The following is a 288,358-nucleotide window of genomic DNA, read 5'->3' as shown; positions in this document are numbered from 1 at the left end:
AATCACTTAGCTCCCTATTAGCATTTGATAAACTTCTGGCATTCCCCTCATTGCATAACTCCTCATGTGTGAATGTAGACGCAAAATACTCATTCAGTTTATCAGTTGTCTGAGCATGATCATCAATAGTCAACCCAGCTATGTTAAGTGATCCAATCTGATTCATACCTTTCCTTCTAGAGTTTATGTAAGTAAAGAACTCTTTATCATTTTTCTTTGCATCCTTTGCCAAAGATTTTTTGTCATCTGCCTTCATTTGTCTAACCTCCCTTGTGACTTGATTACAAACAAGCTTATATCTGCCATAGGCTTCTGTGTCACCTGGTAATTTATATGCACCCCATACATTTTTCTTCTCTGCCACAAGCCTCATTAATTCATCAGACATCCATTTAGGCCTTAACCTTGAACAGTATTTCTTAGTTGGAATGAAAAGCCTAGTAGCCTCCAAGATTAAGTCCCCCGAAGGCTTTCCATTTAGAATTCATTTTGGCTCGAAAAAAAAAGTCTGTATATCATTGCATGCACTGTATTCACCAGCCTTAGCCCCATATGGCTTATTTTTTGTTTCCAAAACTCAAAGGTTTCATGACATCACACCATTCAAAGAGCTGTGATGAAAACATTGAACAATATACCAGTCATACCTTCTGCCAGTCATTCCAGTCACTTTGTGATTGTTGCATGCAGTGTGAATATGGTAGGAAGCTACTTTGAATAAACCGAGGTTAGTTTACTCATACATGGGATCATTATTTTTTTCTAGCATCAGTCTCGTTTTCCAATTGCCACACTGTGTGTATACAAAACACCTATTGTTGCAAATCCCCAATCTAGCTGACTTTTTCAGTGGTTAACTGTCCAGATTGAAAGGAAAAACAATGATAAGGAGTTCTCTGTTTCTGTGATAATCAATACGCAGTACAGTAAAGTGACCAGACATCACGGATTATGCGTGACAGTCCTGGATTTAAGTTGTTTGAATTATTAAGAAAATTTCACTCATCGGAAAAATATATTTAATTTCTGTTGTTTTTATTGTTAAAAGAAGTATGTATTTTTATTATTATTATTTCACAGAAATACCTATACAATATAGGTTTTATTTGTTTTATTTCTATGAAATAAAACAAATATATGTGGGAAAAAAAAAATTTTAAATCACTGTCCCACATTGGAATACCATGAATCTGGTCACTTTACAGTATGGTGTTATCAATATATTAATAGGGCCTACTAGTATTAATGTTGTTAATTTTATAAAAAAATTTTATATATTTTTAAAATGTATGCAGTGTGCACAGTGATTATTGATAACCCAGCGAGAATGAATGAGATAAAATCCAAAGTTAAAAATCAAAAGCTATAGGCTGACTTACCATGTCCAAGCCAAAAAAAATCATGTGGGGATCTCACTAGAGAAATGGAAGAGGGGATCCTACATAATTGGCCTCTAGGCTCTGCATAATTTTTAATACACAATGAATTACTGAGATAGCCAGATCAAGAATATTGCTTTCTTTTGTTGCCACTCTAATATGTTGGTGGAGAAAAAGTCATCCAGCAAATTGAGAAATGTTCTGTTACTGAGTGAGCTACCAACCTACAAATTCCAATCAATATCTGGAAAGTCACTTTGTGATTGTTGCATGCAGTGTGAATATGGTAGGAAGCTACTTTGAATAAACCGAGGTTAGTTTACTCATACATGGGATCATTATTTTTTTCTAGCATCAGTCTCGTTTTCCAATTGCCACACTGTGTGTATACAAAACACCTATTGTTGCAAATCCCCAATCTAGCTGACTTTTTCAGTGGTTAACTGTCCAGATTGAAAGGAAAAACAATGATAAGGAAAAATCCCCACAATACAATCTGATTTGCTGGCCCACTCTTTTTTATATATATATAGATTTTCATTATAATCTCCACATCTTTGCTTTTTCAGTATTCATGTCAGTGTAATATTGATATCACACTGACCTGTGTCTAATGTTGCACTGTTTTAGAATGTATGCTTCTCAACCAAAAGTATAACTTCTCCTGTGAAAGTTTGGAAAGTGGTGAACCCTGTGTTGGCCATGGTTAAATATGTATCATTATGTGTGAATCTAGTCAAATATATGAATTAAGTTCAGGCATGATTAAAACTTGGCGATAGCAAAGTAATGCAAATGGCTAATGAAGTAAGAAAGAAAGAACCTGAACCTTATAAAGTCAGAGATATAGTAATTTGTTTCTATATCTAAATAGTAAATAGTTTCTTCTCCATCCTCGATAAATCTAATTATTTTGTAGAAATAAAATGAAGAGTACAGCATAGTTAAAAGTGGGAGATAAGATATAAGATAACTCAGATAAGCTCAAGATTGCTTGACAACTCCTATAGGATTTTGAGCTGAAGTTGCAAGTTATTATGCATTAACTAGTGAAGCAATGTATTGTCAGATATTATCATCTTTTATATGTATCATCCTTTTTTTCATTATCTCTTGTAATGAAGCATAATATGCTGATAAGATGTATATATATCTGCTTCATTTGCCAATTCCTGTCTAAACTAAATGTTTATATATATTAACTAAATAAACTTTTTGATGGCTTTATACCCACTTCATTTGCCAATTCCTATTATGGCTAAAGGTTTAACTTTGCAACTTCTTTTAATATAATTGGATAAATTCCATCTCCCTGAACTGTTTTGTTCACTGATTATAAATTATTAACTTAAAAGTTAAAGATTAAAAATTATTTTTATTAAAATTAATGCAGCAATTTCTCTTCTGCTTTCATCTCTGTTATTATAAATCATTTAACTCTCATTCCATATAAGAGGCGCCTCCGTAGCCAGGTGGGAAGGAGCAGCAGTGCGCAGCACACGCTTCTTGATTAGACCGGGGTTCGAGCCCGTCACCACCAAATACGGGGGATGCAGGAAGGTCAGGGAATGACCACCGCATATCCCGGAGCAATATGGCCTTAGTTGCTAATGCTCCTAAAATCCAAATAACAACAACAACATTCCATATAAGATAGACTTCTTCTATCTAAAAGATTTTTAGATAGCTGTCTTTAAAAGATTCAAGTGTGGATGTAGACATAGATGTATAATGTTTATTTGGTTTATCAGCAATCTGTACAGGATCATCATCAACAGTTATGCCATTTATATCCAGTGGACCAAGTGATTCAGTTCCATCTAGTGTCAATATTCCACCCTGAGTTATACTTACCATAAGACACTGTATTCCCTGACAATTTATAATCATCCCATGCATTTTTCTTCTTTGTCAAGGTTATCAATTCACCTGACATCTATTTTAGTCTAAACCTTGAACAATATCTTTTAATTGGTATAAAATATTGGTTGCCTCTTTGGTTACCTCTCTGAACACTTCCTGTTTGGCATTTACACTATTTATCAACATTAGTTGGTCCCACTGCAAAGAGTTTAAAAAACACTTGAGGCCCATTATCTCACCTTTGCAAAAAACAAAATCCCTTTTCCTTGACAGTAGTTATTTCTTTGAATAAATCCCACTATGATCACTGCCACCCTAAAGGTTCCTTTACTACAGATTTTTAATACACAATGAATTACTGAGATAGCCAGATCAAGAATATTGCTTTCTTTTGTTGCCGCTCTAATATGTTGGTGGAGAAAAAGTCATCCAGAAAATTAAGAAATGTTCTGTTACTGAGTGAGCTACCAACCCACAAATTCCAATCAATATCTGGAAAGTTAAAATCCCCACAAGGCAATCTGATTTGCTGGCCCACTCTTTTTTATATATATATAGATTTTCATTATATTCTCCACATCTTTGCTTTTCCAGTGTTCATGTCTGTAATATTGATATCACACTGACCTGTGTCTAATGTTGTACTGTTTTAGAATCTGTGCTTCTCAACCAAAAGTATAACTTCTCCTATTCCCTCCTGTCATGTCTGTTGTTTTTGTACACTTTATAACTCCCATATCAAAAGTCTGCTTCCCCGGTATCAGAGTGATACCATATTTTTTTTTGTAATTACAGTGTTGGCATTTGATGAATTAACCAAAACTTATTAAATTTATTTGCTATGCTCTGAGCTTTAGTGTATAAGTGAGTAAATGTGTGCTTGTCCATATTTTTAATAACTCTTCTACAGTCCATGTAATTACTCTCACATGTACTCCAGCAGGCCTTGTAATCCTCTCTCCTTCCTGCTTTTTAGGATAAGAAGAATCAATTCCACTTCTGTTTATGGCTGTCATTAAACTATTAGTCTACATAATCCCCATACTAACGGTTTTCCAATCTATTTAATAGTGCCTTAATAGCATCAGCAAATATCCTCACATCTTCAAGTCCATCTATATAAAAACAGTTCCTTTTATAAACAAGCACTGGCTGTGATGAGGAAAACTCTATCCTCTTTCACAATCTCTCTGGGGCCAAACTAATTGCAAGGCTCATCACAAACTGTCTTTTGTCATGTATTGGCAAAATTCACTCCAATTCATGACTTTCTCAATTACATGTCACTCATTAAGTAAAGCCTCACACTCCTTATATCATTGTTCCAATTATATGGGCACTTTTAAGGGCACAAAAGATGATATAGTTGTACACATTGGCACTAATGATATCAAGAGTAGGAGACCGGCAGAATTATTACTTAACAAGTACAGGTCACTGTTGAAAAAAAAGCCGTGAATTAGGATTGAATTTGAAAGTGTCTGCAATTCTGCCCAGACACGATAGGAGGGAGTATATGATGAGAGCCTTGTCGATCAATTCGGCCCTGGAAAGATTGTGCAAGGCTCAAGGGGTAGAATTTTTTTCAACCTGGACTGTACTTGTTAACAGGAGAGACTGCTTCTACAGGCATGGGATACACTTAAATAGAAAGGGTGCAAGAATATTTGCTGATGCTATCGCGGCAGTGTTAGGTGGGTCAGAAAACTGCTAGCTAGAGGGAGACAAAGACTAATAGATTAACAGTAGCCACTGGCAGAGGTGAAAGAGATTCTTGCACTGCTTCTATTGGAATGAACAGAAGCCTGAAAAACAAGATACAGGATATTTCAGAGACTGCTGGGAGTCATTGCGGTACAAGTAAACACATGGGTAGGTTAGGGTAGCTAAGAATAGAAACAGGTGCATGTATACTTGCGTGTACACCAATTCTAGGAGTTTAGTAAATAAATTTGATGAATTTGAGGTATTGCTCAAAACATCAAAGGCAGATATTGTTGGGATATCAGAGACGTGGTGTCACACAGATATAAGGAATGCGGAACTGGAATTTGGGGAATACAATGTGTATAGAAAGGATAGACAGGACAGGAGGGGAGGGGAGGGGAGGAGGGGTTATGCTATTAGTTAAGAAACATATAAAATCCAAGGAAGTGAAGCCAGTCAACATCGATGGACAGGGCAGTCTCGAGTCAGTTTGGTGTGACATAAGCATAGGGAAATCAAAATTGAGAGTAGGAGTGTGCTATAGGCCTAATGACTCTGATGAGTATAATAAGAAACTGTACAGGGAAATAGAGTGAGCAGTAAATCAGAGAGTCTTATAATGGGGGATTTTAATTTCCCAGATATTGACTGGAGTTTGGGGGCTGGTCACTCACACACTAGCAAGGCTTTTGTGGATTTATTGGATGATTGTTTTCTACATCAGCATGTTCGGGAGGCAACTAGAGGGAGTAATACTCTTGATTTGATTATCAGTAGTGATTCTTCATGCATTAAGAATCTGCAGATAAATGAACCACTAGGTGGAAGTGATCACAGTGTGCTGAAGTGGGATTTACTCAAGGAGGTAACTACCATTAGGGGTAAAGGGAAGAGTTATTGCTTTCGTAAAGACGACTACAATGGACTGAGACGGTATTTAAATTCTATACAGTGGGACCAACTGATGATGTTCTCAACAGCAAATTCAAAATGGGAAGCATTCAAAGAACTTATCTTGGAAGCTACTAGGCTTTACATACCAACTAAGAAATATTGTTCAAGTTTTAGGCCAAAATGGATGTCAGATGAACTAATGAGGTATATGGCAGAGAAGAAAAATGCATGGGATACTTACAAATTAACACATGACACAGAAGCCTATGATAGATACAAGTTGATATGCAACCAAGTTACAAAGGAGGTTAGGCAGACGAAGGCAGATTATGAGAAATCCTTGGCAAGGGATGCAAAGAAAAACAGCAAAGAGTTCTTTACTTATGTAAACTCTAGAAGGAAGGGGATGAATCAGATTGGTCCACTTGATATTGATGGGTCATCTGTTGATGATCCTGCTCAGGTAGCTAACAAACTAAATGAATATTTTGCATCGACATTCACACATGAGGAGTTATTCAGCAAGGGGAATGCCAGAGGTGTATTCAACTCTAGCAGTAAGCTAGAGAATCCAATAATAACTGAGAGTAAAGTGGAGGAGAAATTGTTGAAGATAAACACAAAAAAGGCACCTGGGGTGGATGGGATCTATCCAGTTATATTAAAGGAGGCAGCAAAGGAAGTAAGCAAACCCTTAGCCATAATTATGAGAGCTTCCTTGGACTCAGGGGAGGTACCCAACGACTGAAGATGTGCAAATGTGACCCCAATTCACAAAGGAGGATCAAAGGCTGACACAAGTAATTATAGACGTCTGAGTTTAACTTCTGTTCCAGGAAAATTAATGGAGGTATTGGTTAAAGAAGCACTGCAGGATCATCTAGCATTAGCTTTAGTAAAGGCATATGATGCAAGAAAGCAAGCTTATTCAGCATCAGCCAAAAAAAAAAAAAACACTACTCCCATTTCACCCGTCCGTTCGTTCAAAATAGCTGGCCAGCTGAGCCTTAAATTCGTTTAGGCTATCAACTTCACCAACAAGTGATGGAAGTCTGTTCCACCAACCAACTACCCACTGGCTAAAGGCAAATTTCCACACATCTATCCTACATCTGTCTTTTCTCAATTTGAATTTATGTCCTCTCAGGTGATTATTCTGAGCAAGAGGAAGAATCCCATCGGCACTGAGCATGCTCAAACCATTCAAAGCCTTATAAACCTCTATCAGGTCACCTCGCCGGTGCCTAGTCACAGACTCTGTAATTTGCAAAACTTAAGCCTTTCTTCGTAAGAGCAACCCTTTGTTCCATTCACTAATCTTGTTGCCCTTCTCTGTACTCGTTCCAGCAGCTCTACATCCTTCTTGAAATGAGGCGTCCAGACCTGTATACAGTACTCAAGGTGTGGCCTGACCATTGCCTTATACAAGGGAATAATCACCTCCCAATCTCTGCTAGAGAAATTCCTGTATATCATTGACAAGACACCATGAGCTACTCTTGCAGCTCGTCTGCACTGCTCAGAGAACTTCATATCCGCCTGCACAATTACCCCCAGGTCCTTTTCATTCTCTACCACTGTAGGTGTAGTACCGCAGAGTTGATACATTGCTCTGGGGTTACTGTTTCCCATATGTAGTACTTTACATTTGTCAATGTTAAACTTCATTTGCCACCTCTCAGCCCATCTGCTCAACCTTTCCAAGTCCTGTTGCAGCAGCATAGCATCAGTAGTGTCCTTAACAACCCTGCCAACCTTTGTATCACCTGCAAACTTGGACATTAAGCTTGATATACCATCATCAATATCATTTATAAATACAGAAAACAACAAAGGACCCAACACTGAACCCTGAGGAACTCCACTAATAACATTAGTCCACGTTGAGCAGTGTCCACTGATTACCACTCTCTGTCTTCTGCCACTCAGCCGGTCAAAGACAAGCAGATGTGTGCCATAATTTAGGACCTGCAAGTTTAACTGTAAGAACAATTATGAAAAAATAAAGAATCAATTTTAGCAGCGGAAAAGATATCTGTTCCACTGTAAGCAACTAGGACTAGGCCAGCTATCAGGATTGAAATGGAAAGACTAACTAATTTTATAGAAGATAATATCCAATGCCGAATTCAGTTAAGATAAATATTATAAATAATAAAAAAAGAGAGAGGGAGATTAGCCTATAAAAAAATAAAAAATTGGAACCATTTAAAACTAGAACAGGCTTGCTGAATAGATTTAAAATCCAGGTAGAAGTTGCAAGTGCAGATCAAGGAGCCGAAACTTTCAAAAAAGAACTTGTTAAAATTATTGAAGAGGGGTATTGTGTGTTAATGTTCACAACAAGTTTATAACATAGATGAAGCAGGACTTTTGTGGAAACGAATGCCTAAAAAGAAGTTTCATATTGAAAGAAGAAAAACAGAGACTTCAGTTATAGCTCAGACACAGCATGGTTTTGTTAAGGGGAAGTCTTGCCTGACCAATTTGATTGGATACTATGATGCAGTCACAAAAGAACTGGATGCAGGGAATAACTTTGATATTATATACTTGGATCTTAGAAAGGCTTTTGGTACTGTTGCATATGGAAGACTGCTGCACAAATTGGAGCAGTGTAGCATTGGAGGTAAATTGCTGCTATGGATAAAGGGGTGGTTGAGGGGGAGAAGACAGAGAGTAGTAATCAGTGGACACTACTCCTCATGGACTAATGTTATTAATGGAGTCCCCCAGGGTTCAGTGTTAGGTCCATTGTTGTTTTCTGTATTTATAAACGATATTGATGATGGTATATCAAGCTTATTGTCCAAGTTTGCAGACGATACGAAGGTTGGCAGGGTTGTCAAGGACACTACTGACACTATGCTACTGCAACAGGATCTGGAAAGGTTGAGCAGATGGGCAGAGAGGTGGCAAATGAAGTTTAACATTGACAAATGTAAAGTATTACATATGGGAAACAGCAACCCCAAAGCAACGTATCAACTCTGCGGTACTACACTGTCAGTGTAGTACCACAGAGAATGAAAGGGACCTGGGGTGGTTGTGCAGGCAGATATGAAGTTCTCTGAACAGTGCAGATGGGCTGCAAGAGTAGCTCATGGTGTATTGTCAATGATATATAGGAATTTTTCTAGCAGGGATAAGGAGGTGATTATTCCCTTGTACAAAATGGTCAGGCCACACCTAGAGTACTGTATACATGTCTGGAGGCCTCATTTCAAGAATAATGTAGAGCTGCTGGAACGAGTACAGAGAAGGGCAACAAGATTAGTGAATAGAACAAAGGGTTGCTCTTACGAAGAAAGGCTTTAAGTTTTGCAAATTACAGTGTCTGGAGACTAGGCACTTGCAAGGTGATCTGATAGAGGTGTATAAAGCCTTGAATGGTTTGAGTATGCTCAATGCCGATGGGATTCTTCCTCTTGCTCAGAATAATCACCTGAGAGGGCATAAATTCAAATTGAGGAAAGACAGATGTAGGATAGATGTGTGGAAATTTGCCTTTAGCCAGCGGGTGGCTGATTGGTGGAACAGACTTCCATCCCTTGTCTTGGAAGTTGATAGCCTAAATAAGTTTAAGGCTCAGCTGGACAGGTATTTGGTGAAGTGGAAGTGTTTTTTTTTTTTTTTGGCTGATGCTGCATAAGCTTGCTTTTTTGCCTCAAATGCCTTTACTAATGCTAATGCTAATATACAACAATGTCACCTTTCTTTGGGCCCTTAAATGATAACTGTTTACAGTATCATATCAACTTTTACATCTGGCAGATATACTCTGGTCCTATTTTTTGAAATGTTTAGGCTTCAAAAGGGTTTAGTAATGTAAATGCTGATGGAATCTTTACTCTTTCTCAAGATGATACACACACATAAGGGGGACATGAATTTAAATTGAAAAAGGATGGTTGCAGAACAGATATGCAAAAATCCACATTCAGCCAAAGAATAATTGATACTTCAAATAAAATATCAACTACTGTTGTCGAAGTTTGAATAAATTTAGAGAAAGAGTGAACAGCTTATTATCAGGAGTGTGCAAAGGAAGGCGAGTAAAAGGATTTATTATTTTTGGTCAATGCTGTATAAATTTTGCACCCTTTCATCATTTTTGCCAATTCTAGTACAAATGCTAGAGGATAGTAATAATATTAGAATCTATAACCTTCCTTATCCCAGAGATAAAGAAAGTTAAAAATTTCCAGAGCTTCACATGTTTAGTAGTTAGTTTACATTTAACTCTAATTCACTCTTTTATTGTATTCTTAAAACATTTTACTGAAGTACTGTCTACAAGCATCATCTTGTTTCACTTCTATGAATTTCTGAACTATGAACATTTTGGATTTGCATTAATCTCACTAAAAACACTGAGTAATTCTGCTAGTAAACAGACAAACTGTACGCAAAATTAACAGTCATTGTGCACCACTGTGAATTTTGTAACTTCTTTTTAAAATACTTAATGAAACTTACAACACATTTATAAAAAGACCACCAGTAATCATTAACATCACATCAATAGGAACTAGACAGAGCATTGCTGTGGCTGAAGATTGAAAAGTGGCTGAGAAGAGACAACCTATGGAGAAAACGAAAATAAAAAAGGCTCTAAATATTGTTTTGTCTAGTTTAAAAATTTATAAAATTAAATTTGATGATATAATAAGAGTATACATCAAAAGTCTGTGGACTAGTTGGAGTGTGGCAACATGCCTGTATATACAGAATGTTCCATAAGTCTTCTTCAATGAGAGAAGTCAATTATTCAACAAAATGACTGCATGCAAATAACGGGGTTTGTAATTGCTGTGCCACTTCTTGAAACTCAGGAACTAACAACAATACTACAGTTTACTAAAATTAACCTCCCTCCTTTTCATTACATGTATGATTAGTGATATTCTAATAGCTATTAATCTGGTTGGTCAGCTACCAACCAGATAAAAGTGCACGATTCCTCAAGAAATTTGTCATAATATGATTATTAAGTAACATTAACTGAACTATAGAAGACTTATTGTTTATACTCTGGCATGACTATCATGTCAGAGGAATTTACATTAAATCATGAATATTGTTAATTGTATTTAGCAGTCATGAGCTTGAATCACAGTCCACTCAAAGAGCATTTTCTACAGCACTCTTGTTTTTGACCTTAGTTACATAACTTCTGTTATTCTAAAATGCAATATGCTAAAAATCTTCCCTGAAGCTGACTAAAATTTGTTTATAGACACTTGTCAAGGGCAGGAACAAAAAGTGTCAAAAGTGTTGAACAGGATACATTTATCCATTTCTGATAGCTTTCAAAAGGTTTTAGTCCAACTTTGGAGAAGGATTTTTTTTAGCATATTGTGCTTTAGAAAATTTAAGTCTGCTGTAGTGAGTTCATTTATTCTTACTTATCAATTATAATATGACACATTTCTTGGAGGAATCGTGCATTGGTGGGTAGTTTAATAGTAGTTGTTATCCCAGCTGTTTGAATATCACTCAGCACATTTCTAATAAATAAAGGGTGGGATCATTTTAGTAAATTGTGGTATTGATGTTCTTGAGTTTGAAGAAATATTGCAGAAGAAACTACAGGTACTCCTATATATATATATATATATCAATGTGGCTAAGGATAATGAAAAATGAAAGACTAAGAAGTTGTTGCAAATCAAGGATTTTCAATCTACAATGCTGAAAGCTTTTTATTTACAACAAACCATTATGGCACTTACCCTTTTGGCATATCAATAGTGAAAAGTGCCAGAAGTTGCAATTTTGACATGATGGCAAAAGAGAACAAGGAGACAAGAAAAATTAATAGGAAATACAAGGAAGTACAGGAAAAATTAATAAAGAACAAAAGCATTATGTTTTAATGAACTCATACAAAAATAATGTGTGTGTGTGGTATGGGTGTTTATTGGCGCATTAGCTGCTATGGCTATAGTGCGCCTATTCTTAGGAATATTAAAAAATAATCCAGTTTAAATTAGTTTCAGTTCCGTAGCCTATTTATAAAAGATGATACACTCCGATTTGTTTTAAAAAGCAGAAAAGTTTGTTAACATTTGCATCCTCTCCAATGATATGATGTAATGTCAATGTTACAAAAATAATGTTTCAATGTGGCCAACAAGTGTTACAACTGTCAAATCTGTGGGATGCTCAATACACATGTGAGTACAATTCTCTGACTTTCAACACTCTGCCACTCTGAAACACCTTTTACTATTGATGTGCCAAGGGGCTAGCATCATAACTATTTGCCACAGGTAAAAAAAAAAAAAAAAAAAAAAGGCTCCAAATATTGTTTTGTCTAGTTTAAAAATTTTCAAACTCGCTGATTCAATTCTTTTCTCCTCTTTCACTTTTCAGCATTTTCAAATAACTGGGCATCTCCTATAAAAAAAGTGTACTTATGGGATATATAGGTATATATAGATACTGCATATACATTAACCTATTCAGCCAGTGAACTGAAATCTTTCTACAACAATTAGTCCATAATTGCTTAGTCTACATTTTACGTCTATTACATATGTAATAAAAGATACAGTAATGCAGTTCCACTCAACACAATAACAAGAACAGCACAGAAACTTTCACCATCTCAACTATAAATGTTTACACTTAGATTTACATTTCAAAATGGTAACACAGAAAATGAACTATAGACAACTAACCATCCAGAGGAGTCATGTTTTGTATGCAGGCTGTAAAGAAAATAGCATCACAATTCATATTCTGTCACTATTGTTTTTAGAAATTTCAACAAAATTCCTTACCGTAACCAACAGAAAAAAATAAAATAAATAAAAATTGTGCAACTATTGAATTGTTCAGATAATCCCAATTTTGGTATTTAAGTATATAAAGATCCTTGGGGTCTTTCATAAATTTATTTCAGATCAATTCAATAGTTGAGGACAACAAACCCAATCCAGCATATTTTTTTTTTTTTTTTTTTTTACCCCTGAGTTTTACCTACTGTAAAAAAATTTCAGACACAGATAAGAGTGAGTTTGTTTGTTTTTGTTTGATGTTCTGATACTTTTAACAATTAAATTTTTTGAATAATTTAGTAATAAATGCTCCTTTAAGTTATATTTTGCTTCTTCTGCTGGGCTAATATTCACTTTAGAGATATTTTTATTTGCTTTTTGACACATTGACAACAATATTATTGTTGTTGATGTGTCAAAAAAAAATTATTAATACAGTAATAATTTTACTCAAACTAAAATTATTAATACAGTAGAACCTGGATAAGAACTTTTCCAAGGGAGTGGAGTTTATAACTTCTTATGAGGGAAAACTTCTCAGAAGGGGAAAATGACCTAAGAGTATGAAATATTAACTACACCAATAAAAATGACAAGATACACATACATAAGTTAAAGATGGTTTTTAAGTACTGCAGAATTTATAAATATTTTACTCTGCCTATGGGAAACATTTTTAAACTGAGGATTTCTAATTGCTTAATATTCTGTTCATTAAACTCATTGCCAAGTTGAAAAGATGAACTCCTTTGGATTTCATCCTTCCACCTATAACCCTTCAAATATTAAAAAATAAATTTATATTATTTTGATTGCATTAGTGTATGTTATTTTGACTGCATTTTGATTTCACTTATAGTTGCAATTTGTGGTGTACTTTAAACATTTTTTCATGGTGTACTTTAAACATTTTCATACAGTAATTTTATTTGAATTTTAAGTGAATGTGCTGTATTATGTAGCCAAAGAACAATTTTTATATTAGAAATCAAAACACTTTTTAGATAATATTTTGCTAAGTCATATTATGGATGCTATAATTTAAGTTAACTTACCAAATGCACTGGCTGTGTTGGAAGTAAGAACAATTACTACTGCAGTTAGAGAAAAGCTCCTGAGACTTCTATGTAATCCTAATTATCAAAAGTAACATTAAGTTGTAAAACTATAATTTTTTAAATTCTTCCTAATCATCATTGAGATTTATGAAAAAAAAAAAAACAAAAAAACCATACAGGATTTTTTATTATCTCTGTATTCAGGTTATCAATTTTGTGGAGTGATTCTAAACTTTTAGGGATCAGTAAAATACTCACAAGAACAAATTCTGTGATTCGTGTTTCCCATATCATGTGTTAAAGTTGAATTTTATGGTAATAACATTTTGCATTTAACTGTAAATTTTACACCTTCTTCAGACTTTACAATTTTATGGCTACTGTCAAGTGTAGGGAATGTGTACTTGCTAGCACATACCCCAAAGTTAAGGTGGGGGCACTAGTAAGGCCACATTATCCTTTTGAAAGGACATCAACACCCGACTGCAGAGGCAGTCCACTTTGGCTAGTAAACTGATAATTCCACAGCATTTGGTCCTTGAGGTTGTCACAGACATTCTCTCAGATATGCCAGACAAGCTATACTTGCTACCTGGGAGTCTAAAACGCTGATGAAACTGATATTCGGGTGACATTCAAGTCAAGTGGACCCAATTTCGGCGAGGTCCGGACGGTTTGTGACAGCCAAAACCTCTGCTTGCACCTTCATGATGGCGGGACTGTTAGTAATCCTGGGTATAACCTCCATGCACAAGTACATGGTGGGTGACCACCAAGGTGTGAACCAACGTAAGCAGGGGTTGAGGTGTGGCGCCCACAACACATGGAGGAACGCCGCCCCTCTATGTTACCAGGCAGTACTAGGTGGTAGATGACTCTCATCAACCGGTGAAATACCACCACTTTGCTTATTGGAGGCTTGAAGTGGTGGAACCCATGTTTAGTCTCTAGAGCTAAGTTCCGGTCAACCCTTCCCTATCTCTTCCAACATGCAGTATGATTGATGACTTTTGAGGTTATGATGAACGTCGTGGCGAGATCCAATATTCCTTACATTTTGAGGGTACAGCTCTAAAACGGGGTTTGCAAGCCGGCCGCTAGTTAGTACACCGGACCGAACCTATTGGTAACTCTCTAGGAGGCTTCCAGATCGGCTAGTGTATAATCTTGCTACCTCTACTCTGCCAGGTAGTGACGGGAGGGAGTCGGAGTAGTGTGTATGCGGGGAGCATTGCCGAGGCCACGTTATGTCAAGGATCTGGATATATTCTTACCACGTGTACGCCATATCCAAAAATTTCATTACTTCATACAGCATGTCCCACCCACTTTTTCTTACTATTGAATACACTATGAATTGTCAAACTAATAGAGCAAGCTTATCTGTGAAAAGATCTAAACCTCCCAAGGACTTCCTAATTCATTTCACAAATATACGTGGTCTCAATTCTAATCTCAACGATGTCCATTTCCACTTGCAGTCTGCCAAACCCCATGTGCTTTTTCTGACAGAATCTCAGTTTTTGGTTGATTCAACTACTGCTCATCTCAGATGCCCAAATTATTCGCTGTATGATTCCTTTCGCCTCAAAGGTGGTACTTGTGCATATGTCCGTTCTGATATTCCCTGTCAGAGACTTGGCAATTTGGAATCTTCTCTGGCTTAAAATCTCTCTACCTCATTGTGTCAAATTCATCTGTTGTCTCTTCCGTTCTCCCAACTCCACTAATCACTTGGAGCTCTTTGACTTCCTCTCTTTCAACTTCTACAGAAAGGATAGACAGGATAGGAAGGGGGGAGGGGTTATGCTATTAGTTAAGAAACACATAAAATCCAAGGAAGTGAAGCCAGTCGACATCGCTGGACAGCGCAGTGTCGAGTCAGTTTGGTGTGACATAAGCATTGGGAGATCAAAATTGAGAGTAGGAGTGTGCTATAGGCCTAATGACTCTGATGAGTATAATAAGGAACTGTACAGGGAAATAGAGTGGGCCAGTAAATCAGAGAGTCTTATAATGGGAGATTTTAATTTCCCAGATATTGACTGGAATTTGGGGGCTGGTTACTCACACACTAGCAGGGCTTTTGTGGATTTATTGGATGATTGTTTTCTACATCAGCATGTTCGGGAGGCACCTAGAGGGAGTAATACTCTTGATTTGATTATCAGCAGTGATTCTTCATGCATTAAGAATCTGCAGATAAATGAACCACTAGGTGGCAGTGATCACAGTGTGCTGAAGTGGGATTTACTGAAAGAGGTAACTACCATTAGGGGTAAAGGGAAGGGTTATTGCTTCCGTAAAGGCGACTACGATGGACTGAGACAGTATTTAAATTCTATACAGTGGGACCAACTGATGATGTTACCAACAGCAAATTCAAAATGGGAAGCATTCAAAGAACTTATCTTGGAAGCTACTAGGCTTTACATACCAACTAAGAAATATTGTTCACGTTTTAGGCCAAAATGGATGTCAGATGAACTAATGAGGCATATGGCAGAGAAGAAAAATGCATGGGATACTTACAAATTAACACATGACACAGAAGCCTATGATAGATACAAGTTGATATGCAACCAAGTTACAAAGGAGGTTAGGCAGACGAAGGCAGATTATGAGAAATCCTTGGCAAGGGATGCAAAGAAAAACAGCAAAGAGTTCTTTACTTATGTAAACTCTAGAAGGAAGGGGATGAATCAGATTGGTCCACTTGATATTGATGGGTCATCTGTTGATGATCCTGCTCAGGTAGCTAACAAACTAAATGAATATTTTGCATCGACATTCACACATGAGGAGTTATTCAGCAAGGGGAATGCCAGAGGTGTATTCAACTCTAGCAGTAAGCTACAGAATCTTGAAATAACTGGGAGTAAAGTGGAGGAGAAACTGTTGAAGATAAACACCAGAAAGGCACCCGGGGTGGATGGGATCTATCCAGTTATATTAAAGGAGGCAGCAAAGGAAGTAAGCAAACCCTTAGCCATAATTATGAGAGCTTCCTTGGACTCAGGGGAGGTACCCATAGACTGGAAATGTGCAAATGTGATCCCAATTCACAAAGGAGGATCAAAGGCTGACACAAGTAATTATAGACCTGTGAGCTTAACTTCTGTTCCAGGAAAATTAATGGAGGCACTGGTTAAAGAAGCACTGCAGGATCATTTAGACAAGACTTCAGTTATAGCTGAGACACAGCATGGTTTTGTTAAGGGGAAGTCTTGCCTGACCAACTTGATTGGATACTATGATGCAGTCACAAAAGAACTGGATGCAGGGAATAACTTTGATATTATATACTTGGATCTTAGAAAGGCTTTTGATACAGTTGCACATGGAAGACTGCTACACAAATTGGAGCAGTGTGACATTGGAGGCAAATTGCTGCTATGGATAAAGGGGTGGTTGAGGGGGAGAAGACAGAGAGTGGTAATCAATGGACACTGCTCATATTGGACTAATGTTATTAGTGGAGTCCCTCAGGGCTCAGTGTTGGGTCCATTATTGTTTTCTGTATTTATAAATGATATTGATGATGGTATATCAAGCTTAATGTCTAAGTTTGCAGACGATACAAAGGTTGGCAGGGTTGTCAAGGACACTACTGACACTTTGCTGCTGCAACAGGATCTGGAAAGGTTGAGCACATGGGCTGAGAGGTGGCAAATGAAGTTTAACATTGACAAATGTAAAGTACTACACATGGGAAACAGCAACCCCAGAGCAACATATCAACTCTGTGGTACTACACTGACAGTGGTAGAGAATGAAAGGGACTTGGGGGTGGTTGTGCAGACAGATATGAAGTTCTCTGAGCAGTGGAGACGGGCTGCAAGAGTAGCTCATGGAGTATTGTCAATGATATACAGGAATTTTTCCAGCAGGGATAAGGAGGTGATTATTCCATTGTATAAGGCAATGGTCAGGCCACACCTAGAGTACTGTATACAGGTCTGGAGGCCTTATTTCAAGAAGGATGTAGAGCTGTTGGAACGAGTACAGAGAAGGGCAACAAGATTAGTGAATGGAACAAAGGGGTGCTCTTACGAAGAAAGGCTTAAGTTTTGCAAATTACAGTGTCTGGAGACTAGGCAACGTCGAGGTGATCTGATAGAGGTGTATAAAGCCTTGAATGGTTTAAGCATGCTCAATGCTGATGGGATTCTTCCTCTAGCTCAGAAAAATCACCTGAGAGGGCATAAATTCAAATTGAGGAAAGACAGATGTAGGATAGACTTGCGGAAATTTGCCTTTAGCCAGCGGGTGGTTGGTTGGTTGGTGGAACAGACTTCCATCCCTTGTGGTGGTGGTTGATAGCCTAAATAAGTTTAAGGCTCAGCTGGACAGGTATTTTGAACGAACAGAGGGGTGAAGTGGAAGTGGGTTTTTTTTTTTTTTGGCTGATCTGCATAAGCTTGCTTTCTTGCATCAAATGCCTCTACTAATGCTAATGCTAATGTAAACTCTTGAAGGAAAGGGTTGAATCAGATTGGTCTGCTGGATATTGATGGTTCAACAGTTGAGGATCCTGCTCAGGTGGCTAACAAACTAAATGAGTGTTTTGCATCTACATTCACACATGAGGAGTTATTCAGGAAGGGGAATGCCAGAGGTGAAGTAAACTCTGCCAGTGAGTTCGATGATTTTGTAATAACTGAGAGGAAAGTGGAGGAGAAATTGTTGGGGATAAACTTAAAAAAGGCACACGGGGTGGATGGGATCTATCCAGTTATATTAAAGGAGGCAGCAAAGGAAGTAAGCAAACCCTTAGCCATAATTATGAGAGCTTCTTTGAAGTCAAGGGAGTAGGTACCCATAGACTGGAGAAGTGCAAATGTGACCCCAATTCACAAAGGAAGATCAAATGCTGTCACAAGTAATTATAGACCTGTGAGTTTAACATCTGTTCCAGGAAAATTAATGGAGGCACTGGTTAAAGAAGCACTGCAGAATCATCTAGACAAGACTTCAGTTATAGCTGGGACACAACATGGTCCATTGATTACCACTCTCTGTCTTCTCCCCCTCAACCATCCCTTTATCCATAGCAGCAATTTGCCTCCAATGCCACACTGCTCCAATTTGTGCAGCAGGCTTCCATGTACAACAGTATCAAAAGCCTTTCTAATAACTTTTATATTATAAATTTTGATCTTAGAAAGACTTTTCATACTGTTGTACATGGAAGCCTGCTGCACAAATTGGAGCAGTGTGGCATTGGAGGCAAATTGCTGCTATGGATAAAGGTGTGGTTGAGGGGGAGAAGACAGAGAGTGGTAATCAATGGACACTGCTCATCGTGGACTAATGTTATTAGTGGAGTCCCTCAGGGTTCAGTGTTGGGTACATTATTGTTTTCTGTATTTATGAATGATATTGATGATGGTATATCAAGCTTAATGTCCAAGTTTGCAGACGATACAACGGTTGGCGGGGTTGTTAAGGACACTACTGATGCTATGCTGCTGCAACAGGATCTGGAAAGTTGAACAGATGGGCTGAGAGGTGGCAAATGAAGTTTAACATTGACAAATGTAAAGTACTACATATGGGAAACAGCAAGCCCAGAGCAATGTATCAACTCTGTGGTACTACACTGACATGGTAGAGAATGAAAAGGACCTGGGGGTAATTGTGCTGGCAGATATGAAGTTCTCTGACCAGTACAGATGGGCTGGAAGAGTAGCTAATGGTGTCTTGTCAATGATATACAGGAATTTTTCTAGCAGGGATAAGGAGGTGATTATTTCCTTGTATAAGGCAATGGTCAGGCCACATCTTGAGCACTGTATACAGGTTGGAGGCTTCATTTCAAGAAGGATGTAGAGCTGCTGGAATGAGTACAGAGAAGGGCAACAAGATTAGTGAATGGAACAAAGGGTTGCTCTTACGAAGAAAGGCTTAAGTTTTGCAAATCACAGTGTCTGGAGACTAGGCACTGGCGAGGTGATCTGATAGAGGTGTATAAATCCTTGAATGGTTTGAGCATGCTCAATGCCGATGGGATTCTTCGTCTTGCTCAGAATAATCACCTGAGAGGGCATAAATTCAGATTGAGGAAAGACAGATGTAGATAGATGTGCGGAAATTTGCCTTTAGCCAGCGGGTAGTTAACCAACAAGGGGTGGAACAGACTTCCATCCCTTGTTGTGGAAGTTGATAGCCTAAATAAATTTAAGGCTCAGCTCGACAGGTATTTCGAACGAATGGAGGGGTGAAATGGAAGTGGTGTTTTTTTTTTTGCCTGATGCTGCATATTGTTATTTGTTATTTGGTTTTTAGGAGCATTAGCAACTAAGGCCATATTGCTCCAGGGATATACGGTGGTCATTCCCTGACCTTTCCGCATCCTCCATATTTGGTGGTCATGGGCTCGAAATCCGGTCTAATCAAGAAGCGTGTGCTACGCACTGCTGCTCCTGCCCACCTGGCTACGAAGGCGCCACCTGATGCTGCATAAGCTTGCTTTCTTGCATCATATGCCTCTACTAATGCTAATGCTAATGTACGAACCCCCAGGCGGTACTAGAGACCTGAACCCAGAAGCTGTACTGGGACCGCACCATAATAACGGATAAGACCATCCCGCACAACAGACTGGACACAACCCTTGTGGACAAGATGGAAAAGGCTACCTACCTGATTGACATAGTGGTGCCGAACACTAGCAATGTCCAGAAAACCCGTGAGGAAAAAATTAGGAAGTACACGAACCTGAGACATGAGATCAAGGAGATGTGGTATATACAAGATGTATCAACCATCCCAATCATCGTGTCAACCACAGGTATGGTACCAAAGATTCTACATAGCAGCCTAGCAGCAATAAGTCTCCCAGAGAACACCTATAAGGAACTCCAGAAAGTCGCAATCCTGAACACCTGTAGGATAGTCAGAGATTTCCTCGACCGACAGTAACACCAGACATTACAACCACCCTGTGTACTCGGTAGCAGTACCCGTCACTAAGTGGAATCCCCCAATCAGGGAGAAATAATATAAGAGCAATAATAATAATAATAATAATAATACACTCTTACTCTTTTTGTTCTCCCAATGCTTATGTTACACCAAACTGACTCAACATTGTACTGGCCACCTATAACAACTGACTGCATTTCCTTAGATTTAATATGATTCTTAACTAATTGAGTGACACCACATCTTCAATATCTCTAAAACATCTGCATTCAACAACTTTACTACTTCAACTTCATAAAATTAGTTACTATGCTCCCAGCATTAGTGTGCATGCGAGTATACATGCACCTGTTTTTACTCTTAGTTACCTGAACACAGCCTATGTATTTGCTTGTTCCATGAGCCCCCCCCCCCCCCAGCAGGCCTTGCAATTCTCGACAGCTTGCTTCCCAAGCTGCTGTATTTTTGTATAGAATCACTTTCACCTCTGCCTGTGGTTGTAGTTAATTAGTCTGTTGTATCCCTTAAAGCTAGCAGTTTTCTAACCTACCTCACTGCCTGAATAGAATCAGTGAATATAAACAACCCCGGCACTTCTACAACATGGTTTTGCTCTAACACGATTGATAAATTGCAGCAATCGCACAACACGGTGCTTATATAACATGGTTTCACTCTAACATGGTTAGAGAATTGTGACAAACCTCACATAACATGTTATTTTTGAGCTTTTGTGATGTAATTTTTCAACATTTGCATTGTTTCTTGTGAATCCCTGCTGTTAACTTGCTAGTCGTTATGCAGAAAAAAATTATTGAGAAATCCCCATGTTAGGTTCTGTGATATTGAACTTGTGCTTGTTTGAGACCATAAAAATTGTGACTTTGAAGCATATAGTTCGTGACTTTTAAGGTTTTTGGAAGGTTATTTTAGTTTTTATTTGATTATTTATAAATTTTTCTGGGTATGTATTACTAAACTTTGTTCTTAAGAACCGTATTTGAATAATTTCTTTGTTGGGAATTAAATTCCATCCTTGAATTATCCCCAAGGATAGTAAAAAAGCAACTTTATTTCTCTAGAATCAAAGATGCAAATTTTGGATTGTCTTAAAAAAGGGAGAAGTATCATATGTTTCAAAAAGCTTAAATTTAAATGAAGCAACAATCCGGACCATAAAGAATATGAACAGAAAATTAGAAGTGCTGTTGCTGCATGATCTTTCATTTCCACAAATATGATAGCTTGTCCCTGAGCACCAATAATTGAGAAAGCAGAAAAAGCACTCTATATGTGGATTGAAGATAGCAGTAAAAAACGTATCCCATTAGACAGCAATGTAATTAAACAAAAGGCACTAAAAATTTATAACCATTTAAAATAAAATGGAGAATCTTTTGTTAACCCAGAGTTTGTTGCCGTAAAGGTTGGTCTGAGCGATTTAAAAACCGCTTCTCATTACATAACGTAAGAATTCAAGTGCATCAGCTGATAATGAAGCTGCCAAGAAGTATGCAGAGGAATTGCAAAAAATTATTGAAGACAATGGATACATGCCACATCAAGTTTTCAATGCTGATGAGACATCTTTGGTGGGGAAAAAATGCCCAAAAGAATGTTTATTTCGAAAAAGGAGAAACCTGCACCAGGTTTTAGGGTATCAAAAGTGTAACATTACTTATGTGCACTAATGCATTAGGAGATTGCATGATAAAACTATGCTAGTTCATAGATCCTATCCTCGTGCAATGAAAGGTGTAAATAAAAACATGTTACTGGTATATTGGAAAGCAAATAAAAAAGCTTGTGTAACTGCCGATTTATTTAAAGAATGGTTTCTAAACTGTTTTGTGCCAACTGTGGGAAGCTATTTAAAGCAGAAAAAAAATCTAGATGTCAAAGTTTTATTACTATTGGATAATGTGCCAGGCCATCCAAAAGATTTAAGTCATCCAAACATTGAGGTAATGTTCCTACCACCTAATACAACTTCTTTAATTCAGCCATTATGTCAAGGCATTATATCTACCTTTAAAACTCATTACAATGGATTTTGGAAAAAAATTGATTCTGAATCTACCGAAGTGATGGAGGCATGGAAACATTTTTCAGTTGTGGACAGTATCGGAATCATAGCTAAAAGAGGCTAATTCAGAGGATGATAGCACAGATGAAAATTCTGAAGTTCTGAATTTTACATAAGGCATAAATTTAGTCGAGCAATTAGAATCTCATTTTTTGAATGCAGGTCCTTTGACTGAAAGGAGCATGAAGTTCAAAAGGGTGTTCAAAAATGTTTAGCTCCATACCGTGAAATTTATGAAGATCTATCAAGCAAAAGCAAACCAAACCAGATCACTAATTTTTTAAAGAGAGCACAAGATACACGAAATCTAGATGCTGCAGAAGAAAGTTCAGAATGTGAAGATATTCTGCAACAGAGAAAACACTCTCTTTTGGTCGTCCTTAAAAAGAGAAACAGCGATGAGGAGGAAGAAAATTAAAAATAAAAGTACATTATCTGACATATATGAGCATTAGTAGAGACATAGGATGCAAGAAAGCAAGCTTATGCAGCCTCAGCCAAAAAAAAAAAAAAAAAACTTCCCCTTCACCCCTCCGTTCATTCGAAATACCTGTCCAGCTGAGCCTTAAATTTATTTAGGCTATCAACTTCCACAACAAGGGATGGAAGTCTGTTCCACCGAACCAACTACCCGCTGGCTAAAGGCAAATTTCCGCACATCTATCCTACATCTGTCTTTCCTCAATTTGAATTTATGCCCTCTCAGGTGATTATTCTGAGCAAGAGGAAGAATCCCATTAGCATTGAGCATGCTCAAACCATTCAAGGCTTTATACACCTCTATCAGATCACCTCGCCGGTGCCTAGTCTCCAGACACTGTAATTTGCAAAACTTAAGCCTTTCTTCGTAAGAGCAACCCTTTGTTCCATTCGACCCATCTGTGATATACCAGCTTAAGTTACCCATCTACAACATATTCAATAGAAAAGTTTGATGACATTCAAGAGTTGCTCTTGACATTTTTGATCATGTTTGGCATAAAGACCTTCTAAACAAGCTTCATCTTATGGACTGCCAATTTTTTTTTTTTGCAATTGGGTATCCAGTTTTCTCTCTGACTGCTTGCTGTGGGTGATGGTAGATGGCTTCCAGCTTCTCCATTAACGCTACTGTTAGTGAAGATGCAGTTTCTTCGATTCTTTCCTCTTGTATATTAATGACCCTCTTACACTGACTGAAAACCCTATCTGTGGCATTACCTTGCTTCTAAGCAACTTCTCACTCTGTACAAATCTCAAATCTGCTCCACTTTAGAATACTGTCCCCACAACTGTGTTGGTACTCCCAAAAAAAACTCACAAGCTTCTAGACTCCATTCAAAAGAGGACAGTTAGGTTAATTAATAACCTGTTCTCTTACAGAATCACTCCAATCTCTAAGTCAGATGTTCTGTTTCTGCTGCATGCCTTTTCTATAGATACTTCCATGGGCACTGTTCTGAACAGTCCATATATAAGTCCTCTCTCTTCCAAGAATGTCCGAATGTGTTGCAACCAGTCAGCATCTACTTGCTGTCCCACTTCAAATTCACAGAACTAACTTTCCTTCTTCCTAGTTCATTCCTTCAACTTCTGTTTTCTATATCAACCTTCCTTCACATGTATTTCCTGTAAATTGCAATCTTCAGAAATTCATAAATGCCATTGATTATTTTCTGTCTTCTTATTGTTGTTGTTGTTGTTTTGGTTTTTAGGAGCATTAGCAACTAAGGCCATATTGCTCCGTCTGTCTTCTTAACCTTCAATATATGCACAGTAATAAGTATTATAGGTACTTATTACTGTATGCATATAAAATACACACTTCCTTCTGGTTATCAAAATTTCATTTAGCTCCCTGTTATAATTTCATACACTCCTATCCCTAAAAATCTCTTCATATATGAATGTAGACACAAAATACCTATTTAGTTTATCAGCAAGCTGAGCAGGATCATCAACAGTTAAACTATTCATGTCTAGCAAACAAATGTAATTCATCCATTCCTTTAGTATTTACATAAGTAAAGAAATCTGATACTTTTCTTTGTATTCTTTTTCAAAGACTTCTCATAATCTGCCTTAGACTGCCTAACCTCCTCTAGACTTTATTGTAAACTGCTTTATATCTGCTGTAGGAATCTGTATCACCAATAATTTCTTTGCATTCCATGTAATTTTTTCTTCTCTGCCATGAGTCATCAGTTCCACTTATATCTAAGCTTTGAACAATATCTCTTGGTTGGTATAAAAAGCCTAGTAGCTACTACAGTGTACAAATGTAAGACAATGCATTTTTCATACATTTTTTACATAGTTGCTGCATTAAAACAGTTCCAAGAATGGTGGAAAATGAACATAGTTCCAAGAATATCTATCAAAGTCTTCCTTTCAGGAAGACTTGGACAGACATTCCTGGAACTGTTCATTTTCCACCCTCCCAACCTTCAATGTCATCTGAAATTCTGGCATCAAACCCCTCTATTCCCTCCTCATTTATGAAAATCAGAAACAGTGGTCCAGAGCCGAACCTTTGGCATAACAGTTTCTAACATTAGACTAATCAGAAGGGTAATCATTAATCATAATTCTTTGCTAACTGCCCTGTGGCCACCTTGCAATCCTTATGAAAATACCACATGATCCAGCTTATACAAAAGAAACCTCTCATGAGGGACCGAATTAAATGCTTTACTAAAATCGAAATAACCAAATGTTGAAATTATTTCCTATATCCAACTCACAAGTAACTATATTAAAATAACTAACTAGGTTAGCTAAATATAACTTTCAGTTAATAGAAACTTTTTATGTACCCTTCAGAATTCCCTTTCTATCTAACTTTCCCTGCAATGCAATCTTTTTAATTGCTTCCACGATTTTGCTACTACCAAAATCAGGCTTACCAGGCTGTAGTTACCCACCTCACTCCTCAATTCATGTATTGGCACTTTTCCAATCTAAAGGAAATCTCCAAAATCCAATGATGCCCTTAATGGTTTCCTGCCTCCCTCAAAATTAATGAGCATATGTCAAATCAAGGATCCTTACATGCTTTAGGGAAGAGAATTTTTCTATTCTTTCAATATCATGAATTTTGTGCTGCTCAGCCTTTCCTCTCTTCACTAAAAAGTTGTTCAATTCATCGGCAACATCAGCTGGATTATCTAAGTTTTTCCACATACATTAGACAAAATATCTAACCTGATTCATTCAATCTTCTGTGGATTCACACATGAAAAACTTGCACCCCATTCTTTGCTCTATAAGCTAGTGACTACTCCTACTCAGCCTCTGCCAACCTAATCTTTTCAGTAATACTAGTATTGCAGATCTACTTGTATATGTTATAAGCTTCAGTACTTTTCTTGACCAACTTTTCCATGCCATCTTTTCTATGTTTTATTAGACTGGAAAACTCTGTATTCAACCATCTCAGGACCCTCCTCACACTATATTTTCTTAATGGTATATACACTCAATGATCCAGCTTATATGGATCATTATGGATGGAGTGGTCATAATTCGGCAATCACTGAATTATGATCACCCCATTCTTAATGGACTATCTGCATAGCTCACCTTCATATACTAGGGCAGAGTAATTTGAGTCTGATTGTGATAAAGTAGCAGTTATGGCACATAATAAATATATCATGAAGTTTCAAAAGGACACAACTGTGGGAATTTGTGCACAGGTACTTCCATATCAGAAACAGAATGTCTTGTCAGCTGCTCACGGCCCACCGTGGTTAAGGTGTACAAAGAATGGTGTCAAACAGGTCAAACCACCTCCCACTAACAGAACTGTAAAGGATTATGCAAAGTAGATGTTTGTGATGAGCGATGGGTACAGCATGTTGTACAGGCTCAACAGCAGGTTACTGTGTGACAATTGACATTGCAATATAATATGGGGGGTGTGCAAGGACAATGTCCAAAATGAGATGCACTACACATTGATGTATGGGGTTCCACAGCAGATGACCCAAGAAACACCCTTCCTCACTGCTGATTACTGTTGACGGCAAATACTGTGGGTGTCAGCAACATGGTGATTGGATGTATCACAGTTTGTAAAATGCTTGTTCAGTTATTACTATTTTTAATAAAAATTAAGTTTCCAATAGGTATAAAACAAAAAAAGGTGTAGGTGTATTTTTGTTAGCTTTTGAAATTTAATCCCCCCCCCCTTTTTGTACTGGTTCTTAGTCTCTTATAACAGAGTTTCGCACTACACGAGATTTTATAGGAACCTAACTATTGTGTTATAAGAGGGTTACCTGTATTCTTGTACTGCTTCTATTTAAGTGTATCCCATCCCCGTAAAAGGAGTTTCTCCTGTTAACAAGCACAGACCATGCTGAGAAAAATCCTACAAATGGGTTTTGCACAGTCTCTCCAGGTCTGAATTGATTGACCAAGGCTCTCGTCATTAACTCCTCCAACTTGCAACTTTTGCTCAACATTGCCCTGTACTTGTTAAGCATGTCCTCTGGTCTCCTACTCTTAATATCATTGTTGCCAATGTGTACAACAATATCACCTTTTGTGCCCTTAAAAGATGATATCTGCACTACAACATACTCCCAACAAACACACCATTGCCCATATTCCACGTATCCTTTTTGCATAATATATTTCTCATTTCTCTGACAACAGATTCACCAACAATAACTACCTCCTGTGGGACCAGTGCAATCTGTCTTTGGAATTGCTGCTGTATTGTCTGATGCACCAGTGTAAATGCTGGCATTGAGGTGGGTGGGCAGCTGAGAGCATGATGGGCCTCCCATTTTAATTTTTTTGACTGCATAAGCCATGTTCTTCATTCTCCCATAAATGCCCATCAGAATGCTGAGTTCACACTTAATTTCCTCCTGCTTTTTGCATAAGGAAATGATATGGCCAAAGTGAATGTAATAGTAATAGTAACAGAGGCATGTGATGCAAGAAAGCAAGAGTATGAGCTTATGTAGCATCAGCCAACAAAAATAAAATTCACACAACCATTCGCTCTAAAAGTTTGTCCAGTTCCTCCTTGAATTTATTTAAGCTATAAACTTCCACAATGACAGATGGAAGTTTGTTCCAGCAATTAACACCTGCTGGCTAAAGGCAAATTTCCGCACATCTATTTTACAACTGTCGTTCCTCAATTTTAATTTATGCCCCCTTAGGTTTGTAATCTGAGCAAGTGGAAGAATCCCATCAGAATTCAGCATGCTCAAATCATTCAAGGCCTTAGGAGACTAGGCACCTCGCAGGTTCCTAGTCTCCAGCTGCTGTAACTGGAAGAACTTAAGCCTCTCTTGGTAAAAGGACCCCTTAGTTCCCCTCACCAATCTTGTTGCCCTTATCTGTACACACTTAAACAAATCAACATCCTTCCTAAAATGAGGCCTCCAGACCTGTACGCAGTACTCAACGTGTGGCCTGACCATTGCCTTATACAAAGGGATAATCACCTCCTTTTTCCTGGTAGCAAAATTCCCGTATATCATTGACAAAACCCCATGATATCATTGACAAAACCCCTGCTCTTGCAGCCTGTCTGCATTGCTCAGAAAACTTCATATCTGACTGCACAATTAGTCCCAGATCTTTTTTCATTTTCTACCACCCTAAGTATAGTACCACACAGTTGGTACATTCCTCTGGGGTTACTTCTACCCATATGCAGTACTTTGCATTTGTCAATGCTAAACTTCAGTTGCCACTTCTCAACCCATCTGCACTAATTTTCTAGATCCTATTGCAGTAGCACATTGCCATTACTGTCATTAACAACCCTGCTAACCTTTTTGTATCATCTGCAAACTTCGACACTAAGCCTGATATACATTCATGAATATCATTGATAAATATACAAAACAACAGTGTGCCCAACACAGAACCCTGCAGGACTCCACTAATAACATTAGTCCATGAAGAGCAGTGTACATTGATTACCACTCTGTCTTCTCCAGCTCAACCACCTTTTTATCCATTGTAGCAACTTACCATTAATACCAGTCTGCTCCAATTTGTACAGTAGTCTTCCATGTGCAATAGTGTCAAAAGCTTTCCTGAAATCCAATTATATGATATCAAAATTATTTTTTGCATCCAGTTCTTTTGTAACCACATCATAGTATCCAATCAAATTTGTCAGACAAGACTTTCCCTTAACACACTCATGCTGTGTTTGAATTATTGCTACAGTCTTGTCTATATGATCCTGTAATGCATCTTTAACCAGTGACTCCAATATTTTACACGAAACAGAAGTTAAACTAATAGGTCTGTAATTATTCGTGTCACCCTTCAATCCCCCTTTATGAATTGGGGATACATTTGCACATCTCCAGTCCATGGGGACTTCCCCTGAGTCCAAGGATGCTCTCATAATTATGGCTAAGGGTTTGCTTAGTTCCTTTGTTGCCTCCTTTAATATAACCGGATAGATACTATCCACCCCAGGTGCCTTTCTTATGTCTTTGGCCCTATCATGTCCTGTTCCATATAGATCCACAAACATCAAATGAGCAGCACCTTTTGTAAGGACGTGTTTGCAGTAATTTAATAAAATAAATTGCAGATCTAAACTGAATGTTGAATGAGAATTGGAATGGAACCTGGTTTGAATAGTTAATAGGCATGCCCACCATGTGAGAAGGAAACCTAATATCGATACAAATCTGTATGATGGTATTTTCGTATCCCATCAATGTATATAAATAATTTATATTATCTTACAATAATATTTAATATTAACAAAATCTTATTTATTTAAAATTAATTATCTAATTAATTTTAGCTGTTTTTAAACCCCTTTCATATAAGAATTGAGAACACACTTAACACAAAATAATTAAAATAATCATAATTACGAGAGAGTACATAACTCACAGTGTGCCAGCAGATACTTTTTAGAACATTTATAAAACATACTATTCCAAGTTGTACATATTATGATGTTAAAATGAAGAATAACATTAAAATGTATATGATTTAAACTAATTAGGATTGGCATTAGCATTAGTAGAGGCATATGATGCAAGAAAGCAAGCTTATGCAACATCAGCCAAAAAAAAAAAAAAAACACCCCACTTCCACTTCACCCCTCCATTTATTTAAAAAAAAATTAAATAGTGCATGCATGGAATGCACTATACAGTACTGTTGCTCTACAAAAATTTTTTATTCACCTCATGAGAAGAATAAATGCACTTCACCAATATACAATGGAAAACAAATGAGCAAGGCATTTTACATATTTTGCATTTTTCCACATGGCTATCAATCAATCAGGGCTGTCAATCAATACGTTCTCGACTGTACTGATTGATTAAATTTTTTATACTGTATTATAAAAATTAATTTTTTAAAAAGTGCCCTGGATGAGACCTCCTTAGGTGTGTGGCCATGTTTGGTAAAATCCCCACTACCCTAAGTGTAATACCACACAGTTGATAAGTTACTCTGTGGGTTATTGCTACCCATTTGCAGTACCTTGCATTTGTCAATGTTAAATTTCAACAGCTCAGCCCATTGACCCAATTTTCCTATATCTTGCTACAGTATCTCTCCCTGATGACTGTCGTTAACCACACTGCCAAACTTTCTATCATATGCAAACTTAAGACATTAAGTCTGACATAGCTTCATCAATATCATTTATAAATATTGAAAACAATAATGGGCCCAGCACTGAACCCTAGGGAACTTCACTAATAACATTTAGTTATTAGTGAAGTTCCCTAGGGTGCCCTTTATGCACAGCCGTAATGTGTCCTTAACGAAACTTTGCTCCAGTTTGTACTGCTGTACAAACTGGAGCAAAGTTTCGTTAGTAACAGTATCAAAAGCTTTCCTGAAATCCAAGTATATGATGTAAAAATAATTTTTATCATCCAGTTCCTTGATCATTGCATCATAGTAACTTATCAGATTGGTTAGACAAGACTGCCCCTTAACAAATCTATGCTGTGATTGCAGCCTAATTGTATGCCGGTCCTGTATTACTTCTTTAACCAGTGATTCCATTATTTTCTCTTGAACAGACGTTACACTAACAGGTCTGTAATTACTCACATCTACTTTTCAACTCCCCTTTATGAACTTGGAATACATTAGCACATCTCTAGCCCATGGGGACCTCCTCTGAATCCATGGATGCACTCATAATTATGGTTATGGGTTTGCTTAGCTGCCTCCTTTGCTGCCTCCCTTAATATAATTGAATACATTCCATCCACTCTAGGTGCCTTTTTTTATGTCCATCTTCAGCAATTTCTTTTCCACTTTATTTTCAATTTTTACAAAGTCATTTAGCTTCTCGTTAGAGTTTGATAAACTTCTGGCATTCCTTCCCTAAAGAATTCTTCATCTGTGAATGTATATGAAAATACCTATGTAATTTGTCCACAACCTGAGCAGGGTTGGTTGGTTGGTTTAGTGTTTAATGGCATATTGGCAACTAAAGCCATAATGCGCAAAGTCAAAATTAAAGCTGATACAAAAAATTGGTAGCCTATAAACTGGCTACCACTACCTGAGCAGGGTCATCAACAGTTAACCCATAGTCGTTAAGTGGCCTAATGATATTCAACCCCTTCCTTCTACTGTTAATATAAGCATGGAAGTCTGTGCTGTTTTGCGCCTCCGTAGCCAGGTGGGAAGGAGCAGCAGTGCGTAGCACATGCTTCTTGATTAGACCGAGGTTCGAGCCCGTCACCACCAAATACGGAAAATGCGGAAAGGTCAGGGAATGACCACCGCATATCCCGGAGCAATATGGCCTTAGTTGCTAATGCTCCTAAAAACCAAATAACAAAACAAACAAACTGTGCTGTTTTTCTTTGCCAGAGACCTCTTATAATCTACCTTAGCTTGCCTAACCTCCTTTGTGTCTTGATTACAACCTAATTTATATCTGCCAGTGGCTTTTGAATCATCTGATAATTTGTATGCATTCTATGCAATTTTCTTCTGTCCCATATGTCTCAATAGTTTATCTGATTCCATTTTGGTCTAAGCCTTGAACAGTATTTCTTCGTTGGTGCGAAAAGCCTAATAGCTTTTTTGATTACTTCCCTGAATATTTGTCATTTAGAATTTGCTCTTGGTAACGTCATCAGTCAGCTGCACAGAATTTAAAAACTGTCTGAGAATACTATAGTCACTCTTTTTAAAGCAAAAGCCTGTCCCTTTACTGTAGTTTTACCTTTAATTTAATTCCACATTAGTACACTGTGATCAGTGCTACCCAGTGGGTCTTTTACCTGCAGATTCTTAATGCATGAAAAATCACTGCGATAATCAGATCAAGAGTACTGCTTCCTCCTGTTGTCTCTCTAACATGCTGCTAAAAAAAACAGTCATCCAAGAAATCCACAAAAGTCTTGCTAATGTGTGAGTGACCAGCCCACAAATTCCATTCAATATCTGGAAAGTTAAAATCCCCTTTATGAGACATTCTGATTTGCTAGCCAATCTATTTCCCTGATTAGCTGTTTGGTATACTCATCACAGTCATTAGGACTATAACACACTCTTACTTTCAGTTTCGTTTTCCTAGTGCTTATATTGCATCAAACTGACTCAGCATTGCACTCGTCACCTAAGTCAACTAGATGCACTGCGTTAGATTTAATATTTTTCTTAACTAAGAGCATAGCCCTTCCTCCTCTCCTGTCCTGAATATCATTCATTGTAGTCTCCATATTCAAATGCGTTATCACTTAGGCTGAGTGATACCACATCTATTCCTACAATGTCTGCATTTGTCACTTTGTGTGACAAGTCTTCGAATTCAGACATTTGCCTCTGTCTGTGACTCCAGTTAAGCTATTAGACTGTATATACCCCCCCCCCCAAGCAAGCAGTTTTCCGACACATCTATCACAGTCTTGATGGCATCAGCAGCAAATATTCTTGCACCGATTCTGTTGAAATACATCTCATCCACATAGAAACAGCTTCTCCTGTTAACAAGCACAGACCATGCTGAGAAAAATTTCTACCCCATGTGCTTTGCATATTCTCTCCAGGGCTGAATGTTGTTTGTTGTTTGTTATTTGGTTTTTAGGAGCATTAGCAACTAAGGCCATATTGCTCCGGGATATGCGGTGGTCATTCCCTGACCTTTCCGCATCCTCCGTATTTGGTGGTGACGGGCTCGAACCCCGGTCTAATCAAGAAGCGTGTTCTACGCACTGCTGCTCCTTCCCACCTGGCTACGGAGGCGCCCAGGGCTGAATTAATTAACAAAGCAAGTGTATGAGCTTATGTAGCATCAGCCAATATGTACTCCATCCTATCAGGTCCAGGCAGAATTGCAGCAACTTTTAAATTCAATCCTAACTTGTTAAGTAAGTCCTCAGATCTTCCTGTACTTTGGCATTAGTATTAGTAAAGATACATGATGCAAGAAAGCAAGCTTATATAGCATCAGCCAAAAATAAACCCTTCTCATTTCACCCATCCCCTCACTCCAAATGTTTGTCTAGTTCTACCATGAATCTATTTAATCTACTTCTACAACGATAGATGGAAGTTTGTTCCAGCATTCAACCACCTGCTGGCTAAAGGCAAACTTCCACACATCTATCCTACAACTGTCTTTCCTCAATTTGAATTTATGCCTTTTCAGGTGATTATTCTGAGCAAGAGGAAGAATCCCAACAGCATTCAGCATGCTCAAACCATTCAAGGTTTTATACACCTCAATCAGATCACCTCGCAGGTGCCCAGTCTTCAGACATTATAATTTACAACATTTTAGCCTTTCTTCATAAGAGAACATTTGTACCATTCACTAATCTTGTTGCCCTTCTCTGTACTCGTTCCAGCAGCTCTACATCATTCTTAAAATGAGTCCTCCAGAGCTGTATACAGTACTCAAGGTGTGTCCTGACCATTGCCTTATACAAGGGGATAATCACCTCCTTATCCCTGCTAGAAAAATTCTTGTATATTATTGACACCATGAACTACTCTTGCAGACTGTCTACACTGCTCAGAAAACTTGATATATGCCTACACAATTACCCCCAGGTCCTTTTCATTCTCTACCACTGTCAGTGTGGTACCATACAGTTGATACATTACTCTGGGGTTACTGCTTCCCATATGCAGTACTTTACATTTGTCAATGTTAAACTTCAGTTGCCACCTCTCAGTTCATCTGCTCAACTTTTCAAGATCCTGTTGCAGCATACTGTCATTAGTGTCAATAACAACCTTGCCAACTTTGGTATCACCTGCAAACTTGGACATTAAGCCTGACATACCATCACCAATATCATCAATAAATACAGAAAACAATAATGGATGCAACATTGATCCCCGGGGGGGGGGGGGGGGACTCCACTAATAACATTAGTCCACGAAGGGCGGTGTCCATTGATTACCGCTCTCTGTCTTTTCCCACTCAATCATCCCTTTATCCATAGCAGCAACTTGCCTCCAATGCCACACTGCTCCAATTTGTGCAGCAGTCTTTCATGTGCAACAGTATCAAAAGCCTTTCGAAGATGTAAATATATGATATCAAGATTATTCTTTGCATCCAATTCCTTTGTGTCCACATCATAGTATCCAATCAAATTGGTCAGAGAAGACTTCCCCCCCTAACAAACCCATGCTGTGTCCGAGCTATAACTGAAGTCTTGTCTAGATGACCTTGCGGCGCTTCTTTAACCAGTGCCTCCATTAATTTCCCTGGAAAAGAAGTTAAACTAACAAGTCTGTAATTAATTGTGTAGACCTTTAATCCTCCTTTGTGAATTGGGGTCACATCTGCATATCTCCAGTCCATGGGTACCTCCCCTGAGTCCAAGGAAGCTCTCATAATTATGGCTAAGGGTTTGCTTACTTCCTTTGTTGCCTCCTTTAATATAATTGAATAGATCCCATCCACTCCAGGTGCCTTTCTTATGTTTATCTTCAACAATTTCTCCTCCACTTTGCTCTCAGTTATTACAAAATGATATAGCTCACTGCCATAGTTTAATTCACCTCTGGCATTCCTCTCCCTAAATAACTCCTCATGCGTGAATGTAGATGCAAAATACTCATTTAATGTGTTAGCCACTTGAGCAGAATCATCAACAGTTGAACCATCAACAAGTCCTACTCCCTTCCTTCTAGTTTCCATAAGTAAAGAACTCTTTGCTGTTTTTCTTTGCATCCTTTGCCAAAGATTTCTCGTAATCTGCCTTTGCCTGCCTAACTTCCTTTGTGACTTGTTTACAGACCAGCTTATAATCTATCATAAGCTTCCGTGTCACCTGTTAATTTATATGTATCCCATGCATTTTTCTTCTCTGCCACATGTCTAATTAGTTAATCTGACATCCATTTAGGCCTAAATCTTGAACAATATTTCTTAGTTGGTATGAAAAGCTGAGTAACTTCCAAGATTAATTCTTTGAATGCTTCCCATTTAGAATTTGCTGTTGGTAACATCATCAGTTGGTCCCACCATATAGAATTTAAATACTGTCTCAGACCACTGTAGTCACCTTTACGAAAGCAAAAACCCTTCCCTTTACCCCTGATGGTAGTTACTTCTTTGAGTAAATCCCACATCAGCACACTGTGATCACTGCCACCTAGTGGTTCCTTTATCTGCAGATTCTTAATGCATGAATAATCACTACTGATATCAGATCAGACCAACCCTCAAATTCCAGTCAATATCTGAGAAATTAAAATCCCCCATTATAAGACACTCTGATTTATGGTTCCACTCTATTTCTGCGTACAGTTGTTTATTATACTCATCAGAGTCATTAGGCCTATAACACACTCCTACTCTCAATTTTGCTTTCTAGTGCTTATGTCACACCAACCTGACTGACACTGCTCTGTCCAGCCATGTCGTCTGGCTGTACTTCCTTGGATTTCATGTGTTTCTTAACTAATAGCATAACCTCTCCTTCCTTCCTATCCTGTGTATCCTTCCTGTACAAATTGTACTCCCCAATTCCAGTCTTGCATTCCTTATATCTGTGTAACACCGCATCTCTGATATTCCAACAATATCTGACTTTGATGTTTTGACCAACACCTCAAATTCATCAAATGTATTTACCAACCTCCTAGCATTGGTGTTCATGCAAGTATACATGCATATACCTGTTCCTATTCTTAGCTATCCTAACACAACCCATGTATTTACTTGTTCTGCAATGACTCCCAGCAGTCTCTAGAATCCCCTGTACCTTTTTCCCCAGCAGCTTCTCATTCCAATAGAAGCAATGCAAGAATCATTTTCACCTCTGCAAGCGGCTACTGTTAATCTATTAGTCCGTGTATCCCCCTCCCCAAAGCTAGCAGTTTTCTGACCCACCAAATACTGCCTCAATAGCATCAGCAACACTTGTTAAGTAAGTCCTCAGATCTCCTACTTTTAATATCAGTAGTTCCAATGTGTACAACAATATCACCTTTTGTGCCCTTAAAAGATAATATCTGTTCTACAACATTGTCTACTTTTGCCCCTGGCAGACATACCCTGCTCATATACCACCTATTCTTCTTGAACAACATATTTCCCGATATGCTCTTCTTGGTCTTTATTTATTTTATATTCAAAAAATCGATTTCAGTATTACCGAAAAAAAAATAATAAAACAAAAGAAAAGTTCATTCAGATCTTACCTATCATCCAATAAGAGATGGCCAGAAAAAGTATAGGCTCAATAACAAAACCAGGAATCTAGGATTCACACAGTGAGATAAATAAATAAGTTATTAGAGTCTGAAGATAATTAAGAATTCTTTAAAGTTTTACACAATTAATAAGACAAAACAAAGCAATTATTAAATTTTTAAGAACTGAATAAATAGTCGTTCAAAAGGATTGTCCAGACTTTAAAAAAATATTGTGACAAAACCAATAAAGTCAAATTACATTAAAAAAGCAAATTCAAACATTTTTTTCTGTGTGGGGTTGTGACTGCCCATTCTTTAAGATGGTGTCTCAAACTGAGAGGCGCCTCTGTAGCCAGATGGGAAGGAGCAGCAGTGCGTAGCACACGCTTCTTGATTAGACCGGGGTCGAGCCCATCACCACCAAATACGGAGGATGTGGAAAGGTCAGAGAATGACCACCGCATATCCCAGAGCAATATGGCCTTAGTTGCTAATGCTCCTAAAAACCAAATAACAAACAAACAAACATCAATCTCAGAAAGCATGTTATATACTCACATTTTACACACACATCAGTGGATGATGATCATGCACAATGAAAATTCTGTAAGATGTTCAAGAAAGATCCACCTAGTTATTCATGGTACTGATCATTCATAGTTGCCAGTTTCATCTGCATCGGAATAAACACAGGACAGCTTGCTAGTAGTGCATGCTATTAAAGATGAAATTTTAAATGTACAAAACACTAGCAACACCATTATTACGAGGGACGTCAATGCTAAGGTTGGAAAGAGACAAAACAGTGCAGAAAGGGAAACTATAGGAAATTTTGGAATTGGTGAAAGAAATAAAGGAGGTGAAAGACTTGTGGAATTTGTAGAATCTCAAGGAATGTCAGTAATGAGCACTTTTTCCAAGAAAAGGGTGAACAGAAAGTGGACATGAAAGAGCCCAAATGGATTAACAATTAATGAAATTGACTTCATCCTCACTAAAAGAAGGTATATTGTGAATGATGTTACTATCCTAAACAAAGTAAATGTTGGAAGTGATCACAGAATGGTAAGATGCACACTTGATATAGATGTAAGAAAATAAAGGAAAGAACTGACTCAAGTAAATAATACAAAGGTTTTTGAGATAACCGATGAGGAGAAAAAGCAGTATGTACTGGAACTTAAGAACAAGTTTGAGTTTCTGAAGACCTTTCAGGACCAAGATATTGATTAGGAATACAAAAATTTTTTGAAAATAGTAAAGCTCAGGAAACCTATAGATAAAAAGAAATCCAAAGAAGGAAAAACTTATTTAAGAAGCACTTGTCATGATGAACCAAAGAAAACAAATGAAAAGCAAGATAAACACTGAAAAGCCAAAATCGAGTATACTGAGTTATGCAAAGCCATAAGAAAAGTAGAGAGAATACAATAAAAGTAGAACAAGCATTAAGGGGAAACAAAGGACTTAAATCAGCAGTCAAGAGCATGTTGTACAAGTGTCCTTTTGTACAACACAATCAGATCATCACGCAGGTGCCTGGTCTCCAGATGCTGAAACTTGTAGAACTTAAGCCTTTCTTGGTAAGAGCAACCCTCACCAATCTCTTTGCTCTTCTCTGTACTCATTCCAAAAGCTCTACATCCTTCCTAAAATGAGGCCTCCAGACCTGTATGAAGTACTCAAGGTCTGACGTGACCATTGCCTTATACAAAGGTATGATTACCTCCTTGTCTCTGCTAGCAAAATTCCTATATATCATTGACAAAACTTCATGATCTGCACTGCTCAGAGAACTTCATATCTGACTGTACAATTACCCCCAAGTCGTCTTCTTTTTTTTCTCACACAGTTGGTACATTTCTCTTGGGTTACTGCTACCCATATACAGTACTTTGCATTTGTCAATATTAAACTTCAGTTGCCACTTCTCAGCCGATCTACCTAACTTTTATAGAATACAGAAAAACAGTAATACAGAAAAAGTAATACAGAAAAACAAATACAAAAAACCTCTAGCCACGAGGTGATCGGATTGAGGTGTATAAAGCCTTCAATGGTTTGAGCATGCTCAATGCTGATGGGATTCTTCCTCTTACTCAGAATAATCACCTGAGAGGGCATAAATTCAAAATGAGGAAAGACAGATGTAGGATAGATGTGCGGAACTGCCCTCTCAGGTGATTATTCTGGGCAAGAGGCAGAATCCCATCAGCATTGAGCATGCTCAAACCATTCAAGGCTTTATACACCTCTATCAGATCACCTCGCCGGTGCCTAGTCTCCAGACACTGCAATTTGCAAAACTTAAGCCTTTCTTCGTAAGAGCAACCCTTCGTTCCGTTCACTAACCTTGTTGCCCTTCTCTGTACTCGTTCCAGCAGCTCTACATCCTTCTTGAAATGAGGCCTCCGGACCTGTATACAGTACTCAAGATGTGGTCTGACCATTGCCTTATACAAGGGAATAATCACCTCCTTATCCCTGCTAGAAAAATTCGTGTATATCATTGATAAGACACCATGAGCTACTGTTGCAGCCCATCTGCACTGCTCAGAGAAATCTGCCTGCACAATTACCCCCAGGTCCTTTTCATTCTCCACCACTGTCAGTGTAGTACCACAGAATTGATACGTTGCTCTGGGGTTGCTGTTTCCCATATGTAGTACTTTACATTTGTCAATGTTAAACTTCATTTGCCACCTCTCAGCCCATCTGCTCAACCTTTCCAGATCCTGTTGCAGCAGCATAGCATCAGTAGTGTCCTTTTGTACAACACAATCAGATCATCATGCAGGTGCCTGGTCTCCAGATGCTGAAACTTGTAGAACTTAAGCCTTTCTTGGTAAGAGCAACCCTCACCAATCTCTTTGCTTTTCTCTGTACTCATTCCAGAAGCTCTACATCCTTCCTAAAATGAGGCCTCCAGACCTGTATGAAGTACTCAAGGTCTGACGTGACCATTGCCAAAGGTATAATCACAAAGGTATAATTACCTCCTTGTCTCTGCTAGCAAAATTCCTATATATCATTGACAAAACTTCATGATCTGCACTGGCAGTCCATCTGCACTGCTCAGAGAACTTCATATCTGACTGTACAATTACCCCCAAGTCGTCTTCTTTTTTTTCTCACACAGTTGGTACATTTCTCTTGGGTTACTGCTACCCATATACAGTACTTTGCATTTGTCAATATTAAACTTCAGTTGCCACTTCTCAGCCGATCTACCTAACTTTTATAGATCTTGTTGCAGTAGCATACTGCCTTTACTATCATTAACAACCCTGCTAACCTTTGTATCATCTGCAAACTCGGACATTAAGCCTGATATACCTTCATCGATATCATTAATAAATACACAAAACAACAATGAGAAAAGCACCAAAACCTGGGGAACTCCACGTAGAGCAGTGTCCATTTATTACCACCCTCTACCATCTCCCACTCAACCATCCTTTTATCCATTGCAGCAACTTGCCCTTAATGCCATACCACTCCAATTTGTACTTGCAGTCTTCCATGTGCAATACTATCAAAAGCTTTCCTGAAATCTAAGTATATGATATCAGAATTACTGTTTGCATTCAGTTCCTTTGTGACCACGTCGTAGTATCCAATCAAAGTGGTCAGACAAGACTTCCCCTTAACAAACCCATGCCGTGTCCGAACTATTACTGCAGTTTTGTCTATGTGATTCTGTATCCCTTCTTTAACCGATGACTCCACTATTTTCCCCAGAACATAATTCAAACTAACAGGTCTTTAATTATTTGCATCACCCTTTCAACCTCCTTTGTGAATTGGGTATACATTTGCACACCTCCAGTCCATGGGGACCTCCCCTGAATCTAAGGATGCTCTCATAATTATGGCTAAGAGTTTGCTTACTTCCCTCACTGCATCCTTCAATATAACTGGATAGATATCATCTGCTCCAGGTTCCTTTTTTATGTTTAACTTCAACAATTTCTCCTCCACTTTGCTCTCTGTTATTACAAAATTATTTAGCTCCCTGTTAGAGTTTAGTAAACTTTTGTCTTCCCCTTCCTTACAGAATTCGTCATGTGTGAATGTAGATGCAAAATACTCATTCAGTTTTTCAGCTATCTGAGCAGCATCATCAACAGTAGAACCACAACATCAAGTGGACCAATCTGATTCGTCCCCCTCCTTCTAGAGTTTACACAAGTAAATAGGACTTTGTTGTTTTTCTTTGCACATCCTTTGCCAACAATTTCTCATGATCAACCTTCGCTTGCCTAATCTCCTTTGTGACTTGATTACAGAGTAGCTTATATCTGTCATAGGCTTCTGTATCACCTGCTAATTTACATGCATCCCACTCAATTTTCTTCTCTGCCACTAGTCTCATTAGTTCATCTGACATCCATTTAGGCCTATATCTTGAATGGCATTTCTTAGTTGGTTTGAAAAGCCTAGTAGCTTCCAAGATTAATTCCTTGAAGGCCTCCCATTTAGAATTCACTGTTTTTAACATCATCAGTTGATCCCATTGTACAGAATTCAAAAACTGTCTGAGACCACTGTATCACCATTACAAAAACAAAAAACCTCCTTTACCCTTGATGACAGTTACATGTTTAAGTAAATCCTACATGAGTAGACTATCACTGCTACCTAGTGGTTCCTTTATCTGCAGGTTCTTAACACATAGAGACTCACTGCTGATAATCAGATCAAGAGTATTACTGCCTCTGGTTGCCAATCAAACATGTTGCTGTAGAAAAAAGTCTTCCAATAAATCCACATTGGAAGTCTTGCTAGTGTGCAAGTGACCAATCCACAAGTTCCCATCAATATCTTAAAAGTTAAAATCCTCCATTATAAAACATTCTGATTTACTGGCCCACTTTATTTCTCTGCACAATTGTACTCATCAGATTCATTAGGCCTATAACACACTCCTACTCTCATTTTTCCTTTCCCTGTGTTTATGTCACACCAAACTGACTCAAAATTGCACTTTCCACCCATGTCAACTGGATGCACTTCCTTAGATTTGATGTGTTTCTTAACTTACAACATAACCCCTCCTCTCTTGCTATCCTGTCTATCCTTTCTGTACACATTGTACTCCCCAAATTCCAATTCTGCACTGCTTATATCTGTGTGACACCATGTCTTTGATATCCCAACAATATCTGCCTTTGATGCCTTGATCAGCACTCCGAATTCATCAAATTTATTTACTATGCTTCTAGCATTGTTGCACATACAAGTATATATGCACCTGTTACTCTTAGTTACCCCAATACAGCCCATGTATTTACTTGTTCCATGACGACTCTGAGCAGCTCTTGAATTCCCCAGCAACTTGCTCTTTAGGCTACTGCTCATTACAATAGAAGCAGTGGAAGAATCACTTTTGCCTCTGCCTGTGGCTACTGTTAATCTCTCTGTGAATCCCCCCAAGCTAGCAGTTTTCTGACCCACCTAACACTGCCTCAATAGCATCAGCAAATATTCTTGCACCCTTTCTATTTAAGTGTATCCCAACCCTGTAGAAGCAGTCTCTCCTATTAGCAAGCACAGACCATGCTGAAAAAAATTCTACCCCATGAGCCTTGCACAATCTCTCCAGGGCTAAATTGATTGGGAAGGCTCTCATCATATACTCCCTCCTATTGTCTGGGCAGAATTGCAGACACTTTCACATTCAACCCTAGCTTGCGGCTTTTTTTCATCATTGACCTGCACTTTGTCAAGTAAATCTCTTACTCTTAAGGTCATTAGTGCCAACATGTACAACAATATCACCTTTTGTGCCCTTAGAGGATGATATCTGCTCTACAACATCATCAACTTTTGTCCCTGGCAGAAATACCCTGGTCCTGTTTCACCTATCCTTTTTGCATAATATATTCCCCATCTCCTTGACAATAGAGTCACCAACAATAACTAGTTCCTGTGGGACCAGTGCACCTTGCCCTAGAGATTGTCACTGTGTTGCCTGATGCACAGAAGTGAGCTCAGGCATTGAGTTAGGTAGCTGAGAGCTTTATGGGCCCCCTTTATTAATTTCCTCGAGGGCATATATCCTACTCCTCAAACTCTCATAGATGCCCATCAGAACGCTGAGTTGGCACCTAATGTCCTCATAATCTTTGCACGTAGCACACACAAAGACATACTCCTTGGCTAGATCATGTCCTGTTCTAGACAGGTCCGCAAACATTTCACATTCCGCATATTTGTTTAGAATGTGATGTGTTGGAGAATCTCCCCCTTCGGTTCTCCCCCGAGCCTTCCTGATGAGGCAGAACATGCATTGATGAAAATGAAGAATCAGAAAGCCATGAGGTAAAGATGAAGTTACTGTAGAGTTGTTAAAATTTGGAGGAAGAAACATGACACAGAAACTGGCTTGGATTTTATTGGCGCATTAGCAACTAAGGCTATAATGCACAGAAACTGGCAAGACTCTTCACAAAGTACATTAGGAAAGGCATGATGCCTAAGGAGTGGAATAATGGAATCATAATTTTGCTGTATAAGAAAGGAGATAAATAAATCAGAAATTATAGACCAATTAGCTTGTAGTCCCACCTCTACAAGTTGTTCACAAGGATCATTACTAATAGATTAGAAAGAATACTTGAAGAGAATCAACCGAAAGAGCAAGCTAGCTTTAGGACAGGATTCTCAACTATGTTTACCTTCACATAATATCGCAGCTAATGGAGAAAGCAAATGAATATAAAACACCATTATGCCTGGAATTTGTGGATTATGAAAAGGAATACAGCATAAGGGAATATTTCAGGCACTGGAAAGGCAAGGCACAGACACCCCATACATTATGATTTTGAAGGAAATATGTGAGAACACTACCTCCTTTATTAGACTAGACAAAGGCAGTAGCAAATTTAGAATTGAGACAGAAGTCCAACAAGGAGGCACAATATCTTGTTAACAGGAGAGATTGCTTCTACAGGGATGGGATACACTTAAATAGAAAGGGTGCAAGAAAATATTTGCTGATGCTATCGAGGCAGTGTTAGGTGGGTCGGAAAACTGCTAGCTTGGGGGGAGACAAAGACCAATAGATTGACAGTAGCCACTGGCAGAGGTGAAAGAGATTCTTGCACTGCTTCTATTAGAATGAGCAGAAGCCTGGAAAACAAGATGCATGGTATTTCAGAGACTGCTGGGAGCCATTGCGGTACAAGTAAACACATGGGTTGTGTTAGGGTAGCTAAGAATAGAAACAGGTGCAGGTATACTTGCGTGTACACCAATGCTAGGAGTTTAGTAAATAAATTTGATGAATTTGAGGTGTTGCTCAAAACATCAAAGGCAGATATTGTTGGGATATCAGAGACGTGGTGTCACACAGATATAAGGGATGCAGAACTGCAATTTGGGGAGTACAACGTCTACAGAAAGGATAGACAGGATAGGAAGGGGGGAGGGGTTATGCTATTAGTTAAGAAACACATAAAAACCAAGGAAGTGAAGCCAGTCGACATCGCCAGACAGTGCAGTGTTGAGTCAGTTTGGTGTGACATAAGCATTGGGAGATCAAAATTGAGAGTAGGAGTGTGCTATAGGCCTAATGACTCTGATGAGTATAATAAGGAACTGTACAGGGAAATAGAGTGGGCCAGTAAATCAGAGAGTCTTATAATGGGAGATTTTAATTTCCCAGATATTGACTGGAATTTGGGGGCTGGTTACTCACACACTAGCAGGGCTTTTGTGGATTTATTGGATGATTGTTTTCTACATCAGCATGTTCGGGAGGCAACTAGAGGCAGTAATACTCTTGATTTGATTATCAGCAGTGATTCTTCATGCATTAAGAATCTGCAGATAAACGAACCACTAGGTGGCAGTGATCACAGTGTGCTGAAGTGGGATTTACTCAAAGAGGTAACTACCATTAGGGGTAAAGGGAAGGGTTATTGCTTCCGTAAAGGCGACTACGATGGACTGAGACAGTATTTAAATTCTATACAGTGGGACCAACTGATGATGTTACCAACAGCAAATTCAAAATGGGAAGCATTCAAAGAACTTATCTTGGAAGCTACTAGGCTTTACATACCAACTAAGAAATATTGTTCAAGGTTTAGGCCAAAATGGATGTCAGATGAACTAATGAGGCATATGGCAGAGAAGAAAAATGCATGGGATACTTACAAATTAACACATGACACAGAAGCCTATGATAGATACAAGTTGATATGCAACCAAGTTACAAAGGAGGTTAGGCAGGCGAAGGCAGATTACGAGAAATCCTTGGCAAGGGATGCAAAGAAAAACAGCAAAGAGTTCTTTACTTATGTAAACTCTAGAAGGAAGGGGATGAATCAGATTGGTCCACTTGATATTGATGGGTCAACTGTTGATGATCCTGCTCAGGTAGCTAACAAACTAAATGAATATTTTGCATCGACATTCACACATGAGGAGTTATTCAGCAAGGGGAATGCCAGAGGTGTATTCAACTCTAGCAGTAAGCTACAGCATCTTGAAATAACTGGGAGTAAAGTGGAGGAGAAACTGTTGAAGATAAACACAAGAAAGGCACCCGGGGTGGATGGGATCTATCCGGTTATATTAAAGGAGGCAGAAAAGGAAGTAAGCAAACCCTTAGCCATAATTATGAGAGCTTCCTTGGACTCAGGGGAGGTACCCATAGACTGGAAATGTGCAAATGTGACCCCAATTCACAAAGGAGGATCAAAGGCTGACACAAGTAATTATAGACCTGTGAGCTTAACTTCTGTTCCAGGAAAATTAATGGAGGCACTGGTTAAAGAAGCACTGCAGAATCATTTAGACAAGACTTCAGTTATAGCTCAGACACAGCATGGTTTTGTTAAGGGGAAGTCTTGCCTGACCAACTTGATTGGATATTATGATGCAGTCACAAAAGAACTGGATGCAAGGAATAACTTTGATATTATATACTTGGATCTTAGAAAGGCTTTTGATACTGTGCACATGGAAGACTGCTACACAAATTGGAGCAGTGTGACATTGGAGGCAAATTGCTGCTATGAATAAAGGGGTGGTTGAGGGGGAGAAGACAGAGAGTGGTAATCAATGGACACTGCTCATCGTGGACTAATGTTATTAGTGGAGTCCCTCAGGGCTCAGTGTTGGGTCCATTATTGTTTTCTATATTTATAAATGATATTGATGATGGTATATCAAGCTTAATGTCCAAGTTTGCAGATGATACAAAGGTTGGCAGGGTTGTCAAGGACACTACTGACACTATGCTGCTGCAACAGGATCTGGAAAGGTTGAGCAGATGGGCTGAGAGGTGGCAAATGAAGTTTAACATTGACAAATGTAAAGTACTACACATGGGAAACAGCAACCCCAGAGCAACGTATCAACTCTGTGGTACTACACTGACAGTGGTAGAGAATGAAAGGGACTTGGGGGTGGTTGTGCAGGCAGATATGAAGTTCTCTGAGCAGTGCAGATGGGCTGCAAGAGTAGCTCATGGAGTATTGTCAATGATATACAGGAATTTTTCCAGCAGGGATAAGGAGGTGATTATTCCATTGTATAAGGCAATGGTCAGGCCACACCTAGAGTACTGTATACAGGTCTGGAGGCCTCATTTCAAGAAGGATGTAGAGCTGCTGGAACGAGTACAGAGAAGGGCAACAAGATTAGTGAATGGAACAAAGGGGTGCTCTTACAAAGAAAGGCTTAAGTTTTGCAAATTACAGTGTCTGGAGACTAGGCACCAGCTAGGTGATCTGATAGAGGTGTATAAAGCCTTGAATGGTTTAAGCATGCTCAATGCTGATGGGATTCTTCCTCTAGCTCAGAAAAATCACCTGAGAGGGCATAAATTCAAATTGAGGAAAGACAGATGTAGGATAGACGTGAGGAAATTTGCCTTTAGCCAGCGGGTGGTTGGTTGGTTGGTGGAACAGACTTCCATCCCTTGTGGTGGTGGTTGATAGCCTAAATAAGTTTAAGGCTCAGCTGGACAGGTATTTGGAACGAACAGAGGGGTGAAGTGGAAGTGGGTTTTTTTTTTTTTTTTTTTTGGCTGATGCTGCATAAGCTTGTTTTCTTGCATCAAATGCCTCTACTAATGCTAATGCTAATGCTAATCTCCAAAGTTGTTTTACTGCTGCCTTGAAGAAGCTTTCAGAAAATTGGACTGGTCACAGAAAGGAGTCAATATGAATGGAGAGTACCTATATCATTTATGATTTGCAGATGACATTCTGATCATAAGCCACGATCTCAAAGAATCAGAGGAAATTCTTAATCAGTTATGCAGAGTTAGTAGGGATATGGCTAAAACAAAAGTAATGAACAAGTATGTCACAGAAAGGGATATAATCATTGAAGGAGCAGTAATTGAAAAGGTGGATTTGTATACTTATCTGTTACAATTCATTAGCTGTAATAATAATAAATGGCTGAAAGTCAAGAGAAGAATAAATTTTGGATGGATAGCATTCAGGAAATATAGTCACTTACTGAGGAGCAATATCCCAATTTGTATGAAGTGTAAAATAATGAACCAATGTATAATCCCCACAATGACTTATAGAAGTGAAACTTGGACACTCAGCAAAAGAATGGAAGAGAAGCTGAAAACTATACAGCAAAGAATGGAACAAGTGATATTAGGAATCAGATATAAGATAAGAAGAAAAACACATGGATTAGGTAGAAAACTCAAATAAAGGACATTTTATCAAAACTAAAGAACTGAAATGGTCTTGGGCAGGACACATAGCTCGAAACCATGATGAAAGATGGACTAAGAAAATAACAGAATGGTACCCAAGAGGAGATAAAAGAAAACCCAAAGGACACCAAAAACAGAGATGGACAGATGAAATTCACAAGTTTGTGGGTAGTAAATGGATGGCCATTGCACAAAACAGAAGGAACTGGAAAGTTGCTGGAGAGGCCCTCATCCTACAGTGGATTGAAAATGGCTGCTTCTGATGATGATTGATCCATATGATTTTTCTGTTTGCTGTCTAGTACATTATGCAGGCCATGAACTCAATGTATCTCAAACAAAACACATGGAGCATTCTGAGGAAAGATCTTGTCCTTCATCCATACAAAAAGAAACTGTTAGGATCGTGAATGGGATGAAACACGAGACAAGGTACAATGTATTAATATTAGTATTAGTAATGGCCACATGATGCAAGGAAGTCTATGGCTTATGCTGCACCAGCAAAAAAAAAAATAATAATAATAATAAAATAAAATAACAAAAAATACATAAAATAAAATAAGAAGAATAAAATTTAAAAAAAATAATAATAATAATAAAATAAAATAACAAAAAATACATAAAATAAAATAAGAAGAATAAAATTTAAAAAAAAAAATAATAATAAAAATTAATAAGAGAAAAGGAAATGGACAACCTATGCATTTCCCTCCTCCCTTAGGTAATTATCCAGCTAACCTTTGAGTTTCCCCCAACTGTCAGCCACTACCACCCATGTAGGTAACTTATTCCAGTAATTTATAACTCACTGGCTAAAATAAAATGGTGAATTAGAACAGTGGATTACAAGATAATTCAAGAACATTATTATGCTTTAGTAGAGAGAGAGAGAGCCAATCATTTCTTCCTGTCTCTAAAAATTAAACATCTGAAATAATATTTCATTGTTTTAATTTTAGGGACGAGGAAAGTGATTGGTCACAACAATTAATAACTAGAGCATAATAATAATTTTCTTGGATTCCTTTCTTCTTGCATATTAGAACAGAATATATGGGATATATTTTGACAGCTACACAAGTGAATGGTATTTGAAGGCAAAAGGTTCATTAATCCAACTTGATCGCAGATTTTTTAATGTATCTATCCGCCTGTTTCTTTAGCTCTTGAAAACCTTGCTTGTCTGATGATGTTGCTTATGTATGTTGAGTCCATCTACTTTACAGTGATGATTTTAGAGAGGGTGGTAAGGTTTTTCTATGAGGAATTAGTTCCAAGGAATGGTTTCTATGTTTCACTGGAGGGCATATTTGGATACACTCAGGAGGTGATTCATAACTCCACTGGAATCTATCATGATCTAATATTCGAGACTCTTGTGCTTCTTTATGTGAATTTTTGGGGCACATTATGATTATGATATCATACATTCTATGGTAATTAACACGGTTGGATAGAGCTGGCCAGTAATTGCTTTTCAGTAATGCCTATCAAATTGTCTAATGGCCCAAATGCTGTAAGGGTTTTGGTTCTGGAAAAGATGTTCAAACTCAGATGTTCTGCTCAAATGTTAGTCTGTCATTCGATTAATTCTAAATCAGTGTGTTATTTAATTTTTATGGGATTCGTTAATGCAGATCCTAATATTATTTTTCTTAAAATGAGAAAGTATGTTAGAGTCATACCTGCGCAGCCATGACTAATAAAAACACTGGTGCTTTTCAGACTTTTAGAAAATTCAGCAATGATCAAACTTTAAAGGACGAGGATAAGGGAAGTCTGGGATTAACAAGAAACTTTAACTGGCTCAGTTACTGACTATGGCATGAGTTGCAGTTTTTAGTGATGGGAAAAGTTTCCCTTTTTTGGAAAATGCAGAAAAATTGATTTTTACTTGATAATTTCGTCATTCTAATATTAACACTACTACTACTATTGCGATTAACTTAGATTCCTGTTGAAAGCCCTAGCTATGCAACAACATACCTCAATTCTGATCAAACTGTTTATCTTCCTAAAATGAAAAAGATAGTTTGCCAATTCTCAAGGAAAAGGAGTCAATATAGGAGTCATTTGTTACAGCTGCAAGATATATACATACTTTATCTGCTTTTGACATGCACTAGTATTTCAGATTTGCTGAAATTGGAAATTCCCAGAAAAAGCAAAAAGTTACACACTTCAAAATCTTTTAAAGCTTCTGAACTTGCTATTTCCCAATCTGTTATTATTCCTTGGTTGTGAAATTCAGAAAGAAGCACTGCTTTGTGGTCCCACAAGCATGATAAATGGTAATAATTGAGTGTCCTACTTCAGAAACCAATTCTACCTATAACATTCTTTAATTACTATAGATATTTCTCCTTAAAATATTCGAACAGATTTGATGAAGTAATGCACCACAAACCACTCAAAGGAATAAATTACATTCCATGGTCAATGCTTGCTTGGTTGTGTATACCTGAACAATATTTCATAATGTTCAGGGAGAGTGCTACATGATCTGTGCTGAAGTTGCAGATCTCCAAGTTCAGGGAGGACAAAATATGACCCATTTCCATTGGTTCGGACTGTTTCCTTAACGTGCAATCACTGAGCAAAATCAGAATAGCTGATCACTGAGACCCACAATCCAACTGTCTTCTCTCTTTATATGAGGGGTTCATCAACCACATGCCCACAGTTTGGCCTATGTATTCTGCGTAAATGTAACTTTTAAATGAAAATATACAGAACTTGTTACTAAAATCCAGTATTGGGTTAGCTGGTCAATGAATACAATTTAGGAAAACAGGTAATATATGCACTTTTCGTGCAATTCCATTATGCTACAAATGACTGAGAAACATAAATTTCAAGAACCCTGTCTAATAGAGTATTAAAAAAAAAGAAGTTTGGATGTCAGGGATGAGTTTGCTTCATGCTTTTTGTCAAGTATATGGCTGCTTTCAGAAACTCTGCTTCACAATAAAGAAGATTTTTCAGATTTCTGCACGAATCACATTTGAGAAGTTGAATATTCGAAATGTGTGCTTCTGAAAACCATTCCTCACAAATATTTTAAAGCAGTTTTATTCTATTAAACACTTCATCTAATTTAGAGAGGGCAGAGTAAACTGTCAAAGCGTAATTATTCCCATCATTCTCTACAACAGAGAGGCAACTAAGGCCAAGAAAAGTTGGTAATTGTGGCTTACAGACAAGTGCAAGCTATGATGAATTCCCTCTTTTGAGGGATGAAAAACCACTCATCCTGGATGAGCAAAAAAAAACAAAAAAAAAACAACAACATCCGTACATCCATTCGAACACGCAACATGCATCACCTTGTAACTACAGCTGACAACTCGGCTATGGTGGTGTTTTGACCTTTTTTTCTACTTAATTTGAGAACTTTATTCCTACTATTTACGTACACCTAATAGATGTTATAGATGTTGGAATAAGTGATTACTAAAGCCATCTATACAAGTTTTTTTTCGATACAATGAAGTTTGTGTTCTCACTTTACAAAAAAAAAAAAAAAAAAAAACACGAGAAAGAAAAAAATAAAAATAAATGCATCTACAATGGAAACTTAACCTGATATTTCTTCGAACCATCCAAGTTAAAGAAGTTTCATTTCCCCCAATGGTTAGCTGCTCCAGTTAAAAGCAGCTCCAATACAGTTAAAAATAATAAAAATAATTGGCTGTTCTCCCTGAACAACAGGGAATGGTACTACGTGCAGTTTATAGAAGAAATCTGCCCCCAATCCGGGAGAAAGATCCCTGAGTTAGCTGTTCATGGTGAGGCAGTTTCAATACATTACGAATGGGGCAGTGTGACAGGAAGGAATGCACCGTCAGAGTTAGTAGAAGCATCTGCCCAAAATGACTCATATGGTTTACTTGAAACTGGTTTCTCGCAGAAATTCTTTGGAGATACCATCAGTTATGAAGGATGAAGGATAAAGGATAAAGTGAGACATTCTTGCTGTTACGGGATTCTATAAGAGTATTTAACTCAGTCATGCACAACTAATTTGCATGGGTGCAATGTCCTTTCACACATCCACTCAACAATATGAGACTCACAGACAGCTTGGAAGTGTTTTACAAGTTACTTGGCAGTGATGCAAAAATAGGGCTGCAGCTAAACAATACCACCAGGATGTTTAAGATCATGCACTGCCCCCTGTTAGTCTACCCATGTCAAGTAGACACACTGCCATTGTACTCTACTATCATTCTGGTTCTGCACACCACTTATTTACTTAACTTCTCGAAAACTGTCTTCTGGTTACTACTTCAAATCTGTCTGGCTTTGTTTGTTACGTCTTACTATTTAACCAACATCTTTACACACGCACATAAACTGCTTTCAAAAAGAGGAAATTATTTATTTTTTCGGGAAAGGTGGAAGCTACAGTTGTGAATCGTTAAACCTTGGGCGGGACGTAAGCTTTGCAAGAAATGTTTCTCGTGAAAAGTTCTTTCCATCTATACAAAAAATTTGTCTACACAAATGCAAAGGAGTGCTTGATATGTGAAATAATTTTGTGAATACAAACAACGAGGAAATTAAGCAGTGAAAATTAACTAAAATTAAAAGAAACCTAATCGCTTACCTTTATGGAGTCATAGCAAGCGATGACATGCCCATTTTGTACTTCCACATTGGCTGGGGGATGTGCAAACTTGCACTCAGTGTCGGGACGGGAGCATTTGTTCTGCTGGTATTCCCGACATACTTCGAGTTGCAGCCAGTGGAATCTTTGACGCTGGCTAAGTGGTTTACCATGGCCATAGTAAAACTGGGCTCCGAACTGAGTGAGACTGGCAGCTACCAACAACAAAATATGGTAAGTAATACACTGTAGCTAAAGCCAGGTGGCCACGGCTCACAACTAATGGGGTCATTCTCCTGGTGGCAGTTTTTGTATGTGATTGTGTTGTCAGAACTGCTTGCATACTTGTTGATAATATCACCTTATTTGCTTACTTATCTGCTATTGTGCCAATTATCACCAAGGGCCTCAACAAGCTGCCTCCATCTCTGTTCATCTGGCCAGTTCTTTCCATGATATCCCCTCCTTTCTCTATATCAATCATTCTCCGTCTTTGGTCGACCTTTTTTACCATACCACTGGGTATCCAGTTTGCTGATATTTGTATGTTACTATCCTTATGTTATGTTAAGATATGTCTCAACCATTTTCAACTCTTCTGTTTTATGGAATGTAAGATGTATTGTCCTGTTTTCTTTCTTTTTTTTTTTTTCTGTCTCATTACTTTTTAATTTTTTTTTCCAATTTACTCCCATTATGTGGACATGCTTCTGCAACATAGATAAGCACTATTCTAACTAAGGTATTAAGTTTTATTTTTGTTTTTAAATGTATTGCTTAATTTCCATATTTATTTAACCTACTAAAAATTCCAAATGCTATTTATTTCTGTATTTATTGTACTTTAAGATATAACTACAATTAAAAAACACTTTTGAAGAGTAAAGGCAGGAGGCTAATGGTTGAAAACTTGCTTCTTGTCCAAAAGGTAGTCAAGCATCCTGGTCTCTTGCTAAAGCTATTTCTCATCTGTACTCCCACCTCTTGTAAAACCCAAATATTCTATTACCACCTCACCTAAAGATAAAGCATCCTGCTTTTCTTCTAACCACCTCCTAACATTTCCAGTACAATTCATTTGATGCTTCCTGTGGTCTTCCACCAAAAGGTTGTCAGAATTATTTTGAACAATCTTGATGCCAAGGTCATATTGGTATTTCTCCACTTGTTGCCAAAATATGCGATCCTGAACATACTCCTGTTCTGTGTTGTCTTTTTACACTTTCTTATTTCACTGATGTTTTTTGAACTGCTTATCTTCAATGACACTTAGATTTCTATACAAGACCACAGATCTCTATTAGGGATTACCTTGACTTCCAATCTCTTTTGGCATTAGCACATCACAAATACTGCTTCCTCTGCATCTAAAAAACTGAGTTTTCTCTTTTGTTCTCATCATGATCTTTCTTCCAAACAGTACTCACTCTATACAAATCTCAAATCTGCCCTACCATGGAATATCGTTCCCAAATCTGGTGCAGTGCCCTCATAATCTCTCTCAGGCTTCTAGACTCCATTCAAAAGAGGGCAATTGTTAACTACTGACTCATCTCTTAGAAAGTCTCTCCACTCTCTTCTCATAGACATTCTGTTTCCGCTGCATGTCTTTTCTATAGATACTTTTCTTCTGAAAATATAGACACTATTCTTCTGAATCGGCTTCTATAATTTCCTCTTTATCTTCCAAGCCAGTGTGAACATGTGCTGCAACCATTCAACAGCCTTTTACTATCCAATTTAAAACTTACAGAACCAATTTTTATTCTTCCTCATTTATTCCTTCAAATCCTGTATTCTGGAACAACCTCCCTGCACACACATATTGCTGAAAATTACAACATAGATTATATTTAAGTCTAATGTTAACAAGTATCTTCTTTCATCTCAACCTTCAACCAAAAAATGGTACTATAGGTTTGGTATGACATAAGCATGGGAAAGCAAAATTGAGAGTAGGAGTGTGTTATGATGCTGATGTGAACAATGAATAACTGTACAGAGAAATAGAGTGAGTCAGTAAATCAGATTGTCTTATAATCAGGGATTTTAACTTCCCAGATATTGACTGTAACTTGTGGATTGGTCACTCGCACACTAGCAAGGCTTTTGTGGATTTATTGGATGATTGTTTTCTACTTTCTACAGCAGCAATTGTTGAAGTTGCATCAAAAATCTGCAGATAAAGGAACCACTAGGTGGCACTGATCACAATGGGTTGATGTGGGATTTACTTAAAGATGTAACTACCATCAAAGGTAAAGGGAAGGGTTTTTGCTTTTGTAAAGGTGACTATAATGTTCTCAAACAGTTTTTAAATTCTATACAATGGGACCAACTGATGATGTTACCAACCGTAAATTCTAAATGAGAAGCAATCAAGGAAGTAATCTTGGAAGCTACTAAGCTTTTTGTCCCAACTAAGAAATACTGTTCAGGGTTTAGGCCTAAATGGATGGCAGATGAGCTAATGAGACTTGTGGCAGAGAATAAAAATGAATGGGATGCATATAAATCATCAGGTGACACGGAAGCCTATGGTAGATATAAGCTAATGTGTAATCAAGTCACAAAGGAAGTTAGGCAACCAAAGGCAGATTATGAGAAATCTTTGGCAAAGGATGCAAAGAAAAACAGCAAAGACTTCTTTACTTATGTAAACTCTAGGAGGAAAGGGTTGAATCAGATTGGTCCACTTGATATCAATGGTTTGACTGTTGATGATCCTGCTTAGGTAGCTGACAAACTGAATGAGTATTTTGCATCTATATTCACATGTGAGGACAGAAACTTATTAAGCTTCTGTCCTCCACTTCCCTAAACAGAGAACTTAATGATTTTGTAATAACTGAGAGCAAAGTGGAAAAGACATTGTCGATGTTAAAAATAAGAAAGTCACCTGGGGTGGATGTGATCTATCCAGTTATATTAAAGGAGACAGAAAAGGAAGTAAGCAAACCCTTAGCCATAATTATGAAAACTTCCTTGGACTCAGGGGAGGTCCCCATCTACTGGAGATGTGCAAATGTGTCTGCAATTCACAAAGGGTTTCATCAAAGGGTGACACAGGTAATTACAGACCTGTAAGTTTAACTTCTGTTCCAGGGAAAATAATGGAGTCACTGGTTAAAGAAGCCCTGCAGGATCATCTAGACAAGACTGCAGTTATAGTTCAGACACAGCATGGGTTTGTTAAGGAGAGTCTTGTCTGACAAATTTGATTGGATACTATGATGTGGTCACAAAGGAACTGGAAGCAAAAAATAATTTTGATATCATATACAGTACTTGGATTTTAGGAAAGCTTTCGATACTATTGAAAATGGAACAGTACAGCATTAAGGGAAAGTTGGTGTTATGGATAAGGGGATGGTTGAGAAGGAGAAGACAGAGAGTGATAATAAATGGATCCTGCTCTTCATGGACTACTGTTATTAGTGGAGTCCCCTAGGGTTTGGTGTTTGGCCTGAAAATAAATATAAATAAATAAATATATAAATAGGAATTTTTTTTCTTGTTCATTGAAAAGAAAATTGTCAAAGACTATCATTTATTGTCAGTTCATGACAGAGCATAATTACATAATAATCTCTACAGTTTGTGACTTCATTGAATGATGTCACAAACTGTAGAAAAGAAAGAAAGAATACACCTCACGATACTAAAATTTGTTTTTCAACATTTCTTGCTAGATATAAAACTAATATAAAACTGTCTCAGTGGGAAAGTCAGTAATCATTCTAAATACTTCACTCTATATAACTATGTTTTGATATTTCAAATGAGAAAGGAGATATTATTTTGAAGCAATGAGTGAATGAATGAACTACAATTAGTTACTTACCATGGATATGGTTTTTGAAAAGTAATATGTATCAGTGCGGTAAACACCGTTTTGGTTTTCCTGGAGGAAGATAAGCAATTCTTCAGGAAATGTCTGTAACAAAGATATTAAAGTTAGGTATAAAATAATTAACTAGGAAAGCAAGTGATGAAGCAGTAGGCGCAATACAATATCCTCTCACTTAACCCGCAAAAACAGGATAAGAAGAGTGATTAATTGAAAAGCTAGTTAATTCAGAGTTATGCTTTCATCTTAAATAACTAGTGAAATCTTGATAAATAATGAAAGAGTATACTGTAAAATCCCAATTGGGAATTTATTAATCATAAAAGAAAGTAATTTATCAATTGGTAATGCACTGTAGATACAGATAGCTGTATAAATCAACTACATATCTCAAATTTTTTCATATTAATCAATAATATAAAATAAAATAATAAATACAAATAGTCACCTTACAATTACAAATCAGTTGTAATATGTAAAATGTATTACTCATTTGGAAAAAAAAAATTAAAAGGTGAGACTCTCGGAAAGCTCTATTAATAATATCATTTAAGTTTGTATTTTTACAAATATCTATTCAAACTCTACAGTTGAATAATCTCTTTATTCTTTATTTACTGTACACATGATAAAATTAATGACTATTCAATATGTATACATAAAAGGATTAGCTATTGTCCTGGGATAGCAGGACAATAGCTAATTTATGACATGTGAAACTAGCATGTGTGTTGTGAGAACAAATCCATAAACCACAAAAATGCATGACCCATTGTTAACTTGGTATTGGTACAGCAGCTATCATAAAACAGTTACAAATATCAGAATATAGAAAGAAATTTTTTAATAAAATATATTAATGCAGAACTATAATGTATTTTACGAAAAATAACTTGCATGCATGTACTTAACTTCTCTTTTAGGATTTTAGCATTAGTAAAGTATGATGCAAGAAAGAAAGCTTATGCAGCATCAGCCAAAACAAAAAAAACCAAAAAAAAAACCTTCCACTTCACCCCTCCGTTCGTTCGAAATACCTGTCCAGCTGAGCCTTAAATTTATTTAGGCTATCAACTTCCACAACAAGGGATGGAAGTCTGTTCCACCAACCAACTACTTGCTGGCTAAAGGCAAACTTCCGCACATCTATCCTACATCTGTCTTTCCTCAATTTGAATTTATGCCCTCTCAGGTGATTATTCTGAGCAAGAAGCAGTATCCCATCAGCATTGAGCATGCTCAAACCATTCAAGGCTTTGTACACCTCTATCAGATCACCTCGCCGGTGCCTAGTCTCTAGACACTGCAATTTGCAAAACTTAAGCCTTTCTTCGTAAGAGCAACCCTTCGTTCCGTTCACTAACCTTGTTGCCCTTCTCTGTACTCGTTCCAGCAGCTCCACATCCTTCTTGAAATGAGGCCTCCAGACCTGTATACAGTACTCAAGGTGCGGCCTGACCATTGCCTTATACAAGTGAATAATCACCTCCCTATCCCTGCTAGAAAAATTCCTGCATATCATTGATGACACCATGAGCTACTCTTGCAGCCCGTCTGCACTGCTCAGAGAACTTCATATCTGCCTGCACAATTACCCCCAGGTCCTTCTCATTCTCTACCACTGTCAGTGTAGTACCACAGAGTTGATACATTGTTCTGGGGTTGCTGTTTCCCATATCTAGTACTTTACATTTGTCAATGTTAAACTTCATTTGCCACCTCTCAGCCCATCTGCTCAGCCTTTCCAGATCCTGTTGCAGCAGCATAGCATCAGTAGTGTCCTTAACAACCCTGCCAACCTTTGTATCACCTGCAAACTTGGACATTAAGCTTGATATACCATCATCAATATTATTTATAAATACAGAAAACAACAATGGACCCAACACTGAACCCTGAGAGACTCCACTAATAACATTAGTCCATGATGAGCAGTGTCCATTAATTACCACTCTCTGTCTTCTGCCACTCAACCATCCCTTTATCCATAGCAGCAATTTGCCTCCAATGCCACACTGCTCCAATTTGTGCAGCAGTATTCCATGTACAACAGTATCAACAGCTTTTCTAAGATCCAAATATATAATATCAAAGTTATTCCCTGCATCCAATTCTTTTGTGACTACATCATAGTATCCAATCAAATTGGTCAGGCAAGACCTTCCCTTAACAAAACCATGCTGTGTCTTAGCTATAACTGAATTCTTGTCAAGATGATGCTGTGGTGCTTCTTTAACCAGTGCTTCCATTAATTTTCCTGGAACAGAAGTTAAACTCACAGGTCTATAATTACTTGTGTCAGCCTTTGATCCTCCTTTGTGAATTGGGGTTACATTTGCACATCTCCAGTCTGTGGGTACCTCCCCTGAGTCCAAGGAAGCTCTCATAATTATGGCTAACAGATTGCTGACTTCCTTTGCTGCCTCCTTTAATATAACTGGATAGATCCCATCCACCCCAGGTGCCTTTCTTGTGTTTATCTTCAACAATTTCTCCTCCACTTTACTCTCAATTGTTACAAGATCATCTAGCTCACTGACAGTGTTTACTTCATCTATGGCATTCTTCTTCCTGAATAACTCCTCATGTGTGAATGTAGATGCAAAATATTGATTTAGTTTGTTAGCTCCCTGAGCAGGATCATGAACAGTTGAACCATCGATATCAAGTGGACCAATCTGATTCATCCCCTTCCTTCTAGAGTTTACATAAGTAAATAACTCCTTGCTGTTTTTCTTTGCATCCCTTGCCAAAGATTTCTCGTAATCTGCCTTCGCCTGCCTAACCTCCTTTGTAACTTGGTTACAGATCAACTTATATCTATCATAGGCTTCTGTGTCACATGTTAATTTATATGTATCCCATGCATTTTTCTTCTCTGCCATATGTCTCATTAGTTCATCTGACATCCATTTAGGACTGAACCTTGAACAATATTTCTTAGTTGGTATGTAAAGCCTAGTAGCTTCCAAGATAAGTTCTTTGAATGCTTCCCATTTTGGGTTTGCTGTTGGTAACATCATCAGTTGGTCCCACTGTATAGAATTTAAATACTGTCTCAGACCATTGTAGTCGCCTTTACGAAAGCAATAACCCTTCCCTTTACCCCTGACGGTAGTTACCTCCTTGAGTAAATCTCACTTCAGCACACTGTGATCACTGCCACCTAGTTGTTCCTGTATCTGCAGATTCTTAATGCATGAAGAATCACTACTGATAATCAAATCAAGAGTATTGCTCCCTCTAGTTGCCTCCCGAATGTGCTGATTTAGAAAACAATCATCCAACCAAAACAATCATTCATAAGTGCTTAAACCTTGCCATTTTAGTATTAGTAATAATAATACTAAAATGGCAAGTGATGCAATAAATGCAAATGATGCAAGAAATCATCGTTAAACAGCATCAGCAAAAAAAAAAAAAAAACCCTTCCCACATCACCTGTCTCTCCCCTCTAACAGCCTGGCTGGCCTGTCATGCCTTGAATTTTTTCAGACTACCTACTTTCACAATGACAGATGGACGTTTGTTCCAATGATCAACTATCCACTGTTGAAGGCAAATTTCCACACATCTATCCTGCAACCATCCTTCTTCAAATTTGAATTTATGCCCGCTCATGTGTAATCTGACCAAGAAAAATAATGTCATCAGCACTGAGCCTACTCAATCCATTTAAAGTGTTAAACATCTCCTTGCAAGTGCCTAGTCTCCAGATGCTGTAATTTACAGAACTGTAGTCTTTCTTAGCAAAAATTATCCCTTTTGTTCTCCCTCAGCAATTTTTTTTTGCCCTTCTCAGTGCCCATTCCAACAGATCCGCATCCTTCCTAAAATGAGGCCTCCAGATCTGTATGCAGTATTCAAGGTGTGTCCTTATACAATTAAATAATCAACTCTTTATCCCTGCTAGAAAAATTCCTGTATATCATTGACAAACCCCATGAGCTGCCCTGGCAGCCTGTCTACCGTACTCAGAGAATCTCATCTCTCAATTGTAAGTTACCTCCAGGTCTTTTTCATTTTCCACTACCATGAGTGTACAGTTGGTATATTAATCTGGGATTACTGCTACCCCTGTGCAAAATTTTGTGACATATTTTAAGGAACAAAACTCCTATAAGTAGCAAGATCTCATTGTATTAAGACTTTTATAACATCATTTTTCAAATGCTAAATCAGTGAACTGTATAGACATGCTAAAATTATTTTACTTTAGATCACTTAGCCACAGAGGTTTGTTTCTGATTGCTGCTAGTACAAGTGGATTCAATCAAGAAGTTTGGGCTTGAGTGTAGGGTTCAGAATTATTTATTTTTGCCCAAAATTGCACTTTTTTTTTGATACAATGAAGCAGAAAAGAAAGAAAGAAATGTTGCCTACATGGTAAATAAAATTTTAAAAGTTTAAGAGTTAAAGTTAAACCAATGAAAAAAACAATTCTTCATAACATAGGTTTAGGAGAGTGAGTACATTTGTAGTTCATTTAAATCTGCATCTCTATCTACACTGTATTACTAATTGATAAATTACTGTCTTTTATGATTGATAAATTCCCAATCGTGAGTGTTTGCAGTGTATGCTTTCATAATTTATCTATTTCAATAGTTATTCAAGATGGACGTGTAACCCTGAATTTGAAAATGTAACTCTGAATGAAAGCATAACTCCAAATTAAAAAAAAAAAGTTATTTTTTTATCATCAAATATGTGCTTTAAATTATATGGCAAAGCAACTTTCTATAGAATATAGTTAATAAATATGTAAATATATTAAAATGTTAATTTTGTATATTTTAGGTTAAAATAAAACAATAATGTAGTAGTGGCAAATGATACAAGAAAGCAATCTTATATAGCAACAGCAAAAAAAAAAAAAAAAAAAAATTACACACTTCAACCATCAATACCCTCCAAGAATTTGTCTCAAAAAACCCACTTTCCTTCTTCAACTTGAATTTGTGCCCCCTCGTGTATGGTCTCAGCAAGAGGAAGAATGCCATCAACATTTAGCTTACTCAATCTCTATTCAAGGTTTTAAACACTTCAGTCAGACCTCCCCACTGGTGCCTAGTATCTAGGTACTGCAATTTGCAGAACTGAAGCTTTTCTAGGTAAGAGTGTTCTTCCCTTCACCAGTCTAGTTGCCCTTCTCTGCATCTATTCCAGCAGATCTACATCCTTCCTAAAGTGAAGCTTCCAGACTTGTATTCAGTACTCAAGGTGTGGCCTGATTATGCTCTTGTACAAAGATATAATCGCCTCCTTACCCTGCTAGCAAAGTTTCTGTATATCACTGACAAAACCACATGAGCTGTCCCAGCAGCCTGTCTGCACTGCTCAGAGAATTACATATATGACTGCACAATTAACCCCAGGCCTTTTTCATTTTCCATTACATTGAGTGTAATACCACACAGTTGATAAGTTTCTCTGGGATTATTGCTACCCATATGCAGTACTTTGCATTTATCAGTGTTAAACTTCAAATGTGTTTTCTCATTTGAAGTTTAACTCAGCCTATTGACCTAATTTTCCTACACCTTGTTGCACTAGCTCACCCTGCCAACCTTTGTATTATCTGAAAACTTAGACATTAAGCCTGATATACCTTCATTAATATCATTAATAAATATTGAAAACAGCAATGGGACCAGCACCAAACCCTGGGGACTTAACTAATTTAATCCTTGAAGAGCAGTACCCATTGATAACCACTCTGTTTTCATCCACTCAACCATCCCTTTATTTAAAGCAGTAACTTGCCCTTAATGCCACATCGCTCCAATTTGTACAGCAGTCTTCTATGTGCAACAGTATCAAAAGCCTTCCTTAAATCCAAGCATATGATATCAAAATTATTTTTTGCATCCAGTTCCTTGGTCAATGCATCATAATAACCTATCAGATTGGTTAGACATGACTGTCTCTTAACAAATCCATGCTGTGACTGCAGTATAATTATATTCATATCCAGATGGTCCTGTCCATTCGTGTCCATTACTTCTTTAACCAGGGACTCCATTATTTTACCTGGAACGGATGTTAAGCTAACAGGCCTGTAATTACTCACATCACTGCTTGATCCTCCTTTATGAATTTGGGATACATTCACACATCTCTAGTCCATATGGAAATTCCTTGAATCTAACGTTGCTCTCATAATTATTGCTAAAGGTTTACTTACCGCCTTTGCTGTCTCCTTTAATATAATTAGATAGGTTCCATCCATCCAAGGTGCCTTTCTCATGTTTAGCTTCAATAATTTCTCTTCCTTTCAGTTTTCCTTTCAGTTATAACAAAATAATTGAGCTCCCTGTTAGAGTCTGATAAACTTCCAGCATCGCCTCCCCTTAAGAGTATTCCTCATGTGTGAATGTAGATGCAAAATACCTAATCAATTTCTTAGCAATCTAAGCAGTGTTATTGTTATTTGGTTTTTAGGAGCATTAGCAACTAAGGCTATATTGCTCCGGGGATATGCGGTTGTCATTCCCTGACCTTTCTGCATCCTCCATATTTGGTGGTCACGGGCTCAAACCCCAGTCTACTCCTACTCACCTGGCTACGGAGGCGCCTCTGAGCAGTGTCATCAACAGTTAACTCATTGACATTAAGTTGCCCAATGTGATTCAACCCCTTCTTTCCACTGTTAATATATGTTAATAGAAGTCTTTGTTGCAGTTCTTTCCAGAGACTTCTCATAATCTGACTTAGCTTGCCTAACTTCATCTGTGACTCAATTACAGGCTAATTTTCTGTACCATAGGCTTCTGTATCACTTGATAATTTATATGCTTCTGATGCATTTTTCTTCTCTGCCATGTATCACAATAATTCATCTCACATCCAGCACAACTGCTGATGAATTAAAAATTCTAATATTTTAAATGATTCAAGAGTCACTTTGAATGGTCATTAGAATTAAAGAGTATTTTATTTCCAAGAATAACAAAAAGGGATAAAGTTATGTAGTGTATTCAATGAGAATTTTAAGTACTTTAAAAAAATCCTTACTTGCAAAACTCCATACATGCTTGGAAATGTACTCTCTGTTAGAAGAACATATACTGCCCCATTAATAGCTGTTATACCAGCCTGGTCTAGTTGCACTTGAAAATAAATTGTCCCAATCATTAAGGCAAGAAACTGGTAATGAAAAAAACATGAGATTTGATTATGGTTGTTTTTATACTGGGTTATAAAAAAAATGTTTTACTTTCAATTACTTACATTTATTGAAATATTTCCCTTACAGCACAACTTCTGATATCACAACAATTGTGATACATAGGTGAATTAATTTGTCTGAACCCTGTGCATCCAAATGGCATTTGAAGGCATCCATGAAACTGTAACTGCAGCTATTAATTTTTCAGTGATGCTTTTAATTGTTCAACTGTATGTTCTCACGCCCAGGGTCCCGAGCTAGATATCATCATTCTTCTCTTCTCTTCTCTTGGTGATTCCTTTCTATTTCTCTCTCTTTCTCTTAGGATAACTCAGGAATTTTTTTTTTTTTTTTTTGGCTGGTGCAGCATAAGCCACAGGCTTCCTTGCACTATATGGCTAATACTAATAATAATAGGGAGCACAATGGCCCAGTGGTTACAACACTGGACTACCAGCCTGATGGACCCAGGCTTGAGTCCCACCTTGGCAGAAGTGAACGTGGGTCCATTGCACTGGAAGACCGGTATATAATAGTAATAAAAAAGATTAATAAATAAATATCGTGAAAGTTGCTCCCATGGACCTACCTACCCCAAGGTCAGAGTGGCCGATTGTGGTGCCATCTGGTGTCACCCCTGAGAACTACCACTGGACATAAGCCGAAGCTAAACAGGTCCACCTCCATAGATGGATGATGTCGCAGAGAAATATTAATCATACTGCATCGAGTGTGGCGTAGGATAAAGTCACTCGCATTCAGGCCTTAGGCAGAGGGGTCGGTTTGAAAAATCATAGACGGTCTCTTCAGGAAGACAGTGGAGTAAGTGGTGCTGTACTCCCGTATGGCTACCACAAGAGAAGGGCAAGACCATCCAGCCCCACCAACTGGAAGCGCTTCCTGTGCAACTGCACTAGTGACCACCCAGGAAGGAAGAAAATGGCAACGCATGAAGTGGAGCATCGAAATGAATACGTACATCATGCAAGCATACTGTGAAATAATGAATCTGGAGACCGATATGACAACGTACTGGGCGAGGCTACATACCAAGTGGCTGGAACAATTCCCAGATATTCATGTCACCAAACAGCGAATAGCAGACTAATTTACAAAGTCAACCAGAGAAGAACTATCATCACAAAGAACCTGATAGCTCCTGAAATCTTGGAAAAAATCAAGCAGGACATGAGCGATCAACTACAAAGGATAAAGACTACGGAACCAGAGGAGGAAGAGCAAGAAGAAATACAACCCACAGCAGCTGAAGTGGAAAGAGACGAGGTCATGGTATCCAGAATAGAGGATGAGAGTAAGAAGGCCCTAACAGAATTCGAAGGAATGGACCCCACAAAGAGCCATGTGATACTAAAGCAGAAGCCCAATAGAAGTCACAGACCACCTCAATCGACAAATTGAGGTGGTCTGTGACTACATTACCTCGACAACAATGTGCAACACTGGAGGCCATCCACACAGACATGTATTGTTCTGCCATAGCAGTCACTAGGATTAATGGAAGAGTAATGAGACATCAGCAGCAGAAGAACCGAAAACAGAAGAAACCTCCAGCTTGGGAAAGAAGACTTCAACAGAAGATAGAAGAATTAAGAGTCAAGATAGGCCAATTGACCCAGTACCAATGGGGTAATAGGAGTAAGAAATTGATTGGAAAGTAAAGAGCATTCTCAAGAGAGAGCGCATCCACGGCAAACAAGAGACAAAAAATCTGAGAATAGGAGAGCACTTGGACACATTGAAGCAGAACCTCTTCACACTCAGAAAGAGACCACACTGATACAAAGAGAGCTCCCAGAGGAAACTAGAATGCAAGAAAATCAAGGACGTACAAGAGATAAGAGAGTTGGAGATTCAGGAAGAAGTAAAACAGAAGATGAAGGATTCTCACAACTGGCAAAATCCAGGAATAGATAACGTCCACAACTACTGGTACAAGAAGCTCACTTGCACACACAAGCACTTGGGCAGAGCAGTTCACCTGAATGACAAGGTACCCAGAGACAATCCTGAAGTTTCTCACTCAAAGAATCACATATCTGAAGCCTAAAGACAAAAATACAAGAAACCCAGTGAAATACAGGTCAATCACCTGCCTCCAACCAACGTACAAGATCCTGACCAGCTGCATAACCAGGAAGATATCAGACCACTTGAAGAGCAAGAACATAATGGCCAAACAGTAGAAAGGATGCAAGGAGCAATTCACCATAGATGCCGTGTTTATAGAGCAAGCCTACAAGAAGTACCGCAACATGTACACAGCCTGCATCAATTACTGCAAGGCCTTCAACTCCGTGCCTCATAGCTGGCTAATAGAGGCACTGAACAACTACAAAGTCAATCTGATAGTGGCAAACTTCCTAGGAGAAATGATGGTGAAATGGAGTATTACCATTAAAGTTGAAAACATCACAACCAGGCCAATACCCACCAGGAGAGGAATCTTTCAGGGAGATTCCCTGAGCCCACTGTGGTTCCATCTACACTTAACCCACTATCCACCATGCTCAAAAGCAGTAAGTATGGATATAATCTCAAAGAAGGAAGGAAGAACCTATACACCCTCACCCTCCGGATGTACATTGATGACATCAAGCTCTATGCAGGAATCGAGAAGCAACTCTAGCAACTACTCTCGATCACCGAAGAATTCAGCAATGATATTAGGATGGAATTTGGTCTAGACAAATGCAAGACAATTGCGCCAGGGAAAATTAGTCAACTGAAACTACCAGCTGCAGACTGGTAAAGAGATCAAATCCATGGCAGAGGCCTACAAATACTTGGGGATGATGCAGGCTCATCAGTTACAGCACAAGGAAATGAAGGCCTGCCTGAACCGAAAAATACCATCAGAGACTCAAAAGCCTGCTGAAAGCAAAGCTGAAGAGAAGGAACACAGCTAAAGCTATAAACACCTATGCAGTCCCAGTGCTAACATACTCTTTTGGGGTCACAGATTAGACTAAAACTGAGCTGGAGGATATCATAAGAAAGACAAGGACAATGATTTCCAAGTGCTGCCAACACCACTCGAAGTCAGACATGGAGAGACTGACAATTTCTCAGAAAGAAGGAGGAAGGGGCCTGATAGACCTCATTGAAGCAACAGAAAACAGCAATTGCTAACCTGAAGGATTACTTCCAGAAACACACAGCAGCACTCCACCAGGCCATAAGGAAAGTGGACAAGCAGTATACCCCGCTCAACCTAAGCAAAGATTCTCCTCCCAACCAGGAGGCACAAACGAAGTTAGAAAGATGGGCAGAGAAGACACTCCATGGCAGACACTACAATGATCTCCATCAAGATCACATAGATAAAATTGCTTCCAATGCATGGTTCATGAGTGGGTTATGTTATTGTTTGTTATTTTGGTTTTTAGGGGCATTAGCAACTAAGGCCATATTGCTCAGGGAATATGCGGTGGTCATTCCCTGACCTTTCCGCATCCTCCGTATTTGGTGGTGATGGGCTCAAACCCCAGTCTAATTAAGAAGTGTGTGCTACTCACTGCTGCTCCTTCCCACCTGGCTACGGAGGCGCGTCATGAGTGGGACGCTCTTCCTCGAGACTGAAGGATTCATGCTCGCCATCCAAGACCATGAAATCAACACCAGAAACTATAGAAAATACATCACGAAGGAGACCAGGGTGTCTGATGACACATGTTGATGATGCTGCCTGGCCTCAGAAATAATCCAACACATCACTGCGGGATGCAAGGTACACCCAGACTGACCAGTTAGCTAGGATAATACATCAGAAGCTAGCAAAGAAATACCAGTTGATTGAAGAAAGTGTACCGTACTACAAGTATGAACCCCAAGCAGTACTAGAGACCCCAACCCACAAGCTGTAATGGGACCACGCCATAATAACAGATAAGACAATCCACACAACAGACCGGACATAACCCTTGTGGATAAGAAGGAAAAGGCTATCTATTTGATTGAAGTAGCGGTACCCAAAACTGGCAACCTGCAGAAAACCCATGGAGAAAAAATCAGGAAGTATACAAACCTAAGAGAGGAGATCAAAGAGATGTGGCATAAGCAACATTACAACCATCCCGATCATCGGGTCAACCACAGGTATGGTGCCAAAAACCCTACATAACAGCCTAGCAGCAGCAAAACACCTACAAGGAACTCCAGAAAGTCGCAATTATGAAACCTGTAGGATAGTCAGAGAATTCCTTGGCTAACAGTTACACCCAGACATAATAACCACCCTTGTGTACTTGGTAGCAGTACCCCTCACGAGGTGGAACCCCCAATCAGGGAGAAATAATATAAGAGCAATAATAATAATAATATACTTGTGTACAATGTCCTTAAGAAATCTCCACAGAGATAATCATGTAAATCCAATCAAAAATATTTTCTAAGAATCGAGAACAACATTTACCTTGAGTAGCCTTGCCTCAGTATTGGTGTTGTGGGGAACATAGTGCACATTTTTGCCAAGACAAACAATTCATAAATAGCAAAAAAAAAAATTAAAAAAAAATAATAAATAAATAAATAAAAAAAATAAATAAATAAAAAAAAAAAAAATAATGAATATATATACAGCAGACTTTCAATTTTCCGGGTTAGATGGTAAAAAAACAAATCCTGGATAATCGATTTTCTGGTTAATCCAAAACAGGACTTCTTACGTAACTCAGGAATGACTAATAACATATTGCTAGTATATTATTATTGACAAATCTGAATTCAAGCGTGATATTGTTAATGTTTGACCATTTCATACATTCTTATTAGTTTAATTTGCTGATTCAAATCGATTGCTTTCCTTTTGTTAGTAGATTTACTAGTACTGCTGTCACTTATTCTCTTAGTCAGCACCATGATAACGGTCAAAATGAAATTTTCTGTAAAGAACTTCACAGGGTTAAGGCAAAAACTCAATATTATCACCCCGTGCGAGCTCACATTTTACTAAAACACATTTCTGGAGGTCACTACCATAAAACAATAAAAACAATTTTCATTTTCCGTGTTAGTGGGCGTTTCCGTTCGTGCATTCTAATTATAAACGGATAGTAAACTCGATCCTATTGCATTTGTGATAATGCCGATAGCTGGAATTCGGTGGGTTTTTATGTTATTATGGTGAAATGCTTGCCCCCTTCACTGAAATGTTGAGTTACATAAAAAAAAAATAAATAAATAAATTGTAAGAATCATCTCTTCTTTCCTATTTTTTTGCTTGTTACTCTGTATCTCACGTGTGTAATTTGTGTGTGCCATGATTGTCATTATTGATTTCTTATTATTATTTTTTTGTTGTTGTTTTACATTTTACAATCCTGAAAAAAAAAATGAGTGAAAAAAAATTTACGTAAATTTACTGTATCGAAAAATGTTCAGCAACCTATGTAAAAAATAGGCTGATAGATAAAAATTGAGAAACTTACCACGTACTACTTGCGTGTCCAATACGATGTCTTCCTCTATTTTTTGCGATGTCGATTTTAAATCTAATAGTTTCCCTTTATTTTTTACGTGTTGCGTATGGTTTGGTCACCAACATTATAATGGTTCATTAAAGATTTAATGGATGCACCTTTTTCAAACTTTTAATAATTTAACCCCAGGGGCTCACATTTGGTGTGTATGGGCACACCCAGGGTCCTGAGCTGGATATCATCATTCTTCTCTTTCTTGGTGATTCCCTTTTGATTTTCTCTCTCTCTCTCTCTCTCTCTCTCTCTCTCTCTCTCTCTCTCTCTCTCTCTCTCTCTCTCAGGGTAACTTGGGAATTTTTTTTTGGCTGGTGCAACATATGCCTCAGGCTTCCTTGCACCATATAGTTAGTAATAATAATAATTTCAAGTTTTTGTTTAACCAAAAGCACAACTCTTTTGCATTTACCCATCATTTTCTCTTTATTGCATACAAAACGCACATGCCGTACACAATACCCTTCATGACTACAAGCCAGGGGTTGCAATTTCTAAACAAAAAAATATATATTTACTATAAAAAAATTTTCAACATCCCTGACATAAATAATGAAACAAAATATGTCTTTTTGCGGTGCAACGGAACACAAAAATCGATGCACTAAAACAAGCTAAACATATGTTTTTTTTTTTTTTCTTTTTTTTTGAGTGGCGAGTGTAAAGACAGCAGTTGCAAGATAATTGGTACATTAACCTCCCAATGACGACTTATAACGCCACTTCTTGTCGCTTATTTACTTACGACTTGCAAAACATCTGTTTATACCTATTCTAGTTATTACTTGAATTTTATGATTTTTGGTTGAGTTCTTTTTTTTTTTTTTTTTTTTTTTTTAATTTGGAGTCTCGAAGTGTCCTGGTTAATCCGATCCCAGTAAATTGAGAGTCTGCTGTATATATTTATTTATTTGAAAATTTCTGTTTTGCTAAGAGCTCTCAAGATTTCACGACCCTGATGAAATTGCTTTATGTTAAACCCAATCTTGAGTGTTACCTTGTCTTAGTGAGAAAACGTTTTTTGAATATTAGCATCTATGCTTTGAAAATTTGGAATAAAGTGGTCTCAACAGACTTGCAAGGCAATGACTGACATTCCTTCTGCTGTCATGAAAGACTGGTCCAACAACTATACAAGATGAAATATATACAGTACTAACTCTTCAAACTTTTCAGCCAGCCTGTTAACCACATGGACATGCCATACTTTTAAGCCTTACTCAAAACTCTGACTGCATCTCAATAGTACTACCAGTTTGATAAAACGTTTTTCCACAAAACACACACACACACTGCATAACAATTGATAACTGCTTACAAAATTTTTCATTAGACGGCACCACAGATCATTTAAAGCTTCCGTGACACTAAATTTATCTATAAAAGTACAGTAAAATTCCATTGTAATGAATATCACTGAAAATTTCAAAAGGATCATTATTTGTATAAATAAACTTACATAAGCAGCAGTTTCTGCTTTCCTTTATTTAAATATTAGCATTAAAAGTAATGAAATGATGAACTACCTAAACTACAAAATTAAATATATTTTGTTTAGAGAGTATCATTTTGAAAGCATATTTTATTTAAAAGAAATATCACACATTCAGTAATACAGAACACTAGATACAAGTTGTTGCTTTTCACATGTGAATATATTAATTTTGTTTTTTATGCTCAGTTTGTTTTCCATCATTTAATAAGAAAATTCAGTTATATTGCTATTGAAAATATGCTGGTAAAAAAAAAACAAAAACAGAGCATAATCATTAAAAAATATGGAAAATGTAGTAGTAAAGGGTGTGACAATGAATTCCTTATGTCACATCTTTTAAAACTTGCATTAAATGTAGTAAAGGGTGTTACAATGAATTTGTCACATCTTTTAAAACTTACATTAAATGTAGTAAAGGGTGTTACAATGAATTCTTTTTGTCACATCTTTTAAAACTTCCATTCCCCTGGCCCAAGCAAAAGCCTTTCCATAGACACATTGACAGTATTGGTACCATTCATACTTTTCTAATTAAGTGTTTCTTTCTTTGCACTCCACTACATTTTAGGCATAGGTGGACTTTGAAAATAATTAAGTCGCCTATGCCATGATGTTTGATGAAAAATTTGTTGTACTGAATTTTCTGTCGAAACCATTTCGTTTAAATGTGATTTACAAAGCACTATTAATATTGCTTTGTAATTTATTAATAAGGGAAGTCAGCCAAGACCTGGAAATATTTTTGTTACAGTGAAAATTTCACTATAATGAAAAAAGATTTTTGAGGTAATTATGATTTTACTCTACATATATAAATAGCAGCAATTCAAACTAGAGCATTTTTGGATGACACTATAAACATATCAAAATACAGAGTAGAGTAAGACCCCTGTATTCGCAGGGGATATGTTCCAAGACCTACTCTGGATGGCTGAAATCGCGGATATAAGCGAATACCTGCTGACCCTATATATAATGTGATTTTCTTGTACATACATATATATAATAAAGTTTAATTAATAAATTAAACACACAGTAAGACATTACCAACATTAAATACGGTAATAATAAAGTACAGCAGACTCTCGATTTATCGGGACTGGATTAACCAGGACACTTCAAGACTCCAAATTAAAAAAAAAATCAACCAGAAATCATAAAATTCAAGTAATAACTAGAATAGGTATAAACAGATATTTTGCAAGTCGTAAATAAGTGACAAGAAGTGGCGTTATAAGTCGTCATTGGGAGATTAGTGTACTGATTATCTTGAAACCCTCACTGTATATACATCTACCACTCAGTAAAAAAAAAAGAGAAACCAAATGTTTAGTTTGATTTAGTGCGTCATGTCGATTGTTGTGTTCCATCGCACCGCAAAAGGACAAATTTTGTTTCATTATTTATGTCAGGATGTCAGTATTTTTTTTTATAGTAACTTTTTTTTTTTTGTTTAGAAATTGTGAAAATGATGAGCAAATGCAAGAGTTGTGCTTTCAAATTAAACAAAAACTTGAAATTATTCAAAAGTTTGAAAACGGTCCATTCGTTAAATCTCTGAAGAACCATTATAATGTTGGTGACCAAACCATACGTGACATTGTAAAAAATAAAGGGAAGCATTGTATTGGACATGCGAGTAGTACGTGTTAAGTTTTTTCGTTTTTTTTTTCTGTGGTTAACCGCAGGTAACTGAATCAGCGGATACAGGGACACAACTGTATATTACTACTACACATTCAAATGAGAATGTTAGCATTAGTATTAGTAGAGGCACATGATGCAAGAAAGCAAGCTTTTGCAGCATCAGCCAAAAAAAAAAAAAAAAAATACCCATTTCACCACTCCATTCGTCCTAAATGCCTGTCCAGCTTAGCCTTAAATTTCTTTAGGCTATCAACTTCCACAACAAAAGATGGAAGTCAGTTCCATCAATCAACTACCCGCTGACTAAAAGGCAGATTTCCCCACATCCATTCTACAACTGTCCTTCCTCAATTTGAATCTATGTCCCCTCAAGTTCTTAATCTGAGCAAGAGGAAGAATCTCATCAGCATTCAGCTTGCTTAACCCATTCAAGGCTTTATATCCCTCAATCAGATCACCTCACAGGTGCCTACTCTCCAGGAACTGCAATTTGTAGAACTTAAGCCTTCCTTGGTAAGAGCACCCATTTGTTCCCCCTCACCACTGTTGCCCTTCTTTATACTCGTTCTAGCAACTCTACATCCTTCCTAAAATGAGGCCTCCAGACCTGTACATAGTACTCTAGGTGTGGCCTGACCATTGCCTTGTACAAAGGGATAATCACCTCCCTGTTCCTGCTAGCAAAATTCTAATATATATCATTGACAAGACTCCATGACCTGATCTGGAAGCCTGTCTGCACTGCTCAGCAAACTTTATATTTGACTGCACAATTATCACAGGTCTTTTTCACTTCCCTGAGTGTACCACACAGTTGGTATGTTTCTCTTGGGTTATTGCTACTTATATGCAGTACTTTGCATTTGTCAAAGTTAAACTTCAGTTGCCACTTCTCAGCCCAATTTCCCAACTTATCTAGATTCAGTTAGAGCAGCATACTGTCATTACTGTCATTAAGAACCCTGCCAACCTTTGTATCATCTGAAAACTTGGACATTAATCCTGATATATCTTCATCAATATCATTGATGAAGGTATATCAGGGTCCAACACTGAACCCTGGGGAACTCCACTAATAATATTTGTCCACGAAGAGCAGTATCCATTGAACGCTGAACCGTCCCTTTATCCATTGTAACAACTTACCCTTAATGCGATACCTCTCCAATTTGTACAGCAGTCTTCCATGTGCAACAGTATCAAAAGCTTTCCTGAAATCCAGGTATATGATATCAAAATTATTTTTGACATTCAGTTCCTTTGTGACCACATCATAGCATCCAATCAAATTGGTCACACAAGACCTTTCTTTAACTTTTTTGATTTTTTGATTTGATTCAGTTTTTAATGGCACATTGGCAGCTAAAGCCATAATGCGGCAAGTCAAATTTAAAAGGCTACTAAACATTTTGGAAGCCTAGGCTACCACTTCAAGCAATTAACTATTATGTAAAAAAGGTATAAAGTAAAAGCATATAAAGTATAAAACTTAGATCTTTGTATACAAATTAATAGATTGTAAAAAGTTAAAAATGTTGGACATATTGTCTCTGTCACCTATTATCTGACTGAGTGTAAATTATTCAGTCAAATTATTAAAAGCGATAAAACACAAGCGTCGTGTTCTATAAAAACAGGACATTCTATAAAAATATGACTAATGGTTAAAATAACATTACATATCTCGCACATAGGTGGGTCATCCACCCTCAGCAAATAGGAATATGTGAGATGACTATGACCTATGCGGAGCCGAGCAAGAACAACTTCCTCTCCTAACCCTGCGTAGACTGGACTGCCATTGCATAATCACAGGCTTTATGTGATGTAGTAGTAGTGGCATGTGATGCAAGAAAGCAAGTGTATGAGCTTATGCAGCATCAGCCAAAAAAAAAAAAAATCACACCATTCCCTCCAAATGCCTGTCCAGTTCCTCCTTAAATTTATTCAACCTATCAACTTCCACAACGACAGATGGAAGTTTATTCCAGCAATTAACCACCCGCTGGCTAAAGGCAAATTTCCGCACATCTATTCTACATCTGTCCTTTCTTAATTTGAATTTATGCCCCCTTAGGTTCGTAATCTGAACAGGTGGAAGGATCCCATCAGAATTCAGCGTGCTCAACCCATTCAAGGCCTTATACACCTCAATCAGATCACCGCGCAGGTGCCTAGTCTCCAGCCACTGCAATTTGCAGAACTTAAGCCTCTCTTGATAAGAGGATCCCTTCATTCCCCTCACCAATCTTGTTGCCCTTCTCTGTACACGGTCAAGTAAATCTACATCCTTCCTAAAATGAGGCCTCCAGACCTGTACGCAGTACTCAAGGCGTGGCCTGACCATTGCCTTATACAGAGGGATAATCACCTCCTTTTCCCTATCAGCAAAATTTCTATATATCATTGACAAAACCCCATGTCCTGCCCTGGCAGCCTGTCTGCATTGCTCAGAAAACTTCATATCTGCCTGCACAATTACTCCCAAGTCTTTTTCATTTTCTACCACCTTAAGTGTAGTACCACACAGTTAGTACATTTCTCTGGGGTTACTTCTACCCATATGCAGTACTTTTCATTTGTCAAGGTTAAACTTCAGTTGCCACATCTTAGCCCATCTGCTCAAATCATCTAGATCCTGTTGCAGTAGTACACTTCCATTACTGTCATTAACAACCCTGCCAACCTTTGTATCATCTGCAAACTTCGACATTAAGCCTGATATACCTTCATCATTGATAAATATACAAAACAACAGTGTACCTAACACCGAACCCTGTGGGACTCCACTAATAACATTAGTCCAAGAAGAGCAGCACCCATTGATTATCACCCTCTGTCTTCTCCCACTTAACCATTCTTTTATCCATTGTAGCAACTTACCCTTAATACCATTCTGCTCCAATTTGTACAACAGTCTTCCATGCGCAACAGTGTCAAAAGCTTTCCTGAAATCCAAATATGTGATATCAAAATTATTTTTTTGCATCCAGTCCCTTTGTAACCACATCATAATATCCTATCAAATTTGTCAGACAAGACTTTCCCTTAACAAACCCATGCTGTGTCTGAATTATTGCTGCAGTCTTGTCTAGATGATCCTGCAATGCATCTTTAACCAGCGACTCCATATTTTACCCGGAACAGAAGTTAAACTAACTGGTCTGTAATTACCCGTGTCACCCTTCAATTCCCCTTTGTGAACTGGGGATACATTTGCACATTTCCAGTCCGTGGGAACCTCCCCTGAGTCCAAGGATGCTCTCATAATTATGGCTAAGGGTTTGCTTAGTTGCTTTGCCACCTCCTTTAATATAACTGGATAGATCCCATCCACCCCAGGTGCTTTTCTTATGTTTAACTTCAACAATTTCTCCTCCACTTTGCTCTCTGTTATTACAAAATCATTAAGTATCCTGCTATAATTTGATAACCTTCTGACATTTTCAAACCTTAATAATTCCTCACGTGTGAATATAGATGCAAAATACTCATTCAGTTTGTTTGCTATCTGAGCAGGATCATCAACAGTCGAACCATCGATGTCAAGTGGACCAATCAGATTCATCCCCTTCCTTTTAGAGTTTATATAAGTAAAGAAATCCTTGCTGTTTTTCTTAGCATCTTTTGCCAAGGATTTCTCGTAATCTGCCTTTGCCTGCCTAACCTCCTTTGTGACCTGATTACAGACTAGCTTATATCTGCCATAGGCGTCTGAGTTTCTTGATAATTTATATGCATCCCATGCATTTTTTTTCTCTGTTACGAGTCTCATTAGTTCATTTGACAACCATTTAGGCCTAAACCTTGAGCAATATTTCTTAATAGGTATGAAACTTTTAGTAGTTTCCACGATTAGTTCCTTGAATGCTTCCCACTTAGAATTTACTGTTGGTAACATCGTCAGTTGATCCCACTGTACAGAATTTAAAAACTGTCGGAGACCACTGGAAATATAAATTAGAGTATTATTTGCCTGTAGTCTGAAAAGGGACTGACAGACAATGATTATCCAGGGAAATGGCTGATTTGGCAGCAGCATCAGCTAATTCATTTCTCCGGATCCCAATGTGGCTTGGGATCCAGCAAAAGCGAATATCAAATTCTAATTCTACGAGAGAAAAAAGAATCTGCCGGATCCTGGACAGGATCAGATGAGGGTTATACCTCACTGATACTAGAGCCTGTAACACGCTTAATGAATCACAATAAATCATATACCTCTGGTAGTCGCAATGTTTAATGTGATCTAGGGCTGTTTCTATTGCATGTAACTCTGCAGTATAAATGCTAGTTTCTTGTGGGATCTTATTGGATAATGTTTTGTGAGGGAACACAACAGCAGATCCCACATAACATTCTAGCTTTGAGCCATCTGTATAGACTGGCAGAAAGTCAGAATACTGCTGTCTATGTGATGCAAAGAGTTGCTGGTAGACAGATGGCGGTGTAGTAGCCTTCTCCCAGATCTTAAGGGAGAAGTCACAAGTTGGAAAATAGGCATGCCAGGGTGGAAGGAATTGCCTGGGTGACTGGGCAATGTTGGCTACCGTCATGTCTAGTTCATTCAACAGCCCTTGAATCCAAATACCAAAAGGTTTGTTGGCAGTCCAACGGGTGTTGTAGAAGTTTTCCCAGCGTGGCTCAAAAACGGATGGCCACGTGGGATGATCAGGCAGGGATTTCAATTTGAAGGCGTACTGTAAGGACAACTGCTTACGTCGAAGATCTAGAGATGGTTCATTAGCTTCAATGTAAAGGCTTTGGACAGGAGATGTGCGAAATGCTCCAGTGCCTGTCCGCATGGCCTGATGGTGGATTGGATCTAACCACCGAAGTACACTATCTCTAGCAGAACCATAAAGGTAAAGACGAAGAAGGGTAATACGATCTGTGCCCCACGAAGTTGACGAAAGGGCACGAAGGATGTTAAGCCCTTTAACACACCTTGTCCTAAGCTGACGAATATGTTGTAAAAATGTCAACTTCTTGTCGAAAATAAGTCCAAGGAATTTGAATTCTGCTACAACTGGGATGTTGTTTTGCCTAAGCCTTAATTCTGGGTCAGGATAAAGATTACGTTTGCGACAGAAGTGTACACAAACAGTCTTCTGTGATGAAAATCTGAACCCATTAGCCAAAGACCAAGCTGTAAGATGATCAATGGTTTTCTGCAGTTGCCTTTCAATGACCCTCATATTGCATGAATGACAAGTAGTTTTTTTTTTTTTTTTTAACTTGCCTATTTGTATATGACAAAGACTTTTTGTCTTCATGCAATCATATATTTTATATATTACCGTATATTTTGTACATTATTGTATATTTAATCCTGTAAAAGTCTTGGGTCGAGCAAGCATGTACTCTTGTCTATTGTACATTGTGTTCCTCGCACCTTAGTCAGTAAATATTCACACCCTTCTGGCACAGAGCTGTCCCGGGGTGACCCAAGGTTTCTTGGGAAATAAACTGATTTTAATAATAATAATAATAATAGTCTTTACATGCAACAGTATCAAAAGCTTTCCTGAAATCCAAGTATATGATGTCAAAATTATTTTTTGCATCCAGTTCCTTGGTTACTGCATCATAGTATTCTATCAGATTGGTTAGACAAGACTGCCCTTTAAAAATCCATGCTGCGATTGCAGTATTATTGCATGCCTGTCCAGATGGTCCTGTATTAAGTAGTGAAGAACAAGGTTAGAGGTTTAACCAGGGCATTAAAGACGTGGAGATGAGGTATGAGGGGAGGCAGAATATCAACATGATGGCTGACTATTGCTTGATGCTGAAGAGGGACTGTAAAGTAGAAGGATCAGCAAGAAAATCAAAGAAATGAAAATTTGGCCCATTATAGATCAGTTTTAAAATGAGAGGTAGGTGTATAGTGGTCTTTTTAACACACTTACTATTTCAATATAGGCTGGTAAAAGTAGCATTTTATTATTATTTCAGTGCACAAATTCTGCCAAAATTAATAAAAATTTATGAAAAATTAAATTTTCTTTTGTGATTTGTGAGAAACCTGATGCAATGAACACAACACATATGGAAAAAGTGACAAAATAATCATGTTTCAATTATGAAATCAGCAGCATTAGAAAATAATTCAGGAACAACCTGGAAGAAAACATCAGCGAATTGTTTTCAAAATTCAGAGTACTCTTATCAGTCCCTTTTAAAAAATGCAAATATCTAATAAATTAGTGGAAAGAAAGCAAATTGTTTATTCTAGGCTTTTCAAATTAGTTCAAAGTAAATTTTGCACAGTTGTTACTTCAGTTCCAAGTGCATTGTCTCAAAAGAGATAGGAGACAATCTCCAAAAAGCATAGCAGGTTGACAAGTGACAAAGTATCTAAAACTGTGTTTCCACAGCAATAGATGGAAGTTTGATTCAGCAATCAACTACCCAGTGGCTAAAGGCATATTTCCCCACATCCATTCTACAACTGTCTTTCCTCAATTTGAATTTATGCTCCCTCAGGTTTTGTAATCTAAGCAAGAAGAAAAATCCCATCAGCATAAGCCTGCTCAAACCATTCAATGCCTTTACACCTCAATCAGATCACCTTGCAGGTGCCTATTCTCCAGATGCAGCAATTTCCAGAACTTAAGCCTTTCTTGGTAACATCCCTTTGTTCCCCCTCACCAATCTTGTTGTCCTTCTCTGTACTCATTCTAGCAACTTTACATCCTTCCTAAAATTATGCCTCAAGATCTGTATGCAGTACTCAAGGTGTGGCCTGACCACTGCCTTATACAAGGCGATAATCATCTCCTTATCCCTGCTAGCAAAATTCCCATATATCACTAACAAGACCCCGTAACCTACTCTGGCAGCCTATTTGCACTTCTCAAAAAACTTCACATCTGACTGCACAATTACCCCCAGGTCTTTTTCATTCTCTGCTACTCTCAGTGTAGTACTGCACAGTTCATATGTTACGCTGGGGTTACTGTTACCCATATGCAGTACTTTGCATTTGTCAATGTTAAATTTCAGTTGCCACTTGTCAGCCCATCTGCCCAACTTTACTAGCTCCTGTTGCAGTAGCATACTGTCATTAACATCCATTCCAACCATTGTATCGTCTGCAAGCTTCGATATTAAGCGTGATATACCTTCATCAATATCATTGATAAATACAGAAAACAACAATGGGCCCAACACTGAATCCTGGGGAAAGTCCACTAATAACAGTAGTCCACGATGAGAAGGGTCCATTAATTACCACTCTCTGTCTTCTCCCACTCAGCCATTCCTTTATCCCAGCAACTTGGCCTTAAATGCCATACTGCTCCAATTTGTACAAGAGTCTTTTATGTGCAACAGTATCTAAACCTTTCTGGAAATCCAAGTTTATGATATCAAAATTATTTTTTGGATCTAGTTCCTTTGCAACCACAACATAGTATCCAATCAAATTGGTCAGATAAGACTTCCCCTTAAAATAAATCCATGCCGTATCTGAATTATTTATTTATTATTATTTTTTTTTTTACGAAAACCCCAAACACAAGAGGTATTAGAACCTATAGTACTTAGTACCATGCTTGCGTTGAAGATTGAGAAGACGAAAGAAGATATTTGTTGACATTAGACTGAACTTCAGTAGAATGTAATTTTCAGGAGATACGTATGAAGGAAGGTTGTTCCAGAAAATGGCAGCTGAATGAATAAATGAGGAAGATGAAAAGTTGGTCCTGTGAGTTTGAAGTTGAAGAGTAAGTGGATGTTGGCTGGTGGCAGCACGTGTTTGGACTGTTTTGAAAGAGAGAGCAGGAATTATAGAAGCCAATTCAGAAAATAGAGCCCATTGAAGTGTCTGTAGAAAAGGCATGAGGCAGAAACAGTACATCTATGAGACAGCGAGTGGAGAGACTCTGTTAGAGAGGAGTCATTAATTAACCTAACTGCCCTCTTCTGAATGGAATCTAGAAGCCTGAGAGAGGTTTTGGGGGCACTACCCCAGATTTACGAACAATATTCCATGGAAGGGCGAATTTGCAATTTGTAGAGTGAACAGCTGTTTGGAAGAAAAGTAACGCTGAGAGCGAAAGAGAAAGCCAAATTTTTTAGATGCAGAGGAAGCAATATTTGTAATGTGTTTTTTCCAAGACAGATTAGAAGTCAGGGTAATCCCCAAAAGAGATATATCATCTTGCCTAGAAATCGGAGTGTCACCAAAGATAACCATAGGAGCAGATGAATCCTTTTTGTGAGATATAAGACAAGACTGAGTTTTAGAAGGATTGAAATTAACTAAATTGTCTTTGTCCCAGTGGAGAATTACTTGGAGATTGGCATTTAAGGAATTGGTAGTGGATATTCGAGAAGTTGAAGCTGATTGAGCAGGGCAAGGTTTCTCAAAACGGAAAGTGGAATAAAATGTGCTATCATCGGCAAAACTATGGATAGGATTTCTAGTCAATGGAAGAAGGTCATTAATATACAAGAGGAAAAGAGTGGTGGGAAAAAAACTGAACCTTTGGGGACACCAGCATTAGTGGAGAAGTTAGAAGACAGAGAGCCATCTACCATCACCCTCAGTGAGCAATCAGAGAGAAAACTGGATAACCAATTACAAAACACAGTTGGCAAACCATAAGATGGAAGCTTGTTTAGAAGACCTTTATGCCAAACACAATCAGAAGCCTTTGAGATGTCAAGAGCAACTGCTTGTGTTTCACCAAACATTTCCATTGAGTTTGTCCATAAATGGGTAACATAAACCAGAATATCACCAGTGGATAGTAGATGGGCAAAGGTTGCGGCCAATAGTCTTGGCAAGAGACCAGAATGCTTAGCTACCATTAGGTTAAGAAGCAAGTTTTCTAATCTTAGCCTGTTCAAAATCTAGTTTGGACTGATTAATAACTGCTTTACAATTGTTGCGAGCTTTGGTGTACTGGCGATTGTTGATCAGATGGAAGGTTTCTAGGTAGTTTAAGAGTTGATGGTTAATTGATTTCTCCATTACTTTAGAAAGAGTAGAAGTAATTGCAATGGGATGATAATTGGATGGGAGGGATTTGTTACCCTTTTTAGGAACTGGCTGGATATGAGCAAATTTCCACGCAGAAGGAAAAATACCTTACAGGAGTAGGTTCAGGAGCACAGGTTTTGAGAACAAGTGCAGAAATACCGTCAGGACTTGAAGCTTTCTTAGCATCAAGATTCGTCAAATTCTTCTGACATACTTTTGACGGAAGACCACAGCAGGCAGGCATTGAATGGAGCATGTTGGGAATGGTGGGAAGTGTTTTACCAAGGTCATTAATACATGAGTTGGAAACAAAATGGGATGTAGCAGGTCAACTTTATCCTTGGCTGAAGTGACAACAGAACCATATGGTTTGGACAGAGGTGGGAACAGAGATGGTAAAAAGTTGCGGCCAATAGCTTTGGCAAGAGACCAGAATGCTTGGCTACCATTAGGGCAAGAAGCAAGTTATCTACTCTTAGCCTGTTCGATCTCTAGTTTGGACTAATTAATAACTGCTTTACGATTGTTGTGAGCTTTGGTGCAGGCAGAAAATGAAACTGAAGAATTAGAAACAAGCCAATTATGATATGCAACGCTCTTCTCTTGAACAGCCTTAGCACATTTATTGGAAAACCAAGGTTTAGATAAAGGACGAGATTTTAAAGTGGAGTGTGGGATAAAGGATTCCATTCCTGCATGAATAATTTCATCGATCCGATCTGAACAAACATTGATATCAGAAGTTTTGAAACAGTAATCCGACCAGGGAAAAGAAATCTCGCAGGTCATCCCATTTTGCATTCTTGTAATGCCAAACCAACATGATGTTGGAAATAGCCATGAGATAAAGGTTCCATTGGAGAAGAGACAATCACCAAGTTGTGATCTGAGGTGCCTAAAGGACCACTCATTTTGACCGTGTACTGAGAAGGGTTGTTTGTGAGAAAAAGATTAAGCGTGTTGGTTGTATGATTAGGATTGTCTGGTATTCTTGTAGATAAATCAACAATCTGTGCAGGATCATTAGTAATTGCAAAAGTCTCAGCATCTCGACCAGCTGGGTCAGTGTGACTAGAAAATGGAAGCCAGCTGGAGTTGTGAACACTGAACCCTGAAACATTAAAATCACCAAGGAAAATTACCTCAATGTTAGGAAAGCTGCACTGGAGAAAGTCAAGTTGCAAAGAGAGGAAGTCAAAGACCTCCAAGTGATTAGTGGAGTTGGGTAGGTAGTTGAATTTGACACAGCATTATATGTCAAATATAACAGCATTATATTTGACATATAATGCTGTTAATGGAGTCTGTGGGAATTTGGCACTAGGCACCAAGTGTAATGCCTAAGTTTGTTGATGAAAAAACAGTTGGCAGAGTTCTTAATAATAGTAATCAGAATATGGTACACCAACAAGACCTGGACAAATTAGGTAGATGAGCTGAAAAGCAACAATTGCGGTTTCATATTGATATACACTAATCTCAGAATAAAATAAATAAATCTGCAGCCATTGTGAATTCACTGCAGGATAGAGACCCTCTCATTATTCCTTCAACAAGTAATATTGATGGAATGGACCATAATCTGACACGTTGGTCCAGCGCAGTTTGGCAAATCGACTGTATTTAGCAGTCAGGGGCTTGAATCTCAGTCTACTCAAAGAACATATGCTATGTTCCTGATCACTTGACTATGGAGGCCTAAGCTTGGAATAACATATCATAATTGGGTAATACCACAATCAAGCTAGTGGAATATGAAAAAAGATCTACAGTTAATTGAAAAGTCCAATATGAAGTTCTCTGAGCAGTCCAGACAGGCTGCTAGAACTGCTCATGGAGTTTTGTCAATGACATGTAGGAATTTCACCAGCAGAGAAAAGGAGGCGATTAACTCATTGTATGAGGCAATGGTCAAGTCACATCTCAAGTACTGCATACCAAGTCTGGAAATCTCATTTTAGGAAGGATGTGGATCTGTTGGAATGGGTGCAGAGAAGAGTAATAGGATGTGGAGCACTAAAGGAAACTCTTATCAAGAAAGACTTGAGTTCTGTAAATTGCAGTGTCTCAAAACTAGGCACCTGCAAGGAGATCTGACTGATGTGTTTAAGGCTTTGAATGGATTTAGTAAACTAAATACTGATGGCAAACTTACTGCATCTTGGATGGTGCACACACACACACAAGGGGACTATATCCTTTCAGCCAAAGAATAATTTGTGGTTGGAACCAACTTTCATTTTGTGTAGTGGAAATGGACAGCTTGAATAAGTTTAAATGAAGTGGGTAGATTTTTTTTTGGCTGATGCTTTGCATCATTTTTATTACAACTGGGGGACACAATTTCTGAGAGGAATAAAATTTTTGTACTCCAAGGTAAGTTCTCTGCCAACTGCTCAAATCAATATAGGACAGATTGAAATATCCCATAACAAGGCACATGTCGCTCATTCTATATAGACGCAAGGACTCTCATAATATTCTTCCAATCTGAAAACAAACATAAAATGGTTTCTTATTTACCTTCTTACTACTACAGAACAGACTCAGGGTGCCTGGGAATGCTCTTGTTGTGCATGGGCTACTCTAAACAGGTAGCACGATTCCCCATCACAACTACTTCTCTCTTGTCTATTCATCCTAAATACACTGCATGTCACAGCAAAATTCACTATCCTCTACTTCTGGGTGGCAGAAGATGGAGTATGGCTGCTGTTCTCAATAATGCTGTTAATGGAGTCTGTTGGAATATGGCATTAAGCACCAAGTGTAATGCCTAAGTTTGCTGATGAAAAAACAGTTGGCAGTAAATTTCTGTTACCCTTATGATATTATCTATATCAATTAAATCCAACATGAAGTACTCTTCATATCAGATTTAATCATTATCTGTCAATCACGTTTCCTTTTGACTTAGGGTGTAATATTCCTCTTTAAATGGTATTTCTCAGGCAATCTCAATGATTTATCTAATTTTTAATTTTTTTTCTTTATTTATTAAGCCAAGATTTCATATTAAAATAGTCTTTTAAAATTCTTTAATGTATTTCCTTTGATATACCTCTGGTAGGTAGAATATACCCTTCACTGGCTTGTAGCTGCGAAGGGTATTGTGTACAGCATGTGCCTTTTGTATGCAATAAAGAGTTCTTCTTCTTCTCTTACTTTCTTCTTTTGTAACTACATAAATTAGAATGTAACTGAATTTTTATACTTTCACCTGTATATGCTATCCTGTTTGTTTGCAATATTGTTTCTCATGATGTGATATTCATACAGTGAGGAAATTGGAAAACAAGACTGACAATAGAAAAACAATGATCCCATGTACGAGTAAACTAACCTTGGTTTATTCAAAGTAACTTCCTCTTGCATCCACACACTACATTCAACAACCATGAAGTGATTGGAACGATTGTGGAAGGCCGTGACTGGTATACTACTGTTCAATGTTCTCGTCACAGCTCTTAGAATGGTACTGATATCATTTTTTCATCAAAATAACAGCTTTTCAGTGGTACCTTGAGCGTCCGGAACAAAAACAAGTTGCATGGGGCTAAGTCTGGTAAATACAGTGGGTGCAACAGTGTGCAGTGCCTTGTGGCTTGGTGCATTATTATGCAAGAGAAACCAACTGCTATCTTCTCCATACTGAGGCTGCACATGTTGGATTCTCTGCAACAAAGGTTTCAAATCATCAAGGTAGTAGGCAGCGTAATGTTTTGGCCATTGGATATGAACTCTGTGTGTACAATTCAATGAACTTTTGGAAGAGTTTGCCAATTTCCATTCCACACTTTGTCACTTTGTTGTGGGGTTGTACTGAAAACACTACATCTCATCATCCATAATGATCAAATTCAGGAAGTTGGGTTTGTTTTACGTGGCCTCAATGAATTCTCTGTTCAACTCACGCTTGTCATTGACGGTCTGTTAATGAATGTGGAACAAACCATGCACAGACCTTTATTTTCTTCAAATCCTGGGTTATTTATCAAATCATTCCCGTATTAATGCCCAGATCTTCTGAAATCATTCAGAGCATTGCACATCGATCATTGGTAATGACTTCCCACACTTTTTCAATCAACTCTGGCATTTGAACAATTTTTGCTGAACCCAGATGTTTATCATCTTCCAGTGATTCTCTTCCTCCATTGTCGAAACATTAATGCCACTCAAACACATGTGCACAAGGTGGACAATTTTCTCCATACACTTGGGTTGCCATTTTCAACATTTCTGTGGCACTTTTGCCCAGTCAAACACAAAACTTGATGTTTGCTCTTTGTTCCTCAACAACACAGACACAGGAGAGACATGTTCAGCTCATACTACATTCTGGAATAGTGGCAATTTCCACTGGCATTGACTGCAGTGCTCAAGGAACAATCACTCTTTCATTTCATGTTTACTTCTAGTAGATGGCAGCACCAGCACTTTTCTCATAACACCAGTCTCGTTTTCCAATTGCCAAACAGTACACTGTTTCACAAATAACGCTATTTTTCTCAAAAAAGAAAAAACTATCCTGTTAACCTTTCTGTCACTAGCATCAGACTCGACACAGCTTTATCAAATGGTGCTAATTAATATTCAAAATTACAGTGCTTACAAGTTTTTGAAACAGTCGAATCTTCAGAACAGCAGGATTTCGAATTGAGTCCATAATCGCGCGCCACAGCAACATATAAAACTGGACCAACCAAGAAACCTTTTTGCTATAAGATAAAAATTATTACAATCTAATCTTTTAAAATCAAAGAATAACTGTATGCTGTATAAAAACTAAAGCTATGAAACATTTATTTTCATTTATATATGTATAAAGATATATAATATCTAGGATGTCTATATATAGATATCCTAGATATTATATATAGGAATTATATATCTAGGAAAATGTCTTAATTCAATATCAGTAGTTTTACGTGGTTTTAATGTATTTATTTTGAAATACTGTTAACTTTTAATTTGAATACAATATTCAGTTCATGGATGATTTAATACAACTTCTAGCTTTTGTGTCATGTTGATTGTGTTTTTAGTAATGCACTTTGTATGAGTGCAATATGCCATTTTTGTCCATGTTTTCTATGAAACTTTTAGCCTACTTTCTCTTACATATCAGGTTATAAAGTAATCTCCTCTTTTTCTTTGATCAATGCTTTTTATGTACTTTCACAAATGCATAAAGGCTCATTAATTTAATCACGTGTATCAGATGTTTATCTGTCCACATGTAAAATTTCAATTCACACTCAATGGATTTACATTCAATTAGCTCCCAGACGAGCCTGTGGTTTATTGGGAGTGTGTGGCTCAGTAGCACATGCACATGGACACACAAAAATTTGTATGTGTGCATATGCCCAAGAAGTTCTCTCCCATGCCAACCAGAAGGCTAATATCAGACATAGAAGAGGAGAGGATTGGACCTGGATTTGGAATTTAGGGTTGGTCATTCACAGATTTTCCCTGGAAGCAATTTAAAGTTGTGCCCAGCCTCCCCTAACCCAGAACTGAGCAGGTTGTTATTGTTGTTATTTGGTATTTAGGAGCATTAGCAACTAAGGCCATATTGCTCCGAAGATATGCGGTGGTCATTCCCTGACCTTTCCGCATCCTCCATATTTGGTGGTCACAGGCTCGAACCCCAGTCTAATCAAGAAGCGTGTGCTACGCACTGCTGCTCCTGCCCACCTGGCTACGGAGGCGCCTACTGAGCAGGGGTAGCCATCTAGTATTACCAAGGGTTAATTTGGAAATGGAGGAACTGCCAGAAGTGGGGGAGAGCAGAGTGCAAGAGTTTCTAGGAATGCAACAAAAACTAAGACAGAATATTTTTTATGTGATTTTCATGTTGTTTCTGAGCTGCTCCCAGTGGCAACCTTCCTGAGCTGCCATGAAACAATATGACCCAGAAGCAGATGAGATAAGGGATTGAGCCTCACTCCAGGAGTATTCAGCCAGTTTCCATGTCGCTCTTGTTACTAATTAAGCCAAAAAAGAGTTCTCCCCCTTTCCAATGTTGAGTCTATGAGTGGAAATTGCAGGTTTGAATTTACATATATTTCTTCAGATATTTATTTTTCAGGCCACAGAGAGGCACTGGGAAACTCCCACAGTCTGTATACACATATGGGACCATTTTTGTTACACTGTGAGCAGTGAAAATCAATTTATCCACAAATAGGATTCCTCCCTCCAACCAGGGCCAAGGCTGATGACATGAGGGAGGGAGGGATGCCCCTCCCTCCTGGTTGTCCCAACCGGCTCTTGCCACAATTCTCTTTTCCTGCACCTTATAAGAGTTGCAAATTGTTTCTGAGGTTATTGTAGGTTTCTTTTAGGACATTACCTTGATTTTCAGGCTAGGAAGATCTTGCTCTCTGAATGTTTTTCCTTGCCTGGTGAACCCTTTGCTGGAAGGTTCCAGCTCAGGGAACCACCAGGTGACTGCATTTTTCTTTGGCTTCTTTTTCCAAATAGATGCATAACATGCATTTAGCATTACCTGAGTGATTTTTTCAGAGTGACTTGAGTGGTGAGATGGGTGAGAGAGTTTGGTAGAACTCTCTGCAGCAATTCTCTTATTGGTTCCCAGAAGGTATTCCAGTTAGCTTTATTGATATTACCTTGTAATGCAATTGTAAAGAGGGGTGGGCCTCCAGTTGATGAACAAGGTTATGGCTCTGTGATCAGTGGTAGTCCAGGTGTTGTGGACACACCAATTTGTTATTTTAGAAGCTATGGAGGCAGTAGCCAGAATAACATCAATGTTTGATTCTCATAAGACTAAATTAAAGGTTGACAGATTGTGAGAGCCATTTAGAACTGTAAAGGTTATAGTTGCAAGAAAGTCCTCCAATTTCTGGCCATTGTAAGTACCAACACAGTCTTCAGGCAGGCTGTGCCAGAGTCTGGAGTGGAAATTGGCATCCACTGCCACTAGAAATCTCTGAACCTGGTAGTATCGTTAGAGCTTTTCTAAGTAATGTAAAGTAGGAGTGATGTCTTCTCCTGGCCTGCAGTAGACTGAAATGATATGGACAGAACCATGGTGACTAGTAATATGTTCACATGCTGCAAAGCTTATACTTTGTACAGGGAGAATTTACTTTAGTCACTGTTAAGGTGGTATTTCACATCACTACTGTTGCCCAGGTTTGTCAGATTTGGTTTCCACTACCTTGAAGGACTGCGGGTAAACCCTAACCATACCCCCAAGAGTATATGGTTCCTGGAAGGATAAGATATCTATATTTTGTCCTTCCATTTTGAGTTTCACCTGGTCAACTACAGCACAAGCTCTTCATGCATTTAATTGGAGAAAGTTCAGTGCCATGTGAGTATTCTGATTATCCAAAGTTTATCCTTGTTTTGTACTGTTTAACAGTACAAACAGCTTGTTGAAGAAGTTGAAGAAATGTACACCGAAATTGAGAGTCTTCTAGATGAGCAGAAAACCCACTACACTATTATTATGGGGAACTTCAATGCTAAGGTTGGAAAAAGACAAAACAGCACAGAAAGGAGAACTATAGGAAATTTTGGAATTGGTGAAAGAAATGAAAGAGGCGAAAGACTTGTGGAATTTGCAGAATCTCAAGGACTGTCAGTAATAAACACTTTTTCAAGAAAAGGGTGAACAGAAAGCAGACTTGAATTAACAACTAATGAAATCGACTTCATCCTCACTAACAGAAGATATATTGTGAATGATGTTACCGTCCTGAATAAGGTATGTGTTGGAAGTGATCACAGAATGGTAAGATGTACACTTGATATAGATGTAGGAAAAGAAAGGAAAGGAAAGGAAAAAACTGACTCAAGTAAATAATACAAAGGTCTCTGAGATAACAGAAGAGGAGAAAAAGCAGTATGTACTAGAACTTAAGAACAAGTTTGAGCTTCTGCAGACTGCTCAGGACCAAGATATTGACAAGGAATATTACAACTTTCTGAAAGTGATAAAGCCCAAGAAACCTATAGGGAAAAAGAAATCAAAAGAAGAAAAAAATAGTCAAGAAACACTTGTTATGGTGAACCGAAGGCGTAAAATGAGAGCAAGATAAACACTGACAAGGAAAAAATTGAGTATGCTGAGTTATGCAAAGTCATTAGAAAGAGACTCAGAGAGGACATAATAAGATTTAACACAAGAAAAGTAGAACAAGCATTAAGGGAAAACAAAGGATTTAAATCAGCAGCCATGAGCAGTAATACAGAAAGACAAATGATACTGAAACTGAAGAATAGCGATGGTGTACTTATAAACAGCAGAGAAGGCATAATTCAAATAGCAGAAAACTACTATAGAGAATTATACAAGGAGCAGTGAAAATGAAGTGAAAATTTAAGAAAATGAAGAATGAGAAAGCCCCAGGGGAAGATGAAGTTACTGTAGAGTTGTTAAAATTGGGAGGAAGAGACATAACACAAAAACTGGCAAGGCTCTTCACAAAGTGCATTAGAAAAGGTGTGATGCCTAAGCAGTGGAATAATCAATATAGTTTTGCTGCATAAGAAAGGAGATAAATCAGAAATTGGAAATTATAGACCAATTAGCTTGTTATCCCACATCTACAAGTTGTTCACTAGGGTCATTACTAACAGAGTAGAAAGAATACTTGATGAGAATCAACCGAAAGAGCAAGCTGGCTTTAGGACAGGATTCTCAACTATGGATCACCTTCACGTAATGTCACAGCTAATGGAGAAAGCAAATGAATATAAAACACCATTATGCCTGGCATTTGTGGATTATGAAAAGGCATTTGACTCCATAGAGCATAAGGCAATGTTTCGGGCACTGGAAAGACAAGGCATAGATACCCCATATATGATTTTGAAGAAAATATATGAGAATGCTACCTCCTACTGTCCTCCAAAGACAGTAGGAAATTTAAAATTGAGAAAGGAGTTTGACAAGGAGACACAATATCTCCGAAGCTGTTTACTGCTTCCCTTGAGGAAGCTTTCAGAAGATTAGACTGGTTGCAGAAAGGAGTCAATGTGAACGGAGAGTACCTAAACCATTTAAGATTTGCAAATGACATTGTGGTCATAAGCCACGATCCCAAAGAATTAGAGGAAAACCTTAATCAGTTATGCAGAGTTAGTAAGGATTTTAGACTAAAGATGAATATGGCTAAAATAAAAGTAATGATGAACAAGTATGCCACAGAAAGGGAAATAATGATTGAAGGAGCAGTAATTGAACAGGTGGAGTCATATACTTATCTGGGACAAGTTATTAGCTGTAATAATGATAAATGGCTGGAAGTCAAGAGAAGAATAAATTTTGGATGGATAGCATTCAGGAAATATAGTCACATACTGAAGAGCAATATCCCAGTTTGTCTGAAACGTAAAATAATGAACCAATGTATACTCCCCATCATGATTTATGGAAGTGAAACTTGGGCACTCGCCAAAAGAATGGAAGAGAAGCTGAGAACTACGCAGCGAAGAATGGAATGAATTATATTGGGAATCAAACTGTCAGATAAGAAGAGAAACACATGGATTAGGCAGCAAACTCAAGTAAAGGATATTCTTATCAAAACTAAAGAACTAAAATGGTCCTGGGCAGGACACAAAGCTCGAAGACATGATGACAGATGTATTAAGAAAATAACAGAATGGTACCCAAGAGGAGCTAGAAGAAAACCTGGAAGACAAAGGCGGAGATGGATAGATGAAATTCGCGAGTTTGTGGGTAGTAAATGGATGGCCAGTGCTCAAAACAGAAGGAACTGGAAAGTTGCTGGAGAGGTCTTCATCCTGCAGTGGATTGAAAATGGCTGATGATGATGATGAACAGTTTGTTGATAAAAAGGACAAGTTAGGATTTCACACTGAATGAGCATAGCTTAATTGCACTGTCTTGCAATTACTACACGTTGTCTATGTATTTCTTGTTTCACTGCCATCCCAGTGCTATTCCTTTTGAGAGCACCTGTGGGATGTGGTTGAATCTCTGGCAGTAGAAACACTTTAGGATTGCAAAGTCAGTGGTGAGCTGTGAATATTTTAACAATGGGATTGCAGTTTTGCAGGATTTTTATTCTTTTTGACGTGAAACATTCTTGGAGCACCTCAGCCTCGTAAATTTGATGGGTCACGAAAAATGCTACGCGGAAGTGACATCATCTGCAGCTTCCGCTAGAGGAGAATTTTTATAACTTGTATTTTTGCAAACATACTTCCTGCAGCTGCCGTTTGATTGTAGATGCTGCCAATTGATTGTAGCCATTTAAAAATGGTAATTAGTCTATTGGCTTGATATTTATTTTAGATGCTAAACATCAATAATAAATACTAACATCATGTGCACATTCCAAATGAACATGGATTTCGCTAACTAGGATTTTGCCAAGGATGTTTCACATAAAACCACCTAACACATGCACTCAGCACACACAGCATTTTTTTTATAACTAAGGAAACATAATGGATACATTTTTTTCATGATAAAATTTTAATATTTCAAATAAAAAAATAACATGAAATATTTCCCATATCACAAATAACATAAAAAAACTATCACAAAACACCGTAGAATATAAAAACAAGTATTACATAAAAAACCAACTATTCTAGAAAAGGTACACAAAAATCAAAGATTACACATAAAAAATTATTACACAAATATTCAAGAAAAATTAATTCTAAAAATTGCCATATAGAATTTACTTTACAGGCTCCAAAAAAGTGATAAGTGTTTGCCGTTTTTTTACCTAATTGTTATTTTATATTGTACTTTATAAGTAGCCTTATAGTTCTAGTTATGCTGGTTATTTTAATTTTTAATTTAGATAAGAGTTTTTGTAGATTACTACTTAATATATGTAAAACTGTTGTTTCATTCAAATCTTGCAGCCACTGTTTTTGTATAGAGAGTGGGAGGGAATTCAAATTTTTAATTGTGGTAACTAGGTTGTTGTTGTTTTTTTGGTTTTTAGGAGCAATAGCAACTAAGGCCATATTGCTCCGGCGATATGCGGTGATCATTCCCTGACCTTTCCGCATCCTCCGTATTTGGTGGGCACGGGCTCGAACCCCGGTCTAATCAAGAAGCGTGTGTTACGCACTACTGCTCCTGCCCACCTGGCTACGGAGGCACCCTGGTAACTAGGTAGCTCTAACGTAAAATTATATAGCATAATACACATCACTGTATTTAGGATTCTATTAGATAGTGTAGTATTTTTAATTAATTAATTAAATTTATTGATCTTATTAATCTAAAATATCATGCCCCAGACTAGAGCAGCGAAGCAATGGGCACAAAGTGGCAGGAGTGCTGTGACTTCGGAAGAGAACTGAGGGAAGCAATTCTCCAATGCATCATAGCCTAAAAAAATGTGCAACTTGTGAAATGTTTGCCGAACTCTCTGTAACAGAACATGATCTAGCCAAGGAGGATGTCTTTGTGTGTGTGTGTGTGTGTGTGTGTGTGTGTGTGTGTGTGTGTGTGTGTGTGTGTGTGTGTGTGTGTGTGTGTGTGTGTGCCAGGTGCAGAGAGTGTCCAGAAATTAGGCATCAACTCAGCATCCTAATGAGGGTCTATGAGAGCTTGAGGTGTAGGGTAGATGCCCTCAAAAAAATTAATATGAGGGGCCAATCAAGCTCTCAGCTGCCCAACTCAACGCCAGAGCTCACTATTGTGCATCGGGAAATGCAGCAGCAATCTCCAAGGCAGAATGCACTGGTCTCACAGGAACTAATTATTGTTGGTGACTCTATTGTCACGGAGATGGGAAATATACTATGCAAGAAGGATAGTTTGTTATGTTGTTATTTTGGTTTTTAGGAGCATTAGCAACTAAGGCCATATTGCTCCGGGGATATGCGGTGGTCATTTCCTGAACTTTCCGCATCCTCCGTATTTGATGATCGCGGGCTCAAACGCCGGTCTAATCAAGAAGCGCGTGCTATGCACTGCTGCTCCTGCCCACCTGGCTAGCAAGAAGGATCATCTTTTAAGGGCACAAAGGGTGATATTGTTGTACACTTTGCACCAATAACATTAAGAGTAGGAGATCTGCAGATTTACTTAACAAGAACAAGTGAATGTTGCAAAAACGTCGTGAGTTAGGATTCAATGTGAAAGTGTCTGCAATTCTGTCCAGACATGATAGGAGGGAGACGATGATAAGACCCTTGTCGATCAATTCAGCCCTGGAGGGATTGTGCAAGGCTCGTGGGGTAGAATTTTTTTCAGCATGGTCTGTGCTTGTTAACAGGAGAGATTGCTTCTACAGGGATGAGTTACACTTAAACAGAAAGGGTGCAAGAATATTTACTGATGCTATCGAGGCAGTGTTAGGTGGATCAGAAAACTGCTAGCTTGGGGGGGGCGGATTCACAGACTAAAAGGTTAAAAGTAGCCACAGGCAGAGGTGAAGGTGATTCTTGCACTACTTCTATTAGAATAAGCAGCAGCCTGGAGTGTGGGATGCTGGGAATTTCAGGGACTGATGGCAGTCATTGTAAAACAGTTGGGTATATGGGACATGCTAGGGAAACTAAGAATAAGAATAGGTGCATGTATACCAACGCTAGAAGTATAGTAAATAAATTTGATGAATTTGAAGTGTTGGTCAACACATCAAAAGGTGGATATTGTTGGGATATCAGATATGTGGTGTCACACAGATATTAGGAATGCAGAATTGGAATTTGGGGAATACAATGTGTACAGAAAGGATAGACAGGATAGCAAGGGAGGCGGGATAAAAAAAAAAAAAAAAAAAAGGTAAACTGCAGCCATTATCAATGCACTGAAGGATGGAAGCCTCCTTAACAATTCGTGCTAAGAGAAATGGACCATAATCTGCCACGCTGGTCCAGTGCGGGTTGGCAGATCAACCGTATTTAGCAGTCAGGGGCTTGAACCCCAGTCTACTCAAAGATCGTGTGCTACTGCACTCCAGCTCCTGACCACTCGGCTACGGTTATGCTGTTAATTAAGAAAAGCATAAAATCAAAAGAAGTGCATCCGGTTGATATAGATGGACAGTGCACTGTTGAGTCAGTTTGGTGTGACATAAGCACTGCAAAAGCAAAAATAAGAGGAGGAGTGTGTTGTAGGCCTAATGACTCAAATGAGTAAAAGGAACAATTGTACAGAGAAATAGAGTGGGCCAGTAAATCAGAATGTCTTATAATGGGGGATTTTAACTTCTCAGACATTGACTGGAACATGTGGGTTGGTCACTTGCACACTAGTAAGACTTTTGTGGATTTATTGGATGATTGTTTTGTACAGCAGCATGTTCGAGAGGCAACTAGAGAGGGTAATACTCTTGATCTGGTTATCAGCAGTAATCATTCGTGTATTAAGAATTTGCATATAAAGGAACCACTAGGTGGCAGTGATCACAGTGTACTGATGTGGGATTTACTTAAAGGTATAGTTACCATCACAGGTAAAGGAAAGGGTTTTTGCTTTTATAAAGGTGACTACAGTGGTCTCAGAAAGTTTTGAAATTCTGTACAGTGGGACCAACTGGTGATGTTACCAACAGCAAATTCTAAGTGGGAAGCATTCAAGGAATTAACAGTGGAAGCTACTAAATGTTTCATATCTATTAAGAAATATTGTTCAAGGTTTAGGCCTAAATAGTTGTCAAATAAACTAATCAGACTCGTGGCAAAGAAGAAGAATATATAGGATGCATATAAATCATCAGGCGTCACAGAAGCCTATGGCAGATATAAGCTAGTCTGTAATCAAGTCACAAAGGAGGTCAGGCAGGCGAAGTGAGATTATGAGAAATCTTTGGCAAAGGATGCTAAGAAAACCAGCAAGGATTTCTTTACTTATATAAACTCTAAAGGAAGGGGATGAATCAGATTGGACCACTTGATATCGATGGTTCGACTGTTGATTATCCTGCTCAGATAGCAAACAAACTGAATGAGTATTTTGCATCTACATTCACAAATGAGGAATTATTAAGGATTGAAAATATCAGAAGGTAAACAAATTGTAACAGGGTGCTTAATGATTTTGTAATAACTGAGAACAAAGTGGAGAAATTGTTGAAGTTAAACATAAGAAAGGCACCAGGGGTGGATGGGATCTATTCAGTTATATTAAAGGCGGGGGCAAAGGAACTAAGCAAACCCTTAGCCATAATTATGAGAGCATTCTTGGACTCAGGTGAGGTCCCCATGGACTGGAGATGTGCAAATGTATCTCTAATTCACAAAGAGGGATCGAAGGGTGACATGAGTAATTACAGACCTGTTAGTTTGACTTCTGTTCCGGGTAGGACCCTCCACAGCCAGCTGGGCAGGAGCAGCAGTGTGTAGCACAAGCTTCTCAATTAGACCATGGTTCGAGCCAGTGACCACCAAATACGGAGGATGCGGAAAGGTCAGGGAATGATCACCACATATCCCCGGAGCAATATGGCCTTGGTTGCTAACGCTCCTAAAAACCTAACAAAACAAAACTGTTCCAGGTAAAATAATGGAGTCACTGGTTAAAGATGCATTGCAGGATCTTCTAGAGAAGACTGCACCAATAATTCAGACACAGCATGAGTTTGTTAAGGGAAAGTCGTGCCTGACAAATTTGATTGGATACTCTGATGCGGTTACAAAGCAACTGGAAAAAGGAAATGCAAAAAGGAACTTACAAAGGAAATGCAAAAAATTATTTTGATATCATATACTTGGCTTTCAGGAAAGCTTTTGACACTGTTGCGCATGGAAGACTACTGTACAAATTGGAGCAGAATGGTATTAAGGGTAAGTTGCTACAATGGATAAAAGAATGGTTGAGTGGGAGAAGACAGAGAGTGGTAATCAATGGATGCCCCTCTTCATGGACTAATGTCATTAGTGGAGTCCCACAGGGTTCGGTGTTGGGTCCACTGTTGAGTGGCAGGGTTGTTAATGACAGTAATGGCAGTGTGCTACTGCAACAGGATCTATAAAATTTTGGAAGATGGGCTGAGAAGTTGCAACTGAAGTTTAACATTGACAAATGCAAAGTACTGCATATGGGTAGAAATAACCCCAGAGGAATGCACCAACTGTGTGGTACTACACTTAGGGTGGTAGAAATTGAAAAAGACCTGGGAGTAATTGTGTCAGCCAGATATGAAGTTTTCTGAACAATGCAGATAGGCTGCAAGAGCAGGTCATGGGGTTTTATCAATGATATACAGAAATTTTGCTAGAAGGAAAAAGGAGGTGATTATCCCTCTGTATAAGGCAATTGTCAGGCCACACCTTGGGTACTGTGTATAGGTCTGGGGGGCCCTCAGTTTAGGAAGGATGTAGATTTGCTTGAGCGTGTACAGAAAAGAGCAACAAGATTGGTGAGGGGAATGAAGGGATCCTCTTACCAAGAGAGGCTTAAGTTCTGCAAATTGCAGTGGCTGGAGACTAGGCACCTGTGAGGTGATCTGATTGAGGTGTATAAGGCCTTGAATGGGTTGAACACACTGAATTCTGATGGGATTCTTCCACTTGTTCAGATTACAAACCTAAGGGGAATAAATTGAAATTGAGGAAAGACAGCTGTAGAATAGATGTGCGGAAATTTGCCTTTAGCCAGCGGGTGGTTAATTGCTGGAACAAACTTCCAACTGTCATGGATAGGTTAAATAAATTTAAGGAAGAACTGGACAAACATAAACCTTTAGATTGAATGGTTGTGTAAATTTTTTTTTTTTTTTTTTGGTTGATGCTACTTAAGTTCATACGCTTGCTTTCTTGCATCACATGCCTCTATTACTACTACTACTACTACTTTATTAATATTTGTTTTTGATCTTCTGCTTTGCTTACTGAGCGATGATTATGGAGAAAAGATTTGACATAACAATCCAAATAAAATTGAAGCAATGTTTTTCCATTCAAATTTATGGTCATCATATCTGCAACATGTTTAATTGTCAAAGACGTTCTTTTTATTTTTACAATATTATTCATTACACTGAAAGTTTGCTTAGCACTACTAATTGCAAGGGTTTCAAGGATATTTCTGGCTTTTTTAAATGAAAAGAGAATTTCGCTCGATTTTAAAGATAAACTATCTTCAACAACATTTCTAAAATCATTAATTTTATTTCATATTCTATTAGAAAACATAAATTAAATTTCTTATTCGTTTTTCACCCTCATGCCATGGAGACAACCTGGTCTCTCTCTTTCTCTGTGTGTGCGTGTGTGTGTCTTCTCCCACTCAACCACCCCTTTATCCATAGCAGCAACTTGCCCTTAATAGCATACTGCTCCAATTTGAACAGTAGTCTTCCATGTGCAAGAGTATCAAAAGCTTTCCTGAAATCCAAGTATAGGATATCAAAAATATTTTTTGCATCCAGTTCCTTCGTAACCCCATCATAGTATCCAATCAAATTTGCCAGACAAGACTTTCCCTTAACAAACCCATGCTGTGTCTGAATTATTATTGCAATCTTGTCTAGATGATCCTACAGTGGTTTAACCAGTGACTCTATTATTTTCCCCGGAACAGAAATCAAACTAACTGGTCTGTAGCTACTTGTGTCACCTTTTGAACCCCCTTTGTGAATTAGTGATACATTTGCAAACCTCCGGTCCGTGGGGACTTCCCCTGAGTCCAAGGAAGCTTTCATAATTATGGCTAAGGGTTTGCTTACTTCCATTGCCACCTCCTTTAATATAACTGGATAAATCCCATCCACCTCAGGTGTCTTTCTTATGTTTAACTTCAACAATGTCTTCTCCACTTTGCTCTCAGTTATTACAAAATCATTAAGCTCCCTGTTAGAGTTTAATAAGCTTGTCCTCCACTTCCCTAAAGAATTCCTGATGTGTGAATGTAGATGCACACATCAGGAATTCTTTAGCAGGATCATCAACAGTCAAATCATTGATATCAAGTGGACCAATCTGATTCATCCTCTTACGTCTAGAGTTTATATAAGTAAAGAAGTGGTTGCTGTTTTTCTTAGCATCCTTTGCCAAAGATTTCTTGTAATCTGCCTTCACTTGCCTAACCTTCTTTGTGACTTGATTAGAGACTAGCTTATATCTACCATAGTTGCTGCTATGGATAAAGGGATGTTTGAGTGGGAGAAGACAGAGAGCAGTAATCAATGGACACTGCTTTTCGTGGACTAACGTTATTAGTGACATCCCCCAGGGTTTGGTGTTGGGCCCATTATTGTTTTCTATATTTATCAATTGACGAAGGCATATCAGATTTAATATTCACCTTTGCAGATTATAGAAAGATTGGCAGGACAGTTAATGACAGTAAGCTACTGGAAAAGGAGCTGGAAAAGTTAGGCAGATGGGCCGAGAAATGGCAATTGAAATTTAACATTGATAAATGCAAAATATTGCATATGGGTAGCAGTAACCCCAGAGTAATGTACCTAAACAATTTTTCTTCTGAGGGACTCAAATACAACAAAAAAATATGAATATAACATTAAAAACAGACATTCTCTAGTTACAATTATTTCAATGACACAAAAGAAGTTAACAGCTGAATGATCCAAAAGTACTCTAAGATATATTAGATTAGTCTTTTTAATATAGTCTTTACAGTGTCAATTGAAACATACTATTAATTAAAAGGAGCCGCAGTCTATCTTGTTTATTTTTAGGTTTAGCCTTCTTGTAGTCTGGAATTTTTTTTGTCATATTTAGAGGGAATTTTTTGAAATCTGATTTTAAAATTGGACAAAATATTACTGTTTAGATTTTAAAACTTCTAAATAAATTTTTTTTTTTAACAAACTATGTTTTTTTTTTAATAGGCAAGTTGCTGCCATCCTTAGCTTAGTCTAAAAATATTATCAGTGTACTTCTGAAATAAGCCAATTTTATTAGAAATAAAAACTAAATAAATAAAATGGATATAATGCAAGGGCAGGCAACAACATATAACTAGATTTGTACAACTAGCTGTTCTATGCAGTTAAACGTGTGCTGAATAGCAAATGTTACAAATGTGGTAAGTATGAGCGTTTCCCTCCAACCATTTTCAAATAAAATTGGTTATGTTCATTTCAGAAGTACACCAACTATGTTTTAAGAAACTAGGGAGACAGCAACTTTCCCAATGAGAAAAAAGCAGTTTATCACAAAAATTTATTTTATAAATAGTAAAATGCTAACTTTATTATTATAATATAAAATACTTACTAGTGCTTTACTATTATAATATAAAATACTTACTATTACTTTACTATTATAATATAAAATACTTACTTTACTATTATAATATAAAATATTTACTTTACTATTATAATACAACATACTTACTGTTACTTTGCTATTATAACATAAAATATTTACTATTACTCTACTATTATAATATAAAATACTTGCAGTCACTCTACTTTATTTACTTAATTTACTCCAATTTTAACATGAAATTCAAAATTTTCAACTATAATACAACAAAGAAGGTTGAAAACAAACAGTCTAACCCTAAAAATAAGTGTGACAGATACAAGTACTTTTTAACTAAAACAGTCTGTATATAAAAAAGTTGTGACCGGGTATAGATCTATACTCACATGTTGATGGTTTCTTGCATCTAAAACAGAAAAAGTAAAAACAACTGTAGTATATATATTTCCTTGTGCAGATTTCAGTAAGCAATACAATGTATTTACTAATAGCTATGTATTTTTTTGAAAAGCATTTTCAACTGTAATTAGTAATACCTCCTCTCTAAAAGAAAACTCGTTAAACAGAGAATTCTCATTAGTTGTCTTAATATCTTTATTATTATATTATAAGTAGTATGCCGGCTGTTGTTCTGAGAAGTCAGGTTTTCTTTGAAAAAAAAAAAAAATCTCTATAATATGATTTTTTTGCTTTAAAATTAGATTGTTTATTTGTTCTGTAAAATTTTTATAGTGATATAGAGATCACAGAAGAACAATTTTTACGATTCTTGAATAGTTTGGCCCATCTGGACCACCAACAGTTTAGCTCTCTGAACCATCAGTTGTTATCTACAACTTGTCCCTTTTTTTTTTTTCACAGATTATTCATAGAATTATAATTAGTATATTTATTGTACCTTAAGTTAGTAATAATCTGAATATGTATGCTCATATAAGCATTCATGTCAAGTACACTTCTTTATTTTGAGCATCCAAGAACAGAGAAATTCTGCAATTAACAGTGGCCCATATTAAAGGAATTATTCTTTTTCCCACAGTAGTAGATAGCTTTTCAAAGGGATTTGTTCTTGATCTAAATTAGAAGAAAAAATCATCGAACTGATCACAATGGTCACAAATTGTATTCATGTGTTATTATTTCATAGTTACCAACTTGTGACTTTTAAAGCTAGAGATTAGCATTACCCATTTGTGATAAATTACCAAAACATTATATTGGCAATTCAAACTTGCCGATTATGGATGAAAAAAAAAAAGAAAACATTGACAGGCCTCCAACCACCAGCAATTCAATCTCAATATTAAATCATATCTCAAAATTGCATTTCATTTATAGCATATTTCTTAAGTTTGCATTTTATTTATCGCATATTTCTTAAGTTTGCATTTTATTTATAGCATAGTTCTTAAGTTTGCATTTTATTTATAGCACATTTCTTCTATGCTATAAATAAAATGTTTATTATATTCATTAGCTGCTATGGAGTTCTGCACTGCATTTATGCTTTTGTTGAAAAAAGCATAAATTTACCAAGGTGGTCAGAAAACTTTATTTTATTTACAATGTATTTCTTAAGTTTAGTGTATTAAATGTATCTGCTATGTTCATTGCCAAGCTCTATAGAAGAATTACTGTGGAGCTATGCAATGAATTTAAGCTTTTGTCAATGAAAGCATAAATTTAATGAAGTGATTAGGGGAAATCCAATGACAGCCACAGAGCTGTCCTGGAGTATCACCTAACCACTAACTTTTATTCACATTAGTAGAGGCATATGATGGAAGAAAGCAATCTTATATAGCATCAGCCAAAAAAAAAAAAAAAAAACCTTCCCATTTCACCCATTCATTCACTCCAAATGTTTGTCTAGTTCTGCCTTGAACTTATTTAAGTTGTTGACCTCCACTACAACAGATGGAAGTTTGTTCCAACTATCAACCACCTTCTGGCTAAAGGAAAATTTCCACACATCTATTCTACAAATTTCTTTCCTCAATTTGAATTTATATCTCCTCAAGTGAGTAATCTGAACAAGAGGAAGAATCCCATCAACATTGAGCTTGCTCAAACCATTCAAGGCTTTATACACCTCAATTAGATCACCTCACAGGTACCTAGTCTCCATACACTGCAATTTGCAGAAGTTAAGCCTTTCTTGGTAATGCCAACCTTTTTCCACTCACCAATCTCACTGCTCTTCTCTGTACTTATATATCACAGAAGTTTTTGAATATCCCTTGATATCAAGTATTGAACAATCAGGCACCCATCCTGGTGGTCTGTAGACAGCTTTTAATCAGCAAGCTTTTATACAAATGAAATGTTTTTACTTGGGAGGGGAGTGAAATTTGCGATTAAACAGAGTTTGTAGATACATAAATGTTTGTAAAAATTCTAGCATGTATGTTTCTTGGTTATTGCCTCAGATGCATTCTCTACAGGAAAATCATCAAGGTAAATTGCATAATACAGTAAAATACTGTTACAATGAAATTTATCAGGGCACATGAATTATTTCGGCACCCCAAGAAGTTTTAAATTAAATAACAAAACATGTACTACTAAAACAAAAATTTTCATAATCATCATTCTCAAACCATATCATATTTATAAGAAATACTATATCAAATAAAATTTTAATAATCCAGACTTTCAGAAGTAGGTATTTAACAGACTATTAACTTTGCACATATCAATAAATCAATTTTTGTTTTTAATAATTAAAATTTTTTTCACAAATTAATATGAAAATTTAATTTCTTGGAAGGGGAGTTTGTTTGTTTGTTGTTTGGTTTTTAGGAGCATTAGCAACTAAGGCCATATTGCTCCGGGATATGCGGTGGTCATTCCCTGACCTTTCCGCATCCTCCATATTTGGTGGTGACGGGCTCGAACCCCGGTCTAATCAAGAAGCGTGTGCTACGCACTGCTGCTCCTTCCCACCTGGCTACGGAGGCGCCTGGAAGGGGAGTCTATTTGATTGATCATTATGTTAATACACTACACTATTATATCATGTGGCAGATTAAGTAATTTATTATCAAAATGATATAATTTTAAAAGAATTGAACTACCTCAATGCTGAACGCTAAACTATTTATGGTTAGGTTTTGGGAACTCTGTTTCTTTATGCATTCATGCATTATATAAACATGACATGAGTTAATTAAATTACAAGCAAAAGTGTAATAACTATATGACAACTATACATGTAAAGAACTAAATCATAATTAGAATATATTTTATTGTGAATAATCAAATATCATTATCAAATTGAAAACTTGTAGGACTTAATCTAACGATGTTCTATCAACCACAGGCCTGAAGGCAGGAAACATTGAATTCCCGAAACGTAGCCATAAAGAGTAGTAGCAGTAATGGAGGCGTGTGATGCAAGAAAGCAAATGTATGAGCTTATGTAGCATCAGCCAAAAAAACTGATTTCACACATCCATTCCCTCTAAAGGTTTGTCCAGTTGCTCCTTGAATTTATTCAAGCTATCAACTTCTAAGACCGATGAAAGTTTGTTCCAGCAATTAACCACCTGCTGGCTAAAGGCTAATTTCCACACATCTATTCTACAACTGTCTTTCCGCAAATTGAATTTATGCCCCCTCAGGTTCATAATCTGAGCATGTAAATTAATCCCATCAGAATTCAGCGTGCTCAACCCATTCAAGGCTTTATACACCTCAATCAGATTATCTCACAGGTGTCTAGTCTCCAGCCACTGCAATTTGTGGAACGTAAACCTTTCTTGGTAAGAGGGCCCCTTTATTCCCCTAACCAATCTTGTTGCCCATCTCTGTATATGCTCAGGGAACTCTACATCCTTTCTAAAATGAGACCTCCAGACCAGTACACAGTACTCAAGGCTTAGCCTGACCATTGCCTTATACAAAGGGATAATCATCTCCTTTTCCCTACTAGCAAAATTCCTGTATATCATTGACAATACCCCCATGACCTGCTCTGGCAGCCTGTCTGCATTGCTGAGAAAACTTTGTACTGGACTGCACAATTACTCCCAGATCTTTTTCATTTTCTACCACCTTAAGTGTAGCACCACATGGTTGGTATGTTTCTCTGTGGTTATTTTTACCCATATGCAGTACTTTACATTTGTCAATGTTAAACTTCAGTTGCCACTTCTCAGCCCATATGCCCAAAGTTTCTAGATCCTGTTGCAGTAGCATACTGCTATTATGGTCATTAACAACCCTACCAACCTTTGTATCATCTGCGAACTTCGACATCAAGCCTGATATACCGTATTTCCCCATGTATAAGACGCTCCCATGGAAAAGACGCACCTTAATTTTGGGGCCTGAAATTTGAAAAAAAAAATGTATTACATAAAGTTATTGAACTCAAGTTTTATTCATCATAAAATTCATACAAACTCTTCATCACTGTCAAAACTCCCATCCATTAACTTGTCCTCATCTGTGTTTGATGGTGAATCACTGTCTTCATATATTGCCTCGTCCTCAGTTCCATCTATGGCATTTGAAATGCTACACTTCTTAAATGACTTGACAACGATCTCAATCTTGATATTATCCCAGGATCTTTTCACCCAGGTACAAACTTCTCCTATAGTTGGTTTCTTCACTCTTCCTGCTGGTGTCAAATTGTCCCCAGAAGACTTCATCCATTAGTTCCATTCATCTCTCATGTAAGCTTTGAAGACTTTGTTAATGCTGACATCAAGTGGTTGGAGCTGGGATGTCAAGGTATGACGGCAAGTTTTGTTTTTTGCTCTGCAGCAATCTTCTTTGTATTGTTTGTTATGTGTGCCCTGAACTGATCAAGCACCAATAGGGCAAAATTTGCATAAGAGCCCACCTGGTCTCCTGCTCCAAACATTCTCAAACCAGGTCTTCATCCCATCCTGATCCATCCATCCAACCCTTGTAATGAACGTGGACAATCACTCCTTGAGGAATGTCTTCTTTTGGCATTGTTTTGCATTTGAAAAGCAGCATAGGAGACAGCTTAGTTCCGTCGGCACAACAAGCTAGAACAACTGTATACAGTAAACCCCCGCTATTCGTGGTATCTGTATTCGCGGTTTCGCGTATTCGCGGTCGCTGATTTAAACCTAAAAAAATGTGAATTTTAAAGCGCCGTGAACATTTTCCGCCATGAAAAAAACATGGGTGTGGCTAAAATCATTTTGCCCAGTCCACAGAGTAGTACAGTCAGTCGTCGTATAACACGTGTTTACACTATACTAATTCGATCTTACACGATTTATAAATAGGGGAACGATATCTTATATAACACGAACCGAATTCGCTTATGCACGATTCGCCTTTGTGTTTACAAGAAATGGCAGTCGAACGCGGAATCACCCCAACTGAACGCAACACGATAGGAATAAAGAGAAGATTCTGAAAATGTATTTATTTTTTTATAGCAGTGAAGGGGAAACACATTTCACCATAATAACTTAAAAAACAACACAATTCCAGCTATCGGTATTATCGCAAATGCAATTAGATAGAGTTCACTACCAGTTTATAACAGATTCCACTAGCAGGAACGCAACTGGAAATTGTTTTTATTGTTTTATGGTAGTAACCGCCAGAAATGTAAAATGTGAGCTAGTGAGGTGTTAATAGAGTTGTCTCTGCCTTTATGGTGTTGTTTATTCAGTTGCTACACGCTCACAGCTTTATGTGTATCAAGTGTGCCTCCTCATGTTGTAATTGTGCTTTATTCTCTAAAAATGAGTAAAAATAAATTAAAAGGTGTAAAAAGGAAGTGTCCTGCGCTCAATGGGTGGGGGGGGTGACAAAATCGCGAGCGCGGATGTTTCAAGCTAATCCTTGTTCAGTATGTGTAATGCCCTTGTCATAGAAGGTTTCATCTCTTGCTTTTAATTGATACGTTTACAAAAGTGAAAAATCTACCATTTTGCAGTGTGTTGATGTAAACAGACTTTTTCGAGCGTGTTAAAGTTAAAAGAAAGTGACTTTATTGTGGACAAGTTCTTTTCTAATCCTACAAAAATATGGCAGCGAATAAAAAGGGAATTGTGAAAAGATCAAAGGTGATGACATTAGCGAGTAAAACTGAATTGTTAGACAAAATTTCTAATGGTGAAAGTGTCTCCTCAGTGGCAAAACATTATAAAATCAATGAGTCAACGGTAAGATCAATCAAGAAATCGGAAGAAAAAATCCGCCGTAGTGTCCGTGAAAACGCGCTAATTGCATCAAAAATTTGCTCAATAAAACTCGTAATGTGAAATTAGAAAAAATGGAAAAGGCTTTAACTCTGTGGATAGAAGACCGAACTCAAAATAAAATTCCGTTAAGTTCACTTATCATTCGTGAAAAGGCAAAACTCCGTTATCAACACTTTAGTGAAACTGGTGATAGCACTGGCGGGATAAGTTTTTTAGCCAGCAAAGGCTGGTTTGAAAGATTTAAAAATCGATATGGTTATTTTTCGTCCAGCAACCCATGTTCTTGATATGTTTTTGAAAGGTTTCTTTAAAATGTTTAATAAATATGTACAGTATTACATTTAATAAATTGTTTCTTATTTTCATTTCGATGCCTTATGCTTTTTTTTATGTACTTACTCTCTACGTTTGACCATGTACATAGTCATATAATATGTACAGACAAAATTTTAGACTAATTTTTGTTATATATTTCATACTTTGGAACGGAACCCTTTTATTACCATGGGCGCCATAACTCAGTATTCGCGTTTTCAGTATTCGCGGAATTTCTCAGGAACGTAACCCCCGCGAATAGCGGGGGTTTACTGTAATGGCTCTTTTCATATCTACTTGTCTTCACAGTTACAGTTTTCACCCCCTTCTTATCAACAGTTCTGTTACTTGGGACATCAAATTGAAGGGGGGACTTCGTCCATATTTGCAATCTGTCCCAACTCATACTGATGCGTCTTCCAACACTGAATGACAAAACAATGAAATTTAAGGACCTTCTGCTCATAGCTTTCAGGCATCTTTTGGGCAAGTCTAGTGCGTGTATGCATGCTTAGTCCATTCCGTTTCATGAATCTGAAGCACAAATTGTGTCCTCCTTTGAAATCAGTAACTTATTTTACACAGCAATTCTTCTTGCCTCATGCTGAACCATTTTTGTGGACACAGGAATTCCAATTGCTCTTTGCTCTTCAATCCATATCTTCAATTCCCTCTCTACATCAGGCCATTTTGCTGACTTGCCTCTCATGGCCTTCTTCTGCCATGGCATTTTCAGTAGGGTTTCTTCTTCCCGTAGCCAGTCTCGGATTATTTTCTCAGTTGGAGGAGAACCAAACTTATGTTCAGCAGCATGATTTCCTTTCACTTTTGCAAACTGGATCACTTTTAACTTGAATTCAGCACTGTACAAAAATCTTTTCTGAGCCATTTCTGGGCAGAACATGGCAAACCGTAACCTAATATACTGGTAACAAGTGCGAAACAATGAGCGCAAAAACAACAAGCGCGAAATGCAAGTAAAAAAATCTGCAACCACTGTATAAGACGCACCCAGTTTTTAGACCCCCAAATTTTTCAAAAAAAGGGTGCATCTTATACATGGGGAAATACGGTACTTTCATCAATATCATTGATAAATATACAAAAACAACAGTGGCCCAAAATTGAATCCTGGGGGACTCCACTAATAACATTAGTCCATGAAGAGCAGCATCCATTGATTACAACTCTTAGTCTTCTCCCACTCAACCACCCTTTTATCGATTGTAGCAACTTACCCTTAATACCGTACTGCTCCAATTTGTACAGTAGTCTTCTATGCACAACAGTGTCAAAAGCTTTCCTGAAATCCAAGTATATGATATCAAAATTATTTTTTGAATCCAGTTCCTTTGTAACCACATCATAGTATCCAATCAAATTTGTCAGACAAGACTTTTCTTTAACAAACCCATGCTGTGTCTGAATTATTACTGTAGTCTTGTCTAGATCCTGCAATGCATCTTTAACCAGTGGCTCCATTATTTTCCCTGGAATGGAAATCAAACTAACTGGTCTGTAATTACAAGTGTTACCCTTAGATCCTCCTTTGTGAATCGGAGATACATTTGCACATCTCCAGTCTATGGGGACTTCCCCTGAGTCCAAGGATGCTCTCATAATTATGGCTAACGGTTTGCTTACTTCCATTGTCACCTCTCTTAATATAACTAGATAGATCCCATCCAGTTATATTAAAGTGCCTTTCTTATGTTTAACTTCAACAATTTCTCCTCCACTTTACTCTCAGTTATTACATAATCAGTTAATTCCCTGTTAGAGTTTCATAAAATTTTCGCCTTCCCCTCCCTAAATAATTCCTTATTTGTGAATGTAGATGCAAAATACTCATTCAGTTTGGCAGCTATCTGAGCAGCATCATTTACAGTCAAACCATTGATATCAGCTGGACCAATCTGTTTCATCCTCTTCCTTCTAGAGTTTATATAACTATAGAAGTCTTTGCTATTTTTCTTAGCATCCTTTGCCAAAGATTTCTCGTAATCTGCCTTTGCTTGGCACAAATCTGCCTTTGCTTGCCTAAGGCAAGCAAAGGCAGATTTGTGACTTGATTACAGACTAGGTTATATCTGCCACAGGCTTCTGTGTCACCTGATAATTTATATGCATCCTATGCATATTTCTTCACTGCCACAAGTCTCATTAATTCATCTGACATCCATTTAGGTGTAAACCTTGAACAATATTTCTTAATTGGTATGAAAAGTCTAGTAGCTTCCACGATTAGTTCTTGAATGCTTCCCACTTAGAATTTGATGTTGGCAACATCATCAGTTGGTCCCAGTGCACAGAATTTAAAAACTGAGCCCACTACAGTCACCTTTACGGAAGCAAAAACCCCTCCCTTTACTCCTGATGGTAATTATAACTTTAAGTGAATCCCACATCAGTACACTGTGATCACTGCCGCCTAGTGATTCTTTTATCTGCAAATTCTTAATGCACAAATAATCAATGCTGATAACCAGATCAAAGTATTACACTCTATGGTTGCCTCTTGACCATGCTGCTGCAGAAAAACAATCATTGAATAAATCTACAAAACTCTTGCTAATGTGCAAGTGACCAATCTGAAAGTTCCAGTCAATATCTGGGAAGTTAAAATCCCCCATTATAATGCAATCTGATTTACTGGCCCATTCTATTAATCTGTACAATTGTTCGTTGTACTCAATAGAGTCATTAGGCCTATAACACACTTCTACTCTCGTTTTAGCTTTCCCAGTGCTTATGTCATACCAAATTGACTCAACATTGCACTGTCCATCTATGTCAACTGGATGCACTTCCTTAGATTTTATGTTTTTCTTAATTAACAGCATAACCTCTCCTTCCTCCCTATCCTATCTATCCTTTCTGTACTCATTGTACTTCCCAAATTCCAATTCTGCACTGCTTATATCTGTGTGACACCATGTCTCTGACAGCCCAACAATATCTGCCTTTATTGTCTTGACCAGCACTTCAAAGAGTTTAAGTGTTTGGCATTGAGGTGGTTCAATTCCTTTAAAATTGTATCATTTCAATAATAAATTACTTAATCTACCCTGTGTCTATCAATTCATTAACAGAATAATGAAAATTCAACTTTAATGCAATCCAAAATGGGTATTCAATTTGTACTGAGTTAAATTAAATCGCTATTTCTAAGCCCACCCCCTATGACCAAGTGAACTGTTTTCTTTGAGTTGAGCATTTTTTCTCCCTGCTAGGAAAAAAGTAACTAGTAACAAAATTTATTCTTTCACTTTTTTTTTTTTTTGGGCAAGGGAAAAGGAGGAATGAAATGATGTCAGTACACCATGCCAAATTAAATTTGAACATAATTATTAAAAAATGTGGAAAACGTAATAAGAATGGAAAGCTGAATTACTTTTCCCATTCTTTTAAAATTTTCATTTTTTTTAACCGAAACCTTGCATATTTGTATTTAAAAAATGAGGATCATTCACGATGTCCTTCATAATTTTTACATTGGTAAACAATTATATTTTAGGCAATAGGTGGACTCTGATTATAATTCATTGAACTGAATTTTCTGTCAGAAATATTTTGCTCAAAACAGATTTAAAAGCATTATTAACAAGCAAGCCAGAAGGATTCTGGAAATATTTTCATTAAGAGAAATTTTTGTTAAAACAGTATTCATGGTTAATTGCTCTAGCTACATATTTAAAAAGTGATTTGGTTTTCATTATTAAAAAACTGAAGGTTGAAATACAGCAAAAGTAGTAATATGGTGCAATAGTATTTTGTTTAATTATTCTTTTATGATATCATATTGTGTATTATCCTCCTTACAACTTATTAACTTGTATATCTTCAAAATTTGATGAGAAATGAGATGGATAACAGTGTTGACAACTGTCCTACTAATCATCTATACCAGTGGTTCTCAATGGGGGCCATGCCATATTTCTGAGGGGTCACAGGTAAAACGTAAAATTGGGGGCCATGGAAACTGTTAAGAGGGCCACAAAAAGTTCACTTCTAAAATAAAATTATTACTAATATAAAAAAATAGTGAGATCCTTTTGGATCTCACTAAACTAAGGGACAATAATATTATTGTAATATTTTTTGTTAGGAGCATAATTGTATATTGTGAATAAACAATATTATATAAGTAAAAGTTATATTATAAATAAAGATTGTAGTTAATAAACCCCTTTTTATTATTAATATTCCTTATATTATAAACAAATAATAGGTGTTATAAATAAAAAGTGCAGTTGATAAAGTACATATTTATTATAAATATTACATTTATTATAATTAAACAATATGAAGGATGGGGCCACAGAGGTGAATGAAACTCAGCAGTGGGCCACGAGCAAAAAAAGGTTGAGAACCACTGATCAATACTACCAATAAATTCCCTGTCAACTAACTGTCCACTAACCATGTTGTTGTCGTTGTTTGTAGTTTTGTGGTGCAAAAGCTGCTTCGGCTATACTGCGCCTGTTCAAGTTTTTTGTTATTTTCAGTTATGTTAATAATAACGTTGGAATATTAGATGCAACTGGTAAGGTTTATTAGACTGAGGTATGTAAAGAGTTCCTTTACTTCTGAATTTTCTCCCATAATGAGTTCCAAGACTTAATGGTTCATTTGCATGTGATTTGAAAGCTGACTGGCAGGCAATTTGGTAACGTGGACATTCTATGATGACGTGCTTCACTGTTAGTATGGTTAGATACCGAGGGCATTGTGGCGGATCATTTTTTATTAGGAGATAAGAGTGTGTTAAATGTGTATGTCCCATGCAAAGCCGGGCAAGGATAACCTCTTCGTGCCTGTTTGACCAAAAACTTGATTTCCAGGATCTGGGCTGCTGTTTGATTTGGTATAGTTTGTTGTTTTCTTGAGATTTCCAGGTCTGTGTCCATAAGTTTTCAGAGGATTTTCGAATGACATTTTTAAAGTCATTGTGTGGAATTTTATGCAGGTGAGAATTTTCATTTGATGGATGTTTGGCGGCTTGATCAGCACGTTCATTACCCAGTATTCCAGCATGTCTGGGAATCCAAGTGAATCTGACTTTTTGGTTTTTAGTCTTAAGAAGCGATAAGCAGGAAAGAATTTTTCTTAGATACAGGTGAGATGGTTGATTTTGTAGCTGTAAAGTGTATATTGCACCTAATGAGTCTGTAAAAATTATACTTTTTACGAGGGAAGTTTTGGTAATGTGATCTAGTGCAAGACTTATTGCAAAAAGTTCAGCACTATAGATGGTACACTCTACTGGAAGGGACTGGGGGCTATTTGGCAGGACCACAGCAGCACCAACGTGTATATCCGTTTTGGAGCCTTCAGTGTACAGATGTGAGTAATCAGAGAATTGGATTACATAAGAGGAATGCAGCTGTTTCATGTACTGATTTGGGATATTATTTTGTTTCCATTTTATGAGGTCCACGTCACAGTTGGCTGAAATGATTTCCCACGGAGGAAGATATGTGGGGGTATCTTGGTAGATTTTGTCCATATTTAAGTTCCAATGTGAAAGTATTTCTTTTAGTCATATGCCAGTGGGTTTGCATATGCTAGGTTTTTTCTCATACAAAGTTTCCCATTTTGGAGTATACAGATATTGCCAAGTTGGATGTTTGGGAAGGCTTTGAATTTTTGTAGAATAGTTCATAAGAAGAAGTTGTCTACGAAGGCTGAGTGGGTGTTCATAAATCTCTGTGTACAGACTGTACACAGATGACACACATGAAATGCTCTGGAAACAACATGTAATGCACTGTGATGGATAGGATCTAACCATTTTAGAACACTTTTCCTCACTGAGGAGTAGATGGGAGAACCATAATCTAATCTAGATCTTATCACTACTCGATAAATGTGCAATAGTGAATAACGATCAGCATCCCATGTCATCCCATTTCTTTACACACACTGTGCATAGATATTTTATATGTTCTAGGAAATTTAGTTTGTGATCCATGATTACACCTAGTAGTCGGATACTATGCTTCAGTGGGATTGGTTGATTGCATATTCTTAGTTCTGGGTCAGGATGCATCTTTCATTTTCTGCAGAAGTGTATTGTTGCTGCCTTTTGTACTGAGAGTCGATATCCATTATTGGTGGACCAGGACACTTTTGTTTATAGCACATTGAAGCTGTCTCTCGATTGTCTGCATATTCTGCGAGTGACATGAAATAGTGAGATTGTTTGCATATAGATATGTTTCTACTGTTTCCGGAATGATTTCTGTGATAGGATTTATTTTTATTGCGAAAAGGGTTGCACTAAGGACTGAGCCTTGGAGAACCCCCTGTTCTTGATTGTATATTTGAGACAAAATATTATGGTAGCTGACTTGGAAAGTTCTTTTACGCATGAAATTCCGGAGGAACTTTGGTAGTTGGCCTTGCCTTCCTAATTTGTGCAATTCCTGTAGGATACCATATCTCCAGGTAGTATCAAAAGCCTTTTCAATATCGAGACATATCAAAACAAGATGTTCATTTCGGAGAAAAGCATTGCAGATGTTTGTTTCGGCTTTTGTCAATATATCCAGTGTTGATCTATTTTCCGAAAACCATATTGGTTCAGACTAAGGGAATTGTGCAAGTCAAGAAACCATGTTAACCGATCATTCACCATTCTTTCTAAAGTTTTACTAAGACAGCTAGTGAGGGAAATAGGGTGATAATTATTTGGATTTGAGTGGTCCTTCCCTGGTTTTGGAAAGGCCAACACAAATGAATGCTGCCAAGAGTCTGGATATGTGTGCTTAAAGTATATCCTATTAGAAAGCAGTAGAATCATGCATAATGAATTTTCAGCGAGATGCTTAATCATTTGATAGTGGATTCCATCCGGACCCACTGCACTTTGTTTTGATTTGGTTAAGGCTTTATATAGCTCATTTATAGTGAAGGGTTGATTGTATGGAATCTCATGAGTTGTGCAGAAATTAATTTTTTATTTTTGATTTGAGCTTTATATTTTTGAAAGACTAGTCCATATGATGATGTAGCTGATAATTCTTCAAAGGTTTCTCCTAGTAAATTTGCAATTTTTTCTGGATCAGTTATGTCATGGCTTTTCCAGCTCATTATTGGTTTAGGTGTTGTTGAATATTTACCTGAGATTTTTATTCCATATAATTCTAGTGTCGGTATTTCTATTAATTTTGTTAGCAAAAGATATCCAGGACTCTTTTTTCGACATATGTAATGTGCTTTTGCTCTGGCTTTCTTATATTTTATGAGATTAGTGGTGGTGGGGAACTTTCTGAATTGATTTCAAGCTTTATTTTTTTCTTTCTTTGCTTCCAGGCATTCTTCATTCCACCACTGCTTATAATGTTTGTGGTACTGATTAGTGGTCTTTGGTATTGAAATATTTGCTGTAGAGATGGTTTGGTTTGTAACATAAGTAACAGCACTATTGATATCACATTACCTTATAGTTTGCTCATCTAAAGAAGCAGCACACTGGTATTTTTCCCAGTTTGCTTTGCGAATTTCCACTTTTTACCTCTTGTTGATTGTGGTACATCATTTGTTAATAGGTGGCAAACAACTGGATAGTGATCACTGTTATAAGGTCCTCGAAGTCTTGCAATGTATATGTATGGTTAGGTGGAAGATAGAGTGAAACCATGTTAAAGGTAATTACAATAATAATGCGGACTGTGACTGCTTCAAGGGATGTTTGCAGCTGAATATGGCTGGATGGAATATTAGAGTCAACCAAAATGGCGACTCCTCCATGGATGGTTGTTGTAGTTATATATATAGATCTTACCTACATATATTGTAGTGCTTTATTGAAATATTTATGTGCTGAGTTAGGTTTGTTTCTTGTAAACAAACACTTGCAGGATTATAAACAGAAAACAGATCTTTGATATCGTTAAGGTTATTCCAAATCCCACGACAATTCCACTGAAGAAGTGTATGCATTATTTGGACTTAGTTATTGATTCTGATGATTTATAATGTGCTGCCTGTTTCAACTGACCTATTTTGACTTTTTCTTTTCTAGAGAAATTTGGTCTACCACCACTGTCCATATCATCATTTGTGTAAAGTTCCAGAATTCGTTCGTCTTCTTGCTCCTTTTCATCAATTTCCATAGTGTCAGTATTTTTTTGTGTTTTTTCAACAGATTTGGTGGGATTTGCACTACTTGTTGGTGTTGGATCTTCAGCATCTGGTGAGATAATAATGGGTGTATTAATTGCCTGGTTAACTTTTGGTTTTGTTTGTAAAAGTAGATTACGTGCCCAGTAAAAGTAGATTACGTGACAGAACGGAGATGTCAGTCTGTGTTGCATTTACTTTTGTTTTCTACACTGCAGTTTCTGCTGCTGCATATGATCTCACTGCTGGAAGTAATGGTATTTGCTGTTTCGCTTCTTTTTCACTCAGTTTTATATTTCTGAACTTGCTTCTCTCTCTTCCATATACTGCAATCTCTGGAATAGGCAGGGTGGTCCCCTTTGCAGTTCGGACAGTGAGGAGACTCTGTATGGAATTCTTTATCATTATGGTCTTATTATTATTATTATTATTATTATTATTATTATTAGCCTTATGGTGCAAGGAAGCCTGAGTCTTATGCTCCACCAGGCAAAAAAAAACAAAATAAAAACAATCTGAACTACTCTCTGTGAGAGAGAGAGAGAGAGAGAGAGAGAGAGAGAGAGAGAGAGAGAGAGAGAGAGAGAGAGAGAGAGAGAGAGGTAAGAGGGAATCACCAAGAAAGAGAAGAATGATGATATCCAGCTCAGGATCCTGGGTGTGCCAAGCCCATACTCACTAGATGTGAGCCCCTGGGGTTGTTTGAGCCACAAGTGGCATAAGTAGTTTGTCCTCTGCATACTGTTTGGGAATGGCCATACTTTTGACACTTGAAGCATCTTGTGGGATTGGGGATGTATGGCTTTACCTGGCAGTTCAGGTATCCTGCTTTGACTGATGTTGGTAGAGTAGGAGTATTGAAAGTAAGTATGATAGTGTGAGTTGGTATCAGGTTTCCATCCTTTTTGCATGTATGACATTCTGGTTTTGTAACTCTTGTACAATTTCTTCTTCAGAACTGTTTAAGAGGTCCCATTCCACGATAACCCCTTTTGATGAATTTAAGGTGGAATGTGGAGCGACCTTGATGGGAATCCCGCCAAAAGCCGCAATTTTAAGAAGAAGCTCAGAATGTCGATGATTTGTTGTTTCTATTAGTAGGTCACCGGATTTTAAGCGGCGGACCATTTTCGGTGGACTAGCTATATGTTCTAAGCATCTTTGTATTACAAAGGGAGAAAGTTTACTAACAGGCTGGTCTGTTAGGGGGTAGAAAATTAGAAAGAGTGAAGAGATGGTTTGGTTCACATCTTTCTTTTGTCTTTTGGCAGTAGATGGATTAGAATCATCTTGCTGCTGATTATAATCAGTTAGATCCATAGTTCCAGGTGAAGCCTGGTTTGTCAAGTCCATTATTGCTCCTTTTAGCCTTGAAAGGACAATTTTTCCTTTCAGGTTTCTGGCCCCTTTGGTGGCACTGCTCCTGCCTCCCCGTGGGAGGCAGGAGCAGTGCCACCTAGTGACCAAGTGGCTGGAGAGTTAGTTTGTTAGAGAAGAAATAAATGTACTAAGAAAAGAAAGGTGGTTTTCCTTCCTGGGTTCTTACTTAAATCTGTTAAGGACAGAACCACTTACAGTGAACTGAGGATGAGAACAGCGCTAGAAATGAAACAGAACAAAATCACTTGTAAAGATCACTCTATATGTCACTTAAGAAAATCGCTTGGTCCTTATCGCTTGGCACTCGGGGCCCCACTAACCATCTGTTTAGGTCTGTTAGGAATCAAAACCTTGTCTCATGGCACTCAGCTGTACAAACTACAGGCAAAATTTGTAAGTGGAATGACCATACTTACAAGATGTGATACAAATGGTAAGAAATTAGTTAAAAATTTTAAATCTAACTACATAAGAAAATTCTCTTTTAGCTCTAGTCTCCTTGTGTCAATCTGCCTATAATAGGGGCAAATGAGATATGTGATCTTCAAAGAAATAATTTGATTAGATTCTTTCAGAAGAAGCAAGTGGGACTTATCAGATTGGAATCATATTGGTTGCAGAGTTGAAATGGTCTTCACTGAGATTAGAACTTGCACCACATTTGTTTGCAAAATAAAGTTTTTGGGAGCATTAGTTGCGTTCAGATATGATTGTTCTGTCAGTTTGACTACATACATATTTGTGATAGACTGATATAGAATGAGGTAAAATATGGGGGTGGAGGAGAATACCGTATGAAGGGTTGAAATGTAACAGACACCATCTGTTTACCGAGAATGCAGGAAGAAACTGTGGTAGCAGGAAACCAGTTTGTCCAGTAAGTTTCCCAAAATTTGTCGTGGTTCTTGTGTTGGCTTTCTTTGCTTCACTGTATTTTCTTATCTACTTATTTTTTATTTATTTTTTCTCAGCCAGTGCAGCAAAAGCCTGTGGCTTCCTTCCGCTATATAGCTATTACTATTACAATTTGGAAGGGTAGGGAGCAATAAAAACTTCCAATGAATATGAAATCCTGAAAAACTTCCTATTTTCATTGGACATATCTATTCCACACTCTTAAAGTAATGAGCTTACAGTATATATTAATTATTACTATTCATTAGCTTAAATGTTATTCCACTTCCAGTCTGAATGTCAAGACACATAAATGCCTGTCAGCATTTACATACAGAATTTGTTTTTCTGCTGTACTGGAATAATTATTGTACTATCATCTACTCACATTTCAAATAAGCAATCTGAAAAGCTAAATTGATGTTTTTAGTCAGTTGTTAGCAGCAGACAGCATTGTTTTTTGTAGTCAGCTTTCAGTCAGATGTTTTGGTGCCACAAATGCTAGTATTTTCAACTATGAAATTTGTTTTTCCTGCTGCACTCCCATCTATTTATACTTCATACAAACAATCTGAAAAGCTAAATCTGTGTTCATATTCAGTTGTCAATGGAAGGTAGCGTTTTATTTTATTTATTTTTTGCCCTCTTCAAGTTTGAATTACTCAACTGGTGCAATTGTCAGCGTTTCCAATTATAAAATTTGTTTTTCCAGTGTGCTCAATTACTGCACTATCATCCATTTATACTTAATATAAACATTATGAAAGTCTAAACTGATGTTTATATTCAATTGTTAACAGCAGACAGTTTTTTATTTTTGTAATCTTCAAATCCAACGTGGAAATCCTCTCAAGTTTGAATTACTCAACTGGTGCAATTGTCAGCGTTTCCAATTATAAAATTTGTTTTTCCAGTGTGCTCAATTACTGCACTATCATCCATTTATACTTAATATAAACATTATGAAAGTCTAAACTGATGTTTATATTCAATTGTTAACAGCAGACAGTTTTTTATTTTTGTCCTCTTCAAATCCAACGTGGAAATCTGCACAACTAAAATTCTTTTTTTCTACTGTATTGCCACCCATTTATACTTGATATAAACAATTTTATTTTTATTTAGTTTTATATTTATCTTTATTTATAAACATAAATAAAATACATTTATATTTATATATACAATTATATAAACAATTTTATAAGCATTGTGTTTTCAGTGCAGAAGTCACAAAGTAACTTATAGACTGTTACAGTTAGGTATTTAGACATGATGTCAAGATCACATAAAGGTCTTCCTGATAGCAAAATTGAGGGACAGACCTTTCTGAAGAAACTGAGAAGAAAAAATTACCTTTTACAAATAAGACAATTTCTGACTGCTTCACATAGTTTTATTGGGTTTCAGTTTCACTAAATGAATTAAAACAGTTTTTATTGCCAGACAGAATTAAATATTTCAAGAATGTAATTAGCAAGAAGAAATTTCTGCACATATTTTGGATGTTGAATCTCTGCTCATCCACAAAGAACAAACAAAAGGAATTCGAAGTAGAAGCTCTGAAGTAAAAAATATTTTTGATTATCTGGATAAAAAGTTTTGTGAATATTTTCTTCCAGGATGAAATATTGCATTAGAGCTTTCAAAATGTTTGTCATACTGTTTATTATATATTATTTTGTCATGCTGCTTGTTAATATATTAGTTTGTGTAAACTCAAATATAAATAATTTTTGAACACATTTTAAACTAGTAATTTTTTAGATTACTAGAGCTTGCATGAGCAGGACAGTGAAAATAATGCTGGCCTGCAAAGGGTTAAAATACAGCTCAGTAACAAAACTTTTTTTTTTAATTTCTATTAATAATAATTTATAGCATTTTGTCTTTGCCTTACCTGAGAATAAATAGGATACTTTGAATAAAATTCAACAATGGCATCTACTTGCTGACCATATGTGGATAAATGGAATTTATTACAAATTTCCTATCAGAAAAGACATTCAGATATCCCAGTTTCTCAAGTATATTTCAAATTTATTCAAAAAAAAAAAAATGCATCTAAAATCATATTTTATTAATTAAAATCAGAATCAGATAACCATAAAATAGTTAACTACCACCACTTATATTCTTCACCACTTATTCCAGATATATTCTAAGCAAAATTACTCCTATAATTATTAATTAACTTTACTTAATTTCAAGTATAAATATTCAGCACTGAAAAAATTAGATGTAACCACTAATTTAGTAATGGTAGAGGCAAATTGGTAGCAAGAAAGCAAGCTTATACAGCATCAGCCAAAAAAAAACACTTCCCACATCACCTGTGCATTCCCTCAAATAGTTTGTCTAGTTCTTCCTTAAATTTAATCAGACTACCCATCTCCCCAACATGGTACTTGGGGACTTTGTCCTTGAGGATTGACACATATAATTTCTCAGGTATGACATACTAGGGCTTGCTATTTGAGAGTCTAATGCTGATGGAACTGTTATTCAGGTGACACTTGAGTCAAGTGGACCAAATTTCGATGAAGTCAAGTTGACAACCAATTATCTGCTGGCACTATCATCCATCCACTTTGCAGTGGTGGGACTGTTAGTAACACTGGGTATAACCCTGTATGCAAGTCTTGAAATACTGCACTGAACATACTGGAGATGACCACTAAGGTGTGAACCAGTGCAAGGAGGGTTTGAGGTGTGGCATCCACCCCACATAGAGGAATACTACCCTCTGTGTTATCAGGCAATATTCGGTGGTAGATGACTCTCATAAACCAGAGCAATACCACTGCTTATTGGAGGCTTGAAGTGGTGAAACCATTTAGTCTACGGAACAATGTTCCAGCAAGCTCCCATTGCTTCCATCATTCATTATGGTCTTTTGAGGTTATGGGCATTGTGGCAAGGTCATTGTCCCAATCTTCCTTAAATTTCAAGGGTACAGCACCAAAACAGTGTTTGCAGGCTAGCCACTAGATAGTACACTGAACCAATTCTCTCTTAGATGCATCCGGATGAACTAGTGTATAATCTCATTGCCTGTAATCTGTCAGACAGTGACTGGAGGGAATCTGAGTAGTGTGTAGGTAGGGGACATTGTGAAGGCCACATTATGTCAAGGAGCTGGGTATGTTCTTACTGTGTGTATGCCATATCCAAATAATTCACTACTTCATACAACATGCCCCCCCACCTTTTCGTTACTACTGAATAAGTCTTGAATTAGTCAAACTAATACAACAAACTTGTCTGCAAAAAAATCTGAACCTCCCAAACACTGTCTCATTCATTTCACAAATATATGTGGACTCCTTTCCAATTTTAATGATGTCAATTCCAGCTAACGGTCTGCCAAGACCCACTTACTTTTTCTGACAGAATGCCAATTATGGACACACACGCTTCTTGATTAGACCAGGGTTCGAGCCCGTCACCACCAAATATGGAGGATGCGGAAAGGTCAGGGAATGACCACAGCATATCCCCGGAGCAATATGGCCTTAGTTGCTAATGCTCCTTAAAAAAAAAAAAAAAAAACCAAACAAACCAATTACAGACACAATACTTTATTCATATTCTCACCTTATCCATTACTCTGTGTAATATTTCTGGTGGTAAACTTTCAATTTCATCATAATGTTTTGTTTCAATTGCTCAAGTGTCCAAGGACTGTTTACAAAGACTGGATTTTAAGAAACCCCATAAAAAGAAATCACAAACAGGTAAGTCTGGTGATCATGGTGGCCAAATTTGTTTCCAAATTTTCCTAATTTGGCCACCACAATCACAGCCAATTTGGAAACATTATTTTAAATGTGCCCATGGAAAGTCTTGCAGTACACATTATAGCACTGCACTGTTGAAACCAGACATAAGTTGACTCTTTTTTGGTGAAGAACTTCTCTTAAAATTCTTGCAGCATGTCTGCAAATAGGGCTAAAATTAACAGCTGAACCTTTAGAATTTTCATAAAAGTGTACGGACTGATGATGATGCTGAAAGCAGATGCCCAAAATTGGTAACTTTTTGGATGTGATGGAGTTGTTCATGAAGGTGACATGGATTTTTGGCCACCCAATAGCTAAAATTTTGTTCATTTATATACCGATTCAAATGAAAGTTGGCCTTGTCACTCATGAATAAAAATTATATTAAGTTCGGATCATCATTTACCCTCTGTAGGAATAGATTGCAGAAATTCAAACATGTATCCAAATCGTGAACAAGTAATGATTTAACCATTTGCATTTTATAAGAATGGACTTTAAATTAATATGGAATATATCGTGTACATTTCATTCCGATATGTTCAATTCTCTTTATTGATGACTAATAGATATTTGAAGACTCTGATTCTTTCAATATTTTCTGGAGTATGTGTCATACACATCCGGTCTGGAGGTTTCACATCTGTTATAGATGCTGTTGTAATAAATTTGTAAATTCAATGTGTTATGGTCTTTCAACTTGGAAAACTACCATTTCTTCAAATGTTGTAGAGGCATCTTCTTTGATAGCATCAGCAAATGCAGGACATTTATTTCTATTAGTTTATATTCATTTGTTATCAGAGGAGGCTCGTTTGTAGATACTGCAGCACCCCCAAGCTTTTTAAATCTAAATATACAGTCAACAGAGTTATATGAAATTTTGTGAAGAACAATGAAATGCAATGAATATTTCTATTAACAGGTCGTGCATATAGTACATATACTCATCCTCTATTTCCAATAATCATTTCAATAATAAATGAATAAAAACACCAAATAATTTTCAACTTTGAAGTATAACCGTAGGTGGAACTGTGTAGTGCACATTTTGGCCCCAGTGGTCCAATCAATGCCTAGTTAGCAGGTTGCCAATACGCATTTTTTAGAAATGACAAAACAAGGCAAAAGGAACAGAGGAGTGAACAGTGCAGATCTGAACAGCACACCAAACTTGAATGAAAAAGTTATTAATCTATTTTCAACAAATAAAAACTGAAGAATGCATTTTATTTTTAAATAAAATTCAAGATTACCCAAGTCTGTTAATGGTAAGTGTCCAGTTAAAGTTTTGTAGTATTTTTAACTTGCTTATTATTATTATATTATCTATGTCTACATGCTTTATAACCAAGGCAATTTAATGTAACTATAAGAAGCAGCTCCCCCGTACATCAGAGTCACGAGCCGCCACTGTTTATTATTTGTAGTAATATGAAGGATTACTGCTGATAATCACATCAAGGGTACTGCTTCCTCTTGTTGCCTCTCTAACATGTTGTTGTAGAAAACAGTCATCCAATAACTGCTTTCTTGCATCATATGCCACCACAACAACTATTAACAACAATTCATAATAGACAAGTCTTAAATCCAGACAAGTCTTAAATCCTCCATTACAAGACATTCTGATTTACTTCTTCAAACAGGCCTCTGGGGTTGGGTAAATTCATATTGTGATTTTAAATGTTTCTCACCAACCACGTATTAAAATAAGACATGGAAACTGGAATTTTAAAAACTATGTACTACTATATATTAAAATAACTTTACAACTAAAAAGGATAAAATACATTAAATATATATATACATCGAATAAAATACATTAAAATACCGGGTTAAGAGCGATAAAACCAACTGCAGCTTTCGAAGGCTCCTGCCTTCTTCTTCAGCGGTAGCTTCCTTGTACTGCGGTGCATCTTAAGTACCAGCAGGTTCACGGTTTAAATCACGTGTTTCATCGCCATGTGTTCTATTCTCCTGTGTACTGGGACCGGAAGCGGCTCGGGAGTGCGTCATATGAAATCGTTCATTCCTTCTGAGGACCGTAGCCTCAAAGAGGGGATGAATCCGCAAACCTTTGTCTCTATTGATGTTCTCTGTCGAACTAATTTGAAAGTGTCTGCAATTCTGCCCAGACACGATAGGAGAGAGTATATGATGAGAGCCTTGTCGATCAATTCGGCCCTGGAAAGATTGTGCAAGGCTCAAGGGGTAGAATTTTTTTCAGCCTGGACTGTACTTGTTAACAGGAGAGATTGCTTCTACAGGGATGGGATACACTTAAATAGAAAGGGTGCAAGAATATTTGCTGATGCTATCGAGGCAGTGTTAGGTGGGTCGGAAAACTGCTAGCTTGGGGGGAGACAAAGACCAATAGATTGACAGTAGCCACTGGCAGAGGTGAAAGAGATTCTTGCACTGCTTCTATTAGAATGAGCAGAAGCCTGAAAAACAAGATGCACGGTATTTCAGAGACTGCTGGGAGCCATTGCGGTACAAGTAAACACATGGGTTGTGTTAGGGTAGCTAAGAATAGAAACAGGTGCAGGTATACTTGCGTGTACACCAATGCTAGGAGTTTAGTAAATAAATTTGATGAAATTGAGGTATTGCTCAAAACATCAAAGGCAGATATTGTTGGGATATCAGAGACGTGGTGTCACACAGATATAAGGGATGCAGAACTGCAATTTGGGGAGTACAACGTCTACAGAAAGGATAGACAGGATAGGAAGGGGGGAGGGGTTATGCTATTAGTTAAGAAACACATAAAAACCAAGGAAGTGAAGCCAGTCGACATCGCTGGACAGTGCAGTGTTGAGTCAGTTTGGTGTGACATAAGCATTGGAAGATCAAAATTGAGAGTAGGAGTGTGCTATAGGCCTAATGACTCTGATGAGTATAATAAGGAACTGTACAGGGAAATAGAGTGGGCCAATAAATCAGAGAGTCTTATAATGGGAGATTTTAATTTCCCAGATATTGACTGGAATTTGGGGGCTGGTTACTCACACACTAGCAGGGCTTTTGTGGATTTATTGGATGATTGTTTTCTACATCAGCATGTTCGGGAGGCAACTAGAGGGAGTAATACTCTTGATTTGATTATCAGCAGTGATTCTTCATGCATTAAGAATCTGCAGATAAATGAACCACTAGGTGGCAGTGATCACAGTGTGCTGAAGTGGGATTTACTCAAAGAGGTAACTACCATTAGGGGTAAAGGGAAGGGTTATTGCTTCCGTAAAGGCGACTACGATGGACTGAGACAGTATTTAAATTCTATACAGTGGGACCAACTGATGATGTTCTCAACAGCAAATTCAAAATGGGAAGCATTCAAAGAACTTATCTTGGAAGCTACTAGGCTTTACATACCAACTAAGAAATATTGTTCAAGTTTTAGGCCAAAATGGATGTCAGATGAACTAATGAGGCATATGGCAGAGAAGAAAAATGCATGGGATACTTACAAGTTAACACATGACACAGAAGCCTATGATAGATACAAGTTGATATGCAACCAAGTTACAAAGGAGGTTAGGCAGACGAAGGCAGATTATGAGAAATCCTTGGCAAGGGATGCAAAGAAAAACAGCAAAGAGTTCTTTACTTATGTAAACTCTAGAAGGAAGGGGATGAATCAGATTGGTCCACTTGATATTGATGGGTCATCTGTTGATGATCCTGCTCAGGTAGCTAACAAACTAAATGAATATTTTGCATCGACATTCACACATGAGGAGTTATTCAGCAAGGGGAATGCCAGAGGTGTATTCAACTCTAGCAGTAAGCTACAGAATCTTGAAATAACTGGGAGTAAAGTGGAGGAGAAACTGTTGAAGATAAACACCAGAAAGGCACCCGGGGTGGATGGGATCTATCCAGTTATATTAAAGGAGGCAGCAAAGGAAGTAAGCAAACCCTTAGCCATAATTATGAGAGCTTCCTTGGACTCAGGGGAGGTACCCATAGACTGGAAATGTGCAAATGTGATCCCAATTCACAAAGGAGGATCAAAGGCTGACACAAGTAATTATAGACCTGTGAGCTTAACTTCTGTTCCAGGAAAATTAATGGAGGCACTGGTTAAAGAAGCACTGCAGGATCATTTAGACAAGACTTCAGTTATAGCTCAGACACAGCATGGTTTTGTTAAGGGGAAGTCTTGCCTGACCAACTTGATTGGATACTATGATGCAGTCACAAAAGAGCTGGATGCAGGGAATAACTTTGATATTATATACTTGGATCTTAGAAAGGCTTTTAATACTGTTGCACATGGAAGACTGCTACACAAATTGGAGCAGTGTGACATTGGAGGCAAATTGCTGCTATGGATAAAGGGGTGGTTGAGGGGGAGAAGACAGAGAGTGGTAATCAATGGACACTGCTCATCGTGGACTGATGTTATTAGTGGAGTCCCTCAGGGCTCAGTGTTGGGTCCATTGTTGTTTTCTGTATTTATAAATGATATTGATGATGGTATATCAAGCTTAATGTCCAAGTTTGCAGATGATACAAAGGTTGGCAGGGTTGTCAAGGACACTACTGACACTATGCTGCTGCAACAGGATCTGGAAAGGTTGAGCAGATGGGCTGAGAGGTGGCAAATGAAGTTTAACATTGACAAATGTAAAGTACTACACATGGGAAACAGCAACCCCAGAGCAACGTATCAACTCTGTGGTACTACACTGACAGTGGTAGAGAATGAAAGGGACTTGGGGGTGGTTGTGCAGGCAGATATGAAGTTCTCTGAGCAGTGGAGACGGGCTGCAAGAGTAGCTCATGGAGTATTGTCAATGATATACAGGAATTTTTCCAGCAGGGATAAGGAGGTGATTGTTCCATTGTATAAGGCAATGGTCAGGCCACACCTAGAGTACTGTATACAGGTCTGGAGGCCTCATTTCAAGAAGGATGTAGAGCTGCTGGAACGAGTACAGAGAAGGGCAACAAGATTAGTGAATGGAACAAAGGAGTGCTCTTACGAAGAAAGGCTTAAGTTTTGCAAATTACAGTGTCTGGAGACTAGGCACCAGCGAGGTGATCTGATAGAGGTGTATAAAGCCTTGAATGGTTTAAGCATGCTCAATGCTGATGGGATTCTTCCTCTAGCTCAGAAAAATCACCTGAGAGGGCATAAATTCAAATTGAGGAAAGACAGATGTAGGATAGACGTGCGGAAATTTGCCTTTAGCCAGCGGGTGGTTGGTTGGTTGGTGGAACAGACTGCCATCCCTTGTGGTGGAGGTTGATAGCCTAAATAAGTTTAAGGCTCAGCTGGACAGGTATTTTGAACGAACAGAGGGGTGAAGTGGAAGTGGGTTTTTTTTTTTTTTTTTTTGGCTGATGTTGCATAAGCTTGCTTTCTTGCATCAAATGCCTCTACTAATGCTAATGCTAATGCTAATCTGCAAACTCTCGAGCCACTTGCGGTCCCAGAACCTATGTGCCCAATCAGTGATGATAGCTTCATCCGGGGAGATCTGGTGTTGCTTCTCCTAAAAATGCTTGGCCATGGCAGACTTACCATAATCTGCATTCCTTATTGCCTTAGTGTGCTCCCCCAGCCATTCTTTGAGATGGTGCTTTGTTTCCCCTACATAACATTCCCCACAATCCGAGCATTTAATACTATAAACGACCCCACTAGCATTCTCTTTTTGAATGGGATTTTTTACTTGTGACACGATTGTGTGCAGCTTCCGGCCTGGAATCTGCACACAATGCGTCTGATAATTTCTTAGTATCCTAGTTATATGCTCAGTTAAGCCCGGATAGCAGGGAATGTATGCAGTGGCTACTGGAGTGAAGGGTTCGCCTCTCCTCTGATTTTCTCCAATATACTTTTGTATAATCCTCTGGGGGTAGCCACACTTTGTAAGATCCACCGTGACACATCATGTTCTTTCTTTTCTATCCTCGGAGGTACTACAGTGCGATTTTGCCCTGTATATTAACGCTCTGACCACACTGTTCCTGTGATGATTGGTCTGAGCAGAATTATAGTGTGAGTCAGTGGCGGATTTAGCACTTGAGAGGCCCCAGGCGCAATTAAATTTTGAGGCCTGAGACACAATTCAATTTGGAGGCCCCCCCCCTCTAAATACTTTCGGTACCACTACAGTGTGCATTCTACGTGCACATTTTTACTATAGCGCGCGCTCTAGATTTGGTGTTGCGGTTTTAATCATTTTGGTTGTGCAATTCTTTCATACATATTTTAACTAATGTTTAAATGAAAAAATGGCACAATTAAGCATTAATGATAATACGTATTCTACTTCAGATTCACTTAGTTCGCATAGATATTTCATATAATATGTAGGGATATTCGCATAAGAGTTTACTAACTTCTCATATTAAATTATAGTTTTATTCAGTAACGGTAATAATGATGAGTGTAAAAATTAAAAATGAAACAATTTTATTTTTTTTTTTTGTGACCTGAGATTTGAGGCCCCCTCTATTTAAGAGGCCCCAGGTGCACGCCTCATGTGCCTGTGGGTAAATTCGCCACTGGTGTGAGTACTGGCCTTTACACATTGGTTTCCTGTAAACTTTAGTTTTTAGTTGTTGGCCTTCCCTACAGACCAATACATCTAGGAACGGCAAAATTCCTTCTTCCTCTACCTCCGAGGTAAATTTTATGAATGGGGAGAAGCCATTTAAAAAATTCACCACTTCATTTTCACTCTCCTTTTGAATAATTGAGAATGTATCATCCACATATCTCTTCCATGGGTGCATAGGGAGATCTTGACCATTAAATATTCTAGCCTCAAGCTCCTCCATAGCTAGATTAGCTATAATCCCACTAATGGGGGAGCCCATGGCTGTACCGTTAACCTGCTTATACATGATATTACTAAAAATCATGGTGGTGCTTGAGAGGCATAGTTCTATACCTTTACAAATATATTCTAAGTTTAATTGCATTCTACTACTCAAGGTGCCATCATTCTGTAAGGCCAGAGAGTTTGCGGATTAGTTCGACAGAGAACATCAACATGGAAGGTAGTACAAGGAAGCTACCGCTGAAGAAGAAGGCAGGAGCCTTCGAAAGCTACAGTCGGTTTTATCACTCTTAACCCGGTATTTTAATGTATTTTATTCTATGTATATGTATATTTTATGTATTTTATCCTTTTTAGTTGTAAAATTATTTTAATATATAGTAGTAAACACATAGTTTTTAAAATTCCAGTTTCCGTGTCTTATTTTAATACGTGGTTGGTGAGAAACATTTAAAATCACAATATTCTGATTTACTGGCCCACTCTACATTTATTCATTAAACTCATCACAGTCACTGGGCCTAGAACACGTTCTTACTCTCAGTTTTGTTTTCCCAGTGCTTATGTCACACCAAATTGATTCAACATTACACTAGTCACCCAAGTTAACTGGATGCTTCTTAACTAAGAACAAAATCCCTACTCTCTTGTCTGTCTTTTCTGTACACATTTTACTACTCATATTCAAATTCTCAAGCCCTTATATCTGAGTGACACCACATCTCCGATATCCTCACAATGTCTGTATTTCATAACTTCACCAGTACTTCAAAATCATCAAATTTATTTATAATGCTCCTAGCATAGTGTATGTGCAAGTATACACATATCTGTTTTTACTCTTAGTAACTTGAACACAGTCATGTATTTGCTCATTCTACGAAGACCCCAACAGTTCTTGATATCCCCAGCAATTTGATTTCCTGGCTGCTACATATTCCAATAGAAGCAGTACAAGGAATCCCTTGCCTCTCTGCTTACGGCTGCATTAAAATAATTGTCTGTGCATCCCCCCTCATATGGCAGTTTTTCCAACCCACTTAACACTTCTTTGATAGCATCAGCAAACATTTTTGCACCCCGTTCTATTTAAGTATGTGCTGTCCCTGTAAAAAGTCTCTCTATTAACAAGCACAGACCATGCTGAGAAAAATTCTATCCCACAAGCCTTGCATAGTTTTGCCAGGGCCAAATTTGATTTACAAGCCTCTCATCATGTACTCTCAAAAGTTAGAAGCAAAATTTTCTGCACAGAATTGCAGACAATTTTGATTCTAACTTGTGCTTTGTCTCAACATTGCTATATTTGTTAATTGAATCCTCAGATCTACTTTTAATATCATTAGTACCAAAATGTGTATAACAAAATCACCCTTTGTTCTCTTAAAAGATAATCCTATTCTCCGAGACATCAATTTAGCCCCTGGCAGACATAACCTGGTCCCATTACACCTGTCCTTTTTGCACAACATATTTATGGTTTCCTTGACATTCAAGTCACCAACCATAACTACTTCCTAGGGGACCAAGGATCTCTGCTGTGGAGGATGTCATTATGTTGTCTGATGTTGGAGCACAGGCTCAAGCATTGAGCTGGACAGCTGAATACATAATGAATTGTTCTCTTTTAATCCTCTGAATGCTTCAACCCTATTCTTCAAGCCCTCCTATAAGTTCATCAGAATACTGAATTTGCACTTAATCTCCGAATGCTCTTTGCAACACACAACATAAAACATCCCCATATAGCTGTATCATGTCCTTCTAAAGGTCTTTTTGCAAAGAGGATACCAATAATACATAATATAATCTTGATTTGTTGCAGAACTGCCCTTAGAAGTTTACCTCAAAACCAAAGCATTCCCATTGCATTGAGCCCTTTTCTTTGCTTCTCTAGTATGAGGCATGATTTTATTCTAAATTTAATTTAAAAACAATTAGCATTAGCATTAGTTGAGGCATATGATGCAAGAAAGCAAAATTATACAGCATCAGCCAAAAAAAAAAAAAAAAACCTTCCCATTTCACCCATCTGGTGACTGCAAATGTTTGTCTAGTTCAGCCTTTGCATATGAAAATGATAATGCTACATTAATCCTGCTCATTTGATGGCAGTACAAACTATGCTATTTTAAATAATATTACTTACTACATGATAAAGTGTAATAAAATCACTTTTGTATTGCTATAAATTTATCATTTATAGACCAAGTAAATACACCTCTGATATTACTATCATTAGTAGTAGTAGTAGTGACAAATGATGCAAGAAAGCACGCTTATGCAGCTTAAATGACATATATGAAACTTAAATTACTCAGCTGAAAAAACTGCTGTAGCTGAATTGACAGTTCATCAAAAAATAAGCAAAAAATTTTATTCTGCATTAAGTCATGAAATATCAGAAGATGGCAATAAAAGAAGATCATGTATTATCACTTGCCATCTTCTGATATTTCATGACTTAATGCAGAATAAAATTGCCTATTGCTCTTAAACTGCCTAAGATGCCAGTTTAAGAGCTCTTTTACCTTAGGCAGTTGACTGTAAATTTATTTTCCATTAGCAGCTTTAAAGAAAACAATGGCGAAGGTAAAGAAAGCCAACACGTGAACGGCGAGAAATGTTGGATAACTTACACGGAAAATTAGTTTGCCAATACAGCACTCTAGCGCTGCTTGCTTGGTAAACAGATGGTAGGTGTTATCGCTCTTGAGCAAAGTCGAGAATGATATATTGATTGATTGGCAGGCATGGCAAACAATGTGCTGATTGGTATAAGAACACTACACACGATAACATCAGCTTAGTATCACTTTAGTAGCACTCAGAAGCACTAATGGTAACTTGTCCTAATCGCACATGCCATAATGAATGCTTTCCATAATGTTGAAAAAAGGTCAGGTTACTTCCGCTTGAATCCCATGGGAGCTTGAACCCCTCCAAAGTGGAGGGGTTAACCTAACCTTTTTTCTTTAGAATCACAGTCATATTTAGAAATACATTCTTAGAAATATATTTTTATTTTCTTGTTCAATAATATGCCCTAATGGTGAAAAAAAAGGTCAGGTTTCCTCCACTTGAATACCATGGGAGCTTGAACCCCTCCCAAAGTGGAGGGGGTAACCTAACCTTTTTTCTTTAGAGCGGACTAAGCACATAAATTGTTTATTAACAAAATATTAATAAACAATTATTACTGTACTTGTATTTTTAAAGACACTCGTGCAGATACACATGTATCATAATGTCAATCAACACCTCAATAGCTATTCACTATATATATATATATATATATATATATATATATATATATATATATATATATAAAGAATCTTTCTTTCTTTTCCTATTATTTCCTAACCTAATGTTTAAGGTTAGGTCACGAAATATAAGCAAACCTTTTCTATTATTTCCTAACCTACCATTTAAAGTCAGGTTACAAAATATAAATCATTGATAGGACACCATGGGCTTTCCTTGCCAACCTCTCTACAATGCTTAGAGAACTTCATGTCTGACTATACCGTAACACCCAAAGTCCCTAACCTCCATTACTGGCTTTAGTTGAACTGCACCAAGTGTATAAGTTATTTTGGGGTTACTGTTCCCCAGGTGTAATACCTTACACTTTGCTGGATTAAAGACCTGGATGATTAAAGCTGGATGAGACCACGCAGTGTTTTAGGCTGAGTGTCTGATAACACACAGGTATCCTGTGTGTTATCAGACACTCAGCCTAAAACACTGATGGATCCAATATCTCTCTGTTACAGAAGATTTAGGAGAAGTCCGGTTGGCCTGCCTCCCTAAAATCCACTCATGCACACCTTCTCGATGGTAAGCCCTGTTACGTCACTTAGGTGGCAACGAATGTGTAGAGTGGTTCTCTTCAAGATGCCTGGTCAGCATGAAGAGGAAAAGACCAACCCCTCCAGCAATATGAAAGCACGACGAAACAATTGGCCCTCAGTCCCCAGCAGCTTTCACTCTCCCTCTTACGGCAGCGAGAGGATTAGAGTGGAAGCAGAGGGTGCTAAGAATCTCTGGGTACGACCAGGCTGCCATGCACGGAAACTGAACTTGGCCTGTTATAACGTAAGAACACTCATCGGTGAAGACAGGATATTAGAGCTGGAAAAGGAATTAGAAAATGTGAATTGGAATATCATCGGTTTGGCTGAAACAAGAAGAAGAAATGAATCACTTATAAGTTTATCAAGTGGAAATCTGCTGTACACCAATGGAAACAGTGAAAGGAGTGAAGGTGGAATTGGGTTTCTGGTCCATAAAGATTTTAAAAACAACATTTTGGAATTCAAAAGTACATCACCAAGAGTGTCAAGACTAATACTCAAGATTTCTAAGAGATACAAGCTAAAGATTATAATGATTTATGCACCAACATCGAGCCATGATGATGAAGAGGTTGAAGAAATGTACACTGAAATTGAGAGTCTTCTAGATGAGCAGAAAACCCACTACACTATTATTATGGGAGACTTCAATGCTAAGGTTGGAAAAAGACAAAGCAGCACAGAAAGGGGAACTATAGGAAATTTTGGAATTGGTGAAAGAAATGGAAGAGGTGAAAGACTTGTGGAATTTGCAGAATCTCAAGGACTGTCAGTAATGAACACTTTTTTCAAGAAAAGGGTGAACAGAAAGTGGACATGGAAGAGTCCAAATGGATTAACTACTAATGAAATCGACTTCATCCTCACTAATAGAAGATATATTGTGAATGATGTCACCGTCCTGAATAAGGTAAATGTTGGAAGTGATCACAGAATGGTAAGATGTACACTTGATATAGATGTAGGAAAGGAAAGGAAAAAACTGACTCGAGTAAATAATACAAAGGTCTTTGAGATAACAGAAGAGGAGAAAAAGCAGTATGTACTGGAACTTAAGAACAAGTCTGAGCTTCTGCAGACTGCTGAGGAGCAAGATATCGATGAGGAATATTACAACTTTTTGAAAGTGATAAAGCCCAAGAAACCTATAGGGAAAAAGAAATCCAAAGAAGAAAAAATTAGTCAAGAAACACTTGTCATGATGAACCGAAGACGACAAATGAAAAGCAAGAAAAACACTGACAGGGAGAAAATGGAGTATACTGAGTTATGCAAAGCCATTAGAAAGAGACTCAGAGAGGACATAAGAAGATTTAACACAAGAAAAGTAGAACAAGCATTAAGGGAAAACAAAGGATTTAAATCAGCAGCCATGAGCAGTAATACAGAAAGACAAATGATACTGAAACTGAAGAATAGCGATGGTGTACTTATAAACAGCAGAGAAGGCATAATTCAAATAGCAGAAGACTACTATAGAGAATTATACAAGGAGCAGGGGAATGATGCCAGCAGTGGGGAAGATGGATTTCAAAGTAGCAACACATACGACATACCCAATATTCTTCCTGATGAGGTAGAACATGCATTGAAGAAAATGAAGAATCAGAAAGCCCCGGGGGAAGATGAAGTTACTGTAGAGTTGTTAAAATTGGGAGGAGGAGACATAACACAAAAACTGGCAAGGCTCTTCACAAAGTGCATTAGAAAAGGTGTGACGCCTAAGCAGTGGAATAATGCAATCATAGTTTTGCTGCATAAGAAAGGAGATAAATCAGAAATTGGAAATTATAGACCAATTAGCTTGTTATCCCACATCTACAAGTTGTTCACAAGGGTCATTACTAACAGATTAGAAAGAATACTGGATGAGAATCAACCGAAAGAGCAAGCTGGCTTTAGGACAGGATTCTCAACTATGGATCACCTTCATGTAATATCACAGCTAATGGAGAAAGCAAATGAATATAAAACACCATTATGCCTGGCATTTGTGGATTATGAAAAGGCATTTGACTCCATACAGTATAAGGCAATGTTTCGGGCACTGGAAAGACAAGGCATTGATACCCCATATATTATGATTTTGAAGAAAATATACGAGAGTGCTACCTCCTTTATTAGACTAGACAAAGACAGTAGGAAATTTAAAATTGAGAAAGGAGTTCGACAAGGAGACACAATATCTCCGAAGCTGTTTACTGCTGCCCTTGAGGAAGCTTTCAGAAGATCAGACTGGTCGCAGAAAGGAGTCAATGTGAACGGAGAGTACCTAAACCATTTGCGATTTGCAGATGACATTGTGGTCATAAGCCATGATCCCAAAGAATTAGAGGAAAATCTTAATCAGTTATGCACAGCTAGTAAGGATTTTGGACTAAAGATGAATATGGCTAAAACAAAAGTAATGATGAACAAGTATGCCACAGAAAGGGAAATAATGATTGAAGGAGCAGTAATTGAAAAGGTGGAGTCATATACTTATCTGGGACAAGTTATTAGCTGTAATAATGATAAATGGCTGGAAGTCAAGAGAAGAATAAATTTTGGATGGATAGCATTCAGGAAATATAGTCACATACTGAAGAGCAATATCCCAGTTTGTCTGAAACGTAAAATAATGGACCAATGTATACTCCCCACCATGACTTATGGAAGTGAAACTTGGGCACTCACCAAAAGAATGGAAGAGAAGCTGAGAACCACACAGCGAAGAATGGAACGAATCATATTGGGAATAAGACTGTTAGATAAGAAGAGAAACACATGGATTAGGCAACAAACTCAAGTAAAGGACATTCTTATCAAAACTAAAGAACTAAAATGGTCTTGGGCAGGACACATAGCTCGAAGACATGATGACAGATGGACTAAGAAAATAACAGAATGGTATCCAAGAGGAGCTAGAAGAAAACCTGGAAGACAAAGGCGGAGATGGATAGATGAAATTCATGAGTTTGTGGGTAGTAAATGGATGTCCAGTGCTCAAAACAGAAGCAACTGGAAAGTTGCTGGAGAGGCCTTCATCCTGCAGTGGATTGAAAATGGCTGATGATGATGATGATGAGACCACGCATATTTGTGAATGAATGAGAAAATTTTGGGAGATTTAGATGTTTTCACAGTTAAGTATGTTCTATTAGTTTTACTATTCATGATGTAATCAGTAGTAACATAAAAGTAGAGGGGGGGTGACATATGAAGTAATGAAAATTTTGGATATGGCACACCAACAGCAAGAATATATCCAGCTCATCGACATATCCCAGGGGCTCACATCTGGTGAGTATTGGCTTGGCACACTCAGGGTCCTGAGCTGGATATCATTATTCTTCTTTCTTGGTGATTCTCTTCTACTTCAGACTCTTATTTTCTCTCTCTTTTCCTCCCCCTCTCTCTCTCTCTCAGGGTAACTCAGAAATGTTTTTTTTCGCTGGTGCAGCAAAAGCCTCAGGCTTCCTTGAACCATATGGCTAATAATAATAATATGGCCAGCAATGCTGGCCATATTATTATTATTAGCCATATGGTTCTCCATTGTAAAAATATTCCCAGCATCCCTCACCCATTAAGAATATGCTTTTGAAACTAGATCACTTTGCACCTAACTAATCGATCATAGCTATCTATAAATGAACATCAAAAATTAACATAACATTGTATACATGAGTTGCTGCTGACTTCCTGGATTTGTTTTGTTCCAGGGCATCTACTTGCCTTTTCAGTGCTTCAAGCATGTCCTAACACACCAAATTTTAACTTAAGATCATCAATCACCACACATCTAGCACACAAAAATTCTTCTTCATCTGTTGTGCTTGGAGTACTGCAGACAAATGAAATTACCTCCACACACACAGCCATGACAAGCCACCAGACTTACAATCTTATCTCTAGTGATAAAAGACTAAATTTAAATATACAAGTTTTTCTAGATACTGCTTGACTAAAACCTATGTAAGTTTTACTGGATATCAGCTGATATCCAAAAGTCCTTTAAATTAAGATGTCACTTAAAATGAAAATTAGCAGTAAACTTCTTAAAAATTTACCTGAATTTTATCCTTATCTTTGATTTCCTGACTTGGATGGACAGCAAGCAATTGGATATAATAATCAGCAGGGTTATACATACTTGGACACATATAGCCAATACTGATAAATAGAGTACCAAAGAATTATCATTACTAATCTTCAATGGATATACTTATATGCCCAACCAAAATATAAAATATCTCAAAAAAAATAAAATAATAAAAAAATAAGATTAGTTAAATATATCCAGAATTTTTCCTAAACTACACTTCACTGGTTATATTTAACTATTCTAGTAAGATATAAAATATGATACCATATAAATTATTTTTTTATCATCATTAGGGAAATTTTTGCAGAAACACTTATTCAGTCAAATAAGTGTTACAGGGTTATATCCTTGGATATGTGCAAATGTCTCTACTATTCATCAAGGGGAAGATCAAAGGATGAACTGAGTAATCAGAGACCTGCAAGCATGATGTCTGCTCCAGGGAAAATAATGAAGTCAGTGGTTAAAGAATTGCAGTATCATCTTGACAGAAATGGAGTTATAAGGAAATCACAGAATGGATCTATTAATGGGAGATCTTGTGTGACCAAGATGATAGCTATTATAATGCAGTAACAAAGGAAATTGGTCCAAAAATAATTTTTACATCATCTAAGTATATACTTAGATTTCAGAAAAAACTTTGATACTGTTCTTCATGAAAGATTGCTATACAAATTGGAACAGTGTGGCATTAGGAGCAAGTTACTACTGTGGATAAAGGGATGGTTGAGTGGGAGATGACAGAGAGTGGTTATCAATAGGCACTGCACTTCTTGGAATAATGTTATTAGTGGAGTTCTCCAGGGTTCAGTGCTGGCTTACTGTTATTTTCAATAATTATTAATGATACTGATGAAGGCATATGAGGCTTAATGTCTAAGTTTGCAGATGATACAAAGGTCGACAGGTGGTTAATGAAATAATCAGAGCAACAAGATCTAGACAAATTATGCAACTGGGCTGAGAAATGGCCATTTCTCAGCCCAGTTGCATAATTTGTCTAGATCTTGTTGCTCTGATTATTTCATTAACCACCTGTCGACCTTTGTATCATCTGCAAACTTAGACATTAAGCCTCATATGCCTTCATCAGTATCATTAATAATTATTGAAAATAACAGTAAGCCAGCACTGAACCCTGGAGAACTCCACTAATAACATTATTCCAAGAAGTGCAGTGCCTATTGATAACCACTCTCTGTCATCTCCCACTCAACCATCCCTTTATCCACAGTAGTAACTTGCTCCTAATGCCACACTGTTCCAATTTGTATAGCAATCTTTCATGAAGAACAGTATCAAAGTTTTTTCTGAAATCTAAGTATATACTTAGATGATGTAAAAATTATTTTTGGACCAATTTCCTTTGTTACTGCATTATAATAGCTATCATCTTGGTCACACAAGATCTCCCATTAATAGATCCATTCTGTGATTTCCTTATAACTCCATTCCTGACTTTGAGCCTTCACCAGCTTCACTGATCAGTCCATTCCTATAAAAGGGAGGGTGTTGCTAATGCAAAACAAACTCAATGTACATTCTCTTATGTGTGTTGCCTGAGAAAAAGTAAGGATACCATCAGCATTTAGTTACTCCATCCATTTTAAGCCTTGAACACTTCAATCAGGTCTCCTTGAAGAAGACTATTTTACAAGCACTGAAATTTGCAGAACTGAATTCTTTCGTGGTAAGGGTATCCTTTTTGTGTCCTTGACTAATCTGGTTGCTGTTCTCTGCACCTGTTCCAAGTCATCCACATCCTTCTTAAAGTGAGGTTTCCAGACCTCTTTGCAGTGCTCCAGATTGTGTCCTAACCATCATTGTATACATTGTGACAGTCACCTTGTCCCTCTTTCCAAAATTCCTGGATATCATTAACAAAACCCCACATTCTCTCCTAGCACCTGTCTGCACTGCTCAGAAAATTTCATGTAGTACTGTACAATTAATCTGTAGAACTCTTTCATTCTCCACTACCTTGAGTGTGACACCACCAAATTATGTTATTCTGGGATTACTGCCACCCATATGCATAACATTTGTCAATGTTATGCCTTTTTCTCAGGCAACACACATAAGAGAATGTACATTGAGTTTGTTTTGCATTAGCAACACCCTCCCTTTTATAGGAATGGACAGATCAGTGAAGCTGGTGAAGGCTCAAAGTCAGGAATGGATGATATAAGATTGTAGCTTGCACACATGACAATCAGTTTTTGAGTGTCTGTGAGGAAGAATGGGTAAGCATCGCAATCTTTCTGACGTTGAATGTGGAGTGATTGTAGGGGCAACATGTGTAGACGTCAGTATTTCAACAACTAACATGCTCCTATTCTGTGGTGTCACAATTCTATCATGACTGGTTCAACAGCAGTCAAGAAACCAGCCAAAGCTCACACATTGGACAGCCACGTGTGGTTGATGCCCACGGTGAGAGCAGATCTTTTCTCATAACACAGCAGTGACACTTCACAGTGGCCTAGCCAGCCAGCCACCCACCCAGTACAACGTAGGAATTGTGAGACCAATATCCACATTGACTATGCACCAGACATTAGTTAGTATAAGCTATGGCAAGACACAAGACATGCAAAGTCAATTTGAAAAAGGTTGATTGCAGGATAGATGTGCAAAAATTTTCTTTTATCAAGCGAATTATTGTGTTTTCTAACAAACTACCATCTGGTGTAATGGAAGTGGGTAGTTAGAATAAATTTAAGCAAGAACTAGACAAAAATTATTAGAGGAGATGAGTTGGATAGTGTTCCCCCCCCCCTTCTTGCTGATGCTTTATAAGCTTGCTTCCTTTCATCATTTGCCACTGCTAATAACAGTGGTACAATAACACTGAACAGATGACAGTAATTATTTTCTGTAAAATAATTTTTACTGTAAAAAGAAGTAGAGCTCCAATGACAAAATTCATTTCCTTGGATTTGTCCCTCTCACCAATGCTACTCAGGCTGAACCCACAGATGTTTTACTTAACAAGCTTAAGGAAATAAATATCTGTATTGAAGATATAATGGGTTAAATAATGAAAATAAAGCAAAGACATATCTGTGATATTAATCCCTAAGCATTCTATGTTCTCTGCAGCTGTCACTTCAATATTGTAGTGAATGAAGCGACATTATCATCCTTGGAAGTAACATTCTTTGATGCTATTCAAAAAACATATGTAGTCTTTTTCTGTTTTAATGTGTCAACGAGATGTGTTAAAGAAAGAAATAATGTGTTAATGTGAATGGTGCATTACATTTCAGGCACAATTGATTTTATTTTTATATTAATTGAATTTGTTCTTTTTTGTGATTAATGGAAGTGAAAAGTAAATAAATATTTATCTCCTTATTAATTAATTACTAAGATTATGACTTTATAGAACACTTAATAAAGCTTTATAGTTTTATGTTCTCTAAACTTTGCCATTCCGTTTAATTATAACTGTATAATATTTATTACTCTTTTTCCACATAGCAACACCATATTCATGATTCATACATACACACACAAAGCATATATGGATTGTCTAAAGTTAACAGCATGTAATGCTATATTGTTAGCTTTAGACAATACATACATGCTTCATGTGTGTATTGTTATGTAAGAATTGTGAATATGGTGTTTCTATATGGAACAAGAGTAATAAATATTATACAGTTTTGATTAAACAGAGTGGCTAAGTTTATAGAGAACATAAAGCTATAGAGCTTTATTAAGCATTATATAAAGTTATAATCTTAGTAATTAAATTAAAACTACATTTAAAATAAAAATTCGTTTTTTCCATACAAATTGCATGGAGAAAAGAAATAATAATTGCCATATTTCTATTTGTCTGATTTTAATGAAATATGGAACTGCTCAATAACTATTTATAAATGGTCCAAATATAAAATTTCATGGAAATCTATTCACTGGGAGTCCCTCTGTTACATGTAATTGGATGAACAGACAAATGGACATAGTGAAGACAATAGGTGTATATGCATATACACACTCAGTGGTCACTAAATTATGACCACCTGTCTAATACCATGTTGGTCCCCCATTTGCATGGATAACAGTCGCTCTTTGCCTAGGCAACGATTCCACTAGGTGTCTGAAGTGTCTGCAGGGATCTGCAACTATACTGCCTAGAAGGTGCTTTGCATAGTGTTGGAATGGATGACAGTTGCATGTTTATATGGCTCATTTCCCATTCAAAAACATCTCACAGGCGTTCAATTGGATGAGATCAGGCAAATGAATTTGGAGGTCAATCAAGATGGATGATATCTTCACTATGCTCCTTAAACCACTCGTGCACAGTGCAGGCTTGATGAGACGACATATTATCATCTTGGAAGATCCCATTTCTTTGGGAAAAATACATGCCAGGGTGCACATGATCTCCTAAGAACTGTCAATAGACCAGTGAATATCAGTACACACACACACACACACACACACACACACACACACACACCATGGGTCCTACTACTTTCCAGCAAAATATGCCCCATATTAAGCAACTACTACCACCTGTCTGGATAGTGGACACCATGCATGATGGGTCTGTTGACTCATGTTGCTTGCTCCACACACATAGATGAATCCAAATACCTGGTGAAACACACGTTGGTGTGTTTCACCAGGTATTTGGATTCATCTGACAAGCATTTCCAGTGTCCAATCAGCGAGTTGTTGACACCACAGCATTTGCCATCAATGATGATTGGTGGTGAAGAAAGGGTGTCTCTTGGGTCATCTACTGGTGGAATCCCATATGTCTGAGTGTGTGGCACATTGTCATTTGGGATACTGTTCTTGCATTCCCCAAATTGTATTGCGATGCTGACCGTTGCACAGTGACCTGCAATTGAGCCCGTACAATGCACTACACCCTTTGCTCACCATGACCTTCAACCTTGCATAATCCTTTACAGTTCTGTTGGTGGGAGGTGGTTTGACCCTCTGACCCCATTCTTTGTACATTTTAACCACTGTGAGCCATGAACAACTAACAAGACATGCCATTTCTGATATGGAAGCACCTGACACATGAGCTCTCGCAATCATGCCCTTTCGAAACTCCATAATATCTTTGCTAGGTCCCATAATTATTATTTTATCACTTTGACTTGAATGATGAGATGAAAATTATCACTGCTCTAGTGTATGAAGCTGTTCAGCTTTTTATTCTGTGAGCTATGGAGTATAGTCCATTATGGATGGAGTCGTCATAATTCAGTGATCACTGAGTGTATATGTATGTATATATATGTGTGTATATATATATATATATATATATATATATATATATATATATATATATATATATATATATTTGTAAATGCACCTAAAAAGTTTAGCTCTGAAACTTCTCTGTACAAGATGGGCTAGTTCAATTTATGCAATTCAACCATTTCATTATCAAGTAGGTGAAGATTATGATGCTCTACTTGCCTACCCCACTTCTACCTTTATCTTGCCATCATATGTCAGATGTGATGGCAAGATAAAGTTAGAAGTGCCAAAAATAAAACTCTGTGATTTAAAATGTTTGTCTTCTTTTGTTGTTTTCTCTAATGATATCTAGTCCATTAATGTTACCGGCAATATCTTTAAGGGTTTGCAATTTGATTTTCTTATTGTAATTCACACATTAAACAAAGTCCTTACATATCTGCAGTTACTGATCTGATGAGTGGGTTTTGTAATGTAACGAAAGATGCAAGAGAATTAACAGAAGAATGGGAAAAAAAAAAAAAAAATTGCAGCCATTATCAACCCACTGCAGGATGGAAGCCTCCACAACAATTCATGCTGAGGGAAATGGACCATAATCTGCCACGCTGGTCCAGTGCGGGTTGGCAGATCGACCATATTTAGCAGTCAGGGGCTTGAACCCCGGTCTACTCAAAGAGCATGTGCTACTGCACTTCCGCGCCTGACCACTAAGCTACATAGTTCTCCAATTCCCAATTGCCCAGTCATAGTGGTAGACAATACAACGAGTCTGCTGATAAACCAATCAATGATTCAGAGCTCAGATATAAAGCTGAATTTTTCAACTGTGCATTGGATACAACAATTTATTCAGTACAGAAATACAGAAATTAGCTGTTTTATGAAAAACATAGCTAATTTCTGCATTTTTGTTGAAAGATTATACTGACAAACTCATCCATATGGTTTGTTCATGATGAAGTTATCATGATGAATTCCCTTTCTGAACATATTCATAGTCTGCATCTATTCAAGAAGGTGAAGAAGATGGGCACATTTATTATAATTACATATTTAGCATTACACTTATTATAATTATTTTTATTATAATCTGACAATAAAAAGAATTAATACATTTTAATTACTGATATTTTGGTTGAGCAAATTTCTGTGCTATACTCAACAACACATTTTTGACAATATGGAGAAGCATGACTTTGGGAATGACAGCAGTTAACTTGGTGATGGTGTCCTTTAGTAATTCAGTTGAGTGAGGATTGTTCACAAATCTCTACTTTTTAAGGTATTGCTACAGAAAAAAAAAAACTATCAAGAGAGATCTAAAGTGATTTTATGGCCAGAGTTTCTTAGGGATTTAAGTGATCTTCAAACACAGATTTCATTGTTTGCAGTGCAGTATTGCATCCTTGTTAGAAATACCCTTCTCAATATTTTTAATATTGTGCAGTTGGTTCCTGGACCTCTCTAACATTTCCAGATATCATTAAGTGTTGACTGTTTGACTGTTATTGATGTTATGGAGCATCAGCATCTCAGGCCATATTTGGTGTTGACTGTTTCTATAAAGAAAACAGGCTTTACAGAACAATCAACTTTATAATCATCTTTACAGGCAATATTTCAAGACATATGAGCCTTGAAATAGTGCCTAAATTCCTGTTTATCTTTTGCGAAGGAATTGATTTTTAAATATTATTTCACAATAAAGTACCTCTGTTGTAGGGTTAACACCACAGTCAATATTCTCTAAATGATTTCATTTTGATATACAAGTTATGAGAAATCAACTTTTTGTTTAGTATTTAAAAGATTCCAAGCATCCAAAAGCATCTATCTTCCTTGTATTTAAATTCCATACTCTCATGGCAACTGCTGGATGCCAGCAATAGCCGTTGAATCTTGATGCAGAGCTTTAGTTTCACTGGCTTGGCAGAAACTAAATGCAAACAGTTAATAAGAAAACAGACATTTGTGTTGTGTCTGCCAGACACAATATGAACAGTATGATGCAAGTGATGGGTCAACTGTTGATGATCCTGCTCAGGTAGCTAACAAACTAAATGAATATTTTGCATCGACATTCACACATGAGGAGTTATTCAGCAAGGGGAATGCCAGAGGTGTATTCAACTCTAGCAGTAAGCTACAGAATCTTGAAATAACTGGGAGTAAAGTGGAGGAGAAACTGTTGAAGATAAACACAAGAAAGGCACCCGGGGTGGATGGGATCTATCCAGTTATATTAAAGGAGGCAGCAAAGGAAGTAAGCAAACCCTTAGCCATAATTATGAAAGCTTCCTTGGACTCAGGGGAGGTACCCATAGACTGGAAATGTGCAAATGTGATCCCAATTCACAAAAGAGGATCAAAGGCTGACACAAGTAATTATAGACCTGTGAGCTTAACTTCTGTTCCAGGAAAATTAATGGAGGCACTGGTTAAAGAAGCACTGCAGGATCATTTAGACAAGACTTCAGTTATAGCTCAGACACAGCATGGTTTTGTTAAGGGGAAGTCTTGCCTGACCAACTTGATTGGATATTATGATGCAGTCACAAAAGAACTGGATGCAGGGAATAACTTTGATATTATATACTTGGATCTTAGAAAGGCTTTTGATACTGTTGCACATGGAAGACTGCTACACAAATTGGAGCAGTGTGGCATTGGAGGCAAATTGCTGCTATGGATAAAGGGGTGGTTGAGGGGGAGAAGACAGAGTGTGGTAATCAATGGACACTGCTCATCGTGGACTAATGTTATTAGTGGAGTCCCTCAGGGCTCAGTGTTGGGTCCATTATTGTTTTCTGTATTTATAAATGATATTGATGATGGTATATCAAGCTTAATGTCCAAGTTTGCAGACGATACAAAGGTTGGCAGGGTTGTCAAGGACACTACTGACACTATGCTGCTGCAACAGGATCTGGAAAGGTTGAGCAGATGGGCTGAGAGGTGGCAAATAAAGTTTAACATTGACAAATGTAAAGTACTACACATGGGAAACAGCAACCCCAGAGCAACGTATCAACTCTGTGGTACTACACTGACAGTGGTAGAGAATGAAAGGGACTTGGGGGTGGTTGTGCAGGCAGATATGAAGTTCTCTGAGCAGTGCAGATGGGCTGCAAGAGTAGCTCATGGAGTATTGTCAATGATATACAGGAATTTTTCCAGCAGGGATAAGGAGGTGATTATTCCATTGTATAAGGCAATGGTCAGGCCACACCTAGAGTACTGTATACAGGTCTGGAGGCCTCATTTCAAGAAGGATGTAGAGCTGCTGGAACGAGTACAGAGAAGGGCAACAAGATTAGTGAATGGAACAAAGGGGTGCTCTTACGAAGAAAGGCTTAAGTTTTGCAAATTACAGTGTCTGGAGACTAGGCACCAGCGAGGTGATCTGATAGAGGTGTATAAAGCCTTGAATGGTTTAAGCATGCTCAATGCTGATGGGATTCTTCCTCTAGCTCAGAAAAATCACCTGAGAGGGCATAAATTCAAATTGAGGAAAGACAGATGTAGGATAGACGTGAGGAAATTTGCCTTTAGCCAGCGGGTGGTTGGTTGGTGGAACAGACTTCCATCCCTTGTGGTGGAGGTTGATAGCCTAAATAAGTTCAAGGCTCAGCTGGACAGGTATTTGGAACGAACAGAGGGGTGAAGTGGAAGTGGGTTTTTTTTTTTGGCTGATTCTGCATAAGCTTGCTTTCTTGCATCAAATGCCTCTACTAATGCTAATGCTAATGCTAAAGTGTCTGTGTTTCAATTCAGGGGATCAGTGACCTTGAAATTCTAAAAAAAATACAATAAAAATATTCTTTATTATTATTATTGGTTTTGCTCATCTATTTTTGTTCAATATTTTATAACTGAGTTTAGTAAATTATAATTAACAGAACACCACCTTTTTTTTTTTTAATTAAAACAAATTTACCATGATGGGACTCTGTTCCTGTTTTATAGTTCAGGTATGAAAAAGATTAATATCTTCATTGCCCAGTGAAGGCAATACCAAGGAGTAATGCCATCACTGGGTTGTCTGTTCTGTACTTGATGTACCTAGAACCCCCTTTCCCAATAAATGACAAGCATCAAAATAGCTTTTTTGCGGTTGGCAACATTCAAATAAGCAACATTATACTCCTCTATTGGAGAGGTGTTACATATTAGTAATGCAACACCAGGCAACCCATTGTGGCTGACCATAGAAATTTGAGAGATCAAAGTCTTTTGAAGACTTCACATCTTTTTTTCATACCTAGGCTATAAAAGAGGGATATATACTTCCCACCACAGCAAGGTCTTGAACATTTGTGCTCATATTACTGAAAGAATTAAACAAAGCATGGCATCTATGAGGCATCATGCAAGCATATTTTATGCAAGCAACAGAGGGTTAAGTGCATCATATCTTAACTTACAGTACAAAACTTATTATGTCATGCACAGGGGTGGCTCGTTGGTAGGCACTGTAGAACTGCAGTACCCCTAGCTTTTTAAATCTAAATATAAAGTCAACGGAGTTATATGAAATTTTGTGAAGAGAAATGCAATGCAATGCAATGAATATTTTTATTAACAGGTCCCATATATAGTATACTCATCCTCTATTTCCAATAATCATTTTAATAATAACTGAATCAAAACATGAAATCGTTCTTAATTTTGAAGTTAAAAACGAAACGTTAAAAGCATAGGTGGAACTGTGTGCTACGCAGTTCCACATTTTGGTCCTAGTGGTTTGGTTAATGCCTAGTTGGCAGTTTGCAAATACGCATTTTCCAGAGGTAACAAAACGAGGCAAAGGAACTGTGGGGCAATCAACGTCGATTTGAACAGTGCACCAAATTTTAATGAAAAAGTTATTAATCTATTTTCAAATATTTTTTAAATAAAATTTTGAGATTACCCAAGTCTGTTAATGGTAAGTGTCCAGTTAATGTTTTGTAGTAATTTTAACTTGCCTATTATTATTACCATCTATGTCTACATGTCTTATAACCAAGGCAATTTAATGTAACTTTAAGATGCAGCACACCCTTACATCAGAGTCACGAGCTGCCACTGGTCATGCATTTCTTATAAGCAAGAAAGGTCAAAGAAATATGCCTAATCAAATTTATGCAAGTATTGAAAGTGAAGTGTTTATGAAGCATGGTGTTGTGCAAATAATAATGATACCTCCTGGTGCAGCATATAGAATATAACTGAAATGCACTGGCTATGTCAGCGGCTTCGTAGCCAGGTCGGCAGGAGTGGCAGTGCATAGCATACGCTTGTTGTTGTTGTTTGGTTTAGGAGCATTAGCAACTAAGGCCATATTGCTCCGGGATATGCGGTGGTCATTCCCTGACCTTTCCGCATCCTCCATATTTGGTAGTGATGGGCTTGAACCCCGGTCTAATCAAGAAGCATGTGCTATGCACTGCTGCTTCTTCCAACCTGGCTACGGAGGCACCCCACACTTCTTGATTAGACCAGGGTTCGAGCCCGTGACCACCATTTACGGAGGATACGGAAAGGTCAGGGAATGACCACTGCATATCCCCGGAGCAATATGGCCTTAGTTGCTAATGCTCCTAAAAACCAAATAACAACAATAACAATAACTGGCTATGTAAAAACAACTGTCAATTTTGGTCAACAATTCATGCTGACCAAAATGTTAGAGGAGACATATGTTGAATCATTTGCACAGGCTGCTTTTGCATGGTAGAAAAACTGAAGTTAAAGTTTTGACATTAGTTTCAGTTCTTTAACCATGGTTAAACCTCTTGTGCAAACATGTGCACCCCTCTTAACATTCTGGCCCGAATGCCCACAGTTTAATTTAACTTGGTAAGTGTACTTCTAGTTATTTTAATTATTTCTTAGTTTTTATTATTATTAGCTATATGGTGCAAGGAAGCCTGAGGCTTATGCAAGAGCAAAAAAAAAAAAAAAAAAAAAATCCCTAGTTACCCTGAGAGAGAGAGAGAAGTAAAAGGGAATCGAGAAAGAGAAGAATGATGATATCCAGCTCAGGACCCTGAGTGTGCCAAGCCCATAATCACCAGATGTGAGCCCCTGGGGTTATATAATTAACATGTAGATATCTTATATAAAGTAAAAGTAAAGTGCAGCCATTATCAATCCACTGCAGGATGGAAGCCTCCTCAACAATTCATGCTGAGGGAAATGGACCATAATCTGCCAAGCTGGTCCAGTACGGGTTGGCAGATTGACCGTATTCAGCAGTCAGGGGCTTGAACCCCGGTCTACTCAAAGAGTGTGTGCTACTGCACTCCCACTCCTGCCCACTCGGCTACGGAGATATCTTATATAGGAACATATAAATAAAATAAGTGTGTTGTGCAATAAATTACTGGAAAAATAAATATATATATATGAAGTGAAGTCAATAAGCAATGACAATTCAGTAATATATACTTTATTTAATTTTTAAGTTCAAAAAATGGTTGTGTGAGATGTCTGAAGAGCAACATTGTCCAAGTTTGCAGATGATACAAAGTTTGGCAGGGTTGTTGACGACAGGAAAGACAGTACGTTACTTCAACTGGATCTAGATAAGTTGGGCAAATGGGCTGAGAAGTGGCAACTGAAGTTTAACATTGACAAATGCAAAGTACTGCATATGGGTAGCAATAACCCAAGAGAAACATACGAACTGTGTGGTACTACACTCAGCGAAGTGAAAAAGACAATTGTGCAGTCAAATATAAAGTTTGCTGAACAGTGCAGACAGGCTGCCAGGCAGGTCATGGAGTCTTGTCAATGATATATAAGAATTTTCCTAGCAGGAACAGGGAGGTGATTATCCAGTTGTACAAGGCAATGGTCAGGCCACACCTAGAGTACTATGTACAGGTCTGGAGACCTCATTTTAGGAAGGATGTAGAGTTGCTAGAACAAGTACAAAGAAGGGCAACAGGTGGTGAGGGGGAACAAAGGGGTGCTCTTACCAAGGAAGGCTTAAGTTCTACAAATTGCAGTGCCTAGAGAGTAGGCACCTGTGAGGTGATCTGATTGAGGAGTATAAAGCCCTGAATGGGTTGAGCAAGCTGAATGCTGGTGGGATTCTTCCTCTTGTTCAGATTAAGAACCTGAGGGGGTTATAGATTCAAATTAAGGAAAGACAGTTGTAGAATGGATGTGCAGAAATTTGCCTTTTAGCGAGCAGGTGGTTGATTGATGGAAATGACTTCCATCTTTTGTTGTGGAAGTTGATAGCCTAAATAAATTTAACGCTGAGCTGGACAGGCATTTCGAACGAATGGAGTGGTGAAATGGGAAGTTTTTTTTTTTGGGTGATGCTGCATAAGCTTGTTTTCTTGCATCGTATGCCTCTACTAATGCTAATGTCAGATGCTCTAGTGAAACAAAATATAATTAATATTTTACTAGTTAATATATTGCAACAATGTTTGTTGTTTACTGTTGCTTCTTTTTCTTGGGTAGTATACCTACATGTGAATATAGGTTTTGATGTATTATCATCAGTTTACGCAACTGATATGTAGTTGAGAGTGCCTCTTTTATTCAAACAACAAAACTGCCATCCGTCACAACCACACAAAAATATCCTATTAATGCTGAATTAATTCTTTTTGCCACCCTGTTTTCTTTCTTCCATGAGAAATAGCACCTGGAAAATTTCTGTTATATAACCGGTTATTCACTCTTTTGCAACTGCCTGTATTTTCACCAAATTAGAAACTTTTAAGTAAAGTATATAAGAAATAAAAATAGAAATAAATATAATAAATAAAATGAAAATAATGCAAATGTTTTAACCCAGCAATGATTGTGGACCTGTTAGGTCTCTTGTAAAAAGAACCTTTGTGCAAAAATCATTGATCATAACTTTATCTACCTTCCCACCTATAAAGTCAGTTTTACTAGAGTAGTTTTTGAAGTAAAATTTTAATTTTTATAGGGTAACCATATGAAAGCACATCTCAGGTGCCACACAACCGTTCTTGGAACTGTTTTTATTTTGTTCACTGCACCTCATAGGTATATCACAGAAGAAAAAAAAATAATATATATATATATACACACATACAGGTGGCCCTCGTTTTGCGCCGATTCGCAATAGCGCCGATCACTAGCCACAATGCCATTTTTATTTTTATTTATTTATTTTTGCAATTTTTTTATAAATAGAAAGTTTAAAATCATCAGTTGTTGTTGTTGTTGTTCGGTTTTTTTTTTTTTTTTGGCGCAAGAACTACTTTGGCCATATTGCACCTGTTCCTGTGGAGAGACACAGTAAGGATTAATAAAAGGGTTTATAGGAGCATAGATATATTAATCTGTTTTAGATAGTGGAAAAGCTCAGGTAAATTGGAGTTGTCTCCAATCATATGTTTAATTTGAAGAGGTTCATTTAAATTAGATAGGGATCGGAATGATGTGTTTCTGGCATACTGATAGTGAGTGCACTCTATAAGAATATGTTTTACGGTTAGCGTTGAATTACAGTGGAAGCACAGTGGTGGATTATTTCCTCACAATAAATAGTGATGTGTAAGATGGGTATGACCTATACGTGCTCTGGCAAACACAACCTCTTCATGTCTGTTTGAACGGAAACTAGATTTCCATAGCTGTGGATTCTGTTTTATATTTCGTAACTTGTTATTTATCTGATTATGCCAAATTTCTCGTCATTTTTCATTGCAAATTCGGCGTATGATTGATTTATAGTCTGTGTAAGGAATCCGGATGTGGTTATTATCAGTGGGATTTCTTGCTGCTTTATCTGCACTCTCATTTTCTGGTATTCCAGTGTGCCCTGGAATCCAACAGAATGTGACAGTCTGCCTATTGTTATGAAATTCAGATATTTGAGTTCTTATTTGATTTATCAGTGGATGTGGAGAGCGAGAATTGCCTTGGAGGGCTGTCACTGCACTCAAGGAGTCTATATAGATAATAGTCTTCGGAGTGAAAACATGAGCAAGTAAGGTCAAACCCATCTTAATGGCATAGAGTTCTGCAGTGAAAACGCTGCATTCTTGTGGTAATGAAACAGACACTGTTGATGTTGGTAGCACCACAGCAGCTCCCACAGCTGTGTCATTTTTAGAGCCATCAGTATAAATTTGCAAAGTGTCTGCAGTTGCCAAAGAGTGAGCTGCATGTAGTTTCTGAATGGTTGGATTGTTCAGGGAGTGTTTCCCCCAACGTCGGAAATAGTCATCACACGAAGGTATACACACTTTCCATGGAGACTGTACAATTTCTCTGCCTTGATGTAAATTGGTCAACTACATATTCCACTGCTGAAGCAGTTCTCGTAGATGGATTCCTGTAGGTTTGTTTTCAAGAGGCTTATTTCTGAAAAGGTTTACCCATTGTGGATCATAGAGGTATGACCAGATAGGATGAGATGGAAGGCTATATATTTTAACTGCATAATTGAGGAGCAGCATCTTTCTCCGAAGGTGGAGTGGAGGTTCATTGGCCTCTACATATATGCTTTGCACCGGCGGAGTCCTGAATGCCCCAAGAGCAATCCTGAGCGCACTATGTTGTATTGTGTTGAGATAGGCTAACAGAGTCTTTCGGGCAGAGCCATAAACAGGAACACCATAATCTAATCGAGATCTGATTAAGGCCCAGTATAGGTGGAGTAGAGTATAGCGATCAGCTCCCCATGTCATAGATGAGATGACTTTAAGTATATTCAGCTTTTTCATACAGACAGTTCGTGTTTGTAGTATGTGTTTCTAGAATGTCAGTTTTGTGTCAAGAGTTATGGCCAAGAATCGGATATTGCTGGTAATTGGTATCGGTTGTTTTTCCAGTGATAATTCAGGTTCTGGATGCAGTTGGCTTTTTTTACAAAAGTGAATGGCTGCAGTTTTGGTTGCTGATAGACGATAACCATTATGTGAAGTCCATGACACTATTTTGTTTATTGCAAGCTGCAAATGTCGTTCAATGGAATGCATATTCTGTGAATGGCAAGATATCGCAAGATTATCAGCATAAAGATAGATTTCTATGTTACCCAAGATGTTCTGCGCTAAATTGTTTATCCTAAGAGCAAAGAGGGTAGCGCTGAGTACCGATCCCTGTGGTACACCTTCTCTTTGGATAAGAGCTTGCGAAACAGCATTACGATAACTCACCTGAAAAGTTCTATTTTTAAGGTAACTCTCTATGATCATTGGGAGTCGACCTCTGAGTCCTATAGCATATAGGTCTTGCAGAATACCATAGTGCCAGGTGGTATCAAAGGCTTTTTCAATATCCAGGCACACCATGACAAGATGTTCTTTCCGGATAAAGGCGTTCCGTATGTTACACTCAGCTTTCACCATAAGGTCTAATGTGGATCGGTTTTTGCGAAAGCCGTATTGATTACTACTGATGACTGAGTGGGATTCTATGTACCATACAACTCTATTGTGTACCATCTTTTCCAATGTCTTGCCCAAGCAGCTGGTAAGGAATATCGGTCTATAGTTGCATGGATTCGTCTGATCTTTCCCAGGTTTGGGAAAAGCTAGCACTGTTGAATGACACCATGAGCGAGGATAATAGCTTTCGGAGAAGACCCGATTCAGAAAAAGCAATAGGGAATTTAGAGCATTTTTGTCTAGGTGTTGTAACACGAGGTAATAAAGACCATCAGGTCCTGATGCCCTATTTCTTGATTTGTTTAGAGCAACCTGTAGCTCCAACATTGTAAAGGGTTGATTATATGGGAGCGCTATTCTTGTACTGAAATTTAATTTGCTTTGCTCAGTCCTTCTTTTAAGTTGCTGAAAATATGGTTCATATGCAGCTGTATCTGAGATATTGGCAAAGTTTTCTGCTAGAGCATTAGCTATTTCAACTGGAGATGATAAATCTTGTCCATTCCATCTCAGTATTGGAGAGGATGCTGGGAGAAATCTACCATTTAGTTTTTTATTTTATTCCAGATTATTCTGCTGTTTGTGTTCTTCGTTATAGTAGAGGCAAACTGGATCCAAGAATCTTTTTTTGCCTTTTTCCTTACGAATTGCGCTTTTGCTTTCAGTTTTTTGAAATTTATAAGGTTCTCGGTAGTTGGGTGTTTACGAAACAGGTTCCATGCCCTGTTTTTCTCTTTTTTTGCAAGTTGGCATGCTTCACTCCACCAAATATTGGCATGTTTAAACGAACCAGTACGGATTTTTGGTATGGCCTTGGTGGCGGCATTCAGAATCTGAGATGTGATGTGCTGTGTGGCATCATCAATGGATTGGAAATTGATAATTTCATCACTGAAAGAGATACTGAGAGCAAATAACTTCCAATCGGCCTTGGAAAATTTCCATTTTAAGCGGGAATTATTTACCTGAGGGATTCTAGTTATTTGGAATTCACAAATTATTGGAAAATGGTCACTGTTTAGCGGATTGTCCAGAATTGTCCAGCGGATGAGTGGATACAATGTTGGAGAGCAGATTGTCAAGTCTATAGCTGTAGTTGTTCTAGTGGAGAAATGGATGTAAGTATCAGCACCAGTATTCAACAGTGTTAGATTGTGTTTGTCAAGCAGCGATTCCAGAACTTTGCCTCGTCTATCTGTATGTGGGGAGCCCCAGATCGGGTAGTGTGCATTAAAATCTCCAAATAAACAAAATGGAGGAGGGATCTGTAGCAGAAGTACTTCTAGGTCATTATAAGTATATTCTTTGTTTGGTGATAGGTAGATTGAAACTACTGTTAACATGATTCCTAAGGAGACATATACTGCTACTGCTTCTAAGGAAGTTTGCAGTGGAATGTGTTTAGTAGGGACTCTTGAGTTTACTAGAATGGCCACACCTCCACGCACGGTGGTATTATTATTTCTATTATGCTGATATATAGTATAGTTCTTGATTTTTGGAATTACTTGCGGAGGTAAATTAGTTTTTTGCAAACATATGCTTACCGGACTATACTGTTGGATTAGGTCATGGATATCATTGATATTACTACGTAGACCTCTACAGTTCCATTGTATGATGTGATCCATTATTTGATTTTGGCGGTCGTGTTTGATTCAGTCTGTTTTTTAGGTCCAGTCTGTTTTTGTCTCTCAAATTTTATACTTTCTTTTTTCGAAAAGATAGGACGCACTGTGTCCATTTCATCATCTGCGTACAGATCTAAGATTGGCTCATCTGGGCTGATGTTTTCATTAGTATCCATATTTGTTGCATTTTGCTGACTTTTCTGCCTTGGGACTGCTGTTTTAGTTTTTATAGTTTCTCAGCAAAGCAGTTGGCGGTACTGTAATTGGTGTGTTATTGGCACTATCATTCACATGCTGTTCCATAGTAGACTGCTGTGATTTTGAGAGTATTTCTCTAGCCCAGTCTGCAATAGACATGGATGGGGGAACTGACACGTCAGTTTGAGTAGCTGCTGACTGATATTTCTTTGTTGCTGCTGCGTAGGTGTGTTTAGTTGTAGTAAGCATAATCTGCTTCTTTGCTTCTTGGTAAGTGACTTTCCGCTCTACTTTATATTTTTGGATCTTTTTTCCTGTTTTCCACAGTTCACAGGACTTTGAGTAGGCAGGGTGTTGACCTTGACAGTTTGAACAATGTGGTGTTTCCACATCACATTCCATTTGTGCGTGGGATTTTGAACCACAGTTTGGACACACAGCATCCCCTCGACAGACGGTCTGAGAGTGTCCAAACTTTTGGCACTTATAACATCTGATGGGATTAGGAATGTAGGGTCTTATATGGCAATCTAGATAGCCGGCTTTAACACTCGATGGTAAATTTGGTGTGCCAAATGTAAGGATGATGTTCCGCGTTGGAACCAGCTGGCCATCTTTTTTGATCATGATGCGCTTAGCACGTGTGACTTTTTGTTCTTTTAATTCTTGGACTAATTCATCTTCTGTGACATTAATCAAATCCCACTCAGTGATGACCCCTTTGGAGGCATTTAGTGTCGCATGTGGGGTAACTTGCACGGGAATACCACCAAAGGCTGAGAAGTTCAGCAGAGTCTCTGATTGCTGACGGCTCACACTTTCAATTAGTAAATCACCCGATCTAAGTCTTTTCACCATTTTAGGTGAACCTGCTGTGTTTTCCAAACATTTCTGTATCAGAAACAGGGAGAGTGTACTCATGCAAGGAGTGGAAGATAAGGAAAGATGGACATTCCTTTTGCTCTGTGTCAGTCCTCAGTCTTTTCGACTGTAATGTGTCATGATCATTATCATTTGATTTAGGACATGAGCGCCGAGGCTCAATTGGAGGGAAATTGTCAAATTCCATGTTTGCTCCTTTTCGCCCCGGGAGAGTGGCTTTCTTCTCCCAGGTTACCGGCCCCGCTACGTGGAGGCAGGAGCGGTGCCACCAGTGACCAAGCGGTTGTAAAGTTTAGTAGCTTGTTAGTAATTAATATATATACTCTGAAAAAAGAAAGGTAGTTTTCCTTTCTTGGTTCTTACTTTAACGCTTGAAGCGCAGAACCACTTTAGCTAAACGAAAGAGAAAACGACACTACAAATAAAATTAAACTTTGTCGCTTAGAAATAGCACACTATATATCTCAGAGGAAATCGCTTGTCACTATCGCTTGGCACTCGGGGCCAAAATCATCAGATAAAATTTATCGGTATCATACTGTGCTATGTATTGTGCACTGTTCACGTGATTTAGGACAATCTGAGCCAATCAGCAATTAGCGCATTCGTATCAGAGACGAGAAAGATTCCCACCCTCAATGTAACTACTCGTGGATGTGGGTAGTAAAGATCCATGCGGTGAAGCATTCAGTTGGTTGTTGTTTATGCTATTTACACGTGTTGGAAATTTATTACGCTAACATTTTTTTTATTAATTATGCTATTAATAAATTAAATAATAATAATAATAGTGACAGCCGTGTGCAGTTTTTTCCAATTGTGTTATAAAGTTTTTAATTTAACAGAATAAAGACATGGCATATCTGGTAAAAGTAATTAATTGAATCCTAGTGCAATATTCGGAGGATAGAATCTGATGAAAGCCACCCTAATATGTGTAGGGCTATGAATATGCCTCCATCAACTATTACTACAACTATGAAGAATGCTAATAAAATAAAACAATCGATGCAAAGTGGTAGGTAAAATTTTTAGTGCCGGGAACCTAACCCTGTGATTTCCAATTGACCTCATTATATAAAGGGTTCCATTTGTGCCTGTCCCCCCAGGAACCTAACCCCGGCGTAAATCGAGGGCTACCTGTATATATATATATCTGTATGTATATGTGTGTGTGTGTATATATAAGTACAGAATGCTTCAATTAAAATGCCTCAGGGGGTCTACTTGCTTATTTTTAGGCTTAGAGCAGTTTGTGAGAACTTTTTTTGTCATATTTGGGCTGAAATTTTTGAATCTAATGTTAAAATCAAGCTAAGTATTACTGTTTAGATTTTATAATTTCTATTAAATTTTGCCCAATCAACTGCTTTTTTTTCAATGGGAAAGTTGTTCCGTGGCTTCGGTCTGGTTTAAAAACATTTTTGTTGTACTTCTGAAATGAAAACTGATTTTTATTTGAAAGAAAAAACAAAGATGCTAAATGGGTTTACAGTTGAACAGTTGAATGGGATGTTTGCTCTTCAGTATGCATATTTAGCCATGCTGGCTCTATTATAGCAGTTGTGCTGCAACTCCTCATGCTACAACTGTTATATTATTAAATAAAAAATAAAATTTTCTGTTTATCGTGTTCAACGTCAAAATGCAAACTTGCAACAAAACAAACTGCAATTTTTGTGCCTTAACACAAATTTACATTTATTCAATTGTAGTCAATAAATAAGTGTTATAAAATTATATGCACATGAAATGAACAACTGTTTGATAGCAGCACACTGACTGAACCATGGGCTATTTACATTGTAGCAGGGATTTTGCTTAGCTTCAATCGCACTGTCTAGAGAGCACTATGAAAGCAGTATGCTTGGTTCACAGTTTCATATGTTCTCTGCTTATATTGAAATTATTTTATCTAGTTTAGTAATTTCCACAAGAAGAAAAGGTAAAAATTTTTAAAAATTATGCTTGCTGAATTTTAATTCTTCAATTTGTGATAAACAAAACACCATCCTTAGCATATGTCTACTGATACTAAAATAGAAATTCTATTCAAGTAATGCAAATTCTGAAACTCATTCAAATGCATTTGTTCATGTTAGAATGATGATAAAAACAATAGCGGCTGGTGTTACTTCAAGGGATGATTATTCACAGATTTCCATTTACTTAAAAGCAGTGTTAATTGTTCCAGTGCCTCAGAGAAGCACCACACAACACACACAGAAAGGACCCTTTCAAATATAAGCAGCAGTGTATGTGTTAACCACATAAAGTCAATACCACATAAGGAGCACAATATATATATATATATATACATATATATATTAGCATTCGCATTAGTAGAGGCATATGATGCAAGAAAGCAAGCTTATACAGCAGCAGCCAAAAAAAACAAAAAAAAAACTTCCCATTTCACACATCCATTCATTCCAAAAGTTTGCCCACCTCTTTGTTTGTTTGTTATTTGGTTTTTAGGAGCATTAGCAACTAAGGCCATATTGCTCCAAGATATGCGGTGGTCATTCCCTGACCTCTCCGCATCCTCCGTATTTGGTGGTGATGGGCTCGAACCCCGGTCTAATCAAGAAGCGTGTGCTACGCACTGCTGCTCCTTCCCACCTGGCTACGGAGGTGCCGCCCACTCCTTCCTTGAATTTATTTAAGCTATCAACTTCCACAATGACAGATAGAATTTTGTTTCAGCAATCAACTACCCATTGGTTAAGGCAAGCTTCCGTACACCTATTCTACAACTGTCTTTCCTCAATTTGAATTTATGTCCCCTCAAGAGACTAATCTGGGCAAGATGAAGAATCCCATCAGCATTGAGCTCGCTCAAACCATTCAAGGCATTATATACCTCAATCAGATCACCTCACAGGTGCCTAGTCTCCAGATACTGCAATTTGCAGAACTTAAGCCTTTCTTCATAAGAGCAACTGTTTCCCTTTGTTCCCCTCGCCAGTCCAGTTGCACTTCTCTGTACTCATTCTAGAAACTCTACATCCTTCCTAAAATGAGGCTTCCAGACCTGTATGCATACACAAGGTGTTGCCTGACCATTGCCTTATACAAGGGGATAATCACCTCCTTATCCTTGCTAACAAAATTCCTGTATATCATTGACAAGACCCCATGACTGCTCTGGCAACCTGTCTGCACTGCTCAGAAAACTTCACATCTGACTGCACAATTACCCCCAGGTCTCTTTCATTCTCCACTACCATGAGTGTAACACCACACAGTTGTTACATTTCTCTGAGGTTACTGCTACCCATATGTATCATTTTGCATTTGTCAATGTTAAACTTCAGTTACACTTCTCAGCCCATCTGCCCAACTTTTCTAGATCCTGTTGCAGTAGCATACCGTCATTAACAACCCTGCCAAATTTGTAGATGATTTGTATCATCTACAAATTTCGACATTAAGCTTAATATACCTTTAGCAATATTATTGATAAATATATAAAACAACAATGAGCCCAACACCGAACTCTGGAGGGCACCACTAATAACATTAGTCCATGAAGAGCAGTGCCTTCATGGACTAATGTTAGTCCACGCTTAATTGATTAATACTCTCTGTCTTCTCCCACTCAACCATCCTTTTATTCATTGTAGCAACTTGCCCTTAATGCCATACTACAATTGTACCATAGTCTTCCATATGCAACAGTATCAAAAGCTTTCCTGAAATCCAAGTATATGATATCAAAATTATTTTTTTGCATCCAGTTCCTTTGTGACCACATCATAATATCCAATCAGATTTGTTAGACATGTCTTTGATGCTCTCATAATTATGGGAGGTAATTACTCGTCTAACAGGTCTGTAATTATTCGTGTCACCCTTTTTTGTGAATTGGAGATACATTCACATATCTCCAGTCCATGGGGACCTCCCCTGAGTCCAACGATGCTCTCATAATTATGGGTAAGGGTTTGCTTACTTCCTCAGCTGCCTCCTTTAATATCACTGGATAGATCCCATCCACCCCAGGTGCCTTGCCCTTAACAAATCCATACTGTGTGAACTATAACTGCAGTCTTGTCTAGATGATCCTACAATAATTCTTTAACCAGTGACTACATAATTTTCCCCAGAACAGAAGTTAAACTAACAGGTCTGTAATTACTCGTATCACCCTTTGATTCCCCCTTTGTGAACTGGAGATACATTCACATATCTCCAGTCCATGGGGACCTCCCCTGAGTCCAATGATGCTCTCATAATTATGGCTAAGGGTTTGCTTACTTCTTCAGCCGCCTCCTTTAATATAACTGGATAGATCCCATCCACCCCAGGTGCCTTTCTTATGTTTAACTTCAACAATTTCTCCTCCACCTAGCTCTCAGTTATTACAAAATCAGTTAATTCCCTGTTAGAGCTTGATAAACATTTGGCCTTCCCCTCCCTGAATAACTCCTCATGTGTGAATGTAGATGCAAATTACTCATTCAGTTTGGCAGCTATCCGAGCAGGATCATCTACGGTTAAAACATTAATATCAAGTGGACCAATCTGATTCATCCCCTTTCTTCTAGAGTTTACATAAGTAAAGAAGTCTTTGCTGTTTTTCTTTGCATCCTTTGCTAAAGATTTCTCATAATCTGCCTTTGGCTGCCTAACTTCCTTTTGACTTGATTACACATTAGCTTATATCTACCATAGATGTCTGTGTAACCCGATAATTTATATGCATCCCATTGTTCTTTTCTGCCACAAGTCTCATCAGTTTATCTGACATCCATTTGGGCCTAAATCTAGAACAGTATTTCTTAGTTGGAACATAAAGCGTAGTAGCTTCCAAGATTACTTCCTTGAATGCTTCACATTTATAATTTTCTGTTGGTAACATCATCAGTTCATCCAACTGTATAGAATATAAAATATCTCTAAGACCACTATAGTCATCTCTATGAAAGCAAAAACTCACCCCTTTACCTCTGATGGTCGTTAAATCTTTAAGTAAATCCCACATCAGTACACTGTGATCACTGCCACCTAGTGGTTTCTTTATCTGTAAATTCTTAATGCATGAATAATCATTGCTGATAATGAGATCAAGAGTATTACTCCCTCTGGTTGCCTCTTGAACATGCTTCTGGAGAAAACAATCATCCAATAAATCCACAAAATCTTGTGCTAGTGTGTCAGTGACCAATCCACAAGTACCAGTCAATATCTGGGAAGTTAAAATCCCTCATTATAAAACATTCTGATTTACTGGCCCATTCTATTTTTATGTGTTTCCTTCTATATATTAAATTGTAAATTGTTCATTGTACTCATCATTGTCATTAGGACTATAACAAACTCCTACCCTGAGTTTTGCTTTCCCACTGCTTATGTCACACCAAACTGACTTAAAATTGCACTGTCCATCTATGTCAACTGGATGCACTTCCTTAGATTTTGTGTTTCTTAACTAACAGCATAACCCCTCCTCCCTTCCTATCCTGTCTAACCTTCCTGTGTGCATCGTATTCCCAAAATTTCAATTCTGCATTCCTTATATATCTGTGTGACACCATATCTCTGATATCCCAACAATATCTGCTTTTGATATCTTGACCAGCACTTCAAATTCATCAAATTTATTTATATACTCCTAGCATTATATTTAAGGTTGGAATAATAAAGTGAGAAAAAAAGGAGCTAATAATTTGATAAATCTTATAATGAAATGTATTATTTAGGTTTTTCATATTCTTTTCCTATCATCCAACTTTAACACTTCTCTTTCTTTTTATCCTTTTCCTACTAGTCTTGGCACCTTGTGTTCTTTACATTTCCATCTGTTAGCTCTTTTTTTCTTGCTTTATTTCTTCAACCTTAAATATACACTTTTGTATCCTTTACTGCTGCTTAGTGTACTTAGGTGCATTTGCCATATAACTTTTATAGGATAATTAGTCTATATCTCCATATATGTTACTTTTTGTCACTTTATCCAACTATATATATATAATGTATGGTTTGTAGAATAAATAAAGTGTCTGTGAAAATTTAAAATGAAAAGTACACATGGTGCCTGACCTAAGATAAGTTTAAGGGATAGTAGAAAGTGGAAGTGAAGTAGTGGTTAAACAGGTGAAAGAATTTAAAAACCCTAGTACAAAAATGAACTGGGACTGAAGGAAAAAAAAAAAGGAATATATAAGTAAATAAATAAATAACACTATATTCAGATATGGGAGGGCAATTTTAGCAAGAGGTCAAATCATGGGATGGCAAATATGCAAAATCTGAATATAGTAGATGAAGATATGATACATAGCCAGGAAAATTCATCAGGGGACTACTCCTTACCATGTATCAGGCACTGCATTTCCAAACTTGTCTGTAGTATTATAAAAAGGAGACAAATATGCAGCCTATTATCATAATACTAGTAGACAAGGTAGTCCCTACACAGTGTTAAAAATATAAATTAAAATAAATACAAATTTACAAAAGTGTAATGTGGAATATAATATAAATGTATGTGAAGTGCGGAAGAGTGAAAGGTAATGAAAAAGTATAGACAAGCAAATGGTATAGGGAATGGTAAATTCTAGGGGAGGGGAACGGGAGAAAAGTTGTTCAAAAGAAGGCAAAAATAGCAATAGGATTGAGGATAGACAGAGCATTCGTATCACCATCTATCCTCAATCCTATCGCTATTTTTGCCTTCTTTCAGCACAACCACTGTTGAGTTAAAATTCACTTTTTATTAGGCACATAAAAAAACTTGATAATTACCTGCTAAAGAAATCAAGGGCATTTTGTGCAGAGCCCATATAAGCAGTTTGTCCTTCTGCTAAAATAAGTAACCTGAATAATAAAGATAAAAAGTCAACATTCTATTTTTTTCTTTAACTCTTTCTGTGTTAGAAATGAGATAGCTCACCATACATTTTCATACTAGGTATCATGATTGTACCCACTACAATCATGACATCAAACTTTGAAACTCTTTCTTGTTTCATAAAAAAAAAAAAAAAAAAAAATTCAGCAATACTGTAGTTAATATGTCCTTTGTAATAACATTATTCACTTTCACAAGTAAAACAAAATGAGATATTTCCACTTATACTCTTTTGTCCCCCTATAGCCAAGGCAATAAACAATTAAAAAGAATGTTATCAAGTTTGGGAGTCAACACAGTATGGCAATTACTGTTTAATGAAATAATTTCAACTAGAATTAATAATTAGCACTAAATATTAACAATTCAAAAAAGTATTAATATTTCATAAACATAAAAATTAATATAAATATTGATAATTAATATAGTAATAATTAAGACTAACACTTAATATTCATGAATTAATCTGATTGCATACAAAGTGCTGCAGTTCACAGTAAGTAAGCTAAACTCCCACAAATACTACTTAACAATTGGTGACATTTCTGCATTCTGCGTTGAATATTGTTATCACGATAAATCCAGGCTAAGTAGACCCATTTTGTTGTATAATATTTTGTATTTAGATGACTTTCTGTTTTATTTTTCAGCAAGGTCAATGCTTGTGCTGTACTGAATTATTAAGGATAATCTTTTTTGTATTTGGGAGAGTAGTAGTTCACAAGATTAAGTAAATGAAAGTTAGGGAGAAATTTTGGCACAAAAATACACTGCATCCACAAGTACCAGAGATAAGTACAATTCTTTGAACAGTACAGTCATGATTATCTGGGTGGCTAATTAACTGGGTTGTAGATATCTGCGGACTGGATAGTGGTTAACCAGTCCCCAGGTCAAGGTCGATATGGCCCTGATTGGACCTGGTTTTGTCTTGTTGAGTCCGGTCAACTAAAGAGGGCACCAAGAAGGCATTGCTTTCACTGACTAGATGATACGTCAAAATTTACATATCGATTTCCATGCTATTTTATTATTCACAGGAAGGCAACCACGAAATAGAGAAAACTTTATTGTTTTTTTTTTTCAAAAAAATGTGCATAATATTTTTTTAAATGCACATAACACGTACATTTTAAAATATGTACAAGCAATCTCTTGTGTAGAAGGTCACAAAACCAAAACCAAAAGGCAGAGATAAGATGATGACATGACATTGCTCTTATTGATGCTTTATGTGTACATAGGCAGCTTTGATTATATAATGGCATTCATTATTGCCTGTTTAGTATTGTACTGAAAACTGCCTTTTTCTGTATTATTATTATTATTATTTTATATCTTGATATACAGAAGAACATTTACTGTAAGAAATTGAAAATTTTGAAAGTTTTCTTATAACAATGAGCATTACTATTTAATCTTGCCTTCAAATTATATTATTTATATTATATTGGTGAAGACAGCACTTAGTATAAGGTGTAGAAATAAACCAGCACATTCAAAAGGTGTTTAATTGTAATACTGATGGCATATTGTAATTTTTCCCAACAACATTGTGGTTCCTATCATGAAATAGATGAAAGACAAAGCAGGTTACATGTGTAAAGTTGTCTTCAAGTTGTGGAACTCACAAATATCAAAAGAAAAATCAAAATCTACTGTGTGAAAATTCAAAGTTAGTGAGAACTTGGTGTGACACTGAAACAAAATGATTAGTATTAGTAGTGGCACAAATGATGTATGGAAACAAGCACATATGGTATCTTAGCCCTTTCACATGCAAGCTTCCCAAACAGGTATGTGCCCCAGAAGTGAGTTTTTGATGGTGGTGGACTCAGTGGAGTGAGCCTGCTTTTTTTTTCTTTTTTTTTAAGGAATTTTGAAAAAATTCCAATGGTGGTGCAGGTTTCTGGTAGAGGAGTAATCAATTTTTTGGGACATGTTTTCATGACACACCTTTGGCCGCTGCCAGCTTAAAAGAGACAATTTACTTGAGTGCTATAGCAGATAAAACATGGGCAGTTACATATATATCTTGATGGCACACTATGGCTATAGATGTGTGTGAGAAAAAGATGAATGAGTTGAGTGAAATAAAAAAAAAAAAAAAAAAAAAAAAAAATTATAACATAAGAAAAAAGTATAAAAAAAAAAATATAATAAAAAATAAAAAAATAAAAAAAAAAATTATAAAATAAGAAAAAAAATAATAAATAAATAAAAAAAAAAATTATAAAATAAGAAAAAAGTATAAAAAAAAATAATAAAAAAAAAATAATAAAAATAATAATAATAAATAAATAAATAAATAAAAAAATAAAGAATGCAAGTAGAGTGAGAATGCACATTACGAATGAAGTAAATGTGTGCATCTCCCCCCCTTCACCTGGTAGGTTCCCCACTGCCAGCTAACATATCCCACCCCCAGAGCGGGATGGGCAGCTGGACCTTCATACCGGATTCGACACTCCTTGGACAAGACACCGACGAAGACATTCTGCGGCTTTGCTGCCAACACGCCATTGGCGATCCGAACTGGGTACTCTAACCTGGTTCCCTTTAAAACCCCATCCCCAGGCAGGGAATGGAGGAGACGGATCTCTGTCTCCTCTCCTCCCTGCCTACCCCCCATATTTCGCCTGGTGGGGCTCATCTCCACTGACCTCTTTGGGGATGCCTACTCTATCCGTCCCTATTCTTCTATCTGTTTCCTCCCCAGTCTTCAATCTCCCCCCCTCTCTCTCACTAAATCGACCGAGTACACCCCTTAACAATGCCGCCAAATTATAACCAACGTCTAAATTCTACCGGTTTTGTGCAAATCTCTAAGATATCTAACACTATCAGCTTTTATCTAGCATTACATGTCTAAATTTAATAACATCAAAATTTTGCCCGACCTATTTGGCCTTTAACACATCTCTTTAGTGTTCAACCCTAACCAGCGATTTCCTAACAGCAATCCCATTAAGCAATAATGTCAAATGCATAAACTTTTATTTTATTTTATTTTATTTATTTATTTATTTATTTTTAAATAGGCCCTAGCCACTGAAATCCCAGGAAACTAGGTGGCAGGACCTGCCAGAGCAAATTGTTGTGATACTGGATACACCTGGCTAGCCTCCACGTGGCAGGGTATGGGCAACGTCAGGCCCTACTAGGGGCCTGGCGGCCAATAAGCCGGATAAACAATGGGCACAACATATCACACTGCACAGACACGACCCACACACTTTCAAGTCTCTGGCTTGACAGTGTACTGTCCTCGATACAGCGAAACACACGCGGAGATGGGAGAAATCCCAGGTGCCGTCTGACACGAACATACCTTATGGCTATAGATGCCAATGAGCTTAATAAATCCCCAAACAAACAACATATTCTGATGGGGATAGAAACTTTAAAGATGACAAAGTTCCTAGTCACAATGCCAATTATGTGTTTGAGTGGTTGGAGAACAGGATGGAAACTGTACATTTGAGCATCTGTGCAATAAGTCTTCTATTTACATATCAACTCAAAAAAGTCTGCTACCTATCTGTACAAAAACTAAATGATATTTTGTTGGCTGACTGGTAATAACATTCTTCCTGTTATTATTATTATTATGATTATTATTATTATTATTATTAGCCATATGGTGCAAGGAAGCCTGAGGCTTATGCTGCACCAGCCAAAAAAAAAAAAAAAAAATTCTGAATTACCCTGAGAGAGAAAGAGAGAGAGAGAGACAGAGGGGGGGGGGAGGAAATCACCAAGAAAGAGAAGAATGATGATATCCAGCTCAGCTCAGGACCCTAGGTGTGCCAAGCCCATACTCACCAGATGTGAGCCCCTGGGGTTAAATGTTTTTACTAGTTAAGAATATTTTATATAGCAAGGCATGCCAGGTAATTAATTTGGGCAAAAGGTAACAATATGCTATTAGAACACAGTTCTAATAAAACCATCAGTAATGTAGATTTGTATTCAGGACATTATATAAATGACTTGTGCTCCCTCCAATTTCCAAGATATAATGAATATGTCTAAATCAACTTTTGTTCTTTACTTAGACTAATGGGATCCCTATCAAAAACAGTTCAAGGACATTAGTCTCTTCTATTTTCTCTTAATTTAGTCTGCTCTGAAAACCTTTCACAATGCAGATTAAAAAAAAAAAAAATTGATGCAACTTTTCATTCACTGCAAAGGAAAAACAAATAATGTTGCAAAGTTAAACATTTTAAGCTTTATGTACATTTCTAAGTACAGTTAACTCATTAATATATAATTTTAAGTTCTACAAACATTTTGAAGTAAACTTAACTTTAATATGTATCCTCTTCACTTGATTACAATATACATATGGTGGCATAAACAGACAGTCTATTTTTTTATTATTTAACTTTTCAAATTGATAAATTTCTGTAAATCAGATGCCACCAAACTTTAACACTTTTAAACCTCCAGATCTTTCACCAAGTGTACTAAATCTCCAGTCTGATCTGTAGCATGTGCATTTTATCAAGCATTCAATAAAAGGACCTTCTTACATTTGCTTTTCTATACTTTTATAAATCAAGTAAAAGTATCAGTTATAGCTTTTATAAATTTGCACAAGACTTTACACCTTTATTACTAAAAGGGTTGATGTATTTATAAAAGGATGAAACTGAAATATTAAGCATTGGAAGCCTGTTGTCTTCTCCTTTCTGGCTGAGGTCTTCATGGCAACCATCGAATTCAAATCCATGTTGATGATGAGGATAGAAGGAGATATTCCAGACCTGTTGCTCCTTGCTAGACTTGCTACAATGAATTACCGGACAGGTTGCTAAACTGATCCCCTCCCTCTAGCAAAAGGTTCACCCAAAAAACATCACCTCCCTGCAATCCTCTAGTTAGTCTATGGTACTGTCCAATCAAACCACACCCTCTAGAAAATCTGACCCAAACAAAGGATAATATCTGGGCCCCCAATATCAAGGCCATGTTTCTGTTGAAACAAAAATATAATAGGCATGTAAGTTAGCAGCTTAACAGTTTCTTACCACAATTGAAGAACTCAAACAACATGTCATTATGTATGGTTAGATATAAAATTTATAAAAATTTAACTAAATTTTTATAAACCTTATAAAAATTTAATAGAATTTAGGTTAATTATATGCAGTGAAAATTTCTCCTTATTTTATATAGTGATCCTGTGTGATTTAGTTACACCCTTCAATTCTCATATCAGATAATCATAATATTAATAACAAGAAGCACCTTACCTGTCAAACATAGCAAAGATTTCTGAGGGTGGAGTGTGTATGGTACAGATGATAGTCTTTCCTTTAAAGGCCATGTTATACAGGATGTTGATGATGTTTTTTGCCATGAAGAAGTCTAGTCCAGTTGTAGGCTCATCACAAAATAACAAAGGCTTGTTAGTAAGGATCTTGTGGTTTGAAGAAGAAAATAAAAGAGGAAATAGGCTTCAGTGTAATCAACTTTATTAATTAGATGTTACACTTAAGTATACATTTAAATAGTGAATTGTGTATTTTAAATTAAATCTTAAATTAATCATTTTCTCCACATGCAAATAATTTTTTATTTTTTTTATTTTTGGCATCCCCCACATTTAGGTGATGGACTGTGCAAAATATGCCCTGGTTTCAATAGTGTAGCCATCGCAGTAAGCGTAGTAGTTACGATCTCTTTTCTTTCACACCTTGTGACTGGGTTCAAATCAAAATTTTTGCTTTAGAATCATCTTAAAAATCAATATTATTTTCTCTATATTCCAAAAAAAAAGTAAAAAATAAAATAAAATAATAAATTTATGATCCATATGGAACAATGAAATTCTTAGAACATAAAGAGGAAAATCCTGTGGTAAGGGCAGCTTTACTGCTATTAATCTTTTTTTTTTTCTTTTGGATTCATTCAAGAAATGAATCCTTCCTAGTGTAGCATATTTTACAGTTTTCTTTAATATTTCTTATTTTCTCTCCTTTCTATTTTATTTCTTTTATGCAAATTAACCTTATCTTTTAATTCTCTGCTTTTACCTGTTAGCATCAGTTAAAAGAAATTCCAGCTTATATTACCATATTAGATTATTATGTAAAATCATATTTTATTGCGAATTGCTGATGCTTTTCAAATTAAAGTGAAAGGGATTTCCATACATACATTATATGGCTACGATAAGCTTTAACTTCACAGTATCACTTGACCACTAATGGAAACAAAGTTTCTCTTAATCCAGAGATTTGAAATCTAGTTTGACTAATCCATCATCTTTACCAACTGAAAATTGTCAAACCTCCCTAATTGCAAAAATTCTTAAAAATTCTCAAAATCAGTATTTAAAAAAGGCAATTAATGCCTTTCTTTAAATACTTCACTCCCAGAAATTTATGGTTTTGTAATCCTTATGAGTTTAAATAAAAAAAAAAAAAATACAAGAGTTTAAATATATATTAAATATCCTTATGAGTTTAAATATAATATTTAAATACTGATGACTGATATCAAGTCAAAGAGCATTAGTTTGAATATTCTGAATTTAACAAAATTGCATATTCTTTTATATTTCCTATTCATGGCTCTTTTAATATTAACTGTTTAGTATTTGTCAGATATTTCCAAATTTACTGAAAAAAAAAAACCAATGAACTTTGATTTAGAAGAATCTAACACGTTAAAAAAAAAAACTTATATGATTGAAAAAATGTTTGTCCATATTTTGTTAAAAAAGTACTTCATACAAAGAACATGTGTCCCACACTTTGGGAATCTTTGGCATAAAGACTGCCTAAAATGGTATCCATCTGATAGGTCTACCTACAATTTTGTCAATTGGGTAGCCAGCTTTTCTCTGCCCATTGCATGTGATGGCAAAAGGTAAAGTAAAAGCTAACATGTAAAAGTAGAGAATTAAAAGATACAGGTACTTTAACATAAAATAAAGATTACAGAAAACTAAAAAAATAGTTGATTCAAAAGATAAAATGGTAGTTACTCTGAATGAGAATCTAAATAAAGAAATCAAATAGCAGAAGCTAAAAAAAAAAAAAAAAAAACTCTCTCTCTTTCCCCTTCCTCCCCTCACACCTGATACTGTAGTTTAGCCCAAAGCGTTGTTCTTCATTCACTCTTTCCTTCTATATATTAAATTGACTTTCCACCATTAAAATCTTATTCATTGTTTTGCTGATGACAGTACACTACAATACAATTTTTTGCAGAGAAAGGTATGTCAACCCTGCTCTGCACAAAATGTAAAACCTCTTAAATATCAACCACCAGTTGCTTAAATGCTGATCTTTAGGTTAATCTTCAGTTGGGAGCAGAAAACAGCTTAAATCATAAAAACCAATTCATTATTCCTCATAAAAAAAAAAAAAAAAAAATTTGGTGCGTAGGTGCTTATCTTCAACAACAACAATCACATTTCTACACAAAAATACATATCTTTACTGGAGGATAACTCTGACTTCTAACCTTCCTTTTCATAATTCTGAATTCTAATTTGTTGCTACAACAGCCAGTGTTGGCAAGGTGTTCTGAGTGTAGCAATATTTCAAATAAGTAGGATGTGAAAGACAGGGAAACAAGCTTAAATAGCTTAAAGGAGTGTGTGTTAGGGCAGTGGCTTAGCTACCATGTAGGCAGGCAAGGAAATTGCCTCTGGGCCCTTTAGGGGCCCAGCGTCTTCGGCTGTCTCCTGTTTTTGTAATTTTCATTAATTAAGTAAGGGCCCGAACATGTTCTTTGCCTCCGGGCCTGAAAAAGGGTAGCTACACTACTGTGTTATGGGAGTAAGCTATAGAAGAATACTTTGTCTTAACTGCATTGACAGTAGTGCCAGAAGTGTTGTCAATAAAATGGCTGAATTGAACTCTGGGTTAGGACAACTAATGTTGATATAACAGAGCCAACAGAAACGTGGTGCCACCTGGATATTGGAGATGATGAGTTCCACTATGGTATGTATAATGTATTTAGGACAGATGGGGAAGATAGGAGGGGTGGTGGTCAAAAGCAGCCCAAGAACGAAAAGAGCATTTGCTGAGTGTGAAGTTAGGTATGCCAACATAGAATCTGGGTGGTGTGAGTTAGCCGGAGGCAATGGTATAATGAGAGTGAAAGTAATCTACAGACCAGAAGATTGTGAAGAGTATGATGAGAGTCTTTACATGCAAATGAAATAGGCAAGAGAGCATGAATATCTTATTATGGGCGATTTCAATCTGCCCCAGATTGACTGGAACAAGTGGGAGGGAAACTCGCCTTGTGAAAAAATTTTTCTAAATAAACTAGATGATTATTATTTGTGCCAGCATATCAGATATAATACTAGGGGTGAGAATATTCTTGACCTCATCATTGCTCATAATATATTAATTATATATTATTATATATAATTAATTACTTATATATAATGTATATTCTATTTTATTAATAAGTTATTATATTTTATTAAAAAGTTAGGTAATGTATGCAGCGTACTACACAGATATAATTTTTTTCTAAATTAATTGATTTTTCTTTCTTTTTCTGTAATTCATAGAAGCATAAAGCACACTTATCTTCTTATCAATTCATTACTAAGAGAATAACTTTAGAATACTTAATAAAACTCTACAGTTGTACGTGCTAAACTTTGCCAATTAGTTTAATTACAACAAGAGTATAATGTTTATTACTTTTCTCCGTTTATACTTTTTTTATTTTTTTCTTCTCTCTCTCTCTCTCTGCATATATGTATTTAGAAGCAGTATAAGAAAAAAAAAGGAAAATGAGTGAAAAACAAATAAATAATGAAGGCAGACACAGAAATGGAAGAAATGTGGAAGGAATATGTATCTAAAAATTCTGAAAAATAATAAGTGTGGGGCAAATACAGGCAAGTTATAAGCCAATAAATAGTAAATTTATACTGACCACACTGAAGCCAAAAAAGTGTGAAATATCACTAAAATGATACAATAAACCAATCAAAAAAGAAAAATAGATATAGGACAAACAAAGCAAGGAACAAAAAATAGACGACTGTTGCATCCAATCTCTTCAGAGGGCCCTGGATACAACAGCTGCGAACATTACTGTTCTTAATGTAATGTAAATTACCACAATGGACAGAGACAGACATTCACTGAAATGCCTGCTGGCCTGCCTAATGCAGTAACTGTAAAAACAAAAGCTTAAGCCAGAGGTTCCCAACCTTTCTTGGTTCAGGGCGCCCTTACTGTCCCAGTAATTTTTTTACGGCACCCCTAGGCCAAAAGAAATACCTAACACAGTGGTTTTCAACATTTTAATATATACCTATATAATAATTTTAGTCTTTATATAGAGGTACAAAATAAACATCAATTATAGATTACCACAAAATTAGAAAGATACGGTACAATGGATATTGTGCCATATGCTTTATATTGTACCCCTTTTTATAATGAAATAAATATATAAATTTCAAAATAATAATAATAATAACTTCAAGTAACTTAAACCCAAATTACACGGCACCCCAAGAATGTTGTTGTAGTACCCTAGTGTGCAGTGGCACCCCCGTTGAAAACCACTGGCTTAAGCACTTCCATTTCCATTCTTTAATTTCTACTTTTGTCTTTGTTATTTCTTTGTTTCTTCACTCATTTTCTGCTGTTTTTTTCTTTTTTTTTTTCATTCTGCTATATATTATGCAACATGGGCAAAGGTAAAGAAAGTCAACATGAGAACCATGGCAAACTATGGGAAGCTTGTCAGACAAACTGGTTTGGCACTACTGTAGTTTCTCCCTGCATACTCAGTAAACAGAGGGTGTGTGTGTTATCAGTAGCTTCAATAGAAGTCGAGAACGATATATTGATTGACACGTAGGCATGACAGACGATGTACTGATTGGTGTGTGAACACAACAGATGATAGCATCATAGCATTAAGTGATTGAGTGACATTATAATATATATATATAAAGAATAATCATTACATCATCTGTCATGCTTCCATGTCAATAAATATATCGTTCTTGACTTCTACTTCAGCTACTGATAACACGCACTATCTGTTAACCGAGAATGCAGGGTGAAATTGCAGTAGTGGCAAACCAGTTTGTCTGGTAAGTTACCCAGACAAACTGGTTCTTGTGTTGGCCTTCTTTATCTTAACAACATGTTGTTGGATATTACTTATGCAGCCACTTATGTTTATGTCATCTCTTTCTTTCTTTATTTATTTATTTATTTTACTATTAAACATATTATTTTTAGTTTTATATACGTATATATATTCACACAATGGTGTCTACATAAATTATATCACCCTCTTAGAGTTTAATATTTCCTTATTGACTAACTATATAATAAAATTATGCCATCTCAAGACATCATCCTCTAAATTAGTGTGATAATGTACCATTATTATATAATGTTAAATTGATATTGCATCATCCTTCCATAATATTAGATTGTTGTTGCATCATTACATCATCATTCTGTAATATTAGAGTGTGTTGCATCATTGCATTATCAATCTGTAATATTAGAATAGTGTTGCAATATCTTGTTTATAAAAGCATCCACTGCTGCTATCTGTCTTCACTTCCTATTCTGCAGCTGTATTGCATACACTCAGTTAACTCTAAAGAAGAACAGTGCAATTATTGCTCTTGATAGGCTTTGAGGGTTTTTTAGTCAAAATATATGCAAAAGCAAAAGGTAGTTTTAACCTGTCTATTTTATCACTGTATCAAGGTTAAAGAAACATGAGACCAGAGATGCCAAAAGAAAATCTGGATCCAGCCTGAAACAGAACAAGTACTGCAGCACAGGATTTTGAAGCATCTATGGCTCCACAATCAAAGAAAATTCCACAGACCTAAAATATGTGTGGAAGGAACATACTAGGGTAAATGCAAATGATAGAACTGTCAGACACAGATTTATAATGAATAGTCTAAAAGCAAATCAACCTCATAAGAAACCCCTATTGACAAAATCAGTGAGGAACCTGGGCTAAAGAACATGTTAATTGGACAACCAAGCAATGAGAATCTCTAACATTCTTGATGAATCCAAATTTAACATCCACGGATCAGATGGTAAATGCTACATTCGGCATAAATCTAAAGAATCACCTTGACTGTATTTAATCAACAGCAGAGGTTCCATTGGGCCGATAGTTTGGGGGATGCATAACGAACAAAGTAAAGTAGTGGGCAGAAAAATTTAAAAGGAGACTCTACTGCCTGTTATAAGTTCGAGGAACAGAAAACTGTGTTTTCCAACATGACTCTGCATCTTGCCACATTGTGTGTAAGGTTAGTACAACATTATATAATCATTAAATATTCATATAATCATAATCATTACATAATCATTTCTAGTATGATAATTTTAACCTTTTCCAAATACTGAAAACGTTTTATCAATTTTATTTTATCTTTGGGTGAAGAAATTCATGCAAGACTGAAATATCCAATCCTTACCATGGCCAGGAAATAGTCCTAAAGTGAACCTGATTACATACTGTCAGAGCTGGGACAGCAAATTGCTGCTAAAAAAACATTAAGCAACCATTATTTATATACAATACCATGAACTAAGCAGTGATTATACCAAGAAACTGACCAGACAAGTGCAAGGCAGTAAATAAAGCTTGTAGTGAGACAACAAAATACTAATATCTGTTTACAGAAGACCTAAAGGTATCAGAACTGTATTTGTTTGCTGTGGTATATTTTTTTCTATCGTATTACATACTGTTAATTTCAAACACTGGTCACAATGAAAAGATATTCACATGGCATGCAGTGTATTTTTGTGATTATTTGTAAATAAATAATTAATTTTCTTATCAATAAAATATATATTCATTTTACATCAGTATATAATACTGATGTAAAATATGTATTTTATTGATAAGAAAATAAATTACATTAGAGTATAACATTGATGTAAAATTATTATATATTTTATTGATAAGAAAATAAATTATATCTGAGTATAACACTGATGTAAAATTTGAACTAAACTAGCAAATATTGCAATCATAATGCTTGTTTTATGAGAAAATTCACAGTGATGCAAATTACATACCCATCACTATATATATCTGTTCACAAGTGACACTTCATTCACAAGTCTTCTGTCGCAGAGAAGAAAAATGCATGGGATGCATATAAATTATCAGGAGACACAGAAGCCTATGGTAGATATTAGCTAGTCTGTAAACATGTCACAAAGGAAGTTAGGCAAGTGAAGGCAGATTATGAGAAATCTTTGGCAAAGGATGCAAAGAAAAACAGCAAAGACTTCATTACTTACGTAAACTCAAGAAGGAAGGGGATGAATCAGATTGGTCCATTTGATTTCAGTGGTTTGATTGTTAATGATTCTGGTAGCTGACAAACTGAATTTTGCATCTACATTCACACAAGAGATTCTATAGGGAAATAGTCAGAAGCTTATCGAACTCTAACAAGGAGCTAAACTATTTTGTAATAACTGAGGGCAAAGTGGAGGAGAAATTGTTGAAGATGAACATAACAAAGGCACCTGGAGTGGATAGGATCTATCCAGTTATATTAAAAGAGGCAGCAAAGGAAGTAAGCAAAACCTTATCCATGATTATGAGAGCATGCTTGGACTCAGGGAAGGTCCCTATGGAGTGGAGATACAAATGTATCCCCAATTCACAAAGGAGGAAAAAAAAGGTGACAAGAGTAATTACAGACCTGTTAGTTTAACTTCTGTTCCAGGGAAATTAATGGAGGCACTGGTTAAAGAAGTATTGCAGGATCATTTAGACAAGACTTCAGTTATAGCTCGGACACAGCATGGTTTTGTTAAGGGGAAGTCTTGTCTGACTAATTTGATTGGATACTATGATGTAGTCACAAAGGAACTGGATGCAAAAAATAACATTGATATCATATATTTGTATCTTAGAAAAGCCTTTGATACTGTTGTACATGGAAGACTGCTGCACAAATTGGAGCAGTGTGGCATTGGAGGCAAATTGTTGCTATGGATAGAGGGATGGATGAGTGGGAGAAGACAGAAAGTGGTAATCAATGGACACAGCTCTTTGTGGACTGATGTTATTAGTGGAGTCCCACAGAATTCTGTATTGGGCCCCTTATTGTTTTCTGTATTTATCAATGATATTGATAAAGGTATATCAGCCTTAATGTCCAAGTTTGCAGACAATACGAAGGTTGGCAGGGTTGTTAATGACAATAATGACAGTATGCTACTGCAACAGGATCTAGAAAAGTTAATCAGGTGCTGAGAGGTGGCAACTGAAGCTTAACATTGACAAATGTAAGGTACTACATATGGGTAGCAGTATCCCCAGAGTAACGTACCAACTGTGCGGTACCATACTCAGGGTAGTGGAGAATGAAAAAGACCTGGGGGTAATTGTGCAGTCAGATATGAAGTTTTCTGAGATGGGCTGCAAGAGTAGCTCACAGAGTCTTGTCAATGATATACAGAAATTTTGATATTTCCCTATATAACGCAATGGCCAGGTCACACATTGAGTACTGCATACAAGTCTGGAAGTCTCATTTTAGGAAAGATGTAGAGCTGCTGGAATGAGTATAGAGAAGGGCAATGAGATTGGTTAGTGGAACAAAGGGTTGCTCTTACCAAGAAAGGCTTAAGCTCTGTATATTGCAGCATCTGGAGACTAGGCGCCTGTGTGGTGATCTGATTGAGAGTGGTGTATAAGGACTTGAATGGTTTGCGCAATCTCAATGCTGATGGGATTCTTCCTCCTGCTCGTATTACACACCTGAGGGAGCATAGATTCAAATTGAAGAAAGACAGTTGTAGAATAGATGTGCCAAAATGGGGAGGTTTTTTTTTTTTTGGCTAATGCTGTGTAAGCTTGCTTTCTTGTAGCATATGCCTCTACTAATGCTAATGCAAATGTAATAATACACACAAAGCCTGCACAGACTGTCTAAAGCTAACAATACTGCATTAAAACTACATTTAATCTATTTTTTCCATACAAATTGTGGAAAAAAAGAAAAAAATAACAGATGTTTGTTTGTCCAATTTTATTGAAATTGAGGATGGCTTGACAAATATTTCTAAAAGAACTAAATATAAAATTTGTTTTGTAACTGGGAGTGAAGTTGTTACATGTGGACAGACACAGACAGAAGATGGACATATGAAGACAATATGTGCTTAAGCATGTGTGTGTGTGTGTGTGTGTGTGTGTGTGTGTGTGTGTGTGTGTGTGTGTGTGTGTGAATGCACCTAAAAATTAAACAAAATATTTAAAAATAGGTGAATTATAAAATTCTAAAGGTTTCAGTGTCAAAATTATCTTGTGCAATTGCTTAGATTGCAATTTTTTAAAATAATAATTGTAACTATTAATGAGAAAAATCAGAAGTGGTGCACTATAAAGAAGGCGCCTCCGTAGCCAGGTGGGAAGGAGTGGCAGTGCGTAGCACACGCTTCTTGATTAGACCGGGGTTCGAGCCCATCACCACCAAATCAAATACAGAGGATGCGGAAAGGTCAGGAAATGACCACTGCATATTCCTGGAGTAATATGGCCTTAGTTGCTAATGCTCCTAAAAACCAAATAACAACAACAACAGCACTATAAAGACTTAAAAATGTGGCACTGCCAGAATTCTATATTTTTTTTTTCTTTTCATTTTTTTTTTTTTTTATGTAAACCCCAAACACGAGAGGTATTAGAACCTATAGTACTTAGTACCATGCTTGGGTTGGAGGTTGAGAGGACGAAAGAAGATATTTGTTGACATTGGACTTGACCTTCTGTAGACTGTAATTTTCAGGAAATAAGTATGAAGGAAGGTTGTTCCAGAAAACAGCAGTTGAATGAATAAACGAGGAAGATGAAAAGTTGGTTCTGTGGGTTTGAAGTTGGACAGTAAATGGATGTTGGCTAGTGGCAGCACGTGTTCGGACTGTTTTGAAAGAGAGAGCGGAAATTATACAAGCCAATTCAGAAGAACAGTGCCCATGGAAGTATCTGTAGAAGAGGCATGTAGCAAAAACAGTACGTCTATGAGACAGCTAGTGGAGAGATTCTGTTAGACATGAATCATTAATTAACCTAACTGCCCTCTTCTGAATGGAATCAAGAAGCCTGAGAGAGGTTTTGGGGGCACCACCCCAGATGTGGGAACAATATTCCATGGCAAGGCGGATTTGTGATTTATACAGAGTGAGCAGCTGTTTGGAAGAAAAGTAATGCTGAGAGCGAAAGAGAAAACCAAGTTTTTTAGATGCAAAGGAAGCAATATTTGTAATGTGCTTGCGCCAAGAGAGATTAGAAGTCAGGGTAATCCCCAAAAGAGATATATCATTTTTCCTAGAAATCGGAGTGTCACTAAACATAAGCATAGGGGCAGAAGAATCCTTTTTGCGAGATATAAGACAAGACTGAGTTTTAGGGTTGAAATCAACTAAGTTGTCTTTGCCCCACTGGAGAATTACCTGAAGATCGGTATTTAAGGAATTGGTAGCAGATTTTCGAGAAGTTGAAGCTGATTGAACAGGACAAGGTTTCTCAAAATGGAAAGTGGAATGCAATGTGCTATCATCGGCAAAACTATGGATAGGATTTCCAGTCAATGGAAGAAGGTCATTAATATACAAGAGGAAAAGAGTGGGGGAAAGAACTGAACCTTGGGGGACACTGGCATTAGTGGAGAAGTTAGAAGACAGAGAGCCATCTGCCATCACCCTCAGTGAGCGATCAGAGAGAAAACTGGATAACCAATTACTAAAAACAGTTGGCAAACCATAAGATGGAAACTTCTTTAGAAGACCTTTATGCCAAACACGATCAAAAGCCTTTGAGATGTCAAGAGCAACTACTTGTGTTTCACTGAACCTTTCCATTGAATTAGTCCATAAATGGGTAACATAAGCCAGAATATCACCAGTGGATCAACACTGACGGAATCCATACTGGCGATCGTTGATCAGACGGAAGGTTTCTAGGTAGTTTAAGAGCTGGTGGTTAATTGATTTCTCCATTACTTTAGAAAGAGTAGAAGTAATTGCAATGGGATGATAATTGGATGGGAGGGATTTGACACCCTTTTTAGGAACTGGCTGGATATGAGAAAATTTCCAAGCAGAAAGAAAAATACCTCTGGAATAAGAAAGTGAAAAAAGTGATATAAGCCTCTTATGTCACAAAATGAGTAAGTACTTGTTCAGAAGATAATAAAAAGAACCTGACCATATGATCTGGTCACATTTGTCCCATATTTAAGTCCTACACTTGACTTACAAATACAGCTAGACTTTATATCTGTAGGAGATTAGTGAATAAAAAGAAGTATTGAACATTGAAGATTTATGGGACCAGTAAATAAAAAGGTGTTGAATACCCACTTTGCTTTTGTGAATTAGTGAATAAAAAGGGGTTGAACACTCACTTTGCTTCTTATGGACAAATGGATATTTTTCAAAATTAATCATACTTTACATATACTTACCTCAGTAGCAAATGCAAGCCTCTTTCTTTCTCCACCAGACAACATTTTCTTTACTCCTGGCATACCAATTAGGGTGTTTTCACATTTTTTCAGTCCCAACTAGAATAACAGAAAAAGAATTAAAAAGCATATTCATGAGTAATTATAATATTAAATGCTCTAATATACATACTGGTGGGCGCCTGCGTAACCAGGTGGGCAGGAGCAGCAGTGCGTAGCACACGCTTCTTGATTAGACCGGGGTTCGAGCCCGTGACCACCAAATACGGAGGATGCGGAAAGGTCACGGAATGACCACTGCATATCCCCGGAGCAATATGGCCTTAGTTGCTAATGCTCCTAAAAACCAAATAACAACAACAACAACAACATACTGGTGACCATGAATTGCAATAATCTAATTATCAAAAACTATAATTTTTTTTTTAAGTTTAACCACATTTTCGATAACCATTTTTCAGAAAATCTTAAGATCTTGCCTAGGTTTCAATATAAAACAACACAAAGTTTCTACAAAATATAACAAATCACTTTCTTGCTGTTAAGGCAGTTTTCTAGAATAAAATTAAAGTGGATTTTCATGTAACACCACTGGCAATGAATTAAGAAAGAATGGGTTAATCAGTATGGAGGAGGCCTCTTGTCAAGTGGCATCAATTAGCAATTATCAATTACGAATACCAAAACTATAACCACAATTTTCATCATCAGGTGGACAAAAGACGAAATGAATATCATCAGGTGGACAAAAGACGAATATCAAGAGGAGAATACAACTCTAAAAAAATGTGAGATTGTTTACCAAGTGCATGGCTGAATTTAATGCACTAAGAGTACAACTGTAATAATACTTAATGCTAATAAAAGGTATAGAAGGGCCATTAAAATATGGTATTTGTGCACTTATTTACACTGCTGTTTATTGGTAAAACATGCCACTATCTATATAGTAATTTTCAGGATAAAAGTATATGAAATATGAAAAAAATAATAAATTTGTAAAGAGTGGAACTAACCAAAATAGGGGATTTTAAAAGATAAATAAGTCACATTTTACAAAAACACTTGAAAAACCAAAATGTAATTTGAGAGGTACCTAAACCTGTACACCAGTTTTTATTCCTATCAACAGTTTTTAAACAGAGTTGTAGCATTTGTAAAAAACTCTGAATTAGATGTATAGTAGTAGTAGTAATGGCAAATGATGCAAGAAAGCAAGCTTATATAGCATTAGCCAAAAAAAAAAAAAAAAAAAACACTTCACCAATCGATACCTTCCAAGAATTTGTTTAGTTCTCCTTTGAATTTATTCAATCCATCCATTTTCATAACAACAGATGGAAGTTTGTTTCAATAATCAACCACTTGCTGGCTGAAGGCAAACTTCCACATGTCTATCCTGCAACTATCCTTCTTCAACTTGAATTTATGCCCCCTCATGTGTGTTTGTGGTCTCAGCAAGTGGAAGAATACCATTAACATTCAGCTTACTCAATCCAGTTAAGGGGCTTTAAATACCTCAATCAGATCTCCCTGCAGGTTCCTGGTCTCAAAATACTGCAATTTGCAGAACTGAAGCCTTTCTAGGTAAAAGCACCCTTTTGTTCCCTTCACCAATCTGGTTGCCATTCTCTATACCTGTTACAGCAGATCTATATCCTTCCTCAAGTGAGGCCTCCAGACCTGTATACAGTACTCAAGATGTGGCCTAACCATGGCCTTACACAAAGGGATAATCACTGCCTTCTCCCTGATAGTAAAAGTTCCTGTATATCATTGACAAAACCCCATGAGCTGTCCTGGCAGCATGTCTCACTGCACAATTACCTCCAGGTCTTTTTCATTCTCCGCTACCTTGAGTACCACACAGTTGATAAGTTACTCTGGGGTTACTGCCACCCATGCACAGTACCTTTCCTTTGTCGATGTTAAACTTCAAATGTGATTTCTCAGCCCATTGACCTAATCCAATATTTCCCACTTCAGGACAATTACAAAGTGAAGCTAAGAGATATTTAACCATTTAAATAATTACTGGGTAGATTTCATCTGCATAAATCTACCCAATAGCTTTTACATCTTTAATTCAAAAGACCACTTTCTTTAAGCCAGCCAAGACTGCATCTACCTTCCAAGATATTTCGAAATTTGTACTGGTAGCAAAGAAATATTCTGTTTTTATCATTTAATGTTGGAAGTTATGCAATAGTATGATAATTTTTTAATTCACTCAGTGAAATAATTAGTTTAATTATTGTAGGAAAACTGTTATTATTTACAGTTTTCCTGCTGGTAGCTGAGTAGTCAAATACGAAGATACAAAAGTATAAATGCTTTGAGTGATGATACTTCAATCCAGCATTACTACTAAATTACCAATGGACATTAAGAGCAGGAGATATGAAGAATTACTTGATAAGTACAAGGCAATGTTGAGAAAAAGTTGCAAATTGAGGTTAAATTTGAAAGTGCCTTCAATTCTGCCTAAATACGATAGGAGGAAGAATATCAATCAATTTAGCACTAAAGGGATTGTGCAAAGCTCATCGGGGTAGAATTTTTCTCAACACAGTCTGTGCTTGTTAACAAGAGAGACTGCTTCTACAGGGATGGGATACTATTTGATAAAAAGGGTGCAAGATATTTGCTGATGCTATCAAGCCACTGAGAGGTGGGTCCAAAAACTGCAAGCTTGGGTGTTACACAGAATAATAGATTAACAATAGCCACAGGCAATGGTAAAAGTGATTCTTGCACTGCTTCTATTGGAATTTCAAATCCTGCTGTGAGTCATCATGGAACAAGAAAATACATGGCTTGTATTAGGATAACTAAGAGCAGAAAAAGGTGTGTGTATGCTTGTATTTACACCAATGCTAGGAGCATAGTAAATGACTTTGAAGTACTGGTTCAGTCATCAAATGCAGACTTTGTGGATATATGAGAAGTGATATCACTCAGATATAAAGTATTCAGAATTTTAATATAGGGTGTACAATGTGCACAACAAAGGACAGTATAGGAGGGGTTATATTCTTAGTTAACAAGCACATAAAATCTAAGGCAATGCATCCAGTCGATATGGGTGGCCGGTGTAATGTTTAGTCAGTTTGGTGTGACATAAGCACTGGGAAAGCAAAAGTGAAAGTAGAAATGTGATATAGCCTGAATGGTTCTGATGAGCCAGCAAAAAAAAGAATGTCTTATAATGGGGGAATTTAACTTTCCAGATATTAACTGGACCTTGTGGGTTTATCACTTACACACTAGCAAGACCTTTTGTTGATTTATTGAATGACTGTTTTCTACAGCACCATATTAGAGAGGCAACAAGATACTCTTGACCTGATTATCAGCAGTGATAATTCATGTATTTAGAATCTGCATATTTTTTTTTTGTTTTTTGTTATTTAGTTTTTAGGAGCATTAGCAACTAAGGCCATATTGCTCCGGGAATATGAGGTGGTCATTCCCAGACCTTTCCACATCCTCCGTATTTGGTGGTGACGGGCTCGAACCCCGGTCTAATCAAGAAGCGTGTGCTACACACTGCTGCTTCTTCCCACCTGGCTACGGAGGCGCCAATCTGCATATAAAGGAATCAATAGGTGGCAGTGATCACAGTATTGATATGGGATTTATTTAAGTATATAACTAAGGAAAGGGGTTTTGCTTTCATAAAGGTGACTACATTTGTCTCAAACAGTTTTTAAATTCTATACAGTGGGACCAACTAATGGCATTACTATTAGCAAATTCTAAATGGGGAGCATTCAAGAAAATAATCATGAAAGCTATGACATGTATATCTACATTCACACTCCTCATGTGTGAATGTAGATGCAAAATACTCATTCAGTTTATTTTCTATCTGAGCAGGATCATCAACAATTGAACTATGGATATCAAGTGGACCAATCTGATTCATTCCCTTCCTTTTAGAGTTTACATAAGTAAAGAAGTCTTTGCTGTTTTTCTTAGCATCCTTTGCCAAAGATTTCTCATAATCTGCCTTTGCTTACCTAATTTCTTTTGTGACTTGATTACAGACTAGCATATATCTGCCATAGGCTTCTGTGTCGCCTGATAATTTATATGCATCCCATGCATTTTTCTTCTCTGCCACGAGTCAAATTAATTCATTTGACATGTATTATATATTATGATACATGAAGTAAATATGTTAAAAATAAAATAAAAAAATAAAAATACATTTATTTTGCTTTGGTTGTAGACAATAAAATAAAATTATATATAAACTTAAAATAAAAATGTAAGTAATAAAAATAATAATAATAAAAGAATAACATAAATATTATATAAATTTAACTTGTCTTGCATTGGCTGTAGCAAAATCAGTCATAATATATTTCATATCTAAAGAATCACAAATATCACTTTCTATAGATATTATTGCCAAATTATTTAGTCTTTGTTGATGCATTGTTGAACGGAGGTAATTTTTTATTAATTTTCTTTTCGAAAAAGAACGCTCACAACTAGCTAATGATACGGGCGTTGTTAATGTTATTCTTAATGAAATAAATAAATTAGCAAGTAGAGTGGTTAAATCAGTTTTGATTATAAAACTTAAAATTTCTTGTTGAGTCTGATTCATGGACATAAAATTTTGAAAAATTTGTATTTCATTTGCAAGATCAACAGCAACAATATCTTTTGGACATTCCTCATTGGTAGCATCTGATAACTGTAATTCTAAATCTGAACAATGTTTTAAAATTTCATACATTGTGAAAAATTAGTAAATTAATAAGAGGAGTTTACCTCAATATAGTACGTGGAACACTTCCGTATGATACCCTCCAGAAATTAAAACGGAAAAAACGAAAAAATCGACAACTTACCGGTACATTAAAGTAAAATATAAATAATTAAATAATTAAAGTAAAATATAAATAATTAAATAATCAATTTAACACAATTCAAAATCAATTCAAAACAATTAAAATTCAAATTGAATTTTATATGAATATTTTCGTTAGATTCTTTTAATTGCGTTAATTTGAATTTTAATTGTTTTGAATTGATTTTGAATTGTGTTAAATTGATTATTTAATTATTTATATTTTACTTTAATTATTTAATTATTTATATTTTACTTTAATGTACCGGTAAGTTGTCGATTTTTTCGTTTTTTCCGTTTTAATTTCTGGAGGGTATCATACGGAAGTGTTCCACGTACTATATTGAGGTAAACTCCTCTTATTAATTTACTAATATTATTATCAACGTAGAACATATTGAGTATTACAGCTCTGATTCATACTATCTAATTGTGAAAAATTAAAATTGTTATTGGGTCACTTTTCATTTTTTTTTTTCTTTTTCTGTATTCATAACCAGAGAGTCATTTCCTTCTGTCAGACATCTGAGAAATATTGAAAAAAAAAGTTTTACATTTAAAATTCATTATTTCTTAATATAAAAGACAACAAAACACATTCTTTGATACATTGAACTTTTAGACTCCTTAGTCTTTGCCATCTAACTTTTAGTGTTTACAGAACATTGGTCTTTATCACCTCTTAGTCTCTGCCACACCTTAGTCATTGCTGTCCTAGTGCAGTACACCACTTGCACCACCGAATTGGCACGGCTCTGAATTCAAGGAAAACTAGACAAATTATTGGAAGTTATCGACAGGTGAAATGGGGTTTTATTTCATTTTATTTATTTTTTTTTTTTTGGCTGATGCTGTATAAGCTTGCTTTCTTGCATCATTTGCCATTACTAATATAAATACTACTGTTAAATATGTATCTGATATTTAATATTATCTATCTTTATATCTTGTAGATCTCTTATCCTCTGACCTTATGTGGTTTTTTAACTAGATTTTGAAGACAGAACACATCATAATATAATTTTTCTAAAGCAATTCATTTTTCTTCTTTCAATGTTTTCCTTTTTTTTTATTTCTTCTTGTTTCAATGTTTTTATTGCATGATATGAAATTGGTCTGAAGATTTTTGATTTCATTTTGGCACAGAATTTTATAAGTTTTTATATGATAATTGCTAACAGATAAATTTCCTAGAAATTTTATTATTAGGTCAAGTTCATATGAAAGAAATAATATATTTCAAAAACAAACTTTTTTTTTTCTTTGCATTCAATACAAAACAGTCAAAGTTTCTCTTTTTGACACTAGTTTTGGCAATTTTTACTGAAGTTTATACATAATATAAGATGGCCACAGATCACCTTTGCATAGCATAAATTTTTAGTGAATGCATATAAACATTTTAGTAGTAGTAGTAGTAATAGAGGCATGTGATGCAAGAAAGCAAGCATATGAGCTTATGTAGCATCAGCCAAAAAAAAATAAAAAGAAAGAAAGAAAAACAATTTCACACAACCATTGCCTCTAAAAGTTTGTCCAGTTCCTCCTTGAATTTATTATGCTATCAACTTCCACAACAGCCGATGGAAGTTTGTTCCAGCAATTAACCACCCGCTGGCTAAAGGCAAATTTCCAGACATCTATTCTACAACTGTCTTTCCCCAATTTGAATTTATGCCCACTCAGATTCATAATCTGAGCAGGCAGAAGAACTGTAAGTTTAATTGTTTTGTTCCCTAAAGTAAACCCTATAGTTTGAGAGTTTAAGAAATATATTAATGAATAAATATAATTTAATGAAGCTATTTCTGATTTTGTGCAACAACGGACCAACAGAGATTGCTAAATTTCTTGTAACTGGCATGCAATAAATAAATTTAAACGGCATTACTAGCATGTGAGATGTACACTCAGTGGACAGAAATCATGGCATACCTACCTAGTAATGGGTAGGCCCACCTTTCGTCTAGATAAGGGCACTCACGGTGAGGTATTGAGTCCACTAGTTCATGAAAGCATTCCACAGGTATTTCCATCCATTATTGCTCCACCACCGTCCATGATTCCGTCATCTATCCTTGCACAGAAGTAGACTGAAAAGTAATTATGACATGACGTGAAAGAACCAACTGTGGTTAAATAGCTGTTTCAAATATGGTTAGGTCTCACATTCTGGAGAAGATTGAAACCTGGTTTTTTGTATTGTGCAATAAACCAAAAAGTTTCACATGCTTTTTCAGTAAGAACTATTTTACTATTTTCCAGTAAAACAGTTTTCAAAAATTTTTTTTTTCAAACTCGTATCAAAAAAAAGTTTTGTGTAAAACTTAGTAAAGTAGAATTTTGTTCCACTGACAGGTGCATCATACTTGCTCCTGCAATTTTCCAGTTTGTTCTACAATTAACAAAAATATCTCAAATTTTCAATACAAAAATTAAAGGAAACACTTTTTTTTGGAGATAGATTGAGTTTTAGCCCATTGGAGAAGACCACTCAGATTCATAATTAAGTCTTTCCTAGTACAGGCATCCCTTTTCATATATCACCAAACGTGTTTCCTATCTTTGGTCTGTTTCAGAAAATGTGATGCCTTTTTATTAGGAGTGGTCACCATACTTAGACAAAGTATTCCAAGTGCAGTCTACAGTTGCTTCAACTGTCAGTGGGATTATGACTATCCTACCTCTACAAACAAATTTTTGATAAATCACTAATAGGACACCATGGGCCTTCCTTGCTATCAGTCTACACTGCTCAAAGAACATATCCAACTGTAGCATAATACCAAAATCCCTTTTTCTTCCTCTACTGTTCTAATTCAATCCTACAAAGTGTATAACTCATTTTGGGGTTGATATTCCTCAAGTGTCTAGCTTTGAAAACAGTAACCTCCTCCATTGCAGCTTAGTCAGCACAATAAATTGCTGACTGATACCTTGCATATTGCTACATTAAAACATACAAATTATAATGTCAAAATCAATAATAAAATTACCAAGTACACAATTTTAAATTATTACTTGCATTTATTCCACCCACTAAAAGTCCACCAGGTGCCTGATTATGTTAAAAACCTTTTACATGCACAGTGGTGAGTTAATAATCTTTGTGAGGGAGTAAAAAGAAAGCTATCAAAGTCTGTATTAATATTAGTACTGGCCATATAGTATAAGGAAACCTAAGGCTTATGCTGCACCAGCCAAAAAAAAAAAAAAAAAAAAAAAAAAGAGTAAAATAATAATAATAATTAAATAGTTAAATAATTAAGACAACCTATGCATTTCCCTCCTCCCATAGGTAACTATCCAGCTGACTTTTGAATTTTCCCAAACTGTCCCAAATTTCCCAAACTATGTAGGTAGCTTATTCCAGTAATTTATAACTCAACGGCTAAAATAAAACTTCCTGCAATCCAGTTTAAACATCTCTCCCTGTAACCTGAATTTATGGCCCCTAGCCTAGAATCATTTATAATCGTGAAAATTTCATCCTCATTCATTTCACTATTACCTCTAAGAGCCTCAAACACCTAAATCAAGATATCTGGTTTCCAAGCTGTGCAACTCACATATTTGAAGTCTTTCCTCATAAGGACACTCTTTTGCCAATCTTACCATGTGAGTTACCCATCTCTGGACCCTTCTGGGAAGCACGCTGTCTTTTTTCTCCACACTTGGACACAGTATTCCAAGTGTGGTCTAACAATAGCCTTATAAAATGGGATTATGACATCCTTATCTCTACTAGAAAATGTTCGATAAATTATTGATAGGATACCATGGGCCTTCCTTGCAACCTGTCTACAATGCTTGGAGAATTTCATGTCTGACCATATCATAACTCCTAAGTCCCTTTCTTCCACTACTGACTTCGGTTCAACTCCACCAAGTGTATGTTATTTTGGGGTTACGGTTCTCCAGGTGTAAGACTTTGCATTTTGCTGAATTAAAGTACAGCTGCCACTTTTCTCACCATCCCTGAAGTCTATCTAGGTCACTCTGAAGAAGCTCTGCTTGGCAGTGATCATAAACTACTCTACTAATCTTTACATCACCTGCAAATTTAGATATCATGCCCTCTATGGCTTCATCGATATCATTTATAAAAATCAAAAACAACAGTAGTCCTAATACTGATCCTTGGGAAACTCCACTTCTTACATCACCCCAATCTGAGGAATAACCATTTATCACAACCCTCCGTCTCCTGCTCTGAAGCCATCTTATGGAGAATACATCTATGGATTCTCCCTGTGATTCCAACCTGTTCCAGTTTATAAAGTAACCACTCATGTGGGACTGAGTCATATTCTTTGCTGAAATCCAAATAAACAATGTTGAAATTATTCCCTAAATCCAGCTCATCAGAGATCCTGTCAAAATAGCTAACCGGATTTATTAAACATGATTTTCCCTTTATGAAACCATGCTGAGTATCCTTCAGAATTCCATTTCTAGCTAAATGAACCCAAATTCCACCCTTGATCATTGCCTCCATGATTTTCCCTACTACTGAAGTTAGACTGACCAGTCAGTAATTTCCCACTTCACTCTTGGAATCGCCCTTGTGTATTGGAGATACATTGGCACTTTTCCAATCCAACAAAATCACTCCTGAGTCCAGTGATGCTCTCATAATTAGCCTCAATGGTTCAATGCACTCACTTGCCGCCTCCTTTAAGATTATAGGGTATATGCCATCAAGCCCAAGAGTCTTACTGGCCTGTAGGCTCGAAAGTTTTTTCATTAAATAATCATGTGAAATTTCAATATTATTAATTAAATATTTTTCAACTTTGCTCCTATAATTTCTCTTAGACATAAATGGTTTTTCTTCTATAAACATGGATGCAAAGTAACTGTTGACTTTATCTGCAACATCAACTGGGGTATCTAATATAATCCCACATCCATTCCATAAGGGTCCGATCTGGTTTGTCCTTCTCTTTGCATTTATATATGTGAAGAATTCCTTATCCCCACTCTTTGCTCTCTTTGCCAGCGATTTCTCATGTTGTTGTTATTTGGTTTTTAGGAGCATTAGCAACTAAGGCCACATTGTTCCGGGGATATGCGGTGGTCATTCCCTGACCTTTCCACATCCTCCATATTTGGTGGTGACGGGCTCGAACTCCGGTCTAATCAAGAAGCGTGTGCTAAGCACTGCTGCTCTTTCCCATCTGGCTAGGGAGACGCCTCCGATTTCTCATAATTTGCCTTTGCCAGCCTAACCTATTCTGTAGCACTATTAAAGATCACTTTGTGGCTTCAGTACTTTTTATTGCCTGTAACTTTTCCGTGCCACATTTTCTGCTCAAGTAATCTGGAAACTTCATTATTCATCCAACTTGGAATTCTGTTCGTAGAGTATTTTTTTAATGGTATATACACATTCAAGGTTTCTGTGATTACTGTTTTCAAGGTATACCATAATTCAATTGTATTCGCTCTCTGTCCGATATCCAATAAAGTGTAATACCTTACACTTTGTTGGATTAAAGCATAGCTGCCATTTTTTGGACTATCCCTGAAGTTTATCTAGGTCACTCAGAAGAAGCTCTGCTTCGCAGTGATCATTAACTACTCTATTAATCTTTGCATCATCTGCAAATTTAGACATGCCCTCTATCCCTTCATCAATGTCATTTAAGAAAATCAAAAACAACAGTGGTCTCAATACTGATCCTTGGGGAAACCCCACTCTTTACATTAACCCAAGAATAACCATTTATCACAATCCTTTGCCTTCAGCCTTGAAACCATCCATCTAAGAATTTTCTGTGATTCCAACTTGTTTCAGCTTATAAAGTAACCACTCATGTGGGACTGAGTCTAATGCTTTGCTGAAATCTAAATAAACAGTGTTGAAATTATTCCCTAAATCCAGCTCATGAGCAATCCTGTCAAAATAGCTAACCAGATATTTTGACAGGATACCTAATAATTAAACATTATTTTCCCTTTACAAAACTTTCCTTTACAGACAAGGAAGTCTCCGGCTTTTGCTTCACTGGCCAGAAAATAATGAGGACAGAAAACCATGCTGTGTATCCTTTAGAATTCCATTTCTACCTAAATGATCCTGAATTCCACTCTTGATCATTGCCTCCATGATTTTCCCTACTACTGAAGTTAGACTGACCAGTTGCTAAACCCTTCGAACAGCCTTATGTATTGTTGATACATAGACATTTTTCCAATCCAACGGAATCTCTCCCGAGTCCAGTGATGCTCTCATAATTAGCCTTAATGGTTCAATACACTCACTTGCCACCTCTCTTAAAACCCAACAGCCTTGCTTGCCTGTAGGCTCAAAAGTTTTTTCATTAAATAATCATGTGCAATTTCAATATCATTAATTACATATTTTTCAACTTCACTCCCATAATTTCTCATTGACATAAAGGGTTTTTCTTCTGTAAATATTGATGCAAAGTAACTGCTGAGTTCATCTGCAACATCAGCTGAGGTATATTACTATCCCATGTCCATTACATAAATGTCCAACCTGATTTCTTCTTCTCTTTTTTGCATTTATATATCTGTCAGTGAAATGAAGGTAGAAAGTGTGTTTAGAAAGTGGCTACAACAGCCATATTACTTCAAAATGATGGATTAGTTGCAGATATGTTGGGGGTATATGTATGTTTTAATACGGGGTAGATGGATGGATGGTCCCTGCAAACAATTATGGGGGGGGTGAAGAAGGAATAGCGTCTTCTATTGCGAGAAGCTGTGACTGCTATAAAGGCTCATTATTAAGTTGTATTTACATAATTAAATTTTCTTCCTTAATCAATAACCTCCCCCAATATAGTTATGGCTTTATCTATGTGTCTTGTGGCTTTGTTTAGAACCAGGTTTCGTATACCCTCAACATAACAGATGAGATGGATAACCCATTTTTCTATTATATCGCGGTTTGAACCTGTTTTGAAGAATTTAATTAATTATTATTTTTCCTTCCCTAGCGCAATAGTTTTAATTGAACTTAATCAACCCCAGGTGATTACTGATGTGAGCTGAAGTCAGCAATGAGGCAGTATTGGCAACAAAAACAATCATTTATTACTATATATATATATAAACACATTACAAAAGAAAAATACACGTATACCTCACTCTCGCTCTCCCAGCATTCATCTTCTTATTAAAATTAAAAGTTATTATAATTTCATTTAAACCATTTAAGTATATACTGATTTAACATTACTGCGATTCCTTGTAGTTACATTCCTCTTACAAGGGCCATGCAGTTAATATAACAATCTATAATATCCATAAAACATATATATATTTGGCTATTTGCCCTTGTTAAATATCAACTGGATACCAACATCTCTTTCACCCTTTGCTCCTCTGTTTAACTTTAAGACAGTTAATATTTCAGACATTTAATATTTAAAACATTTAATATTTGTGAACGTTTAACGTTTAAGACATTAATATTTTAAGTACATACATTGAATCACCAAACCTTTATGTTAACCAGTTGATATTCAGGGTACCTATACTACTGTACCGCGACATATAATACAACTCATGTGTAACATACATAAAAACATAGAAAGAAATCAACTAAGAAAGGAATCATCTTTTAAAACTGTGTCACCGTAATATTCCATTTAAACAATCTCTCGTTCTCATACATACATGATGAAACATTTCAGCTTACCATTCTCCTGTATCTTTTCCCTTGTTTCTTCGAGCTTTCTCCTTCTCAGAGCGTTTCCCTCTGCTTGTTTATGCTGCCTGGAAACTACTTGGTTTCTTCAATACAATTTGCACTGGCGCAGTTTTTACTAGATAGCGTTTTTTTCACTATAACCAAAAATCGCGACTCTTTAAATCTTCTATCTAAATCGAACTATTTTTAATTCTTCTCTCTTGAACTTTCTAATTTCCCTGATTCTAAATCTTCACACTCCTTATTATTTCCATCATATCTATTATTATGTGTCGATTCTCCTCCTCTGTTTTTATATCAGGGTCAAACCCCTTTTGCATTTTTTTTTTCCATCGCTTGTCTCATTGGATGCTCTAGTTCCAAGGCCAAAAATCTTAGGTGGTCCGAGTATCATGTCATGGTCAAAGAATCTGTTGACTCTTCTTCTAAACCACTTAATGAGCAACAAACCCTAGGTACATCATGATTTTCTTGGTTGCTAAGAAGGCGTTGCCGACGATGATGTTACTTTTGACCATCTTTGGGCAAGCAAGAATGTTATCCAATATCACGATCATTGAGAAAGAGCTCAAGGTATCTTGTTGTTTATGTGGGGAAGACAATTTTTCCCCTGCTGTAGCATCCGGAGTGCTTGTGTGTTTACAAGGGAAGACACTTTTCCCGTGACCTTACTGACCTTACAGCGGAAGCTTTTACCGCTGTACTGTACTGTACATGGCTTTCTCCTAAGCAAGGTTACGAGTGGGCTGGGTCTTTAGAAGATATTTAATATCTTAATTCTAATTTTGAAAAATATTTGTTTGCTTTTACTGGTTTCTATCTTTGTTGATGGTATTGCAAATTTTATGAGTTTTAACGCGACAAAATAAATATCAGCAATTAGGGAAACCAGACTAATATTTAATTTATCAATTACTAAAGATTTGATTTATCCGAAAAGAGAAAGGTGGGATTTATACCACTTGTAACAGATATGATGTGATCTTAAAAATATTAACTAAAGTTTAATGCTTCTAAATTTAAGATTTAAGGGATTAGAAGTAATTTGGGATGAAAGGACTTGGCTGATACAATACAATCAGATGTGAAATTTACCATGCAATGCAAATAGGTGACTATGAAGTCATACAGTGTCTTGGCTATATGTTATAGATCTTTGCAAGCAGAGAGAAGGTTGTCATTTGTAATATCATATTATTTAGATCTGGAGGCGGCACCTAAAAATTAACTTCTAGGAGGGTTCAAAGAAAAATGACCACTTTGGTAGGGGTACTAATTGATGTCCATATGAAGAATGAGAATGGCTTAGAAGAGAGAACTAATTGGCACAAGTGGCATGCACTGGAAAATATACCAGATCACAGCCACCCTACAAATAGTTATTCATTTAATTTTTGTTTGAAGACTAATTTGTTTTATGGCCTATCAGCCATCTCTAGTTGTGAAAAGAGTAATCTCCTCCATGGCAGATTAGTTGGCACAATACATTACCATCTGCTACCTGCATGGAGAGGTCAATTTCTGAAATCTTTTTCAATTGAGGACGTTAAAAATTCCTTTTACAGTCCTCTTCAATCCATGACCTGAAAAATTTAAAATAAGAAAAACAGGCATCTTCTGATTTAAAACTCAGGCATTATTTAATATACTGTTAATATACTGTAATATACTGTTAATATACAGTTTAATATACTGTTTACTGGGCCCAACCAGGCATTCCTCCCCCCCCATTTCCCAGTTTGTTAAAATTTCACTTTAAGTAACTGTTAAGAAATTTTAAGTTTCATGGATTTTGTGCTATTTCCTAAACCACTAAATAACATACATATATATTTCATATATATACATTTCATTTCTATCAGACAGTCAAGTGACCTAATTTTTTTTTTTTATCATTATCTAAGCACAGCACAGCACGGAGTCCAACGTCATAAAACACAGTTCATATGATGGTTCATATGAAATTCTATGGGTCTGGGAGTCACCAATGCCTTACAGCTGTAACTGAGGATATGAGACAAAACTGACTGTTTCTTCAATTTTATTAGGATTTTCAGGTGCTGTCTTTGCCATGTCCATCTGTCCATCTATATGTAATAGCTCAACTCATGGTAAAAGGATTGTTATCAGATTTTGTTTTCTATTTTTTTTTTTTTTTAATAAGATTTGTCAAGACATCTCAAATTATATTAAAACTGGAAAAACAGAACTCTAGGCAGCAATTATTATTTCTCTTTTTTGTACATATATCCATACACCACATACTGTAGCTGAAGCACTGGATATGTTCCTTGCCATGTGCCAAATAAATAGGCAATATGGCAGCAGCATAGAGGAGAATATGAAGTAGTTGCTTTTTGATGAGAACCCTTTTTTGTTATCAATTTACTAAATGAGGTCTGGAGGCCTCATTTTAGGAAGGATGTAGAGCTGTTGGAGTAATTACAGAGAAGGGCAACGAGATTGGTAAGAGGAACAATGGGGTGCTCTTACCAAGAAAGGCTTCAGTTTTGTAAATTGCAGCATCTGGAGAATAGGTACCTGCAACACGATCTGATTGAGGTATTTAAGGCTTTGAATAGAGCGAGCAAGTTCAACGCTGATGGAATTCTTCCTCTTGCTCTGACTATACACACAAAGGGGAATAAATAAAAATTCAGGAAGGATGGTTGAAAAACAGTGTGGAAGGTTGCCTTTAGCCAAGGTGATTGATTTCTGCAAAAAGATTCCATCTCATGTGGAACTTTGACAACTTGAATAAATTCAAGGAAGAACTAGATAAACTGTTACAGAGGATAAATAGGTGAAATGGGATTTGATTTTTTTTTTTTTTTTTGTGTTGTATAAGCTTGCTTTCTTGCATCATTTCACACTACTAATACTAATATATAAATCACAAATTATTATTATTTGTTTATTATATTAATCACAGTATGAACATGGAATAAGTGTTATCTTTTAATTTTATTAAAATCCAGGAGGAAATAAGTAAAGTAATACAAAATGTTGGGTGAATAGTTGTGAGGTCATTGACTTTAGCATTAGCATTAGTAGAGGCACATGATGCAAAAAAGCAAGTTTATAAAGAATCAACCAAAAATAATCCCAATTTCATCCATCCATTGGCTCCAAAAGTTTGTCCACGTCTTCCTTGAATTTATTTAAGCTATCAACTTCCACAGCGACAGATGGAACTTTGTTCTAACAATCAACCACCCACTGACTAAATGAAAATTTCCACACATCAATTCTACAACTGTCTTTCCTCAATTTAATTTTATGCTTTCTTAGTTGCATAAAATCTGAGCAAGATGAAGAATCCCATCAGCATTACACTTGCTCAAACCATTCAAGGCCTTATACACCTCAATCAGATCACCTTGCAGGTGCCTAGTCTCTAGATGCTGCAACTTGTAGAACTTAAGCCTTTCTTGGTAAGAGCAACCCTCACCAATCTCTTTGCTCTTCTCTGTACTCATTCCAGAAGCTCTACATCCTTCCTAAAATGAGGCATCCAGGCTTCATTTTAAGCTATCAACTTCAACAGCGACAGATGGAACAAAGTTCCATCTGTCACTGTGGAAGTTGATAGCTTGTATGAGTACTCATACAAGTACTCATGAGTACTCCAATTGTACACATTGGAGTACTCCATTTATAAGGCTCTGAGAGGGATTAGTAAAATAAATGAAGGTGGAGTTCTCACTGTTCTAAAAAATTTCCAGATCTGGGTATCAAAATTCAAATTACTGGATTTGAGCTTTAGATTATATTGTAGAAATTTCTCTTTAACCACGAGTCATTGATTCTGGAACAAATTGCCATCGCAGGTAGTTGAGGCTGACAGTTTGAATAAATTCATAAGTAAACTGGATACTTACCTGTGTGAAGAGGAAAGCATATAATTTGTATTTTCTTATCTACTTGGTTGTTGTTGTTTTTGTTTTTTTTTTTGCCTATGCAGCAAAAGCCTGTGGCTTACTTGCATTATATGGCGAATGCTATTACTATCTGATATCCATTAAGCCTAAACCTTAAACAGTATTTCTTAGTTGGTATGAAAAGCCTAGTAGCTTCTATGATTAATTCCACGAATGATTCCCATTTAGAATTTGCTGATGATAACATCATCAGCTGGTCCCACTGTATAGAATTTAAAAACTGTCTGAGACCACTGTAGTCACCTTTATAAAAGCAAAATCCCTTCCCTTTACCCCTGATGGTAGATGCATCTTTAAGTATATCCCAAATCAGTACGGCGCCTCCGTAGCCAGGTGGGAAGGAGCAGCAGTGTGTAGCACACACTTCTTGATTAGACCAGGGTTCGAGCCCATCACCGCCAAATACGGAGGATGCGGAAAGGTCAGGGAATGACCACCGCATATCCTGGAGCAATATGGCCTTAGTTGCTAATGCTCCTAAAAAAAAAAAAAAAACAAACAAATCAGTACACTGTGATCACACCACCTAGGGGTTCCTCTATTTGCAGATTCTTAATGCATGAATTATCAATTCTGATAATCAGATCAAGAGTATTACTTCCTTTGGTTGCCTCTAGAACAACCCCCATAGAAAACAATCATTCAATAAATCCACAAAAGTCTCGTTAGTGTCCAAGTGATCAACCCATATGTTCCAGTCAATATCTGGGAAGTTAAAATCCCCATTATAAGACATTATGATTTACTTGCCCAATCTATTACTCTGTACAGTTATCATATATGCAGTGAAGCGAAAACAATTACTTTTATATATTATTAATTAAATAATTGGTAACAAACCGTTTAGTTATTTACTTTTCACTTCTATTAATCATGAAAGAATAACAAATGCAGTTAATTTATTTCTTAAATTTTATTATCATGTTATTGAATGAATCTGAAATATTAGCATTAGCATTAGCATTAGTAGAGGCATATGATGCAAGAAAGCAAGCTTATTCAGCATCAGCCAAAAAAAATAAATAAATAAAAATAAAAAAACACAGACCACTCCCATTTCACCCCTCCGTTCGTTCGAAATACCTGTCCAGTTGAGCTTTAAATTTGTTTAGGCTATCAACTTCAACAACAAGTGATGGAAGTCGGTTCCACCAACCAACCACCCGCTGGCCAAAGGCAAATTTCCGCACATCTATCCGACATCCGTCCTTCCTCAATTTGAATTTATGCCCTCTGAGGTGATTATTCTGAGAAAGATGAAGAATCCCATTGGCATTGAGCATGCTCAAACCATTCAAAGCCTTATACACCTCTATCAGATCACCTCGCCGGTGCCTAGTCTCCAGACTCTGTAATTTGCAAAACTTAAGCCTTTCTTCGTAAGAGCAACCCTTTGTTCCATTTACTAATCTTGTTGCCCTTCTCTGTACCCGTTCCAGCAGCTCTACATCCTTCTTGAAATGAGGCCTCCAGACCTGTATACAGTACTCAAGATGTGGCCTAACCATTGCCTTATACAAGGGAATAATCACCTCCTTATCCCTGCTAGAAAAATTCCTGTATATCATTGACAAGACACCATGAGCTACTCTTGCAGCTCGTCTGCACTGCTCAGAGAACTTCATATCTGCCTGCACAATTACCCCCAGGTCCTTTTCATTCTCCACCACTGTCAGTGTAGTACCGCAGAGTTGATACATTGCTCTGGGGTTACTGTTACCCATATGTAGTACTTTACATTTGTTTGTGAGGCGCCTCCGTAGCCAGGTGGGAAGGAGCAACAGTGCGTAGCACATGCTTCTTGATTAGACCGGGGTTCGAGCCCGTCACCACCAAATACGGAGGATGTGGAAAGGTCAGGGAATGACCACCGCATATCCCGGAGCAATATGGCCTTAGTTGCTAATGCTCCTAAAAACCAAATAACAACAACAACAACAACTTTACATTTGTCAATGTTAAACTTCATTTGCCACCTCTCAGCCCATCTGTTCAACCTTTCCAGATCCTGTTGCAGCAGCATAGCGTCAGTAGTGTCCTTAACGACCCTGCCAACCTTTGTATCATCTGCAAACTTAGACATTAAACTTGATATCCCATCATCAATATCATTCATAAACACCGAAAACAACAATGGACCCAACACTGAACCTTGAGGAACTCCACTAATAACATTAGTCCACGTTGAGCAGTGTCCATTGATTACCACTCTCTGTCTTCTGCCACTCAACCATCCCCTTATCCATAGCAGCAATTTGCCTCCAATGCCACACTGCTCCAATTTGTGCAGCAGTCTTCCATGTGCAACAGTATCAAAAGCCTTTCTAAGATCCAAATATATAATATCAAAGTTATTCCCTGCATCCAGTTCTTTTGTGACTACATCATAGTATCCAATCAAATTGGTCAGGCAAGACCTGCCCTTAACAAAACCATGCTGCGTCTGAGCTATAACTGAATTCTTGTCTAGATGATCCTGCAGTGCTTCTTTAACCAGTGCCTCCATTAATTTACCTGGAACAGAAGTTAAACTAACAGGTCTATAATTACTTGTGTCAGCCTTTGATCCTCCTTTGTGAATTGGGGTTACATTTGCACATCTCCAGTCTATGGGTACCTCCCCTGAGTCCAAAGAAGCTCTCATAATTATGGCTAGGGGTTTGCATACTTCCTTTGCTGCCTCCTTTAATATAACTGGATAGATCCCATCCACCCCAGGTGCCTTTTTTATGTTTATCCTCAACAATCTCTCCTCCACTTCCCTCTCAGTTATTACAAAATCATCCAGCTCACTGCCAATGTTTACTTTACCTACATCATTCTCCATCCTGAATAACTCCTCATGCGTGAATGTAGATGCAAAATACTCGTTTAGATTGTTAGCCACCTGAGCAGGATCCTCAACTGTTGAACCATCAATATCCAGTGGACCAATCTGATTCATCCCTTTCCTTCTCGAGTTCAAGTATGTAAAGAACTCCTTTCTGTTTTTCTTTGCATCCTTTGCCAAGGATTTTTCGTAGTCTGCCTTTGCCTGCCTAATCTCCTTTGTGACTTGGTTACAGACCAACTTATATCTATCATAGGCTTCCATGTCACCCATTAATTTGTATGTATCCCATGCATTTTTCTTCTCTGCCACATGTCTCATTAGTTTATCTGACAACCATTTAGGCCTAAACCTTGAACAATATTTCTTAGTTGGTATGTAAAGCCTGGTAGCCACCAAGATTAGTTCCTTGAATGCTTCCCATTTTGAGTTTGCTGTTGGTAACATCATCAGTTGGTCCCACTGTATAGAATTTAAATACTGTCTCAGACCATCATAGTCGCCTTTACGAAAACAAAAACCCTTCCCTTTACCTCTGATGGTAGTTACCTCTTTGAGTAAATCCCACTTCAACACACTGTGATCACTGCCACCTAGTGGTTCATTTATCTGCAGGTTCTTAATGCATGAAGAATCACTACTGATAATCAGATCAAGAGTATTGCTCCCTCTTGTTGCCTCACGAACATGCTGATGTAGAAAACAATCATCCAATAAATCCACAAAAGCCTTGCTAGTGTGCGAGTGACCAACCCACAAATTCCAGTCAATATCTGGGAAATTAAAATCCCCCATTATAAGACTCTCTGATTTACTGGCCCACTCTATTTCCCTGTACAATATATTATTATACTCATCAGAGTCATTAGGCCTATAGCACACTCCTACTCTCAATTTTGATTTCCCTATGCTTATGTCACACCAAATTGACTCGACACTGCCCTGTCCATCGATGTCAACTGGCTTCACTTCCTTTGACTTTATGTGTTTCTTAATTAATAGCATAACCCCTCCTCCCCTCCTGTCCTGTCTATCCTTTCTATATACATTGTATTCCCCAAATTCCAGTTCCGCATTACCTACATCTGCGTGACACCACGTCTCTGATATCCCAACAATATCTGCCTTTGATGTTTTGAGCAATACCTCAAATTCATCAAATTTATTTACCAAACTCCTAGCATTGGTGTACACGCAGGTATACATGCACCTGTTTCTATTCTTAGCTACCCTAACACAACCCATGTGTTTACTTGTAACGCAATGACTACCAGCTCTGGGAAGTTAAAATCCCCAAAATCCCCATTATATAACACACTGCATACATTACGTAACTTGTATATTTTAATTTCTGCTCATTCTGACATATTATTTAATCTATATCCTCTCCCCGATTATAGGAGTCTAGGTTGTGCAAGCTGTCAAGCTGTGTCAAGAAAAATTCTACTCCATTTAACTTTTGTACAATTGTCTCAGGTTGAAACTGACTGATGTAGCTTGGACTATAAACTTCATCCTATCTTGCTTTGTAAAATTTTTTGACATGTTCACATTGAACCCTAACTCAAGACTTTTTCTTTATGTATAGCATATGTGTAACAAATTTAATTTATTTGGAGTGCTGCCATTAAGTGGACCTTCTCTGGGCTGGAGTCAACAATCATGGTATTCTCATCTGAATAAATTTCCCACATTAAGTTGGATAGCAAAATCACAGCGTTAAGGTTTTACTTTTTTTTTTTCTTAATAAATACTCCAAATATGATAGGTATCAGAACTATGAAACTTAATATCATGCACAGATTGAAGGCTGAGAAGACAAAATATATTTGTTGACATGAGACTTCAATTTCTGTAGATCATAATTTTTGGAAAATAGATGTGAAAGAAGGTTGCTCCAGAAAACAGAAGTAGAATGTAAACAAAGAGGAGGAAAAGCTGATTCTGTGAGTTTTGGAGTTGGACAGGGAATGGATATTGACTGGTTATGGAATGTGTTCAGAGTGGTTTGGAAGAAAGTAGGTGAATTACAGATGCCAATTCAGAAGAACAGTGTTTATGGAAGTATTTATAAAAGGCATGCAACAGAAACTAAACATTCATGAGGCAGAGAGTAGAAACATTTTGCAAGAGATGAGTAATTAATTAACCTGACTACCCTCTTTTGAATAGTTAAAAAGCGGGGCGATTTTGGAACATCACCCCCCCCACCAGATGTGGGAACAACATTCCATGGTAAGGTAGATTTGAGATTTGTACAGTATGAGGAGTAGTTTAGAAGAAAAGTAATGCCAAGAGCAAAAAAGAAAACCCAGTTTTTTAGATGCAAAGGAAGAAATATTTGTGATGTGCTTATGCCAAGAGAGATTAGAAGATCACATATCTCTAACAGACATAGTAATCTTGTCTAGAAGTCTGAGTGTGATAAAATATAAAAATAGGAGAAAAGGTGTTCTCATTTAAATGAACTTCCTACATTAAGTAGGCTAGCAGAACTAACAGTTAGAGTTTCAAACACCCAGGTAAAAATTCCGGACTTCAAACATCAGACAGTTATGTATATAACCAATTTTTTTCTGAAACTATTGTAATAGTCCAGTAAATGCTGCTTAACTAAATTACTTAGTGGATGGTACAATAAGTCATTGATGTGTCTAAAGCATGAAAACAATGGAAGAAATTTTAGTAGTCTTGCTCACATTGGTATGGTTAGGTATACAAAACAGGCTGGAGGGAAGAGGTGTGCTAGGAAGGAGACATAGCCTAGTTTTTTTTTTTTTTTTGTTTTTTTTCTGATTTAAATTTTAATTTACTGTAGTTGTAGAAAGATTGGAGTGTGGTGGAAATAAAATTAGAAAAGATTTATGGGGCATTGTAATTTTTTATATTTCATAACATGTGAGACTATGTATGAGCACGTTTCCTGTTTTGTGGACAAACAAACACTGTGCAAATATTTCCACTACACAAAAGAAAGCATGGGTGTCCCGCATTGTATTTCATGCTTTTTGTTTTACAAATGTTTCTTCTAGTAAAAAGTTTCCAATTTCAAAATTATAAAATGCGCACGTAAATGCAAAATATCAATTTCAAAAAGTTGAAGCAGGAGCTCTTATTACCTTCCTCTGCCAATGCACAAAAAGTACTGCTCAAGAGAAGAAGAAGCAAGACTTTGAAGCTTAACTACATGGCAAAAACTAATGATGGCGAGAAACTTCACTACTTCAGAAGTCACAGTCATGCTGTTTGTGACTAACAGCATGACTAAGTAATTGATGTAAGTAATTGAGTGGGAAGAAACTGAAAATTCAGAAAATAACATATGTACGTGTTTTCATTACATGTTTGAAAATGACTTTTCATTATGATATTCAAAAAAAAATACATAAAATAGAATTGTTTCCACTTAATTTAGTCATGCTTGGGACTAATCTAAATTAAGTTAATAACATTGGCTGCAAAAGTCATTGTTTTAATTAACAAATCATTTAATTAATATTTTTCTAAACACTTTTTTGAAATTTAAATAAAATTTTGTAACACTCATTTACTATAATTAAAGTTGCTTTTCTATCAGTCTAAAAATAAAAAAAAATTATGTTATTATTATGTACCCTAAACCAGTAGTTTCCACAAATTCCGCAGGGGCATTTTAGAAATTTGTGCATGTGTGTGTTATGGGGGTTTAATGGTGCATAAGCTGCTGTGGCTATAATGTGCCTAAGAAATTTGTGCAGATGTGTGGTTTGTCTGAGAGCTATTACTGCAAAACCCAACATTTGTAAACTAGCTGAGTCACATCAGACTTGAGAATATCATTAGAATTTCTTTTTTCTTTTCTTATTTTTTTAAATATAATTATATTATATAAAATTTATTTCATTTATGTATATTTCTATTATATATTATATTATAAATACAATTTTTATATTTCCTTATCTACTAATGACTTCTATAGATATGACATAAACATGACTACAGAAGAATAATTAGATAAAATCTGTTAATAGTCATTAAATCACTGTACTGGAAATTGGTTAAATACAATATACCAAATAGTTCTTAATTTGTTTTATTTTGGCAGCAAACTTTAGAAATTCAAGGATACATTATCAAAAAAATACTCATACATTTGTATACATAATAAATATTTCAACTAGTTTTACATTAGAAAAATGATCTTGATCCATGATGGGGGGAGGACATTAAAAATAATACTTAGAGGAGTGGGAGATACTAGCTCAAAAATGTTAAGAACTACTGATCAAAATACAAGCAACCATAACATGGGATGGATATTTTGAAGTAATAATTTAATTTTATGTACTCCATTCTTATAAAGTAAAATAAATATGTCTGATATATGTTTTTTAATAATAATTTCAACTTATATTACAAATAAATGTAAGTAAGCAATTTCACAAAATAAATAATTATTTAAAAGTAAATGCAATTGTGATATTCAAAACAATTACAATGGACTTCTAGACATGGAAAAAACTCATACTTCCTGAAGAAGATCATCTATGCGTTGTTTTTGCTGATAATAAGAGATGTGACGATCCATTCTTAATCTGGCCTAATTAGAAACAAATTTTAGAAATTTTGAATTTAGAAACTTAATTTAGAAACAAATTAGAAACTTAATTTAGAAACTTCATTTAGAAACAAATGCAAAAATATGTTAATATATGTAACTTAGTTTATAAAATAATCACTTTTAAGCTTTGATATGCTATCGAAAATTTAAAACATGCTGTGAGTATACTAATACCACTTCCTATTCATATTATTTAAAATCTCAGTTAATCTACTATTGGATTATTACAATGCCTTTCTTTTTCAAGAAACATTATCACTCAGCTTTTCCAATGAATGGCTTAGGAAAAACTTGAAATACAATCTAGTCAAATGATTCTGTATAAGTCAAAATTGTAATATAGCAATATACAGCACAGCTAATTATCATTAACAGTGGTAAATGATGCAAGAAACAAAGCTTATAGAGCATCAGCAAAAAAAAACCCAAAACAAAAAAACATTTTCTATTTCACTTATCCATTCACTCCAACAGTTCCCTGTTCTTTCATAAGCCATCAACTTCCACAACGAGAGATGAAAGTTAGCATTAGTAGGGCATATAATGCAAGAAAGTAAGTTATATAGCATCAGCCAAAAAAAAAAAAAAAAAAAAAAACACACCCTTCCCATTTCACCCATCCACTCAATCTAAATTTTTGGATAGTTCTGCCTTGAACTTACTTAAGTTTCTGAATACTATACAATAGATGGAAGTTTGTTCCAACTCTCAAGCACCCACTGGTTAAAGGTAAATTTCCGCACATCTGTTCTACAATTGTCTTTCCTCAATTTGAATTTATGTCCAGCTTCTTGATTCCATTCAGAAGAGGACAGTTAGGTTAATTAATGATTCATCTCTAACAGAGTCTCTCCACTCGCTTTCTCATAGACGTACTGTTTCTGCTGCATGCCTCTTCTACAGATACTTCCATGGGCACTATTCTTCTGAATTGCCTTCTATAATTCCCACTCTTTCTTTCAAAACAGTCCGAACATGGGCCGCCACCAGCCAACATCCATTTACTGTCCAATTTCAAACCCATAGAACCAACTTTTCATCTTCCTCATTTATTCAATCAACTGCTGTTTTCTGGAACAACCTTCCTTCATACGTATTTCCTGAAAATTACAATCTACATGGTGCCTCTGTAGTCAGGTGGGAAGGAGCAGCAGTGCATAGCACACGCTTCTTGATTAGATCGGGGTTTGAGCCCGTCACCACCAAATACGGAGGATGCGGAAAGGTCACGGAATGACCACCGCATATCCTGGAGCAATATGGCCTTAGTTGCTAATGCTCCTAAAAACCAAATAACAAATAACAACAATCTACAGAAGTTCAAGTCCAATGTCAACAAATATCTTCTTTCGTCTTCTCAACCTCCAACCCAAGCACGGTACTAAGTACTATAGGTTCTAATACTTCTCGTGTTTGGGGTTCACATAAAAAAAAAACCATTGTCTTTAGCATTAGCATTTGATGCAAGAAAGCAAGCTTATGCAGCATCAGCCAAAAAAAAAATAAAGTAAAATAAATAAATAAAAAATAACCACTTCCACTTCACCCCTCTGTTCGTTCGAAATACCTGTCCAGCTGAGCCTTAAACTTATTTAGGCTACCAACTTCCACGACAAGGGATGGAAGTCTGTTCCACCTACCAACCACCCGCTGGCTAAAGGCAAATTTCCGCACATCTATCCTACGTCTGTCTTTCCTCAATTTGAATTTATGCCCTCTTAGGTGATTATTCTGAGCAAGAGGAAGAATACCATCAGCATTGAGCATGCTCAAACCATTCAAGGCTTTGTACACCTCTATCAGATCACCTCGCTGATGCCTAGTTCCAGACACTGTAATTTGCAAAACTTAAGCCTTTCTTCATAAGAGCACCCCTTTATTCCATTCACTAATGTTGTTGCCCTTCTCTGTACTCGTTCCAGCAGCTCTACATCCTTCTTGAAATGAGGCCTCCAGGCCTGTATCCAGTACTCTAGGTGTGGCCTGACCATTGCCTTATACAAGGGAATAATCACCTCCTTATCCCTGCTAGAAAAATTCCTATATATCATTGACAATACACCATGAGCTACTCTTGCAGCCTGTCTGCACTGCTCAGAGAACTTCATATCTGCCTGCACAACCACCCCCAGGTCCCTTTCAGTCTCTACCACTGTCAGTGTAGTACCACAGAGTCGATACGTTGCTCTGGGGTTGCTGTTTCCCATATGTAGTACTTTACATTTGTCAATGTTAAACTTCATTTGCCACCTCTCAGCACATCTGCTCAACCTTTCCAGATCCTGTTGCAGCAGCAGCATACCGTCAGTAGTGTCCTTGACAACCCTGCCAACCTTCGTATCGTCTGCAAACTGGGACATTAAGCTTGATATACCATCATCAATATCATTTATAAATACAGAAAACAATAAAGGACACAATACTGAACCCTGAGGGACTCCACTAATAATATTAGTCCACGATGAGCAGTGTCCATTGATTACCACTCTCTGTCTTCTCCACCTCAAACACCCCTTTATCCATAGCAGCAATTTGCCTCCAACGCCACACTGCTCCAACTTGTGCAGCTGTCTTCCATGTGCAACCGTATCAAAAGCCTTTCTAAGATCCAAGTATATAATATCAAAGTTATTCCGTGCATCCAGTTCTTTTGTGACTGCATCATTCCAATCAAATTGGTCAGGCAAGACTTCCCCTTAACAAAACCATGCTGTGTCCGAGCTATAACTGAAGTCTTGTCTAGATGATCCTGCAGTGCTTCTTTAACCAGTGCCTCCATTAGTTTTCCGGGAACAGAAGTTAAACTCACACGTCTATAATTACTTGTGTCAGCCTTTGATCCTCCTTTGTGAATTGGGGTCACATTTGCACATCTCCAGTCCATGGGTACCTCCCCTGAGTCCAAGGAAGCTCTCATAATTATGGCTAAGGGTTTGCTTACTTCCTTTGCTGCCTCCTTTAATATAACTGGATAGATCCCATTCACCCCAGGTGCCTTTCTTGTGTTTATCTTCAACAATTTCTCCTCCACTTTACCCTCAGTTATTACAAGATTCTCTAGCTTACTGCCAGAGTTGTATACACCTCTGGCATTCCCCTTGCTGAATAACTACTCATGTGTGAATGTCGATGCAAAATATTCATTTAGTTTGTTAGCTACCTGAGCAGGATCATCAACAGTTGACCCATCGATATCAAGTGGACCAATCTGATTCATCCCCTTCCTTCTAGAGTTTACATAAGTAAAGAACTCTTCGCTGTTTTTCTTCGCATCCCTTGACAAGGATTTCTCGTAATCTGCCTTCGCCTGCCTAACCTCCTTTGTAACTTGGTTACAGATCAACTTGTATCTATCATAGGCTTCTGTGTCACGTATTAATTTGTATGTATCCCATGCATTTTTCTTCTCTGCCATATGCCTCATTAGTTCATCTGACATCCATTTAGGCCTAAACCTTGAACAATATTTCTTAGTTGATATGTAAAGCCTAGTAGCTTCCAAGATAAGTTCTTTGAATGCTTCCCATTTTGAATTTGCTGTTGGTAACATCATCAGTTGATCCCACTGTACAGAATTTAAATACAGTCTCAGTCCATCGTAGTCGCCTTTACGAAAGCAATACCCCTTCCCTTTACTCCTAATGGTAGTTACCTCTTTGAGTAACTCCCACTTCAGAACACTGTGATCACTGCCACCTAGTGGTTCATTTATCTGCAGATTCTTAATGCATGAAGAATCACTACTGATAATCAAATCAAGAGCATTCCTCCCTCTAGTTGCCTCCCGAACATGCTGATGTAGAAATCAATCATCCAATAAATCCACAAAAGCCTTGCTAGTGTGTGAGTGACCAGCCCCCAAATTCCAGTCAATATCTGGGAAATTAAAATCCCCCATTATAATACTCTCTGATTTACTGTCCCACTCTATTTCTCTGTACAGTTTCTTATTATACTCATCAGAGTCATTAAGCCTATAGCACACTCCTACTCTCAATTTTGATCTCCCAATGCTTATGCCACACCAAACTGACTCGACACTGCACTGTCCAGCGATGTCGACTGGCTTCACTTCCTTCGATTTTATGTGTTTCTTAACTAATAGCATAACCCCTCCTCCCTTCCTATCCTGTCTATCCTTTCTGTAGACATTGTACTCCCCAAATTCCAGTTCTGCATTCCTTATTTCTGTGTGACACCACGTCTCTGAAATCCCAATAATATCTGCCTTTGATGTTTTGAGCAATACCTCAAATTCATCAAATTTATTTACTAAACTCCTAGCATTGGTGTACACTCAAGTATACATGCACCTGCTCTTCCTCTTAGCCACCCTAACACAACCCATGTGTTTACTTGTACCCCAATGATTCCCAGCAGTCTCTGAAATATCCTGCATCTTATTTTCCAGGCTGCTGCTCATTCCAATAGAAGCAGTGCAAGAATCACTTTCTCCTCTTCCAGTGGCTACTGTTAATCTATTGGTCCTTGTATCCCCTCAATCTAGCAGTTTTCCGACCCACCTAACACTGCCTCGATAGCATCAGCAAACATTCTTGCACCCTTTCTATTTAAGTGTATCCCATCCCTGTAGAAGCAGTCTCTGCTGTTAACAAGTACAGACCAGGCTGAAAAAAATTCTACCCCTTGAGCCTTGCACAATCTTTCCAGGGCCGTATTGATCGACAGGGCTCTCATCATATACTCCCTCCTATCGTGTCTTTCCTCAATTTCAATTTATGTCCCTTCAGGTGAGTGATCTGAGCAAGAGGAAGGATCCTATCAGCATTGAGCTTGCTCAGTTCATTCAAGGCCTTATATACCTCAATTAAATCACCTCACAGGTGCCTAGTCTCCAGAAGCTGCAAATTGCAGAACTTAAGCCTTTCTTGGTAAAGCAACCCTCAGTTCCACTCACCAATCTCGTTGCCTTTCTTTGTACTTGTTCCAGCAGCTCTACATCCTTCATAAAATGAGGCCTCCAGAACTGTATGCAGTACTCAAGGTGTGGCCTGACCATTGCCTTATACAAGGGGATAATCACCTCCTTATTCCTGCTAGAAAAATTCCTATATATCATTGGCAAGACACTATGAGCTACTCTTGCAGACCATCTGCACTGTTCAGAAAACTTCATATCTGCCCACACAATTACCCCCAGGTTCTTTTCACTCTCTATAACTGTCAGTGTAGTACCACACAGTTGATACATTACTCTGGTGTTACTGCTTCCCATATGCAGTACTTTACATTTGTCAATGTTAAACTTCAGTTGCCACCTCTCAGACTATCTGCTCAACTTTTCTAGATCCTGTTGCAGCAGCGTACAGTCGTTATTATTATTGTTATTAATAGCCATGTGATGAAAGACAGCCTGAGAGAGAGAGAGAGAGAGAGAGAGAGAGAGAAGAGAGAGAGAGAGAGAGAGAGAGAGAGAGAGAGAGAGAGAGAGCGAGAGAGAGAATAGAAGCAGAAAGGAATCACCAAGAAAGAGAAGAATGATTAGTGTCATTAATAACCCTGCCGACCTTTGTATCGTCTGCAAATTTGGACATTAAGCCTGATATACCACCATCAATATCATTGATGAATACAGAAAACAACAGTGGACCCAACACGGAACTCCACTAATAACATTAGTCCACGAAGAGCACTGTCCATTGATTACCACTCTCTGTCTTCTCTCACTCAACCATCCCTTTATCCATAGCAGCAATTTGCTTCCAATGCCACGCTGCTCCAATTTGTGCAGTAGTCTTCCATGTGCAACCATATCAAAAACCTTTCTAAGATCCAACTATATGATATCATAATTATTCTTTGCATCCAGTTCCTTTGTGACTACATCATAGTATCCAATCAAATTGGTCAGACAAGGCTTCCCCTTAACAAACCCATGCTATGTCCGAGCTATAACTGAAGTCATGTCTAGATGATCCTACAAAGCTTCTTTAACCAGTTACTCCATTAATTTCCCTGGAACAGAAGTTAAACTAACAAGTCTGTAATTACCTGTCTCCCCTTGATCCTCCTTTGTGGATTGGAGTCACATATGCACATATCCAGTCCATGGGTATCCCCCTGAGTCCAAGGAAGGTCTCATAATTATGGCTAAGGGTTTGCTTACTTCCTTTGCTGCCTCCTTTAATATAACTGGATAGATTCCATCCACCCCAGGTGCCTTTTTTATGTTTATATCTTCAACAATTTCTCTTCCACTTTACTCTCAGTTATTACAAGATTATCTAGCTTACTGCCAGAGTTTAATACACCTCTGGCATTCCACTCCCTGAATAACTCCTCATGTGTGAATGTAGATGCAAAATATTCATTTAGTTTGTTAGCTACCTGAACAGGATCATCAACAGTTAAACCATCGATATCAAGTGTACCAATCTGATTCATCTCCTTCCTTCTAGAGTTTACATAAGTAAAGAACTCTTTGCTGTTTTTCTTTGCATCCTTTGCCAAAGATTTCTCATAATCTGCCTTTGCCTGCCTAACCTCCTTTGTGACTTGGATACAGACTAGTTTATATCAATCATATTCTGCTGTGTCACCTGTTAATTTATATGTATCCCATGTATTTTTTTCTCTGCCACACCTCTAATTAGTTCATCTGATACCCATTTAGGCCTTAATCTTGAAGAATATTTCTTAGTTGGTATGAAAAGCCTAGTAGCTTCCAAGATCAATTCTTTGAATGTTTCCCATTTTGAATTTGCTGTTGGCAACATCATCAGTTGGTCTCACCGTATAGAATTTAAATACTGCCTCAGACCACCGTACTCACCTTTATGAAAGCAAAAACCCTTCCCTTTACCCCTGACGGTAGTTAGTAAATCTTTTAGTAAAACCCACTTCAGCACACTGTGATCACTGCTACCTAGTGATTCCTTTATCTGCAGATTCTTAATGCATGAAGAATCACTACTGATAATCAGATCAAGAGTATTACTCCCTGTAGTTGCCTCCCGAACATGCTGCTGTAGAAAACAATCATCCAATAAATCCACAAAAGCCTTGCTAGTGCGTGAATGACCAGCCCACAAATTCCAGTCAATCTCTGGGAAATAATAGTACCACAGAAATGGCAAAGTTGGCAAGGGCTGTCTAAAAGAGCAAAGAACTGGGACAAGTTTTTCCAGTATGTGAATGCAATGCAGAAAATCAATTAGGTGAGAATATTCTCTAATAAGTATAGAAAAGTCTTACCTGACTCAGCTAATGTTGATGATGAATTGAACAAATACTTTGTATTGATTTTTACAGACAAAAGACCTTCACAGTAAGACGAGGCTGACAGCTGAGGATGAACACTGTGAAATTACAGATGATTTTTATTAAAAAACTTTTGAGCCTAAAGGCAAATAAAGTTGCCAGAGTTGATAACAAATACCTATTAATTTTGAAGGAAACCTCATCAGAGTGCATTGAATAATCATTATTAATATTAATCAATAATGGTTAAATGTAATCTCGTGATGAATATTAATTGTGAGTGCAATGTTGGACTTGGGAGTGATTCCTCTAGATTGGAGAACTAAGTATCACCAATACATAGAGACAGTTCTAAGAGTGAAGTGGATAACTATAGACTAGTCAGTCTGACTTCAGTGGTAGGGAAAATTGTTGAGGCAACGATAAAGAGTACAATACAGGGACATAAGAGGACAAATTGAAATTGAGGGAGGATGGTTGTAGAACAGATGTGCAGAAATGTGCAAATTTCCATCTGGTGTTGCAGAGATGGGTAGTTTTAATAACTTCAAGAAAATACAGCATGGATCTGTTAAGGGGCAGTCTTGTGTGTCCAACTGGATACTATTATATAGTAACCAAGTAAAATCTTGGATTACACAAACCTAAGTATAATCTAAGTGAAAAGTAACTTTCACTTAGGTTGTACTTAAATATCAGAAAAGCGTTTGATACTATTCCATGTGAAAGACTGCTGTACAATTTTCACTTCCTAAATACATACAACTTTAATAAATAGATAAATACATCTTTTTAGTGGAGACTATGTGAAAGTGTAAATTGGGGAAATAAAGTGCAATACTCCCAAATAAATTCTACCTGATTATTAGTTAAGACAATCAGGCACAGTTTGCTTTAAACAGTTTACAAATAATAAAATTATTATAAATAAAGGTGGCACCTAGGGTGTTTAATGTTTACATTCAGTAATTTTCAAAGAAAGATATTTAAGGAGAAAATCAAATTCACTTTAGAAAAATGACAGTTCAGTGGTTCACTGAATAATATTAGTATAATTTCAAAACACTTTCACATACATGAAACAAGAGATGCTCCTTCACTGTAATGCTGGGAATGAAAACATCCTCTTGTTGTACATATGCAGCAACATTTTTCATGCAACTATGAAAGGAAAATGGAACAGTAAGTTAACTATATTACAATGGTTGAGACAGTTGGTTAACAGGATTCAGAATTTTAACTTCTGCATGATTTTTTTTTTAAATGTGGATAATAGTCAATGTTTTAACCAGCTGAAAGTATTACATCAAAAGAGAAATTAAGAAATGTGGTAATCAAACCATAATGCCTGGCAATTGTCTAATCACTAGGCAGTTAACAGACATGCAAATCCTCAAACTACCTCCACCTCAGTATACAATACTTTAAATTTAAAAAAACAAATGTCATGGCAATTTGCATGTCCAAAAGGAAAAAACTTTTGCCAAACTGGTGTCACTTGCCACCTCAATATGTTTCTACTCTAAATGCTCATCACTGAAACTGACCCAACTATAAAATGTAAATATGTGCTTGAAAATTCATATGAGCATTACTAATATATGAGAAACATGATGTGTTAAAAATGTTTCTGGACTATATGTTTTTCTTTGGACTTACTGTATTTAGTAGCCTTGATAGGTTGAGCAATTTTGTATTGTTGGAAGCAACTGTAGAATCCTGGGTTTTCAATTCGCAAGTTTGGTCTGAAATTGTTCTTGAACCATGATGTCATCATATTTCCTCCCCTTAAGTGAAAACTTCAGTTCTGAAAAGGAAAGTTTCACTGGTCGATCTGAGTATGACTTCTACTGCCATTCTACTGCCACCTAGAAGATGAATATTCTATTACTAATTACGGTGATGTCATTACTGAAGCAATGTGACTGGCTCTCTTGTTTGTTAGTGACAAAGTGTTGAACAGTGGTGCATGCAAGAAAAGGTAAAATGCCTGTCTTATTAAGAGAGTATTTAGAAGAAAGAATTAAGAAAATTTTGAGTGGGAATGCAATACTGAACTCTCTGAAGCTAGGTGGTCAACATGGAACATAGCTGTTATGTTAGCTGTGCTGCAAAAATTGTATAAAGATTTAACCAACACCTTTCTCCATGAAATCATACCTTATAATTTGAATTCATGAAATTTCAACAAACTTCTCACAAAGTTCTCTTCAAACAACTACTTCTCACAAACTAATTGTATAAATTTGATATAACTCATATTACTTAATTCTTGAATTTAACCCTAATTATAACTTATATGAAATAATAGTACTGTAATTTATTCTGTTATATTAGGCCAGTGAATCAGATTAATCAGAATTTCATAATAAGGCAACATGCTAACTTTCAGAAATCTGAATCCAGAACCAAACTAATAATGAAATGAATAATAGTAAATTAATTAATTAATGCAGGTTATATATAGTTTTATATATGGCACCATGTATAAATTATGTTATTATAAAATGCAATATACCAATTTTAACATTATTTGCCTCATTTATATATTTAAAATTGCTTTAATTTTTTTTGTTCAGTTACATAGTATTTACTATCAAATGTTTTTGCATCCTGGGACCTTTTCCATTAGAAACAAAAACCCTGAAAAAAATACGTAATATGTAGAAATTCCAAAGTGAATAATACAAAAACAAACTTTAAAATTAAAAGATATTAAAAGCTAAACCTAATATATTATTATTATTAGCCATATGGTGCAAGGAAGCATGAGGCTTATACTGCACCAGCCAAAAAAAAATCCACGTTACCGTGTGTGTGTGTGTGTGTGTGTGTGTGTGTGTGTGTGTGTGTGTGTGTGTGTGTGTGTGTGTGTGTGTGTGTGTGTGTGTGTGTGTGTGGTTGAGTGTGAGAGAGAGAGAAGTAGAAGAGAATTACCAAGAAGGCAAGAAAGAGAAAAATGATGATATCCAGCTCAGGACCCTGGGTTTGCCAAGCCCGTACTCACCACACTGAGGCACATAAACAGTATATGAAAACAAAAACTTTCTTTGCTTCTTTTTTTTTTCAGGATGTGTGCTAAAAGTCTGTTCATAGCAAAGATCCATTTTTCTATATTTTAAAACTAAAATACACTATTTTTATTTATGCATAATCTAACTGAGTCAAAAATAAATGGAACACTTAACACTACTCTTCAACATTGCATTTGTGTGTGTTGTGTGTGGGTGATGATATTGAGACACAGAGACTCATATACTACAAATCTGATATCAGTTTTGCTCACCAAACAGATACAAGATGTTAGTAATTTGAACACATTCAATGTACACTATCATATTACAGTTTTGAAAATTAGTCACTGTGAAGATGGCTCAGCTTGAGCTATGTATAAATATTAAGTTTTTTCCATTAACTTGACAGTATATTTACTGAGACTCTTAACATGCTTACAGTAATGAAACCACTTAGCAGATGCAAGCATACAAATGACACAAGTGCTTCAAGGAAGACATGTATGAGATGTGGATGATTCCATCCAACTTTCAGCAATGAACTACAAGTTCAAGGGGGAAGACAACTTACATCAATAACCTGCTTACATCAACTTACATCAATATGGCTTTGTGAGACAGACAAATGAAAATGTCTGTATCTGTGGTGAGCAAAGAACTGAGTTCTCCATAACAATAATGCCTAAGTATGTCAGCTACTTCTCATCAAAGAATAACTGGCAAAACAAGAGGTATCCATCCTTCAAGAGTGAAATTCATAAAAATAAAAAGATTTATTTCAAATAAAACTTTAAAGGCATTTTCCATATATTTTTAGAAAATATCAGAGAAGTTGGCAAATACAGAATTTATATATGTGCTTACCAAGCACATGGTGGAATGGTAGAATCCTGTTAATTCAAATACCTTTAAAATTTGAAATTCAGTATAAGTCCTTGAGGTTGTCACAGACATTCTCTCAGATAGGCCAGACAAGCTGCACTTGCTACCTGGGAGTCTAAAACGCTTATGGAACTGATATTCGGGTGACACTCAAGTCAAGTGGACCCGATTTCGGCGAAGTCTGGACGGTCTGTGACAGCCAAATCCTCTGCTTGCACCTTCATGATGGTGGGACTGTTAGTAATCCTGGGTATGTTGTTTGTTATTTGGTTTTTAGGAGCATTAGCAACTAAGTGTGTTGCTAATTAGCAACTCCCATATTGCTCCGTTAATATGTGGTGGTCATTCCCTGACCTTTCCGCATCCTCTGTATTTGGTGGTGATGGGATCGAACCCCGGTCTAATCAAGAAGCATGTGTTACGCACTGCTGCTCCTTCTCACCTGGCTACGGAGGTGCAATCCTGGGTATAACCTCCATGAGCAAGTACATGGTGGGTGACCACCCAGGTGTGTGAACCAACGTAAGCAGGGGTCAAGGTGTGGTGCCCACACCACATGGAGGAATGCCGCCCCCTCTATGTTACCAGGCAGTACTAGGTGGTAGATGACTCTCATCAACTGGTGCAATACCACCATTTTGCTTATTGGAGGCTTGAAGTGGTGGAACCCATGTTTAGTCTCTAGAGCTAAGTTTCGGTCAACCCTTCCCTATCTCTTCCATCATACAGTATGATTGATGACTTTTGAGGTTATGATGAACATCGTGGCGAGATCCAATATTCCTGACATTTCGAGGGTACAGCTCTAAAACGGTGTTCGCACGCCAGCCGCTAGTTAGTACACTGGACCGAACCTATTGGTAACTCTTTAGGAGGCTTCCGGATCAACTAGTGTATAATCTTGCTACCTCTACTCTGCCAGATAGTGACTGGAGGGAGTCGGAGTAGTGTGTATGCGGGGAGCATTGTCGAGGCCACGTTATGTCAAGGATCTGGGTATATTCTTACCATGTGTATGCCATATCCAAAAATTTCTTTACTTCATACAGCATGTCCCACCCACTTTTTCTTACTATTGAATACACCATGAATTGTCAAACTAATAGAGCAAGCTTATCTGCGAAAAGATCTAGCTTATCTGCGAAAACCTCCCAAGCACTTCCTAATTCATTTCACAAATATACATGGTCTCAATTCTAATTTTAACAATGTCCATTTCCACTTGCAGTCTGCCAAACCCCATGTACTTTTTCTGACAGAATCTCAGTTATCGGTTGATTCCACCACTGCTCATCTCAGATGTCCAAATTATTCGTTATATGATTCCTTTCCTCTCAAAGGTGGTACTTGTGCAAATGTCCGTTCTGATATTCCCTGTCAGAGACTTGGCAATTTGGAATCTCCTCTCTTTGATCTTCTCTAGCTTAAAATCTCTCTACCTCATTGTGTAAAATTCATCTGTTATCTCTACCATTCTCCCAACTCTACTAATCACTTGGAGCTTTTTGACTTCCTCTCTTTGCAACTTGACTTTCTCCAGTCCAACTTTCCTAACAGTGAGGTAATTTTCCTTGATGATTTTAATGTTCACAACTCCAGCTGACTTCCATTTTCTAGTCACACCGACCCAGCAGGTCGAGATGCTGAGGCTTTTGCAATTACTAATGACCTTGCACAGATTATTCATTTACCTACAAGAATACCAGACAATCCTAATCATATAGCCAATATGCTTGATCTCTTTTTCACAAACAACACTTCTAAGTACACGGTCGAAGTGAGAGGTCCTTTAGGCACTTCAGATCACAACTTGGTGATTGTCTCTTCTCCAATGGAGCCTTTATCTCATGGCTATTCCCAACCTCGTGTTGTTTGGCATTACAAGAATGCAAAATGGGATAACCTGCAAGATTTCTTTTCTTCTTTTGAAACGGATTACTGTTTCAAAACTTCTGATGTCAATTTTTGCTCAGATCATATCAGTGAAATTATTCTTGTAGGAACAGAATCCTTTATTCCACAATCCACTTTAAAATCTTGTCCTTTATCTAAACCTTGGGTTTCCAATAAATGTGCTAAGGCTGTTCAATAGAAGAACGTTGCATATCGTAATTGGCTTGTTTCCAATTCTTCAGTTTCATTTTCTGCCTACACCAAAGCTCGCAACAATTGTAAAGCAGTTATTAATCAGTCCAAACTACATTTTGAACAGGCTAAGAGTAGAAAACTTGCTTCTTTCCCTAATAGTAGCCGAGCATTCTGGTCCCTGCCAAAGCTATTGGCTGCAACTTTTGCCCATCTCTGCTCCCACCTCTGTCCAAACCACATGGTTCTGTTGTCACTTCATCCAAGGATAAAGCTGACCTGCTAGCATCCCATTTTGTTTCCAACTCATATATTAAACACAGAGAGGATCAGGAAAGGTGAAGGGATGTAACCAGAGGAGTACAATGGTAGCTAGCAGTCCACAGGGGAAGCCAGCCCACCAACAAGTACATCAACTAACAATGATGTCAGATGTCTTAGAGGATCAGAGTGCATCACAAGAAGACTAACAGCCACCAAACAGGATTACAATCCACAACTTACAAAGACTTCAACTTTGTCCACTTCATTCTTAGTGGTATACCATGGACTGATAACTGTATATAGTTATTCTTTCTTTATAACAGTAATTATAATAATATGCTATACATTATTAATAGTTTTTTGTAAAGTAAATTCTTAATTTTTAAAACCTACTGAAGAAGACCCACAAAGAGGGGTTTAAACACATTGCATCTCTAAATTTAAAATTCAAATGTTATTCCATTTTAATAAACAGTTTTTAAAATTGATATAGTGAATTGCTTCCATTTGAAAGCTTTTGAGGTTCAGGCTCTTTGAAGGGATATTGAAGATTCATCACCAACCATTTCTTCATTTTGCATTTGTGTCTGCAACTCAATCAAATTGTTGGTCATGAAGTCATCTCTATGAGACTCTAGGAACTCATTTACATCTTCAGTATCCATTTTGAAGTTAAGGTATTTCATCATATCTAAAATTTCCTTTGTGGCATTTTCTTCCATTTTTTTAGAAATCTACATAGTCATGGAGACACTAATGCAAAATTTTCTCCATTCTTCATAGTGAATTGCTTGATATCTTTCCAGCTTGCAGCAATGTTTCTCACTGCCATAAAGTGTTATATTCCCTCTTTAACTGCTTAAGAGTTGTTGTTTTCTTCCTGTCAGTAGTAGCAATAGTCTGAACCATGGTTCTTCTCAAATAAAAGGCAAAAATAAAGATGAAAAATCTTAAATCTTCTTAAAGGTAAAAATGACCCTATCATCTATGGATGACAGGGTTATTTTCACCTTTCTTTTCACCTTTTCTTTTCTTTTTCACCCTACAAGTTTCAGGGACATTTTGTTTTCTCTTTTAACTCATCTGCCACACAATAAAAAAAGCATTTCTGCAAGTTACTATTCCACTAAAACTATAAAACTCAGAATGAGTAATAAGACCCCAGGGGCTCACATCTGGTGAGTATGGGCTTGGCAAACCCAGGGTCCTGAGCTGGATATCATCATTCTTCCCCTCCTTGGTGATTCCTCTCTCTCTCTCTCTCTCTCTCTCTCTCTCTCTCTCTCTCTCTCTCTCTCTCAGGGTAACTCAGGAATTTTTTTTGGTTGGTACAGCATAAGCCTCAGTCTTCCTTGTGCCATATGGCTGCTAATAATAATAATAATAAGACAGTAACAACCAACATGTTTGAAACAACACTGAATGCAAAACCAAAACCTTTGCTTTAGTTTCACATTCTGATTTATAAGGCACATTAGTTTCTAATCTCATAAATTAATAAATTAATTTTCTGTACATAGTGCAGCAAAGACATGCAATTGTACATAACTAAGGATACACATAGGACAAATGATATTAGTACGAAATGTATCTATCATCGGATGTACGGTCACTGAGTGGTAAGCACACTTGTTTAGTTAGTAATATCCAATATTAAAGTATGGCAAACAATAAAGCAAGCATTAAGGACTAAACAGCATTCAAAAGTAAAGCTAAATTATTTACCCTTCAGATGGACATCCATTGACCAACACTTCTCCTCTAATATCCAATCCTCCTATGTTACGATTAGCTAGACAATTTAATAGTGTTGACTTGCCTGCACCACTAAACAGAATACAGTTTAAAAAAATAAACAAAAAAGCAAAAAATATAAAGCAAGATAATATCATTACATAATGACATCAGTAACATAATATCACCAGACATCAGGTGGTCTTTGAAGCCCTGACTTAATATACTGCATGGCAGATCATATTAAACAATTTCTTAAACTGGTTTTTTAAGTATTTTGTCTGATACTTAATAAAAATTCTGGGTAAAAGCCTGAAATGGCCATCTAGGTGGTGGTATCCACTGAGAACAAGTAACAATAGTCTTCTCTATTGGTGAGGCATTACTTATTCAAAGTGTAACTGAATAGACAACTTGTGAAGGCATTCACAATATGAGATGTAATGAAATTAATGCCGCTATAATAACGTCAGCTAATTTACTGCATTTAATGCATTTGCACTAACTTATATGCCTATTTTGTCTGAATATCATTAATAGAGGACACCTGCTATCTGATGAGCTACCAGTAAGTCCTGAAATAAGTCAGTATAGCACTGTCTCAAAACCTTTGAATAAATGAATGGTCAAATAAGCTTCAGCAAGGCAATCTGTTTCAGTATGGTGCAATACCAGAGAAATTAATCGCAAAGGTAGAGTTTGTTCTGTTGTAAGTAGAACAAACTTTTTAGTACAACAAACTTTGCTTTAAGACCATTGCATTATCTAAGCAGTTTAAATATTCTGTTGGCAGTAAAACACATTAAAGGACACAATAGTCCTGCAAACTCCTTACAGCTGTGGAGCTCTGAATGGTAAAAAATAATAAAAATAGTAAACAAAATAAGAACACATAGACATGTAACTAGTATGAATAAACATTTTACTAGGTATGGGTCTGCTAAATTTTTATTGTTTTTTGCCATTTAAAGCTCCATAGACATTTTTTTTAAAATTCAAACAGACATAGCTCCACAACAGTTCAGAACTGGATACATGTTTGGAACATTCTCTGTATACAGGGTATACCAATTCAGGTGCCAATAATATCTTAGTTTACACAATGCTGAAGACAAAAAGCAGTAATATCACCACTGGTGTTATGTTTGCTTACAGCTTTGCGTAAACCAAGACATTATTGTATTACTCTGAGAAAAAAATAGCATATCACTTTCAAAATTACTATGGTAAGATAATATATAATTAGAAAGTTAATGAAGTAAAATCTATTAATCTTGAAACCAAAAACTTAATTTGCAGGTGATCTATATGTGGTAAAAAAAGTGAGCTTCACTTCTGGTCAAAAACAATGTTCAGATCAATGTGTTACGGGCCAGAAGAGAAAGAAATCACAGAACCTCTTAACGTAGGTTGCAGTAAATATTAACATTAACTAAATATTAATTAAACATCAAACAGATGGAACTCTTTACTATATACAACACCCTTAATGGCTACAAACCATTAAGGGTATTGTACTGTATATGGGGGGCACACAAAAAGATGATTACATAAAAGGATGATAAACATTAAAGTAACGAAATGTTAGAAAACAGTATTACTAAAAGATAAGACAACAATATAACTAACAAAATTTTAGAACAATAAATTAGCAAAAATACAAAGGATCACAACACAGTATTTTAGGAAGTGAATTAAATATATAAATACACAGAAGCACTTTAATCAGCACTTTAGTACTTTTTTAGCACTCTAATCTTACTCTCACAGTTATTATGGGAACCAAACGTGTAAGCACATTCTCATTCTGCACAGATTTCCTTTTAATCTCAAGCAAAGCAGAAGTAGACAGAGAGAGCAGGCCAGAAGATAGCAGGTAATCACAAACTGTGAAACTTAGTTCACAAGGCATCACAGCAAAACAGCAGAAAAGCTGGAACACTGAAAGATGTTACTGTAGAGTTGGTGGAAGAGTCTTTGGGAGCAGGTTTTATTGTCCTGTGATAAGACTTTAGGAAGGAAGCTCATGGAGCAGGGTCTATCTACATTTTTTTTTATTTAGTCCACACTTGTAGAGATCACCATCCAGTGAGGATATGTAGCAGATAACTTTAGCTGGTTTGAGTTGCTCTAATGCTTGGGACTGAGATCCTCCTGCTAAAGTGAGCCTAGAAGTTTCGTTCAGAAATCAACCTGATCTTGACAGCAAAGATGAGCCTTCTCTCTTGAATGATGACTGGAAGATATTTCGTGTTAAGAGTTACCGCAATCTGGGTGGTTGTTAGTGCAGGGGGTAAGCAGAAATTTCCAAATGGCTGATTTCAATGTCCAGAATTTGACCAAAATAACTGTCTAAGATGCATTGTAGCACATGATGTTCAGACTCCACTATCATAGAGAATGACAGATTAACTTTTATGTCTTAATGTATCAGCACCCAACAGCTTGGTCTTGTACATGTGAAAATTGTTGCTTTAGCAACCACCAAAGCTAGAAGAGCTTAATTAACTTATCTGGGCATTGTTTTCGACTTTTGCTTCGCTTCTTGTCAAAACAATGCCCAAATTAGTGTGTTGCTGGACAGATGAGATTGCAGAACCTCTTAACATAGGTTGCATCATTGTTGTATTGAATTTGAGTGAGAAAGTCAACTTTTCAAATTATCAGGATTGATGCTGAGACCAAAACATTAAATACTTTGCTGAGGGGTCCATCGTACTTTTTAGTGATCATATTTCCTTAAGGGAGAAAAGAACGCTCGCATCAAATTAATAGAGTAATAATGTCCTGGTGGTGATAGGATTTCTGAATGTATTAACACCTGAATTTTGGAAAGAGCACACTGTAACATAGCAAGATATAAAATAAATTAATAAAAGGCAAAAACATCCAAATATCCCATCCAGAAATAAAGAACCATTTTTACAATATGATGAGAGGTGTCAAAGAGAGTCACTGGCTGCTTATATTGAGCTGATAGACCATGCTATGGTCAACAAATCTCAGAGCAGAATAAAGAGAATGGAACCTATGAAGATCCAATTCCCAAAGGTACACAATGATGTAATGAAGGTAGTAGGCTGCAGATTACATATTTCAATTCTCACGTATGAAGCACCTAGCATGCAGAGAGAGAGAGCATATCAAACAAGTCTGTCAAAAATAAGACAAACTTGGTGCCTTTTAACTAAAATACCCTCTACATATATGTGTGTATATATGATTAATGATTTTTTTTCCGTATTTGGTGGTCACAGTTTACACAAGTAAAGAGTTCTTTACTTATGTAAACTCTAGAAGGAAGGGGATGAATCAGATTGGTCCACTTGATATCGATGGGTCAACTGTTGATGATCCTGCTCAGGTAGCTAACAAACTAAATGAATATTTTGCATCGACATTCACACACGAGGAGTTATTCAGGGAGGGGAATGCCAGAGGTATATGGTTATTCAGGGAGGGAAATGCTCCGTATTTGGTGGTCACAGGCTCGAACCCCGGTCTAATCAAGAAACATGTGCTAAGAACTGCCGCTCCTGCCCACCTGGCTACGGAGGTGCCGTTAATTGTTGGTTTAAGATTAAAGGCTGCAATCTTGTCTACCTTCCTAAATATAGGTATACTTGTTACCTGAATAGTTTTTGAAGTGATTTTTTACAGTTTATACAGGGTGCCTCAAAAATACACGGCATAACTTTAGGAATGAGTTTCTCATATGTAGACAATAAAAATATTTTATATCAACATAGTTCTGGAAATGCTTGGTTCAAGAGTTATTAACTGGAATGTCTTATCTCTCGCAGGTGATTTCCTTCATCACAAGGTACTGACAGAATCTGGTGGTTTTCTATTTCGACCATGTACTCAAATCAGGAGCAAGTGGATATGCACTTTATGTACAGTTTGACGGATGGCAATGCTGTGGAGACTCGTCGTTTGTACCACAAAAGGTTCCCAGAACAAAGATGTCTAGACAGGAAAACGTTTGAAGGTATCCATCGCCGCCTTTGTGAACATGGGACCTTTACACCTCATGCTGCTGACAGAGGATGACCAAGATCTACGACTCCTGAAGTAGAGGAGGAGATTTTGGATGTTGTGCATACCACTCCTGGAATCAGCACACGCAGAATAGCAATGCAACTGGCTGTTCAACATTCGACTATTTGAAGAGTGTTGTGAGAACACCAACTGTATCCTTACCATCTGCAACGGGTACAGGCCTTGTCACCAGCAGATTAAGCTGCACGAGTAATGTTCTGCCAGTGGTTCTTGCAGCAGTGTGGTACAACTCCTCACTTTCCTGCCTTAGTGATATTCATAGATGAAGCACAGTTCACAAGAGATGAAATCCAAAACTTTCACAATCAGCAAGTATGGGCTGAGGAAAACCCACACGAAACATGCCAGGAATTTGGCATCGTCTTTGCGAGTCCATGAGACGTCGATGTGAGGCCTGTATTCAGGCAGAAGGTGGACATTTTGAACAATTACTATAAGGTGATGTGAACGGTTAAGTGTCATAGACAGATCTTGAAAACTCGGAAACCAAGCACTTCCGGAACTATGTTGATATAAAATTTTTATTGCCTACATGTGAGGAACTCATTCCTGAAGTTATTTTATTTTGGTTTTTTTTTAGAAGCATTAGCAACTAAGGCCATATTGCTCCGGGATATGCGGTGGTCATTCCCTGACCTTTCCACATCCTCCGTATTTGGTGGTGACGGGCTCGAACCCTGGTCTAATCAAGAAGCGTGTGCTACGCACTGCTGCTCCTTCCCACCTGGCTACTGAGGCACCATTCCTGAAGTTATGCCGTGTATTTTTGAGACACCCTGTATATCTATATACATATACACACTGTATATATATATATATTTTTTTTTTAACTATTTAATTAGAATATAAAATAAGAATATGAAAGCCATATGGCAAATGGAAAGTAAACCAGTACACAACTATGACAACAAATGAGGAAGGAGGAGAAATAAATCAAGATAAAGAGTGTTGCAGTATGAATGTGCTCCTAGAATTTTTAAATTATTTTAGAAATTTTTAGGAGCACATTCAATTATTGGTTCTATAAACTTGAATTGAAAGTTAATAATAGTTTCATGTTTATATTTTATGGCTACAACGTTTTTTTTTTATTTTCAGCAGCATTACAAGGCAACATTGAAAAAAGTTGCAATTTAGAATTATATTTGAAAGTGTCTGCAATTCTGCACAGACACGGTGGAAGGAGTATATGATGAGAGCCCTGTCAATCAATTTGGCCCTGGTGAGATTGTGCAAGGCTCATGGGGTAGAATTTTTCTCAGTGTAGTCTGTGCTTTTTAACAGGAGAGAGACTGCTTCTATAGGGATGGGATACACTTAAATAGAAAGGGTGCAAGAATATTCGCAGATGCTACTGAGGCAGTGTTAGGTGGGTCGGTAAACTGCTAGCTTGGAAGGGGGAGTTACACAGAATAATAGATTAATAGTAGCTGCAGGCAGAGGTGAAAGTGATTCTTGCACTGCTTCTGTTGGAGCAAAGAGCAGCCTGGAAAGCAAGGTGCTGTGGATTTCAAGGACTTCTGGGAGTCATCAAGGAACAAGTAAATACATTGGTTGTGTTAGGGTAACTAAGAGTAAGAACAGGTGCATGTATACTTGCATATACACAAATGCAAGGTACATTATAAATAAATGTGACGAATTTTAAGTTCTGATCAAGATATCATATGCAGACATGTAGGAATATCGGAAACCTAGTGTCACTCAGCTAGAAGGGATGCAGAATTTGAATATGAGGAGTAAATGTGTACGCAAAGGCAGACAGGATAGGAGGGGGGTTATGCACTTAGTTAAGATGTACATAAAATCTAAGGCAGTGCACCAGTTGACATGGGTGGCCAGTGCAATGTTGAGTCAATTTGATGTGTCATAATCACTGGGAAGGCAAAACTGAGAGAAGTGTGTTATAAGCCTAATACTGTTTATTGTACTCTGATGAGTACAATAAACAGAAGTGTAAAGAAATAGAGTGGGCCAGTAAATCAGAATGAATTATAACGGGAGATTTTAACTTTCTAGATACTGACAGCAACTTTTGGGTTGGTCACTCCCACACTAGCAAAACCTTTGTGGATTTCTTGGATGATTGTTTTCTACAGTAGCATGTTTGACAGGCAATCACAGGGAGTAATACTCTTGATATGATTAGCAACAGCAGAGGCCTATGATGCAAGAAAGCAAGCTTATTCAGCATCAGCCAAAAAAAAAAAAAAAAAAACACCACTCCCATTTCACCCTTCCGTTCATTCGAAATACCTGTCCAGCTGAGCCTTAAATTTGTTTAGGCTATCAACTTCAACAACAAGTGATGGAAGTCTGTTCCACCAACCAACAACCCGCTGGCTAAAGGCAAATTTCCGTACATCTATCTTTCCTCAATTTGAATTTATGCCCTCTCAGGTGATTATTCTGAGCAAGAGGAAGAATCCAATCGGCGTTGAGCTCAACATAACATGCTCTTAACATGCTCAAACCATTCAACGCCTTATACACCTCTATCAGATCACCTCACCCGGGCCTAGTCTCCAGACTTTTTAATTTGCAAAACTTAAGCCTTCCTTCTTAAGAGCAACCCTTTGTTCCATTCAATCTTGTTTCCCTTCTCTGTACTCGTTCTAACGGCGCTACATAATTCTTAAAATGAGGCCTCCAGACCTGTATACAGTACTCAAGGTGTGGCCTGACCATTGCCTTATACAAGGGAATAATCACCTCCCTATCCCTGCTAGAAAAATTCCTGTATATCATTGATAAGACACCATGAGCTACTCTTGTAGCCCATCTGCAATGCTCAGAGAACTTCATATCTGCCTGCACAATTACCCCCAGGTCCTTTTAATTCTCTACAACTGTCAGTGTAGTACCACAGAGTTGATACGTTGCTCTGGGGTTGCTGTTTCCCATATGTAGTACTTTACTATGTTAAACTTTATTTGCCACCTCTCAGCCCATCTGCTCAACCTTTCCAGATCCTGTTGCAGCAGCATAGCATCAGTAGTTTCCTTAACAACCCTGCCAACCTTTGTATCATCGGCAAACTGGGACATTAAGCTTGATATACCTCATCAATATCATTTATAAATACAGAAAACAACAATGGACCCAACACTGAACCCTGAGGGACTCCACTAATAACATTAGTTCACGAAGAGCAGTGTCCATTGATTACTACTCTCTGTCTTCTCCCACTCAACCATCCCTTTATCCATAGCAGAAATTTGCCTCCAATGCCACACTGCTCCAATTTGTGCAGCAATCTTCCATGTGCAACAGTATCAAAGGCTTTTCTAAGATCCAAATATATGATATCAAAGTTATTCTTTGCAACCAGGTCCTTTGTGACTACGTCATAGTATCCAATCAAATTAGTCATGGAGACAAGACTTCCCTTTAACTAACCTATGCTGTGTCCGAGCTATAACTGAAATCTTGTCTAGATGAGCCTGCAATGCATCTTTAACCAGCGCCTCCATTAATTTCCCTGGAACAGAATTAAAACTAACACGTCTGTAATTACCTGGGTCTCCCTTTGATCCTCATTTGTGGATTTCGGTCACATTTGCACATCTCCAGTCCATGGGTACCTCCCCTGAGTCCAGGGAAGCTCTCATAATTATGACTAAGGGTTTGCTTACTTCCTTTGCTGCCTCCTTTAATATAACTGGATAGATTCCATCCACCCCAAGTACTTTCTTGTTTTTATCTTCAACAATTTCTCCTCCACTTTACTCTCAGTTATTACAAGATTATCTAGCTTACTGCCAGAGTTGAATACACCTCTGGCATTCACCTCCCTGAATAACTCCTCTCTTGAACATGCTGCTATAGAAAACAATCATCCAATAAATCCACAAAAACCTTGCTAGTGTGTGAGTGACCAATCCACAAATTCCAGTCATTATCCGGGAAATTAAAATCCCCCATTATGAGCACTCTAATTTACTTGCCCACTCTATTTCTCTGGACAATTGCACATTGTGCTCATCAGATTCATTAGACCTATAACACACACCTACTCTCATTTTTCCTTTCCGTGTGCTTATGTCACACCAAACAGACTCAACATTGCATTGTCCACCCACATCAATTGGATGCACTTCCTTAGATTTTATGTATTTCTTAACTAACAGCATAACCCTTCCTCCCTTCCTGTCCTGTCTATCCTTTCTGTACACATTGTACTCCCCAAATTCCAGTTCTGCACTGATTATGTCTGTGTGACACCATGTCTCTGATATCCCAACGATATCTGCCTTTTTTGTCTTGACTAGCACTTCACGCTCATCGAATTTATTAACTATACTCCTAGCATTGGTGTACATGCAAGTATACATGCACCTGTTTCTACCCTTAGTTACCCTAACACAGCCCATGTATTTACTTGTTCCACTATGACTCCCAGCAGTCCTGGAAATTCCCATTGACTTTCTTTCCAGGCTGTTGCTCAATTGCATTTCAATAGAAGTAGTGCAAGAACCACTTTTACCTCTGCCAGCAGCTACTGTTGATCTATTAGTCCATGTATCCCCCAAAGCTAGCAGTTTTCCAATCCACCTAACTCTGTCTCGATAGTATCAGCAAATATTCTTGCACCCTTTCGATTTAAGTGTATCCCATCCCTGTAGAAGCAGTCTTTCCTGTTAACAAGCACAGACCAGGCTGAGAAAAATTCTACCCCTTGAGCCTTGCACAATCTCTCCAGGGCCGAATTGATCAACAAGGCTCTCATCATATACTCCCTCCTATCGTTTCTGGGCAGAATTGCAGACACTTTCAAATTCAACCCTAACGCACAGCTTTTTTTCAGCATTGTCTTTTACTTGTTAAGTAATTCTGCCGGTCTCCTACTCTTAGTCCAAGTTTGGAGATGATACAAAGGTTGACAGGGTTGTTAATGACATCAGTGACAGTATGCTGCTGCAACAGGATCTGGAAAAGTAGGGCAGATGGGCTGAGAGGTGGCATCTGAAGTTTAACATTGACAAATGCAAAGTTCTGCATATGGATAGCAGTAACCCCAGAGTAATGTACCAACTGCAGTTCTACACTCAAGAGGGTGGAGAATGAAAAAGACCTGTGTGTAATTGTACCATCAGATATGAAGTTTTCAGAGTAGTGCAGAGAGGCTGCCAGAGCAGCTCATGGGGTCTTGTCAATGATATACAGAAAAATTGCTAGCAGAGATAAGGAGGTGATTATCCCTTTGTATAAGGCAATAGTCAGGCCATACCTTGAGTACTACATACAGGTCTGGAGGTTTCATTTTAAGAAGGACGTTGAGCTGCTGCAACATGTACAGAGATAGGCAATGAGACTGGCGAGCAGAAAAAAAGGTGCTCTTTCCAAGAAAGGTTTAACTTCTGAAAATTGCAGCATCTGGAGACTAGGCACATGCGAGGTGATCTGATTGAGGTGTAAAGGGCCTTGAAAGATTGAGCAAGCTCAATGCTGATAGGATTCTTCTCTTACTCAGATTACACACTTGAGGGGCATAAATTCAAATTAAGGAAAAACAGGTGCAGAACAGGTGTGGAAATTTGCCTTTAGCCAGCAGGTGGGTGATGTCTTGGTATATATTATTAATGGAGTAATGTAAACTTTTCAAAGACTCCATACAGTAGTCCCATACAAAAAAAATATCTTATGTATCAGGGCCACAGGTTAGGTATGTCATGTTTTGTTGTTAGTTTGCCAAGGCCTCCAATCCAATCCAAGATCAGTCCCAAAAATCTCAGTAAAGATGGGGGAAAATGATAGATTCCTTGTGATGAATCCCTTCCTCTATAAAATTCTCTTTCAAATTGGATATAGGCCTGTCTGGCCATAATGTTGATGAACTCAAGACTGGAAAGGAATACTAAATGACCAAAGTATATTTCCAGGTTGAGGCATTTGCCAAGACTGGCTTTGGCAGCTGAGAAGGGGGAGGGGAGAACTGGTGAAGAATGAGTCATTATCAAAGCTCTAAAATATGTCTCTCTGTCTATCTAGCATGGCTTCAGTGTTTTTTGGAGAGTGATGTTTCAGTGAGATAATTTAAAGGATAGATGCTAACCATTTGGCTACTCTGGGAGTCAACTGTGACTGATTATGGGACAAGGAAATAAGCTGGATTTTAGACTTTTTAGCTCCCAAAAACAATTAAGGGGAGTTCGGAATTACAGTCAGTTCTGCTATAATACAGTACATGTGTTGCTAAAAATCTCTGCGTTATGGTATTTCGCACGTTAAAAACAACACAGCTTATGGGAAAAAATATTATATAAAAAAAATAAATCTTGTGAATACAGCGAATAAGAACAGTGTGGCTCCAACCAATATGACTACGGTAAATGAGAAATATAGCTCTCATACATTTGACGTTTGATATTTTTAAAGCTTCGTAAACTTGTATGTATTGCTGTGCAGGTTGCTACATTCAGCTTGGTGCTGAGTTTTAGTTTCACCTGGTGTTACTTGGTGAAATCATGAAACTGTGCATGGGCGAAAATCACGTTATACTTGCATTGTTCCCTAATATATCAGTCGCATTGAAGCAAATTCACATTGCTAAAATGCAAGTTATAGCAGAACTGACTGCATTACAGTAAAAACATTATCTTTTTGTACTTTAGGAGTGATCTTTTAAACTTGATAATCTGGCAGTCAAGTGTAGCATTATTCTGTCTAGCTTTTGATATATGATAGTCTGGAAGGAGTTCAGAGTCCTTCTGAATAAACACCGCCTTCATCTGCCCCCAACTCTTATTTATTTTGCTAATATGTATGGAGTGATTACCCTCAGAGCTTTGAACACTAGTAACCAAACGGTGCAAGAAAGCATGCTCCAGGCTTTTACTGCACCAGCCAAAAAATATATAAATAAATAGATAGTATGAATCAGAGCTGTAATACTCAATATGTTCTATGTTGATAATAATATTAGTAAAATAATAAAAGGAGTTTACCTCAATATAGTAAGTAGAACACTTCCGTATGATACCCTCTAGAAATTAAAACGGAAAAACCGACAACTTACCGGTACATTAGAGTAAAATATAAATAATCAATTTAACACAATTTAATTTGGTGTTAAATTGATTATTTATATTTTACTCTAATGTACCGGTAAGTTGTCGATTTTTCCGTTTTAATTTCTGGAGGGTATCATACGGAAGTGTTCTACTTACTATATTGAGGTAAACTCCTCTTATTATTTTACTAATATATAAATAGATAAAATATATATGTAAATAAATAAATTTTTTGTTCGGCTACCTCATGTAGGTAGCCGAACAAGAGCTGTTAAGGTTTTTGGCCTATGTTTAGGCCTTCCACAATCAGACCAGAGTCTCCACACCTGAGTAATAAAGAAAACTGACAATATCAGTTTTTATAGATTCTTAAACGATACTTTTGCAGAAAGTGCTCCAGTTCTCCTCTAGGGGACCACCTATTCTCAATATGTTAGCTTAACTGGGCATGCTGGTCACCCAAATTCCCAACTAACCATTACTAGCCATCCTGCCAGTGTGAAGGTGCAAGCAGAAGACGTGGCTGCACAGAACCAACAGACCTTTCCAAAATTTAACACGATACACTGACAAGTGGAACAATTTCAGCTTTATCAGCAGTTTAGACTCCCAAGTAGCATCAATGGAAAGATGTTCATGATAAACAAAATACCTGCACCTTTCTTTAATGATTAGTAATAAAGTAAGACAAATTATTGTAAATGTTAAATACTTCAGAACATAAAAACGTTAATTGTTATGAATGCCATTCTTTAGTATTAGTAGGGCAAATAATGCAAGAAAGCAAACTTACACAGTATTAGCGAAAAAAAAAAAATATCCCTTTCCCATTCACCTGTCTATCCCCTCCAATAGTTTGTCTAACTCTTCCTTGAATTTATTCAAGTTATCTGCTTCCACAACACCAGATAGAACTTTGTTCCGGCAATCAACCACCCACTGACTAAAGGTAAACTTCCACATATCTATTCTGCAGCCATCCTTCCTCAATATATGCCCTCCAGATGCTGCAATTTGCAGTACTGAAGCCTTTTGTGATAAGAGCACCCCACTTTTCCCCTCACCAATCTCATTGCCCTTCTCTGTACCTGCTCTAGCAGTTCTACATCCTTCCTAAAATGAGGCCTCCAGACCTCAATTTGTAAACAGATAATTTGTAAAACATTTGTAAAAAAAAAAGGGTTCTCATCAAAAAGCAACTGCTTCATATTCTCTTCTGTGCAAATGCCATATTGCCCATTCACTCTTCCAATTGGCACATGGCAAGAAACATATCCAGTGTTTCAGCTACAATATGTGGTATAAGGATATATGCACAAAAAAGAGAAATAATAATTGCTGCCTGGAGTTCTGTTTTTCCAGTTTTAATGTAATTTGGGATGTCTTAACAAATCTTATTAAAAAAAAAAAAAGAGAAAACAAAATTTGATAAAAATCCTTTCCATAAATCCCCTTTTTTTTCCCTTACCAATCTCACTGCTCTTCTCTGGACCCATTCCAGCAGCTCGACATCATTCCTGAAATGAGTCCTCCAGACCTGTATGGTACTCAGAATGTACTGCCTTATACAATAGGATAATCACCCCCTTATCCCAGCTAGCAAAATTCCTATATATCATTGACAAAACCCCATGAGCTGCCCTGGCAGCCTGTCTGCTCTTTTCTCCATATTGGACATTTACAACTGCTTATGCATGCTTCTTCAAGAAAGAAACGGGGTATTATTTCAATGCAGTATTGAAATAGTTCAAGAAAATAATGCTACTCTGCATTGTTTTTTCTTTCTTTACTGATGGGGAGACACTATTATTCCTTCAGTGACAGGTCATGGACATGAGTTCTTTATAAACAACTACATCTATCTACAGTTTTGTTTGTTTGTTTGTTATTTGGTTTTTAGGAGCATTAGCAACTAAGGCCATATTGCTCCGGGATATGCGGTGGTCATTCTCTGACCTTTCCGCATCCTCCGTATTTGGTGGTGACGGGCTCGAACCCCAGTCTAATCAAGAAGCGTGTGCTACGCACTGCTGCTCCTTCCCACCTGGCTACGGAGGTGCCTTCTATCTACAGTTGACCTAAGGTAATTAATATTATCTTTAATCATATTATTAAGGATTACAGTGCCTTTTATATCCCCGAGTTCTTAATGAATAACAGAGTCACCTTCTTGGTGCTGTTGTCTGATTAGGAATGATAACCATATTTGTTTATAAAGGAAGTAAGAATAATGTCTCTGTCATTGGAAGCATTACATCCCTCTGGCAGTAAAGACAGAAAAATATAATTCAGAACAGCATTACTTTCTCAGACTATTGCACTGTTTTAATTTGCATGAGCCCCACTAAATATTAAGTAATTATGTAACCTCTTTTAAAAAAGTTAAGACTTTGGAAAGAATTTTGCTAGTAGGGATAAGGAGGTGATTATCCTTTTGTAAAAGGCAATGTCAGGCCGCAACTTGAGTACTGCATACAGGTTTGGAGGCCTGATTTTAGGAAATATGTACAGCTGCTGGAACAAATACAGAAAAGGGCAATGAGATTGGTGAGGGGAACAAAGGCATGCACTTACCAAGAAAGGCTTCGGTTCTACAAATTGCACCATCTGGAGACTAGGCACTATGCATTTGAGAGGGCATAAATTCAAATTGAGGAAATGTGGTTGCAGATCAGATCTACAGAAATTGCCTTTAGTCAGCAAGTGGTCGACTGCTAGAACAAACTACCATCTGTCATTGTGGAAGTTGATAACTTAAATAAATTCAAGGAAGAACTAGACAAACTTTTAGAAGGAATGGATAGGTGAAATGGGAAAATGTGTTTTTTGTTTGGTTTTTTTTGGCTGATGCTGTATCAGCTTGATTTCTTGCATCATATGCTGCTACTAATGCTATATGCTAGGAAACATTTAAAAATTTACCTTGCCCCAATAATAGCCAAGATGGAACCTCTATGAGCACTGCCAGTCACTGGTTGAAAAAAGAAAATAGCAGATTAGTTATATAGATAAGCAACCAACTAATGTTACAAACTATTAACAGTAAATAAATAACTCTGTAATACTATATAGGTAAAATTTTATACAATGACTATAACTGTGAAAGTAGGACATTATATTATATACTCCTGGCCCTGCTTCCCTAGATAGATGGAATAGGACCAGGGTATGTCTGCCAGGGGAAAAGGTTGATGACGTTGTAAAGCATATATCATCTTTTAAGGCACAAAGGGTGATACTGTTGTACACGTTGGCACCAATGACTTTAAGGGTAGGAGATCTGCAGAACACGTTGGCACCAATGACTTTAAGGGTAGGAGATCTGCAGATTTACTTAACAAGTACAGGTCAATGTTGCAAAAAAAGTTGTGAATTAGGGTGAAATTTGAAAGTGTCTGCAATTCTGCCCAGACATGATAGGAGGGAGTATATGATGAGAGCCTTGTCAATCAATTCGGCCCTGGAGGAAATGTGCAAGGCTCAAGGAGTAAAATTTTTTTCAGCCTGGTCTGTGCTTGTTAACAGGGGAGACTGCTTCTACAGGGATGGGATACACTTAAATAGAAAGGGTGCAAGAATATTTAGTAATGCCATCGAGGCAGTGTTAGGAGGGTCGAAAACCTGCTAGCTTGGGGGATTTACAGACTAAAAGGTTAAAAGTAGCTGCAGGCAGAGGTGAAGGTGATTCTTGCACTACTCCTATTAGAATAAGCAGCAGCGTGGAGAGAGGGGTGTTGGGCGTTTCAGGGACTGATGGCAGTCATCGTGAAACAGGTGGGTATATGGGATGTGTTAGGATAACTAATAATAAGAATAGGTACTTGTATACTTGCACGTATACCAATGCTAGAAGTATAGTAAATAAATTTGATGAATTTTCAGTGTTGGTCAAGACATCAAAGGCGGATATTGTTTTGATAGCAGAGACGTGGTGTCAGACAGATATAAGGAATGCAGAACTGGAATTTGGGGAGTACAATGTGTACAGAAAGGATACACAGGATAGGAAGGGAGGAGGTGTTATGCTGCTAATTAAGAAAAACATAAAATCAAAAGAAGCACATCCAGTTGATATAGATGAAGAGTGCATTGTTGATTCAGTTTGGTGTGACATAAGCACCGCGAAAGCAAAAATAAGAGCAGGAGTGTCTTATGGGTTGGTCACTAATGAGTACAATGAACAATTGTACAGAGAAATAGAGTGGGCTAGTAAATCAGAATGTCTTATAATGGGGGATTTTAACTTTCCAGATACAGACTGGAACTTATGGGTTGGTCACTTGCACACTGGTAAGACTTTTGTGGATTTATTGGATGACTGTTTTCAGAAGCATGTTCAAGAAGCAACCAGAGAGGGTAATACTCTTGATCTGGTTATCAGCAGTGATCATTCGTGTATTAAGAATTTGCAGATAAAGGAACCAGTAGATGCAAGTGATCACAGTGTACCGATGTGGGATTTACTTAAAGATATAATTACCATCAGGGGTAAAGGAAGAGGTTTTTGCTTCCGTAAAAGTGACTATAGTGGTCTCAGACAGTTTTTAAATTCTGTACAGTGGGACCAACTGATGAGGTTGCCAACAGCAAATTCTAACTGGGAAGCATTCAAGGCTTAGTATTGAAGCTACTAAATGTTTCCTACCTATTAAGAAATATTGTTCAAGGTTTAGGACTAAATGATTGTAAAATGAACTAATGAGACTCGTGGCAGAGAAGCAAAATGCATGGGATGCATATAAATTATCAGGCGACACAGAAGCCTATGATATATATATGCCGGTCTGTAATCAAGTCACAAAGGAGGATAGGCAGGTGAAGGTAGATTACGAGAAATCTTTGGCAAAGGATGCTAACAAAAAAAAACAGCAAGGATTTCTTTACTTATATAAACTCTAAAATGAAGAGTTTATATAAGTAAAATGGATCTGATTGGTCCACTTGATATCGATGGTTCGACTGTTGATGTTCCTGCTCAGATAGCAAACAAACTGAATGAGTATTTTGCATCTACATTCACACATGAAGTAGTTATTAAGGTTTGAAAATGCCACAAGGTTAACAAATTGTAACAAGGTGCTTAATGATTTTGTAATAACTGAGAACAAAGTGGGGGAGAAATTGTCGAAGTTAAACATAAGAAAGGCACCTGGAGTGAATGGGATCTATCCAGTTATATTAAAGGAGGTGGCAAAGCAACTAAGCAAGCCCTTAGCCATAATTATGAGAGCATCTTTGGACTCAGGGGAGGTCCCCCATGGACTAGAGATGTGCAAATGTATCCCCAATTCACAAAGTGGGATCGAAGGGTGACAAGAGTAATTACAGACCAGTTAGTTTAACTTCTGTTCAGGGTAAAATAATGGAGTCGCTGGTTAAAGATGCATTGCAGGATCATCTAGACAAGACTGCAGCAATAATTCAGACAGCATGGTTTGTTAAGGGAAAGTCTTATCTGACAAATTTGATTGGTTATTATGATGTGGTTACAAAGGAACTGGATGCAAAAAATAATTTTGATATCAAATACTTGGATTTCAGAAAAGCTATTGTTATTGTTATTTGTTTTTAGGAGCATTAGCAACTAAGGCCATATTGCTCCGGGATATGCAGTGGTCATTCACTGACCTTTCCGCATCCTCCGTATTTGGTGGTGATGGGCTCGAACTCCGGTCTAATCAAGAAGTGTGTGCTACGCACTGCTGCTCCTTGCCACCTGGCTTCGGAGGCGTGATTTCAGGAAAGTTTTTGACACTGTTGCGCATGGAAGACTACTGTACAAATTGGAGCAAAATGGTATTAAGGATAAGTTGCTAGAATGGATAAAAGGATAGTTGAGTGGGAGAAGACAGAGGGTGGTAATTAATGGATGCTGCTCTTCATGGACTAATGTTATTAGTGGAGTCCCACAGGGTTCGGTGTTGGGTCCACTGTTGTTTTGTATATTTATCAGTGAAACTGATGAAGGTATATCAGGCTTAGTACATACATACCTCGGTTAACGTTACCTCTGATAACGAAGCTTCAATATAACAAAGTCCACAATTTCAAGCCCCATTTAACATAAAAAATATTCCAGTTTAATCACCTGAAATCTAAACAAACTGAAGAAATTACGAAAACCTTTGGGGCTTCTCGTGGTTGGTTCGAGAAATTTAAAAAACGGGCCAGGATTCATAGTGTAAAATTAACAGGAGAAGTTTCCAGAAAAACTAAAGGAAATAATTGAACGTGAAAAATTTCCACCAAATTTGGTGTTCAATGTTGACGAAAGCGGTTTGTTCTGGAAACGGCTACCAACAAAAAGCTTTATTTCTATTGAAGAAAAATCAGCTGCTGGGTTCAAAGCAGCCAAAGACCGTTTAACGTTACTCTTTGGATCAAATGCCTCTGGCGATTATAAATTAAAATTGTTATTAGTTTACCATTCAGAAAATCCGAGGGCGTTAAAAGGTAACATAAAAATGAATTTACCTGTAATATGGAAAGCAAATAGAAAAGCGTGGGTTACCAAGGAGTTATTTACTGATTGGTTTGTTAACCACTTTTGTCCTGAAGTAAAACGGTATTGTCAAAAAAACAACTCTGAAGAAAAAGCTCTTTTGTTGTTAGACAATGCTCCGGGACATCCTACTGATCTTAACACGTTGGACACATGCATTCCTGTCAAAGTTGTGTTTCTTCCAGCAAACACAACTCCCCTGATTCAACCATTGGATCAGGGAGTAATACCATCATTTAAAGCTTATTATCTGCGTCGAACATTAAGCAGTTTAACTGAACTAGAGGATAAAGAGGAAATGACAGTTAAAACTTTTTGGAAAAACTACACCATTAAAAACGCAATTGAAAACATTGATAGTTCTTGGAAAGAAGTCACTAAGAAATGCTTACATGGAGTTTGGCGCAAAATATGGCCAGAAGTTGTACTAGAAGAAGAAAATAACATCCAAGAAATTAGAAATGAAGTTATCCAGATGGCTCAATCAATAGGTTTCGAAAATGTCGATGAAGAGGTTGTTAGAAATTTATTGAATGCAGAAGATGATGGTTTTTCAGTGGAAGATTTAGAAAACCTTGTTAGCAACGAAGACAAAGATAATGAAGACGAAGTTAAAGAAGTTCCTGCTGAAAAAGTGTTAACAGCCAAAGATTTAAAAAGGTGCTTAAATGACATTGAAAACGTTTTAAATTTTTTTAGTGAAAATGATCCTGATTTAGGAAGAAGTTTTATTGTTAAGCGATCAGTGTTAAATGCAATAACTCCGTATAGGCAATTGTTAAATGAAAGAGAAAAAAAGCATAAGCAATCAACTTTAGACTCATATTTTAAAATGTGATTTCACTTTGTATGTAAGTTGACTGTTTATTTAATAAAACTTTTCTTTGTTCGAAAAAAAAGCTTTTCATTTTCTTTACATAGGAACGTATCCCTATTCTGGCCATAGTATTTTTACCTCTGAAAACGAAGTTTCGCTTAACGAAGTAATTTCGTGGAACGCATCCTATTCGTTATTCGAGATATGCCTGTATTGAAGTTTGCAGATGATACAAAGGTTGGCAAGGTTGTTAATGACAGTATTGGCAGTGTGTTACTGCAACAGGATCTAGAAAATTTGGGCAGATGGGATGAGAAGTGGCAACTGAAGTTTAACATTGACAAATGCAAAGTACTGCATCATACGGTAGAAGCAACTCCAGAGAAATGTACCAACTGTGTGGTACTGCACTTAAGGAGGTAGAAAATGAAAAAGACCTGGGAGTAATTGTGCAGTCAGATATGAAGTTTTCTGAGCAATGCAGACAGACTGCCAACACCACATGACTTGCCAGGGCAGGTCATGTGGGGTTGTTAATGATATACAGGAATTTTGTTAGCAGGAAAAAGGAGGTGATTGTCCTGCTGTATAAGGCAATGGTCAGGCCTCACCTGGAGTACTGTGTGCAGGTCTGGAGGCCTCATTTTAGGAAGGATGTAGATTTGCTTGAGAATGTACAGAGAAGAGCAACAAGATTGGTGAGGGGAATGAAAAGATCCTCTTGCCAGGAGAGGCTTAAGTTCTACAAATTGCAGCAGTTGGAGACTAGGCACCTGCGAGGTGATCTGATTGAGGTGTATAAGGCCTTGAATGGTTTGAGCACGCTGAATTCTGATGGGATTCTTCCACTTGTTCAGATTACAAACCTAAGGAGGCACAAATTGAAATTGAGGAAGGACAGATGTAGAATAGATGTGTGGAAATTCGTCTTTAGCCAGCAAGTGGTTAATTGCTGGAACAAACTTCCAGCTGTTGTTGTGGAAGTTGATAAATTTAAGGAGGAACTGGACAAATATTTAGAAGGGATTGTTTTGTAATTTTTTTTTTTTGGCTGATGCTGCATAAGCTCATACGCTTGCTTTCTTGCTGTTGTTGTTGTTTGTTTGGTTTTTAGGAGCATTAGCAACTAAGGCCATATTGCTCCGGGATATGCGGTGGTCATTCCCTGACCTTTCCGCATCCTCCGTATTTGGTGGTGACGGGCTCGAACCCCGGTCTAATCAAGAAGCGTGTGCTACGCACTGCTGGTCCTTCCCACCTAGCTATGGAGACGCCATTCCTTTCTTGCATCACATGCCACTACTACTACTATCTCGTGTTAATAAATAAACTTGTACTATAATTTTTCTTTTTATCCCTAATGATATGGGGGCTTAAGGAATGTATTAAGCACTGGGCTTCACATATGTATTTAGCATTTAGCCTCACATCACAGCACAGCTGATCAATAAGTTGATCTTGTTTAACACAGGTGTGCAGCATGTGTTGTCACATTCAAAAGCATTAGTAATATATCACTTGTACAACATGGCTACATTCTGAATTAAAATTCTATATTTATTTGGAAGATGACAGCGGCTGTTCACAAAGCATCTCATGACGTAATAAAGTGACATTCACATAGTGTAGTTTGGTTACTGAAGAGACATCTTCAGTGTCTCTCCAATCACCAAAGATGTCAATGTCACATGGTTTCATGGACAAATTATTCTTGACCTATTTTTATTGCTCATTGCCACTAGGTGGCAGTGATCACAGTGTGCTGAAGTGGGATTTACTCAAAGAGGTAATTACCATCAAGGGTAAAGGGAAGGGTTTTTGCTTTCATAAAGGTGACTACAGTGGTCTGAGACAGTATTTAAATTTTATACAGTGGAACCAACTGATGATGTTACCAACAGCAAATTCAAAATGGGAAGCATTCAAAGAATTAATCTTGGAAGCTACTAGGCTTTTCGTACCAACAAAGAAATATTGTTCAAGAATTAGGCCTAAATGGATGTCAGATGAACTAATTAGACATGTGACAGAGAAGAAAAATGCATGGGATACGTATAAATTAACATGTGACACAGAAGCCGATGATAGATATAAGTTGATCTGTAACCAAGTTACAAAGGAGGTTAGGCAGGTGAAGGCAGATTACGAGAAATCTTTGGCAAGGGATGCAAAGAAAAACAGCAAAGAGTTCTTTACTTATGTAAACTCTAGAAGGAAGGGGATGAATCAGATTGGTCCACTTGATATCGATGGGTCAACTGTTGATGATCCTGCTCAGGTAGCTAACAAACTAAATGAATATTTTGCATCGACATTCACACATGAGGAGTAATTCAGGGAGGGGAATGCCAGAGGTGTATTAAACTCTGGCAGTAAGCTTGATAATCTTGTAATAACTGAGAGTAAAGTGAAAGAGAAACTGTTGAAGATAAACACAAAAAAGGCACCTGGGGTGGATGGAATCTATCCAGTTATATTAAAGGAGGCTTCAAAGGAAGTAAGAAAACCCTTAGCCATAATTATGAGAGCTTGCCTAGACTCAGGGGAGGTACCCATGGACTGGAGATGTGCAAATGTGACCCCAATCCACAAAGGGGGATCAAATGCCGACAAAAGTAATTATAGACCTGTGAGTTTAACTTCTGTTCCAGGAAAATTAACGGAGTCACTGATTAAAGATGCACTGCAGGATCATCTAAACAAGACTGCAGCAAGAATTCAGACACAGCATGGGTTTGTTAAGGGGAAGTCTTGTCTGACTAATTTGATTCAATACTATGATGTAGTAACAAAGGAACTGGATGCAAAAAATAACTTTGATATCATATATTTGGATCTTAGAAAAGCCTTTGATTCTGTTGCACATGGAAGACTGCTGCACAAATTTGAGCAGTGTGGCATTGGAGGCAAATTGCTGCTATGGATTTTTTTTTTTTTTTTTGATTTGGTAGTTGTTGGCGCATCGGCTTCTGTGGCCATATTGCACCTCCCAAGGTTTTTGCAGTACTTTGATCCAAGCCTGAGGCGGGAATCGAACCCGTGACCTTTGGGTTGCCGGGCAGGTACTTTACCCACTCGGCTAGCCCGGTCGGCACTGCTATGGATAAAGGGATGGTTGAGTGAGAGAAGACAGAGAGTGGTAATCAATGGACACTGCTCTTAATGGACTAATGTTATTAGTGGAGTCCGTCAGGGTTCATTGTTGGGTCCATTGTTGTTTTCTGTATTTATAAATGATACTGATGATGGTATATCAGGCTTAAAGTTCAAGTTTTCAGACGATACGAAAGTTGGCAGGGTTGTTAATGACACTAATGACAGTGCACTGCTGCAACGGGATCTAGAAAAGTTGAACAGATGGGCTGAGAGGTGGCAAATGAAGTTTAACATTGACAAATGTATAATGCTACATATGGGAAGCAGTAATCCCAGAGTAACGTATCACCTCTGTGATACCACACTGACAGTGGTAGAGAATGAAAAGAATCTGTGGGTAATTGTACAGGCAGATATGAAGTTTTCTGAGAAGTGCAGATGGTCTGCAAGAGTAGCTCATGGTGTCTTGTCAATGATATACAGGAATTTTTCTAGCAGGGATAATGAGGTGATTATCCCCTTGTATTAGGCAATGGTCAGGCCACACCTTGAGTACTATATACAGGTCTGGAGGCCTCATTTTAAGAAGCATGTAGAGCTGTTGGAACGAGTACTGAGAAGTGCAACAAGATTAGTGAATGGAACAAAGGGTTGCTCTTACGAAAGGCTTAAGTTTTGCAAATTACAGTGTGTGGAAACTAGGCATCTGCGAGGTGATCTGATTGAGGTTTATAAAGCCTTGAATGGTTTTAGCATGCTCAATGCAGATGGGATTCTTTGTCTTGCTCAGAATAATCGCCTGAGAGGGCATAAATTCAAATTGAGGAAAGACTGTTGTAGGATAGATGTGCAGAAGTTTGCCTTTAGCCAGTGGGGTGGATTGCTGGAACAAACTTCCATCTGTCATTGTAGAAGTTGATAGATTAAATAGATTCACGGCAGAACTTGACAAACATTTGGAGCGAGTGGATGGGTGAAATATTGGTTTTTTTTTGGTGTTTTTTGGCTGATGCTATATAAGCTTGCTTTCTTGCATCATGTGCCTTTGTTAATGCTAATGCTATTTGAACTTGCAGCAAAGAAAATCTTCTTTATTTTAAAAAAAAGTATCTTTATTAACCTTTTTCATGAGTCAGTTCCTGTACGTGTATACACCTCTATCAGATCACCTCACTGGTGCCTAGTTTCCAGACAGTGTAATTTGCAAAACTTAAGCCTTTCTTCGTAAGAGTACCCCTTTGTTCCATTCACTAATCTTGTTGCCCTTCTCTGTACGCATTCCAGCAGCTCTACATCCTTCTTGAAATGAGGCCTCCAGACCTGTATACAGTACTCAAGGTGTGCGCTGACCACTGCCTCATACAAGGGAATAATCACCTCCTTATCCCTGCTAGAAAAATTCCTGTATATCATTGACAAGACATCACAAGCTACTCTTGCAGCCCGTCTGAAATGCTCAGAGAACTTCATATCTGCCTGCACAATTACCCCCAGGTCCCTTTCATTCTCTACCACTGTCAGTGTAGTACCACGGATTTGATACGTTGCTCTGGGGTTGCTGTTTCCCATGTGTAGTACTTTACATTTGTCAATGTTAAACTTCATTTGCCACCTCTCAGCCCATCTGCTCAACCTTTCCACATCCTGTAGCAGCAGCATAGTGTCAGTAGTGTCCTTGACGACCCTGCCAACCTTTGTATCGTCTGCAAACCTGGACAATAAGCTTGATATACCATCATCAATATTGTTTATAAATACAGAAAACAACAATGGACCCAACAATGAACCCTGAGGGACTCCACTAATAACATTAGTCTATGATGAGCAGTGTCCATTGATTACCACTCTCTGTCTTCTCCCCCTTAACCACCCATTTATCCATAGCAGAAATTTGCCTCCAATGCCACACTGCTCCAATTTGTGCAGCAGTCTTCCATGTGCAACAGTATCAAAAGCCTTTCTAAGATCCAAGTATATAATATCAAAGTTATTCCCTGCATCCGGTTCTTTTGTGACTGCATCATAGTATCCAATCAAATTGGTCAGGCAAGACTTCCCCTTAACAAAACCATGCTGTGTCCGAGCCATTACTAAAGTCTTGTCTTGATGATCCTGCAGTGCTTCTTTAACCAGTGCCTCCATTAATTTTTCTGGAATAGAAGTTAAACTAACAGGTCTATAATTACCTGTGTCGGCCTTTGATTCTGCTTTGTGAATTGGGGTCACATTTGCATATCTCCAGTCTGTGGGTATCTCCCCTGAGTCCAAGGAAGCTCTCATAATTATGGCTAAGGGTTTGCTTCCTTCCTTTGCTGCCTCCTTTAATATAACTGGATAGATCCCATCCACCCCAGGTGCCTTTCTTGTGTTTATCTTCAAAAATTTCTCCTCCACTTTACTCTCAGTTAATACAAGATTCTCTAGCTTACTGCCAGAGTTGAATACACCTCTGGCATTCCCCTCGCTGAATAACTCCTTATGTTTGAATGTCGATGCAAAATATTCATTTAGTTTGTTAGCTACCTGAGCAGGATCATCAACAGTCAACCCATCTATGTTTTAAGTGGTCCAATCTGATTCATCACCTTCCTTCTAGAGTTTACATAAGTAAAGAACTCATTGCTGTTTTTCTTTGCATCCCTTGCCAAAGATTTCTCGTAATCTGCCTTTGCCTGCCTAACCTCCTTTGTAAATTGGTTATAGATCAACTTGTATCTCTCATTGGCTTCTGTGTCACGTGTTAATTTATATGTATCCCATGCATTTTTCTTCTCTTCCATATGTCTCATTAGTTCATCTGACATCCATTTCAGCCTAAACCTTAAACAATATTTCTTAGTTGGTATGTGAAGCCTGGTAGCTTCCAAGATAAATTCTTTGAATGCTTCCCATTTTGAATTTGCTGTTGGTAACATCATCAGTTGGTCCCACTGTATAGAATTTAAATACTGTCTCAGACATCGTAGTCGCCTTTACGAAAGCAATAACCCTTCCCTTTACCTCTTTGAGTAAATCCCACTTCAGCACACTGTGATCACTGCAACCTAGTGGTTCCTTTATCTGCAGATTCTTAATGCATGAAGAATCACTACTGATAATCAAATCAAGAGTATTACTCCCTCTAGTTGCCTTCCGAACATGCTGATGTAGAAAACAATCATCCAATAAATCCACAAAAGCCTTGCTAGTGTATGAGTGACCAACCCACAAATTCCAGTCAATATTTGGGAAATTAAAATCCCCCATTATAAGACTCTCTGATGTACTGGCCCACTCTATTTCCCAGTACAGTTTCTTATTATATTCATCAGAGTCATTAGGCTTATAGCACACTCCTACTCTCAATTTTGATCTCCCAATGCTTATGTCACACCAAACTGACTCGTCGACTGGCTTCACTTCCTTGGATTTTATGTGTTTCTTAACTAATAGCATAACCCCTCCTCCCTTCCTATCCTGTCTAACCTTTCTGCAGACGTTGTACTCCCCAAATTCCAGTTCTGCATACCTTATATCTGCGTGACACCACGGCTCTGATATCCCAACAATATCTGCCTTTGATGCTTTGAGCAATACCTCAAATTCATCAAATTTATTTATCAAACTCCTAGCATTGGTGTACACGCAAGTATACATGCACCTGTTTCTATTCTTAGCTACCCTAACACAACCCATGTGTTTACTTGTACCACAATGACTCCTAGCAGTCTCTGAAATATCCTGCATTTTGTTTTTCAGGCTTCTGCTTATTCCAATAGAAGCAGTGCAAGAATCACTTTCACCTCTACCGGTGGCTACTGTTAATCTATTAATCTTTGTATCCCCCCAAGCTAGCAGTTTTCCGACCCACCTAACACTGCCTCGATAGCATCAGCAAATATTCTTGCACCCTTTCTATTTAAGTGTATCCCATCCCTGTAGAAGCAGTCTCTCCTATTAACAAGTACAGTTCGGGCTGAAAAAAATTTTACCCCTTGAGCCTTGCACAATCTTCCCAGAGCCGAATTGATCGACAAGGCTCTGATCATATACTCACTCCTATCGTGTCTGGGCAGAATTGCAGACACTTTCAAATTCAACCCTAATTCACGGCTTTTTTTCAACAGTGACCTGTACTTGTTAAGTAATTCTTGCCGGTCTCCTACTCTTGATATCATTAGTGCCAACATGTACAACTATATCACCTTTTGTGCCCTTAAAAGATGATATCCGCTCTACAACGTCATCAACCTTTGCCCCTGGCAGACATACCCTGGTCCTGTTCCAGCTGTCCTTTTTACAAAGCATGTTCCCATTTCCCTGACAATAGAGTCACCAACAACTACTAGTTCCTGTGGGACCAGCGCATTCTGCCTTGGGGGTTGCCGCTGTGTTGAGTGATGAACAAGTACAAGCTCTGGCATTGATGTGGGCAGCTGAGAGCTTGATGGGCCCTTCGATTCAGTTCCTTCGAGGGCATCCACCCTGTCCTTCAAGCTCTCATATAGGCTCATAACAATGCTGAGTTGTTGCCTGATTTCGTTACACTCCTTGCATCACACACATACAAAGACATCCCCCATGGCAATATCATGTTCAATGTGAATATCATATTATTGTCAATACATATACAATGTCAATATCATATTATTGTCAATACATATACAATGTCAATATCATATTATTGTCAATACATATACAATGTCAATATCATCTAATATCAATATTATATTAGCATTAGTAGAGGCATATGATGCAAGAAAGCAAGCTTATGCAGCATCAGAAAAAAAAAACCCTCCCATTTCACTCCTTCATTCGTTTCAAATGCCTGTCCAGCACAGCCTTAAATTTATTTATTTAGTCTATCAACGTTCACAACAAAAGATTGAAGTCTGTTCCACCAATCAACTACCCACTGGATAAAGGCAAATTTTCGCATCTATTCTACAACTGTGTTTCCTCAATTTGAATCTGTGCCCCCCTCAGATTCTTAATCTGAGCAAGAGGAAGAATTTCATCAGCATTCACTTGCTCAGCCCATTCAAGGCCTTATACACCTCAATCAGATCAACTACTTGGTGAATTGGTGATACAGTTACACACCTTCAGTCCATGGGGATCTCCCCTGAGTCAAAGGAAGCTCTCATAATTATAGCTAAGGGTTTACTTACTTCCTTTTCTGCCTCCTTTAATATAACTGGATAGATCCCGTCCACCCTAGGTGCCCTTTTTTCATGTTTAACTTCAACAATTTCTCCTCCACTTTGCTCTCAGTTATTACAAATCAGTTAGCTCCCTGTTAGAGTTTGATAAACTTCTTGCACTTCCCTCTTGAATAACTCCTCATGTGTGAATGTAGATGCAAAATACTCATTCAGTTTATCAGCTACCTGAGCATGATCATCGATAGTCAACCCATCTATGTTTTAAGTGGTCCAATCTGATTCATCCCTTTCCTTCTAGAGTTTACATAAATAAAGAACTCTTTGCTGTTTTTCTTTGCATCCTTTGCCAAGGATTTCTCGTAATCTGCCTTTGCCTGCCTAATCTCTTTTGTGACTTGATTACAGACTAGTTTATATCTGCCACAGGCGTCTGTGTCACCCGATACTTTATATGCATCCCATGCATTTTTCTTCTCTGACCTCTTTTTTGACGTGATTACAGACTAGTTTATATCTCCCACAGGCTTCTGTGTCACCTGATACTTTATATGCATCCCATACATTTTTCTTCTCTGCCACAAGCCTCATTAGTTCATCTGACATCCAAACCTTATATATATCAATAGCATAGTTTTATTGTGGTACCTGATACAAATATTAAATAGTTCCTGAATTACACAGATTATAAAAGTCATATACAGTTGAAACTCCTTGTAGCGTGTGCATTTAGTGGCACATAAGCTACACTGGCTATTAGTGAAAAATCATTGTTTGTTAGTAGGTAGCAGTGAGTTAGGAATGTATGACCAATACGTAATCTGGCTAGTATGGTTTCTTCCTTTCTATTTCGTCTCAGGCTGGATTGCCAATCTCTCTTGTTTTCAAGAAGTTTATTATTTGTTTGATCTTTCCACATGTGTGTGTCCACTGTTCTTTATATGTCTGTTTGATTTATGGTCAATATAAGGAGTCCTGAAATTTGGTGGTATAACATTTGTAGCACATTTAGCAGCACATTTAGCAGCTAAATCTGCCTGCTTGTTTCCTGGCATTCCAACGTGTGCAGGGATCCAACAAAATATTATGAGCTGTCCATGTCCATGACGTTCTAGTAACTGTGCCTAAATATTCTGTACCAGAGGATGACTAGGGAAGAATTTACATTGTAGTGCATTAACATCACTTAATGAGCCCGTATATATGATGGATTTAGTATAAAAGGCTTCATTTATGTTCTCTAGGGCTAGAAGAATACCATATCATTTTGAGATATAAGTACTGCATTCTGACGGGAGCTGTCTGGAGATGGTGACATTTGGTAGTACTACAGGAGTACCTATTTTACTACCAGCCTTGGATCCATCTGTACATATTTGAACAGAACTTCTCAGTAGAGTGGGCCATGTGGATTTGCCTAATGTTGAAATCTGGAAGGTTATTCTTCCCCTATTGCTGAAAGTGTCTCTAAATATGTATTGGGGGTGTTTTCCATGGGTAGGTTTCCATCCATGCTAGTATCCTGAAGTATGTTAGTAATATTCAGGTCCCAGCTTGCAATTAAAGCTTGAAGTCTAATGTTAAATGGTTTATTGGGCCATGGTTTACTTTCATAAGTGTATCTCCATTTTGGCATGAAGAGATATTGCCATGTGGGATGATGTGGGAGACTGCTGATTTTGGCTACATAATTTAGTAGCAGAACTTGTCGTCAAAGATGTAGCGGTAGTTCGTAGGCTTCCGCATAGAGGCTTAAAACTGGTGATGTGTGAAAGGCCACATGTGCCACTCATGATGCACTATGATGTATGGGATCTAGCCATTTCAGTACACTCAGTCTGGCCGAGTCATATGCAGGAGACCCATAGTCTAACTGGGATCTGATCAGTGAGTGGTATAGGTGTAGCAACACATAACGGTCTGCACCCCGTAACATTGAAGAAATTACTTTGAGAAGATTTAGTTTTCTAAGACAACTTGTATGAATATGTTTTATATGCTCCAGGAAGTTTAATTTTTTATCAAGTATTACACCAAGGAATCTAATACTATGGTGGAAAGTAATATGATGAGAATCTAACAGAAGGTCTGGATCAGGATGTGAAGAACGTTTGTGAGAAATGTGTACGGCAGTTGTTTTTGGTTTAGAAAGTCGATATCCGTTGTTTTTGGCCCAAGAGACTATTTTGTTAATGGTGCCTTGTATTTGTCTTTCAATTAGTTGCACATTTTGAGAATGACATGAGATGGCAAGATCGTCAGCATATAGGTATGCATCAACTGTATCAGGTATACTAGTAGTAGTAGTATTAGTAATGGCCGTATGGTGCAAGAAAGCCTATGGCTTATGCTGCACCAGCCAAAAAAAAAATAAATAAATAAATCCGAACAAAACAATGATAAAAACAAAAATTAAATAAATAAATAATAATAATTAATAAATAAATAAAAATAATAAAATGAAATTAAAAATTAAATAAAAAGGAAATTAATCCTATCATCCTATGCGCTTCCCTTACCCGAAAGTACTATCCAGATGACCTTTGAATTTCCCCAAACTGTCGGCCTCTACCACCCATGAAGGCAACTTATTCCAGTAATTTATAACTCGCTGGCTAAAATAAAACTTCCTGCAGTCCAATCTAAACATTTCCCCGCGTAACTTGAATTTATGTCCCCTAGTTCTAGCATCATTTATAATCTTGAAAATTTTGTCCTCATTCATTTTACTGATGCCTCTCAGAGCCTTAAACACCTCAATCAAATCTCCTCTAAGGTGTCTAGTTTCCAAACTCTGCAACCCACTTATTCGAAGTCTTTCTTCATAAGGACGCCCTTTTGATCTCACCAGGCGAGTTACCCTTCTTTGCACCCTTTCAAGAAGCTCGATGTCTTTCTTTAGGTGCGGTCTCCATACTTGAACACAGTATTCCAAGTGTGGTCTAACATAGGCCTTATATAATGGGATTATCACGTCCCTATCTCTACTTGCAAAAGTTCGATAGATCATCGATAGGACACCATGGGCCTTCCTTGCAACCTGTTTACAATGCTCAGAGAATTTCATGTCTGACCATATCGTAACACCCAAGTCCCTTTCCTCCAGTACTGGGTTTAGTTGAACTCCACCAAGTGAATAAGTTATTTTGGGATTACTGTTTCCCAGGTGTAATACCTTACACTTTGTTGGATTAAAGCACAGCTGCCATTTTTCTGACCATTCTTGAAGTCTATCTAGGTCTCTCTGAAGAAGCTCAGCTTGACAGTGATCATTAACTACTCTACCAATTTTAACATCATCTGCAAATTTAGACATCACGCCCTCTATCCCTTCATCAATGTCGTTTATGAAAATTAAACAGTGGTCCTAATACTGATCCTTGGGGAACCCCACTTCTTACATCAACCCAATCTGAGGAATAGCCATTTATCACAACCCTCTGCCTCCTGCCCTGAAGCCATCCTTCTATCCATCTAAGGATTTTCCCAGTGATTCCAACCTGTTCCAGCTTATAAAGCAACCGCTCATGTGGGACTGAGTCAAAAGCTTTGCTGAAATCTAAATAAACAATGTCGAAATTATTCCCTAAATCCAGCTCGTGAGTGACCCTTTCGAAATAGCGAACCAGATTTGTTAAACATGATTTTCCCTTTACAAAACCATGCTGAGTATCCTTGAGAATTTCAATTCGATCCAAATGATCCTGAATTCCACCCTTGATCAATGCCTCCATGATTTTCCCTACTACTGAAGTCAGACTGACAGGTCAATAATTTCCCACTTCACTTTTAGAGCCACCCTTATGTATGGGAGATACATTTGCACTTTTCCAATCCAAGGGAATCTCCCCAGAGTCTAGTGATGCTCGCATAACCAGCCTCAGTGGTTCAATGCACTCGCTTGCCGCCTCTCTCAAGATTATAGGGTATATTCCATCAACTCCAGGAGCCTTACTAGTCTGTAGGCTTGAAAGTTTTTTCATTAAATAATCTTGCGAAATTTCAATATCATTAATTACATATTTTTTAACTTCGCTCCCACAATTTCCCATTGCCACAAAAGGCTTTTCATTTGTAAATATCGATGCAAAATAACTGTTGAGTTCATCTGCAACGGCAGCTGGTGTATTTATTACTATCCCCTTTCAGTTACGTAAAGGTCCGATCTGGTTTGTCCTGCTCTTCTTGGCATTTATATATGTGAAGAATTCTTTATCCCCCCTCTTTGCTCTGTTTGCTAGTGATTTCTCATAAACTGCCTTTGCCTGTCGAACCTTTTCTGTGGCTCTATTACACATCACCTTGTAGCTGTTATAGGCTTCAGTACTTTTTATTGCTCTGTAACGTTTCCATGCCACCTTTTTCTGCTCAAGTAATGTGGCAACTTCACTATTCATCCAACTTGGAACCCTTCTCGTGGAGTATTTTTTTAATGGTATATACGCATTCAAGGCATCTGTGATTAATGTTTTAAAAGCGTACTACAGTTCAATTGTATTCATTCTCTGCGCGATATCTACCCAGTTAATAGAGGCCATGTAGTACCTTAAGGCATCGTAATTTCCTTTTCTGAAATTAAAACCCATTCCTTTGCCTTTTACTTCTGCTACCTCTCTCGTCATCATCCACCGTAGAACTCCGTGATCACTTCCTGCTACTGGTTCCTCTACTGTCAGCCCTGTTATGTCATCTGATTCGTGTGTGATGATGAGGTCTAGGATATTCTTTTCTCTAGTACTTTCCCTGACATGTTGATACAAATAACAGTCATCTAGTTGATTTAAAAATTTTGTTCCCCATGTCGAGTTTCCTTCCCATTTACTCCAATCAATTAGAGGCAAATTGAAATCACCCATAATAAGGCATTGACTTGGCTTACTTGCCCATTCCATTTGCATGTAGAGGCTTTTGTCATAGTCTTCACAATCACCTGGTCTGTAGATTACGCCTACTCGCATTGTACCTTTGTTTCCAAGTATCTCACACCATACAGACTCTATACTAGCATGTGAAATGTCTGAATCTGGGAAAGCTATCGTCGCAAAATATATACACTTAGTTATAGCATCAATCCTAATGGTAAAGAGTGTGGCACTCAACACTGAGCCTCAGGGAACTCCCTCTTCTTGTACATATGCTCAAGACAATGAAGAATGGAATTGGACCTGAAACAATCTACTGTCTAGAAAGTTCTTAATGAAAGTCCTGAAGAATCTCATATTGCCAAGTTGTATCAAAGGCTTTCTCGATGTCAATGCATATCATGACTAGGTGCTCATTTCTGAGGAAAGTGTTCCGGATATTTGTTTCTGCTTTGATAATGAGATCAAGCATAGATCTTCTTCTCCGAAAACCATACCGGTTTGGACTTAGAATGTTTTCTGTTTCTAGAAACCATGTCAGTCTAGCGTTAACTATTTTTCGCAATGTTTTTCCCAGACAACTAGTTAGAGAAATAAGATGGTAATTTCTGGGATCTGTGTGCTCTTTTCCTGATTTCAGGAAGGCTAGCATATAAGAATGGCACCAGCTAGCAGGTTAATACTCCTCTAAGAAAATTTTGTTATACAGTTGTAAGAGGGCAGTTAACGAATCCTCACTTAAATGATAGATCATGGTGTAATAAATTCCATCAGGGCCTGGAGCACTATTCATTACTCATGCAAGCGTATTGTGCAATTCAATCATGATTAGAAATAGGTTATACGAATGTAGGATGGCAGTATTAAGCAAACCCTTAGCCATAATTATGAGAGCTTCCTTGGACTCAGGGGAGGTACCCATAGACTGGAAATGTGCAAATGTGACCCCAATTCACAAAGGAGGATCAAAGGTTGACACAAGTAATTATAGACCTGTGAGCTTAACTTCTGTTCCAGGAAAATTAATGGAGGCACTGGTTAAAGAAGCACTGCAGGATCATTTAGACAAGACTTCAGTTATAGCTCAGACACAGCATGGTTTTGTTAAGGGGAGGTCTTGCCTGACCAACTTGATTGGATACTATGATGCAGTCACAAAAGAACTGGATGCAGGGAATAACTTTGATATTATATACTTGGATCTTAGAAAGGCTTTTGATACTGTTGCACATGGAAGACTGCTACACAAATTGGAGCAGTGTGACATTGGAGGCAAATTGCTGCTATGGATAAAGGGGTGGTTGAGGGGGAGAAGACAGAGAGTGGTAATCAATGGACACTGCTCATCGTGAACTGATGTTATTAGTGGAGTCCCTCAGGGCTCAGTGTTGGGTCCATTATTGTTTTCTGTATTTATAAATGATATTGATGATGGTATATCGGGCTTAATGTCCAAGTTTGCGGACGATACAAAGGTTGGCAGGGTTGTCAAGGACACTACTGACACTATGCTGCTGCAACAGGATCTGGAAAGGTTGAGCAGATGGGCTAAGAGGTGGCAAATGAAGTTTAACATTGACAAATGTAAAGTACTACACATGGGAAACAGCAACCCCAGAGCAACGTATCAACTCTGTGGTACTACACTGACAGTGGTAGAGAATGAAAGGGACTTGGGGGTGGTTGTGCAGGGAGATATGAAGTTCTCTGAGCAGTGCAGACGGGCTGCAAGAGTAGCTCATGGAGTATTGTCAATGATATACAGGAATTTTTCCAGCAGGGATAAGGAGGTGATTATTCCATTGTATAAGGCAATGGTCAGGCCACTCCTAGAGTACTGTATACAGGTCTGGAGGCCTCATTTCAAGAAGGATGTAGAGCTGCTGGAACGAGTACAGAGAAGGGCAACAAGATTAGTGAATGGAACAAAGGGGTGCTCTTACGAAGAAAGGCTTAAGTTTTGCAAATTACAGTGTCTGGAGACTAGGCACCAGCGAGGTGATCTGATAGAGGTGTATAAAGCCTTGAATGGTTTAAGCATGCTCAATGCTGATGGGATTCTTCCTCTAGCTCAGAAAAATCACCTGAGAGGGCATAAATTCAAATTGAGGAAAGACAGATGTAGGATAGACGTGCGGAAATTTGCCTTTAGCCAGCGGGTGGTTGGTTGGTGGAACAGACTTCCATCCCTTGTGGTGGAGGTTGATAGCCTAAATAAGTTTAAGGCTCAGCTGGACAGGTATTTTGAACGAACAGAGGGGTGAAGTGGAAGTGGGTTTTTTTTTTTTTTTTTTTGGCTGATGCTGCATAAGCTTGCTTTCTTGCATCAAATGCCTCTACTAATGCTAATGCTAATGCTATTAAAATTTAGTTTGTACTTTTTTGTCTGTGATTTTAACAAATGAAATATTTGTTCATATGTGACAACAGCTGAAAGTGTTTCGAACGAAGTACCTAAGGTATTGGCAATTTCTACAAGTTCAGAAATTTCCTTCCCTTTTACAAGTAGAATAGGAGAAGTTGTTTGCGAGTATTTACCATTAATTTGTTTGATTTTTTTCCAGATTATAGAAGTATCTGTGAATCTGTTTATGGAGGTAGCATAATGTGCCCATGCTTCTTTTTTACTCTCTTGTCCTATATGGTGAGCTTTAGCTCTGGCTCTCTTAAACTCTAGGAGGTTGGCTGTGGTTGAATGTTTTCAAAACAGATTCCAGTATTTATTCCTTTCTTTTTTAGCACTGTTGCATGTTTCATTCCACCATATTTTTGGATAAAGCAAGATTTTGGATGATGATTTCAGAATAACAGATTCAGATGCTTTCAATATTTTTTGTGTAATTAGTATTAGCAAGGGCACATGATGCAAGAAAGCAAGCTTATATAGCATCAGCCAAAAAAATAAAAAAAAAAAAACACATGCCCCCCTTCTCATTTCACTCATCCACTTGCTCCAAATGTTTGTCTAATTCTGCCTTGAATCTGTTTAAGCTACCAACTTCTACAATGTCAGATGGAAGTTTGTTCCAGCAATCAACCATCTGCTGGCTAAAGGCAAACTTCTGCACATCTATCCTACAACTGCCTTTCCTCAATTTCAATTTATGCCCTCTCAGGCAATTATTCTACCATCAAATTTATTAACTATACTCCTAGCATTGGTGCACATGCAAGTATACATGCACCTGTTTCTACTCTTAGTTACACTAATACATCCCATGTATTTACTTATTCCACTATGACTCCTAGCAGTCCTGGAAATTCCCATTAACTTGCTTTCCAGGCTGCTGCTCAATCGAATTTAAATAGAAGCAGTGCAAGAATCACTTTCACCTCTGCAAGTGGCTACTGTTAATCTATTAGTCCGTGTACCCCCTCAAGCTAGCAGTTTTCCGACCCACCTAACTCTGCCTCGATGGGATTAGCAAATATTCTTGCATCCTTTCTATTTAAGTGTATCCCATCCCTGTAGAAGCAGTCTCTCCTGTTAACAAGCACAGACCAGGCTGAAAAAATTCTACCCCTTGAGCTTTGCACAATCTCTCCAGGGCTGAATTGATCGACAAGGCTCTCATTATATACTCCCTCCTATTGTGTCTGGGCAGAATTGCAGATACTTTCAAATTCAACCAAAATTATCACAAGATTATCTAACTTACTGTCAGAGTTTAATACACTTCTGGCATTCCCCTCCCTGAATAACTCCTCACGTGTGAATGTAGATGCAAAATATTCATTTAGTTTGTTAGCTACCTGAGCAGGATCATCAACAGTTGAACCATCCATATCAAGTGGACCAATCTGATTGGTCCACTTGATTGGTCCTTCTACAGTTTACATAAGTAAAAAACTCTTTGCTGATTTTCTTTGCATCCTTTGCCAAAGATTTCTCGTATTCTACCTTTGCCTGTCTAACCTCCTTTGTGACTTGGTTACAGACCAGCTTATATCTATCATAGGCTTCTGTGTCACCTGTTAATTTATATGTATCCCATGCATTTTTCTGCTCTGCCACATGTCTAATTAGTTCATCTGACATCCATTTAGGCCTAAATCTTGAACAATATTTCTTAGTTGGTATGAAAAGCCTAGTAGCTTCCAAGATTATTTCTTTGAATGATTCCCATTTTGAATTTTCTGTTGGTAACATTATCAGTTGGTCCCACCATATAGAATTTAAATACTGTCTCAGACCACCATAATCACCTTTACGAAAGCAAAAACCCCTCCCTTTACCCCTGATATGGTAGTTATCTAATGTAGCTGACTGCAGAATAAATTGTGAGGGTTGTAATGACAGAAGTATCTATTTGAGCTATTTCCTGGTTAAATTTCCCGGTTGTCCTAATATCGCTCTTGGGAGGAAAACTTGAACTGAAAGTACAGATTATAGTAAAGTGATCACTACCATGAGGGTTATCAATAACAGTCCAGTCTATGATAGGAAATATAGGTGGAGAGCATACTGAAAGATCAACAGCTGAATGTGAGCCAGATAGTGAATGTATGTATGTGTGTTTAGAATAGTTAGATTATGTTTATCTAAAAATTTTTCTATTATCTGTCCTCTAGAGTCAAGAACCCCATAGGGGTGATGGCCATTCCAGTCATTCATAATACAAAAGGGAGCAGGTATTTGCCTTACTATATCATCTAAATCAGCAAGAGTGTATATATGGTTTGGCGATAGATACTACGCCTACATAGCCAGGTGGGCAGGAGCAGCAGTGCATAGCACACGCTTCTTGATTAGACCAGGGTTTGAGCCCGTAACCACCAAATACGGAGGAGGCAGAAAGGTCAGAGAATGACCACCGTATATCCCCAGAGCAATATGACCTTAGTTGCTAATGCTCCTAAAAACCAAATAACAAATAGCGATAGATACAACAAAACTAATGTTACTGTTATACCAATGATGACACGAACTGCAACTGCCTCTAAAGATGTTTGCATGGAGACAGGTCTAGAGGGAACTAGACCTGTCAGGAGGATGGTATAGGTCAATATAGAGGATGCGGAAAGGTCAGGGAATGACCACCACATATTCCCAGAGCAATATGGCATTAGTTGCTAATGCTCCTAAAACCAAATAACAAATAACAAATTGCAATAGATACAACAAGACTAATGTTACTGTTATACCAATGATGACACGAACTGCAACTGCCTCTAAAGATGTTTGCATGGGGACAGGTCTAGAGGGAACTACAGAATTCACTATGACTGCTACTCCTCCATGAACTGAATTAGAGGACCTTCTATCTTTTCTATATATAGTGTAATGTTCAATTGTCGTAGATATTGTATTTTTGAGATTGGTTTCTTGAATGCATACTACAACAGGTTTATATTTACTTAGGAGATTGTAAAAGTCATCTAAGTTAGCACGGAGCCCACAACATTCCACTGAATAACTGTACCCATTGTTTGGTTTTAACTGGTGTCCGTTAACTTCCGTGAGGTAGTTTGCTTATGCCTCTCTATTTTTGCTTTTTCCTTCTTTGAGAAAACTGGTCTGCCTGTGTTAATGTCACCTTCTGGGAGAATTTCAAGAACTGTATTATCTTTGCCTGGTTTCTCACTCATGTCCGTGGTATCAGATCTCAATTTGTATCTATCAGTTCTTTCAGAGCTCTTGATTTGTTCTTTAGGTTGCTGATTGGGATTCTTATCTGGAGGTATTGTTACCGGTGTATTTACTCCTTGAGTTGCATATCTGGAGGGAGATTATTCCTTTGATGAAGAAAGTACTGATTTCACCCAACCAGATATAGAGATATTTGGAGGGACTGAGCAGTCAGTTCGAGTTGATACTGAGCATAGTCATTGGGTAACTGTCACATATGTAGATAATTTAGTTGGAAATGCAAAGTGTTTCTTTGATTCTCGACGTGACACCTTAAGCTCTATTCGTTTCCATTACTTGCAGTCTTTAGAGAAGGCAGAATGATTGCCATGACAGTCAGGACAGTTTTGAGTTTTATTGTTAGTCAGTGTGTGTGTGTGTGTGTGTGTGTGTGTGTGTGTGTGTGTGTGTGTGTGTGCGTGCGTGTGTGTGTGTGTGTGTGTTCTTTTGAACCACAAGAAGCACAAGTGACTACACCTCTGCACACTTGCGAATGACCAAATTTTTGGCACTTGAAGCACCATACCGGATTGGGAATGTATGGTCGAACATGGCATCTGGGGTATCCAGCTTTTATAATTGTGGGGAGAAATGGTATTTTAAACATTAGCATGACTGTCCAAGTAGGAACAGGCTCTCCATCTTTTTTGATAAAAATTCTTTTCGCATGGACTACGTTTTGGTTGTTTAATTCGTGGTGGAATTCCACCAAAGGTAGAAATTTTCAAGTCTCTCAGCATCTCTGTGTTCATTCATCTCCACTAATAAATCTCCAGATTTATTAGTGGAGGCGAACCATTTTTGGAGGGCCAGCTGCATTTTCAAGATGTTTCTGGATCAAAAATGGAGATAGCTTATTCAGTGGTTGGTCTGTGGAGGAATGTAATATTAAAAAGAGAGAAGCAGAATAATCCGGTCCTTTTTTTTTTTTTGTCTCTTGGCATGGGATGTGTTTAAGTCATCATGATCTGCCTATGGGTCATGCCTATCTAGCTCTGGATCGAAAGATACGCAGCTGGACTGTTTTGTGTTGTCCATCATTGTTCCTTTTAGCCCTGGGAGAGTGGATTTCTTCTCTCAGGTTTATAGCCCCATCACATGGTGGCAGGAGCAGTGCCACCAGTGACTAAGTAATAAGGGATGATTAGTTGTTAGTGTGTTAATAAGTTAGTCCTATATACAAAAAGAAAAGTGTCTTGCGTTTTTGTCAAGTGAGCTAACTTCTTTACTTTAGAAGAGCAAAATTAAATAACTTTACAAAAATAACGCTATACTATAATCAACCACTCCTTTAAGTAAATCGCTTTCAAAATAGCTCAGAAATTGCTACAGTCACTCGCTTGGCAGTTGGGGGCCAATTATTGAAAGGACAGATCATTCCAGTAGTTTAGGACAGAGGATGAAAATGATATTGATCTAACATCCTTGTTGCTTTTAATATTTTTGTATTTTGGTAGTGGGAAGATTTTGTAATGGGACCATTCAGGCTCATTACAGGTTAATGCTGTATAAGCTTGCTTTCTTGCATCATATGCCTCTGATAATGCTAATGGTAATTTTATGAATGATCGATATAACGTCCTTCCAATATAACAAGCGTTTTTCTCATTCCCTTGGGGGGTCGTTATATAGAGCTTTGACTGTAATACCTACAACAATACCACAGTCACCTCAAAATGGAAAGAAAATTTTTATTTTATTCTACTATTCTAGGCCACAGGGAAATTACAAAAAAGTCCAGAGCTCAAACATATCATATTTAAACTTGAAAACACTGGGTCAGACTTGAGGGAGTCACACCTCTACATAAATCTCATATATTATTTTTAAATCCTATGTTTTTGCAGCCCTGTTATTGTGCATCTGGAGTATAAGATCCAAATACTCCACCCTCATTACAGCTTCACATATCTGTTGTACAGCACTATGCTAATTTTATATATTGATACCTTTAGAGGAGGATTTTTTAAATTTATTTTAGAGCTTCACACAGATCTACAACAACAACAGGATAAAAAACTAGAGTCGTGCCTGGACCTGATTTAGCATTCAAAAATGATATTGGAAGCAAAGTTCCACTTAAGATATTCCAAGAAAACTCTGCTCAGGGTGTTAATTTTTTACCCTAATATTTTTAATGCTAATGATGATAACAATTAATACAATAATAACATGTTTTGTAAATAAAATAAAATTTTGAGACATGTTTTGCTGAATAATTCAGTATAGGTAAAATTTACTAATCCATACCATCAATTGTTATCATTTTCATTCTAGCAGAAAATATTAACCCAATAGTTAACTGTGCTTTTACTGAAAACATACCAGCTAAGTTTTCAAATGAAGTTCAGGAGGATGCTGGCATCCATTCATAGTTTTTATAATGGTCACATGAAAGCTGCTGTTGAAGAGCTTTGCTGTTGTACTCTTATCCAGTTATTTTGTAAAGTCCTTAATTAGCAAGTTTTTATCAATACACATCATGCAAGAAACTGGATCAATTGGTGTTACATCTGAACATAGTATTAATCATAAAATTCAAAATAATATGTTTTGAGCACTACAACACAGTCCTGGAACAAGTCTCAGTGAATATCTGCACACTTTGGAGTAATAGTAATAGTGGCATGTGATGCAAGAAAAAAAGCATATGAGCTTATGTAGCATCAGCCAAAAAAAAAAAAAAATTAAATTAAATTAAAAAAAAAAATTCACACAACCATTCCCTCTAAAAGTTTGCCCAGTTCCTCCTTGAATTTATTTAAGCTATCAACTTGCTGGAAGCTTGTTCCAGAAATTGATTGATTGTTGCAGTTAATTTTCTGGAAGTTTGTTCCAGCAATTAACCACCTGCTGGCTAAAGACAAATTTTTGCACATCAATTCTACAACTGTCTTTCCTCAATTTGAATTTATGCACCCTTAGGTTTGTAATCTGAGCAAGTGGAAAAATCCCATCAGAATTCAGTGTGCTCAACCCATTCAAGGGATTATACATCTCAATCAGTTCACTTCGGTAATCAGTAATGGCAGTGTGCTACTGCAACAGGATCTATAAAATTTGGGCAGATGGGCTGAGAAGAGGCAACTGAAGTTTAACGTTGACAAATGCAAAGTACTGCATATGGGTAGAAGTAACCCCAGAGGTACTTACCAACTGTGTGGTACTACACTTAGTGTAGTAGAAAATGAAAAAGATCTGGAAGTAATTGTGCTTTTTTTTTTTTTTTTTTTTTTTTTTTTTTGGTAGTTGTTGGCGCATCGGCTTCTGTGGCCATAATGCACCTCCCAAGGTTTTTGCAGTACTTTGATCCAAGCCCAAGGCGGGATTCGAACCCGCAACCTTTGGGTTGCTAGGCAGGTACCTAACCCACCCGGCTAGCCCGGTCGGCTTAAGTAATTGTGCAGTTAGATATGAAGTTTTCTGAGCAATGCAGACAGACTGTAAGAACAGGTCATGGGGTATTGTCAATGATATACAGGAATTTTTGCTAGCAGGGAAAAGGAGGTGATTATCCCTTTGCATAAGGCAATGGTCGGGCCACGCCTTGAGTACTGTGTACAGGTCTGGAGGCCTCATTTTAGGAAGGATGTAGATTTTCTTGAGAATGTACAGAGAAGGGCAACAAGATTGGTGAGGGGAATGAAGGGGTCCTCTTACCAAGAGAGGCTTAAGTTCTGCAAATTGCAGTGGCTGGACACTAGGCACCTCTGAGGTGATCTGATTGAGGTGTATAAGGCCTTGAATGGGTTGAGCACACTGAATTCTGATGGGATTCTTTCGCTTGCTCAGATTATGAACCTAAGGTTCATAATCTGATTATGAACCTCAATTCAAATTGAGGAAAGACAGTTGTAAAATAGATGTGTGGAACTTTGCCTTTAGCCAGCGGGTGGTTAATTGCTGGAACAAACTTCCATCTGCCGTTGCGGAAATTGATAGCTTAAATAAATTCAAGAAGGAACTGGACAAACTTTTAGAGGGAATGGTCTTTTTTTTGGCTGATGCTATATAAGCTTATATGCTTGCTTTCTTGCATCACATGCCTCTACTACTACTTGAATTAAATGAAATGACATTTAACTCAAGACAGAGTTAATAATACTCATAATAGGTATACATGGGCTGGCGGTAATCCTCACAGAACAACTGAAGTGGAGCTGTTATGAACCAATTAATTGGAACATACATATTCAATAATATCTTTTCTATTGTCATATTATCTTTTGATACTTTACTGATGAGGTGATGTTTGTACTTCCATCATGATGGAGAAATGGCATACAACTGCAGTTTTTTCTCACAAGTTTACAATTATTATTATTATTATTATTAGCCATATGGTGTAAGGAAGCCTGAGGCTTATGCTGCACCAGCCAAAAAAAAATTCCCAAGTTACCCTGTGTGTGTGTGTGTGTGTGTGTGTGTGTGTGTGTGTGTGTGTGTGTGTGTGTGTGTGTGTGTGTGTGTGTGTGTGTGTGTGTGTGTGCGCGTGCGCGTGTGTGTGCGCGTGTGTGCGTGTGTGCATGAGAGAGAGAGAGAGAGAGAGTCAGAAGTAGAAAGGAATCACCAAGAAAGAAAGAGAAGAATGATGATATCCAGCTCCAGCTCAGGACCCTGGGTGGGCCAAACCCATACTCACCTGATGTGAGCCCCTGGGGATATTATCTGAACAGTCACTATCCCAACTGCTGGACTAGTCAGGGTGGTCTTTATTTTTGTCCAGTTAAATCTCCTCATCTTAACATTTCAATCTACTGCATCTTTGGTAACATAAAAGTATTCGTGTACATGCAAGAAATGAGTGATTGGAATATACTGTGTCAGAGAATATTAAATGCTGCAGACTACATTTGAAATTATTATTATTATTAGCCATTTGGTGCAAGGAAGCCTGAGGCTTATGCTGCACCAGCCAAAAAAAAAATTTCTGAATTACCCAGAGAGAGAGAGAGAGAGAGAGAGAGAGAGAGAGAGAGAGAGAAGAGAAGAATGATGATATCCAGTTCAGGACCCTGGGTGTGCCAAGCCCATACTCACCAGATGTGAGCCTCTGAAATAACCAGATAATGATTGAAAGAATAACAAACATTATTACAATTTGCAGAAATGTGTATCCAAGTAAAAGGCAGATGTTAATAAACAACTATTATAAGAACTTTATTGAAGTTAATTTCTTAAAATAATTGATTTAAAACTTAAAATTTGGAAATTCTAATTCTAAAATATATGTTTAATACAGTATTCTGGTGTTTTCTTAAAACTGACATGTCTTCATACCGGTGTGATTTCACATTCATGTTGATGTGAACTTTGCTTAAAATCATTTATTATTATTATTATTATTATTATTATTATTATTAGCCATATGGCGCAAGGAAGCCTGAGGCTTATGCTGCAACAGCCAAAAAAAAAAAATTTCCCATATTACCCCAAGAGAGAGTTATTATTATTATTTTTTTTTTTTTGTTAGTTATTGGCGCATTGGCTTCTGTGGCCATAATGCACTTCCCAAAGTTTTTGCATTTACTCTGATCCCAACCTGAGGTGGGATTCAAACCCATGGCCTTTGGGTTGCCAGGCTGGCACTTTACCCACCTGGCTTGCCCAGTCGGCAAGAGAGAGAGTCAGAAGTAGAAGGGAATCACCAAGAAGGTAAGAAAGAGATGTTGTTGTTGTTATTTGGTTTTTAGGAGCATTAGCAACTAAGGCCATATTGCTCCGGGGATATGCAGTGGTCATTCCCTGACCTTTCCGCATCCTCCGTATTTGGTGGCTCACGGGCTCAAACCCCGGTCTAATCACTATATTTAAGTATTAACACCTGAAGTTTGGCAGATTCCTCCAGGTTCAGATAGCTGGTATATAATGAACTTTTAGCATTACACATACTTTTATACCTTCAGAGTTTGCTTGCTACAACAATTAATAATCAGAGTGAATATTTACCTTCTGACAAAAGACTTCTTGGCTTAGGTACTTTTGCAGATTTCTTTCGTTGCCAAAATGAATGTTTGGTATCTTTTAGTGTGACAATAAGACTCTTCCATGTTAAATCTATTCCTTCATTTCTAGTTATCCAAGTGTTATAAAATCGTTCATTTGTGTCAAAGTCATTCAACTGAAAATAAAATACATCAAATCTTCATTTCACAAGAAAATTAACAGAAACAACTTATATATAGACAAAATTTAGTTTTTAAAAATGCATAAGTAAAAATTTAAGAAATGATAAATAACTCACTGGGAAGGCAAATTTTGTTCTGCTGCAAGCATTAAAACCATAATTTTTGTTGTTTGTTATTTGGTTTTTAGGAGCATTAGCAACTAAGGCCATAGTATTGCTCCGGGATATGTGGTGGTCATTCCCTGACCTTTCCGCATCCTCCGTATTTGGTGGTGACGGGCTCGAACCCCGGTCTAATCAAGAAGCGTGTGCTACGCACTGCTGCTCCTTCCCATCTGGCTACGGAGGCACCTTTAAAACCATAACTAAGCAGTTTTAATCCTGCTGGCCACAAAAACACATGTATGGTAAGGATGATTATATATGTGTTTTTGTGGATTCAATGTTCCAATAAATTCTCTAAAGTAATAATTCCTCTGAATTTGGAAGCTCTAATTTCATATATTTCATAGAAACTCACATCAAACAATTTCTTCACAATTGTTTTGATTTAATCAATGGTGTGCAGTACTTTTTTTTTTTTGGGCAGGGAAAGCAGTAATTATTAACTGAACAGTTAAAAAAAACAGTGGCATTTTTTCTGATGGTTCCCACATTTTCCTTTATATTTCTGAAAAATGTTTTTGGTTTTTCCAAATTCTACTTAGAATATGTCAATGTTTGCCCTTTTAATGGATTGCAATATTTATTAAATGTAATTCCTTTTAATGAAAATTTTGAAAACAGAAAATGTTATGTGTTTTATACTTGTTATTTTCTATGAAACAAAACTATTCTCCTGGGGTGAAATAAAAAAAAAAAAAACATTGTAAAAATATCAGCTGTCTTTTCCAAGATGGCTGCCAAATTTCTTTTGTACACAGTCCGCACAAGACTTGGTAATTTCCTGCTAGACTTAAAATACAAACATGTAACTATTATTCTCATCTTTTTTCAAATTTATAAAATCATTTAATCCTCTATGTGGGTATCACAAAAATCATGACAGTAGGTAAGTCAATCATGGGCAAAGTAAGCCAATATGTTTTTTTGTAGATAAAAATACCAGAAATTGGTTGAAAATGGAGAATTTTACAATTTTATGCTTAATTAATTTTGATTTAATATTGGATAAGATGATCAAAAATTGTTTCAATTACAGTTTTTCCAAGTGTTGCAAACTAGGTGGATAGAAGATGGGTGGCTTTGCAAACATTCATTACGTCAAGGTCCATTTTACCCTGTGTTAGTCATGTGGGGTTAATTCAACCCCAGACAATTCCTACTCTTCATGTACTTTCAATTCAGGCACCAGAACAGAATTGACCAAGTGCAAACTGCTCTGGTTCAAAAGGACTTAGTTCTATTAGGAGATTCCATTGTCAGGGGAAATGGGAAATATTTTTTGTAATAAGGATAGGTGGACTTGAACCATGGTATGTTGTCTGCCAGGAGCAACAATTAATGATGTCACCAAGAGACTGTCAGATTTTAAGGGGAGTAAAGAGAATATTATTATATTCATGTGGAGACTAATGATGAAGCACACATGATCTGATGATTTGTTAGAAAAATATAGGATCGTGCTGAAGAAATGCCACGAGTTAGGTCACAATGTCTATGTATCTATAATTCTGCCCAAACACGATTGGACGGATTATATGCTGAAAACCTTGTGGATCAACTCAAGACTTGAAGGACTCTGCAAGCCTTTTGGTGGGAAATTTTTATCAGCTTGACCCGCACTTGTAGGTAGAAGGAACCGGCTTTGTAGAGACTACATACATTTAAACAAAGGCAGTGCAAGAATTTTTGCCAGTTATCATTGAAGATACCTTAAAGCTTCAGGGAAATTGCTAGTTTGGGGGAACAAGGGTAATATAGATATGTGTTTATCTGATAATATTGGTTAAAGTAATGCTTACATATACCTCAAGGGTTCTTGTTTGTCACTACAATAGAACATATTAGCAAGATGTTCTGAGGGCAGAAATGTTTCAAATGAGCGGGTAGCTAAAGCCAGTGAAGCGAGCTTAAATAATTTTTAAGCTAAAATTTTTGAGCTAAAATAACTATACAAGAACACTAAGCCTTAATTGTTTATACAGTAACGTCAGAAGAGTCGTCAATAAAATGAGTGAATTCGAACTGCTGGTTAGGACAAGTAGCGCTGACATAATAGTACCACTGGAAACATGGTGCCACCCAGAAATAGGGGATGATGAGTTTCAGTACGGTATGTACAATGTATTAGGAAGGATAGGGCTGACAGAAGGGGTGATGGGGTCATGCTTCTTATTAAAAGCAGCCTGAGTGCAACAAAAGCTTTTCTGGATTCAGACGTTTCACATGCTAGTATAGAATTTGTATGGTGTGAGATAGTTGGAAGCAAAGGTATGATGTGAGTGGGAGTAATCTACAGGCCAGGTGATTGTGAAGATTATGATGAGTGCCTCTACGTGCGAATGGAATGGGCAAGTAAGCATGAATATCTCATTATAGGTGATTTTAATTTCCCTCTAATTGATTGGAACAAATGGGTAGGAAACTCAACGAGAGACAAAAGTTTTAATTCAACTAGATGATTTTTATTTATACCAACATATCAAGGAATGTACTAGGGAAAAGAATATTCTAGACCCCATTGTCACCCATGAACCAGAAGACATAATAGGGCTGACAGTACAGGAACCAGTAGCAGGAAGTGATTATGGAGTTCTAGAGTGGACGATGAAGAGACAGGTAGCAGTAGTTAAAGGCAAAGGAATGGATTATAATTTCAAAAAGAGGAAATTATGATGCCTTAAGGTGCTACATAACTTCTATTAACTGGGTAAATATCGGACAGAGAGCGAATACAATTGAATTATGATATACCTTCAAAACATTAATCACAGAAGCCTTGAATGTATATATACCATTAAAAAAAATACTCTACGAGGAGAATTCCAAGTTGGATGAATAATGAAATTGCCAGATTACTTGAGCAGAAAAAGATAGCATGGAAAAGTTACAGGCAATAAAAAAGTACTGAAGTCACAAAGTGATCTGTAATAGTGCCACAGAAAAGGTTAGGTTAGCAAAAGCAGATTATGAGAAATCATTGGCAAAGAGTGGGGATAAGGAATTCTTCACATATATAAATGCAAAGAGAAGGCCAAACCAGATCGGACCCTTATGGAATGGATGTGGGATTATATTAGATACCCCAGTTGATGTTGCAGATAAACTCAAAACAGTTACTTTGCATCCATATTTATAGAAGAAAAACCCTTTATGTCTAAGAGAAATTATAGGAGCAAAGTTGAAAAATATTTAATTAATGATATTGAAATTTCACAATTATTTAATGAAAAAACTTTCAAGTCTACAGGCCAGTAAGACTCTTGGGCTTGATGGCATATACCCTGTAATCTTAAAGGAGGCAGCGAGTGCATTGAACCATTGAGGCTAATTATGAGAGCATCACTGGACTCAGGAGTGATTTTGTTGGATTGGAAAAGTGCCAATGTATCTCTATAAGGGCAGTTCTAAGAGTGAAGTGGGAAATTACTAACCGGTCAGTCTAACTTCAGTAGTAGGGAAAATCATGGAGGCAATGATCAAGGGTGGAATTCGGGATCATTTAGCTAGAAATGGAATTCTGAAGGATACTCAGCATGGTTTTATAAAGAGAAAATCATGTTTAATAAATCTGGTTAGCTATTTTGACAGGAACTAGATTTAGGGAATAATTTCATGAACTGGATTTAGGGAATAATTTCAACATTGTTTATTTGGATTTCAGCAAAGCATTTGACTCAGTCTCACATGAGCAGTTACTTTATAGGCTGGAACAGGTTGGAATCACAGGGAAAATCCTTAGATGGACAGCTAGATGGCTTGAGGGCAGAAGACAGAGGATTGTGATAAATGGTTATTCCTCAGATTGGGGTGATGTAAGAAGTGGGGTTTCCCAAGGATCAGTATTATGACCACTGTTGTTTTTGATTTTTATGAATGATATAAATGAAGGGATAGAGGGTGTGATGTCTAAATTTGCAGATGATGTAAAGATTAGTAGAGTAATTAATGATCACTACCAAGCAGAGCGTCTTCTGAGTGACTTAGATAAACTTCAGGGGTGATCCAAAAAATGGCAGCTATGCTTTAATCCAACAAAGTGTAAGGTATTACACCTGGAGAACGTTAACCAAAAATAACTTATACACTGGGAGTTGAACTAAAGCCAGTATTGGAGGAAAGGGACTTGGGTGTTACAATTCAATCAGACATGAAGTTCTCCGAGCATTGTAGACAGGTTGCAAGAAAGGCCCATGGTGTCCTATCCATGATTTATTGAATATTTGCTGGTAGAGATAGAGAGTCATAATCCCATTATATATTTTCTCCATTTCTATTAGAAAACTTTCAGTTACTGAATGTCTTTTCTATCAATGTTTCTAATATGACTGAACTGTCATCAACATTCGGATCATAATTTACAGTGGTGCTTAAAAAAATTGTATCACCTCATTTTTAGGTTGTTTGATCTCTTTATCTCTACTAGCAGCTAAAGTTTTAGAAATAACTGAAAGAATATAAGTAATAACAATACACATATAAAACTATTAATTGCAGAAAAATTTACTTTTATGCCTTATGGGTAAATATACAATGAAATAAGCACTTTTCTCCAAAACAACAGAATGTTACTTATGATTCATATAACAAAAATTATGTAAAAGCAATGATGTTTTTCATTGTATGTTTTTCATCCTATGTATACTTGCATGTATACTTGCGTATACACCAAGGCTAGGAGTTTGGTAAATAAATTTGATGAATTTGAGGTATTGCTCAAAGCATCAAAGGCGGATATTGTTGGGATATCAGAGACGTGATGTCACACAGATATAAGTAATGCAGAACTGGAATTTGGGGAGTACAACGTCTACAGAAAGGATAGACAGAATAGGAAGGGAGAAGGGGTTATGTTATTAGTTAAGAAACACATAAAATCCAAGGAAGTGAAGCCAGTCGACATCGCTGGACAGTGCAGTGTCGAGTCAGTTTGGTGTGACATAAGCACTGGGAGATCAAAATTGGGAGTAGGGGTGTGCTATAGGCCTAATGACTCTGATGAGTATAATAAGGCAGATATGAAGTTCTCCGAGCAGTGCAGATGGGCTGCAAGAGTAGCTCATGGAGTATCGTCAATGATATACAGGAATTTTTCCAGCAGGGATAAGGAGGTGATTATTCCCTTGTATAAGGCAATGGTCAGGCCACACCTAGAGTACTGTATACAGGTCTGGAGGCCTCATTTCAAGAAGGATGTAGAGCTGCTGGAACGAGTACAGAGAAGGGCAACAAGATTAGTGAATGGAACAAAAGGGTGCTCTTACGAAGAAAGGCTTAAGTTTTGCAAATTACAGTGTCTGGAGACTAGGCACCAGCGAGGTGATCTGATAGAGGTGTATAAAGCCTTGAATGGTTTGAGCATGCTCAATGTTGATGGGATTCTTCCTCTAGCTCAGAATAATCACCTGAGAGGGCATAAATTCAAATTGAGGAAAGACAGATGTAGGATATACGTGCGGAAATTTGCCTTTAGCCAGTGGGTGGTTGGTTGGTGGAACAGACTTCCATCCCTTGTAGTGGAGGTTGATAGCCTAAATAAGTTTAAGGCTCAGCTGGACAGGTATTTTGAACGAACAGAGGGGTGAAGTGGAAGTGGGTTTTTTTTTTTTTTTTTTTTGGCTGATGCTGCATAAGCTTGCTTTCTTGCATCAAATGCCTCTACTAATGCTAATGCTAATAAGAAACTGTACAGGAAAATAGAGTGGGCCAGTAAACCAGAGAGTCTTATAATGGGGGATTTTAATTTCCCAGATATTGACTGGAATTTGTGGGTTGGTCACTCACACGCTAGCAAGGCTTTTGTGGATTTATTGGATGATTGTTTTCTAAATCAGCATGTTCAGGAGCAATACTCTTGATTTGATTATCAGTAGTGATTCTTTATGCATTAAGAATCTGCAGATACAGGAACCACTAGGTGGCAGTGATCACAGTGTGCTGAAGTGGGATTTACTCAAGGATGTAACTACCATCAGGGGTAAAGGGAAGGGTTATTGCTTTCGTAAAGGTGACTACAGTGGTCTGAGACAGTATTTAATTTCTATACGGTGGGACCAACTGATGATGTTACCAACAGCAAACTCAAAATGGGAAGCATTCAAAGAACTCATCTTGGAAGCTACTAGGCTTTACATACCAACTAAGAAATATTGTTCGAGGTTCAGGCCTAAATGGATGTCAGATGAACTAATGAGACATATGGCAGAGAAGAAAAATGCATGGAATACATATAAATTAACATGTGACACAGAAGCCTATGATAGATATAAGTTGATCTGTAACCGTGTTACTGAGGAGGTTAAGCAGGCGAAGGCAGATTATGAGAAATCTTTGGCAAGGCATGCAAAGAAAATCAGCAAGGAGTTCTTTACTTATGTAAACTCTAGAAGGAAGGGGATGAATCAGATTGGTCCACTTGATATCGATGGTTCAACTGTTCATGATCCGAGCAGGATCATGAACAAACTAAATCAATATTTTGCATCTACATTCACACATGAGGAGTTATTCAGGAAGGGGAATGCCATAGATGAAGTAAATACTGGCAGTGAGCTAGATGATCTTGTAATAATTGAGAGTAAAGTGGAGGAGAAATTGTTAAAGATAAATACAAGAAAGGCACCTGGGGTGGATGGGATCTATCCAGTTATATTAAAGGAGGCAGCAAAGGAAGTAAGCAATCCGTTAGCCATAATTATGAGACCTTGCTTGGACTCAGGGGAGGTACCCACAGACTGAAGATGTGCAAATGTAACCCCAATTCACAAAGAGGATCAAAGGCTGACACAAGTAATTATAGACCTGTGAGTTTAACTTATGTTCCAGGAAAATTAATGGAAGCACTGGTTAAAGTAGCACTGCAGGGATCATCTTGACCAGAATTCAGTTATAACTCAGACACAACATGGTTTTGTTAAGGGAAGGTCTTGCCTGACCAATTTGATTGGATACTATGATGTAGTCACAAAAGAATTGGATGCAGGGAATAACTTTGATATTATATATTTGGATCTTAGAAAGACTTTTGATACTGTTGCACATGGAAGACTACTACACAAATTGGAGCAGTGTGGCATTTGGTGGCAAATTGTTGCTATGGATAAAAGGATGGTTGAGTGGCAGAAGACAGAGAGTGGTAATTAATGGACACTGCTCATCGTGGACTAATGTTATTAGTGGAGTCCCTCAGGGTTCAGTGTTGGGTCCATTGTTGTTTTCTGTATTTATAAATAATATTGATGATGGTATATCAAGCTTAATGTCCAAGTTTGCAGACGATACAAAGGTTGGCAGGGTTGTTAAGGACGCTACTGACGCTCTGCTGCTGCAACAGGATCTGGAAAGGTTGAGCAGATGGGCTGAGAGGTGGCAAATGAAGTTTAACATTGACAAATGTAAAGTACTACATATGGGAAACAGCAACCCCAAAGCAACGTATCAACTCTGTGGTACTACACTGACAGTGGTAGAGAATGAAAAGGACCTGGGGGTATCTGTGCAGGCAGATATGAAGTTCTCTGAGCAGTGCAGACGGGCTGCAAGAGTAGCTCATGGTGTCTTATCAATGATATACAGGAATTTTTCTAGCAGGAACAGGGAGGTGATTATTCCCTTGTATAAGGCAATAGTCAGGCCGCACCTTGAGTACTGTATACAGGTCTGGAGGCCTCATTTCAAGAAGGATATAGAGGTGCTGGAACGAGTGTAGAGAAGGGTAATAACGTTAGTGAACGGAACGAAGGGTTGCTCTTACAAAGAAAGGCTTAAGTTTTGCAAATTATAGTGTCTGGAGACTAGGCACCGGCGAGGTGATCTGATAGAGGTGTACAAAGCCTTGAATGGTTTGAGCATGCTCAATGCTGATGGGACACTGAGTCTTGCTCAGAATAATCACCTGAGAGGCATAAATTCAAATTGAAGAAAGACAGATGTAGGATAGATGTGCGGAAATTTGCCTTTAGGCAGCGGGTAGTTGGTTTCTGTATGTGGAACTTGATAGCCTTGTTGTGGAACTTGATAGCCTAAATAAATTTAAGGCTCAGCTGGACAGGTATTTCCAACGAACGGAGGGGTGAAGTGGAAGGGTTTTTTTTTTTTTTTGGCTGATGCTGCATAAGCTTGCTTTCTTGCATCATATGCCTCTACTAATGCTGACATGGGCTACTTTAAGAGATGTTGTTCTCTATCCATCGTGACTCATTAATATTTGTCGATACAGAACTGATGCAATGATTCTGTATGGACAAATATTAATTAACGTCCCAACTGCGTTAAATTAATGCTAAAAAGCGCTAAATATGGAATGAGGGTTCCCATCTCTTTGAAATCGGAATTATTAATTTTTTGGCCGTAAAAGTGGAATTTAGACTTTACATTGATTTCAAATTTTTTATATTATATATTTATTATTACTTTTTTTTCCCAAATTAGTAGGTGTGCCACTAACAAGAGCTGCGCACGGTACGTGTGCCGCAGGGTTAGTTACCCCTGCAGTATATAGTGTAATCTAAAAAAAAAAAAAATAATAAATCTCCACCACTACTTCATCTAGTATACACTGTCTTCATCTAGGATACAATATGTTCGGAACATAAGATGCAGAGAATTTTAGGCAACATTTTCCCGGATAAAAAATGCGTCTATGATCCGAAAAATACAGTATAATTATTTTTTTCTGCTCTCTATCCTTCAATATCTTTCCTATTTATTATCTCACCGTTTACCTTTGTATCTCTCTGTACACTACTTTAAAGGCACCTTCGTAGTCAGGTGGGCAGGAGTATCAGTGCATAGCACACGCTTCATGATTAGACCACGGTTCGAGCCCTTGAGCCACCAAATATGGAGGATGCGGAAAGGGTTGGGAATGACCACCGCATATCCCCCGAGCAATATGGCCTTAGTTGCTAATGCTCTAAAAAAAAAAAAAAACTACTTTAAAAATAACCCAGTTTAATGTAAAATATACTAATGGTAACAGGCAGTAGCTTTAAAACATGTTACTCGTAAGTTTTACTTTTCTCATATTTTAATTTCTCCACTCATGATTTAAACATGCGAATTGTGAAGTAAGTTTCGAGGGCAATTCAGCTGTTTTGTTATATTTTAGCAAAGCTTAATTACATAACTAAAACAAACAATTCCTTATCTTATTCAAAAATAATGTCGAGACGAGAAGATGACGCTAACTCTCAGCCCAGGTGGAGCAGTTTATCTCGTGAGTTTTAGTTGACTCCCGATTATCCGGAAACAGGAAATAAAAGGCAAAAATGAATAAAAAATAAATAAAAAAATAAAAACTTTGTATATGTGTCATAAAAGGAATTTTATTTATATACTGTACTCATGAATACTGTATAAAATATGAAAGTATGCTACATAGTGATAAAGTTTCACATAAAATTTAATACAAATATATTTTCTGAAAAAGAAAAATAATGAAGTTCACTTTTTCTGTTGATTTATCTTCCAGCACGTAAATTTAGAACTACTGTACCATCTTGTCAACGATATCGGCGGCTCTATTTTGTTCCATGTATTTTTCATGGAATATTGCACCTTTTTCGTGTGAAATTTTGATAATTTCATGAAATGAAATGTTGCACCTTTTTCGTTTAAGTTAATGAGATGAAGAGTTTGTTCAGCAGTAAGAACAGTCTTTTTCCATTTTAACATGGAGGCACGTACATAAATTAAGAAAAAAAAAAAAAAAAAAAAAAATTCTGAAAAGAACAGAACGTAAAGAACATTGCAAAATGTAAACAAACACTGACGCCTGACACTACTATGATGCTCTTTTTTCTTTTTTTCTAGCTGGAATCTGTTATAGGCTCTGATTGTTTCATGCCCTATACTTTGATTGCCTGGCTTATTCAAGATGAACCTTGGACTACAAGTGCAGTTTCTTAAAGGAATTTATTTATCCTCAGAATTGCAACATGTAATTTTTTTTTTTCTTGGATGACCGATCAACCGGCCGATTGCCAACACACACACTAAATTTTATGGCACTATTTTATACTCCTTTCTCGACCCGCACTGCCGATCCAAAAATCTCGCTTTCGCTTTGCCATTCTTCCTCTCCTTTCTCCGGCCAAAATTTCTACTTATATATCGCAAATTGTTTCATTCAATTTTCCTGCCTGTATCAATCGTATCTAAAATAAATTTTCGGTTTATACTCCGGCACGACAACCAAGTCAGTAGAGTTTACAATAAATCGTCAATACAAATATTTATCGTATTTAGTAGTCACGGGTTTGAACTCCAGTCCACTCAAGGAACGCGTGCTATGCGTTCAGCTACGTCTAATTTTTCCTTGTGCGACAAAGGAACCATACCTATACTAGAGAAGGGTGACGGGTCAATGAAGTGATGTCGCTTGTATTGCGTTCCTTGATGTCGTAAACTTATTCTGGTCAACAACGTTACCTCTTACAAAGTTAAGTCTATACATTCCTTCAGCTCTATCGTATTTACTTCAACTTAAGGTATTTATAACCCTTTTGCTTTTGTGATTGTTTTTGTTCAATCACTTTAACTACGTGAGAAAGCATTTATTTTTCATCTGGGATTTTCTTCAGTCTCCTCTGTACATTCCTCAAGCTTACTCTTACGTTGTTATAACTTTTTATTTCTAATTCAAATTAATTCAGTTTAACTGCTATTTAAATTTATAAAATTATTTTTTATTATTTTTTTATTTTTTTAGTAATAATGTACTCTTGCACGATCTTAAGAGGAGAATACTGCATATGGTTTTTACCTAAGTTATTCCAGGTTTTTCAGTCTGCTCAACATGCGAACTTGTCCATCATACTAATATTTATTTATTTTTATTTATTTATTATTATTATTTTTTTTATTTATTTATTTATTATTTTTATTTTTTTTTTTTTGAGAGAAGAAGAAGAAGCGATGACAATCTCTAATATCTCGGCATCAAAAATCGAAGAAAATGAAGAAAATCAATAACTAGGATGTTCAAGAATTATAAATAGGAAAGGGTTTACCGTTTACAGTTTTAATGAAGCTCATATCAGTAAAGGCATTAAAATGTAAACAATGCTAGCACTCATTTGCTTCTGTGTATTTGAGCACCAGCAACCGCGATATACAAAACTACATCAGAAACAGTTGTACAGGAAAAGCAACTGCATTAATGCTTTTTTTTTTTTTTTAAGTTAAAAAAAAAAAAAAAAAAAAAACCCAACATTTTAGACCACACACTTTAGGATCATTTTTGGGAAACATTCTTTATTTTCTAGTTATGGGTTAACATTGTTGCCACTAATAAATAAATAAATATGTTTTGATCTAATAAGTTACAGTTCAGTTGAGTTCACCAGAATTTAAATTTCTTATCACATTTAAAACTAATAAATCTAAAAATTTTTCTCACCTGGCTGTTAGGAAGTGACGACTGACTGGATTCCAATTCTTGTAAGAGAGAAAATTCATCTTCTCCGGCAAGGGTCATGTTTACTGTGCATAGGAAAATCAACCAAATATTTTATATTAGCCTTCGAGATTAATCTTTAATCTCTCAGGAAAACGAAATAAAATTTACTGGCAACAAGGCGACCTTTATCTCGACTGGTCTACTTGAAACAGAAATACTGTACAACCATTTGTGAAACTTGAGATGCTCATTATCTCTGCTCATATTCTTTTGTTCTTTCACTTCTTATTAGGTTCACAAAGAATTACAGATCAAGTTCCCCTTCACAATAGATTCAAAACTGCGTGTTTAAGGTCTATGGATTTTTTTTTTTTTTTTTTTTATTGGTGTGTTATTATACTGACTACTCTGTTACTACTTTTCAGATATTCTTGCTAACGATCAGGAGAGTTATTCACCTTCTTCTTTTTGTTAGAAGGCGTTCACAGATTATGTAAAGCAAGGAGCGAGTAGATAAAGCGTCTAAAATTCAGATGTTCCTTACGTAGTAATTGCAAGATAGTGGTCAAAGTATATCACTATGCTCATGTTCGAGATGAGGTTAGAATTCCGAAGCAAGCAGGCTACATTTTCCAAAATGCACGAGAAGTCAAAGAGAACTTTGATTACTCTGAGCAGAGGCGGTTTGTTGTTTGTTATTTAGTTTTTAGGAGCATTAGCAACTAATGCCATATTGCTCCGGGATATGCGGTGGTCATTCCCTGACCTTTCCGCATCTTCTGTATTTGGTGGTGACGGGCTTGAACCCCGGTCTAATCAAGAAGCGTGTGCTACGCACTGCTGCTCCTTCCCACCTGGCTACAGAGGCGCAGCAGAGGCTGATTTAACGGCGGGCGCGCACTGGGCCCGACTTCTGAAGGGCCCACGCAAAACCCCAACAAATTATTTGAACATATCAGTTCAACTAATAGTTGAACTGATATGTTCAACTATTAGTTCAAAACTTTGTGATTATTATTATGCTATTATTAATTATATTATACATATATTATATTCAAATTTTATTGGAAATAAAACATTAATAGTACATAATATTTTTTATTTATTTAAAAAAATGGTTAACATGTATTTTTATTTTCCCTGTCTCTCTCTTTTTTTAAGGGGCCCAATATTTTCTTCTGCACCCGGGGCCTCAACCGACCTTAAACCGCTCCTGACTCTGAGCAGAGGAACTTTAACGGGCCTAATAAGACAGCCTCGGAGAAAGACATTATGGTTTTTCCTCTAAGAAACTCGAACTATTGAAGAGAAAATAACTACACAATTGGAAAATAATATTTTAATCCCCTGACACCAAAAGAATCAAAGATCAGGGATTTAAAGTATTGATATTTCTATTCATTATCATTTCTATGGTAGTAGTTTTTCATCGACCCGATTCCCAGTTATATCGGTGTCTTTAGAAGTACGGTGATCGTAACTGGGACTACTGATCGGGATTCAAATCCTGTTTCGATGGTACGAACTTTTATCGGTTATTTTCAAAAGCGGCCGAGTTAGTCGATCTCGAGAGGGCTGCATATTCTATTTTCCAAAAAGTCGGGCTTTTCGTTTTGCGGACTGAAAGACGGGCACGCACAGTTTCAGGCATCCACCACATCTGAAATAAACGAATTAAACAAAAAGAGAAAATAAAAAGTACCAACTACTGTATTTAAGAAAAAAATAACTACAAAAGTTAAAAATGATGTTTTAACAATTTGTCTCATTCTTATTTTGGGAAACGAAAAATTTAAATTTCTGGGATAAAAAATTGGGCGACATTTCCACAGACCAATTAAATCGATCGCTGTGGGAAAAAAAATAAAAAAAACTTGCATGATAAATTCCTTCTGTCATAATGGAATTCGATCCCAAGCCTTTTTCCACAATAAGTGGATGAACAGCGGTAAAAACTGCTAGTTGTAAGAGGTTTCAGGAAGTATTTATATACGAGATGGTGATAAAGTACGTTCCCACTTTTAAATTAAAAATTAATAATTCGTAAACTTGAAAAAGATTTTTTACATTGCAGTTAGCATATATGGGATTTTTAAAAACAATAAAAAATTATGTCGTCACTGACTGAGCAATTTATTCGTTACAATAAACAAATTTACTCTTGCGTTCATTATAAAAAGGAATGAGAATGACTGTGGGATCGGAGAATACAAGTGCTTGCTCGTCACGGATTTATTGTTTGTCGCCAAGATAAAAAGCTTGAAGCCGTGTCCTAAGTTAAGTAACCAAATCCAATCAAATTCATTTTAAAATGTTGCTTTAGAAAAAGTACTTTTAATTAAATTGTATTACAAGAATGGCGACAATGGCATTGCAGTTCTTAGAGCGTACCAAAGATAGAAAAATGTCTCAAGGCCTCCTTACTAGAAAAACCGTATTAAATATCGCACTGCAGTTCGCAAAAGGCTACCTAAACCGGTGTTCCCTTGAGCATAGTTAGTAAGTAAAGGCTTAAAAGTAGGCCTCCATCTGTTTCCCTTCTAAAATCAAACGTCTGCATCGATTGAAAAGACTGTCAAAGCCGTCGTGATTTTGCTCAGTGGATGATTGACAAGGTTGCTCAGGATTCAGAATCGTTTTTAACATTTTATGGATGGATGAAGCACACTTTCTCCTTGATGGAGTTTGATAGGCATAAATTGTCAAATTTAGGCTGGAGAAAATCCTTATGTACACCTTCAGAAATCACGCTATCCGTTAAATGTTACAATATGGTGGGAATTTACGGCACACGTAAATTATTTTTGATTGTTGTTATTGACCCATTCTTCTTTGAAACCATTATTAATCGAGGACATTTTCAGACATACACAATTAGCTGCACATGATATCTTAGCCTGTTGCGAATCAAAATTATTCCAGCGATTAATGAATGCTTTTTCACATGGACGCATAATTTTTATGCAGGATGAAGCTACGTTCCAAACTAATAATAATGTTAAAAAGCTCTTTAAAAAAATTCTCACGTAAGAGTGAATTATATCATCATTTTCCACATCCCGGCAGGCAAGATTTTCGGACCATCTTCCAATAGATTTTTATTTATGTTGGTATTTAAAACACCATATTTACTGAGATTGCCCTTCGACGCTTTCAGATTTGAAGGGCACAACTTTAAAGCAGCTGTGAAGAACACTTTATGCTGATTATATATGTGGAAAATAAAGGCGGATAAGAGGAGATTTGATCATTAATAAAGATTGGTAAAAATTCAATTGCTTTGTTCGCTCACTGGTGATTAAATCTTGAACTAATTCTTGAAAATACTTTATAACCACTTTGTACTTCAATATAGGATTTAAATTTAATGTATTGTAATTAGTGTTTATTGTTTCATATCTTTTACATGAACAGGGGTTATTTTATTGTGCAACTCTAAAAATTGACAATGTATCTAACAACCTTATAACGTTGAATCCGATAGCCGAATAGGAAGAAAATTAAATAAAGCACAGGTTTAAAAAAAACGTACCTTATATTATTATTATTATTAGCCATATGGTGCAAGGAAGTCTGAGGCTTATACTGCACTGACCAAAAAAAAAGAAATTTGAGTTACCTTGAGAGAGAGAGAGAGAGAGAGAGAGAGAGAGAGAGAGAGAGAGAGAGAGAGAGAGAGAGAGAGAGAGAGAGAGAGAGAGAGAGAGAGAGAATAGAAGGGAATCACCAAGAGTATGGGCTCTTGGTGATTCCCTTCTACTTCTCTCTAGGTGAGAATGGGCTTGGCACACCCAGGGTCTAGCTCAGGATCCTAGGTGTGCCAAGCCCATACTCACCAGATGTGAGCCCCTGGGGTAAAATATTAGTAATATGATGGAAAAATCAAAAATAAATTATATTTATAGATATATAGAGCCCAAATACAGTTAATATAAGTTGTGTACAAAAAATTAATTTCACAAAGACACGAACAGAAACAGTACTGTTTGTGTCTTCTGCATTCTAATGACAAAACTGGAACCAGATGCACAAGTTTCCAGGCCCGCCACATGCCACACATGCGTGACCACATCAGTTCAGGTAATAACTACAGCTGTAATTCCAGACCGGCAGCTTTTATGTTGTTGCAAAATAAAGAAAAAAGTAATTTTAATTTAACCAGCAGCAGTGAATCCACTCAGAAACAGAGATGATTTAGAGGAGTATTTCCAGAATCAGTAAAAAAAAAAAAAAAAAGACAATAATGATGAGGAAAAAAGTGAATGAAATAAAAAAAATTTAACTTCAGGATAGGACAGAATTCATGAGATTCCTGGTTCCTGGACAACGCGACGCTGTCACTCCTCTGGCTAGAGGACAGACCCACCGCTTGGCAGGTATATGGGTACGCTGCATTCACGTAGACGGTAATTCGATGTTAGTATGGATAAACGTTGTGAGTTAACTGACTTTGAAAGAGGGATGATAGTGGGTGCCCCCATGCATGGGTCACTATCGCGGAGGTTGTACAGAAATTGCACTATACCTGTTCGACAGTATCAAGAGTGTATCGGGAAAACACCATTTCCGGGATAACATCTCATCTTGGACAGTGCTCTGTGCGGAGAAAGGTGGTGGATGAACTGGCTGTCGACGTCTATCTCGCATTGTTTCAGCCAACCGGAGAGCGACAGTGGCACAAATCACCGCCGATTTCACCAAGGGAGGTGCCAGAAATGTCTCCATCAAGACCATCAGGCAATCATTAGCCGCAATAGGTTATGGGAGCGGCCGACCCACCAGAGTCCCAATGCTAACACTACGACAGAGGACGCTATGCCTCAACTGGGCAAAAGAGCATCGGCACTGGACTTTGGATGATTGGAGACTTGTCTCCTGGTCTGATGAATCCCGTTTCCGCACGAAGCTACGCACCCATCATGTCAACAAGGAACTGTTCAGGCAGATGGACGGTCCGTAATGGTCTGGGGCGTGTTCAACTAGCACACGGTGGGACCTCTGGTACGTCTAGACGTATCCCTGAACTGTCCAGGTTATGTGTCCATCCTTGCAGACCATCTGAATCCCTTCATGGTCATCGTGTACCCACAGGGCAATGGATTCTTCCAGCAGGACAATGCACCTCCCACAACGCTGTGGTGACTAGAACGTGGTTCGAGGAGCATTCTGAAGATTTTACCACCGTGGAATGGCCTCCTCATTCACCGGACTTTGGAATGCTGTGGAAAGATCCGTTCGAGCTTTGGATCCTCCACCCAGGAATACGGTAGAATTATGGACAGCGGTGCAGCAAGCATGGATGGAATTACCTGTGGAACGCTTTCGTGAACGAGTGGACTTAATGCATCTCCGTGTGATTGCCCTTATCTGGGCGAAAGATGAGCCTACCCGTTACTAGATATGTTATCCCATGATTTCTTTCTACTCAGTCTATGTACATTCAGACATCTTTTTTCCATTAGAGACCGGTTTCGTCCACATTAAAGTGGACGAAAATTCTTCAAGTAACACATCAAAATTCTTGAAGATATCAGGCGCTGTCTAATCTGCACTTGTTGGTTCCCCATTCATTTTCATGTTATGAGTTTCCACAATTTTTGGAACTTTCAAACCAACCATAGAGTGCATTAAAACTCTGATCATAGCTGTCACCTTCTTCTTCTTTTCAAGTCTTCGAAATGACTGCGCGCTCTTTAGTTTGGACAATTGTAAAATTTAGTGGAATATGTTTTTGAATTAAATTTGATCTTCCATCCAAATCGTTAAATTTTCTATTTAGTGTGTGGGATCTTTTCGGTTTTTTTTTTTTTTTTTTCGTAATTATCAGTAGATTTTATTAGTGCCGATTCTCTCACTGCCTCACGAATTAGGTTTTTATTTCTTTAAAGAGATATTTTTTACCACTCTCATGTTGTTTTGTTGTTTTTGAAGTAGGTTTTAGGAGCATCGGCGACTAAGGCCATATTGCCTTGCATATACTGTCTGTAAATTGCATGTGTTCTGTGGTCGATTTTCTGTTGCTGAACGAAAAACCAGAGTTTCCGGAAGGAAAAACCATGCTACCCTCGACTGAGACTGACTAAACTCAGCCACGTCATGAAAAAGCCCACAAAAATTACTCACATCATCGACGGGATTCGAACTTTTCCACCCGGTGTGGGGAGGACGGCGATTCTACCAACTGTGCTACCCACGAAGGTTCATGTTGTTTTATTAATTTTATTTTTGTCTCTAAGTCTATTATATTTCTTTTTCTTTTATCGCGTTTTTTCCTTATTAGCCGTAATCATTTGATATAAACACAAATTAAAAACCAAAATACAAAACGCGAGAAAATTGATGAAAAATCGACTTCAGCTTAAATTTATGAAACACAAGAACACTGTTACTCTGCGACTGACCAATGTTCCATAATGTTACTAATACTTTCTTACGTATACCAAAAAGCTAATGATTATTTAGACTGGGGATATCCAAAATGGACTTTACTGTTTTATGACTGTTTAATTCAGCTTTCATTTATCTTGGATTAAATTGAGGGAAGAATGACGAATTGCATAGACAGATGTTTCGACAAGATTTTCCTCCTTATAAAAGCGTACCTTTTCAGTACTATTTAAGAAGCTACACATGCAATGCAATTACGTATCAACTCCTCTGACCGTTTGGTCGTCCCGGAGTATAAACAGAAAATTTATTTATTTATTTATTAAATTGTACATAGAAAGTTCTGTGTACGTTTACAACATATGCGCACAGTTGTTAGGAAATGACAATGAGAATTAGTGGTCTGTGGCACCAGGACTGTTTCCTCTGATTACAATCGGCGCATATGGTTTGTGTTGTTAATTAAAAACAGAAGTTGCAAAATGATTATGTTTTAAATACTTCGTTTCTTATTTACAGTAAGATAAAAGTGGAGTTTCTTGTCATGCGTATGTTGACCTTGAAACGGGTAGTACTTTGTGAAAGTATATGAGCAGATAAATAAGTCAACGAAGATTATTATATAATATATTTAAACATTTTGACAGCAAGCTAATTCCATTTTACTGCCTTTGTCTTTAAGAGTGTTTCGTATATAAAAGTCGTCGTCATATTTATACAAGCCCGATGAAAGCTGAATAACAGCAAAGTTATGTAAATGTAACTTAAAAAAGTTATAGCAAATCAAGAATGGATGGCACACTTTGGTTGCGTTTTTTCGTATTATCAACAGAACAAAAGTGCTTATTAAACATCGGTCCACTCTTACACAAGTTGAAATTTCAGTCTCAAGTAGAAAGCTTTCTAGAGCTGCTATTGAAAGCCATAAAGTAATCGTCACTAGTACAGTGTAAACGATCACTGTATTTTCACACTGCGTGGAAGAAAAGCTGCTTTCGAATCTGTCAAGACGGGGAATTTTTACGAAGTTTTTCCAAACCGTAGTCGAGTTCGTCGGCCTCTGACTAGAGAGGCAGAGTTTTTTTCCCTGAAACAGGTTTCTTGCATCCAGAAAAACAGGCAAACCAACTAGAGAATAAACACAATTTACAGCACATATGCAAAATACTCATGGCTTAGCTACCTTGATGGTTAGACACACAGCACAGCAGCTTCGAAAGGTGATACTTCAAATCTTCAGTATGTTGTCATAAACCCTATGACCCGTCATCGTTTGTTACGCATGTGGGAAATTCTGGGCTCAATTTCCTTCGGAAGACTAGTTATTGTAGTACCTCTTGGCGCTTGGTGGTTTTTCTTTTCCTTCTCTTTTCTTTCTTTCTTTTTCATAGTTGCTAAGAGCAAAAACAACGACAAATATATTTTTGGAAAAACTTTATCCAACTCATGCCAACACATGCACCCTTCTTGTTCATTCGACATTCCGACGCCGATTAATTGCGAATATCCCTGAAACTGTTTCCAGCAGTGAACTTCCTAACAATACACTTTAGAAAACTTTCTTAGAAGTTTAAAAATAGAGATGCTTTAAGCTATATTTTTTTAAAATATATAAGTAACTGTATCAACAGGAATGGTGTTCAGGTGTGTTCCGATCGAATTCGAGCACTGCGCTTGCTATAATAATTGGAGATCATCCAAATAATACAATTTTCAAGAAAAGTTATACAGTATTTCATAAACATACGTTGCAGTGAAAGGAACACTGGTTTTAATTTGGCAGACTCAGTTATTCGCAGTTGAATGTATACGCATAGTTCACCCACAGATTTTTGGAGAAAGTTTAGAAAACAGCTCAATTACAAAATCTGAGCTTTCTGTGGTAACGAATTACAACTTATGTAAAGCCATTTAATTAATACCTTCTTGTTTGTGATGCGTTGATCGAAATATTATTATACATTCAGACCAATATCAGCGATGTACGGCATATGCTTAGTCATTCAGTATTTGTTTCTATGCATTTCACTAATCTCACAAACGGAAATGTTTTTCCGTTTGTGAGATTAGTGAAATGCATAGAATTTGTGAGTTGGAACAAAAATGGCAATAATGTTAATCTTTCTAAAATATGGTGCTATAAAATATGCTTCCATTGTACTGCTTCGTGATGAATCGTTCGCTGGATAGGAGATAATATTTTATCTTTTTAGGTTAACCTATGAAAATTAAAATAATCCTTCGCGGCGAATATTTATGTTACATGTACGCATCCTCAATGCGGAGGGGAAGAGGAAAAAATATCTTCGCTGTTTAATAATTTAAATTAGTAGTTAATTTTATTATTATTATTTTTTAATAATTGAATTACCTGGTTAGTAATTAAGGTTGAACACCTAGAAATGCGCTTCCTTGAAGAAAAACAGTAATTTTACTGTTGATCTAAAAAAAATTTTTTTTAAAATTACATTTTAAGGAAGCTTTGCATTTCGAATCAAAACCAAGAAAGACGTTAATTGGAACCAGCGCAGTGAAAGGAATCGTGAATAAAGAGGACAGCATTATAATCAATACAAGTAAGGGATGAGAAAAATCAGAATGAGGAGCCGTGAAAGAACGACGATATACGAAATATATACTCTTCTCCCAAAAATATTCGAACCTCGTGGTGTTTTAAAAAACAAGTTTTAATCAATAGATTAATAAGGTTTGGGCCCACCTTTGGCCCAAGTTATACCATCGTTCCGTTGTCGAACACTTAGTATATGAGTAGTAGTAGTTCTACTACTACTACTTTGGCCAATTTCTTGTAGAAAACAATATAGGGATTTGTGTCCATTCTTTATTCAGCTGAAACGTCAGTCCAGCCATAGAAGAGGAGCGAAGTCACCGAGACTGATCAGGCGTTCTACTCCACTTCAAAGTTGTTTGATTGAAATTAGGTCTCGACTCTGGCCAATCGAATTGTTGAACTTCGAACGCCTAAAACCAGGTTTAAGGGATTCCTCGCGTCATCGACGAGATTCGAACCAGGGCCTTTTCCACCCGGTGTGGGGAGGACGGTGACAATAGCACTATGCACAATACCCGCTAAGAACAACTGGGTAAATTACGTACTCCTTCCGCCCGAAATCGATTGACTACAGCCAAAGCTAACGCTAGCGTTTGTGGCACCTGAGGCAAAACCTTGTAACGGCGCCTAATTCACATCGTATCTTAACAAGCATATATGAAATCACTATTATTATTATTAGCTATATGGTGCGAGGAAGCCTGAGGCTTATACTGCACCAGCCAAAAAAAAAATTTCTGAATTACCCTGAGAGAAAACAAGAGTCAGAAGTGGACATGTGTATATGTAAGGGCGGCACCTAGAACGTTTGTTCAACTCCGCCTCGTGTCTCTGTGAAGAACAGTATCACTACAAATGGGCCAGATATGTGTGTGACGTACGTTCGTGTGTATTATGTGTGTGTTCTATTGTTATGTTCTGGCCACTTGGCTACCCAGAAGCATCAGTCGCCTGGACAAATGATTCTGGGTACTCATCCACACCACGGGAAGGTGGGCCAGTCCCAGAAAAACACGTACTGTCTCAAGAGAGACTCTGACCCACCTAGTGTTGCCAGAAGGTGGAACAGATTCCTCTGGGGGCCCATTCCAGAGGGAGGAGATAAAGACAGAAGAGCCCAAAAAAAAAAAAAAAAAAAAAAGCCACCCGTGGTGCAGTTAGGGGAAAAAAAAAAGAGTAAAATAATAATAATAAATTAATTAATAAAAATATATATATATATTAAATAATAATGATAAAAAAATAATAATAAAAAATAAAGAAATAAGAAGAAGAAAAAGAAGAAAAAAACAATTTAAATAAACTGGCTGCACTAGAGTGGGAACTCAAGAGCACGTGAAAAAAAATTAATTAAAAAAATATATATAATAATAAAAAAATAATGATAAATAAATAAATAAAAATATAATTAAAAATAATAAAATAAAATAAAAAATAAAAATAATAAAATAAAATAAATAAATAAATTGGCTGTGCTAGAGTGGGAACTCGAAGCAGAGCGCGTGAAAAAAAAAAATAAAATAATAAAAAAATAGATATAAATAATAAAATAAGTGAATAAATTGGCTGCGCTAGAGTGGGATCTCAAGGCAGAGCGCGTGAAGAACAAATTAAATAAATAAGAAAAATAATAATTTAATAAAAATAAAGAAAAGAATAATTTGATTTAGAAAATAAAGAAGAGAAAAATAAATAAAATAAAATAAATGAATGAAATGAAAGGAAAATGAATGAATAAATAAACTGGCTGCACTAGAGTGGGAACTCCAGACAGCACGTGGAGAAGAAAAAAAAAAAAAAATGAAGAAGATGGTGGCGAATATAGAACTCTTTAAGTCACTGAAGAGGTATTGTTAGGTGCAGTAACAACTATGTAGCTCTGCTTCCTGCGCTCAAAGACTTGGGATGCATACGATTGGAATGCCTTTAGATTATCAGGTGTTTGGAGTAGAGGCTCTGGTTGCTGTTCTGAGATACCTCGCACAGCCTGCAGCAGGGTCCTTCTTAAGTCATCGTACAACCTGCATTCGAAAAGAAGATGTTTCCAATTCTCTGAACTGCCGCAGAAACAGCGATCTGTTGGTAGCAAACCCAGTAGATGTAACTTTTCGTTGAGAGACCCGTGTCCGGTAACCAAGTAGAAGGATTCCAAGGTGAGAGAAAGCCAGGTCTTTACCGTTTTCAGGGTTGTGAAAGTGACATCAGGGAGGAATTTTCTGGTAACGGAGTCAGAAGTAGAAGGAAGTCAGCAAGAAAGAGAAGAATGATGATATCCAGCTCAGGTATCCAGATGATACCCCTGGGATTGGGTATCTAGCAGCGCCTAATGCAAGTGTCTCACTGCGCACCCCTATCGCCTGCTCAGACTACAGTCCCCGATGAAGCGTTTAGAAGTTCTACAAGTTTACGAAGGAACTCGACCCCAGAATTCCCCAAATCAGTGACAAGTGCTAAAACCACTAACTGCACGGAGGGCATGGTAGTTCGAGTCCGCATAATTACTAATTACGGTAATGTTTTTGCATCGCTTTGCCACAGTGCTGCAGCACAAGGATTTATACAGCACAAATTGTGCAAGGGTTAATGACTTCATACAATACAAGAAAAAAATGTTAAGATTTGAATATTATTCCACTTTTAGCGTGGAGTCAAGTTATCAATCAATATCCGTTTATTCCCTTGAAGTCATAATATAAGCGAGAAACATAGACAAAGAGGCAAGCCCTGGAACTCCATGGTACTAGCCGACCGGGCTAGCCGAGTGGGTAAAGTACCTGCCCGGCAACCCCAAGGTCGCGGGTTCGATTCCCGCCTCGGGCTTGGATCAAAGTACTGCAAAAACCTTGGGAGGTGCAATATGGCCACAGAAGCCGATGCGCCAACAACTACCAAATCAAAAAAAAAAAAACAAAAAAAACCATGGTACTGCCATGGCGGCTAATAGAGTTAAATTAAAAGTCATACAATAAAAAGAGAAAACATTTATACCAATAAAGTAAACAATTAAAAAAAATGGAAAAAAAAATTACTGTCACAAAAGCATATACTGCATAACGTAATAACAATTAAGATAATAACATAATAACAATTAAGATATAGGCTTATGTAAATTCAGTAATGTAAATTACTGAATTTACATCAGCTTATGTAAATCAGTAAATTCACAGGTTCCGAGCTGATATAAAAGTACTTTCAGATACTGCATTTTCATATTAAAGGTTAAGTCCTTACAATGGATGCAGGGTCGGCGCTAGGGATGCGCAAGTGAGGCACTTCCCACAGGCACCGCCTAAAATAGGCCCTGCTAGATGCGCTATTGCACATACTGTATACATACGCCTGTTAAGATACGATATGAATTATGCGCCGTTACAAGATTTTCCTTCAGGAGCCACAAACGCTAACTCCAGCCCTGAGTGGATGGAGCAGTCTTTATACTGAGATGAAGTCAATTCATGAGACTTAAGGAGAAAATGATCTTCAATGATATTAAACGACATGATAGTTATTAGTAGGAATACTACGGTGGTAATATTGGCAAACGACGAGCGCATTTTTCACAAAGTTCTTTTGCAGTTGTTAAAAAGCAAAGCCACAGTTCTTTTGTTTGTTGAAGGTTCTTTTGCAGTTGTTAACTCAGGGGCTCACATATGGTGAGTATGGGGTTGGGAAACCCAAGGTCCTGAGCTTCATATCATCATTCTTCTCTTTCTAGCTTTCTTTGTGATTCCCTTCTATTTCTGACTCTCTCTCTCTCTCTCTCTCTCTCTCTCTCTCTCTCTCTCTCTCTCTCTCTCTCTCTCTCTCGGGGTAATGTGAGAATTTTTTCATTTATTTATTTATTATTATTATTTTTTCCCATTACGGGGAACGGGAAACCCGAGTAGGCCAGTTAGAACAAAAATTATATGTGATGATTAATAAATTTATGAAACTAGAACTGAGACGGCTCCAACCACAGGGGGGGGTGAGAGAAGGTAAAACAAGATGGCAGCACCTCACTGGCAACAAAGGAGAAAGTGGAGAAGAGAGAGTGGCTGCTTTATATGCAATAGCTCAGTGTTTCTCAATCTTTTTACTCTCGTGGCACATTTTCCAAAGAAGAAAAATTTCGCGGCACACCTACGTAGTCATAGAAGAAGAAATTTCTAAATTTCGCGGCACACTTGGAAAATTTTGTGGCACACCCTTTGAGAAACACTGCAAGTTGAATAGCTTAAGCCATTGGGCCAGGTTCTACCCCAGAAATAAATGGAGGTCAGAAGGGAGGGAGGAAATAGAAAGGTCATGGCGACAGGGGCCCCAACACAGACCAAGGGATACCCTACCACCGGCAAGCCGAGCCCAGACTAACCCAAAGCAATGTCTAGAGAGAATCATGGAGATACCTGAAAGAAAAGAGCGGGTGGCAACCCTACTAGTAACCGTTGTAACCTCACGCATAGTAAGTGCCGAGAGGGGCGATAAATCTCGTGGGATTTGCCAGCAAGGATATCCAGAAAAAAGGAAATTGCTAAAGGAATTAAGAGATGAAAAAGGAGGAAAACAACTAGGGGAAAGAAAGAAAGGTCATCAGGTGGGCATTCTTAGGGGATCAGAAAGGATGGGAAGTTAGATATGAGAAAGCGAGAGATTTGGAAATGGTACAAGGTGAGGCATGTAGTAAAAAAACACAGGGATACGTTAAACACAGGACAGAAACATAAGGGATTCTCAGGCGATTGGGTATTAATTCAAGACAGCAACCGGAAGAAGGGCGATTAAAAAAGAGGGGCAGCGTCCCGTATAAAATAATGGAAAGGTTATCGGACGTTACGTTTAAAGTTAGGGAACTCGGGCGAAGTGGAGAAACTAGAGTAGAGCACGAGGACAGGTTAAAGAGCTATCTTTTCAGGGGAGAAGGATACTTCAGGGACTTCCTAATTAAGAAGAGAAACCCAGGAGAACTTAAGAGTCAAGGAATGCACCAGAGGGGGGCGAAGAGAACGAATCCCTGGATAGGCGCCGAACGGTCAGATGGACCGACTATTTTAGATTGAATAGGGGTGATTTCTGTGTCCGGAATTAAAACAACAAAAAAGGGGGGGGGGAATTTTTGATAAGGAGGCTGTAGAGCAAAACGACATCCTAGAAAATCCCTTAGAAGGAATTTTTTATACAGAGAAGGAGGAGGGATTGTAAGTTTTGGCTTACTAAAAAAAAATAATACATAAATAAAATAAAATAATAATAATAATATACTGTATATCCATTTAACATTGGAATATATTCTCACAAATTAGACCGATTCGGTGAACATTTAATTATACCCGCCAACGAAAGATTAAAATAGGATCAGGTATTGACCGTTAGGAACGTGCTTAAGGGTGCTTAAGTTTTTCCAAACCGTAGTTGAGTTCGTCGGCCTATGACTAGAGAGGCAGAGTTTTTTTCCCTGAAACAGGTTTCTTGCATCCAGAAAAACAGGCAAACCAACTAGAGAATATACACAATTTACAGCACATATGCAAAATACTCATGGCTTATCTACCTTGATGGTTAGACACACAGTACAGCAGCTTCGAAAGGTGATACTTCAAACCTTCGGTATGTTGTCATAAACCCTGCACCTTCGCGCTAATCCGATTACCGGGATTCGAACGCAGGTCAACTGGGTGTGTGTTAGACGGTGATCATACCAACTGTGCTATTCGTGAGGACCATTCTACGGTTGAAGCTTATGACTCGTCATCGTTTGTTACGCATGTGGGAAATTCTGGGATCAATTTCCTTCGGAAGATTAGTTATTGTTTGACATTCCGACGCCGATTAATTGCGAATATCCCTGAAACTGTTTCCAGCAGTGAACTTCCTAACAATACACTTTAGAAAACTTTCTTAGAAGTTTAAAAACAGAGATGCTTTGAGCTATATTTTTAAAAATATATAAGTAACTGTATCAACAGGAATGGTGTTCAGGTGTGTTCCGATCGAATTCGAGCACTGCGCTTGCTATAATAATTGCAGATCATCCAAATAATACAATTTTCAAGAAAAGTTATATTTCATAAACATACGTTGCAGTGAAAAGAACACTGATTTTAATTTGGCAGACTCAGTTATTCTCAAGTATTGAATGTCTACACATAGTTCACCAACAGATTTTTGGAGAAAGTTTAGAAAACAGCTCAATTACAAAATCTGAGCTTTCTGTGGTAACGAATTACAACTTATGTAAAGCCATTTAATTAATACCTTCTTGTTTGTGATGCGTTGATCGGAATATTATTATTCATTCAGACCAATATCAGAGATGTATGGCATATGCTTAGTCATTCAGTATTTGTTTCTATGCATTTCACTAATCTCACAAACGGAAATGTTTTTTCGTTTGTGAGATTAGTGAAATGCATAGAATTTGTGAGTTGGAACAAAAATGGCAATAATGTTAATCTTTCTAAAATATGGTGCTATAAAATATGCTTCCATTGTACTGCTTCGTGATGAATCGTTCGCTGGATAGGAGATAATATTTTATCTTTTTAGGTTAATCTATGGAAATTAAAATAATCCTTCGGGGCGAGAAAAACATTTATATTACATGTACATATCCTCATTTTTTTTTTTTTTTTTTTTTTTATGAAAACCCCAAACACGAAAGGTATCAAAACCTATAGTACTTAGTACCGTGCATGGGTTGAAGGATAAGTATGGGGGGAGGGGGATACCGGAAACTTTGCTCTAAGGAAGCTTTGCATTTCGAATCAAAACCAAGAAAGGCGTTAATTGGAACCAGCGCAGTGAAAGGAATCGTGAATAAAGAGGACAGTATTATAATCATGTATTGATTATAATACATGTAAGGGATGAGAAAAATCGGAATGAGGAGCCGTGAAAGAACGACGATATACGAAATATATATTCTTCTACCAAAAATATTCGAACCTCGTCGTGTTTTAAAAAACAAGTTTTAATCAATAGATTAATAAGGTTTGGCCCACCTTTGGCCCAAGTTATGCCATAGTTCCGTTGTCGAACACTTTGACCAATTTCTTGTAGAAAACAATATATGAATTTGTGTCTATTCTTTATTCAGCTGAAACGTCAGTTCAGCTACAGAATAGGGGCGAAGTCACCGAGAATGATCAGGCGTTCTACTCCACTTCAAAGGTGTTTGATTGAAATTAGGTCTCGACTCTGGCCGATCGAATTGTTGGACTTCGAACACCTCAAACCAGGTTTAAGGGATGGAGTATTCGTATTAGTAAGACTAAATGATGGAAAGAAGGACTTTTTCAGCATCAACCAAAAAAAATCAATAATAATAATAATAATAATAATAAAACAGAATATTCGTACTGTCTCCATTGCCAAAAGCGACCATTCAATTCCGTTTTGAACCTATTCAGACTCATTGCCTCTGCCACGTTCAGAGGCAAGTTATTCCAGTGTTTGACAACTCGGTGCACATAGATGAATTTCACGAGATTCAATCTTCGGTTATTTTATATTTGTGCCCCCTGCTTCTTGTCTCTCCGATGAGGCGAACAGGCCTTCCTCATTTATTTTACTTAACCACTGCAGCGCTTTATACACCTCAATCAGATGGATCTCTAGTTTTCAAACTCTGCAGTCCACACTTTCTAAGCCATTATTCATATGTAAATACTAGTATATCCATCAATTTGCACTCATCACTAATGTCATCATTCTTCTGTGAACACTCTCCAGAAGTTCTGTGTTTTTTTCATGTGCAGTCTCCAGATCCGAATAGAATATTCCAAATGCGGTCTAACTATCGTCTTGTTAGAGGGACAATCATATCTATCCCTACTAGCAAAGGTCCTATTAATCATGGAGAGAACATCATGTGACTTCGTAGCCGCCTGTTTACACTGCATGAAAAGTTTCATGTCAAATTGAATCTGTCATGAAACATAACAAGGCTTTTTTCTTCTTGAATTGCTTTTAGCTTCCGTCTTCTTAGCTTATATGTGGCCACAAGATTTTCCTTATTCAAATGCATAACCTTACATTTACAAGCATTAAACTTTAGTTGGCATTTTTCGAACCATATAGCAACCGATCCAAATCTTTTTGAAGTCTTTTTAGCATGGCCTGGCTCGAACTGTTTATCACCCTTTTATCAATCATCAACAACATTTGAGAATTTCCCTTGGATAATATCATTTATGTAAATAAGAAATTGGAAGGACCACACCTGTTATACTGGTGTACCTTTAAATTGGCCATTTATGTAAACCCTCTATCTCTCATCCTTTAGCCAGCAATCGATCCAGCGTAGGATCATACTAGTAATCCCAGTTTGTTCCATTTTATATAACAGCCTTCCATGAGAGACGGCATCAAAAGGTTTACTTACGTCTAGATATGTAATGTCAGAATTGCTGCTTGCATCCATTGTCAGTGGATGCAAGTAGTCATTAAACAGTGGACCACTGTTTATTAATGACTACAACACAGTAATTTACCAGACTGGTCAGTGATGAATAGCCCTTAACTAATCCTTGCTGGGATCTAGTTAAGATACCATTCTTGTCGTAATGATCCTGCATCGCATCCTTAACCAGAGACACCACGATTTCTCCTATCACTGAAGTCAAACACGCCGGTTTATAGTTACCCATCTCCTCTTTAGCGTACCTTTTTGGACTGGGGAAACATTAGCACTTTTCCAGTCTTCTAAAGGGGAGGGAGGTTTACTGAAGTCTAATGACGCTCTTATTAGCGTTCCCAACGGTTTCATCCTTAACCAGAGACTCCACGATTTCTCCTATCACTGAAGTCAAACACGCCGGTTTATAGTTACCCATCTCCTCTTTAGCGTACCTTTTTGGACTGGGGAAACATTAGCACTTTTCCAGTCTTCTAAAGGGGAGGGAGGTTTACTGAAGTCTAATGACGCTCTTATTAGCGTTCCCAACGGTTTGATACATTAACAATGCAACCACTAATTAAAAGTGAATACCATCCATCCCCTGTAGCATCGCCCTCGTTTTGATTTCAGTAGCTTTTCTATTAAACGCTTCTCTGGTAACACTTATTTTACAGCAATCTGATTCCTTAACATCCCACAGAAATTCAAGCGTGTTCTATTGTAAATATCATTGATAATTCTCTGTTCAACTCATCTGCTATTTCTGATGGGCTTTCTATGAACCTTCAACTGCAACGAATTAGCGGACCTATTTCATTTACTCTCTCCTTTTTTGTATTCACATGTAAGGTCTATTCCTGTTCTGTACTCCCTTTACTAATGCTTTTTCATAATCAGTTTTCGCCTGTCCTGCCATATCAATGTCTTTGTTAAATATTCTCTTATAGTGCTCATAAAAATCGGAGTCGCGTGATTGTCTGTAATTCAAATAGAAAAAGCATGTTCTATGCTGCTCTGTTTCTTTTGCTCATTAAACTCTTAACCTCACCTGCCATCCATTTTGGTATCTTAAGTTTATGGAACTTGACCATTGTTACGAATACGTTATGGATTAAAGATAAAGCTTTTGAATATTTACCTTAGCATCTTTGTATCTCTCTCGCTTTCAAAGTTAATCGAATCGAAGAAATGCGAATGACTCATTCCATTAGAGTTCCTTTCTTTAAACCTCTCGCTTTTAATCACTTAGGTTTCTTTAGATACAAACACATTTTATTGTATTGTCTGCTATTCGTTTCCTGATTGTCAAGTTTTTGACTCTTTCTCTCATCCAGTTTGTTCAAAACACTGTTACCATGTAGTGTGTTTCCAGTCCACGTATTTCAGTCTATAAACAGTAGAGTGAAGTCGCCCGTAATGAGAATCGTATGTCCTAGTCCATTCGATCTGCCTAAAAAGATTTTAGAATCTTTTCAGAATCATTTGGGCTGTAACATATCCCCATTATCATCTTCCTGTAAAGGAAAGATGATAG

At 37.3% G+C, this 288,358-nt stretch overlaps 1 protein-coding gene across 1 annotated transcript; it reads right to left on the bottom strand.

The window, feature by feature from the left end:
* Positions 1-62,326: 62,326 nt before the first annotated feature.
* On the bottom strand, positions 62,327-269,633 carry LOC150087169 (protein white-like). Its single transcript, XM_090372390.1, has 15 exons — positions 269,489-269,633; positions 257,748-257,919; positions 228,674-228,722; positions 214,668-214,769; positions 207,774-207,858; positions 199,384-199,455; positions 175,555-175,653; positions 164,327-164,493; positions 158,960-159,031; positions 133,850-133,952; positions 117,253-117,342; positions 98,826-98,845; positions 84,896-85,001; positions 62,501-62,632; positions 62,327-62,344 (listed from the first exon to the last, which is right to left on the bottom strand). Exons 1-15 carry the CDS (start codon positions 269,564-269,566, stop codon positions 62,327-62,329), a joined length of 1,365 nt encoding a protein of 454 aa, XP_090228516.1. The 5' UTR covers positions 269,567-269,633.
* Between the last annotated feature and the right edge of the window lie 18,725 nt (positions 269,634-288,358).

Source organism: Mastigoproctus giganteus, chromosome 4 (assembly GCF_048544385.1).
Source record: "Mastigoproctus giganteus isolate SK-2022 chromosome 4, ASM4854438v1, whole genome shotgun sequence".
NCBI classification, from domain to species: Eukaryota; Metazoa; Arthropoda; class Arachnida; order Uropygi; family Thelyphonidae; genus Mastigoproctus; species Mastigoproctus giganteus.
The sequence above is the reverse complement of the archived record's forward strand: the minus strand, read 5'-3'. Positions and strand labels throughout refer to the sequence as shown.

Excerpts from the sequence above, each read along its gene's own strand:
- LOC150087169 (XM_090372390.1), bottom strand. The coding sequence starts at position 269,566 with ATGACCCTTGCCGGAGAAGATGAATTTTCTCTCTTACAAGAATTGGAA. Across the intron at positions 207,859-214,667 it reads AATGGATGTCCATCTGAAGG|TTGCATGAAAAATGTTGCTG; the intron begins GTAAATAATTTA and ends TTCCTTTCATAG. Across the intron at positions 175,654-199,383 it reads TAGATGATCTTCTTCAGGAA|TTGGGACTGAAAAAATGTGA; the intron begins GTATGAGTTTTT and ends CTGTTATTCTAG.